This window comes from Perognathus longimembris, chromosome 21 (genome assembly GCF_023159225.1).
Source record: "Perognathus longimembris pacificus isolate PPM17 chromosome 21, ASM2315922v1, whole genome shotgun sequence".
NCBI lineage: Eukaryota > Metazoa > Chordata > Mammalia > Rodentia > Heteromyidae > Perognathus > Perognathus longimembris.
Genome location: NC_063181.1, coordinates 24879452 through 25167809, shown reverse-complemented (window position 1 = coordinate 25167809; position 288358 = coordinate 24879452). Strand labels below are relative to the sequence as shown.

Here is a 288358-nt window from a genome sequence, read left to right as displayed (position 1 = left end):
ATTTTGAGATAAAGTCTTGCAACATAGTTCAGGCTCGACTTGAACTCACAATCCTTCTATCTTTGCTTTCCACGTGCTGGAATTCCAGGTATATGCCCACATGCCAGTATGATTTTTAGATTCTAGAGAAGTGAGACAATAAGTTTCTCTATTTTAGGCTCACAGCACAGTGCAAAAATTGTGTTCACAATAGTAAAATAGGGTAATTTCACAAATATTAAGTGGCATTCAATAGCCTCTGTTTATAAAGAAGAAAATCATGTGTGGTAAAAAATACAGGTTTGATTCATTTTTATATTTTTCAGTGATTTTATTTCTATGTTTAGAAGGTAGTGTACTTCTTACTTTCCTCAAAACCAGTTAAAATTTTAAAGTTTTTTGAAGGTAATTTTCAATTATGTAAAAAAGACATTTACTTATCGGAAATATTTAGATCATTACCTCTGCTGGTTAAATAAAAAATTACACATATTTCAGGAAGGAAAGTATTAATGTAACTCTTGGCAGTTTCAATAGCACAATATAGTAACATCATTTTCACATCATTCAGGCTGAACATAGAGCAAAAATGCCAGAAATTCAAAAAACTGCCTACATTCCTATCAATTTTTACTACATCAAGTGGCATTAATGTTAAAGTTTTATTAATATCTTAATTGTCTTACAATGAGAGTCCCAACTTCAGTGTAAAAGAAAGAAGAAATGGGGGGCTGCAGGAGAGAATGTGCCTGTTATCACATAATCAGTGGGAAAATATAGAAATTCCTCCAAAATCATTTTGTACATGCAGGACAATTACAGTTTGTGCTGAAGATTCTCCCCACCAGTACTTTATTAACTAGTATTTTTAACTTAGTGAGAAATAATAAAATTTAATAGTAATACTTAAAAAACATAGGATCCACTTCTGACTTCTGGCAATTGGCCTTGTAGTTGTCATTAAAGAAAGTTAACTTCAGAACTTCAGTCTTTACTTATGCATGACCCTCCCCATGCAGATATTCCTGCAGGAAAATATAATATATGGTCAGAATTAAGCCAGAGGGTGGTTCTAACAATGCAACTGAGCTCTACTATTGGTTTGATATGGTTATTATATTCAGATTTTAACCACCTGGATCTTTTATTTCACAAGTCTGTGTGTACTTGGAATATTATTCTACCAGAAAGTACTTAAAGTGAAGAAATACCAGATTTGTAATAGATAATCCAAATAAAGTATATCATGTTTATGTTTGGGTCTGTCTGTTAATACATTGTCTAAACACATTTATTTGAATATATATATACATTATATATATATGAATATATTCCCCTACCCATTTTCCAAGAATCATCTTCTTTGCTATTTCAATATTTGTAGTCTTATTCTTTTTAATGAGGCAACTACAATGTCCTATTGTTACAACTTGCTGGGTCAGTGGGGAAAAACAAAGACAAAAGCCAAGTCTATCCCATCAGCAAATGGGAATCCTGTAGGTCAAAGCAAAGACTGGTAATTTTTTGAAGTACCACTTATAATGTTTTAGAACATTACAGAAGGCAAATGAAGAGAAGACACCTGACCTCTTGGCTCCCAGGAAGCTACAAAAGAGGCACATTATCTATGTTTGACCAATAAGAGCTCTGGCCATGTCTAGGAGCTTGGGAAAGTTATGCAAAGCTCTGAAGTTGGCAGCAATGATGTAAAAACATTTCAACAGTGTCGGCAAAATACAGCAGTACCACAGGAACAAGTATAAAATTAACAGTAGTGCTAATAGCTGTGTTATCAGCCGCCAAGTTTTCACATATTTCCTGATCATGGTTCTCTATACCTGGCACTGACTCTTCTAAATACATTTCTAATGAATATAAATTCTGATTTTTCTACTTAAATTAGCCAAAGATTTCTGTTGTTTGCAACTGAGTGTTTCACTGATATAATATTCCTACAGAGATAGAGATCTTCAGATCCTACTCCAAAGAATTCTTTCTGGAAAAGAGCCATGCAGGAAAGCCTAAATTTAAACAAAAGATGATAATCTAGAAGAAAAGTATTCTCACAATTACAACCGCAATAGATACAGAACGTATCCAGGGTCCTGACGATCATTATAAAGTTGTAACCTCTCAAGCTGTAATTGTGATCCTAAATTTTCTCTTCTACTGCTTAAAACTCATCTCTGTGACTATGATGCAGGGCCACTCTGGCAATATATCTTGAATCTTAATGCTTCAGTTCCACTATGACTAATTCACACCTAAAAGAATTATGGCACTCATTTACCAAATCATAAAACTGAAATTAATGTAGTAGCATGACAGAATTGACAGGACTGAAAACTTGAATCCTTGGTGCTCAACAATTAGTACTGTCTCTTGGTACTAGTAATTTGTTTCATTTTCTTAGAAGTCCCATGTATATTTAAACTCCTATAATCATTTTGCTAAGACGCCAAATCTGAAATTCTTTTTTCTTCTTTTGGCTTTCTTTTTTTGTGTGTGTTGGTAATGGCATTTGAACTCAGGCCCTGAGTGCTATCCCTGAGCTTTTTTGCCCAAGGCTGATGATCTACACTTGAGCCAAGGCTCCACTTGTAGCTTTCTGGTGGGTAACTGGAGGTAAGAGTCTTACATATTTTCCTGATCAGGCTGGCTTTGAAGCTGCAATCCTCAGATTTCAGCTTCCTGAGTAGTTACAGATGGGAGCCACTAGTGTCCAACAAAACTCAAATGTTAAAGTTAAGGTTTTACTTAACTTAGCTGAAGGTTTTTGTTAAGCTCAATTCTAATTTCTATTTCTTTGGTACTTCAGATACCCACTTTTAATAGAAAGAAATTCATTTTCTGACTAATTCTTGAGGATCCAAATAAATAACATGCTAATTTAAGGAACTAAATTGCTAATTAGTGATAGGATAAGAACAATGGCTCTTTCATCTATTATACAATAACACATTTATGAATTCACCCAAATAAATGACTTATATAGTATGTGAATATACTCAACAGGACACCTGTGCCACTTTCCTTAGCGCACAGAACCTCTTTTCTCTTGGACTAGCATGAATCCTATACACGAATTCAGTGATGGTACCAAGTACTTGTTAGAGACATTTAATTTTTAGTATCCAAGTTTGGGTTGTGAGCGCACACTTGATATCTCCACCCATCCAAAAAGAGAAGAAAGGGCTGCTTTCCCTGAGTCATTTAAAATGAACAGAGAGGACTGGGAATATGGCCTAGTGGTAAAGTGCTTGCCTTGTATGCATGAAGCTCTGGGTTCAATTCCTTAGCACCACATAAACAGAAAAAGCCAGAAGTTGCGCTGCGGCTCAAATGGTAGAATGCTAGCTTTGAGCAAAAAAGAAGCCAGAGACCGTGCTCAGGCCCCGAGTTCAAGCCTAGGACTGACCAAAATAAAAAAAGAAATAAAACAGACAGAGATAAAATTGAGCTATTCAGTTACCCTGTTAATGAGCATCCATTTGCCCACTACCTCGAGATAATGAGGCCACAGTGTCCTGATGCAAGACGGGTAATTAATGCTACTAATAACTTTTCAGTGGAAACTGGTTACCTGCCACTATCTATGCTTCACAGATTAGAGTAGCCAAGATAGAAAACTCAGAAAATTGTATCTCATTTTCTGTACTGGAAGACACAAACTAATCCACTTTGAAAAATATTTTTATTGTATAAGATACAGAATAGTTTTCCCTTAAATGCAAGTTTTACATCATCCACTGAAGTGAAACAGGTTTTGCCAACTCTGTGTCATGTAGGTATGGTCTCCTGTAATTTGATCTATGTGCAACTCTCAGTTCTTTACACAGATTTGGTTCCTTATTCTATAAAATCTAAATGTATAGCACCAGGAAAATTCAGAGGTGGCACACAAGTTTTTACAATTTGGTTACTGAAAGGGATGTTGCCTTGTTAATCTTAGAAGATTGGCAGAGCAATTTTATCACATTTTCTGGGGGGAAAAATCTATACAGATTTAAGGTTGCATTCTGGATTTAATTGAAGTAACCTTTTGTACAATCTAGCTTTAATGAAGTGCAATGAAGTTAAACTCCACGGGGGCCATTAATCTGAAACACTCCATTTAAAAACTACAAGGGGAGTTTTTAATAAACAGTGTGAACTAATGCCCAGGTGGAAAGGTAATTGAGAGGGAACTAGTGTCTGGGCCAGACTCTTATTAAACCCTTAACACAGGTAAAGCTGAAACCCCAATGGCAAGCTGCCCTGTGATTTACTGTGCCCTTCTCATCCTAACTTTAAAGGAAAGGCTACATTTAATAATAATAAAAAATCCTGTGACTAAGCTATAAAATAACTGAGCAATTACTTAAAATAATTTATACAGTGCAATACACTGACCTTGCTTTAAGCATAAAATCTACAAAATAACTTTGGCAATAAAACTGTGAACTGCTAAAAGCACTAAAGGTTTTAACCATTTTTATTGTGTTGTGCCTTGGGGGAGGGGACCATAAATACATATTATACTTTAATCGCAGTGCTTAAGAAAATTCATAATTTTTTAAAATCTTAAAACAGCTTTTCAGAGGGAAAAAATGTGCTCAGTTGGGCCAGTTGCAAATTGAGAAGTCCAATGCCCTTAGTTTTAAAAGATCTCGTGTTGGTTTTACAATATTCTCTCTCCATGTGTGAATTCTGCCTCAATCTCTTTTTTAATTCTCAGCCATAGCCTAAGGAAGAAAACAGGTCTCCACTTTCCTACCTTACCTATTTAAATATTTAGTTTTTTTTAAATTAAAAGAGGAAACTGGGCTGTGCTGCAATAGAAAGGATTAAGCCATTTTCCCCAATCCACTGAGGTCAAAATGATTCTATATCTGGGTAAGTTTTACTCCACCACCACACAAAAAAAATCCACAATCAATATTTCCACTTCCCATGGCAGCTTTCAACAACAAAGCTCAGCTTTTATAGCAAGGTGGCTTCAGAGCAGCTTATAACCAACCATTACGTATCACTCTAACTGCCCTCAATTTCTTAATCACCATGGCTAAGCAAACACTTTTTCTCAGAATAATTTGAATTCATGAAATGATTCCAATAGACAGTCTTTCAATTGACTTCAAATTCCATGAAATCCAGTCCATTTCTGAAAGCTTAGAATATCAGTACACTGAAAATTCTGTAGAAGCAAATTTTGGAAACAACATCTTCTCATTTGTTAACAAAAATTCTGAATTCTTTAGATTTGCCTCATTTTCCTTCAGTAAGTAGCTAGTTTGAAAACAGTCACAAAGTTGTTGTCTCTGAAGCAGCTTTCCATAAACAAAGCAACTCATCTAGGCAAATCCTGCCTGAATAGCTCACCTTTATATCCTTTAGTACATGCCTAAGAAAATGTTTGCTTGAAAACAAAATGGTCATAGGGCATAATGCATTAAGCCATTATTAGTCTCTGAAATATATCTAACAACTAACCTCCTATTTGTAGGGAAATAAAACTGGGGAGCATATAACACAGCACTGGAAAAACTTTGGGAGTTCCATCCCCAAAGAAGTCCATCAGAAAATGAGCCCTGGGGACCTGTGAGGGCTATACACTCAGGTCAAAATAAAATGGAAATGAAGATGGGCACAGACTAAAGTCCAGAGCAGTGAATAAAATACAAGGTGATGCTAAACTTCAGGGCATAGGCCTGTTGTTGAGTCTGCTATATTTTCCCTAGGACAGGGACAACCCCATCATAAATAAAAGGATGATTCCTGGTAGATGAATGAGAGGGGGATGGGGAGAGAATGCAACTAAGAATTCATTGTATATGCTACAAAATTAAGAAAAATAAGAGAAGGAGGAGAGAATTTTGAAGGGGGTGACACTGATCAAAATGAATGCATTTTGAATGCATTACATTAAAAACTGCTTTGTTAAGTGGCATTGCCTTTGTACAACTACTTAAAGATAAAAAAATAAATGGAGAAAAATGAGGGAGGAGGGGAAAAATTTGAAAAGAAATATACTCATTACCTTATATATGTAACCCCACTGCATATCACCTTAGCAATAAAATTTAATTTAATTTACAAAAATTTTTGAAAGATGCTTCTTTGCTATCCCATACACAAGCAAATGCCTAAATGAACCCAGCTTCCTATGGTAGGCAGCAGCCATTCTGCAGGAGAGATGGTGTAACAGCATTCTTCTTTAAGTTTATGAAGTTCTCATGGGAAGGAGACTCAAAGTGTCATATCTGATTTCAGTATAATACCATTAAAACAAAAAACATTGGCAGATCATAGACCTACAAAAGTAGGGAGAATTAGAGAAGTCAGAGCTAGAAATTAGAAAGACGGGGCAACTGACTTAATGGACCAAAGAAAGATGAGTCCCCATATAGCTGAAGTATGCTAATAGAAAGAAAAGAGAATTCGTGAACCAGAGATAATAAAAGCCACTAAACACTTGATTTGAACCTCAAGATCCCTAAAGGCTTAGTAGGGAGGCACATACCTCTGGAATTGGAAAGAAAGTCAGGCAGTGTCTGGAGGGTATTTAAAAAATAGAATTACAGATACCCCCTCTGGCATAAAAGTGGAGATTTAGGCTTTTGAGATAATCAAACACACACATTCAATAACATCTCAATAGGGAGAAATAGGAAGCCATGTTGAAAAGGTAAAGAGAAACTTTGAGCCATGGATACTGAGACCAGACCTTGTTCCCTGGCAAACCTTTCTCTATGATTTCCAGATCCTCACCCTTCATCCTCTGCAGATTGGAAGGCTTTTTTACACAAGAGAAAGTCATGTTGCTAATATCAATGTTTTCCCAGTCCCATGGCTCCACCAGATCGTACTGCATGAGAGATCCCATATGAAAACCCACCCATGTGGCCAGGGCGTCCCATTGGCCTCTTAATATTCCACTTTCAAATGGAGTCAGAGATCTCAGGAAATCCAAAATCACAAACATGAAACACAAAAGTGATGAAGACGTTTGTAGGAAGCTATGGAAAAATTCTTAGGGAGAGGATAATGTTGCCCTTTCAAAAGAGAAAAGAGAAAATAATTTAATCATTAAACAAAAATAAGATGCGATTAAAAGTGAGCTGAAAATGAGAACAATCTCCTAAAAATTTTAAATAAGATGGCAAAACATAAGGAGCTATGAAAAGATTAGGGAAAATGTCTAAGAAGATGTAGGGGGAAATATCTAAAAAACATAAAGAAGAAAAGATTATCAGTCTAGGGTGTCTGTGGTTTGCTAGTAGAATTTACAGCAAGGAGAAAAAGAGCAAATCTCTGCAAGATCATTGTGTGTTGATTTCATCCTTCAAATGTTTTATCTGTCCCAGGTTCCAGTTATTTCTTCTCATTACTCTGCATACCTGATATGGGAAGGGAGCCTTCTCTCATAAGCCAAAGGGAATGGCAGTCATACACCTTTGTACATCATTAGAAGAAACTTTGATGAAGCTTCTAACTTGGATCTTCCATCTGAATTTTAATCAATGTAACTGCCAAGCATCCTTTTCATGGCACAGCCAGAAGATGTGCATCAACAAAACAAGGAAGGAATCAAAAGTAGAGAGAGAAAGAAACACAGGAACAAAGGATCAAACAAAGACACACAGAAATCCTTGAGTTTATGGCAAAGGGAGATTCTAGAACAACAGAGCTGAACACGATATTAGGGAAGCCTAGATTGAAGGTCCTGGAAGAGATCTACTCAACAAGATGGACTTCCCTGACATACGGGAACTTTAGGAAACATTTGAACAACTGGCAGGGAGTTTGGGGTTGAATTAGTGATAATAAAAAAGTAAAGTAAATAGAAACTCCACAGACTTGGAGATCTTTACTGGCCATACAACAGACAAAGCCCTCATAACTAAAATATAAATAGAACTCAAAAAATCAAATTACTCCAAAACAAATCCTCAAAGAACCACAACTGCCCCCTCAACAAATGGGCTAAGGACCTAAGACGAGACTTCTCTGAAGAGGAAATGAGAATGGCCAAGAGACACATGAAGAAGTGCTCAACATAACTGGCCATAAAATAAATGCAAATAAAAACAACACTGAGATTCCACCTAACCCCAGTAAGAATCTCCATTATCAAGAAAACTAATAAAAACAGATGCTAGAGGGGATGTGGCCAAAAGGGAGAACTACTACACTGCTGGTGGGAGTGTAAACTTTTTCACCCCCTCTGGAAAGCTTTATGGAGTTTCCTCAAAACACTGAACACAGAGCTCTCCTATGACCCAGCAGCCCCACTTTTGGGCTTCTACCCAAAAGGATATAAGCAACACCACAGTAAAGCCCAACTATTTTCATTGCTAAAATATGGAACCAACCCAGATGCCCCTTAGTAGATGAGTGGATCAAGAAAATGTGGTACATATACACAATGGAATTCTATGCCTCTATCAGAAAGAATGGCACTGTCGCATTCATAAGGAAATGGAAGGACTTGGCAAAAATCATACTGAGTGAAGTGAGCCAGACCCAAAGAAACATGGATTCTATGGTTTCTCTCATTGGGAATAATTAGTACACATCTAGGATAGTCCTAGCAGAAGTTTACAATAGCTCAATCCACATGAATGAACACATAAGATGATGCTAAGAGAAATTAACTCCAAGTTATGGAAACAAGTAGTGTATCATTGTTATTGTTATTTTCAACATACCATGTGAAATTATGCCCTTTTTCTTTTTTATTTTCTTAGTTTTACCCCCTGATATCGCTGTAATTGATTTTAGTACCTTGGATAGTGTATATACATGTATTGGAACTAGGGAAGGGAAAGGGAATACTAAAATTGAGAGACAAAGGATAAAAACAACCAAACCAATGCAACAGCAATACTTACAAAACTATATGGTGCAAACCAACTCTACAGTTATTTGTACCATTGCTCCCAGAATTTCATACTAAATTTCTCTATCTTTCACTTCCTACCTCCTCTTAGGCCAGTGGTTCCTTTGTAACATTAATTAAAACAAATCCACTTAATGTGACTTCCACTGAACTATGATTTTGCATACTGAAAGGTAAAAGCTAAAAATAAAAATACATTCAAAAAAGTATATAAGCTAATTGAGTAACTTGTTCTCTTGAACTACTGAACCTACGCCTGACGTATCGTTTTCAGTGTAGATAATTACAGGAAAGCCTCACAGCTGTGCCTACTTCATTCTGTTCATCATGAGAGTTGTCATTCAGATTATATCCAGTAAGTCTACTTTCAGCTGGATTTTCAAGCACGAATATCAGTACAGTTAACCATTCTGGCAGAATCTCCTCCTCACCTCTCAAGATCTAAGATGACACCTTATTAAAATATGAAGATAAAACCATGGTCTAACCTAAATGACTCCTCCATTACCACACTGGGGATTCACTTAATTCACAGAATGTAACAACCCTAAAATATTAGTCATGATGCCAGCAGAACAATTAGACCTTGATCTTCCCATTGTTGAAATGACTCATTATATAATACCCAGGTGCCAACATATTCTTATTCAATAACATTATTGATAGCCAGGCCTCTTTGTTGTACTCAAGCAGAAAAATACATATTGCATGAGATGCAGGAAAATCTATCGGTATACCTCACAAAGACTCAGAAAGATCTTACAGCCCATGCTAATAGATGAAGAATCTTAGGGAAGCACTCGCAAGTAACGAATCAAATGAACTGCGACAGTTAATAGCTTTGTTCCTCCAGCCATGGAAAATCAGATAGTGTCTTTCCCTTTAGCCTTCTTCAGCCTTGAAATGATCATCTGTGAGGGTGTCAGATGCAAGTTCATTTGTAGAAAGCAGATAGCACAAGTGATCAAGTATAAAGGAGTATGATGCAGGAAACCGAGCACTAACAATATTAAAAGAAGGTGTGTGCTATTGGCTGAGTGGCCAGAAAAGACTTTCAGAACTCCCAGGAGCAGCTGGCCATCTAGCAGCAGTGATTTCATCAGGAAGGTTGAGAAGCAGGGGTTACTGCCATTGATATCCACTAAATGTAAGTGGCCTGATTCTTCAATACTACTGCAGAAAAGCACTCTGACCCCTGCAACAGACCAGCCAAGCGGGGTGAAGACATACTCTACTTTCTGATGTCCAAGTCTTATGTGAGAGAATGTAACTGACAAGGCAAACTTTGCTTCCAGAACTCTAGTCAGGAGATCTGAGAAATGAAGTTTGAGGCTTTGCAACCTTTGCAGAAAGGAAGGTGCAAAAGAGGGGAATGACTGCTCAGACTTAAACCAACACAGATTAGGTAATTAATCTAATCTAATTTACCATACAGGCCTAAAAGCCTAACTTCCTCAAAAGCTTCTACATGTGATCATACTCCACAAATATTTTCTTAATTGTGATAACTTAGACACAGAAGTATACGCACAGCTAGTAGTGCAGCAAATATAATAAATAGTAATGTTCACTTACTTGCATACTGCTATAGCCTCATTTTTAAGTTAAAGATACTGAGAAACAAAAAACTAAAATAATAGGTTCAAGATGACACTGTGCTCTTTGGTTGAATGTTGAAATGATCTAATATATACTATATATAAGAAAACTGTGGGGAGTGTGAAGTCTAGTCAAACTGACCAGACCAAAAGGTATATGAGGCAAGCCTTGGACCTCTACTCGTAGCCAGGAGCCATCTCATTCATGGTCTGCTAGCTCACTAAACCTCCCGTCTAAGCCTCCTGCCTAGATGAAACCTGGTCAGAGAGGAAAAGTGCTTCTTGCCACCTGTCCCATCTCCTGTTGTCCTTATTGTAACCTACAAAAAGATGGATGGATAAATGAGAGCATGATGAGCTGATGATCCACACCCAAGAGACCTTTGTTTTGTGGGAGATATGGCCATCCACTATGATCAATAAATGAGCCACCATAAATAAGGAGATATGTATTCACTAGTGTTAGAGTCCAACATTTATATGCATGGCCCTTTAGGAGCTCCCTCTCAGAGATAGAGGAGCAGAAGATAGGAGCTGCCCACGATAAAGGGACAACAGGTGCTCTATTATGCCAGCAGAGAGAAAACAAAAAGCTTGACTCTTAGTTTGCTTTGGATCTCAGCACCCAGAACCTTAGTCACAGCTACAATAACCCTGTCCCCTGTCCACTGGTCCACGCCCTCAGAACATGTTTTAAAGTGCTACCCAAGCTCTTTTCACCTAAGTCCTGACTTTGCCAGATCCCACCTTGACCCTAATCTATTACTTAATCTTACTTAATCTGTGCTTAAACATCTACCTCTCAAGCAGGCCTCTGCCCCTGTGTGACAAGAGGCAGTCTCTAGAGATATCTCTTTCCCTGTCATTTTAAGAGAAATCATCCTCACAGTTTCAATATACAAAGATCAACATACATGCCATTTGGTGGGACAAAAAAACAACATTCTCCAGAAAAAATTCAGGTTTATGTATTTAAGTTACTTTTACTCAAAAAATATGTTACATTTTGAAAGAAAACCCTAAGACTTTTCAAAGGCTCATTGGACATCAAATAGTCCTTATAAAACTGGCTATAGAATAAATTAATCAGAATTACATATCTTTAATGTCCCTTAAAATAAGTGATACATATTTTAGGGGTTCATTGAACCTTCAGAGCAAATCAAGAGAAGGAGAATAAGAAAGTTAAAGATGACAGGGATACATATTTGTAAAGAAGGTACTACAGAGGCAAAGTTCATAGGAAGAGAAGAATGTAGGAAGAGAATAGAACAAATGAGAAGAACAAGTAAGTGATGAGGATTGAGAAGGATCTTGAGTGTCTTCCTTCCTCAAAGTCTTCTAAATTATTATCTCCAATGGTCCTGAAGCCTTTCCTCCCAACCTCCCACCCAGGTCCTGGCTTTTGCTAGCAATTCTCTCATAGAGACAATATTGGACCATGATGAATAATGATCATTTTAGTTATAATGGTGACAATGATTATGATAATAATAGGTAACTGTCATTAATATCATAAAAAACAGATGTCATTGCCAGAAGTAGAAGTGGAAAAGGAATGGAAAGAGAAAGAAGAAGAGAATTCAAAAGTACAGCAAATGAGCTATTGTGATGTTCCAGTGGTTGATCTAGCCTCTGTTCCTTCTTTCATTCATTAAGTTTTAAGGCATACCTTCCATCTTCTAGCTTGACTGGGTTGCTATCAAGGTAAACACAGTTCCCCTTTGGAGAATTTACAGGATAAGATGGATTACAAATGAAGGTCTGTTGCACTCATGTGTAATAAGTGCTGTACAAGGAAACACAACGGTCATAGAGATGCACACAATCCAAAAATTATTAGCTACATAAGTCTTCACTTCTGTGTATTACAAATGCAAACATTATGTGGTGATGAGATTATAGAAACAGACCAACTATGATCATATAAAGAAGCAAGACAAGAAATGTTGCTGGTGTGGGCTAAGATAGTACAAATGAGCGGGGTGAAGGGGTTGGATTGATCGGACTTAGTGGTTTAATTAGGAGGGGAAGGGAAAGTGAAGAAAGGACTGAAGAACAAATGCCAAGTCTATAGGTAGACAACCAAGCTTGCAGTAATTGTACTTTCTGAGGCATGGAGCATAACTGGGACAGCTTTAGGACAAGTTCAATTTCAGACATCTGATATCACCTAGTTGTAGACAATCAGTAGACAGTAAATACATAAGACTGCTGTATGAATGGAAAAGAGATGAATTAAGGAAACAGATTTCTGGGCAACACTGAGAACTCAAATAAAATTCACATCCATAATGGTGGATCCAATCTTCACAGTAGCACACATCACCTCGTGTAACTCTTTTTTAACTTTGTGTGGTGTATTATTATTTCATTTTTCTTTTCTCTTTCAAACAATGGCTCCGAAATTTGCCTAAGTTCTCACAGTTTGTCTACATCAGCAAAAAACTACCCAAACGTAAAGTTTGGTCTCCACACAAAGCTGAGCTCAGTAAAGCATTAGCCCTTTACTCTTTGGAGAGTAACTATACTGAAGCTACCCTCCCTCAAGAAAATCAGAATCTAGAAGGAAGAAAGAAACATAAAAATAACCACAAATATGTGACATGTTGAAAAGTAAAATGGGATCAATAGAAATAAGGAGACTATAAAATCTGCAATAATGCAGAAGGGTGGCAAACTGAGAGAGCAGAAAGAAAACTACAGGTAGAGTGAAATATTAGAACAAACTTTGAAGAATGAGTAATCTCAAATATGCTGTGGATGACAGGGCCTTTTCCCCCCCTGCATTCCCAAATGAGGTGAAAAGGCTAAACTAATAAACCCTTGCCAACCAACACATGTCTTTCCATAAAGTCTGAGCCTGTTGACTTCGAGTGCAGACCAGATGGAAGCTTGTTTCCATGCCTAGACCCACCATCATTGCTGCTCTGTTAATTTTGAACAGCATCGTGTACATGTGTCACAAGTCAAGCAGTTAATTTGGCAGAATCCTTGTCCAATGCTTCCCACTTACAATTCATGCCTCTGAGAAAAGGCTGCTCCCCAAAGAAGAGATGCTGCTTCTAGTAAAGCCATCTTTCTACTTACGGCACTTTCCCCCGGAACTTCCACCATCCCCCTTGTAGAATAATCTTCACCACCTTCCATATGAACCTTCCCCAAATTCCATATAGGTCTATTCACTACTGACCTGTGGCTGTATTTATTACTTCCTATGTGTTGCTAAAGTTAAATAAATAAACTAGAATTAGCTTCGAATATGCTGTTTTAAAAAAAAATAAGTTCCACATTGTTTAGAGGCATTTCTTTTCATTCTTTCCTTCCCTTTTTACAAGAAAAGTAATTTCTGTTCAACTGTTGATCAATAAATTATCTATGTAGAGTCATCACTCTATGTTACAAGAAAAAGAATAGATGATATAGAAGCATTTGTACTGTCAAATTTCTATTGCTTTACAGTTTTACTGATAATTTTCTCTACCTTCTGAAACTCATTTTGTGTATCACAGCTAGATTAATCTCCTATAATACTGCCTTCATATCACATTCTTCTTTAAATAGTACCCCTACTGCTATAATATCTCATCTAAATTCCTCCTTGTTATCTTTTTTCCTTCTTTATTGTCAAAGTGATGTACAGAGGTGTTACAGTTTCATATGTAAGGGAAGTACATTTCTTATCCAACTTCTTACCTCCTCCTTCATTTTTCTCCAACTCCCCCATCCCCAGTTCCCTCCCCTCCCCCTATATGAGTTGTACAGTTGGTTAACGCCAATTGGTTTTGTGAGTATCGCTATTGCAATGGTTAGTCTTTTTGTCTTTTGTCTTTCAGTTTTGTTATGCCCTTTCCCTTTCCTAGTTCCCAAACATGTATATACAGTATCTGGGGTGTTAAGATCCATTACAGTAATAGCAGGAGTAAAACCACAGGAAAGGAATACGGGAGGAAAAAAAAAGTGTGGTTTCACAAGGCATGTTGAAATTAACTACAACATTTATATACCACTTATTTCCATAACATGGAGTTCATTTTGCTTCACATTATCTTGTGTGTTCATACGGGCATAGCTATTGTGATCTTCTGCTATTTCTATCCTAGAAATGTACTAATTATTCCCTATGAAAGCAACCATAGAATTCATATTTTTGGGGGTCTGGATTGCTTCACTTAGTATGATTTTTCCCAAGTCCTTCCATTTTCTTACAAATGGGGCAGTATCATTCTTTTTGATAGAGGCATAGAATTCCATTGTGTATTTGTTCCACATTTGCTTCATCCACTCTACTGAGGGGTATCTGGGTTGGTTCCATATTTTAGCAATGACAAATTGTGCTGCAATGAATGTAGTTGTGCTCTCCTCATTATCTTGATGGTAATATCCATCAACTGTCTTGAATCTGTTACTACTACTCTCGACACAAACTCTCTGCTCCAATCACCAGGAATTACTTGCTGGGTTGTGTCTTCCCCTCTTCACTCTGCACCTACACACATATGCCATGCTCATTTCTAGTGCTCAGCTTCAGCTCCTTTATTCAACAAAAATTTATTAACTTTTCACCCTTAGCCAGGCAAAGCAGAGGCTCCTGGATATTTAAGACAGAGACTTTGCCTCTCAGTACTTTATGCCTGTAATAGGCAATATGAGATCTGCAGGTAAATAATTAAGGGAGGATGCCAGATGCTCTAACAAGGACATGTGCACGCCATGTTTCAGGATCTGAGGTGAGTTAATGTCCTAATCATCCATCTTTTTCTCTACCCATGGCATTCCACTTTCAATGTCTGGTTCAAGTCCCACTTCATCCGTGACACTTTCTTGAACCACATCAGTCTCTAGCAGTCTTTCTCTTTCCCTAATTTATAGCATACTCTTAACCTTGCAGTAAAGAAATCTAACTCTGAATGATGGGCTGTTCTGCACTATTTGGGGTACTTTCATGTGGGTTTGCCTCATCTCTCAGGTTATAGTGTATTCTGAATGGCAAGGATTTGGTCTTCCAGTTTCTTTGCTTACATCACAATAGCTAGTATAGTGGACACTTATTGAAGACATTTATATCATACCTAAATTTATGTGCCCATTTCATAAATATAAAGCTCTAGTCATTTCTAACAGAGTACTGTGAATAATAAATGAGCTTAAACAAAACTTTTGTAAGAGCATGCTTTTATTTTTAAATGTTACTGATGGCTCATGTATGTAATCCCAGCCACTCAGGAGGCTAGATCTGAGAACCGTGATTCAAAGCCAGCCTGGGCAGAAAAGTCTGTGAGACTCTTACCTCCAATTAACCACAAACAAGTACTTTGAGGGGCTTTGAAGGGCTTTTGTTCTGAAAACTCTCCAAGAGAGATAAAGTCCTTAACCTCCACAGGGATTTCCTGATGTGCCACAGTCACTGGATCATTGAGTTGGAGCCATCATCCAAGCATGCCATTCCAAAATTTTGTCAGTGATAGTCACATCTCCCGCTTTGGTTAAGACGTCATTGGTATGAATGTGTTATGACTCCTCACTGATTAGCTCTGGCAAGCCATAAACAGGAGAGTGCTACAGAAAGAACACAAGTGAAAATGTTACTTTCACACTGTTATTATTGTTCATGATATTGTTATTATTGTTTTCATGACTTCCCCAGAGAAAATAAGGATAAGTTGGTCAGTATTTCTACAATAGGCAGCAATGTCTTTGATAAATAACATAGCATTCTCATCTATTCAGATCTAGAAGTGACAATCACACCTCAGGGAGAATTCACCAGATTCTAACCATGGCTCTGTTTTTCTTTCTGCCCTTTGAGCATTCGTTTATATGACAAGAAAAATAAAAAACACTCAGCCATATTGCTTCCTCTCCCATGGGAGATATGGCCCCACTAATAAACCTCCTTGTAAACCTTAAAAAAAACTTTATTTTCCACTTCAGTCAACTACTAGGCAACTCTCTAGAAAATTTGGAGAGAGGAAAGAGGTTGAGCAACTAGGGAGAGAGAACCCAAGTTTCTCTCTATCTTAACACATTCCAATACTGTTGCTCAAGAGAATGTAAAATCTCAAAAGCAGTAAGGAAAAAAAGATGAAAATGGCCATTTATTGACATTAGGGAGAATTCTATCCTGATGCAGAATGTGACTGTATCAAAAGTAAAGAAAACACCTTTTGGTCAATGAAGTTCCCCGGAAGATATTAAATCCAATGAATGATGGGTATTCGTTCTTGTTTTGCACTGTCATGTATGGAGTCAGATCTTCGGAAGAGGATTTCTTTGAACTCACAATATATTCTTATGTCTCTTCTCAGAAATGTTTAATGTCTGCAATTTTGTGTCAGAAGCCTAAGAGTTTGAGAACACAATGCTATTGCAGTCCTATAAATGCGAACTGGTCAAACACAATCTGGAACTCTATTGCCCTCTGCTGGATTCAGAGAGGAAATATAACCTCTACATTAGAAGATTTTTTAAGCCCTAAGCAACTGGGAGCACTTTATTATACGTAATCTTGAACACACAAAGCTTAATCAATGCCATGTATACTTGCTGACCCTCAAGTCAGCTTGGATATCTACTTCACAATTCAAGCCTCACCTAATGAAATTATTTAAAAAAACCAAAAGTATTAAAAAAGTATTAAAAAAAGTATTGTATTAAGTGGTTCTCACAAAATTAAGAAAAAAGGTTTTATTAATCTAAAAATAATTGATTGACATTTATCTATAATATCAAACAATCCCTACCATCATGTGTCAAAAGAGACATAGATTCTATGTAACACTAGAAAAGCGATCCTCTCTGCTTCACAGGTAAGCAACTTTACTAAAACCATTAATGACCCATCTGTGCATGTTTGCTGTTTATGGATTTGCTTTGTTTTAAAACCAATGCTTTTCTAAATGCTGTCTTTAAGCATAAATGGTCCAATAGACTCTCAACAATGAACTGAGACAAGAAGCCTGACCTGGTAAGCAGTATAGACATCATAATTCTGCTTTAACTGGTTTATAGCTGGAATCTTCCTCAAGGTCACACTGTAGGTATGTTAAGCTGAACAAGGTTGGTAGGCTGAGCCACTCCTCAAATCTCAAAGGACAAGGTAAATAAATATCAGTGCTATCACCTGGTCGGGGAACTCTTACATATAAGCCTTATAAGATGGGTTGAATAGAAATGAGTCTTAAGTGTTAAATGCATTTTTTCATTCTGCAGGATTTGTGTTTTGCATTAGGAATGTGAATGCTTTACTAAAAGCTTCCACAGCATGTTCATGTGAAAGTAAGTAAAATCATGAGATCTGAAGGAAAGAGAAGAATTTCCTTTGGCAGAACTGTGAAAGGGACGCTTAACCATAGAAATGCCCTGTCTTGAACCCTACTTCATTGTTGGTGGGAATGTAAACTGGTTCAGCCACTCTGGCAAGCAGTATGGAGGTTCCTCAGAAGGCTAAATATAGAACTCCCCTATGACCCAGCAGCCCCACTTTTGGGTATCTATCCAAAAGACCACAAACAAAATCACAGTAATGCCACCAGCACAACAATGTTCATCGCAGCACAATTTGTGATAGCAAGAATCTGGAACCAACCCAGATGCCCCTCAGTAGACGAATGGATCAGGAAAATGTGGTACATATACACAATGGAATTTTATACCTCTATCAGAAAGAATGACATTGTCCCATTTGTAAGGAAATGGAAGGACTTGGAAAAAGTTATACTAAGTGAAGTGAGCCAGACTCAAAGAAACATGGACTCTATGGTCTCCCTTACTGGGAATAATTAGTACAGGTTTAGGCAAGTCATAGCAGAGCATCACAAGGTCCAATAGCTATACCCTTATGAACACATAAGATGATGCTAAGTGAAATGAACTCCATGTTATGGATACAATTGTTATATCACAGTTGTACCTACTTTCAATGTCCCATGTGTATCTGTAGCTTCTATTATTGATGATGTTCTTGTATCACCTTCCTGTGGTTGTACCTACACTATCTCTGTAATCTTATCTGAGTATATTGGAAACCATGTATACCGGTATTGGATGCAGGAAATTGAAAGGGAATACCAAATTTGAGAGACACAGGGTAAAAAAAGACAAACAACTACAAAAGCAATACTTGCAAAACTGTTTGGTGTAAGTGAACTGAACACCTCCGGGGCGGGGGGAGGAGGGAAAGGGAAGGAGGGAGGGGGGTATGAGGGACAAGGTCACAAACAGTACAAGAAATGTATCCAATGCCTAACATATGAAACTGTAACCTCTCTGTACATCAGTTTGATAATAAAAATTTGAAAAAAGTAAAAAAAAAAGAAATGCCCTGTCTTTGGAATATTCCTTTCTCATTCTGTCACATCAAAAGTTGCTGTATGCCTCATTTTATTATTATAATATTAAAAAGCCCTGCTAAGATATGTGATTCAATATTACCACAGTTTAGTCCTAGCTGACCTCCAGCATCCTCCTTATCTTGTATCCCAGAATATATTACAAAGATATTTCACTATAACCATGGTCATCTTTCAGAAATGAATACAAATAATACCTTGTTTGATTTAATTAGAGTGGATAGGACATTGAGCTGTCTCCCAGATTTAATCATGGTGACCTGTCATGTATGGTTTCTTCATTAACTGCTTCTCAACAACAAACACCCCACCTCTAATTTCCTAGTTTGCTAATCATTCTTTGTAGTGTTTATTTGTTTATTTGGATGATTAGTTCAGAAGAATCTCTACCTAGAGAATTATTTTGGATTTGCTAGTGATTTATTTACTTGCCAATGCCACAGCAGCCACAGCAGGCTTTTGCATTTGAAAACAAAAATTATTGCCATTATATCTTTCGTGTCATGCTTTACATACATATATTTATAAATGAACATTAGCTGCCTTTCAAAATTCTGGCAATATTTGTGGAGCATCTTGTGTCTTCAACAAATATTAATATAATGCATGACTCTTTTAAGAGTACTGACTACTCAATATAGCATTATACAGATCTACTATTTAAATACTAACCAAATATACATTAAGAAGAAACATTTCACCACAGATAATAACATAAACACAAATCCAAAATTTCCTTTTATCTACCTGAATTACCATATGTGTTAGGGATCTCTTCTCCTTTAGTTGTAAACCAGGAAGAATCTCTAGATTCTTGCTGGAAAAATTTGTAAACACTCAGGAAATCTTAATGCATAAATTATATTATGTATACAAATTATACAAACTTTATGACATATTTATTTGGAAATTTATCTGCATTCAACAAGTCCCTGATAATTTCTAGATGTAGGAACATGAGAGGTACTAATCTAGAAAGTTTACCACAGAACAATGACAATGCCCTCCTATCCTCAATATGTATTCAATAGACCCACCTTAGAAAAGAGATGCTTTTGGTATTATGCATTGCTTTTTGTTTTTTATTCTAAGGATCAAATCCAGGGTCTAATTCATGTAAGGCATTTGTTCTCACTCTGAATGAATTACCACTTCAGCCCTATGGAGTAGATATAAAATGCTCATTAAACCCTTTGGAGGACTCCCAAGCAAGACTCTTGAAACCAATATCACAAGATAGGAACTTTGTAAAATTGGAATCCATTTACATTCTGTATCTTTTTTTCAGTAAAATAGGAAGTCTGAGAAATGCCCTCTTGACTAGCCTTTATTAAGAATGTTCTTTTTTTTCCTTTGCTTATTTTTAACCACCACCACCACCCACCCACCCCCAAAAAAAACTTTTGTATGTGATAGAAATGAGAAAACACTCTTTGAAAATAATTCTAACCAACAGAACTGAATGATCATTTTAACATATTTACCAAGAGAGTGAAATTTTTCCTTCCTAAAAAATAGATTGGATTAACAAAACAAGTACCCACTAGCAGAGAGATAGTGCCAGGTAAGAAACTTGACCCTGGGTTCTACAGCCAAGGCCCAAGGCAAGGCTCTCCACTCTTAAAAAAGATAAAACCTAAGAAATGAGTGAATCATGAGAAGCATCTATTTCTCAGAGATTTGCCTTCAAAAACTAAGATGGGAGAACAATGGAAGGGGTGATATTTGTTGTTCTTATAAATGCATTGCACTCATAAACTGACACGTTGAACTGCAAGCCCTTTGACAACCACTTAAAGATGATAAAAATTTGAATAATAATAAATATAGCTAAGACCTTTAAAAAGGTGGATATTTTATTCATTCACTGCTAACCACTTAACAGTGTTCAATCACCTAACAGCTTGTAATTTGACAGACTTAACTGTTTAAGTTAATTTTTAATTAAAGCTTTTAAAAATTTTCATTAATTGCACTAAAGGCAAATACTTCTAGTTATGTCTCTCCTTATTTTCAGCTGTGGTTTTACTTCTCAGATTCTTCATAGAATTCTCTAGTATATGTAGTCATGATAATAAATATTTTATATTAACAAATTAACCCCTAAATCTTAATGGCTTCATACTAAACATATTCTTCATTCAAGTTCACTGTGAGTAGGGACTTTGCAACACCTAGTTAATCAAAAACCCAACTGACAGAGACTCAACATCCTAAATTGTAGTCCCATTGTCAAAGCAGAAGAGCAATATTTTCAGCTGCTATCCCATTCTGTTCTGAAATCACACTTATGACTTGGACATTCAACTGCAGTCAGTACAAATGGTGTATGGGCTCCAACCTAACTAAAAAAGAAGTAGTGATATATAAGTGAGCACATGGATATTTAAATAGCACTAACAATTTCTGAAGCACCTGGAAGCCTTTCCCTGATTGTCCAAAATCCTCATATGAGCATTCAAATCGAACATTGTACACTCCAGCTATTGAGAGAGGGCCTGTCTTAACAAGTCTGCCTCCTACTCACTACTTCATGGCTTTAGAATTAAAAACCACCCATCAAAATTATTCTTATTTTTAAACTGATTTTTTAATTGCTTGTTACACAGGCATGAATGATATTAAAAAGACAAAAAGATATTCAATAGTCTGAGATCTAAGGATCATGGTACCAAGCCAGGCCAGGTAGAGAAAACCAAGAGACTCATCTCCAGCTAACCACCAGAAAGCCAGAAGCAGAGCTGTGGCTCAAGTGGTAGAGCACTAGCCTTGAGCCAAAAACATAAAGGATGTCACCAGGTCCTGAGTTCAAGCCTCAAGATTGGCATCAAAGAAAAAAGAAGAAGAATTTTGCTTTAAAAATAACAAAATGATCTGAAGCTAACTTGTTCTTTTATTAGCTATAATATTAAACTTTTCTGTGCTTTGGGTTGCTTGTTTGATTGCTTGCTTGTTTGCTTATTGATAGCACTAAAGTCAAACTCATAGCCTCATGCTTAATGGTCAAGTAAGCTACCACTTGACCCTGGCCTATAACTTTGGGGATTTTAAATATTGAAAAAGGAATCAGCTTGTTATAGAAATTGTCCTAACTTAATTAGAACTTGTTTGAAAGCAGAGTTCACATTCTAACCCAAAATACTTAGCATAACATCCTGCACAGGATTTGAGCTGGTTCACAGCTACACCAGGAGCCCTTTGTCAAGCTGAGTGTATCTATCACATTCTTCCTCTCCTAGGGGAGAAGAGACAGCATCTTTCAGGCATTGGTTGTCACCAAAAACTGCCAAGTTGTAGCCATATTTTTTCACATTTGAGCTTCAGTACTTCTGATTCATGCTCAAGCAACTCAGGCTTACATCAGGGCATGAGGCTTTGATTAACACACTGATCTAAAAGCTCTGCCACATTAACATTTGGGAGGGATAACTTTGATGGCTGTATTTGATATTCTCCTTCTTAAAGGGAGGATAAAAAGCTCCATTCACCGCACTTCACACATCATCTTGACAAACCTAAAGCTTTCTTTTCTTACCTACTCACATCCTACCTTCTCAATTTGACTTTGGCTGTTATTTAGTCTGACCTTGCCCCATTTTTCTATCCTCATATGGACCAATGCTTGTAAAGACGTGCAGTAAGATGTAATGTGTCTGGTTCTAAATATGCCTGACCTCTCAAGGAAGCAATTTGGGGAAGTTTGATGGGTTTGAAACATTGCACCTACAGCCCCTAAAGTCTTTCCCATTTCTCCTGTAAAGACAGGATTCTTTCCAGCCCCGATTACCACATTGCAACTTTGAATCTGGAGGATTTGTAATTGTTTAAATCAATGGAACATGGCAGAAGAAACTCTAGGTGACTCCAAAGGTGAATAATAAGACTCAATTGTTCATCAAACAGTGAGAAAAACAAACTACATAGAAAGAACACTTGGGTCACTCAGGAGACAGATAAGGAGAGAGGACATGTGAATGAAGTCTTTCTCGTGGTTACCACAAGAAGGAACATGAAAAACAAGGTAAGCTTGGTTACTTTGAATCATTTCAGTGAGCTCTCAGTCTCTTTGACCTGTCCTTAGTTGTCCAGTACCTGGGACGATTAAGACTAAAGAAAAATGGCCCTCTATTCTCAGGAAGGAGATGGGTAGGAGAGATGGGATCTGGAGTTGTAAATTAAAGGCGTGCTTCCAGGCAAGTCTTTAACCATCCCTGGGAACTGGGAACTCTGAGATGTCTGCAAGACCCTCCCTAAATGGCAAATCTCCCAGACATCATTGACAGCACCCCAAAAAATGTGAGACTCATCCAGGCTGCCCTTGCCATGCTGTAGCAAACTAAGAAATTGTTCCTTCTGTTCAATGTGAAGTAAATGTAGTAGACCAAGTTTGTAAGAAAGAGCAGCAGCCCCAGAAAGCTGTGAAGCAATTATCACCCAAAGACCTGGGTTAAATCTGATATCAGCCTGCTTAAAAGACCTGGTAAAGTTTTAGGCACCAAACCTACCAGCGTATCTTTGTCCTGTGTTTCTTCAAACAAATTGTACTGTTTTCCTGGCAGCTTCATAAACCACACTATCTAGTCTCAAAATGTCACAAGAAGTATGATAATCATTGCTAACTACAGGTCTTCACTTAAACTTTTGACTTCATCTAAAATTCTTTCCTGTCTTTTCTCTGCCTGTTCAAAAAAAAGAAGAGAAAATATTTTAATTGGGGTCTTAACAAGAGCTGATAATTATGCTAAGCCTGTCACATATCTTTGTTAGTTCTCTCAATAAGCCTGAAGAGCAAATTTTATCAGCCTATCCTTATCTACTGGTGCACAGAGAGGTTAAGCAATTTAATTGAGATCATACAACTAGTCAACAGCAAGGCAGAAATTCCAAAGTCTGACAAATATGACAATAAAACTCCTGTTCTTTAAATTAAGTAATACCTAATCCAGCTCTCACCCTCCTTTGAGAGTGACTCCATTCATTTTCTCTTCCCAGAAATCAACTATTTTAACATGCCACATGATGCAGATTTTAATTATGGATTTACTAGAAACTGTTTACCACTTAGCTCATAAGCTCTTAGGAAGAAGACATAATGTCCAAAATTTCTTCCAATCCTCACAAGCATTTGAGTGGTTCCTCTAAACTATTGGCTTGTAAATGTGTGAGGCCTCCATTCAAATATCTATGCTACGATGTGAGGGCGATCTGGCTACATCTGTCACCCCACTGATCGCCAGGGTTGATACGGCTGATCTGGCTGGCTAGGCGGGTGTCCCCTTCCTCCCTCACCGTTCCATGTGCGTCCCTCCCGAAGCTGCACACTTGGTCTAGGAGGACGACCATCCCCGATAGAGGAGGACTGGTGTTTGGTCAAGGGTATATGAGTAGCTGCGCTCCCCTGCTAGAACCTCCAAACAAGCTCTCAAATATCCATACTATTTCCTTAGATCAGCCCGAGCAAATTGATACACGACAGCACAGAGCCCCTAAAGGCTGCAATGTTGAATAGGACGCGCTTTCCATATACTCTCAGTAAGTGCTCAAAAGGAAGACTGAAGACAATGCAGGAGGAAAAATTCTCATATGTGTCTAAAAGTTCTATAGCTACTGTAAGTGTGACAGAAAATTCCACCCAGATCCTTCCCCCTAGTCTTCCCCATGGGATGGGTACTTGAACTAAAATTGCAACAAAAATTGGCCACTCTTGTAGCACCCGTAAGGTTCCAGTACAGCTGGGAAATGGAACATGGGGGGAAAAAATGCCAACCCTAGGGGAGTCAGGAAAAGATGCTGAGATTCAAACTGAGAACGAGGGAAGAAATATTTATGGACATATATTATGTGTTTTATTCATTCTGATGATGTGATATTTGGACTACGTTTTTGTTTAATAAGTTTCATTAGACAATGTGCAATTATTAAAATGCATCTATACCTACTTTTCTTCCTTCTGGGAAAATAGACTTTTTCTTTCATCCTTGTAGTTAGCCAGGGATCTCTGATAACTTGTGGCCTATGAAATAGGCCAAAAGTCCCACTTTCAGCCTAATACCATAATATGCTTCTCTTTATTTTTCTCAAAAGTATGAGCCTCATAGAAAGTTGGTAGATCTGTAGGATAAAGCAGTTTGAGTTGCTAACTTATCACATGAGGACAATTGCCCTGGAGAGTTGCCCAGACTTTTCTAGAATCTACATAATTTTGATTTTTGCATTAAGTCACTGGAAAAAATATAATACTGGAAATAAACAACTTTTATAGTTTCATAAGGTGATTGCCATACCTTCGGAATGTCTTGGAAACAAAAGAAAGAACATTAAATGGCAAGGATTTCTTTTTAACTTTAAAGAGAAAATACTTAAAAATTGTTCAATGTTTTTACTTTTTGCTAGATCAGCAAGCATGAGGCCATTTTTAGTCCTAATCCTTTTCATGAATGCAACCACGAGCCCAGTTGCCAACCTGGGCAATCTCAATCGTTTCCCATCTAGGAACAGCAAAAAAGTAAGAAAAGAAAAGACTCGAATGTGGTGAAAATCACTCCAGTTCACAATCAGTTGAAAATGTTGTAGGCTCACAGCCAGAAAGCATTCTTATTCTGGATCCTTTTTTTTTCAGTACCCTAAATTATCCAGCTGGAATTCCCTTTTAAGTGCCAGCCTGAGTACTCAGCCTTCCAGAATGTGAAGTTTTTCTTCTAAGAGATCTGACTCTCATCACAGAGATGGAACAATGCATTATTGACTTCTCCCAAAAATAAAGCCCTGTCTTGATACAATAAGCTCTAAGGAGGGTAAAGATGGATTACATAGCACTTGGTTCAGGAAGGATAGGTATATAGACACTATACATAGACCAAGGTTAACTGTTGGCCTACTGGCTGCCATAGAAGAAAAACCTCAGCAGTAATATCCATGGCTGCTTCAAGCATAGTAAGTCAAGACAGAGCTATTATAAATGAAGAATCAAACTCAAACTTAAATCTATTGATCAAGACCCACTGCATGCCAAAAGAGCAAAGCTTTTAATTAATAAAAATAGATTTAATCGATCTTGGCTTGTATTGTTCAGAAGATGAAATAGAATATAGCAAAGCAGTCAACCACAAATATACACACTTCCTTAGAGAGGTCAAAGGTTATCTATTAACTTAGGAATAAACCTGATTTATCAGCAACCATGTCTCGAAAGCAAGATAACCACTTCTGTTTTTAATTGCCCCATTGCCATATGTCTTCATATTCTAACATTTCTGAAATAAAGAACATTTTTTCAGCCTGTCTTCTAAAAAAGATTTCCATTTTTAAAGTAATATCATAATAAGTATTACAATTTGTCACCACCAATACCCATACAAACATAGCTGAATCTTAGAATAGATGACAGATTTTTCAGAAGTAGGAGCATTTATAATGAATCTATAAAAGAACCATCACTCAGGCTTAAAAGATGTAGTTATCAAAAGTATCAAACTATTTGCCTTTCAGGGACTCATAAAACAAATAAGAAAAAAAGTTAAACAGAAAACTTAGACACAATATTTCTCAATGTGTCTCAAAGCATAGTAACTGCTTACTAAGAAGGTCCAGAGCAGGAGGAGTTGCAACTGTGGAAAGTGATGAGCCATGATGGTACCATGAATCATGGCAAGTGTTAAAACTGTTCCAGGAGATTCTTTAAACTTTGAATGTGACAAATATTTAAACTCAAACCTCAATATGTAACATAAGTTTGCCTAAGTGAACATAGGCTGTCATAGGTATGAACACCCTACATTTAAGGCAATTTTAATCTATCAAGGCTGTATATTTCATAAATTATGACATCATCATAGAATTTTTAATGCCAGTTCCATAGACAGTTTCTCCTGACAGAATGACTAAAATTCTTCACTTTCAAAAATTAATAGTAACATGGGTAGGTATTGAGATGTAGGGATCTGAATCTCCTAATTTCCTTGTAGTTATCAATTTGGAACTAAATATTTAAAAGTAAAGCCTAACCAAGCTGGTGACAAGTGGCTCAGGAGGCTGAGTAGTGAAGATCGTGGTGCAAAGTCAGCATTGGATGGAAAATTCATGAGACTCATCTCCAATTAATCACACACACACACACACACACACACACAGAGAGAGAGAGAGAGAGAGGGGGGGGGTGGAGCTATAGCTCAAGTGGAAGAGGTCTAGCCTTGAGCAGAAAAACTTAAGAGTCAGTACCCAGGCCTTGAGTTCAAGCCCAAGTACTAGCAAACATAAATAAATAAATACGCCTCAATATTTTTTTTCAGGGAGGCCATAAGCCTGAGAACATGGCATTGTGCAAATGGCTTAATCTGATGACTTTCTTTTTCCGTTCACAATTATCCTATCATTTCCCCATTCTTTTCTACTTGTGCTAGTGAAACATTAGACAAGGTATAAGATCTAATAATGTTATTGGCACATAGTTGTCATAAATAAATATTGGCTCGTTGTATCAATACAAACACTTATTGAGTTGAATTGGCTCATCCACATGCAAAGGCATGTATAGTGGTGCCTGGTAAAGTTGGTAGCATACTCTGCACTGCTTCTACCTTAAGATCTTTTTCTGAACCCTGTTACCATTCTATTTCACATGACCTTTATGTGTCTTAGCATGTGACTGCTCAGAGCTCTGTGGGGAAAAAAATACCTTACAGATCATATTCAGCTCCAAAAGAAACCTGTCAGAGAATTTTATTCTTCAAATAGCAAATACTTTCTGTTTTGAAAGCTAACCTATAAACCTATTCCTTTTTAGTTTATATTTCATTATGTTGTTCTGATTGGAATTCTGTTTTACTACACCCTTGGGAACCAAAATGAAGAGTTAGGTTGAAGTAAAATTCTGATTCATGGACTAATGAAAAATCTTGATACTTTGCTTGCAACATGCCCTTTATCTTCACTATGGAACTCTCATTCACAGAGAGAAAGGTCATACTAGGCTCAGGCATTGTATTTACTCTTTTCCTCCCATCCTCAGTATGTCAGCCTTTATAGTCACACAACTATGGATATAAATTAATACAAATTAGACACAAATGGGATCATCTTTGAACTGTCTCACTTGACCCATTTCTTCCTCCACAGTGAAGGTACCCAGTATCAGTCACACTCACTATTTGTCGCTCCCCAGCTTCCTCTCTGATAAGTGTGACAGGCAATCAAAGTCAACAAGAGAAGTTTGGCCTTTATTCTGTCCTGCTGATAAAATGTATACAAACATGAAAAAATAAGCCATAAGGAAATAGGGCACAAATGCAGACTCTTTTTCTTTACAAAGGACTTTCTTTGAGTCAAGTTTAGAAAACTGTTTTAACCCAACCCTTGGATTAGAGAAATATTTCCATCCATAGAAGACTCAGGGGTTCACCTTGTGGCATCATTTAAAATCAGTAAGAATTAATTCAGATACAGTGAGTGATGAAGCAGACTATTTAAGAGCACAAAATTTAGAACTAGAAATATAAGCTCAGTTCATATTGTATGTGAATTTTGCCCAGACATTTGACTTCTTCATCCTTCTGTTTGAGAAGATGTAAAGACTGGCACAGCCGAATAGTACAGCAATTGTTCAGCAAGTAGCTGTGGTGCAAGCTCCAATACCACAAGTAAAATAAATGGAAAGAAAACCAATGCATGCCTAATAGCAACAAGACTCTGCACATGGTGGAATATACTTGTAATCCCAGCCTCCTCAGGAAGCTGTTTCAGGAGAAGTTCAAGTTCAAGGTCATCCTGAGTTATACAGAAAAACCCTGTCTCAAAAAATCATAATTTCGGGCTGGGGATATGGCCTAGTGGCAAGAGTGCTTGCCTCGTATACATGAGGCCCTAGGTTCGATTCCCCAGCACCACATATACAGAAAATGGCCAGAAGTGGCTCTGTGGCTCAAGTGGCAGAGTGCTAGCCTTGAGCAAGAAGAAGCCAGGGACAGTGTTCAGGCCCTGAGTCCAAGCCCCAGGACTGGCCAAAAAACAAAATCATAATTTCTATATTCACCCACAAGATTAGATAAGAAATCAAAATATTAGTGTTTGTGTAATAACCACAAAGTTGGAAACTTAAGATATTGCTACTGTGGCAATACAAAATAATAAACAAGAAGTCATCTTGTTTGCCAGCTTCACAAATATACTATCTGAGATTTTTGTTGTTGTTGTTGTTGTTGTTATTGTTTTTCAAATTTTTATTATCAAACTGATGTACAGAGAGGTTACAGTTTCATACCTTAGGCATTGGATACATTTCTTGTCCCTCATACCCCCCTCCCCCCTCCCCCTTTCCCTTTCCCCCCTGAGGTGTTCAGTTCATTTACACCAAACAGTTTTGCAAGTATTGCTTTTGTAGTTGTTTGTCTTTTTTTACCCTGTGTCTCTCAATTTTGGTATTCCCTTTCAATTTCCTAGTTCCAATACCGGTATACATGGTTTCCAATATACTCAGATAAGATTACAGAGATAGTGTAGGTACAACCACAGGAAGGTGATACAAGAACATCATCAATAATAGAAGCTACAGGCTGGGGATATGGCCTAGTGGCAAGAATGCTTGACTCATATACATGAAGCCCTGGGTTCGATTCCCCAGCACCACATATATAGAAAATGGCCAGAAGTGGCGCTGTGGCTCAAGTGGCAGAGTGCTAGCCTTGAGCAAAAGGAAGCCAGGGACAGTGCTCAGGCCCTGAGTCCATGGCCCCGGACTGACCAAAAAAAAAAAAAAAAAAAAAACACAAAAAAAAATAATAGAAGCTACAGATACACATGGGACGTTGAAAGTAGTTACAACTGTGATATACCAATTGTCTCCATAACATGGAGTTCATTTCACTTAGCATCATCTTAGGTGTTCATAAGGGTATAGCTATTGGGCCTTGTGATGCTCTGCTATGGCTTGCCTAAACCTGTACTAATTATTCCCAATAAGGGAGACCATAGAGTCCATGTTTCTTTGGGTGTGGCTCACTTCACTTAGTATAATTTTTTCCAAGTCCTTCCGTTTCCTTACAAATGGGACAATGTCATTCTTTCTGATAGAGGCATAAAATTCCATTGTGTATATGTACCACATTTTCCTGATCCATTCGTCTACTGAGGGGAATCTGGGTTGGTTCCAGATTCTCGCTATGACAAATTGTGCTGCGATGAACATTGTTGTGCTGGTGACATTACTGTGATTTTGTTTGTGGTCTTTTGGATAGATACCCAAAAGTGGGGCTGCTGGGTCACAGGGGAGTTCTATATTTAGCCTTCTGAGGAATCTCCATACTGCTTGCCAGAGTGGCTGAACCAGTTTACATTCCCACCAACAATGAAGTAGGGGTCCCTTTTGGCCACATCCCCTCCAACAATTATTATTGTTAGTTTTCTTGATATATGACATTCTTACTGGGGTGAGATGGAATCTCAATGTTGTTTTGATTTGCACTTACTATCTGAGATTTGTACATACCAGGGCTCTTGTAGCAATCCCCGGGGTCTCGATTGCAAGACTACACTGCAGGCAGGGCATATGGTCCAAGAAGCCATACCTCTTAATATCCAACTCATCATCCAAAGCAGTTAAGTCACAATTATTCACAATCGTCATATACAAAACCAAGAGTAGAGACTTGAAACTGACCCATGCCTAGAGTCAATATTTTGCTTTTCTTTCTTGTTGTTCCTAGCTAATTGGAATTTTTTAAATATAAGTTTATCCAGGCACAGGTGGCTTACACTTCTAACCTTAGCTACTCAGGAGGCAGAGATCTGAGGATGCAATTCAAAGCTAGCCAGAGCAGAAAAGTCTGTGAGACTCTTATCTCCAATTAATCACACACACACACACACACACACACACACACACACACACACACCAAAAAAAAGCTGGAAGTGAAGCATTGATTCAAGCAGTAAAGTACAAGTTGTGAGAAAAAAAAAAAAAAAAGCCCCAGGGCTGACACAAAAAAAATAAATTAAGTACAGGATGAGGATAGCACCTACCACACACAATTTATAAGTAAAGTAAACCAAATTATGATGCATTTACTATAAAGTCTGTCTGGATCACCTTCAAGGACTCCTGGGTAAGATGCACAATCCTGATCTAGACACAAGGAAACAAAGGGTTCTCTAGAGCATCATGAAGGCCTACTCCATAAGTGTTCAAACAGAAGTTCAATCACCTCCTGTAAAAATGTTGGAAAGCAAATTTGCATTTCCGTAGATGATTAACCTACACAACATTTAAGGCTTTCAACGTCAGTCAGTCTTAAAGACTCAGTAATCACTTTGTGTAACTACAACTACAACTAGTAAAGTAATACATGTAAACTTAAGTGAAGGTTTCCTCAACATTCAGACCTCAAAATGTATATCTCTTTAATCACATCAACATTTTAGTTATCTGAATCCAGTATCTGCCCAAAACTTTCACAAAAAAATATACACTTTGATAGCCAAAATTTTTAAAAGATGTAGAATGAGATTATTCTAATCCATTGTTAATTGAAATATAACAGAGGTAAATTAGAACCCTTCAGAAGAAAAACTATCTCTTTTGATTCAGTAACTTAATTAATTCTTCAAAGAGGAGCTTATCCGGGAAATAATCAAAATCATAAGCAAAGGTTCACATAAGTAGATACTTAAATAAAAGTTATTTATATTAGTTAAAATTGGAAAATAACTTTTAAGGATGAAAAATAGGAGATTAGTTAGATTTTACATGATCATATACTGTGATACTCTGCAGCTCACTAAAAATCATGTTCTCAGAACTTCACACAAAGGGAAATTCTTATGGTATATTTAAAACAAATTTAAAATCAATATGCAGTGGATGATCTCAACTTTATTTTATATTATAGATTGATAATAGATAAATAGATGATAAAATTCTTGTAGCTTTCTTCTTTGTGTTTACATACATGTCTACACACATACAAATACAACGCCAGAGAAAATACTAAAGATCCTTTACTTATAATGGGATTATATATTTTAAAACTGAAACTATCACAAATCTAAAATGCATTTAATACACATAATGTACTGAACATAATATCTTGGCAACAAACTTTGGAGCACTAATCGTTTACTCTAACTACAGTGTGATTATATAATAGATTGTTCACAATAGTGCAAGGGAGTTTCATACTGTTAGCCTAAGAAACTATTAAAATTCAAAATTTGAAGTGCAATATCTACTGAATGCATACCACTTTTATACATAAGATAATCAAAATTATGTTAGTAGAACCACTGAATACTTAAGACCATCTATACAACAAAGCAGTAATAATGATAGCTTCCTCTAAGTGAAAAAGTTTGTATGATTTTTACTTTATCATGTTTTATCGAATTTTTTTTTCTCAGTCCTGGACCTTGAACTTTAGGTCTTGGTGCTGTACCTCAGCTCCTTTTGCTCAAGGCTAGTGCTCTACCACTTGAGCTACAGCAACATTTTCACTTTTTCTGTGATTAATTGATGACAATAATCTCATGGACTTTCGTGCCCTGGCTGGCCTCAACCACAAACCTCAGATCCCAACCTCCTGAATAGTTAGGATTACATGCATGAGCCATCATTGCCCAGCTTTGAATTTTTTTTTTTTTACAAATGAGGAAAATTACACATGATATTTTCCCTTTAAAGATCTCCAAATTTGCCAGCACTAGTGGGCTCAGGCCTATAATCCTAGCTCCTCAGTAGGGTGATATATAAGGATCCCAGTTCAAAGCTGGCCCAGGCAGCAAAGTCCTTAAAACTCTTATCACTATTTCAACACCAGAAAACTGGAAGTGGAACTGTGGCTCAAAGTGGTACACTGCTAACCTTGACCATAAAAGCTCAGCACTCAGCCCTGAGTTCAAGCCCCACAACTGATCAAAAAAAAAAAAAATCTCCAAATTAATCCTTCTGAATTCCATGGCCATCATTTATTTCAAAAATCTTTTGAAAACTGACTTGGGCCAGTATTTGGAAGAGTTTTCTTTCACTCTTTTATTTTCTTTCCTATTATAAATGGGTTATATATAGTTACATAAGTCAGGTATTGAATACATTTCTTTTTGGACAATGTCACTCCTTCCCTCATTCTCTTCCAGTTTTTCCTTCACATCCCCAAATTGTGTAGTTCATCATTTTGTCTAGTGAGTATCATTGATTAATTTGTTCACCCTTTGTCCTCCATTTCTGTGTCCCCTTACCTCCCAAACACAGATAAATGAACAAACAAAACATCAACAAAGAAAAAAAACTTTTGTTTTCATTTGGAAGCATTCTGTTGTTGTTTTGTTTTTATTAGCTCCATCACTACCACTCTTTTGAGTCCCCACCTTTTCCCCTTCTCCCATTCTGGGAGTGGAGTCTAGGGTTTTACATAAGCACTCTTCCATCTGATCTATGCTCCTAGCACTTTTTTGTATTTTATTATAGGTTCTCTGTAATTGGCCATTAGCCTCAAACTTCGGATTCTCCTATCTCTGCCTCCTGCATGCTAGGAATACACATACCACTAGTGCTAGGATCACATACTCCAAGACATATGATTATTTTACTATCTTAATTATTACTATGAATATAACTAAGACTGATATAAACATTTTGCATCACACTTTGATGAACTAGTAAAACATTCATTGCTGCTTTGTTTAAGTTCAAAAACAATACATAATATTTAATAAAATATTTGCTGTCATGTTTCCTACTATATTCTATATCTTGTACACGTAGTCAATATTAAGAAAGAATGAAAGGAATGATTAAATGTGGTATTTCTTATCAAATGAATCAGCCTCAGACTGTCTCTATGAAAAACTCATTTGACTTCCATCATTTCATCATGTTATGTTCCAGAATATAACCCATAGGACAAGGCAGATACTAAAACTGAAGTTGTGGGCTGGGAATATGGCCTAGTGGCAAGAGTGCTTGCCTCGTATACATGAGGCCCTGGGTTCGATTCCTCAGCACCACAAAAGTGGTGCTGTGGCTCAAGTGGCAGAGTGCTAGCCTTGAGCAAGAAAAGAAGCCAGGGACAGTGCTCAGGCCCTGAGTTCACGGCCTAGGACTGGCCAAAAAAAAAAAAAAAAAACTGAAGTTGTTTTCCAAAGTCCTAGACTGAAACAATGACACAGGAAATTTGTGGCTATTATCCCAAACCCTCCTTGGCTCTCCATTCAAGCTCCATAACAAATCGTATGTTAGATCTGGAAACAGTGGCTGTGTGTGGCATCTGGACTTCCAGAGAATTACACTGGGTAAAGACAATGGCATGGTTTCACTGCTGGTTCTAAGGCCTAATCTTGTTCTCTGGGCCAGTCCTGCAGACTGGCTTCATGAATTCCTGCTGTGGTCTTCCTCATCTTTGCATTCCAGCTGGGCTACAACAGCTAACTGTTGCTTACAGAAGACTAACAGTAGTTTCTGGACAGGAAGACTATCAAATTACACATACTTAGCAAATACATGGGGTATTAAAAAAATGTAGGACAGAGTTTGGTTTAGGCAGCAGCCCTTTGTTAAACACAGTCAAATCTGTTTCAAAGGCTCCGTTACAGTGTAGAGGAAGAAAAAATGGTCCCTCCAAAACTTTGTGGAGACTCAGTAAGCTCATAAACTTTGTTGGAAAAAAATTAAGAAATTAGATATTGGGTTCACTTTTTAAAACACAATAACATGTCTATAAATTTCCATGCTATTCCTGAAGAAATGTTTTGTATGAAATCACATGGCTGAAACTGAAACTTTTAGGTTGGCTCATGGTAAAAGCTATCGGCCAATCTCTAGAAATAAAATACTACTTTGAATGATAGTTTCAGGAAAAACACGTACTTGCAATCAACATGTTTTTGCCTCATTATAGTTTACCTAAGTGATCTGGGCACTTTCTTTAAGAGGCAAGAAACAACTTATTATGTGGTTCATTTTTTTAAGGAGGCAGGATGGTTTCTATCAAGGCTGATACTAGTTGGGGGGGAGGGGGTGAAAGTAGTTCAGGAAATAGGAAAAACTGGTCTTCTCTAGAATGCACCATTAAAAATGAAAAGCCCCACTGTGAAGCCTGGCTTCTCTGTGCAATTGGTTTTGAAATCCTAATGACTAGAAATCAGGAATGTTGGAAGATAATACACCACTCAGGGATAAAACGCATTTCTGATGTTCTATGAGGGTATTATCAAGGAGAAACAAAAGCCTACAAACAAACAAAAGAGTCACATCAGCTGTATCAGAAATCTTATCCATATAAATTTTTCATTGCCTGAAATGGCAGACTGAAAGCAAACCACATGTTGCTTGCTTCATTGACTGTTGTGGCAGCTTTTAAACCCTTGCCTTCCCATGAAGTGACCTCATAAGAAAGTCTTATAACACTGTCATGTGGGGAAATCCGCATAACACTCAGGTTAATATGCTTACACTGGAAGAGAGGTCACCAAGAACATTTCATAATCAGAAAGTCCCGAGGGGACTTGATGTTAGCTAGGTCACAGAAGAACTTTTCCCAGTGTACATCTGGGGTGCTTTGTGGCATATTCTATAGCAGTCTGCATGGCTTAATAGCTAAAATATAGGGTTGAAAGTTATGAGAGTTTGGGGATCATGTAGCAACTAGCTATTGACCGAAGAGGTGACCCTAGACAAGCCATGACCTTGTAGTACTTCATTCAACTTAGCTGTAAAATTGGGTACAAAGGCCGGCGTTTTACCAAAACCAGATGTTGTGCCCCAGCTCTGTTCTTAAACTTACATCTTTTTTTTAAATGTGAATGTCACATCTCATCTATAGGAAGTTAATGGTATACTGTAGTCTATCTTCTCCATGAGACAGGCAGGATAAATAAGGCCAGCGGAGGCCAGCCCTGGCCAGCCATGTGCTCTGTTCCCTGGCCATGTTTGTGTCTATCAGAGAAGGTACAATGGCTTGTACACTCCAGGTCTATTGTTCAGAGTAAGTTAAAATTAGAGAAGCCCTTGATGAGGTAATAGTTACCAAAGAGCCACAAATCAGAGGATACAGATTTATTTTTATTTTATTTTCAAATTGATGTACAGAAAGGTTACAGTTTAGGGCTGGGGATATGGCCTAGTGGCAAGAGTGCTTGCCTTGTATACATGAGGCCCTGGGTTCGATTCCCCAGCATCACATATACAGAAAACAGCCAGAAGTGGCGCTGTGGCTCAAGTGGCAGAGTGCTAGCCTTGAGCAAAAAGAAGCCAGGGACCGTGCTCAGGCCCTGAGTTCAAGGCCCAGGACTGGCCAAAAAAAAAAAAACAAGAAAGGTTACAGTTTCATACGTTAGGCCTTGGGTACATTTCTTGTATTGTTCGTTACCTCCTCCCTCATTCCCCACTCCCCCCTCCTCCTCTCCCTCTCCTCCCATGAGTTAGTCAGTTGGCTTACACCAAATGGTTTTGCAAGTATTGCTTTTGGAGTCGTTTGTCTTTTCATCCTTTGTCTCTTGCTTTTGATATTCCCTTTCACTTCCCTAGTTTTAATACCAGTATATGCATACAGATTTTTATTATCCCTCGTTGGCTCATCACTTTCTAAGTGTGGGTCTCTACCACACAGACAAGGGACAGAGACTAGTTGCTCCTTTCAAATGCAGCAGAAAATCATTTAGCTGACTTTCCTTTAATCCAGTTCCCTTAACTAACTAATGATCTCCATTTCCTCCTCCAAGCATGTTAAGTGAAGCCACGTCAGAGTACAGAAGTGGCCTCTAACTACCTGCTCCCTTCTCCTTCCATTTCAAGTAATTTGTTGCATTAATAGCCAAGCCTGTTTATGCTAGCTGCAATTTTAATCACCTAATTTAAGGAATTATTATTGAAAATAGTGAATTACGCTAAAGAGAATTATTGTTTTTATTTTTTTAAACCTGAGGTGATTGTTTTGAAACAGTTCATTTAAATTCAGTCACATTTTTAAAATAAGTATCAATTGAGGTTAAACTCCATGAGGGTTCTGCCTTCAAGAATTTTCTTTATGGGGCTGAGAATGTGGCTTAGCGGTAGAGTGCTTGCCTAGCATTCATGAAGCCCTGGGTTCGATTCCTCAGAGCCACATGAACAGAAAAAGCCAGAAGTAGCACTGTGGCTCAAGTGGTAGAGTGCTAGCCTAGAGCAAAAAAAAAAAAAAGACAGGGACAGTGCTCAGGCCCTGAGTTCAAGCCCCAGGACTGGCAAAAATAATAATAATCGTTAAACCAGGCACTAATGGCTCACACCTGCCTGCAATCCTAGCCACTGAAGAGGCTGATATCTGAGGATCATAGTTCAAAACCTGCCCAGGCAGGAAAGTCCATGAAAGACTCTTAATTCCAATTAACCACCAGAAAACCAAAAGTTGCTCTGTCACTCAAAGTATTAGAGTGCTAGCTTGAGCTAAAAGAACTAAGAGACAGTGCCCAGGCCCCGAGTTCAAGCCCCACAACCAAAAAAAAAAAAAATAGAAAAGTATTTTTAAGTTCATGCTCAATAGTTCCTGAGAGTCATATAATCAGCCAGCTACAGCTACCTTAAAAAGGCTTTGGAGGCTGACAGTACAGTTTAGTAGTATGGTATTTGCCTAGAATGTACAAGTCCTTGAGTTTGATCCATCATCACCAAGATATCAAAGAAGACAAAAAGGCCTTCAGTCAATGTCAGAAGACTGTCAAACATCCAAGCATGCTATTGCAAATCTGTAAACAAAGTTACCAGATGTAGGAAGATCCTGAGTTTGATGCTAGCTGAGACAAAGTTAATGAGACTCAAAAACATGGAATGGCTGTGGGCATAGCTAAAGAGGTAAGAGTCAAGTATAAGACCTGGGTTCAACCCACAGCACTGAAAAAAAAGACAAATTATACATGTATACTTTTTAATGTTAAATAATGAGTGCACATATAATGTGTGTTTGCATATATGTGTATATATATATATATGTATGTATGTATATGTACTTACAAAAACACATATATTTTAGATGTCAAATGATTTTGTTCTGATTAACCAACAGACTGTCAACCCTAATCTTGTCAGGTTAAGATAACTTCTAAGATACTTGGCTATCTTTCTAAGTAGTATTCTCTAATTATTGGTGGAAGAATAGGCATGTGGCTTCTTACTCCATTTTGGAGTAAGAGTCCATGGCCCATGCAGATCTCACCTGGGCTTCAGTGAGGCTTCAGTGCTCTCTTCTTCAACTCTCATTGGAGCTGGATGGCAGGGAGACACTCCTTGGGGACATAAGCCACCCAGAAAGCAACCCTGCTAAGGGGCACATCTTTGTCCAATATAACAACTTCCCCATGCTCAGTACTCACAATTCTTTGATAAATGAAATCTGGGGCCCAATTGTGCCAAGTTCCTTCCTTCAAAGAAAGAAGCAATAGACCATTCCAACTGGACCAAAACACCCCTAATGCCATTTCATTGACTCAGAACAATCAAGGACCAACTGTAACACTCAAAACTGGATGGTTGATTTCCATTCCTGGCAGTTGGAGCATCATATTTCATTAGGAAATGGAGTTAGCTCCAAAATCTGAGAGTCATCCATCTGTACTCTCAACCAGAAATGCAAATAAAGGAACCATGCATTTTGCTAATCTTTTTGAAAACTGTTGACTCCTGGCTACTGATGAGGAAATGTTCATATGTTGTCAATAGTGGGAGAGAAAATGACTAGCAACATTTATATGCTGTAAAACTAAACTTGAATTGTTAGAAAATTGGAGGGAAGGGAGGAGAAAGAACAGGAGGCCTAGAAGGAGGGAGGGAAGGAGGAAAATGGGAAAAGGAGAAGGGGAAAAGGATTGCTTCCCAGTTTGGGCAACTCTGTTGGAACTTCTAAGGCAGTGAGAGATGAGGAGTGACAGTCACTCCTCACAAGATGACCCAAAAACAAGAACATTATGGATAGCAATAAAAAGAGAGGCACTTGTGTGGTAAAGTTGCTGTACATGGCTTTTCAACATAGCTTTCTGAAGAAATGCATAGAATGGTAACTGCCAAGTGTTCTTACCGCCTCTTATATGTTGGCTCCCAAGTGACATTAAAGCATAAAATTGGGAACTAAGGGGGAAAAAACACTTAGATGGAAAAAATGGACATTTACAGGTAGCTAAATTTTTAGCACTTCTTTGAGACTTTGATCATCTGCCAGATGCCTCTAGCACTTTGCTGCTCTATGGGAAAATCTAGATCCAGAGAACAGGAGACATTGTAATGTAAGCCACATTGATATTATCCCTGAGAACAGTGACAGCATAGGGTAGTAGGAATAATTGTGCCTAAAAAAAAAAATACTCTCTGAAAATATCTCATTTGTTTTTCTTCATCCATACTCATTGACTCTATCCAGTTAATCTCAAGATGGGACTTCAGCACAGGTATTTCATGTAAAGCAAGATCATTTCACTAGCACTTGACGCATTTTCCAAGTAGACTTTGTGTCAGAAGATGTGGCAATGAAACAGACTTGAGCTGTACTCTTTACAGGGGAGAATTGAGTTTGATGAATTTTGCTATGCATTATTTGAAACCATTATTTTTAAACTACTGGGGGACTGACCAATTATGAGCAGGGAAAACTCTTTAGCTCTAAGTGAAAAATACTAATAACTCTCCAGGATTAGACCTGAATATTAAATTTAAGTGAGGTTACTGCATAGATTTAATGGTGAATTTGAGACCAGTAGGTACCAAACCTTAGCAAAAATAAGTCTCCTGCTCACCACCCACAGGATAAATGCACTGAAATCTCAGAGGGACCACCATTAAAGTATGTTAGCCAATATACCCTAGCAAATCACCTTTTGCTAGGGAATCACGAGACCAATTCCATATGGGCCACATTGGAGACCTAAGGAGACAGAGGAATTGCTGGATAATAATGCATCAGTTATACTCGATATATCATTGAGTCGTTTGGTCAATTTCTCAACCTTGATTTTCTATCTATAAGCAAAAGACTTTGGACTGTTAGTTTCTCAACTTTAGAATGCTTAAGAATCACATGGAGAATTTCATCTATATGCAGGTTATAGGTCTAGATTGAATACTAGGTCTCATGTGTTTAAAGATCCTACAAGTGATTCTGACACTACATTTGTTCAAACAGAGAGATGATGTTCAAAGTTTCAGAAATACCTCAGTTATAACCACCTACCATACTAGTTCTCAGTTCTAACAATCTAACATACTAGTCAGTCCCAACCATCTAACATACTAGTCAGTCCCTAACAAAAGGAGCAACAAAAGGAGCAACTGAACGATCAGATCAGGAAATACCTTCTTATGTCAGAATAAACTAAGTTAAAGCAACTAATTTTCTGAAAATCCTTCTTCTTTCAGTAAGGTCAATATGATTATGGTGTGTACTCAGCAGCCTGGTCACAGTCACAAATGTATACCATAAGGCTCATAGCATCCTAAGATTAAATTTGGGAAATATAAAATCCTTGGATTTGTTTGTCTTAAAGAGTCAATTTTTGTTACAATAATTTATGATACATACTTCACCCTACATGTTTGTAAAAGCTTTCCAGAAAAAGGAAGATTGCTATAATACTATTGCCCATTGTCAGTCATTTCTGTACAATAGTAGGTTGTCCTGAATATAATTCTAATGTTGAATGTTCAGTGCTAGACCTAGTAACAATTTATATATGTGTTATAGGTCTTTGGGACTGATGTGAGTCCAGAAGGCACCTGTATGAAGTTTTTCAAAAGAACATAATAAGTTTTACTAGATGTGCCAAACCCTATAAAAGTTAAATAATGTCACACTTTATAAGCATTTCATTTAATACAACTGAACACATGGAGGGCATTGAGAATAATATTTAATTTTTTCCATATGTGCATTTAATGCCACACAAAAGTTCCAGTCCCAGATTGCTAATTTTCCACCATGTGGTAGCCATTTAGTTGTATTTTTTAAAAAACACTTACCAAATTACAGAGTAGAGTTTCATAGGCAGCAGCTATGAGTTAGGATGAGGGTGCATGGTATCTCACTGGCTTAGTGCTGAGTCTCAGGCACTGGCAATACATTTCAGCAATATTTTTATGACAACACTCGTTGGTTTTTATAGGGATAAAAATGAAAGTTTGCAAAAATGCATGCTAATTTATTTCTAAAAATAGACTTCATTAACATGTCTCCATCTAATTCTGACCAATTTAGGCCATGTATGGAATCATAAAGAAGCATCTAAGATTCACCCCTTCAATCCCTGTCTGTGAATGCTACAGCTTTCAAAGGATCCACATGAGGGAAGAATTTGAAAAAGTGACTGGATCCAGAGCCCTAAAGGCTCATTCTTGGAAAAGTCTTCAAAATGTGTCAGTTTAACCTTTTCTATGCTCTTGTATATTTTAACCATTGCGAAACATATTATTTGCCTTCATTTTCATGTTACAGAAAAGAACAGTTGTAAAGACAATCAATTTAGAGGAAAAACACTTCTCAATATCAGCTAACATTTACCTTCTATAACCACAAACAGAAAACTTGGATCTTCTAGGCCAAAGTCTCCCTATTTATTCATTTCTGCCTTATCCTAAAATAGCTTCCAGGAACCATATCAAGCTCATGAGGAAATCCTTAGAGTGTTTGGATCAGCAGGTGAAGACAAAAATCACCAATTCCCAGCATAAGTGTGCATGAAAGTGCTGTGAAAATGGCAAAGCCCCCTCTAAATGTTAGCCATTACCATTAGCCCACGAAACTGACCAGAAAGAAATCTCAACTACCAGACACATCCTATATCTTGCTCCCATGGTTGGAAACGAAGATGCTACACTGTATACCTATTGGATGATTCATCACTGTCTGTCCCAGAATTTTCTTAATACCCTTTCAAAATCATCACCTGCTGGGGTTCACAGAACCAATTAGAGTTAATGGTCCCAAATTCAAATAATTTGAGACTAAGTCTATTTCTCCTATTACTGAACACTCTGGAAAAAAATATCCAGAAAAACTCAAAATATATGCACAGGACTCTCCACAGAGCTTCATAGCATACAATAGGCAATAGACATAACCATACAACTTTTAGGTTTGGAAGAAATCAGGAGCAAACAGGGCACAGTGGCTCCATGTTGGTAATTCTAGCTACTCAGGAGGCTGAGATATAAGGACCGTCCACCAAAAAAACCCAGAAGTGGAGCTGTGGCTCAAGTGGCAGAGTGTTAGTTTTGAGCTCAGAGACAGCACTCAGGCTCTGAGTCCAAGCTCAGAACTGGCACCAAAAAAAATTAGCAGGTACAACAGTGAGGGAAAGAATAACTGCCTACCATCCTCATTATCTATGACTATGTGAGTCTTTTCTCACTAACTTCTCCATACTGGAACAACATACTTTCAACTTTGTGTGTAAGGTTATATTATTATTTTCCCCTGTAATCTTCCCTGGGTATGTTATTCCTTAGCTATTCAAATAGTCTCTTGGAATTGCTCCATCTCTGAACTAACTGTTCAGTCTTTCAGATATCTCTGGTGATGGCCCATGGAGAAGGGCATACAAGGAAGGGGTTTTAGGACTGCATGGGTCCTTTGAATTTTTGCTAATTCTTGCTGCAGAACTACCCACTTTCCTGGTAAAGTACCAAGTCCCTTGTCCAGGTATCTTGTGGCGTATGCTATGGTATGTGCAAATGTATTCTCAGTGCCTAATGAGGGTATTGACATTTGCCCTACCATACTCACCCCCTCGTCTTTTCTATGGCCTTCTGGAACATTGATTACTTCATGGTCATTGTCACTTCTGTCACTATGATAGCCCCTTAATGCTGGGATCTAGCTACCAACAGAGCAAGTCCTCATCCCATCTACTTCTCCCTATGACATTCATGGGCTTAGAACCAACTCAGTTTCCCTGTGTCCAACCATACATATTTATGTCAGCTCCATGTTATTGAAGGTTTTATACTTTGGTCTCCCTGTCAACATTTTTTATAACACAACAGGGAAAAGTCCCTTTGACTTTCATTTTCCCAGAGTGAGCAGCCATAATGCTTGTGCCTCACTGTCTCTCTCTCCTGAACACTGCTGTGACTCACAGCCATGATATAAACAAAGGCTCTATATTTCTGCAACAGGAATACTTCTGTCATAATTTGGTTGTCTCCACCTGTGTCTTGTAATAAAATTTTGTGATCAAATCAGATCATAGATATGTTACTAGAGTCATATGAAATTGTAAAAATGAATTCCTTCCTCTCCAAACGCTGACTTGTTGGCTTGTAGTAAGCCCATAAATCCTATTGTGGATATAAATTATAATAATAATAAGCTTAGACAAGCATAAAAGGGTATACCTATAATCCTAGCATTTGGGAGGCTGAAATAGGATTGTGAATTAAAGGCCAACTTAGGGTACATAGCAAGAGCTGTCTCAAAAAAAAAAAATGGGAGGACTTCTGTAATCCTAATACTTACTGAGCAAAGATGTTCTTCTGAAATAAAATATATATTGATATAGTTCTAAATATTACCTACATTACAAAAGGAATGTGAAAGTTTTCAAAAAGAGGAAGCAGAAAATTATTTAATTCCCACAAACACATAGAACTTAGAAAATACCTTCTTCTTGTATTAAACATATGTGCATGAGCGTACACAGACACACAGACACACAGACACACAGACACACACACACACACACACACACACACACGCACACACACTGTTTTCCAGAAATCCCAGATGTGTCATGTATTCTATCCAATATCACCCATATCCAGGCTTAACATGGTATCCCTACTATCCAGTTTCTTTTGTGACACATCCACCAGTGACATACTGAATCTTAATTTGATTCTGCTTCTGATTTCTTACAGTTCTAATCATTTACATTCTAATTCTGAACTGTCACAGGTTCATTACTATCAGAACCTTATGTGTCTGAAATTACTGAACTTCACAACCAAACCCATTAGTATTTCCAATATATTGAATTTCTCTATAAATAAAGAATGAGGTTATTGTTTGATCCATACCCATAACTATTATATTTCTGAATAGATTGTATTTTCCACTACAGATGCTAATAGTAGACTGCTAAGAGAAAAATATGAAAACTCAAGAGCATATTTGGGAATATAATAATCTAGATAAGCTTCTTTATTATTTAATTCATTCTAATAAGGTCATCTGAACTTATGGCTAACCATTGTATAATGCAGAAAATTAGTCATTTGTCTTTTGTAGACACATACCAGTTTGTCCTCAACTCAAATAAAATTTGGAACTAACACGTTCTAAAGCCAATTTAACTCTACCAAAAATTGCCTTGGACTCTATATTTGTCACCAGTAAAATAAACAAGGTTTCTGCAAGAAATTGCTAACAACAGGACTGGGCTAGGGAGGATCTATTTAGTGTGCTGTTTCATTCCAGAAAAGAAGAAGTGTTCAAAAATATTGAGACAGGGGCTAGGAACATGGCCTAGTGGCAAGAGTGCTTGCCTCATATACATGGAGCCCTGGGTTCGATTCCTCAGCACCACATATATAGAAAAAGGCCAAAAGTGGCACTATGACTTGAGTGGGAGAGTGCTATCCTTGAGCAAAAAGGAAGCCAGGGACAGTGCTCAGGCCCTGAGTCCAAGCCCCAGGACTGGCAAAAATAATAAATAAATAAATAAATAAATAAATAAATAAATAAATAAATAAATAAATAATAACAAGGACAGTAATTAGTTACCAACCACTAAAAAACTATAATTAGATTCCAATCCAAGGATCTCTTCCACCACCATTTTAAATCTAGCTCCATACAATGCTCCGCTGCTGCTGCCACCGGACTACGGGCCAGCACCCTTCGACCGTCTTCAGCCACCACGGAGGACATGAAAGTGGACAGCAACATAAAGGAAGTCTCAGAGGAATCCAAAATCAACGCGAGCAAGAATCAGCAGGATGATGGTAAAATGTTTATTGGAGGCTTGAGCTGGGATACGATCAAGAAAGATCTGGCAGAGTATTTCTCTAGATTTGGGAAAGTTGTAGACTGCACAATTAAAGCAGATCCATTCACTGGAAGATCAAGAAGATTTGGATTTGTACTTTTCAAAGATGCTGCTAGTGTTAATAAGGTTTTGGAACTGAACGAACACAAACTGAATGGCAAATTGATAGATCCTAAAAGGGCCAAAGCTTTAAAAGGCAAAGAACCCCCTAAAAAGGTTTTTGTAGGTGAACTGAGCCCAGATACTTCTGAAGAACAAATTAAAGAATATTTTGGAGCATTTGGAGAGATTGAAAATATTGACTTCCCATGGATACAAAAACAAATGAGAGAAGAGGGTTTTGTTTTATCACATGTACAGATGAGGAGCCAGTAAAGAAATTGTTAGAGGGGTTGGGGATATGGCCTAGTGGCAAGAGTGCTTGCCTTGTATACTTGAGGCCCTGGGTTCGATTCCCCAGCACCACATATACAGAAAACGGCCAGAAGTGGCGCTGTGGCTCAAGTAGCAGAGTGCTAGCCTTGAGCAAAAAGAAACCAGGGACAGTGCTCAGGCCCTGAGTTCAAGGCCCAGGACTGGCCAAAAAAAAAAAAAAAAAAGAAAAAAAGAAAAAAAAAGAAATTGTTAGAAAGCAGATACCGTCAAATGGTTCTGAGAAGTGGGAGATCAAAGTTGCACAACCCAAAGTGGTGCATAGGCAGCAACAGCAACAACAGGAAGAAGGAATAGGTGCCACAGCTGGAGGATGAGGTGGCACTGGGGGTCGTGGCCAAAGTCAGGGCCAAAACTGGAACCAAGGATTTAATAACTATTATGATCAAGGATATGGAAATTACAATAGTGCCTATGGAGGTGATCAAAACTATAGTGGCTACGGCGAATATGATTATACTGGGTATAACTATGGGAACTATGGATATGGACAGGGATATGCAGACTACAGTGGTCAACAGAGCACTAATGGCAAGGCATCCTGAGGAGGTGGCAATCACCAAAATTATTAACAGCCATACTAAAGGAGAGCATTAGAGAAAGCAGGAGATGCTAAAGAAACCCATCTTACAGGACTACATTGAAGATTTGGTCTTCTGTTGATCTGATTATTTTGTAAAGACTTTCTAGTGTATAAGACACAATTGTGTCCAACCGTATATAGCTGACAGTTAATTTTTTTTGTTTTTACTTTGTCCTTTGTTATGTGTTATGACTCAATGTGGGTTTGTTTATACAAACTTTTATTTGTACAATTTCATGTTAAACCTCAAATAAATGCTTCCTTATGTGATTGCTTCTGCATCAGGTACTACATAGCACTGTAAAAAATTTTTAAAGAAGCAATAATTAAGGCAGTTTATTTGGTAGGAAGTTGGTTCATATGAAGGAACTGTGATCCTTTATAAATAGCTAGCCACAGTGTAAGTATATTCTCTGCTTCTCAGGCTTGATTTTCTTGTTAACTAAGACTCAGATAATGTTCTTTTCCTCTCTGGTTATCTGAGACTATCTTGAAAATTTAAGTCATTATTAGTTAGTATTGTGGTTAGAAGTTTTGTAGTAGACTTTTGGGTTGTATCCTTAAAGAGAAAGACTTGAGCTGAGGATGTAGCCGAGTACCTAGCACTCCCTAAAAACAATTTTTAGCAGCATAACTTGTTCATAATTCTCTGGCAAAGCACATGTAACTTCCTAATTGCTTTGGGTACTCTGGTCTGCTAGAAAAAAAATTGTTTAGGCAACACCACCACAACTTTAGTTCTTTTAATTATGAAAGAAGTCTCCAAAAAAAAAAAAAAGAAGTCTCCAGATGATGTTGAGGAAAGAGCACTATAAAGCAGGTAGGAACCAGATACATAGACATTGTCCATTATAGTTTCACCAACAGATTAAGATTTGGGTGTCTGTTTAGTTGTCTTCTGTTGATAGGTCACAGCCACCGGCAGAAGAAGAAGATGTTTCCAAGTGGGTATTTTAAGGAGCTTGTTAGCTTGTGTTGAGTTCTTAGGGAAGGTCAACACTAGCAGGTCTCACAGTGCATTTGATGCATGAATTAATAAGCATTTCTATATTTAGACATAGGAAGGAACAGTGGGGGGAAAATGCTTAAGTCTTGGGTTTGTTGATAGGAGGAGGTTAAGTGTGATTGTGTGTCATTACAGGTTCAGGTGCATCAAAAGTTTCAGGCTATAAAGGAAATTTGGCTGACAAATTTTGAGTTTATTCAATATGGTTTGATTTGGGATTTTCCATGTTCCCAGATAGGCTGCTAGGATTGACATGTTTACACACAGAAAAGTTGATCTTAAATTACACAGCAAGAAGTTGTTTATGCTGATACCTGCCTTTTTTCTAAATCCCTGCAACTCTGTTCCAATGATATTTGTGTTTGTTGGCTACCAAGTTGAAATTCTTTGGCCTTGTTTTGCTATGACCAAGTAACAATGTTGGCTGTTGTAAGGAATTGTTTATTTCAATATGGAACCTTAGAGAATGGAAGGGAGATCCATTTCAAGTTCTGTTGTTAACAGGTACAGTTATCTAGAGTAATGCATCTTGTAAGTTCAAATTTATGAGTAGGTGACAAGTTGGCATTGAGACTGTCCTTTTTTCCTGATCAAAATGAATAAAAACTTTTTTAAACTAAAAAGAAAAAGATTCCAATCCAGTAATCAGTAAACAAATTGGTTCAGAGGACAGAAAGATATTCTTTATAGTAGAATGCTGAGTGTCATTTGGTAAATGTAGAGGATATTGTGAAAGGAGGAATTCATCATTTTGCAGCCATTATATCAAACTTGAGTTTAGACATGAGTCACCAATGTAAGATGGAAGTGTTATATTGTGAAAGCATTGTTTTTCTGCTTACATTATTGAATTTACCTTAGATCTCTGTGACTTGTTTCAGATAAAAGTCTTTTGCAGCCAATATCATCCCCTGAGAATTTGAGGAGACATTTCTCTTCAAGAGATAACTTTTTAACCTTCTCACCTTCCCCATCATAGCCTCCATGGCAGTATATTCCCCTGAAATATGATTACATCCTTCCCTGATTATCATCAGTACAGCATATTCCCAATCTCTTTTTTAAATGCTGAAAGCTACAGTAAAGACAAATATGGAAGCACAGCTGTCTGCAGGGAGGTAAATCCTAAATATACAGAGCCCTTATCTCATGAGAATTTCTAGTATCATTCAGTCAGAGACATAGGGCCATGACGTCTACCAGGATCCTCAGAGCATGGAGGAAAGTACCTTTTGGACCAGAAGTACTGCACTACTGGTTCTGTGGTTTGTTGGGTTCCACTGGGTGGTTCTTCTGCTCCATGTGATAGTAGCTGAAGTGGAAGTTATAGGGAGGAGAGGAGGGGGCACTCAAACAGATCAGAATATTCAAAATGGCTCACCTCACATGGTTAGCCATGAGCTCTTTAGCTTTGTGTATCTAGAGCATCTGAGCATTTCATGTGGCCTTTTCCCATGGCTTGACCTTATCAAAATGTAACCAGCTGGTTTCCAAGAGTGAGAGTCTCAAGAATAAGCACTCCAAATTGAAGGAAGTAGAAACTACTTGAGGCCCAGCATAGATTTTCCACAGTACCATATTTACTACACTGTATCTTCAAAAGCAGTCACAAGGCCAGCTTGGATTCAAGTGGGTGTGATTCATGTCTGCCTTTTGATAGGAAGCTCAGCAGCCACATACACAGAGAGGAGAAATGTTAAGGACCATTTCAGCAAACAAGTAGCACTCTACATGACAGGTATCAGGCACTCTGCCAGCATTACTTGGATTATTGACTCTTATTTTTCTGGGTTTACAGGTCAAGGTAAATCCAAATTCTCCTAAAACACATGATCCTTGACCTATGATTCTGAAAACCCTGGGAATTTCTATCCACAAACCCAAAAGAAGAGCATGATTTTTAAACTAATATTTAAGTATGTGTTTTCAAAACAATTCTTTCTTGAAAGCTGATTTTTACATTAATCTCTCTTCTACATTTAGCAGTCTGGTGCCCATCTTATCTTTCCCCTGTGATCTTCTCATCTGTCAATCATTATATATCTTATCCTGTCAAAAATGCACATTTATATAGCACAACATCACATCTATTATATAATTTGTGCCTTCAATGAAAGATTTATACTTCAAAGGGATCATTAGTAAATGCTGGAATTTCATCACATGGTTTGAACTTCTTTTGCCAGTAAAAATAAAACACTAATAATACTTCAGAGCTGGTTTAACTTCTTATAAAATACAAAAGATAAAGCAGAGAAAGAAAAAAAAAGGATGTTTCTAATCTACACTAAACCAATTATATCTACAAATAAGCCTATTTTCTTTTGATTTACACAGGTTCTTATACGAATTAGTGATTCTGCCTTTGAATAATTGCTGCCTAATAAATAGCTCTAACCTCTAGTTTTTTAATAAGAGACATAAGTCCCCCAAACAGGCTCATTTGTACATACTCAACATTCAGGATATGTCTGTGAGGATTTTGCTAGGTAAGAAGTTTTTAATTTGTGGAGTTGGAGGCATGGCTCAGTTGATAGAGTGCCAGCCAGGTAATGAAAGTACCAGGTACTGTATTTGAGTCCCAGTCCTAGACAAAAAGAAAATTAAACTTGAATTAATTTCTTCAGAGATGCTGCAGGCTGAGCCTAGTCTAGTTTAGATAATGCTCCAAAGGAAAAAAATAATAAAGCTCTCTTATACAGCAAGCTTCTCTTCCAGTGAGGGAGATTATCCTCAGTTATTGCCAGGCCAGTCACCAAAAGTACTAAGAAACTGAGTGAAGCACCTGGTACTTCAATATCTGCCTGTGACATCACACATGACAAACTGTTAAAGATATTTCACAACTATGGAACAAAGAGGGGATAAATAGGAAAACAAAGAATGGGAATTGTCCATATTCCTAAAACAAAACAAAGACAATAAAGATCAAATGTCAAAAGAGCTACAGGAGGAAAAGAAAACACACAATTGAAGTTCAATGACATTAATAAAAGTATAATTAACACCCACATAATTTTTCATGATATAACTGGACTTCACATATATTACCACGTACTGCACTCTGTTTTGCATAATCCTTTGATGTTGATGTTAGGACTACCCCAGACACCCAGACAACAACCGCTCCCCACTTCTTTACCTGCCTGAAACCAGTAATCACCTGTCAGTCATCTGACTATGACTCAGCAATGGACTCCAGACTCTGAAGTCACTTCCTTATCCACTGTGGTCCTGCCTACTGCCTTTCCCTATATAATCTGACTCAACATGGAGCTCTCTCTCTCTCTCTCTCTCTCTCTCTCTCTCTCTCTCTCTCTCTCTCTCTCTCTCTCTCTCTTTCCCCCCCCACCCTCTCTTTCTCCTCTTCCTTCTCCTCTGTCTCCATGTGCCTCCATCTTGTGAGGCTGGCAGTTTTCCCTCCCCCCAATAAATTCTTCTCAGCTTGAACCATGCTGAGGATTTCCTTTCCTGGTAAACCTTACATTCTACTCTCTTTAAAATAAGTCAACTTCTGGGCTGGGGATATAGCCTAGTGGCAAGAGTGCCTGCCTCGGATACACGAGGCCCTAGGTTCGATTCCCCAGCACCACATATGCAGAAAACGGCCAGAAGCGGCGCTGTGGCTCAAGTGGCAGAGTGCTAGCCTTGAGCGGGAAGAAGCCAGGGACAGTGCTCAGGCCCTGAGTCCAAGGCCCAGGACTGGCCAAAAAAAAAAATAAATAAAAAATAAAAAAATAAAATAAGTCAACTTCTGGCATGAGTTTTTATAAAGCATTTGCACATTTTCCTCACATAATCCTGAGAGAACATCATGACATTCCCATTTTACAAAGAAGAAAACTAAAACCAAAAAGCCTCTTAGATTCCAAATTCTAAAGCTAGTTGCTGTTGAAACATATCCTAAGAGGGCCAAGCCTAAGCAATTTTAGACAGTCAATTTGCATACCTACTGAATTTGCCTTTTCATCCACTTTTATTATATACACAGAACTTAAAACACAATGAGGGTGGGGGGGCGAGGAAAACATCTTGGAACAAATGAAAATACATTGCCGTCATGTGGACATATAAGAATTAAATCTCTTCCAAGGTTGGAAGGAAATCATTCCATTAAGAAGAAAATACTATATTTTAAAACAAATGTGACAACCATTGAAAGGCACAAGGTGTCATTGATACCAGTAAAAAATCCATTTGTGAGGTAAAATGTCTTCATAGACTGTTACTGTACTGGAGGTACTCAGTAAAACAGAATGTAAGAGGTGTGATGGTTCACAACAGGCATCAAGAAAGAATTCATTGCCCACTTCTCTGTGAGAGCAAACAGTTCCATTTGGTGATAAGATCCAGCGAGGTAACTTATTCATCTTATTACAAACACTGGCATCACAGTCTGGATAAAATGTATTTTTAGGAGAGGATAATGATGTTTTAATTTCTAAAATTAATCTCTGCAAAGAACTTGGAGCCTCCTGTGGTGTGCAACTTAGGTTTACACTAGTGATCCATAGGGCAGCAGCCACCAAGTAAGGACAAAATGAACTAGAATTCCCTTTCCTAAGCTGTTTGCAATGCTACTTGGGTTTGGATCCAGTAAGGCAGCCAATGAGATTAAAGCATCTGCTGTCCAAGAGACATGGGAGGGTGGAAGCTGCAGAAGCTAAAGCTTCCACCTAACAAAAGAGCATTGACTACCAGTCACGCCATAGTCACCACAGCCACTATCTTCTTCACCAAGGTCTTCAATAAATAGTACTGAGGATTGGAGGAGGATGGTGGGTGCTGAGCCCTCACCAAGAAACCAACTTTAAAATTAAAACAAATAAATTTAAGTTTTCTTGTATTGAAAATAACCTATGATTGTATGTTTTACATTCCTAGAAATAGGTTAACTGTGTTTTTAAATTGTTATAACTTCACACCTTTTTGAACTCTGCCCTACAAAATTTGCTTGGCTTAAATTTCAAAGCCAATTTGTTCCTTGATGTGATTGTATTTCCAATTTTTTGTTTGTGTAAGATTTCAATAAAACTCAAAAATCTATACAAAACAAACAAACAGCTTTAGTGTTCCAGCGAATGGTCCACGGTGAGAGAGTCACACACAATGAGCCATAATAGTACAAAGATTTTGGCCAGAGAAGAAAAATTTAGGCATCCAGCTTGAGAAGAAAGAATTGAGCACACAGCAGCGGGGGCAGTTACAGTAGCCACTGCCCCAACAACATACAAAACCGGGATAAGGGAGATGGAGACAGAGTCCACAGCTTATCACTCCTCTGCAACTTGCATCTGGTAACTAGGAGCAGAAATGGTCATCCTGTGGGACACAGACAGACACAGATCATGGACAGTCCAAAAATCCAAGGGAAAGTGTGAGTACCTCACAAAAGACATTCTCACTCCTGCTCATAGGACACCAGTTGAAAGGTAACCACACACACACGAAGAATGCCATTTTTGATTCTAGCACAAACCCTGCCAGAGCAGCTAGCAGATAACTCAGGTCTGAGAAGCAGCACTGGCAGCACCATTTTTCAACCGGAGGAAGGAATCTGGGCAGTGGAAGTCAGCTCTGCCCAGGGGAAGGCTGCCCCACCCAGGTGGGGGAAACTCCTCCCACAGCAAAACTGCTTGCTTCCTCAGGTAAACACTGCCAGAGGCCGCCCTGCCCCTCTGCAGAACTTCAGCTTAGATGGCTGCAAGAGTTCAGAAAAAATAAATCTGGAAAGTATGTAAAAGCTGAGAATGAGTTCAGGCTGGGCCAAAAGAGTATCTCAGTAGCTAGCCCCTCTATGAAAAGCCATTGATTCCAGACAGGCAGGCTACAATCAAGCTTCCTGGAAGAGACTCCAAGTTACAGAAAACAGCCACTTCCCTCTTGTGTGACACACAAAGCAGATCACCCTCCCACTAAACTAGTCTGGGAGGAGGGTCACAAAGACTCCATGTCTGAAAGACCGAACTTTTTTCTACTCTTTCAAACAAACTGACTTAAGAAACCAACTAAGCAACAGAAAAACTGACCACTGTAAGGTTCGCCGGAAAGGAAGCCTGCCACATGGTTCTGGGAGAGTATCTTTACCAGCCATACAACAGACCAGCCATACAACAGACAAAGGCCACATCTTTAAAATATATGTAGAACTCCAAAAATTAAATTACTCCAAAACAAATCCTCAAAGAACCAACTGCCCCCTCAACAAATGGGTTAAAGACCTAAAAAGAGACTTCTCTGAAGAGGAAATGAGAATGGCCAAGAGACACATGAAGAAGTGCTCAACATCAGTGGTCATAAAAGAAATGCCTTTTTTACAAGTTGATTTTTTACATGAAGAGAACTTTATTAACTTTTTATGCTTTTTAAAAATAATAATTACTTATTTATTGTTAAAGTGATGTACAGAGGTGTTACAGTTTCATAGGTTAGGCCATGGGTACATTTCTTGTACTATTTGTTACCTCCTCCCTCATTCCCTCCTCCCCCCTCCCTTTTCCCCTCTCCCCCCATGAGTTGTTCAGTTGGTTTACACCAAATGGTTTTGCAATTATTGCTTTTGGAATCATTTGTCTTTTTATCCTTTGTCCCTTGATTTTGATATTCCCTTTCACTTCCCTAGTTCTAATACCAGTATATACAATATCCAGCATACTCAGATGAGATACAGTGACAGTGTGGGTACAACCACAGGAAGGGGATACAAGAGGATCATCAACAAAAGAAGATATGATTTCACATGGCATGTTGAAAATAATTACAACAGTGATATAACACTCATTTCCATAACTTGGAGTTCATTTCACTTAGCATCATCTTATGTGTTCATAAGGGCATAGTTATTGGGCTCTTGTGATCCTCTGCTGTGACTAGCCTAAACCTGTGCTAATTATTCCCTATGAGGGAAACCATAGAGTCCATGTTTCTTTGAGTCTGGCTCACTTCTCTTAGTATAATTTTTTCCAAGTTCTTCCATTTCCTTATGAATGGGCCAATGTCATTCTTTCTGATACAGGCGTAAATTCCATTGTGTATATGTACCATGTTTTCCTGATCCATTCATCTACTGAGGGGCATCTGGGTTGGTTCCATATTTTAGCAATGACAAATTGTGCTGCAATGAATATTGTTGTGCTGGTGGCTTTAGTGTGTTCTTGTTTGTAGTCTTTTGGGTAGATGCCCAAAAGTTGGGCTTCTGGGTCTACAAGTTGATTTGTTGCTTAAGAAATGCAGTACTCAATAAGCAAATACAATTCTAATATTCTTCAGGTAAACTTCAAGAAGCAAAAGCTTTTTAGTCAAAATCCCTCTCCCAAAGAAACACACTCCCTTACTTCCTCCATCATTGACCACACACATACTACCATACCACCACCACTGTCACTGCTAAAGTCACAACCATGTTTTTTATTCCACATCATCTCCAAAGAAGCTGTCTTTGCCCAGAAAAAAAAAAACTAAGGTAATCTCTGAATTATTAATAGTTTTATTTAATTTTCTGAAGGAGTTTTTCTAAGAGTCAAAGCTATTAATAGAATAATGGATAAAGTGACAATCTTAGCTATTCAAATGGCAAGTTTTTAAAGCAGAAATGCTGATTTCAGATATGTTCATGTTGATGCTGATAAAAAAAAAAAAACTTTTTTCCACAAGACCCCAAAGTCCCTGTCAGTAGATTTAGATGAAAAGTTAAAAAACATGAAAATACTGAAATAAGGTTTGCATTCCATATCTTTTCCTGATAGCAAGAACTATTTATACATGCAAAATAAAGCCTGTGATGTTCTGATCATTAACTATACTATGCAGAATATCAATGACTGAAAACTGTTTGGTATTAGCAAGGCTTTATGAAAAGATTAATTACACAAGACCAGAAGATGCAAGTATTTTGTGTAATTTTTCCCATTCCATCTGAAATTTTCTTTGCCTTCTGCATAAAGAGCATGAAAGAGCAAACCTAAGTTTCAGTCTGTATGCACAATCCTAATTTAGTTTAGGGTTGCCAAATAGAGCAAATAAAAAGATACCTAGTTAAATTTGAATGTCAAAAATGAATAATATTTTAGTATATCTATATCTTATTCAATATTTGGTACATATTTATAATTGTAAAAATTATTAGTATTCAAATTTAATGGATGCTTTGAATTTTATCTGGCAACTTATTCTAATTATACTCCTGAAGATATACTATGTTTTGAAACATACTTCATTTTTAAGACAGAGTGACTGTCAAGGATGAAATTGCTAGAAAAGTCTCAATTTGTAAATGGGGCAAAGTATACACGAAAGCCTTTTAGAACACTGTAAGTATAATAGCAGCAGTTTTCAGTGGGCAAGCAAAAGGGAGAGAGGAATTAGAACCATTAAGGAATATTTTTCCTTGCACTGAAACCACTGCCCTGTACAAATATTATGTGTTGATTTCTCACTTTTATTTTCATCTTGGAAGGCAGTGGTTATAAATTCAAGCTCATAAGGGAGACTGACCTAAATCTGAACTATGGCTCTGCCACTTACCACCTAGTTGATCCTTGAGCAGGCACTTAACCTCCCCAGGTCTCCACTATTTTTATATTTCAAATGACTGTGGAATATCTATGTCATGTGATAAGCTCCCCAAAAGAATTTTGTGTCCTCTTTTTAAAAGCAAGTAGAGCATTAAAGTAAGCCCTTGCTAACTGAATGCTAATGTTCTTACAGTATTGTGCAATTGCTTTTTGTGGCTGGATGGATTAGGGAAAGTGAAACGTGGATTACAGCACCTATGAACTCAAATGAAAACACTGGATTGTTACAAGGAAACAGACTGAGTGGCTTGGAGAAGTAGGAGAACTTGGTTTTATTCACTCCTGTGGTCCCAGAGTTCCAAAATATGAGCCCCAACTGACAATACAATCCTTTTATCTGGTAAAGCATGGGTATTTTGATTTTTTTATTTACCCCCAAAGATTATAGTTTCTCCAAAATTACTCACAGGCTGGTTCTGGCAATATCAAGTTGATCTAGTTCTGATAGTGGCAGGTTTTCCTTGTCAATATTAGTGAATAACTTGATTAAAAGCACATAAGCACTATTTTCTTTATGCCTTCAACTCCTTCATAAGCTACAACAGTTAGTTAAAAATAATGATAACAATAGTAATAGTAGTAGTAGTAGCATCTGTTTCTCTCTGACCTTGTCCACTTACCCTAACAAGTAATATGATCAGAAAGCTGAGAGAAGATATATTTTTTAAAAAAAAACTTTTCTGTTTAAATGAAGAAAGACTCTGGAGAAAATTACTTCTCTGGACCCAAAAAGAGTTTGCAAAAGAAAATACTTACCTCAAGAATGGTCAAGCATCTAGCGGAGGAGCTTGTTCATTATTAAAAGGATGCTCAGATGTCTATATCATAATGACCTGAACTTAATAAGGGACCCAGCCAATAAAACAGTAACAGCAAGAATTACTAACAAAGCAATCAAAGGAGAACACTTACTGTAAAGTGAATTTGAGTCAACCCCCAGCCTACCTTTTTCACCATAAACACCCAAAGGTTAAGCATTCATTGCATCTGTTCTTAGATAAGCCTACACCTTAGATATGCCTACATCTGGGTCATGTATTATTTCCCTATCTTTATTTGACTTTGTTTTACTTTTTGGTCTCTACCTACGTGTGTCCTAAAATTCTTTTTACAACACATCATGAACTGGGCATCCATCTGCCTTTCTGAACATCACTGGTTTCAGTAACATTACCATACATACTGACTGAAGAGAAATCTCCTGGCAAAAGTGGTCAAAAAAGATCTTGTTCTCACAGTTACCTATGAGCCAAGCATATGAGGGTTCACCTAAGAAGAGCTACTTGTAGTATGTAGAATATCCAAGTATACACCAGTGTTTATTCTGAAAAGAGTCAGAACTCCAAGGAAAGTAAAGCTTTATTCCAAGCTGTTTCTCTCCTCGATGTCCCCATACTGACGCATTTTAGACTCTGCCAGGATAAAACTCCACTGAAACAGCATCAATGAATTCATCAGGTTTACAAATATGATTTCCTTTCTATAATTTTATCTGAGATTCGCTCTGCTTATTCAGAAACAAGTGTTTCACTCCAGTAGGTTCTAAAAAGGTTCTTTCTGGAAGTGTGTAGCTGTGCTCCTGGAAGACAACATCCCCAACACCTTCTCTCCCTGTTTCATTTTCTCCACATAAACAGAACCACAGAATTAGCCAATGACCTCTCTCCACCTACAGGGAAAGAGCTGTGTAATGGGAGGGAGGGTTACACACATTGCTCAGGGGCACTCATTGAATCAGTGTGGGCCAGCAGCTCTAATCACAGACTCTGAAGGATTACATTGCATTTTCAGGCTTATTACCTTATTAGAAGAAATGGGGCAGCTGCTTCTGTGAGAGAAATACTAGAAAACCCAATTTATGAAATGTGTTTCATTTCAAAGACTATGGCTTACAGGCTGCATGGATTTAGCAGAAGCAACGTATGAGGTGATTTCAACCCTAATTTGAATCTGGAGTTTCTCTTAAAGATTTCTACCTTCCCAGCATGGTTATGGAAGTGAAGGATTACTTGTAATGTTCTTGGCTACCTACAGAGCATGCCAACCCTATTAGAACTCACACAGGCTGTGGGAGCTTTGCCCCCTATACTACATGGGTATTTTGCACCTGGTTACTTGTAAACTTTTAACAGACTACTAGAATTATGTCACTAAATAACAGGTAGATAACTGCACAAACCTCTTGAGTGTTCCTAGAGGAAGACACACTGAATCTATTTTTTAATCACTCCCTTCTGCCAACCTCTTTAGTAGAAAATACTCCCACATGGACTGTGTTTGCTCTGCATTCCTAACATGTTCTTCCATATAATATGCTCTCTCTTGATGGTTAGGCAGGGGAGATAATTAGATGATAGACAAGTCACAACTACATCTAAATGGCACCTGCACTTTCATTCTACATATTCTGCTTGAAAATGATCCCTCCATAGAACTTCCACTAGCCCCATTTCACATGAAGCTACCAAGTATTGTCCTCTCCTTTCCTCCAATCATAATGTTTAGGGGACTCATTTATCACTCCTTTATATGCACACATGAGGAAATGGATAATAATAAATGTTTCTGCAATTTGATTATCAGTAATTTTATTATCTTAAAAAAAGTTTAAAATACTAAGACGTCAATTAGTGAATGTTGAGTTTCTAGTATTTACAAGTAGTTGGCACTAGATATAGAGTTATGAACACAATGACCAGAGTCCCCAGATACATAGAGCTGGAAATCTGAACATCTAGATTTTAGCTTGTCAAAGAATATTAACAAGTTAAACCACCTGAAGGTTCTTTAATTTTGTGTAACTGAGATTAAACAACGTTTAGTATTTGATATTTTCTCACTATTTTCTTATTTCATACATCATTGCTTTAAGTTGAATGCTTGAAATTTTAAAAAGTATTTCTGACCAGAGACAACTAGTGAGCTGTGTACTAGAACATTCCTAAAGGTGGCTATGAAATAAGTAGAAGGACTATGGCAAGACCATTTTTCAAAATCACTGATGAGCAACAGCTCTTAACTTTAATCAGAAACACAGATCTGCCTAGAAAAAGGAGGAGGAAGGAGGAAGGATGGTAAAATCTCTGAGAGAAGGCATATATTCGGACTGGTATGTAAAAGATACAGACTTGGGAATGCTGTGAGGTACTTTACGAGGCTGGCCCAATGTTAGGCATGATAAAGATACCTAATAAAGCTAAGTCGAATCATATGGCTATCATTTCTGTGGACTCTACATTTGATGCTATTATAGGCAAAACAAGGAGGACACTGTCTAGAAGGTAGATATTTTAGGTCTTCCTCTTAGAGGATTCCTCTTCAAACACAAATGTGTCCATCAGCTTACCAGCTACTGTCATCATCTGTTTCTGCTTGACACAAAATTTGTCAACAACTAGTTATCCAACTCCCCAGGTGTCCAATGGTTCCATCACCTCTGTCACTAACTGCCCAGAATCCAAACAGGTTAATAACAAAGTACCACAACACTGCCTTACTTCAGGTACCAATCTGAAGATTAGGACATCCAAGCCTACTGACTTTCTTATAACTCTCTTTCCCTCCTGGTTATCTCTTCCTCCTTTCACTACATCAGAAACCCTGCCCAAGGCCACAGTTTATTAGCTTAAATGAGATTAAGGAATTGTGCATTCTCAGCAAGCAAACCCTTTACTCGTGTCTATAGATGTGTGCCCATTTTTAGCACATAACAGACAAGAATTTCAAATAATGACTAGCAGAGAAAGTAAGAGTCAGATGCAGCAGAGTTAGCAATTAGGAGGACTACTTCCAAAAGCATGTGACTTGGCTTACGCTCTCTGGCTCAGCATTTACTACTAATGGAGCAAGCAACACTCTCATTGGTGAAGTACAAACTGTTGCACTTAGCTCAGTGGGTTGACAAAGGCAATAAATAAAAAAAAAAAAATCCTAAACCAATGCCTGGTACATATTAAGCATACAATAAATGCCAGTTATTACATTACTCTCAGGAACATCTGTGAGGCCCTGTGTAAAATAAAATGCAGGCCTCTTTGCTTAAAAATTGTTAAGTCCACAGACCATTAACTCAAGTGGGGGAGGGGTCCCTTGTACATATGAATGGGAGCTCATTTGTCTACAAAGCCAATCCTTCTTAGGTTTGTGACAAAATTGTATTTCTGACCTTTAAGTCTAGGGACTCCTCTGGGTGATCATTGAGAAAACACACTGTAAAGCCATCTTTTGTTTTCTTCAGGATGTAGAACACTGGCAATGAAAATAGGTAGTACTTTTCAAAAATATAAATATACCAGCACAAAAATAATAATATACTAACACCAAAAAAAATCCGAAGGAATGATTTGCAAGTATAAAACATTTAAATTCAAGAAATGTACCCAAGGCCTAATGTATGAAACTGTAACCACTCTGTATATCACTTTGACAATAAATAAGAAAAAAAATTGAACATTTTTTGGTGGAAAATATGAAAAAAATAATTTGAGATATACCATAAAAGCTGTTCCTAAGTGACAAAATCTTACAAAAATCAATGTTAGTCATTCATTATAAACCATTGCAAATAAAAGCTTTCGCAACATAAAAAGAAAAGTTAGAAGAGCAAAGTACGCTTACAGGAAGTTTTGATTTCTTCTAAGATTAAAAAGAAGAAGAAGAAAACCTATGGCTCTTTAGATTCATTTATTTTTTAAAGCCATATTCTTTACTGTTTAACTTTGTGGTTTAAATTGCCTGTCAAACTATAAGAAAATAGAGCTTGGATCCAAAGCTGAATAGACCAGTTTTACTTTCACATTCAATTATAGTTTTTCTTTATCTTTTTTTCAACCAGTTCATTTTCCACCACTTCTTATTTTATCACATGTAATCAATTCTCAGCAATTTACTATACAAATGTTGTCAAATTCCTTCCATTTATTTTAAAGTTCTAAATTCTGATGAAACAAGCCTGTATGACCCATACAAATAGCATCCTTTATCCACTCTCAGATTCTTGGTTATAAATCTTGATATTGACAATATCTATCTAGAGGCTGAATCACTGGTACAAGTGCACATTGTTTAGTACCAGATTACAAAATCTTCATAAATCATATTCCTTTTTTTCTTTTTCCTCCAATTCACATCTCAGCAAATACACATTCATTTCCCAAACTCATCATTTCCAACAGTGTTCATTTTCAACCTTAATTTCCTGGCCAATCTATTCCTTCAAATACCATTTTTGGAGGTGGTATTTGTCTGAAAACACTGTATTAAAGCCAGAAATTTCTTAGTACTTTTCATTTGCTACATAACCTCTGAGTAAAGGTTAATATATCCTTATATATTCTTAAACTCCACATTCCTTCCTACTCCATCAGCTTAAAATCATATCAAGGTAATTTCAGACCTCTTGAACTCTGGCTCTTACGTTGTGTCCCTTTAAATCTCTCCTATATTTGATTGGTATTGATAGTATCATATTAATTTTCAAGCTGTGAAAAGAAATATAACAATATTGACATTTTTTACATTTTTTACCATTTCCAAAAGCTACCTTTTGAAAAACTTGCCTCTGAGAGAAAATTATTTAAAAGTTAGTATTTGAAAACATACTTTGAGCACAATTAATACAGAAATGTACTGTTCATTGAAAAATCTCTTTTTGCCATTCTAGTTTTATTAAGGCTATTTTGATTAATACTGATCTTTCCACTATAAGGAGAAACAGATAGTTCTTCCACCATTTAATCATAATTAGAAAATTATTTTTAAATACTCCTGGTGGACTTGATTTTTTTCATGTAAGTTTGAATGGTGAGAACACTGAGACCAGACTGTGAGATGCATTAATAAAATTGAAACTTGCCTCATATTAATGCACTTTTCCTTTCCTGCAACACTATCACAATAGGTGTGGCACAGTTTATCTCCTTATTCCTGATCAGAACTGACATCAAAGTGAATGGTGACCACATAAAATGGGGAGTATATGAATTTGAGGAGCAGAGCTATGTACCTCCACAATGGCATCCCATAAGTCTGCTCTTTCTTTTTTGGGGGGGAGGTGTGTGTGTGTGTGTGTGTGTGTGTGTGTGTGTGTGTGTGTATCTGTGTTTTCCTTTATTGTCAAAGTAAATTACAGAGGGGTTACAGTTTCATATGTAAGACAGTGAGTACATTTCTTGTTCAACTGGTTACCTCCTCCCTCATTTTCCTCCACCGCCCCCTCTCCTTTCCCTTCTCCCCCTCCCCATGAGTCATGAGTTGTACAGTTGGTTTACACCAAATGGTTTTGTAAGTATTGCTTTTAGAATTGTTTGTCTTTTTATCCTTTGTCTCTCAATTTTGGTATTCCCTTTCCCTTCCCTAGTTCTAATACATGTATATACAGTATCCAGGGTACGAAGATCAGATACAGTGATAATGGGGTTAAGTAGCCTAAGAGGAAGAGAAAGAGACAGTTCTTAGACTAGAGTTGTTGTGAGCATCCCCCATCATCCTGTAGACTCACTAAGAGGTACCACTTGCAGTTAGTACCTAACACAGTGCTAGTACCTAACACATAGGCTGCACAGACAGATGAAATTAACCTGCCAATTTGTAAAAGAAGTACCTGGTGAAATAAGAAGGTTTGTCGTGCAGGAATGGCAGTGAGTTTATGCTGGCATATCTGAGGTTGATCTGGATGCTATGGAAAAGAAGTTTAAAAAGAAAGTATATTGGAAAATGACCAAAGAGCAATTTCTTCTACTTTGAACTGTTAACAGGGGTTTCTCAGTGGGTAAGATTATTTCAAGTAGATCTAAAGCCATCTACACTGGAAAACCAAGTCCTAAGCACTCACAGTGCTAGCAGTAGCCACATGCCAGTAGATACAAAGTCCAGTCAGTCATAGTCATGGGAAAGGTTTAATCATATTTGGGCAGTCCTAAAATGTGTTCTGGTCAGGAATTCTTTTCAGTTCAGAACTGGCCATGACCTCTGAACTTTTCACTCCAATCAACCATCTGTAAAGCTGCAGTAGAGACTGTCAGAGACTAGCTTAGAGGAGGTTCCAAGCAGAGTTTGTTAAAACATTTTACAAGACAAAATAGTCAATTGGTATTTTGTAGGACATATTGAATGGAATCATACTCTCTAAAACATTTGGTAAAATATGATATGTTTTATGTTGAGCAAAAAAGCCTGACAAAAATGAGTCCATAATGTTTGCTTCCAGTTAGATAAAGTATAAGAATAAGCGAAACTAATTCAGGCTGACAGTAAGCAAATCTGTGGGTTCCTAAGTTTGAAAATGACTAGGGAAAGATTGAAAAGGTAAAAAAGAAACGTTCTGTAGTTTACATACAAATTCCATATCTCAATTATATTAACACATGTATTTGTCAAAATATATTGATTCTGCCTTTTAAATGTGTGGCTCACACCTATAATCCTATCTACTCAAGAGTCTGAGATCTGAGAATCAAGGTTAGAAACCAGCCCAGACAGGAAATTTCATGAGACTCTAATCTCCAATTAACCAACAAAAAGCTGGAAGGGGAGGTCTGGCTATCACTAGCCTTAAGCACCTAGGTCCTGAATTCAAGCTCCAGAACCAGTTCCCCCCACAAAAAAAAAAAGAAAAACACCTCTGCATTTTATTACATATAAATTATATCTTCATCATATTAATTTTAATCTATCTTTACATAAACATTGAGAGACTTCATAAAACTAAGAAATTGGGCTGGGAATATGGTCTAGTGGTAAAGTGCTCGCCTCATATACATGAAGCCTTAGGTTCTATTCCTCAGCACCACATATATAGAAAAAGCCAGAACTGGCACTGTGGCTCAAGTGGTAGAGTGCTAGCCTTAAACAAAAAGAAGCCAGGGACAGTGCTCAGGCTCGGAGTTCAAGCCCCAGGACTGGCAAAAAAAAAAAAAAAAAAAAAAACCCAAAACCTAAGACATTCTCTATTGTTGATATTCACCACTGCAATATGCCTATGCACAATCCTTTACACCTCAATACTGGACTCAAAAGAAAAGGAAATCTTGTAACACAATCTAAATGACAAAGAAAGAGAACCAAGATAGCCTTAGAGCTGTCAGCTCTGGATCTGATTTTCATGAACACCAAAACAAGAGCAATTAAATTAATACCATCATTTGTTTGTTTTTGTTTTGGTTCTAATGGTTTTGGCAGTACTAGAGTCTAAATACAGAATCTTGTGCCCACTAAACAGGCACTTGTTGAGCCATTCCTTCAGTTCTGTTTTACACCAATTGTTTTTGAGCTAGGTTAGTGCTTTGTTATTAGATGCATATGAGGACTGTGTTTAGATGCATATGAGGTCTATGTTCATCCTGTTTAACAGTGGGAAGATAGGTACATGCCACCACACCCAGCTTCATCTCATAGTCTTTTCTGCCCATATCACCTGGAACACTGAACCCTCAATTTCAGCTTCTTCTTGTATTGAGGATAACTAGTGTGAGCCACTGGCTTCTAGGCAGTATTGTGTTTCTTGGTTATTGATTTATATTCGTTTCTAGTTTGGGGAAAAAAGATATATAGAGAGATATATATAAATTTTCTTTACACAGTATAAATTCATACTAATTGTCCTTTTATTGCCTTTTTAAATTTGAAATAAGAACTCTTAATATACATACTGAAACTTGAAAAGTTCAGCTGATAATGGCAGTGATGATTTCGGCAGCCATACTAATTAGATTTGACAAACAATACACATGCGTGCCAAAAGGCCTGTTTTTTGGGGGGGGGAGGGGTGATATGCTTTGCTTCAATGACAAACCCAAAGTATTTAAGACCAAATAGCACAAAAAAGTCACAGGCAGCCCAAAGAAAAAGTGGGGGAAGCAGTGTTTGTAGGTACTTCTTTGGTATAAATAGGTGAATTCTGTCTAAATTCCAGGTCAGTTTTCATCTTCTGCTTGGACCAGAAGTTATTTCAGATATAGCAAAATTATTGAGCTAACTGATAACAGTATTTCTAAGGCTGGTTGCCTATTAGCTACAAGCATTGCTTCAGGTAGATTAAGGAACCTCTTCAGACGTTACCCATTTGTTTCTAGACACTGTTACTACTCCTTCAAACATCTTATTTTGCTCTGTGTTATTTTTCATATTTCTTTCCTTTTTTGCACATATGTTCTTCTAGTTTAAAAGGTTATTCTGGATTATTTGTCTGCCATTTCATAGACTTCACTCTCTCTAGACTCCCTTGTTGGACCTTTGTCACTTTCTTTTGGAGGTGTCATAGTCGATGTGCATTTGAAGACAAAGACACATTGATACCTTTTCCAGGTGTTCTTTGGCAGGGCTAGTTCTTCAGCCTGTAATCTGAGTGGGCTTCTTGGGACAAATGACTGGGCTCTGCTATCTGGCTGCAAGTCAAGTTGAGTTGCTGAATGGACACTGGAAATAACCTCTGATCAAGTTGCCTCAAGAGTGGCTTCCTAGTCAGGTGGTTTAGAAGTTAAATAGGTGTGAAAGAGTGTACCTTTTTTTGTATGTCTCTGGGACATTCTCATTTCCTCATCAGAGAAGTCTCTTTTTAAGTCTTTAGCCCACTTGTTGAGGGGGATGTTGGTTCTTTGTGGTTTTGTTTTGGAGGAATTTAGTTTTTTTAGTTCTGCATGTATTTTAGATATGAGGCCTTTGTCCATTGTATGGCCAGTAAAGATCTTTTCCAAATCTGTGGGCTTTCTGCTTATCTTGCGAGCTATGTCCTTTGCCCTGCAGAAGCTCTGCAGTTTGATGCAGTCCCATTTTTCCATTCTTCCTTGATTTGTAGCATTTCTGGGTCTTTGTTAAGGAAGTTTCATCCTGTGCCAAGGAGCCAGTGTTTCTCCTACTCCTTCTTTTAGTGCTCTACATCACTGGCCATAAAAGAAATGGAAATCAAAACAACATGGAGGTTCTACCTCACCCCAATAAGAATGCCCTTTATCAAGAAAACTAACAATGATAAATGTTGGAGGGGGTGTGGCCAAAAGGGAACCCTACTTCATTGTTGGTAGGAATATAAACTGGTTCAGCCACTCTGGAAAACAATATGGAGATTCCTCAGAAGGCTAAACATAGAGCTCCCCTATGACCCAGCAGCCCCACTTTTGGACATCTACCCAAAAGACCACAAATAAGAACACACTAAAGCCACCAGCACAACAATGTTCATCGCAGCACAGTTTGTCACAGCTAAAATATGGAACCAACCCCAATGCCCCTCAGTACACGAATGGATCAGGAACATGTGGTACATATACACAATGGAATTTTATGCCCCTATCAGAAAGAATGGCATTGCCCCATTTGTAAGGAAATCGAAGAACTTGGAAAAAATTATACTAAGTGAAGTTATCCAGACCCAAAGAAACATGGACTCTATGGTCTCCCTCATAGGGAATAATTAGTACAGGTTTAGGCAAGTCATAGCAGAGCATCACAAGGTCCAATAGCTATACCCTTATGAACACCTAAGATGATGCTAAGTGAAATGAACTCCATGTTATGGAAACAATTGTTATATCACAGTTGTAACTACTTTCAATGTCCCATGTGTATCTGTAGCTTCTATTATTGATGATGTTCTTGTATCACCTTCCTGTGGTTGTACCTACACTATCTCTGTAATCTTATCTGAGTATATTGGAAATCGTGTATACTGGTATTGGAATTAGGAAATTAAAAGGGAATACCAAAATTGAGAGACACAGGGTAAAAAAAGACAAACTACAAAAGCAATACTTGCAAAACTGTTTGGTGTAAGTGAATTGAACACCTCGGAGGGGGGAGGGAAAGGGGGAGGAGGGGGGAATGAGGGACAAGATAACAAACAGTACAAGAAATGTATCCAATGCCTAACGTATGAAACTGTAGCCTCTCTGTATATCAGTTTGATAATAAAAATTTGAAAAAAAAAAAAAACTTGCTCCAGTGTAGCCCGGCCAAGTGATGATCCTACATCTGATCCCAGCTATATGGGAGGCACAGGTAAGAGAATCAGTATGAGGCTGGCCTTGAACAAAAATCATAAGGACCTACCCTAAACATAACTAAACCAGAAGGGGTAGAGACATGACTCAAGGGGTAAGAACTTGCCTAACTAGTGGAAGGCCCTGAGGTACTGCCAAAAAATAGAAGGAAGGGAGGGAGGGAGGAAGGAAGGAAGGAAGAAAGGTGCAGTGATTAACTCTTTCCCTACACAGGGTACCAGGACAGAGTCTGAGGCTATCATTGAAAGCTAGCCATTTGAGATTCAACCTAGATGCAACTCCCCACCACTGAAAGCGACCAGTTTGGCTTTGCAGGTGGGCTATACCCTTAGCTGGGATCTCTGCACTATCACATGCAAGATACAAAGAACTACCATCAAAATCTACTGGTCTTATTGGCATACCCCTGTGGTCACTGTATATGATTTTGGTACATTGGATATTGTATATATGCTTATCTGAACTAGGGAAATAAAAGAAAAATGAAGGAGGGTGTAACAAATATGACAAGAAATGTACTCACTACCTTATTATGTAACTGTAACCCCTCTGTACATCACCTTGCCAGTAAAATTTAATTAAAAATAATGAACTACCAAAAAGCTGGAAACAAAATCTACTGGTCTTACTATCTTCTCTAGGCTTTTCAGATGTTTCTGCTTGGATCCAGGTAAACTAATCATGTCATTTTCTGCCCATAATCTCATGTAGTTGGGGTGGAGTGGGCTTTCTAGAAAGCATTTCAGAATGCTGAAGAAGGTCGCTTCCCTACCAGTTCTCCTTTCTCTCTGTAAATACCACTGACCCCAAAGGAAATCCTCTCTGTGTACCATTATGCTAACTTGGGGAAAGAGCAACAGATATGTAGTCAAAGTATGATAATTTCTTATCATTTTCATGCAGTATTTTTTTCCGTTTTGTACCATGTAGGTGACTAAAGAGGGTTTTCTTAGTGTGTTCTCTGTGGATACTCACTTTGTTTGGGGATTCTTTTTTCTTCTTTTGTTTAGGTCAAATTTCCTATGGAGTTTAGTAAAGCCTCTTCCCTCATCTTGCTGATATTATTCATATCACAATAGTCAATTTTGTTCAGGGCTATTGTACACTATAACAATATTTCAGAGTTTGGAAAACATGTAACACCACTAGACCAGAAGTTGCCTGTAGACTGAAGGATCACCTATAGTATCCCTTAGAAATAAGGACAATTAGCAAAGTGGCATTTCTATGTGTAGTTCACTTATGTGGTTTGCCTACTAAATAGGATCTGATAGAATGGAGAGGCTGGAGTTAGATGTAGTAACTATTTCTTCAGGTGTATCATCTCCTAATTCTGTGTGTCCTAGAGTCACATTTATTTGTGACACATTTGGATTCACAGAATTATGCTCTTTGTGATTTACCTGTCTCAGGGCAGAAGTGCAAAAAAAGCAGTCAGGAAATATGTATAACTTAAAAGATAAATTCAGAGTGTGCTCTAAGGGTCAGTAAGCTGGCTCTCTGCCAAAGCAAGGCAGATGGTAAAGTCTGTGATGGGAATGAGGAGCAACACACTAGAAAGAAGCTTTTAGAACTGTTTCCTAGAAAGTCCTCATCTTAAATATTTCCTGCAATGAAATACAACATAGGAAGTTTATAATAACTTTTTAAAGAGAATATGCATGGTTTTAGTATCTTTAGTAACTGTCTTTGCTATCTTGGTATTAAACAGAGTACTAAGTTCAAACACTGAATCTACTTAGTCATTAAATGTCTAAATAGTGCCTGTTACAAGGAATGAGGAAAGGGATATTGATTATACTAATACATTGCACTAATAGTTTAATAATCATCTAACTATATATTTCAAATAAATATAAAATGTGACTTGGAAGAAATGAAGATTGGTTGTATCTTTTAATGCTATGGCATTTTATCAATAACAATGATTAAAACAATTTGCCTAACATTCTGGCCCTGACACAATTTGAAAAATGGGCATTCTTCTTTTTCTGTCTATCCTTCTGTTTACAAGTGTAAAAATGTATTTTCATTCAATCAAAAGTATTTATTGCACACCATCACTGTGCTAGTAGTTAGGGAAGTCTAGAAGAGAAAAACAGACATTGTCACTGAATAATTGGGTACATACTCTAAACTGGAAGACAGAAAATAAAAAGACATACATATTCTAGTCACAATCTTTAATAAATGCTATGATGGATGAAAAAAGGCACACAGAAGAGTCTTCATTTAGAAACTAGTAGGGGAAAATATTCTACAAATGGTCTTCAAGGATGTGATATATTGCTGGGCAAAAATAAAGTTATTCAAGCAAAACATAGATGAAACAATTTTCAGGGCAGCGAATTCTGCACATACAAAATCCTTGAGTCAGATGAAAGTTTGGCTTACTCAGGGAACCAAAAATAAAAAGGCCAGTAAAAGCAATGGAAGCAAAATAAATCTAGGAAATAAGGAAGGGAAAGATCAAAAAGGATAATGGATCTCTCTCTCTTCATCATCTCCTTGTGTATTTCTGTCTCTGGGTTCAAATATCCCTTTAATAAGGGGTTCAGCTGTTCACTATTATCTTATTTTACCTTGACTACATCGGCTAAGATTTTATTTCCAAACAAATTCACATCAACAAGTACCAGAAGTGAGGAGTTGAACAAACCTTTTTGAAAGATGCATTCAACCTATAAGAGGAAGCTATTGAAAATTTTTCACCAAAGGAGCAATATGATTTTATTTGCATTTTAGCATTATTTTGGAGCCTGGCTGAGGTATGGATTAAAAAGAGATGAAGGTGAAAGAAGACAATTAAGAGGCTGTATAAATGTTATTTTTTTTTTATAATACGGTAGGGCAAGTGTTCTGAGAAATTCTCATCATATCAAATACATAGAAATACTAATTTTTTGGCTGGTACTGAGGCTTGAACTCAGAGGCTGAGTGCTATCCCTGAACTTCTTTTTCTCAAGGATAGTATTCAACTACTTGAGCCATTACTTCATTTCTGGCTTTTTTTTTTTTTTTACCAGTCCTGGGACTTGAACTCTGGGCCTGAGCACTCTCCCTGGCTTCTTTTAGCTCAAGGCTAGCAACTCTACCACTTGAGCCACAGCACCACTTCTGGCTTTTTCTGTATATGTGGTGTTGAGGAATTGAACCCAGGGCTTCATGCATGCTAGGCAAGTGCTTTAACACTAAGCCACATTCTCAGCCCCACTTCCAGCTTTTTTGTGTATATAACTAAGCTAAAGCTGCCAATACAATTCATTATAATTGGGAAGAAATGTTAACACACCAAAAGAAAAAGAATGAAAAGGAAACATAAATCCAAAGCGATAAACTGTCAAGAGAAAAGGAAGAAAGTAAAGGAGGAGAGAGGGAGGGAGAGAGTGAAGAAAAGTTAGGAAAGGAAATGAGATTGTGTTAACTATTTATTATGGTTATTACTGTGTTTACTATCTACTATAGCATACACTTCATGCAAGTTATGTCTCAGGATTGGATTTTATTGCTTCCATATATCAGAGGACTGGGAGGGACTAGAATGCAATGAGTTTAAGGGATATACACAAAATCACACTTAAGCCAATTTACATAAATAAAGAATATCCAATATACTCTTTCATATGAGATGACATGCTAGGTGTTCAGGTGGAAAAAGGAATATTGAGAAAGTTCATGAAAATTAAGTAACACATACTGCTTGTGCCATGAACTGGTCCTCTGTATAGCTGTTTTAAATTTTCTTTTTTTTTTCCTTCAGAACTATGAGCATACAGCCACTAAATTTAAAAAGCTTTAAACTGTAAACTAGGTTTTTCACTCTCCACCTATTTTGGCTAGTCTTCACAATTTGAGGAGCTTGGATTTTATTCATTCTTATCTTCAAAAGGTTTAATGAGTTCAATATGTTTATTCCATAATGATTTGCCCATGAAAACACACATTTGCCTGATGAATGGCTATAAAAATTGTCCAAAGCTGAAGATCACACTAGCCTATAAGATGATACTAAGTGAAATGAACTTCATGTTATGGAAACAAGTGTTATATCATTGTTGTAATTATTTTCAACATGCCATATGAAGCCGTAGCTGTTTTTTGTTTTTCTTGTATTCTCTTCCTGTGGTTGTACCCCCAACATCACTGTACCTCATCTGAGTACCCTGGATACTTTTTATACATGTATTAGAACTAGGGAAGGGAAAGGGAATATCAAAATCAAGAGACAAAGGATAAAAAGACAAACAATTCCAAAAACAATTTTCTGTAAACCAACTGTACAACTAATCAGGGGGAGAGTGAAAGGGGGAGGGTGGAGGGGGGTGTGGGAGGAGGTAACAAGTTGAATAAGAAATGTGCTCACTGCCTTACATATGAAACTGTAACCCCTCCATACTTCATTTTGACAATAAAGGAAAAAAATTAAAATTGTTCAGTGGCTCATGCCTATATTCTAGACTTGGTTGAGGCAAGAGTATAGTGGGTTCCAAGCCAACCTGAGCTGGCTGACAGAATATGGCTATGTTCTGCCTCAAAAGAAAGAGAAAAGGAAAGATGGAAGGAAGGGAGGGAGGGAGGAAGGGAGGGAAGGAGGAAGGGAGGAAGGGAGGAAGAGAGGGAAAAGAAGGAAGGAGGAAAGAAGAAAGGAAAGGAAAGAAAGAAAGAGAAAGAGAGGAGGAGAGAGGGAAAGAGGGAGGGAAGGAAGAAAACAAAAAGTGTGCTGGAAAACTGAGAAGAAAACAGTGGCATAATTCCATACAGAAGAACCCATCTCTAAAGCAGAATCCACAACATAAACCTCATTTATGTCTCAATGTTCAACTCTTTACATTTTCTATAGTACTTAATTTTTATGTAAATATAATCTATGTTCTAAACCTTTTTTAGGAATGTGTACAATTTGATCCATACTTATAAAAATGTGCCTGTATCTCTAGATTGTGAGCTGCCTCTCACCCTTTCCATGTGTTTGTGTGTGCCAATGTATCTCATGAAATTTTACCCAATTTGATGATAATGATTTCCAAGCAGTAGGATTTTAAGTGTGTTTGTTCTTAACTTTCCCAGATTGCTTAAAACTTTTTAAATAATAAGGCACTTTTATAAAATTAAAAGTAATTTATGTTTCATTTAAAAATATTAAAAAGTTAATACAAATAAATCTCACTTCTACTTATTTTTTTGCTTCTATTTGTTATATCATTGTTAACATTGGTATTTCTGTCAAGATCAGTTTGAATATGCACCTTGATTTTTTTACAGAAAGGGTTTCACTTTACCTTTTTTTTTTTTTCAGGAAGGGTCTTCATTAACCTTTCCAAATAATAAAAAAGAGAATCTATCCCAATAGTCAAATAATGATTGGGGGGGAGGGGTGATCAGGATTGAGATGGTGGAAATAAGTATTTAAAAAGAAATATGAGAAATATTTAAAGATAAAATTCGCAGGACAAGGTCTCAGATTTGATATATACTTTGAAATAAGATCCAAATTACATGAATTATTTCCATAAATGTAAAGGTCTCATAATTTATCAGAAAATCCACACAAACAACACAAATTACAATGGTATCTTCATTGGAGCTACAGGAAAATTTCATACCCATGGGCTGGGAATGTGGATTAGGAGTAGAGTGCTTACCTAGCATTAATGAAGCCCTGGGCTTAATTTCTCAGTACCACATAAACAGAAAAAGACAGAAGTGGTGTTGTGGCTCAAGTGGTAGAGTGTTGTTAGTCTTGATCAAAAGAAGCTCAGGGACAGTGCCCAGGCCCTAAGTTCAAGCCCCAGGACTGGCAAAGGAGAAAAGAAAGAAAGAAAAGAAAAGAAAATTTCATCCCATCAATTTAAAATCACAAGTTTCTGTGTCAAAGTATTTACCTGGAGTTGAAAGAGTAAGTTTATATCTATTATATTTTCTAACACTTTTATTTACCACTATGAATGAGTATGTCCTATTCTGAGTATTAGGTAGAAACAATAGGACCTAAAATAACACAAGACAAAAGGTTTTGGCTCTTAGAGATTTCTATGATATATTTCTGTCTTCTACTTGATTGTGAAATCTAGTTTTAAAACTCTAAAACTGAAACAAACTCATACAGCTTCAATAATTGTATTTAGAGGGCCTTTGTTGCACATTTGAAATATATTCTATTTTCAAAGCTAACTGACTGATTTATGAAGAAACACACATGTGTTTCCTTGCTTCACAAAGCAACCAAAAGCACATTTGGATATTATTAAACTGAAAAGATAAAATATTGCACAGGTCTGAAGAATTAATTTAAAAGTGTTTCTTTAAAATAAACAGCATACCAACTATATCTTAAATGTCATCACTTCAGATGAGCAACTAAGCAGATTTACAGACAACCACATAGTTAACAAGGAATTAATTTTGGTCTCTCTGTCAAAAATCATTATGTCTAAAGACATGGGCATCATCTCTGTCTTGCAAGAAAGCTGCCCTCTACAAGCTGTGTAACTTTAGTGAATATCTGTTCTTATCAGTGGAACTGACAACAAGGGAGAGAATATATTCCTCCTCATGCATAATTCTTTAAAGAATTTTCTCAGTTTAAGTTTGGCTTAACAATGCTCTTTTGGGTTAGAGAATTGTAAAATCTTAACTATCACAGGTATAAAAGAAAGAACTGTCAGCATTCTGTCTCTCAAACTGTGATTTAGAGATGGAGTATGAGTCATATGCTGGTCTTAGCACAAATTTGCTCTCCTAGCTTTTCTTTATCCATTCCAACCTTTCTTCACATACTCTGGGCTTCTTTTTATGATGAAATAAGAACTCTAATGTGTAATCCTTAGTTGCTGGTTTATACTTTATAAATCAAGTTTGTGATGTTTAAATATTAAATCAGACCGGTATGATTTTTTTTTTAATCTCAGAAAGTTTTTCACATCTGTCTAGGCCCCAGCCCAGTAAGCCATGTGTCCCTGAGAAGGAGCCACTGGCATTTCTTTGCAGAGCTGTTACAACAACCCAACACCTTCCAGTTCTCAATTATAGCACTTTGAACAGCTATGGTGTTTGGCAACCTAGGCTACAAAGTTCTGTTCCCTCATTTACTCAGTTTGGAAGATGGTAACACAAATTCCTTCCAGGAACAAGGAATAAAAAGGCAACCCAGGCAACTGTAGGACTCATTGGTAACATTTTCTCTCCATGTTAAGGTCACTGAAGATCAAGCTTCAGTGGAATATGCATCCAATGAGGATTCATTCATTGCACAAACATTTATAGAGGTAAAGTACTATAAAACATGTAGGAATAAAAAATGTACAATGGGGGCAAAAGTACTTTTTTTTTCTCATGAAGCTCACAGTCTACCAATATTTTGTAAAGCTTCTACCACCAAAAGAACTCTGAAAGAAGGAATCCTCCCTTCTCCAGCATCAAGACTACTGTTTCACAGTCTGCAACAGACAGACATAGGGGGAAAAAATTAGAGATCTAGTTACAAATAACAAAGGCTATAGTAGCTCCAAACCATAACTTCTTTCATCTTAATAAAAATTAGCTTATTCTTTTTGTAGAAGAGCAAACAGGAAAACAAAGTACATCACTTAACCCTGTAAGGTAAATAATCTATTATTTACCTTGTGCTTAACTATTTTGTGTTCATTACCTTGGAGAAAATTAAAAGACAAACTGCAAACCGAGTCACAGATGTTAAGAAAAAGTATTCATATTAGTAAGAGAAAACCACAGTAATGTGAGGAATCATTCTTAGAAAGATTTTAAATCCCCTCTCACCTCCCAACATGTGGGAGGCCCAGGGATCCTCTAAAGTATCTGAGAAAAGGTGGATAATATCTCTTAATGCCACAACTCCCCCAAGAATTCAACATAAAAGGACAGTGCTTGTACCCACCCCATCTTTCAGCAGTTTTTATTCACTTATAAAAAAACAATGCTTTCTTTCTTATGTAAACAAACCTAGTACTCATTCTAATTAATCTTGACATCTGATGACAGATAGAAACAACAAACACATTTGAAAGAAGAAATACTTTATAAACTTGATTTGAATACATGCCTTATATTTGTGATTACTGAATCCAAGAATAATGTTATACAACTAAAACATAGCAAGCATCAGCTACTTTTGAGGGGTTTCCCCCCCTAACTACAAGGCTCATTGAGAGAATAAGAAAAATTTTGTGGAACTAGATCCAAAAAAAAAAAAAACACTAGCAAACCAAACACTCCATCTCTAGTAAAATGAACTCCATGTTATGGAAACAAGTGTTATATCATTGTTGTAATTATTTTCAACATGCCATGTGAAACCATAGCCTTTTAAAAATTTCTCTTGTATTCCATTCCTGTGGTTGTACCCCCGCTATCACTGTATCTCATCTGAGAACCCTGGATACTGTATATACATGTATTAGAACTAGGGAAGGGAAAGGGAATATCAAAATCAAGAGACAAAGGATAAAGGACAAATGATTCCAAAAGCAATACTTACAAAACCATTTGCTGTAAACCAACTGTACAACTCTTGGGGCGGGGGGAGAGAAGGGGCGGAGACAGGGGGAAAATGAGGGAGGTGGTGACAAGTTGAACAAGAAATATACTCACTTCCTTACATATGAAACTGTAACCCCGCTGTACTTCACTTTGACAATAAAGGAAAAAAACTAGCAATAAAGAAATGTGAGGGGCTGGGAATATGGCCTAGTGGCAAGAGTGCTTGCCTCGTACACATGAGGCCCTGGGTTCGATTCCCCAGCACCACATATACAGAAAATGGCCAGAAGTGGCGCTGTGGCTTAAGTGGCAGAGCGCTAGCCTTGAGCAAGAAAAAGCCAGAGACAGTGCTCAGGCCCTGAGTCCAAGCCCCAGGATTGGCCAAAAAAAAAAAAGAAAGAAATGTGAAAAGTAAGAATTTATTCTAATTCTATCATTTTTATTGACATCTTTTTCTTAACTTATCCAATTGTCTATATTACCTTGTTCTTTCACTATCTTAAAAATGATCCTTCCACCATATGAGGAAATGTTCAACATCCCTGGCAGTAAAGGAAATGCAAATCAAAACAACTCTGAGACACCGCCTCACTCCAGTTAGAATGTCCTGTACTCAGAACTCAGGCAATGCAGGAGGGGATGCAGGGAAAGAGGAACCCCTCTCCACTGTTGGTGGGAGTGCAAATTAGTACAACCACTTTGGAGAACAGTATGGAGGTTCCTCAAAAAGCTCAGCATCGACATACCCTATGACCCAGCCATACCACTCATAGGCATCTGTCCTGAACAACAGGTCCCAGGATACCATAAAGATATCTGCACATCCATGTTTATCGCTGAACAATAGCCAAAATATGGAAACAACCCAGATGCCCCAGTACAGATGAATGTCCAAAAAATGTGGTACCTGTACACAATGGAATACTACATAGCGATTAGAAATGATAAAACAATGGTATTCGCAGGGAAATGGTCAGATCTTGAACAAATAATGTTGAGTGAGACAAACCTAGAACATAGAGAACAAAGGCACATGGTCTCCTTGATGTATGACTTGGGGGAGCAGGGAGGGGGCGGGGGGAGAGAGAACAGTAGAGACCAGGTCTGCAAAATAACAAACTTCTTTTCAAATGGTATTTCCACATTTTTGGGTCAGGATTTCACATTATGTATCTAAATCCAAACAACTACTAAACAAGCATAAAAAGGTCTAGACCTTTATAGGATAGGATAGACCTATCAGAGGATCACAATAGCTCAACAGCTACATACATATGATTATATAAGATGAGGATAAGCAAAAAGAACTCCAAGAGAAGGACATGGGAGAACTTTATTGTTGTCATTACATTTAATGTTTTAGGTGAATTTCCTTTGGCATACCCCATGTGGATACTGTATATGATTTTGGTACACTAGATATTGTATATATGCTTACCTGAACTAGGGAAGGGCATGAAAAATGAGGGGGGGGGGGGGTTGTAACAAATATGACAAGAAATGTACTCACTACATTATTATGTAACTGTACTCCCTCTGTATATCATCTTGTCAATAATTCTTTAAAAAATGATCCTTCCAGGGCTGGGAATATGGCTTAGTGCCAAGAGTGCTTGCCTCATATACGTGAAGCCCTAGGTTTGATTCCTCAGCACCACATACATAGAAAAGGCCAGAAGTGGTGCTGTGGCTCATGTGGCAGACTACTAGCCTTGAGCAAAAAGAAGCCAGGGACAGTGCTCAGGCCCTGAGTTCAAGCCCCAAGACTGGCAAAATAAAAAAGCCTTCAATTTTTGGGGGAGAGGTAAGGGGTCGCAACTGCAACCATTGTTTTCAAAGGTACATTATGTAAAAACTGAACTATGTAACTTGAAGGTAGGGACAAGAGGGGGAAAATAGAGGAGAATGAAGGAAATGGTGACATTGTTGAGAAGCATCGTACTCATAACCTGACTTACGGAATTGTAAAGTTTTTATACAGCTACTTAATGGTAGCATTTTTAGAATAATAATTTTCAAAAAGATATTTTTAAATGATCTTTCCTAAACTGGGAGCCAGTGGCTCAAGCCTATAACCCTAGCTACTCAGAAGGCTGATATCTGAGGATTACATTTGAAGCCAGCCCAGGCAGGAAAGTCTATGAGACTTTTATCTCCAAGTAACCACCAAAGAGCCAAAAGTGGGGCTATGTGTCAAGTGGTTGAGTGCTGGCCTTGAGCAAAAATTTTCAGCAACATGGGCTGGGAATATGGCTCAATGGTATAGTTTGCCTAGTATGCATGAAGCCTTGATACCACATACACAGAAAAAGCTGGAAGTGGTGCTGTGCCTCAAGTGGTAGAGTGCTAGCCTTGAGCAAAAGAAGCTCAGAGACAGTGCTCTGGCCCTGAGTTCAAGCCCCAGGACTGGCACATGAACAAATAGTAATGGTAATAGTGATGATGATGGTAATAGTAATAATAATACTCCTTCCTACATCTCAGAAAAATCTACTGGGAAATTTTTGAAGAAAAATTGTACAATGTTTATCTAAAGATAGTGGTCATTTTTACAGGATATTCAGTGAGTAATTAAATTAAAATTTTAAATAATTTGAGATTTTAAAAAAGGAACATTTTCCAATACATAAGCACAAAACTAAAATCACATCATGATCTTGATCAAAGAAATCAACATTCAGATAAGGATGGTAAGAGATTCAACAAGGGTATTTCAATCACTATCACACTTATAATTTGTGTTCCCAGAACAGATGCTTTTAGTAATTCATAGGACTCTATATGCCTGAGACTTAATTTCGATTTATCAAGTGTAAAGGTTCATCATGAGACGTAACGTGGATTCTGTAGAATGCCTAGATGTCTTGACAATGGTCTCTTGACCAAGAGAATGTATAAGAGAAATAAAAGGTCATAGCTTGCCCGTGGTAAAGATAGAGAACTCAACTCCTGCTGTGAATAAGAAAACTGCTCCCAAAGAGTCCAGAACAAGAATGTCCCCAAATTATTTATCAGCTCATGCTAGGCTTCCTTGAATATCTTCTTTTCTGTGTCAATTCATCTTCATGCTCAGCATTGTAATTCAAGGATCCATTTTCACACTCATCAACTAGGCACTGGATTCTGAGTACATAGTCCAAGATGCAGTTATCTCAATCCTTTAATAGATGGGGTTAATAAGAGAAGGTCCATCTGTCCCCAATCAATCTCAGAGGATAAGTAAGATTGTATGCAATGGAATTCTTTGCTTCCATCAGAAAAAATGGCTTCGCCCCTTCATAAGGAAATGGAAAGACTTAGAAAAAAACATATTAAGTGATGTAAGTCAGACCAAAAGAAACAGTTTTATCACCAGAACAGATTTGTTTGTCCACCACCACAGTCAATCACCATGAGGATCCTTTGTAATTTATTTTTTGGCTACATTGTCATAAATGGGAGATACCTAGTGACTGCCCCACATTCATTTATCACCTATATGTAATTTATGGAATGGCTGTCCATTTTTAAAATCATGTTTCATAATTTGCTATCTCAAAAATGATCCAGATGACACAATTTTTTAAAATCAAAGCCATGTTTTCAGCAGACCATACTTACTGTTTATGATTGTCATCACAAACAGAACAGAAACGTTTTTAAGATAGCAAGGAAAGTATCAAAATCCCGAGACCCGTAAAAATTAGAGTCCCAGAACAGTAATAATCAAGGACCACACAGTCCTTTGTTTTGGCCTTGATGTGTTGAATCCTGACCTCTATTTCCATAATCTGCATTGTTTAATCTTTATCCTTCTGTATTTCTTATGATGATATTAACAAGTAAAATTAGTCACAATAAATAATGTTGTACCCTAGTTGCAGAAGAATTTGAAGCAAGACTGGCAGTTGATACAGAATAGACAGTTATGATTAAAAAGAGCAGGAGGAAAGAAGGCTGGTAAAGGCAGAATCTTAACAACAGCAGTCCAAGTAAATCCCCTTTCATGCAGCAGAGATTTTAGCACAGTAGAAGTTTTTAAATACAGAATTCTGGAAAGTAGAAAGCCTGCATCAAAGATGCTCAAGTTCACACATCACCAACTGTTCTGGTATTGCAGGCCAAGCTGGGCAGGGAGGTTGCCTCATTGTCTCGGCTCAAAGGCATCCCTGACTTCTGGCTGACTTGGGGCAATCTTAGCACAGAGGTTATTTCAGATGAACTTTAACTGTGAGAATCAAGACTGTACACTGGGCCTGATTCCTTGATTTTTTTAGTTAGTGAATGACTACAGCATCTGTTTGGCCATTCAATGTATAGTCTTGTTCAGTCTGCTGACACCACTTTAACGTGGACCCAAAATCTTTCCACACTAATCTGCTGTGAAGGAGCTTGATCATGTTGTGACATGCTTGGGCCTTTTTCAATATCCTTTTCCAGCTGCTGTTAGCTTCTTAATAGCATAGCACATCAAAGGCCATTTCTTTTTCAGTAAGTTATTTTTTTTTCAAGCTTGCGAATCATGTCAGAGGCTTCTCATTACTTTTGATCCCAATAATGCTAATTCATAATAGACAAACTATCTTAAAATTGACGTTAACAGGGGCTGGGGATATAGCCTAGTGGCAAGAGTGCCTGCCTCGGATACACGCGGCCCTAGGTTCGATTCCCCAGCACCACATATACAGAAAATGGCCAGAAGCGGCGCTGTGGCTCAAGTGGCAGAGTGCTAGCCTTGAGCGGGCAGAAGCCAAGGACAGTGCTCAGGCCCTGAGTCCAAGGCCCAGGACTGGCCAAAAAAAAAAAAAAAAAATTGACGTTAACAAAGATGAAAATTCATCTAATTCAAGTCACAAAATTGTTCATTTCTTTTTTCAGGAACGTGGTAAACAGGGATTTGACTGAATCAGTGAAACAAAAAAGAAAGGACTGTTAAGTGATGGCATATTAAATTTGAGGATGGGGCAGATTTTCAAATGCAACAATATATAGGGAATCCTGTTGAACTTACTTTCCCTCTCTTTAGTAATGAGTTTTGGGGAGAAAAAGCAAATAGTATCTTAATAACCTCTTCAAACAAGTCCCAACCTCCATCTGTTCAGTGTTGTTCACATTCAGAGCTGAGAAATAAAACCAAATACTACAGCCAGATGAGAAATGGAGGCAGGCAATAAAGATCAAATCCAGCCTAGTAAGCTAATATCTCTGCAGAGAATGTTATAAAACACCTTTATGTAATGGAAAGAAGGTCCTTGTAAAGGTACAATGGTAGAAGAGACATAGAATTGTTATAAGGTACTAAAATAGGATTTGCCATGAGTGATGACAGCTAAAAAAGAAGTGAAACACAGATGCCCCATCCCTCTTAGAAGTGACAAAGAATTTAAAAAAGGACTGCATAAGGCTAAATCATAGTGTTATAATTACTTCTAATGACTTTACAGTGAGAAAAAAATGAGAAATTAAATTACATTTAGGAGGCAGAAAACAGGAAGAATTAAACAACATGGAGTACATATGGGAAGAAGAGAAAAGACACATCTTCATGATCTGCCTTATTAAGGAATCTGGCTACAGATTTTAAGGAAGGGTCAATATTAAATAAAACACATAAAAATAATTTAGATTGTTACACTGATAAATAAAAATAAAAGCTTTGGTAGAGATTGAAGGCATGGATCAATTGGCAGAGCATCACCCATGAGTTGGAGTAGAAACAGGAATAAAATGTCTTTCAAATCTGCCTGATAAAATTCTACTTGCTCTTCACAACTAACTCATGAGACCCTCCTTGTTTTAGAAACTGGCAAACGTCATCCCAAACTGTTGGGAACCTATTCACCCTCGCGTGTTTTCTGCCCCATCCCACCAGGCGGAAAGCTGGGGTGTGGCCCAATGTGCAAACCTTGGCAGTGTGTAGACACGAGAACGCCACCCCCCCCCCCCCCGCCCCTGAAATGAAGGACACAGGACAAGCAAGCATCTCGGGGTAAGCTTCTGGAACTTCTGTCCTTTTACTCAGGGGAGGGGGTTTATATGACAGTAATGGCAGCAGGAAGGGGAGGGCCTAACTGGATACTAGCAATAGGCTGATGAGCTGTCCATCACAGTGATGTCACAGACTTCCCCCAGAGGCAGAGATCACAGCCCACAGGAACTCCTCCTTGGGCTCTGCTCGGCACCATTATGAGACATGTGCTCCGAGACGAGAGGCGGGGCTGGTTTGGGCCTCTTCCGGTTCCAACACGGAAGAGGGTAGGAGTGGATAACAGCCATGCAGCCCAGGGCGGGAGAAAGGGGCGGTCTCTCAGGACCTGCCAAGCCGATTCCCCAACATCTCCCCCTTTTGTTTTTTAAAATAGCAGGGGGCGCTGTAAACTTAAGGTGTATGTAGACATGAGGCAAATGTTGACATAAGATATATGTGGGGCCTCTTCCACAAGGGGAGGGTAAGTGAAGGCGCCACCCATTTGGCTCAGTCTGGAGAAATCAGAGTTCTTATCCCGTTTCTGTGCCACTCAAGACAATGCAGACAGCATTCCCCTCTTCTGGCTGTGAGGTAGAAGCAGGTTCAAGCTTTGGTGACTCTGGTGGTCCACAGTAGCCAAGGCTCTGGTAACTTAACACATGTGGTTAGTAAAACATTTTATCATAAACATTGAGGCAAGGTGTCAAAAACCTCAACTCCTATTTCCCTCCAATTGGAATCCCTACGTTTAGCAGCAGGGGAGAGACAAAAGGGAAACAACAAAGTAATAATACTCCATTCCAGTTTTTTGTGAGGCTGCAGGCAATATTGCCACAGCAAAACATTGCACCAGAAAGACGCCAGGCAGAGTGCAGGAAGCAAGCAGGGAAGGGAAGCTGGCTGCCTCCGGTATTGTCTACAGTTGATACATGCAGGCAGGCTTCCCATGGAAGAGCAGGAAGAAATCCAGCACCGTCCTTGTTTTCCTAGAGAGAACAAGAAGAAGACATTTCTCCAGAACAAATGCTCTGGGCTTCGTTCCCCAATTGGGGAGGGCACATATGGCTCCTTCCCGCACTGATTTGGGGAGACTAAAATTTTCTGTTTTTGTGTAAATTTAAGATATTTAATGTAAGCATAGCTGTCATGGGGGCTGTTCCCCCCTTTTTGTTTTAATTAATGACAGAGGAGGGTACCAGGCTGGAAGTATGGGTGAAGGTCGTTTCTTCTGGAACTACTTCCTGCTGAAAGGGGGCAAAGTAGTCAGGGGCCCCTAGATTTGCCTGTCTAGTTTGGTTGGTAAAAATCCTCATCATTACTATGAGAATGGTTATTAGGGCCAGAGGGTGTCATGGTCTCCTCTGGCCAGCTCCTGTAGCTTGGGCACATCAGGAAGTCCCTAGGGCTGGGGCCTTCAGGGTGCAGATATGCATTGGGCACAGCAGTGTAGAAAGATGATGGCCTTGAAATGCAAGTTCCCAGGTGGTGACCTCAGTGAGGGATGTTATCCTGTTAAAAGAGACTTTTGAAAAGGTCAGGCAAACGGCTGACAAGTTCACAGGGCTAGTTAACATGAATGGCATAGGAGAACATACCCTGAAAACCCAGAAAAGTTCCATTCAGAATATAAACCCAATTGTGGCCAATTACAAGGAAGGAGGGGTAGCTGAAGGAAGTGTTTAGGGATAGTGGTCCGGTTTGGAGTAGCCAGTCAGAGGCTAAAATAAATAAAAATAAGTATATATACATATATACAACTGGCAGGAAAAGGAAAACGGATAGGTGTGGGCATTGGGTAGGTACAACTATTCCTCCTGATCTCTTGGCTCTGACTAGTTTTGAAAGGGCAAGACAGGGAGACTCATTTAGGATGTGACATCATTCTCCTCTTACTCCTCTCCATATCCCTGTTTCCTGGACTGGCTGAGTCCCAGGAGTCCAGGTGCTTGTTGCTGGGATGGCATGCTCCCATTGGCATTCACGGGGTTTGAACTCAGGGCCTGAACACTGTCCCTGAGGACTTCTGCTAGAGGCTAGTGCTCAACCACTTGAGCCATGGTGCCGCTTTCACCATTTCTCTGGTTCTCTTGAGCCAAGCTTCCATTCTGGCTCTTTGCTGGTTAATTGGGAGATGGAGTTTTAGAGAGATTTTCTGCCCGGGCTGGCTTCGAACTGAAATCCGAGGAGTTTTAGCCATAAAGTCCCTTCTTGTTTCCAATTAAAGCAACAAGGAGAGCAATAGGAATAGAGCCCCATCTGTAACTTGCCCAGAATTGACCAACAACTACTTGTCAGAGTTCTGTCATAACACTCACAGAACAGCAGACTGAATGAGATCTATGTGCCATCAATTTAAATCATACCATTTGATCTTACTGGCAGGTGGAAGAGAGCACAAATGAATAATAATTAGAAGGGCAAAGGTCTGGGATAATGTAAAAGTCTCAGCTTTAGCAGTGGCTGTGTCCTCCATCCTTTGATTAGCAGGTTTCATTAGCCACATGTGATGGAGTCAGGCAGAAGAGATGGGTTGGATCTGAGCGAGGCTGTAGTAGCATCTCTCGGAATCCTCTGGACAGGCTGTCACACCTCCTGCAAGATTCTACACAGACTGTTTAAAGACATTTGAAATCCCCCAGCATTTCCTGGTTGGTTGCTCTGAGTACTCTGGCTGCTCAAATCCTTTATCTAGAAATGTATTTTAAGCCATTAAAGGTAGAAGCTTCTACACCTTTGTCTCAGCCTTATTTGTATCCGAAAAACTCTGGAACCCAGGGGGCATCTAGCCTCCTGGCTGTCAGGTTTTGGTTTTTTTTCAGTCCCGGCTGCTGCACGACCTTTGAACTCAAATGACAATTTTTCCTTAATGCAAGAATTACAATTACAAAATTAGAAACACTTATTCATTCAGCTTTCCAATAAATTAGTGAGAAACAATAGATTGCTTTGCCACTTTTTTTCTACATATAGAGTTAATGAGAATTTACTTTTATCCCCATTAGTTTATTATACATACGTTAAAATACTTGCCTGATTATATGTAACTTAAGATAGATAGGAGTCTTACTTATTACATCACAGTAAACACATAGAATTTAGTACCTGAATCATTAGACTGATATCTAGAACAATTGCAACAAAAGTACTTTTAACAGTGTTCACCAGAATTACAAACACAAGAAATCTGGTCTCTGCATCTTGCCTTTTCAATATATCTAAATTGCAAAAATAGCACAGGAATCGAATCACATCAGTTAAATAAAATTTTTAACCATTAAGAAAAACTTTTCCAATTCTTAGTATCTCTCAAGGGGCAGTTTTAGAGATTCCAGTCAAATCACTCATTGCTGTATATTAGAACCTTTTGGAGTTTTTCTTAGACACGTTTGCTTGCCCCCTAAACAATCCGTTTGGGTTGAAAACCTGGGGATTTTCCTTGCTGTAACTCCACCTATGAGCTTCAAGGGAAATTTTAACACAGAACTAAAGCAAATTAACGTAGTAGTTAAAGAGGCAGTAATTCTTAAACCATGATGCTAGATTTTATATGCTTTTACCCTCAGACAAATGGACAGACAGACATACACAGACAAATGGTTGTGCACAGGGTTTTGAGCACTCTTAAAATTGTTCTTTAATTGACCATGTAAGTTTTCTGGAATTCCAGTGGCAAAATGATATTATTTTGCCCATATTTTAGTAAACAAAAAACAAAAAAAAACTTTCCAGCAAACCAAAATTTTCACAGATTATCCAAGACGCCACATTTTGAGAAACCAGTTTGGAGACAGGACATGAACAGAACACAGACTGTAGGCTCACAGCAAGACACCTTCACCTTCCAGCATTTGAATTTCAAGGCCACAGTTACAGAGAGTTACCAGGAGCTAGAATCTCCAAGTCCCTGCCCAGTCTCCAGGAATTTGGCACGCCCACCACCTGGGTTGAGGGCAGGAGGTGCTTGTTAAAACCCAGTCTGTTGTTAACCAAACTTCCAATCTTAGCAAACATGGTCAACAAAAATCCTAAAGCCTTTTTTTGTCTAACAGGCCTCAGAAGTGGGGGGAGTGAGCCGGTGCAAGGGCAAGCCAACCCAAGAGAGGCGTGTGCCACTCTAGAGGCTCCATGTGCACCTCGCTGCCCCCGCGCCCGCCATGCCGTAAGGCGCCACGGGCCTCCCGCCTACGCCACCACCGCTTTCTGGGGCCGCCGAGCCAAAAACGGCGCGAGGATCCGGCAACACCTGCTGAGTGCCGGCCGCCCAGGAGCGGTGCCCTCCACACGCGGCCACCGGCACCGCCGCGCTGCACGCGCTGCCACCATACAGCGCCTCTGTCCTATCGCCTCTGCCGCTACCCCACGCTCAGCTCCGAGGCAAGCGCGCCTTTGGGCCAGCCGGGCCCCACTGCTCCCCGTTGCTCCCTTCCCGCTCCACGTGGCCCCTGCTCTGCCTCATCATTCCACTGATGGGGGGAACTACACACACTGGGAAAATACCATTCACGATCCAAGGGCTTGCCGGTAACTCAAAATCCCCTGAGCTTATGGCCCCACGTTATGGTGCCATAATGTCGGGAACCCTTTCACCCTCACACTTGTTCCTCCCGTCCCGCCGGCAGAAAGCTGGAGTGCAACCCAATGTGCAAGCCTTGGCGGTGTGTAGACACGAGAACGCCCCCCCCCACACCCCTGAAATGAAGGACACAGGACAAGCAGGCGTCTCGGGGTAAGCTTCTGGAACTTCTGTCCTTTTACTCAGGGGAGGGTTTATATGACAGTAATGGCGGCAGGAAGGGGAGGGACTAACTGGATACTAGCAATAGGCTGATGAGCTGTCCATCACAGTGATGTCATGAAACTTCCCCCAGAGGCAGAGATCACAGCTCACAGGACCACCCCCTTGGGCTCCACTCAGCGCCATTATGAGACATGTGCTCCGAGACGAGAGGCGGGGCTGGTTTGGGCCTCTTCCGGTTCCGACCCGGAAGAGGGTAGGAGTGGCTAACAGCCACGTAGCCCCAGGGCAGGAGAAAGGGGTGGTCTCTCAGGACCTGCCAAGCCAATGCCCCAACACCAAACCAACACTATATCTCTGTACCTTCCTTTTTCTTTCCACCTTGATGCTAAGTAAGGTTTCTATTTCCCAGGCCAACCTGCTTCATAAATCAGTGTATTGGATGAATGAAGAAGTAAATAAATTAAGTAAATAAGAAACCAAAGAGTGGAAGAATGTATTAATCCAAAACTCAAAGATTACTATTGCCAACATGCTATTCTTGATGTTGGCAATCTACACTTTTGAAAAGGAAAAGGAAAGAGGACTGAGTCACATGTATGCTAGGAGAGATGATGGTAAAGAGGTCTGGGCAGAAATGCAGGCGAAACTTTAATGGACAATGAATTTGGCTGAACTGAAGGGAATAAAATGGGATTTAAAAAGAAAGAGAACCAAGTGCCAGCAGCTCACACCTATAATCCTAGCTACTTGGGAAGCAGAGGTCTGAAGGATAGTGAATAGAGGCTAGAACAGGGGAAATATTTGTAAGACCCATCTTAACCAATAGCTAGGTACAGTGAAGTGTACCTATCATCCCAGCTACATTGAAGAAATAAATAAAAGAATGGTTATCCAGGCCATCAAGACAAAAAGTGAGACTTTTTCTCAAAAATACCAAAAGTAAAAAAGGACTGAAGTGTAATTCAGTGGAACAGAACCTACCTAGTAAGTCTGAAATATTCATAGTTTGAACCCCATACTTCCATAAATACATACATACATACATATATGCATGCATACATACATATATCTACATACATACATGCATATGTACATACCAACATAGAAACAAATTACCAGGCTTTAACAAGGCCATACCCACCTATCTCAAATCTGTTCAGACCTGCTATTATCTCAGGCACAAGATATCTTTAATACATTGACTATGAGCCCCCAAACTGCCTTGTAGTATCCTTTGAGTGTTACTTCCTACTTCTTGATGTATGCCACTTTCCTCACAGAAATTTCAGGAGCTTCCAGGATCATTCATGTCATTGCCTGGTTCCTAACAACTGAGTCTACCTTCTCATTTTCTAGCAAGAATCATGCTTGATTTTGTGTCTAGTCTCTAGGAAATCAGATCTCATAAAAAAAGCTTTCATGGGAAATCAGAGGCAAGGAGCACATAAAAGGGGGGAGGGGGAATCAATGCACTGGATTTGAACACATGTGATAAATAGACAGACAGACAGACAGAGCACAAAGAAATTAAATAAGTTACTTAAGACCTCACATGTACTGAGGGTATAGGTTAGACTCTCAACATCTGTGAGACCAGATTTGTTTGTTCCACTGGATATGACACTAAAATGCATCTCTAAACCAATAAGATAGATTTCCTCTTAAAGTCATATCACTGTCTATGAGGACCATTAAAATAGAAGTACTTTCAAAATGTTTTATGAGCAGTAGAAGCATCATGGGAATAAACAGATAAATTCCCAACATTCCTCATTTAGACTCATTTGAGATTCTTCTCTATACATGGACTCAAATATAAGGAAATCAAATCTAAAGGAATAAAAGAAACAAAACAGGGCTGAATGTTCTATTTCTTAGCCAGAACAGATAATGTTGGGGATTTTCTCTCTGTTTTCCAGACAAATCCAACAAAGATGTCTATTTTTGTTATCTAAAATCAACTATACCTTCCCATCTCCAATGGTTTTGTATAGAACACTTAATAAACTTTAGTTCCTCTAGCAAAGATATCTTTCAATTTTTTTAATAATTTTCAAAGCAAGTTTATTTTATCCTTGACTGTGAACTGAATATCAACAATGCTCCACATATTAGCAATATTAGAGAGAAAATGTCATGAAACTCTAAAGTCTTGCATTACTCGGGGAATGAAAAATGTATGCCTTGCTCTGGTGAAGCAAAGCTTTTGTAATGTTAGTGAGCCGCCTTTGAAGTGTACCAATCTTCTGTTTCAGATAAATGGCCTTCATTTTACTGTTTGCTTGTTCTTGATGAGGTTACTAGATTGATTCAAGTTGTTTTCAATACCTTGAGGGAGAGGATGTTCCAGCATCTAGCATCCTTACAACACACTACAGGTTTTCTAAGGGAGATTCTTGTCATAATAAATTAGATTTCAATAGAAAATGTTCTATATCTTATCATACATTCATTGTGCTCTGGAATAAGTAAATATAACAACCAAAAATGCCAATGAGGATTTCAGTTGATGCATATGTGTTTTCTCTAGCCTGCAGGCAAATAGCAAAGTCTCTTTTAATCCATTATTCAAAGTCTCAAACCACAGCAAGACAAGTATTAAAATGTCAATTTTTTTTTGCATTGGGCAACAGAGATAGAGATCATAGTATCACACCTTATTTATGAAAGAATACAGCTGAATAACTTTTCTCCCCTTTGCATTGAATTAAATGAACCTTTTTCAGTATAAAACTTGCTCATGTGCACAGTAAAGCCTAGTAAGGCTATTTTTAAAATAAAACACCAAAATGTTCTACTTTTTAATCACTAAACATTCATTCTGACAGGGGTCTGGACATTTGAATAATAAAGGATTTAAATCATAAAAAATAAAATATCAATTTTTAACTTAGGGTTAGAAATTCAAATAGGAACTCTAGTTTCTCCATAATCATAAAATAAGCATCAAGATAAGTCTCTTGACATTTAAAACTCAGATGATTGGAAAGTAGATCCTTCTTCCGTTCACATAAATATACTGTAAAAGTTACCCCTTTTACCACTACACTACCTTTACTGAGAGATAACAAAACTTTTATAGCACTGCATGAAGTTTTAAGGCTTTGACAGATTTAAATGTGGACAGTCAAATCTATTGTTTCACGTTAATCAGAATAGCAGTCACGTCATTTTCAGATGGAAAAACCATTTCTGAAAGTATATGATCTTCTTATATGATGTAAATTCCAACTTTCTTATCAGTGTACCCAAACTGAAATAGATACACTTCCCATAAAGAAATCTCCTCTAAAAAGTACTATCAAATCTTCCTTCCTCCTTCACTCCCTGTCACCATCAAACACACACACACACACACACACACACACACACACACACAAAATGTTGGAGAGCATTGGTCTCCTTCTTCTTAAGGAGTCTAATTTTTAAGAAATGAAAGGTGAGAAATATAAGAGCAAATATTTGGCTTGAACATATCTAATATCCAGTACTATGAAAAGAAGAGTTATAGAAATAGAAATGATGAAATGGGGAAATTTTTGCTTCAGAAGTTTATATAATCTAGAGACCAAAAGTAATATAAAAAATCTGAGTATATTCTAAAGAAAGAGAAAAGGCAAATGGATGGGAAAATATAAGCTAGAAGGTGGGCATGAACTGTGCAGTTCTGCCTTGGGTGATGACCAGAGCTTTCCAGCTTCTCTAGGTGTGCTACTACCTACCCCTTTCCCATCATGAAGGAACTTCCCCTAAATTTTCAACCTGATTTATTCACCCAAAACATGTTTATTGTACACTACAATCTAATGTAATCTAAGCACTGTTCTAAATAACAAAAATACAGCAATGACACGAAATAAAAGTATTTTCCCTCCTTCAGATTATATTTCAGTGGTGGTAGACCTATTAACAAAATAAATATGTTAAATATAAAATATTGGTGGAGAAGAAAGATGGCACCAACACAGTAGGGAGGCACCCCGACTCACTCCAATTGAATAGCAAGCTAGGAACTCCAACACCCAACACCCCATCAAGAACTCAGCAAAACCAGCAGCCAGAAGCAGTGGAGATATGCAGGAAAACACAAAGTAGTAAAAAAGAAGAGGCGAAAACCTACATGGAGCCGGAGAATCTCCGGGGCACCCTCCCCCCACCAGCCGACCCTGGCCCGAACAAGGCCAGGCTGGGAAAGGGGAACCCGGCAATCTGCAGACAGGCTGCCGGGAGCGCAGAATTCAGACAGTGGGAGACCCCACGGTCACTAGGGAGGGTGTGGACCAAGACATACGACGGCTGCAACAAGAAGTTCGGGTCCACTCCGGGTTCGGACGGACGGCGGCTGGGGAACCCAGTGCAGAAGAAGGAGGGAACCGGGGATGCCACCACAACACTTCGCCACCCCCTAAAGGACCAACACGGGACACACACACAATCCAGGATCAGTGAGTACCCCATTACCCCCTCACCCAACGGGAGACCAGCTATCAGAGACCCAAGCCCTACAAAGAAACTAGATCTCCCTCCCTCCCCCTCCCCACCCCGAGGGAACAAAGAACTCCCAAATCAGGCGGGAAGCTCCCATCAGGCGCTGGGAAGTCAGTTTAGCAGGGGAAGGGCGGAGCAGCCCCAAGGCCACACAGGTTCCTGAACTGGCCGAATCAGCCCTGCCCCCTTCCCAACAGGGGCCGGGGGACGGCCGGCAGTGCAAGCCCCACCCAAGGTTCCTGGACCTCATGGACTCTTACAACTAACATCACAGGCGCTGGTGGGCAATACCAGCACAGCAGGGACACCTGGGCCTGATCACGCCCCCTCTCGCAGTGGAGGCAAGGTCTGAGGGCGCTATCCCACGCCCAGACAGTTGATCCCACTGGGCCCCACACATACTGCCCCCCACAATGGAATCACGGGAGGGCGCAAACACAACCCAACAACCCGGGGCTTCTCTGGGAGGCGTACCCCGCTAAAGTGGATGGGGCCACAGCGCCAGCACCTGTTGTAGTGGGCGCACAGTGCACAGGTGGGCGGAGCTCCATGCGAAGGCGCCCGCTCCGGTAGGCATACACTGCACAGGTGGGCGGGGCCACAGCGGCAGCACCTGCTCTGGTAGACACGCCTACACAGGAGGGAGGACAGAGGTACAAACCAAACCTGAGAAGCTATCCACAGATCTCCAGATGTGCAAATCACAAAGAAACAACACAGTTCATCAAAGAGCAAGCCAACTTGCCAGCTCCAAAAAGCAGCACGAATGAAGAGGAGATGGAGAATAAAAAAGCAAATGAAGCCATGTTAACAGGAATAATGGAAAGCATCAGAAATGAAATCAGAAAACAATTCCAGGAGTTTAGAGTGGAAATCTTGAAGGACACCCAGGAAGCCAAGAAAGAAATGGAAGCAAAAATGGATACAATGGAAGCCTCCTTTAAAGAAATGGAAGCAAAAATGAATACAATGCAAGCCTCCTTTAAAGAAAATCTTAACATCCTGAGAATTGAAATGCATGAAAAAATAGATTTAAAATACAACTCTGTAAAGGAAGAAATTTCCACGATCAGAGATGATCTGACAACCATAAATAGCTCGCTGACATCCATAAACTCCGCAATTGAAACCATAACACAAAGAGTTGACCATGTGGAATCCAGAATCTCTCACCTGGATGATGAAGCAGCCGACAACAACCAGAAAATGACCAAACTCCAAGAAACGGTGAAGCTTCAGGGCAGACTAATCCAGGAACTAATGGACAAAGACAAGAGATATAATCTGCGCATAATTGGAATAGAAGAAGGAGCCGAATACCAGAGCAGAGGGCTTAAGCATGTTCTCAATAAAGTTATTGCAGAAAACTTCCCTAATCTCACAGGGGACCCATCCAGGTAACCGAAGCCTATAGGACACTTGGCAGGCCAGACCCCAGAAAAGCCACCCCAAGGCACATAATATTCAAGACTTCAGACCTCAAGATTAAAGAGCAAATTCTGAATTCAGCAAAAGCGAAGAAAGAAATTTTCTACAATGGGAAGAGGATTCGAATAACAGCTGACCTCTCCACACAAACTTACCGAGCACAAAGTGAGTGGAAGAACACCATCCAAGTACTTCAGGCTAAAAATATGCAACCTCGGATCAAATATCCAGTGAAATTGGAGTTCACATTCGAAGGAAAAACAAGATCTTTCCACACCAAAGAGGAGCTAAAGGAGTATGTCAATAAAAAACCAGCCCTACAGCAAATTCTAAGAGGGGAGCCCCACCCAACAGAGATCATACAAGACACACAGACAGAAACAGAAAGAAACTACAATAGCCAAAGTCCAACAGAAAGAACAGCTCACTAAAGACAAGAAAAAAAAAGAGGAAAAAACAGCCCAACAAGAAAATGGAAGGAGAAAAAAACACCCTTATCCTTGACCTCTTTAAATATAAATGGTTTAAACTCTCCGATAAAGAGGAGCAGACTGGCAGGATGGATCCGCAAACAAAAAGTTGACATCTGCTGCCTACAAGAGACCCACCTTACAGCAAGAGACAAAAACAGGCTCTGAATGAAAGGATGGAGCAAGATCTACCAAGCAAACGCACCTACCAAAACGGCAGGTGTAGCCAACCTGATCTCAGACAAGCTGGACTTTTCATTAAAATCAACTCAAAAAGACAAAGAAGGACACTACATATTAATACAAGGAAAAATCCAGAATCAAGACATCACGGTAATAAATGTATACTCACCGAACAAAAGAGGCCCTGCATATGTCAAGCAAATTCTCACAGAATTACAGAACAAAATAGACGCAAACACAATCATAGTGGGTGACCTTAATACCCCACTTTCTCCAAGAGACAGATCCAACACCCAGAGGATTAGCAAGGGAGCTGAGGACCTAAGTAACACCATATCCCAAATGGATCTGACAGACTTATACAGAATCTTCCACCCTAAAGAGACCCAATACACCTTCTTTTAAGCAGCCCATGGATCATATTCCAAAATAGACCATGTCATAGCCACACAAAGAACCTCAGCAAATACAAAAGTATTGACATCATCCCATGTATTATATCTGATCACAGTGGACTAAAGGTAACCCTAAACAACAAAGGATACCACTGAGGCTATACACACTCTTGGAGGCTAAATCCCACACTGCTCTCCAACACTTGGGCCACAGACCAAATTAAAGAGGAAATTGACAAATTCATAAGCCACAATGACAATGAAAACACATCACAAAGAAACCTATGGGACACAGCTAAGGCAGTACTGAGGGGCAAGATCATTGCCCTCAGCACTCACATTAAAAGAATGGAAGCAGAGCAGGTGAATAACCTCATGATGAAACTAAAACAACTGAAGAAACAAGAAATGACAGAATCTAAAACGACTAGGAGGGGAGAGATCACAAAGATTAAAGAAGAGATAAATCTGATTGAAAATAGAAAGACCATTCAACAAATAAATAAGACTAAAAGCTGGTTCTTTGAGAAAATAAATAAAATTGACAGACCCCTCGCAAGACTTACAAAAAAAAGAAGAGACACATATACGTAAAATCAAGGACTCCACCACAAAAATTACAACAAGTACACACGATATTCATAAAATCATAAGGAGCTATTTCCAAAACCTCTACTCAGAAAAAAAAACAATAATTTTACAGAAATGGATCAATTCTTAGAGAAGTACAAACTGCCCAAACTGAACCAAGAAGAAATAAATCAACTAAATAAACCAATAACTTACAGTGAGATACAGGAGGTAATCAAGAACCTTCCAACAAAGAAAAGCCCAGGCCCAGATGGATTCACCAACGAATTCTACAAAACCTTTAGTGATGAGCTAATACCAATACTCCTCAAACTCTTCCGCGAAATAGAAACAGAGGGAGAAATCCCAAACTCATTCTACGAAGCTAATATCATACTCATTCCCAAACCAGGCAAAGACCCAACAAAAAAAAAAAAAAGAGAACTACAGACCAATATCACTAATGAACACAGACGCAAAGCTCCTCAATAAAATATTAGCTAACAGGATCCAGAAACTGATCAAGAAAATCATACATCATGACCAAGTAGGCTTCATCCCACAGTCACAAGGATGGTTCAACATCCGTAAATCAATCAACGTAATTCACCACATAAACAGATCTAAAATCAAGAATTACATTGTTATCTCAGTCGATGCCTAAAAGCCTTTGACAAAATACAACATCCATACCTATTAAAAGCTTTAGAGAGGGGCTGGGGATATGGCCTAGTGGCAAGAGAGCTTGCCTTGTATACATGAGGCCCTGGGTTCGATTCCCCAGCACCACATATACAGAAAACGTCCAGAAGTGGCGCTGTGGCTCAAGTGGCAGAGTGCTAGCCTTGAGCAAAAGGAAGCCAGGGACAGTGCTCAGGCCCTGAGTCCAAGGCCCAGGACTGGCAAAAAAAAAAAAAAAGCTTTAGAGAGAACAGGAATAGATGGAACATTCATCAAAACAATAAAAGCCATATACAACAGACCAACTGCTAATATCATATTAAATGGAGAGAAACTTAAATCATTCCCCCTAAACACAGGAACAAGACAAGGATGCCCACTCTCCCCACTTCTTTTCAACATAGTGCTGGAAGCCCTAGCCATAGCAATAAGGCAAGAGGAGGACATCAAAGGGATCCACATCGGCAAGGAAGAAATCAAGTTATCCCTATTCGCAGACGACATGATCTTATATCTGAAGGACCCAAAAAACTCAGTCCCCAAACTCCTACACCTAATAAACCAATTTGTCAAAGTAGCAGGATACAAAATCAATCCACAAAAGTCAGCAGCTTTTCTGTACACCAGCAATATACAAACAGAAAAGGAAATTATGGAAACAATTCCATTTACAGTAGCCAAAAAAAGAATAAAGTACCTAGGGATCAACTTAACCAAGGACGTGATGTACCTATTTAATGAAAACTTTAATAAGTGGTACAGGAAAAATTTAAGCATGAGGGAGGGACAGAGAATGCGGAGGGTGAGTAGGTACAAAGTCAAATAAGATGGTCAAGAACAGAGGGTAAAATAATGCCCCCAACCAACATGCTCATTTCCATATGTGGCAGAAAGGACTGCAGACATATTTAAATTAAGAATCATGAGATGGGGAGGTTATCTTGGAATATCCAGGTGAACCCAAAGTGACCACAAAGCACTTGTGTAGAAGAAAGTGCCAGCCAACCCCTCTACCCCCAAAGGAAGACCCAAGAAATATAAAGACAGAGGGAGGTTGCAATGATACAATTGCTGATTAGAAGGGAGCCATGAGTCAGGGAATATGGGCATAGTCATGGACAACACCCAGGATCTAAATTCAACAAACATGGAAATGAACATGTTGGTAGGGGCATTATTTTACCTGCTGTTCTTGGCCCTCTTATTTGACTCTGTACCTACTCAACCTGAGCATTCTCTATCTCTCTTCCATTCTTATGTTTTTCCTGTACTACTGAGAGACTTCTAGCATATTATGTAGTTAACATATTTGTTTTGTTGATAGGTCTACACACACACACACACACACACACACACACACACACACACAAATTCTGAACATTTTCAAGATTAAAATTGGTGAGATGGTAAACCAGTTGTGAAAAATTATTAAACTCCTGGAGTTGTAGAATTTACTGATGTATTCTACATATGGTCCATTTCAAGCTACCGAAGAATTAGCTCATAGAATTACTTCAGCTTCAATTATCATTTCAAGATGAGCACTTCACACAAGATTCTCCATTTACCAATTCTACACTGTATTCCATCTGACACCAGAAGTTTTGGGAATCAATTAGTGTCACACACACACACACACACACACACACACACACATAAATTAGAGAGAATGACAAAAATCAGTGGGGAGATAACTATATTTATATCTATATTTATATCTACATTTATATCTACATATTTCATATATATATGAAATTCAAGAATTTGTCTTTATCTCTTGGTAATTAAATGATAACTAAGAAGCACTTTTAGCACCATATCAGAATTCTGCCAACAAACAATAGAGATGTATCTTATATCAGTCTTATCTCCTTTTCTTTGTCCTCAAAATAAAAAAGTCAGGATCCTTGTAGAAAGTAGGATATATTTAAGAGGTATGATGCTTGTCTAGCATGTGTGAGGCCCTGTGTTTGATCCCTAACACTGGGGGAAAAAATACTGGAAATACACAATAGAATTTTGAAGTTGGGTTAAAAAAGAATCAAAATCCACATTAGATGAGTGAAGCAAGAAAAGAAGAAAATGGACAGAAAAGGAGAAGGAAGGTTCAGCCAAGCCAAAGAAAAAAGGCTACACTTAAGAGGTAATGAGAGAAAAAAATTAACCCTGACATGAAGAGATACAAAACTGATTTCAAGAGATCTGAGGGATTGTTTAGTGTAATATGATTTTTTTGTATGTGTGTGTCAGTATTGAGCCTTGAACTCAGGGCCTCACACTTCACTCAAGGCTGGAGCTCTGTCACTTGGGGTACAGCTCCTCTTCTATGTGCTTCCCGGCTAATTGGAAATAAGAGTCTCATGGACTTTTTGCTGGCCCTACCTTTAAACCAAGATCCTCAGATCTCAGCTTCCTGAGTAGCTAGTATTACAGTTGTGAATCACCAGCATCAATCCAAACACTATTTTGTACAAGAAGAAAGCAAAAATATGTATCCAGACAGACTTCATATGTGTATCTGGCCCCAGGAAAATATGATCAAGGTGTTAAAGAGAAATGTCCTTCTCTTTTTAAGATGAATAGTAGCTGCTACATTCAGTTCCACATTTTGTTTACCCTTGTATCTATTCCTAGACTTCTAAGTTGTTTTCCACCATGGGAATAATGTTCCTATGATGCTACTATGACACAGGTGTGCAAGTTTCTGAATCTTTGCTTTCAATTCATTTGAATATAGATATAACTATGAATATAGATATCAGCAGATCAATGGGATTGTTGAATCACAGGATAATTCTATGTTTAACTTTTTGAGGAACTGTCATACTGTATTACACGATTGCTGTACCATCTTACATTCCACCAAAAATGCACAGGGTTACAATTTTTTCACACCCTACCAGCACTTGTGACTTTTTAAAATAGAAAACAGCCTAATGGGTGTGCAATGTAGTTTTGAATATCATTGAAGTGATTCTAGGGGTAGCCAGTGGCAAGATCTTTAAATCTGGGTAGAATTGAACAAGCAAAGCCTAATGACAAGTTTTTATGATGACCAAATGTGTGCCCCTTGGATAGCAATAAAAAAAATATTGGTCCCCCTCTTATTTTCCTGGATTTAATTCAGCTTCTCCCAAGAAAACTATATGAAGTTCTAAACTATGTAGATTTGACATAGGGCTGATTTCCAACTTCTGTTTTGTTTTACCTCTGTATCATGCAACAGATGTCAAATGTGTCCTCCATTATGTCTAAATAGCACTACACCTGCAACCAGCTTTCCCCTCAAATTAACTACTTATCAGCTCTATTATTAAATGAACAAGGAGCAGCTGTAATAGTCAAGGAATGTGTGGGATTATACTTTAAAATTACATTCCTGCCAACACTTTCAGTTTGTTGGATAAGTCCAACTAATTTTCCAGTTTAAATTAACAGAATACTTTGGTATCCATAAAACCCTGATATGCCTGGCAATACAGACCACAGTACAGTTTATAAGCAAAGAATAAATGTATGACACTTCAGAAATGCTTTCAGAGACAAGTTTAGGAGGTGTTTATGTTTTAATTGGTGTGTTTTCTTTCATCTCACGGTCATAAACCACCACTCATCAGTTGAACATTCGTTGTATGTCCTTGTAAAATGCTAGATGTTTGCACTAATGTGATATAGGGCTTCTGAAAGAATCCATAGAAGATCACACAAACCAATCATTCAATTATGTGATGTTTATAGATCTTGCAACAAAACACTAAACAATGGACTTGTAAAAAAGCAGAAATCAGACACCATTGAGGAATAGGTGTTCTAGTTGTATATTGTACAATGTACCCCACAGCCATAGATCAATAGAATATTGGAAAATTCAAACTACCTGTGGTTCAGTGCTGTTTTTATCCTATAGTATCATAAAGAGGTAAAATAAAACTAAACAGCTCTATAAAGTGATTTTCAGAGGGAACTAAAGCAGTGTTTTTAAGCAAACAGAACTTCTAGCAATTTTCAATTTGCTCAAATCAATCTATTTGCATACTTCATATGCTCCTGTATCAAGTCAATACTTTTGTTAGTGACAACCTTAGGTAAAATTCTAAAATGAAGCTTAACTTACTTGTTTGGGCTTCCTGCCCTTTCCTTTGTAGTTATAGTTACATAGATTAGATGCTAGGAGACACTCTCTAAATGACTTAATCGCATTGGCCAGTTAGAAAGACTTCTCTAAAGAACTAACACCTAGTCAAGTACCAATGGTTTATGTCTGTAGTCCTAGCTACACAGGAGATTGAAATCTGAGAATCAAGATTTAAAGCCAGCCCGGGAAAACAGATCCATGTGATTCTTACCTGCAATTAACCAGCAAAAAGCTGTAACTGGAGGCATGACTCCACTAGTAAAACTCCAGCCACGAGTGGGAGAGCCAAGCTAGAAAGTGAAGCCCTGAGAGAATTCAAGTGTTAATCCTGGGAGGGGAGGAGGGACACCTGGAGTGAGTTCAAATGATAGGCCTGGGGTTGGGGTGGGGGATACCTAGCTATGTGATAGTAGTCCAGGCCTATAGTTCTATGTATCCAGAAAGCTGAACATGGAAATATGGTGGTTTGAGAACAGTGTGGACAGAAAAATTTGAGAGACCCTATCTCAAGAAATAACCAGCACAAACCATCTGAAAATGTGGCTAAGTGGTAGAGTGCCAGCCTGGTAGGCAGACCCTAAATTCAAACCCAAGTGCCACTAGAAAACACATGCATACCACTAAGCTGGTCTAGAGGAAAACATAATAAATTTTAACATATGCATGAATCACCTGAATTCCTCATTGAAATACAGACCTTGATTAATCAGATATGAAGTGGGACCTCAGTTCTCAAATTTCCCATAAACACCCATGCAGCTAGCCTTGGACCTTAGTGCATGCTATCCATCAAAGAAATGATCAAGGCAGGTATGAACTAGGCAACTCAGGGAACTGAAAAAGGCCAACATAACAGAGACATATGAGTACTAATGTGAGAGGTGAGGCTGAAAAGGTAGACAAGAGTTAGGCTAGTGATAAATGCCAACCAAGTAAAAGGCATGCTCTGCTGCAGGAACAGAAATAAGTATGTTAGCCTATTGCCTGTCTTCTTAGAACTTGCATTCTACAGGAAGTATCTCATGGGTGGGTATATAAGGTTTCTCTAGAGGAACAAAACCAATAGTATATATACATGTATATTGTATATAAATATATTTAATATATAAATATATTACATATAAAATATATTATAAAATGTATGTTTATATTTTTATAAATTCATAATATGTATAAATATACATAAACTTCTGTATTTTATGTATGTATGTAAAATTTAACATTTACAGTATAAAAGTATGGGATTTTACAAAATTGCCTCACTTGTTTGGGGGTTAGGCAGCTCAACAATGACCCTCTGCATGCTGGAGAGCCAAAGAACCTGGTAGATGCTTGGTCCAAGAAGCTGGAAGCCTGAGTGAGAGATTGATGATGCAGCCCCAGTCTGTAAATGAAAGCTTGAAAGCTCGTAGTCACCGATATGAACCCAAGTTGAAAGGCTTCTGAAGAAGCTAGAGTCTGTTGTCCACAGGAAATAGGAGCAGCAGTAGACACACCAGTTCAGAAAAACAAAAAAGCCTAGCTTTGTTCTTTTCTTATTTCTATTCTATTGGATCCCCAGCCTGTTAGATGGCGCTGTCCAAACTCAAGTTGCTTCTTTCCACATCAATTACTACCTTACATTTCAATTCTCTCTAGAAATGCCCTCAAAAACATGCTTTATATTGTGCTTTAACAAATCTCTCAAGCTTTTCTTAATCCAATCAAATTGACTACCAAGATTAGACACCTGAGTGGGAAACCACTAAAGATCTTTAAACAGAAGAGACACAGTCTAAAAGAAATAATTAAAGGGAAGAGAGGTGGAGCTGTGGTTTGAATGGTAGAGTGCCAACCTTGAGCATAAAAAGCTACAAGAAAGAAAGGGATCTCTGGAACAGTTGGTTGAGAAAGCTTCTTCTCTGGCTTGAAATTGTTTTGGGGGGGAGTAGAGTTAGAAGTGCTTTGACTCTATCTAGTAGCTGAAACTTTGGCTAAATTCAGTCATGTTGTTTACTTGTTTTTCTTCTAGTTCTTTCTTTATTCATTAACAAAACACAAAGTCCAATGCCCCTTAAAAGTACCAGTAGGAGTCCACTTACCTGTAGCAAATTGGTTAGGGTTTCCAAAGAAAGTCAACACAGGACTGGTAGATTTTCATAGGGGAACAAATGTGGACTTGGGTAGTGAGCCTGGGCAGGCCACCATGATCAAGGGCTTGACTATGTTTAGGTTGGTTGAAGATCACAAAAACCATCTCTACATTCTTCAAACGTTTCCCATACCTACTGGGACTAAACAGAGCTCTGAAGGAGAAAGCACTGGGGCTGAGTATTGTCCTGCATTGCTTATAATCATCAATATCTTGGCTAGTGGCTATGAACTATGGGGCAATTTGCCTAGCTTTCTTGATCCACACCAGAAAACTTGCTTTTGAAGTGGTTTGGAAAGCTCCAAAAGAGATGTGCTTCATGGTATTGCTATAGCTGCCAAAAAGAAAAGATTCTGCTTTTCATCAGCTGTTTACATTAGCTCTGTATATTTCATAGTACTTATTGCTTAGAGCTCTGCTTGTGCTGGGATGCAAACGTGTAACTGAAGCAGAAGAATAGAACAGGATCTCTTAGCCCTTAATTCCAGGCCTGCCTGCGAACAGGTTTGTGTATGTTTGGATGCTTGAATGAAGGCAAGCTGGAGAATCCACAGCAATTCTTTTGACGTGAGGCCGGACATTCTTTATAGATTCCCCAGACACAAGAATTGGCAGGGCTTGAAAAAGAATCACTGGCAGGAAGTTCATTTTCTTTATTGCTGCCTCCCTAGCCATAAAACTAAGAGCTTTTTACCTAAATCATGTTTGATATCTCATGGGACTTAGGAGGTCATTTCCTTCAGAGTTTTCCCAATTGAAGTCTAGTCCCAGTGATGCAATAGTTTGAAACCATCTATTTGAATTTGAAGTATTTTCTAATGATGTTTCTTTCTGGTTTACTATCATTTTTTTTTTTGCTACCTATTTCTTTTACCAAACCTCAGATATCCAAAAGTTAAATTCTTTCATTGTGAACTTTATCACCTTTCACTTAATTAGGATATCCACTTATGATGGTAGCTTTAGTTTTATCTCTTCAAAATAAGCTCCCCTCCCCTTGAGTTTCTTCTAACCCTTACCTACAGTTTCAAATAAACAGAGAATGGAGACCTCTCCAATGTACTTAGGTGTTTTGCATGACAAAATATTTTGAGGTGTTAATCCTCTGATTTGTGTTGTATCTCTTTCTAGATGCTTTCTCTCAGCATTTAAACATCAGTCTCATTTAAAAATGTTAATTTCTGGGCTGGGGATATAGCCTAGTGGCAAGAGTGCCTGCCTCGGATACACGAGGCCCTAGGTTCGATTCCCCAGCACCACATATACAGAAAACGGCCAGAAGCGGCGCTGTGGCTCAAGTGGCAGAGTGCTAGCCTTGAGCGGGAAGAAGCCAGGGACAGTGCTCAGGCCCTGAGTCCAAGGCCCAGGACTGGCCAAAAAAAAAAAAAAAAAAAAATGTTAACTTCTCTCCAGGAGAAATCCTTCCCCTGACTTCATGCCTATTTCCCAAGTCATTCCTCTTTGCCCTTTGTGCCCAAATTTTCCTGAAGAGATTTTTACACTTATTTTTCTCCTTGTTCTCATTTTCACTTTGTTCTTTATTCAGGGCAACTTGGCTTCCATTTTCCTAAGACCATTAAACTACTTTTGTCAAGGTTTCTCTGTTAGTATGTTAGGTCTGCTGAGTGTTTTGTTTTCTCTTAGTCCCAGAGGCTAGAAGTTCAAGATTAATGGGCTGGAGATGTTCATCCATTTGTGGAATCTAGAACTAAAATGATAATTGTGATATAATAATAATAATAATAATAATAATAATAATAATAATATGAACCGTAAGAGGAGCTCTGTCTAGGGGAAGGATCAGTAGGAGGGGAAATGGGAAGAACAGATATTGAGGAGTAAAGAAGATTGATGTACATTCCATATATGTATATGAAGACAGCACAATGACTCCCTCTAAATGCAGGGGGAGGAGAAAGAGAGGCATATGGGAATATAATGGAGAGTACAGGAGTACAATAGTAGGGTAAACAGGTTCAAAGTACACTCTATGCATCTATGGAATTGTCACAGTGAAACCCCCTATATTATTAACATATACTAATTCCAATTAAAATAAATGAAAAATTATTAGTGTTGAAGGTTTGGTTTCTTCTGTAACTTACAGATGGCCAGTTTCATGCTGTGTTATCTCAGAGTTGTCTCTTAGTCTCTGTGCTCCATGTCCTAGTCTCCTTTCCTTTCTTTTTGTTTTTATGTTCTTAAAATTAGCATACATTAGTTGTAAAGCTGAGGAGTTGATGTGACATTTCCACACATGTATACAACGTAGATATCACCCACTCTATTACTCTCCCTTGCTCCTCATCTCACTTCAAAATGTTTCAACAGGTTTCATTGTTATCTGCAAATAAACTACTTTAACCATATTTACTCTCATTCATCCTTTTTGTTATCCCTCCTCCCTCCTGCTAGAACCCTCCCCACCAGAATGTGTTTTATTCTACTGTCATTCATTTCTAATCACCTTCTCTTATAAGGACATCAGACATATTGGATTAGGATCCACCACCATGATTTCATTCTACCTTAATTACCTCTTTAAAAGTCCTATCTCCAAGGATAGTTATATTCTGAGGTAGTGAGATGTTATATGAATTGAGAGAGAGGGAAGGGTCACAAAACTCAGCCCAATTGTCACTTGTAGTAGTCCCTTTATGGACTGACTATTGTCAATATAGGGTCTTACTTTTTGCCCTGACTAGCTTGTGCTTCAAACTTCCTACTGGTGTTTTCCCAAATCATAGGGGATAACAGGTACCAAGTAACTGGGCTGGTACCAAGGCATACATCTCTGTGCCCAGCCCATGGTTGAGATGGAGTTTCATGAGCTTCCTTTCACCAGGTTGGCCTCAAAGTACCATTCCCTGATGTTCACCTCCAAAGTAGCTATGGTTACATGCTTGGGCCACCATGCCCAGGATCTTAATCTTTCCTTTTTAACTTTTCTTAGAATTGTTTTTTAATAAAATACTCATGATCTACACTAATATACAAGAACCAGCAGGACAGAGAACTTACAGAAAGTCTCTCAGAACTTCACAAACTACATTAAATTAATTAGTAAAACTCTCACTTATGCCTTATACCAACTTCTAGACCTCCACTTGTAGCCAATCTCCATGGACAGGCAGTTCCTCTATATAAATGCACATATAAATATAATATAGATATAATGTTTGGTATTTAATATACAATGTTTATCATTCCCAGTTAAAATATTCTCAGCGTAATTTCAAAGCACATGCTCTTACTTATAATGTTAAAGAAACAAAGGCTACCTGTTGAAGTTTGAGCTATTAGCAGTCTTGAGAATGTAATTATATTGAAAAAAATCTGTGAAAAATCTTTAGCAGAATATGCTTGAGTTTTAACAAATTCAAAGTTCTAGTAAAAAAAAAAAAAAAAAAAAGGTCATGCAATTATGTTAAGTCATTTTGTTTTGTTTTGTTTTTGGCCAGTCCTGAGGGCTTGGAACTCAGGGTTTGAGCACTGTCCCTGGCTTCTTTTTGCTCAAGGCTAGCACTCTACCTCTTGAACCACAGCACCATTTGTGGCTTTTTCTGTTTATGTGGTGCTGAGGAATCGAACCTAGGCCTTCATGCATGCTAGGCAAGCATTCTACCGTTAAGCCACATTTTCAGCCCAACTGTTAAGTCATTTTATAGGGAATAGATTTCTGTCTAAGGGGCAAATAATTATTATTAGGTAAGATGGTACTGGCTGCATGTTCATATTTTTCCAAAATTTATATACTGATATTCTGACTGGCATTATGAGGTGGGGTCTTTGGGAAACAATTAGGTTTACATAAAGGTAGGATTTTTGTCTTAATTTTAAAAAAAAGACATTGCAAATAAAAGACATTGTATACATGTATACAACTGTCACAATAAAATATTCCTTGGACTATTCATGTTTTTATGCTAATAGAAAGTCAGAAGAGGGCTGGGGATATAGCCTAGTGGCAAGAGTGCCTGCCTCGGATACACGAGGCCCTAGGTTCGATTCCCCAGCACCATATATACAGAAAAACGGCCAGAAGTGGCGCTGTGGCTCAAGTGGCAGAGTGCTAGCCTTGAGCGGGAAGAAGCCAGGGACAGTGCTCAGGCCCTGAGTCCAAGGCCCAGGACTGGCCAAAAAAAAAAAAAAAAAAAAAAAAAAGAAAGTCAGAAGAAGGGACTGCAGTAGAGTTCTTTGAACTACATGAGATACAATGAGAAGACAGCTATTTACAAACCAGTAAGAGAGTCTTCCTCAGACTAAAGATCTGCTGAGGCCTTGGCCTTTAATTTCCTAGCCTCTAGAACTGCAAGAGGTAATTGTCACACAATCTGTGACAATTTGCAAAAAGGACTATGGTGTTTTCCTTCAGAAATCCAGTTTATTTGCAGCTACTTTCCATCTTTAAACATTGATTTTTTTCCCTCTTCCTTTGAAGTATAAACTTCTGGACTACAGTCGTGGAGCTGAACCTCTAGCCACCTCTGAAGAACTGTCTCTACTCCCATCAGGTACTTTTCTCTTAACTAAAAAAAAGAAATTTTTCTGACTAGAGTTGAACATGTTGGTGTCCAGCCAACACTTGTGCAGTGCATTTGTGTGGGTTTAGTCTTGTTTAGACTTTGGAGACTACTTAATCCTGCCCATCAGACTAGGTATCAGATTCAGCCAGGAAGTTCAGATTCTTGTATTGACTCTGCACTCCAAATGCACATTAATACCCTGCTTAGCACTGAACATTCACTGGCCCTTATCTCTGCCCATTGTCTTTTTCATGTTCCAGTTGCCAGCCAACCCTATTCCCATAGAGCCTTATGTCATTGACTGCTATGCCCACTAATGACTTAGGCAAAGTCATTGATATGCTCATGTCCCATTACAGGACTTCCTGTCCATTTACAGATGCATATACAAAACAACCAGGCTTGCATTATTTTTTTTCTCATTTTCCACTTCTTAAAATTCCCCACTTAGAGAATCTTGACCTACCAGTATTTCATAATCCTTTTGAAAATGACACAGAAAAAGATGATGCATGCACAGTGCAGACTGAAGCTGACTTCATTTTTCTATCATCTAAAAAGCACAGAAGGTAATTTCTGAACCAGCAGTACAAATCTATTTATAAAAAATGCTGATTTGTTTTCGGGACTTTGCAGCTCAGAAGTTCAATTTATTTCCTTACCATAAAAAGAACTATTACTTTTTTTTTGAACAGTCATAGGTAGTGTATTTTAGAAATATCTTAACTTAAAAAAAAACCTTGCAAATTGGTGTATAAATAACTTTCTTAAAATGGCACCATTTTAAATCCAGTCTGCTGATTGATGATTTTTTTAGTGCTCCAGGGAAAATGATTTCACGGTCACTGAACATACAATATAAATATGTTTTTATAAAGCAGTTGATAACATTTAAAATACAATTATTACCAGTAAAATTATAAAGCTAAAAAAGGAAATCTTTACTCTGACAATGTTGAGCTAACTTGTTGGCAAAAGTTATACTTCTATGAAAAAAAAACCCTACACACTGCTTCTATGATAAATCTAATAGTACTCTGAGAAGTTCCTACTTATGGAACAGAAACGATTGTAAAATTTTAGAGTACATTGTGCTCTTGGGGGTCAGCTGCCTGTGTTATTAGAAAAGAAACAGCATCACCTTGTGGACAAATAAGAAAGTGGATGAAATTTGCTTAAAAAGTACCAAGTTGTATTTAAAATACCCTAGGTCTGTAATGTTTTCTACAGGAGATAGTGGTACTGGGATTTGCACTCAGGGCCTCAGTTTGCTAGGCAAGTGCTCAGCCACAGAAGCCACATCCTTAGGCCTTTTTGCTTTATATTTTTTGGGTAGCGATTACTTGCCTTTGTTCAGAATGAGCCTTGGTCTGCAACCCTCCTACCCATGCCCTCCCTCATAGTTGGGTTGACAGGATAGTAACACCATGGCTGGCTTTTGAAATGAGGTCTTGTTTTTTTGTTTTTTCTTTTTTTGGTAAGGTTGACCTTTAACTGTGTTCCTCTCAATTTCCTGAAAAGTTAGGATTACAAACACATGCCACCTTGCCCAACCCCTGCTACTGGCCCAAATTGATTTTTTTATGTTTTAACAGCATTCATCTAAACCACAATGGAAACAATAGGACAGGAATACCACTCTGTTGTCTGTACTTAGTGTTTCCCTCACTAGTGTGAAACCCCATGAGTACAGGCTCTGGGTAAATATATATACCATTTATTTACTTACTAAGCAGTGCTGGAGGTCAAACCCAGAGCTTCCCATATGCTAGGCAAATGCTGGGTCACTTTCCCAGCCTCAACGCCTCTCTATGGATGGGAAAACCTATACAGAAAATGGGCAGGTGCCCTAAGTGATTCTTAAAGTAAAATCTTGAATTATTATTTAATTGGAGGTGGGGATGAGAGCTAGCAAAGGAAAGTAAATCAAGCCCTAGGGTGGTTTCACATCTTTGGCATTGTTGGCATTCTGGCTAAACAATTCTTTGTGGTGGAGGTGTGTCCTGTGCATTGATATAGTTGCATCTACCCATCTCCCACTTTCTCCTAGTTGTTTCAAGCACTAATACAGCCAGCCCATCATTGAAAATTGTCCCCTAGGAGACAATATAGCTCCTGACAGATCATCAGAACCACTTCTTTGGGGGTTCAGTATTTAGCATGTTCTTAATGCAGAACTAGAAGATAAATACAAAACTGAAAAATGTCCTCAAATATTACAACTGCAGGTTGGGGCTGGTTTTCCGGCAAGAAGAACCTCTGCTTAAACCTGGCAACTTAGATATATAGTTTGTACACGGGCTTATTAAAGATCTGGTGACGGATGCAATATAGAGGGTAGAATTAAAGTATGGAAGGGTAGGCCAGACTTTAATCCTGGTTGTACAAGTGTATTTAGCATGACCTTTTAGAAATATTCAGATATTAGAGCCAACTTTGTCTTTGAATCACTGATTTCCCATAATAGAACCCAAGGCATCTGATGACACAACCGGGAATAGCCACTGACATCATATTTGATTGTAAATGTTATGTGCAGAACTCAGCAATGCTTACTACCATCTGAAGTTCTTTGGTAGCTTCCATCCCATGCAACACTGGACATTCACACAGTGGATATGCACACATATCCATTCTGGCTAAACTGTTATAAGAAATGCCCCTCAACATTATTCTTCTAACCTGTGCACTTGCTCCCTTGTCGTGTCTCTGTAGCCCTCTGGCCCTAGTAGTTGTTTGAACTGTCATTTGGGCAATGCTTCAGAGGAGTACATAGGCATAGAGAAATAAGAAGAGTGTGCATATCGCTGATGGAGGGTTAAAAGCCAACACAGAAAGTTTTTTTTTTGTTTTTTTTTTTTGCAAGTTGTACTTCAAAAGGGTCCAGGTGCCTCATGCTCATGTCCCCTTCTTTGATGTGCACTTGGCTCCTCACTGACTAGGGCAGCCTCTCTCACCATCAGGCTAACACCGAAAGGCTTTCAGTCCAACCTCCACCACGCTGCTGCCAAATCCCTAACAGCACTGGCAATATTTGAGGGGAGCTTGGGTACTGAATTATAATTATTCTAGTCCCTTCGTGCCTAATGGAACAATGCAGGGCACGATTATAGCATTGAAATGGCCGGAGAGCCTGCCTCGGGCCAGGACCTGCACCCACAGCTTGCCATCAGCGCGGCTGCCGAGGCCCAAGGCTGGCTGCTCCAGACACTCAGACCCGATCGGTCGGTCGGCTGGTCGATCGGTTGGTGGGCGGAAGACAAGCTTTTGTGCGGAGCTGGGACGTGGGGTTGGGGAGCAAAGTCCCACTTTACCCTCTGGTTCATCCAGAGATCTAGCAGGAAACCTTCTCAAAGGTAGGAGACACGAAGTGCTGTTTCACTCCGGCGTCCACCAGAGGGCGCATGTAGCCCGGGTTTCCTGGGGAGGGGGTCTCACATCCGGGACTTCCACAACGAACCAATGAAGAGGGCGTAGTTAGTCCCTCGGCAGCCGCCGTAGCGCCCGCGGCGACGACACTATAAACAGGAAACTGAGTGGCTTGGTTTCTTCTGGGAGGCCGGTAGTTAGGTAGGAAAGGCAGGTTCCAGAGCGAAGCGTAACGGGGGAGTTCAGGCTTCGCACGCCACGGTTGTTTCGCGCCTTCCGTTCCTGTTCCTACCTCGATATTTTATCTGACGTCAGCTCGCAGCTCTTCGTACGGAGGTCTAGGCAGCATGGCCGAGTACTCATATGTAAAGTCCACCAAGCTCGTGCTTAAGGGCACAAAGGCCAAGAGGTGAGGGGGCCATGGGCCTTGAGAGGGGTTCGGGCGCCGAGGAACCGTGGGCCTTGAGGGGGGGAACCTGGCCACGAAGGGGCCGTGGGCCTTGAGGGGGGGCGTCTGGGCCCCGAGGGGGGCCGTGGGCCTTATGGGGGGGGGGGCACCCAGGGCTCTGAGGTTGGGTTCCGGGCTCCAAAAGGGGACCTTAGTGGCCTGTGATGGCCTCCTGCCCCTGGGCCCACCGACTCTATCTATGGTGGCGATGGAGGTAGTCTGTTCATAGCGTTAACGTGTTCTTTGGGGAAATTTTTCACCCCTGTATAGGGTCCGTCTTTTCCCTACCCCACAATACCCCACCCCCCCCCAAAATAATAATAAGATAAAACCTGAGTTTTATTTATTTACTTACTATTTTTTTATTTGTCACAACTTACCAAAAGAAGAATAAAGTGTTATAATCAACTTTGGTATTTTTTTTCAAAATCCCCGTAGATTTTTTCTTATTTGAGATTTATTGTTCATATACCATTAAGTTCACCTTTCTAAAAGCATATAATTACTTACTTTTAGTATATTCCTGATGCTCATCATTATTTCTCAACATTTTAACCCATTAACCAAACATTAACCCTTTAACCAAAATTCTAATCTATTTTTGTAAGCATTTACTTATTATGAATATTTCATGTCAGTCAAGTCGTCAATATGTTCCTGACGTCAATCATCAATATGTATTTGGCATCTTTTACTTAGCATAATATACTTGATGTTCATTCATATTATTGTGCAATGTACTTGCTTCATTTTATGACTGAATAGTATTCCTCTCTGGTTATTTCGTTGATAAGACATTTTCTTTACCCATTCATCAGTTGCTGAATATTTGGGTCATTTACACTTTTGGGCTACTAGGTATAATGCTGTTATTAATGTTCTCACCTAAGAGTGTCAGAATATATTGTCAGCGGGGCACCAGTAGCTCACATCTGTTATCCAAGGTTCTCAGGAGGCTGAGATCTGAGGATTGCCCTTCAAAGCCAGCCCTGGCAGGAAAGTCCATGAGACTCTTAACTCCAATAAACTACTCAGAAAAAGCTGGAAGTGGCACTGTGGTTCAAGTGGTAGAGTGCTGGCCTTGAACACAGAGAGACTCAGGGACAGAGCCCAGATGCCGAGTTCAATCCCCTGGACTGGCATACACATACACACACACACACACACGTGCGTGCATGCACACACACAGGAATATATAGTCATTTCTCTGGGGAATATGTACTTAGGAGTGGAATTACTGGGCCTAATGATAACTCCATGTTTAACTTTTTGAGAAACTATGACATTTTACCTATGACATTTTACGTTCTCAGCAGCTTTGTACACTGATACATATCAACCCTTAATCCTTATAACAGTTGCACTATGTTATCCTTTTCTTTGTGTGTGTGCTGGTCCTAGGGCTTGAATTCAAAGCCTGGACATGGTCTCTGAGCTTTTTTGCTCAAGGCTAGTGTTCTACCACTTGAGCCACAGCTCTACTTTCGGATTTTTGGTGGCTAATTGGAGATGAATCTCATCAGACTTTTCTCTGCAGACTGGCTTTGAGCTATGATCCTCAGATCTCAGCCTAGAATTACAGGCATGAGTCACTAGCACCAGTATTATCCTTGCTTTACAAATGACAACTTGATTCACAGAAAGATTGTTTTGTTCAAAAATTCAAGGCCAAGCAGTCATACTAACACAGGGACACAAAAGCAGAAGAACCTTTCAGAACTCTAAATCATTGTAAATAATCAAAAATCATTTACATTTATGGAACAGTGATACAGCTCAAGACTTGTCAGCTTCCATCTAGTGATATTTAATATACAAATCAATACACTATATCTAATCCTGTATGCTTTTTGCCTATAGTAAGAAAAAAAAGAGTAGAGAGAAGAAGAGAAAAAGAGAAGAAGATGAAGAAACTCAACTTGATATTGTTGGTAAGTCCTATCAGTCCTTTATTCTAAGAGAAACATTTGAGATCGATCTCATATAAAGTGTTTTCCTGCTTTGACTTTCATTTGTTTTAAAGTGCTTAAGTACCATTTATAGTTGCAGATTCACTCTTTTTCAAGTATAGTAGATACCACTTCATTATCAGAACAATGTGCAAGGCTGACTGAGTAGGCATCATTAGACTCATTTGTAGTCAGATGCTAACCATATGCCTACCTATAAATGAGCATTCTAAAACCAAATATTTTATTACAAGTTTTTTAAAGTGCATTTATTTTAATTGTAGAAGTCAGTATTTTGCCTTTAAGGGAAGTATAACCACAATAAAAAATTATAGTTTTGTAAAAACTGGAATGGATAGAAATTCTAATTAAACAGAATGGAGCATCAAGGTAGCTTCTAGCTTCTAACTGGTTCCAGAAACCATCTGTCTCAAACACACAGCCAATTATTCATTTATTGTCCTTACTGTATCTATATTTTAAAGCAAATATCCTCAGTTTTAAACTATGATAAGTTACATTTTGAAGTGATGTAAATTGGCTCCTTTAATAACTAACATAGAGATAGATAACTTGAGCCTGTGGTCCCAATACCTGGAAGTTAACACAGGATACACTTGAATTGAAGGCCAGTTTGTGCTACATAGCAAGTTCTAGCCCACTTGAGTTACACAGTGAGAACTTGTTTCAAAAAAAGAAAAAGAGGGAATAACATAAAAGCTATATCCTGGGAAATCTCACAGTGTTTTAAAAGAACAAATCAATCCTAAAATTAAGAAACTATCAGTGGTAATAATGTAGATGTGGATGGTCTGTGTTAAAAAGTTGGGTGAAAAATTATTTGTGGTAGAAATTGCCAAAAGTTTGCCAAGTATATGTACCATTTTACTGTTCCACCAAGAATCAGAAAGCAGTGGAAGTTCCTGTTGCTCTGCATTCTTGCCAGCAGTTGATAGCAACATCAGCCCTTTCTCCTACTTCAGTGCTTCTTTTAATTTTCCTTATTTTTCTTGATGAACTGAAGTTCTTTTTTTTATTAATTAATTTTTATTGACAAGGTGAGTACATTTCTTTTTTCTTTTTTTTCTTTTTTTTCTTTTTTTTTTTTGTCAGTCCTGGGGCTTGCACTCAGGGCCTGAGCACTGTCCCTGGCTTCTTTTTGCCCAAGGCTAGCACTCTGCCACTTGAGCCACAGCGCCACTTCTGGCCATTTTCTGTATATGTGGTGCTTGGTAATTGAACCCAAGGCTTCATGTATACAGGCAAGCACTCTTTCCACTAGGCCATATCCCCAGCCCTGTGAGTACATTTCTTGTAAAATCTGTTACACCCTCATTTTTCTTTCCCTTCCCTAGTTCAGGTAGGCATATGTACAGTATCCAGTGTACCAAAATCATATACAGTAACCATGTAGAGAACTGAACTGAAGTTCTTAAAGCTAAAGCTCTTTGTCTTTTTTTCTTTAATAGTTACTGCCTTATCTCTCTGTCCTAAACAGTGTTTTATTCATCGCAGGTCACACAGAAATTCTATGTTTCCTTTTAGAGATATAACTTTAAAAAATTTCATAGACCAGGCACCAGTGGCTCATACCTGTGATCCTAGCTGCTCTGAGGAGCACAGCTTAAAGCCAGCCTGAATAGGAAACTCACAAGACTCTTACCTCCAATTAAGCCAGAAGTAGAGCTCTGTGTGGCTCAAATGGTGGGAGCGCTAGCCTTGAGCATAAAAAGCTCAGACACAGTGTTTAGGTCCTGAGTTCAAGCCCTAGAACACTCACTGTCTCTGTCTGTCTTTCTGTGTATGTGGATGTGTGTGTGTGAGAGAGAGAAAATTATATGGATGATAGATCTTGATCTTCTCTTCCATTTTAAATTAACTTTTGTGAAATAGGTATCGTGGGTTGAGTTTGTTCCTTAAATATATTTCACTTCTCTATTAAACTGTTTTGGAGAGCTGGGGATATTACTCAGTGGAAGAATATGTACAAGATCCCGAATTCATCCCCAGCATTGAGGAAAAAATTAAGTAAATAAACAAACAAACAAGCTGCCTTGGTATCTCTGTTTAAAGTCATCAGATTGACTTCAAATGATCTTGACTCATTCTGTCCTACTGAAATATTTTTCTGTTCCATTGATATACTTGTTTTTTTTTTACTATAATTTCATAAAGTTTTGATATCAGGTAGTACTAGTTTCATACTTGTTTTTTGAAAATTAACTAAGTCTTATTTCCAGGTAAATTTTAGGCCCAATTTATCAGTAATAACTAGTTTCACAAAATGGACAGGGGCATAGTCTATCTCTCCTCACTTTTCTCTTTCTTTTTCTCTTTATGCTATATATTGGCATTTCAACTCAGGCCTTGCTCTTGTAGGCAGGCACTGTACATTCAAGCTATATCCCTAGTCCTTTCCCTTTTACTTTTCAGATAGGCTCAGACTTTTGCCCAGGACTGACCTCCAACCATAATCCTCTTATCTATACCTCCCATATAGCTGGTATTACAAGTGTGCAACTTCATGTAGGCTTGTTAATTGAGATAGAGATCTTATTAGCTTTTTGCATAGCCTGGCTTTAAACTACAATCTTCCTAATTTCCATGCCCCAACTAGAATTACTGGTATGAGCTACCACAAGGTCACTTAGAAATGTATGTTCTGCTTTCACCCCAAGTAACTAGAATTTCAGGTATGAGCTACCAGAAAGTCACCTAGAAATGTATGTTCTGCTTTTTTGTGTGGTCTAGGGTTTAAACTCAGCACTTCAAACTTGCTAGGCAAGTGCTGGACCTCTTGAAACCATATTTCCAGCCAAGATTCACATTGTTCCTTTCGTAATGCAGAGACCTCTCACTAAAGATACTGGATTAGATTCATCAACTTTTTAATTTTTTTAGAAGGGATTCTACTACCCTACAGTCTAAAGACTGTAAATGATACTTCACAGGACCCCAAAAAATTACAGCTTAGTTCAGAACTCTCCCTATAGTATAGAGGAAGCTCTTCAGAAGTAGTTGTACCTACTTTAATACCAGATAGGTGTGGTGGAAGAAATGAGCTATTCAAGCTCAAGCTTTTTATATGTATCAGTATCTTTCAAATGACGTCAATATGGCAATTCAATAAAGGATCCATGGTTACTGTGAGAAAGCACATCTTTTGATAGTCAAAGAACTGTGGTTTCTAAGTATGATGTGACACACTTCTTAATCAAATTAACATGAAAAAAAGCAGATTCCTGAATAGAACTAAGTTTTCCAATCATAGCATCACCATGCTAGTTGATATTCCTACCAACAGTATATAAGTGTTCCCTGAATCCTCACCAGCATTGGCTTTTGAGCCACAGCACCACTTCCAGTTTTTTCTGGTGGTTAATTGAAGATAGAACTCTCAGAGACTTTCCTGACCGGGCTTGTTTTGAACCACGATCCTCAGATCTCAGCCTCCTGGGTAGCTAGGATTGCAGGTGTGAGCCACCAGCACCAACATTACTTTTATTTTTGTCTTCTGCTGCTACTAAGCTTAGGTGCTGTCCCTTAGCTGTTTCACTCAAGGCTGGCACTCTACCACTTGAGCCAGGGTTCCACTTCCAGCTTTTTGGTAGTTAATTGGAAATAGAGTATCATTTCAAACCATGATCCTCGTATCTCAGCCTCCTGAGTAGCTAAGATTAAAAGCATGAGCTACCAGTGCCTGGCTCCTCTAACACTGATCAGTTGGAAGAAAACTAACTGGGTTGGTGAATTCAGGGCATGTCTGGTTAAAGGTCAGTTATCTACTTTCATGCGGCTTCTACCTTGGAACTTTATCCTCTTTGTGTACTGGCAGCTGCTTCTTACTCTATGAGCCACACAGTCTCCCACTTGCTACATACACCCTCCTGTTTATGCCCTCTGTGGCAGCAGATAGATGTTGAGGTAGTTCTTTTCTGGCCTACTTTTTTGAGTCTTTTTTAATGGCCTGCTGTGTTTATAGGGTGTTCTCCCAATGTGTCTGACAATGGGGAACAAGTAAATCACTGAGTTCTTCATGGTGGGAAACTAAGGGATTTATGTGCTCCACTTACAGGTTTCCCATCTTTTCAGATCCTGCCCATCAGAGCTGATCACTCTGGTGAGGCTGGTGCTATGTGGTATGATGTGAGTCCCAAGTCCCACTCCTGGAGTTTTGAGACTTGCCTGGTAGCAAACCTCTGTAGCATGAGATAGCCTCAGATGCTGAGCACTTTAACAGGTATGGGCTTGATGCTGTGACCTTCAGGAAAAGTGAGGTCACCAACCTCCCAAACCTTCACTGCCTGAGTTTTTGTTGCTGCTTTGAATTCTCAACTTGCATCTCCATCTTGACCCCTCTCTTTCCACCACTAGGCTGTTGTTCCTTGTTTCCAAGCCCTTAAGCTGCAGCTCAGTCTCTAGCCCTTCCTAGCTGCTTACTAGGAGCTAATGTAGACTGGTCTTGCAGGCAGGTCCTACAGTCTGAGCATTCCAGCAGCCAAGGCAAGGGCCCTTTCTTCTGAAGTGTCCATCAGGGAAGGAAACTGCTTTCATTAGCAAGGTGAGGCTGCCAGCTACTTCTCTAGCTCTGGTCAAGAGCCCTCAGCTTGCCTGATTCAAAATCTCTCTGCTTGCGGGCCTTAAAGTGGCTGGCTGTTGCAGAAGTCCAGATTCCCTAAATATTCTTCAGCCTCCGAGTATTAGTAATCATCTAATCTGAATTGTCTCCCACCTGAGGCTAAGTCCTTTGTTTTTTTTAATGGGCTGCAGTAATGAAGTTGCTGAGGGGGGCTGCCAACTTTGGAGCCCTGTTATAACTCTCTCTGTGTGATCATCTCTAATAGCCATCTGCCACCTGAGCACTGGCTGGATGTCCCAGCCCTTCTCATCACCAAATGTTCCTTACTTTCCAGGCCTTCCTTGGTTGCTGGCAAAGTTAAGGAATCACTCTGTGATTGGAGCTCTTTGAGCAGTAGCTAGATTTTTTTAATTTATTTTTTTAAATTTATTTTTGCTTCCTAAAATGACCCTTAGGTAGTAAAGTTGCAGTTGCTCACACTGAGAAGGGAGCCCAACTCACCTTTGGTGGCTTTCAGCCTCTAGGACAATGGCTGGGTGTCACAGAAAGGGGCTGATGGATGACAAGTTGTTTCTTTATTTTCAGAGCCTCTTTATATCTTAAGACCTGCCTGGGTTGAGTTTGTTTGTTTGAGTTTGCTTGTGCTCAGCTCTTGTAATTTGAACCTCCTGTACCTCAGTCTCAAGCAGAAGGCTCTCCTAACAAAATGGTTTAAGGGAGGGAGGTGTGAATGTGGCCAGAAACAAGATTTACCACTCCATTGCAGAGGCTACCAAGCTTACCTTGTAAGCAGGCTTCTGCTTCTCCTTCCCCACCAGCTGCATCAGAGCTGGAGCTGCAAACTTTCTAGCTTTCGCTGCTATGAACATGTATATACTACTTCATGGTCTGCTTACAGTGCTTCTGGTTATATATCCAGAAGAATCACTGCTCTGTTTATTGACCTGTTTTTCTGTAGAGGGCTCTACATGCCATTTTACATTTCTGTCAGCAGTGCATAAGGATTATAATTTTTCCATATCGTCACCAAAACTGTTTTTCTGTTTTGCTTTATTTTGTTTTATCACAGTAAGAGGTACCTTTTTTTTTAACATAAAATTCCTAGCTTTAATTAAACTTACACTTTTTAGGATGCCACATAGTTTTATGTACAATATATTTTTCTTGTTTCTTTTTCATTATGGTTTGGATTTTCATTTCCTTAATGTGTAATGATGTTAAACATTTTTATGGGTTTTTATGTTTCAATTCCACTTATAAATGTGTTGTTATTTTGGAATGTCATGTATGCTGGCTATTGATCGTTTACCATGTATATGATTTCCAAGTCTCCATTTTGTGGGTTGCTTTTTAAAAAGTGGTCTGATGCACTAAAATTGTTAATTTTTATGAATTCGAATTTTTCTACTTTTTTATATTGCCTCTTTTTTTAGCTTTTTTTGTATTCAAGTAGTATACAAAAGGTTTTCAATTCAACATGTTAATTTGTGAGTACACTGCATTTTAATATCACCTGTTCCATTCTCTCCTATTCTTCCCAATCCTACTCATCCCTTCAATTACAAAATGCCCTTTTAAGTCCTGATGCATTTTTATTAATTGTAGTTCATTATAGTTAGTATTTTACTAATAGTTTAATAACTATAAACCTAAGATATTTTACTAAATAGCTTTGAATAGTATTTACTTGGTTTTTTAAAAAACTTTCATAATGGAAATTTCAAAACTTAATACAAAATCTGAATAAGTCAATTAATGAGTCAACTCAATTATAATTATATAATTACTACTATGATTATAATGTATTACTACTCAATAATTAAACTATAATTAATCTTTCATGTACCCATACTCTTCAATATTAGTAATTATAATTTTTTCCAGTTGTACAAAAAGTTTCGTTTATATAATTTTTTTTGTAGATACTGTGATATATCATGCATGTCAGGTTCTCCTTCCCTTTGTTTTGTACTTTTTTTATACAAGTTTGCCATTATCAGATATTGCAGAATTAACAAGAATTCCTTAATATTATCTGACACCCAGTGACTGATTGTTGGTTTCTATTCTAGGTAATCTACAATTCAAGTGAAGATTTGAGACCTTTTTCTGTTAAAATACACTTTTTAAGTGATTGTTAAGTCAATTGGAATTTTTGGTTAGACATAAGTGTTCATAGACCTCACTCTACTCATGTTTTTCTACTCTAAAATTATAGTTTAAAATCATAGTTAAGTCTACAGTAACTCCCTCTAACTTTCCATTTCCCTTTCCACAGTTTCAGTTACCTGTCGCCAATTGTGGTCTGAAAATTTTAAATGGAAGATTTCTACAAATAAGCAGTGTGTTTTGAAAGTATGCATCATCTGTGTAGCATGCTCAAAACTCTCATTCTTCAAGCAGAATGTGAATTGTCCCTTTGCCCATTGTATATACTCATCTGTTTGAGTCATGTACCCAATTGAATTAAGAGATTAGATGCTGTGAGATTATTACAGTGTGAGTTCTTTTACTTAATCATAGTCCCAAAGCACAAGAGTAATTTGGATATGTCAAAAAGAAGCTATAAAATACTTCCTTTTAGTGAGAAGATATAAAGGACAAGTTATGTTAAGAGAGACCACATCCATATAATTTAATGTGTGTTATTTCATACTCTATTTTATTCATGATAACCGTTTAGTGTGCCTAATTTATAAGAGAAGTTTTATCATAAGAATATATGTGTAGGAAAAAATAGCATATATAAGATCTGATATTGGCTATAGGTTCAGGCATCCACTGAGGAAAACTTGCTGTATGTGCTAGAAAGTACTTTTCTGCAAGGTCACTTAAGAAACAGTTTATAATAGTGATACTGGAAAGGGTGCATGGACGATGGTTAGGGTCTGGAATAATAGAAACTGTTCTGTGTTATCAGTTTTATATCTTTGCATGTTTTTTTAAAAATTTAAGCTTGTCTCTGATGGTAATCACCTCAGTCTTTCCTCATGCAGACAAATAATATATAATTGTTGAAATCTAAAAGTTTCATAGATTACAGCAGTATCAGTTTTCTAGCTTCGACAGTGTTTGATATTTAGGCAAGATGTTTCCATTAGGAGAAAGTGAAAAGGGGGATAAATGAACTTTCTGTGTTATTTCTTAAAACCACAATAAAAGCTTTTAAAAATAACTTATAATAGTAGTGACAAAACTTGAGAAAATTTAAATTTTAAATATTTTCTTTTTTAGGCATCTGGTGGACAGTATCCAACTTTGGTGAAATTTCAGGAACCATTGCCATTGAAATGGATAAAGGAACCTACATTCATGCACTTGACAATGGTCTTTTTACACTGGGAGCACCACATAAAGGAGGTTTGTATCTGATGGAAACAACACATAGGAGAGGCCCTGTAAAGTGAAAATTTTATGATGTTCGTGCACAGAAGCCAAATTCTAATTAGTCTCAAGTACATTCCAAATGAATGGAATTATTGCATCAGACCTTTCCACTTTTCACCTTCCTTAACCAGTTATTAGGCCAGATGAGTAGAACAGAAAAGGAGAGCCTTATTGAGACAGAAATTTGAATTTGTTTTCTTCAGACCTTTAGCCAAAAGTAACCTGGGTTTAGTTAACATCATTTTCTCATTGTCTAATTCAGGAGAAGCACTAATGAGCTCTAAAGTAATTAGAAGTTTAAAAAAAAAAACGTATCACTTGATCATAATGGTCATCCCTTAAATAAATAAAGCATTTAATATTTATTTCAAGGGCTGGGGATATGGCCTAGTGGCAAGAGTGCCTGCCTCATATACACGAGGCCCTGGGTTTGATTCCCCAGCACCACATATATAGAAAATGGCCAGAAGTGGCACTGTGGCTCAAGTGGCAGAGTGCTAGCCTTGAGCAAAAAGAAGCCAGGGACAGTGCTCAGGCCCTGAGTGCAGTCCCCAGGACTGGCCAAAAAAAAAAGTAATATTTATTTCAAGTATTAAATTATGTGTTTATTACAGCACTTGGGAGACTGAAGCAAGAGGATCAGGAATTTAGGATCAGCCTAGACAACACAGCAGGTTAAAGGCCAGTTTAGACTGCATGGCAAGCCCTTTCCTCAAGAGGGAAAAAAAGTGGTAAATCACAAAGAGAAATATCTGACTAAATAAGTGTCATTCTAACTTACAAGCTATGTTAGAAAATATGTAAAATTAGCCATGCAATAATATATAAGCAAATAAGTCTTATGATTATGAATATTATATTGTAATTGTGTCCAAATATTTTATAGTCTTTCATTTAATTGTAGGGGGGAAAATACCTACTTTAAAGCAGAACATTTTTATAAATATAAGAAACATCAAAATTTTTCAATATTTTTTCCTGTAGTTGATGAAGGTCCTAGCCCTCCTGAGCAGTTTACTGCTGTCAAATTGTCTGATTCCAGGTAAGCAATAGTTGAACTATAATCAGTAACTTTTTTGTTTGTTTGTTTTGTTTTGTTTTGTGTTTTGCCAGTCCTGGGGCTTGAACTCAGGGCCTGTGCACTGTCCCTGGCTTCTTTTTGCTCAAGGCTAGCACTCTACCACTTGAGCCACTTTTTAAATTTGATTTCTTTTTCTCTGGCGTGCGTGCGTGCGTGTGTGTGTGTGTGTGTGTGTGTAGCAGTTAATTGGGAATAAAAGTCTTCTCATGGGCATTTCTGCCCAGACTGGCTTCAAATCTCAATCCTCAGATTTCAGTCTCCTGAGAACTGGGATTAAAGGTCTGAGCCACCAGTGGCCCACATAAATTTAAGTTCATTCATTAGAAAACTCTGGGTAGCTACATATAGCATGGTGCACAGCTGTGATCCAGCATCTAACAGGCTGAAATGGGAGAGTCAGAATTCAAAGATTACCTACCTAGAATTAAGTGGCCAAACCCTATCTCAAAAAAAAAGGAAATTCACAAGTAAATTTAAGATGCAAAACAATTTTGTAATTTTGTAATGTGTTATTTATATGCCTAATATGATACAGTATGAGTATCCCTTATTCAAAATACTTGGGACCAAAACTAATACGGATTTCTGATTTTATTGGATTTTGGTATATTTATACATTTATGCTCAAATATCTTAGCAAGAAGACACACCGGTAACCATAAAATTCATTTTATGTTTTATATACCTTGTATACATAGGCTAAAGATAATCTTATACAACTTTTAGTTTGCCTACATTTTGGCTCTGATCTGTCATCACATAAAATTAGATGTGGAATTTTGTATATGTGATCTTATGTCTATACTTATAAAAAGTTTTGGATTTTGGAATGTTCCAGATTTTCAGATTAAAGATACTCAACCTGTAGAAAGTATGGCTTATGATTCCTGCCAGTACTGTATACTGGAAGTGGATCTGTGACTCAAGTGGCAGAGTAACGGATTTGAACTAAAAAATTAAGGGACAGCACCCAGCCCCTGAGTTCCGGCCCCTGTGAAGACAAGCCAGGTGCAGTTATACACATACACACCTATGATCCTGGGCTGAGGAAGGAGGGTTGTAAATTCAAAACTAGCATGGGTTGCATAGTAAGTACAAGTCAGGTAGACTATAGAACAAAATTCTGTCTCAGGGAAAAAAATAGAGGGATGCATGTGATTATCATTTTCATAAACAGTGGTAATTAAATAAAATACTGTTTTTCCATACTATATTTCTGAGTATTTTAAAGGGTTAATGTCCTCAAAATATCCATGATTTAAAAACCTTCTCTTTTTTTTCATTTATTGTCAGAGTGATGTACAGAGGGGTTACAGTTTCATACATAGGCAGTGTGTACCTTTCTTATCCAACTTGTTACCTCCTCCCTCGTTTTCCCCCCACCTCCCCACTCACCATTTCCCATAAGTTGTGCAGTTGGTTTATACCATATAGTTTTGTAAGTATTGCTGTTGCATTGGTTTGTCTTTTTATCCTTTGTCTCTTGATTTTGATATTCACTTTCCCTTCCCTAGTTCCAATACATATATATATAACATATATAAACATATATATATAAATATATATATATAAACATATATATATATATAATATCCAGGGTACCAAAATCAGTTACAGTGACATCAGAGTTTAATAAGCCCTGGGAAAGAAAGACAAAAGAACAAGGACATTATTTCACATGGTATGTTGAAAATAACAACAGTGGTAAATCACTTGTTTCCATAACTTGGAGTTCATTTCACTTAGTATCATCTTATGTGTTTATATGTACATAGCTACTGAGCTATTGTGACCCTCTGTTAGGATAATCCTTTAAAAAATTGATTCGAGGGCTGGGGATATAGCCTAGTGGCAAGAGCGCTTGCCTCGTATACATGAAGCCCTGGGTTCGATTCCCCAGCACCACATATACAGAAAATGGCCAGAAGTGGCGCTGTGACTCAAGTGGCAAAGTGCTAGCCTTGAGCAAAAAGAAGCCAGGGACAGTGCTCAGGCCCTGAGTCCAAGGCCCAGGACTGAAAAAAAAAAAAATTGATTTGACAATTAAGAAAATAAGTATTTTGAAAAAACTGCATCATTCCATGGTGTTTCAGAATTTTTCATGTTTCCTTTCTATAGCTTGAGGAAAACATGTTAATTTTGGTGAATGAGAGAAGATGTAAACTTTGCCTCTCTGGATTTTTCTGCATATAATCAGGATTTTCTGATCAATAAGTCTGAAATGTAGAGTTTCATTGTGGTTTATTCTGGAGAAAGTATAAGCAAGTTATATCATTTTTTATAATTTAGAAATTAATGTCAATTTCTAACTGAAAATAAATAACATCTGGCTTAGGGTGTAACTCAGTAGCCGAATGTTTATATAAAATGCATAGTTTCTGGTTCCATCCCCAGCACTAAACAAGTCTCCCATAATTTGGAATGAGAATATAAGTTGTTTTCAGTTTTTTTTCTGGAAAAAACACTGTAACAGCTTTAAAGTTGATACCAAGCTGGGTGCTGGTGGCTCACGCCTGTAATACTAACTACTCCGAAGCTGAGATCTGAGGATCGCAATGGAAGCCAAGCAGGAAAGTCCATGAGATTCTTCTCTCCAATTAACCACCTGAAAACTGCAAGTGGAGCTGTGTCTCAAAGAGGTGTAGAGCTCTTGCCTTGAGCCAAAGAGCTTGGGAACAGTGTCTAGGCCCTGACTTGAAGCCCCACAACTGACAATAATTATGATGATGATGATGATTATAATGATAATGATGAAGTTGATATCATTCTAGATGACCCCTGTGGCTTGATTGTAGGCCACCCTACAATCCAAAAAAAAAAAAAGTTGACACTCTTCAGTTCAATGATTTCCTTTTTTCCTTTTTTGGAATGTCTTCCAAAGATAAGCAATTTTACATAAAGAAAAGAAGATACCAATAGGATTTTTTATAATGTTAGAAAAGGTAAATTTTAATACAACTGTAATAGAAAATTTGCATCTATTAAAGCATTCATGAAGACTAACATTTGGAAAATGTTTCCTTTGAGACACTATATATTTTATATATACACATACATATGTATGTATAAAATGTAAGCTATAATGTGTATAGTAAAATGCAAAACATAAAGCCAAGTGCCAGTGGCTTATGCCTATAAATCTCAGCTACTCAAGAGGATGAGATCTGAGGATTACTGTTTGAAGCCAGCACAGACAGGAAATATCTGAGACACTTATCTCTAGTTAACAACAAAAAGGCAGAAGTAGAGCTATGGCTCAAGTTGTAAGATGCTAACACTGAGAAAAAAATGCTCAGGAACAGTGTGCCCTGACCCTGAGTTCAAGTCCCAGGACCAGCACTAAAAATAAACAAGATTTATACTGTATGTATAGAATGGAGGGCAGCAACTAGCCATATTTGAGTTGAGAATGCTAAACGTGTATACATGTACCCAGTACATATAGACATACATACATGCATAGACCACATACTGTTTATGTTCTACATTTAATGTTCATTCTAATTTTTTAACATTTATCTATCTTATTAATCTAAAGAATTGCCCTGAAATCTGGCTATGGAAAATATCTTGGTATAAATTCAGATGGACTTGTTGTTGGGCGTTCAGATGCAATTGGACCAAGAGAACAGTGGGAACCAGTCTTTCAGGATGTAAGTGCTATTATTGTAAAAGCTTCCTGTCAGCTTAACAGAAAATCTTGACTAGTCAATGAAAGCATGTTTTCATAGTCACATGTATAAATTCACAAGATGAGTTTTCAAAGTTTTATTTAAGAGGAATAAGTATAGGGCTTGGCCTGTGACTCAGAGGTGGTAGAGAATCTACCCACATTTAGAAATCAGTGTAAAACATCTACTTTTAATGGTTGTTTAGTCAACTTAAAGAATATAACATTCTGGGTGCAAAAGTCCTCCAGATATTCTTAAATTCAGAGCCACCAAAGACCAGCTTTTACTTACAGTAATAGTTTGCTAAATGTTTATATATTAGGCAGTCTTTAGTGTCATTCATTTATATTTGTTAGAATTTGAAGTCAGGGCTTTGTGCTTACTAGGTCCATAGTCTACTATGTGAGCCATACCACTAGGACTTTTTGCTTATTTTGGAATAGGGTCTCAACTTTTGCATAAGCAGGCCTGAGCAGCAAATCTCCTAATTATACTTCCCACATGTATGCATAACTGGAATGACAGGTGCCTACACCACCACACCCAACTACTGTGGAGATGGAGTCTCCCAAGTTTTTGCCAGGATTAGCTTGGGAGGTCCTCCCAGTCTTTGCTTTCTGAGAAGCTGGTAGTACAGACTTGACATTTACCACTCTTGACTTTTACTTTTTTAAAAGAAAAGCTCTTTACCAGTGCTTTTGTCATACTTTTTATTATCTTTAAACCAATATTAAACTGAACTAAACCAGCTATATAAATCTTTTAGAGAAATTCTATTAGAAGAATATACACAAAATTATTTTGATATTTGTACATAAGATATAAGTGGCTTGGTTTTCTTTTATGCATGTTCTTATATTTCTAGGTTTACTATAAATTCTTCTGGATTTTACCATTTGGGGAAAAAAATTCATCTGAAGTTTTCTTCCGCAGGTATTCTCATAGCCCCCTTTTTGCTATTTGTTTTACTAGGGGAAAATGGCTTTATTAGCCTCAAATAGCTGCTTTATTAGATGCAATGAAGCAGGTGATATAGAAGCAAAGAGTAAAACAGCAGGAGAAGAAGAAATGATAAAGGTAATCATGACATTTCCTTGAAGAATGATATATGTCACGTAAAACATTAGTCACTTAAAAATTCTAATTTTTATAATGTGATATTCCATGATTTTTGTGGGTTTTTTAAAAATTGTTATTATAAAGGTGATATACAGAGGGGTTACAGTTACATATGTCAAATAAAGAGTACATTTCTTTTTGAACAGTGTCACCCCTACTCTTGTCTCCCAGTTTTTCTTTCCTGTCCCCACCCACAAATTACATAGTACATTTTCAACCAAGTCTAGTGAGTACCATTACTTCATTTGTTCACCCTTTGTCTCTCCATTTCTGTACCTCCAGTACCCTACCAAAGACAGATAAAATGAACATGCTCTGATTTTTTAATAACTAGTAACTGAGAGCTGATTTGAACAATGTTGTTGAGAAATACAGCTACCTTATGATTGACTTCATTTATTGATACAGCATTTTCTGAGTAGCTCCATATGCATTCTAAAGGCTTTCCTGCATCTTAAAATTTATTTTTTAAAGACATGTATCTTCCCTGCATGCTATTCATCTATGCTTTCTACCATGTCCCTATTTCTCACCTACTTGGGGTTTTTGTTTGGGTGATGTTGTTTCTTCTCCAGTTTTTTTGTTTTTGCCAGTGCCTGGGAGCTACATCACTTCTGGCTTTTTTGAGTAGTTTATTGGAGATAAGAGTCTCACAGACTTTCCTGCCTGGGCTGGCTTCAAATCGTGCTCCTCAGATATCAGCCTCCTGAATAGCTAGGATTATAGGCATGAGCCACCAGCACCCAGCTTCCCTTAGTTTTTTTGTAATAACTTCATAAAATTTCCTTATAAACATTTGAATATTTTTGTAATTTTCTTTTTCCTTAATGTTGTATTTTAATATTGATCTTTTCCTGTCAGTATATGTGTGCAAAGTTTTCCTCTTCCTCTTCTTTTATTCCTGTACTAGAGATTGAACCCAGTGCATGCTTGGCAAGCAGTCAGCCACTTGAGCCATTCTCCTAGCCTCTTTGTTTGTACTTTCTTCTGTCCAGGTTGTCCTGAATTCTCCGGACTCTACCTTCTCAGTAGCTGGGATTACAGGTGTATGATGCACATAGACCCCTTTTAAATGCTACATAGTATTTTACTTTAGCAATAAACCTTTAATTAGTCTTTATATAGTGGAAATTTAGGTTGTTTTCTTTGTCGTTACAAACTGTTGTAGTACATTTGAATCTGTACTAATTCATATCTGAAGACAAATTCTCAAAAACTGAATTAATGGTCAAGGGGCTTGTGCACTTGTGATTTTACTAGATTCTACCACATTGTCTTATATAAAGGTTTTACTAAAGATTTTACTAAATTATACTCACACCAACATGAATACAAAGGTAACTAAGAACTGGGTGCCAGTGTGGTTCAGGCCTGTAATCCTAATTACTCAACAGGCTGAGATCATGGCTCAAAACCAGCCCAAGCAGACAAATCCTCAAGATTTATCTCCAGTTATGGAAGTAGAAGAGGGCTCAAGTGGTAGCGCACCAGCTTGGAGCAAAGAAGCCAAGCAAGAAAAAGGCCCTGAGTTCAAGCCCCATTCAGTACACACACACACACACACACACACACACACACACACACGGCTACTATTTTGTTTTGTTTGCTTGTTTGTTATATACATCATATATCTGAGCACATATATCTAAGCACCTGGTGTACAAACCATAAAAGTCAGAGCAAAATTTCTAGTATTTTAGCCCTTACATTTTATTTCTTTTTACAAATAACTACATATCTTACTATGAAGATACTGACATATCGTTGCCAAAACAATTATTTAGTTTTTAATTTCATATTTTTCACTGGAGTGGAAATAAAAGTTCTTTAATCCAGAAAAGGATTCTTTTGCTTGATTTTACAAATTGTAGACACATATCAATGAGGTAAAGTTCTCAGTTGCAAGGTAACTAACTTACCCAAATCAGGTAGTTAACTGGACTTGATGAAGGCTTAATGTTTTTGAGATTATAAAATCCCCTTGATTTTTTAGTGATACCTAGCTGTTCTAGAATGAGGTGGGGTTTTTTGTTGTTTTTGGTGGGGTTTTTTTGGCCAGTCCTGGGGCTTGGACTCAGGGCCTGAGCACTGTCCCTGGCTTCTTTTATTGCTCAAGGCTACCACTCTGCCACTTGAGCCACAGCGCCACTTCTGGCCATTTTCTGTATATGTGGTGCTGGAGAATTGAACCCAGGGCTTCATGTATATGAGACAAGCACTCTTGCCACAAGGCCAGTCCTACCTAGATGTTCTAATATTGATAATATTCTATCTACTTACATAATTTTTTAATTTGGACATTCTTTTTTAGTACCTTGAAAAGAAAATGTTAGTCATAATTTTCAATTACAAACTAGCTACACTCTTAAATTTGATAATATGCATTGTCATTTCTAATTACAATGAGGTAACTATTATTAGCATAACTTTATAGATAAACAGCCTTTGACCCTCCATAGAATCTCACTTGTTTTAATCGGAGACTTTTGTGAAAGTCTTTCATCTGGGTATAGTAAAGAAGATACATATGTGAAAATGTCATAATGAAATGCCTTATTAAGGTCTGATCTCTAATGTTTTCAAATGATTTTTTTCTTCAGTGTTTTTATATAAATAATGGCAATTCTTTATATAAATTATAAATGAAATAAGAAAAAGGTCCAGCGCTTTTTTCTGAATCTAATTTCTAAGTTAAACTTTCTTCTTAGGAGATCACCTAGAATATACTTTACAAGTAGAATGAAGAGGGGAAAAGAAATAGGTAACCTGTTGGGTTCTTATCTCCCATATCCAGATTAGATCCTGTGCTGAGAGAGAAAAAAAGAAAAAAGATGACATTCCAGAAGAAGACAAAGGAAATGTGAAACAGTGTGAAATCAATTATGTGTATGTAATCTTCTCCTTTAGACTCACAAATAAATAGTGAAAGTAATTTTTAAGTCAAATAAAAGGAAGAGGAAGCCTATTGGAGACCCTGGGACAAAGCATTGCACTGAATCCTTTTCTCCAGATTTTATTTTCCTCATTTTCCTACCTAGCTCTTAAAGCCAGTTACTTATATTGGTCAGTTCTTAAAATTGCTATATTTGGCCACTCAGGCTGTTTTCATGTTCAGGACACAGAGGACTTCAGCCAGCATTTACTGCTTGAATGGGGCTTTGCAGTTACCCAAGTAACAACTTCCTTGGTGGGTCAAAAAAAAAAAATGATTTTGCAGTTGAAAAGATGTAAATTATTAAAGAAATGCATTATTTTTGAGTGAAGAAACATAACCATTTTTGTTATTTCATTAAAAATGTAAAATCAAAGGTTAAGGTTTTTTTTTCGATTTTCTTTACAGAAAGAAATTTCAAAGTTTCCAAGATCATAAACTTAAAATAAGTAAGGAAGATAATAAAATTCTCAAAAAGGCTCGGAAAGATGGATTTTTGCATGAGACACTTCTGGACAGGTAAGTACATATTTACATAATACCAACCATTTTGTTAATCCAAGCAATTAAAATCATTTATAAACCTGTGTTCTTGTGTATGTATGTCCATATGTGCATCCTGGGGCCTGAGTGCTGTCCTTATTTGTTTTTGTTTTTGTTGTTGTTAGTTTGTTTTTGCTCTTCCCCATGAGCCACAGCTCTACTTCAGCTTTTTGATGTTTAGTTGGAGATAAGAATCTCTTGGACTTACCTGCCTAAGCTGGCTTTGAACCTCTATCCTCAAATCTCAGCTTCCTTAGTAGCTAGGATTACAGGTGAAAAACACTGCCACACAGCTTTTGTGTCTTTTCTTTTCCTTCTCTCTCCTCCTCCCTTCCCCTCCCTTCCCCTTGTTCTCCCCTCCCCTCCTTTCTCCTCTCGTCTTTTCTTTCTTGTCCTGGACACTATCCCTGAGATTTTGTGCTCAAAGCACAGAGAGGGGTTGGGAATGTGGCTTAGCGGTAGAGTGCTTGCCTAGCATGAATGAAGCCCTAGGTTCGATTCCTCTGCACCACATAAACAGAAAAAGCCAGAAGTGGCTCTGTGGCTCAAGTGGTAGAATGCTAGCCTTGAGAAAAAGAAGCTCAGGGACAGTGCCCAGCCTCTGAGTTCAAGCCCCAGGACTGGCAAAAATAATAATAAGTGAAATTGAGACATTTTAAGTTTAGAATTGAAAGTGTGTAGGGTATTTATCATGACACATTATTAATATTTATTTAGCACTATTCCTATTTAAATAATAGCTATGTTTACAACCTAGAAAATAGGCAAGAGTATTAGCCTATAGCTATTTAATTAAGAGTGCAAGATTGAAAAATAATAATCTTTTACTCAGGTCTTGTGTTGTAAAGTTACTGTTACCTTTACATTATCTAATAAAGGTTTTGAGCGTATATTTCTTATTGTTTAGATAGTAGAGTTATTAGCCCAAATTCAGTAATTGGTATAAGTTTTTTCTACCTGGGCAATTAATATGTATCTAATTCTAAGAAATCAGCCTGGCACTGTTGGCCCATGCCTATAATCCTACCTGCTCAGGAGGCTGAGATCTGAGGGTCACGGTTCAAAGCCTGCCTGGGCAGGAAAGTCAGTGAGACTATTTTTTTTTTTTTTTGTCCCGTCCTGGGCCTTGGACTCAGGGCCTGAGCACTGTCCCTGGCTTCTTTTTGCTCAAGGCTAGCACTCTGACACTTGAGCCACAGCGCCACTTCTGGCCATTTTCTGTATATGTGGTGCTGGGGAATTGAACCCAAGGCTTCATGTATACGAGACAAGCACTTTTGCCACTAGGCCATATCCCCAGCCCCAGTGAGACTATTTATCTCCATTTAACCACCAGAAAACCAGAAGTATCCCTGTGGCTCAAGTGGTAGATTGCTAGTCTTGAGCTGAGGACCTCAGGGATAGTGCCTAGGCCCAGAGTTCAAGCCCTGTGATCAACAAAAAAAAAGAAAAGAAAGGAATTTTAAGATGCTGTGAAATATAACCAGGGTATGGATTCTGAAATAGAACCATTTGCTTAATAAAATACATAATTGTTGCCTTTAGGACAATCTTACTTTCATAATTACATTACTCTTGTGAATTGAAAAGGGCCTTAGTCAACATTTGCTAGGATGCAAGTTTCATAAGACTAGAATCCATTTTATATAAAAAAACAAAGTGGGGAGGGGAGGCGAGGGGGAAAATGAGAAAGGAGGTAACAAGTTGGATAAGAAATGTACTCATTGCCTTACATATGAAACTGTAACCCCTCTACTTCACTTTGACAATAAAGAAAAAAATGTAAAAAATTTTAAAAAGTACAAAAGTGAAATCTTAATAAAATGTTTAATGTAACTGTGGTAATATAGTAACCAAACTTAAACATAATTCCTAAGTATGAGTTTCCTGTTTTATAGCAAATGAGTATGTGTGGTATGTCTTAAATTGGTTAACTTTTTATTTGTCTCATACAGGAGAGCCAAATTGAAAGCTGATAGATACTGCAAATGATGAAGATATTGGTTTTTGTTTCCCTTTATTGTTTTTCTTTTTTCTGAATAAAGTATATGGTGGATCTGCTTATACAGAGTTCTTGCCTTAATGTGGAACTTAAATCAAGACTTATGAGGATTCTTTGTGGATTTTTTTTATTATTATTACCTGTCATGAAGAGTCTAGTCAGAAACATCTCAGAAGCTGATGATTCCAGTGTGACTCCTAGACTTTATCTTGTTGCTCTGTTTACACCACACAATCCACACAATTTAAAAGGAAGTTAGAAACTGTTAAGTCAAACCATCTACAAGGCTTTGTTTGTCCCTCTTGGTTTTGTTTAATTCCTTTTGTTTGCACTGAGGATGGAACCCAGGAATTTGCTCCTGCTAGACAAGCACTCTATTACTAAGCTATACCACCCAGACCCTCATCCTCCCTCTTAAATAGTGCCCAAAACACAGATAGTTCAAATAACTCTTAAGATTATGGGGGATATATGGAAATTAAGTCATCTAGGCAATGAGATGAAAAGGAAAACCAGAAAGGAGCAAGTAGGCTCAGAACAGAGGTGGAAGAGTAATATTGGGGAAGTTCAATCATTAGAACAGTTTAACCAAATTGGATATGTATATGATTCATCCTCATGGATGGGATGCAGTGGGAACTACCATAAAAGTTCAGACACTAAGCATTTTCTGATACCTGTCTTTCTGAGTTCCTAAACATGGTATTCAGGATGTTATCTGATTGTAGAGAATGTTCCAAATCTAGGTTGTTATCAGATGTCTGGATTTCAGCATAGGAAATTATGATTCATAGCTGAAGTTGGCACTGACATCTGAATATTTCTGAAAGTTCATGTTGAATCCATGATACAACTAAGATTAAGGCCAGGTGTATACTGCCAATTCTGCCTTTCATATTTCATCTGTCACCAAGTTAGAGTTAATATCCCTTCTATATTAAGGTAGCTAGATACTAGTATAATTTTTTACTAGGAGCTCTTGCTAGAAGTCTAGCCTTAACATTCCTCTTTCCCCTTGTCCAGAATGTATTCTCCTGCTTCTGATCCTTAGACTGGAAATGTGCTTATACCAGAATCCTCAAATCAAATTAATGGTTCTGATTCTCAGTCCAGGCTATTTTGCTTGCTAGGGGATGAAGTTCAATGTTGGGAGACATTTTTCTTTGAAACAATTAGCAGACAATGGGAAGAATCCAGAGATGCTGCTAAATATTCTGCTCATAGAGACAGCCCTCCACAATAACAAACTGTCCAGTGATAATATGTCAACAGTTTCAAGGATATGAAAACTGCTATAGGGAGCTTGATCTAGTCCTTCCTTTTGCTAGCTCCTGAACCTTCAAATTGAACAGTAGTTCAAGTTTCAGTTGGTTAGAATCACCTAGGATACCTGTCATCTAGTACTGATTTTTAAGAAACATCATTAGGTATTCAGACAGTGTAAGATGGGGCCCCACACCTGCATTGTGTATGTGTGTGTGTGTGCATGTGCGCTCCAGTCTTAGGGCTTGAACTTGAACTGGATTCTGTCCCTGAGCTTTTTGTATTCAAGGCTAGCACTCTACCTATTGAGCCAGTTCTCCACGTGTGTGTGTGTGTGTGTGTGTGTGTGTGTGTGTGTGTGTGTGTGTGTTTAATTGGAGATCAGCATCTCACAAACTTTCCCAGGCTGGCTTTGAACCACCATCCTTAGATTTCAGCCTCCTGATGAGTATGTAGGGTTACAGTGGTAAGCCACCAGTACCAGAGAAAACCTGCATTTTAACATGTATTCCAGGTAGTTTGGAAAAGCAAGTGATATGACCCCCTTGACAAAGACTGCCCTCAGGAATCTATGCCAAAAATTAGTTTGGTAACTAAAACTGCCTGCCTGCTGAATGATTTCCCTTCTACTTCTATTCTGTATGTAGTGTATTTCTGGATCCCTTGTCACCTCAGCCTCAAATTCCCTTAACACCTCCCTTTATTTCAGTGAACAACATAAATGACAGGTGCTCACAAGGAGATAAAGATTGAAAATATGTATTGACTGCCCTTGGTTTATATACTAAAGAAGGAAGACAAATATAACAACGCCTTCCCTTGTTTTCATGGCACTATACCATTACTATTAGAGCATTCAAGTCAGTATGGAACAGAGTCAGAGACTGAGAATGAATGCCTCTTGGCCTGGGGTCTAACAGTTGTAGAGTGCTGGCCTTAGGTGTATAAGGTCTAAGAATTAACCCCAAGAATTAAAAGAAAAATGCATTTAATGATTTGGTCCACATTTTTCATCTGCATGAAGTTATGAGAATATTTAAACAAAAAGCAATTAAGTCTGGCTGAGTACTCCTCTGAATTACTAGTGTTAATAATATTTAGTAAAAATAAAATTGCAGCCAGGTGCTGGTAGTTAACACCTATAATCCTAACTACTTACAAGGCTGAGATCTGAGGACTGGTTTGAAGCCACCATGGGCAGGGAAGTTTGTAAGACTCTTTATCTCCAGTTAACCACCAAAAAGTTAAAGTAGGCCTGTGGCTCAATTGTTAGAGCACCAGCCTTTAGCAAAAATGCTAAGGACAGGTTGATGGTGTGGCTTACTGGTAGAGTGCTAGTCAGTGAGGTGCCAAGTTCAATTCCTGCTCTTGGACCTTTAAAAAAAATTGCATAAAGTAAAAGTGAATCCAAGAAAAACTACTCATTTTTCAGATTCAATAATTTGAATTGGGCTGGGGATATGGCCTAGTGGCAAGAGTGCTTGCCTTGTATACATGAGGCTCTGGGTTTGATTCCCCAGCACCACATATACAGAAAATGGCCAGAAGTGGCGCTGTGGCTCAAGTGTCAGAGTGCTAGCCTTGAGCAAAAAGAAGCCAGGGACAGTGCTCAGGCCCTGAGTTCAAGGCCCAGGACTGGCCAAAAAAAAATATTTTTTGAATTATTTTATCTTCAAGTTCAATGACTTAGTAACTCTTGATATCTCTAAACTGTTAAGCACATCTGACTGTTTGTTGGGTTTTTTGTTTGTTTGTTTTTGCCAGAACTAAGGCTTGAACTCAGGGCCAAGCACTGCCCCTGGCTTTTTTTTTTGCTCAAGGCAAGCACTCTACCACTAGGCCACATTCCCAGCACATCTGATAGTTTTTGAAACTATGTTTTTCTAGAATTTCTACTAGATCTTTTCTATTACTTTTTTTTTTTTCTGGCCAGTCCTGGGCCTTGGATTCAGGGCCTGAGCACTGTCCCTGGCTTCTTTTTTGCTCAAGGCCAGCACTCTGCCACTTGAGCCACAGCGCCACTTCTGGCCGTTTTCTGTATAGGTGGTGCTGGGGAATCGAACCCAGGGCCTCATGTATACGAGGCAAGCTCTCTCGCCACTAGGCCATATCACCAGCCCTCTATTACTTTTTGTGTGTTTGTCTCCTTGTTTTTAACCATGCTTTCCTATCCATTCTCTGTTTGGGGTTTTGGTGTTGAGTTGACAGACTTTTATTAACTTTAAAAGTCATGCCCCCGGTGCCAGTGGCTAAAACCCATTATCCTGGCTGCTGTAATCCTGGAGCTGTAATCCAAGGATTTGGATCGGTTTGAAGCCTGCCAGGCAGAAAAGTCTGAGATACCATCTCTAATGAACTAGCACAAAGCTAGACTGGAACTGTGAGTGAAAAAAAAAAAAAAAAAAAAAAAACAACTTGAAAGTCTTAGTTCACACACACAAAAATTTCACATCTACTATATTCACCATTGGGTCTTGGGGTCAGTTTTGTTTATTCACTTTTTTTTTTTTATGGCCAGTCCTGGGCCTTGAACTCAGGGCCTGAGCATCCTCCCTGGCTTCTTTTTGCTCAAGGCTAACACTCTGCCACTTAAGCCACGGCGCCACTTCTGGCCGTTTTCTATATATATGAAGCAAACATTCTTGCCACTAGGCCATATTCCCAACCCTGTTTACTCACTTTTATGTAGTTGTACAAAGGGGTTTCAATTCGGGGCTGGGGATATAGCCTAGTGGCAAGAGTGCCTGCCTCGGATACACGAGGCCCTAGGTTCAATTCCCCAGCACCACATATACAGAAAACGGCCAGAACCGGCGCTGTGGCTCAAGTGGCAGAGTGCTAGCCTTAAGCGGGAAGAAGCCAGGGACAGTGCTCAGGCCCAGAGTCCAAGGCCCAGAACTGGCCAAAAAAAAAAAAAGGGGGGGGGGGTTTCAATTCAACTGTCAATTTATGTGTGCATCTTGATCATTGTTACTGTTAGCATTTCACCTCCTCAGGTCCTCAGCTACTCCTATTAGTCCCCAGATCCACCCATACCTATACTCCCTGCCCTAGAACTATAATAGGCCACTCCCACTCACCAATCAGACCTACCTACTTCCCCTTTAGCCCCAGAGCTATGTAAGCGAACACCTGGATAAGGTGCAGAAGCCCAGATGCCATGTTGCTCCCTCTCCCGTGGGAGATATGGCCCCACTAATAAACCTTATAAACCTTCCTCTCCTGTCCATGACAGGATGGTCCCCTGGGATGGCTGGAACATATTCTTTCAGTTACCCCTTCCATTGTTCTCTCCATCTCGTTCCTTTGTGGGCAGAGATGTTGAGCATTTCTTCATGAGTTTATTCGTCATGTTTACTTCTGAGAAATCTCTTATCTAGCTTTACCCATTTATAAATCAGTTTATTAGCTTGAAAAATAAACTACAAAGTCAGGTGCGGGTGGCTCATGCCTGTAATTCTAGTCACTCAGGAAGCTGAGATCTGAGGGTGGCGGTTCAAAGCCAGGTCTGGCAGGGAAGTCCATGAGACTAATTTTAACCACCAGAAAACAAAGTGGTGTCATGGCTCAAAGTGGTAGTGCACTAGCCTTGAGCTAAAGAGTTCACAGACTGCACCCAGACGCTGATCAAGCTCCATGACCAACAAAAAAAAAAAAAAAAAAAAAAAAAAAACTACCAGGAGGAAAAATGAAAAATGCATGCTTCAAGCATTAGAGTGATAAGCAAGCACAAAACCTAACTTCAAGTTTTAGTTAAAAAAAAAAAGGGGGGGGGCTGGGAGTATGGCCTAATGGCAAGAGGGCTTGCCTCCTACACATGAAGCTCTGGGTTCCATTCACCAGCACCACATATATGGAAAACGGCCAGAAGGGGCGCTGTGGCTCAAGTGGCAGAGTGCTAGCCTTGAGCAAGAAGAGGCCAGGGACAGTGCTCAGGCCCTGAGTCCAAGGCCCAGGACTGGCCCCCCCCCCAAAAAAAAAAAAAAAAAAAAAAAAAACTTCCAGGAAAGTTAAATGCTATAGCAAAAACTTTAGAAATTTTTCCAGAATAAGTGAAATTGAAGGTGTGAGACTAACATGGTAAATAGTAAGCCAGGTAGGTACAGGACACTAAGGAAAACACTAATGAGAGTTACAGAGATGATGAGTGTGGATTGTTTTTGCTTCAGTGTGCCTGTGTTGAGTGGGAACAATAAAGTGTTTCAAAACTAGCACTTGGGTTATCGTACATGGTTCTCCAACTCTAGGTACATTCAAATGAGAGCTGACTTCATACTGGAAAAAAAATCAGGAATATTTCTTAGTGGGATCATCCAAAGTAAATCCATAGGAAAACTTTGATCATTATTCATTCCTCTGAAATCCTGGACTCAAGCAATCCTGTTGCCTCAAACTCCCAAGTAGTTGGGATTATTAAAATTATATGCCACTGGTGGCTGGGGATATGGCCTAGTGGCAAGAGTGCTTGCCTCCTATACATAAGGCCCTGGGTTCGATTCCCCAGCACCACATATACAGAAAACGGCCAGAAGTGGCGCTGTGGCTCAAGTGGCAGAGTGCTAGCCTTGAGCAAAAGGAAGCCAGGGACAGTGCTCAGGCCCTGAGTCCAAGGCCCAGGACTGGCAAAAAATATGTAAATAAATAAAAATAAAATTATATGCCACTGTTCTTGGCTTTTTTTGAAATTTTTATTTATCCTTCTGCTAGATGATGTCTCTACCCCAGTCTTTAATTGTTGTAGAAGGATACACTGATAAGGAATAAGCCTGTAATTATAGTAGGAACATGGCTAAAGAAAGTGGGCAATGGTACTCAGAAATGTAGAATAGGTTTTAAAGGTAGTGATAGTTTATTTGGTAGGCTTCTAGAGTATTTGGGGTCAAAACAAGAACAAGAAACATAATGAGAGGCTGGGAACATGGCCTAGTGGGAAGAGTGCTTGCCTCCTATACATGAAGCCCTGGGTTCAATTCCTCAGCACCAAATATATAGAAAGAGACAGAAGTGGCGCAGTGGCTCAGGTGACAGGCAGAGTGCTAGCCTTGAGCAAAAAGAAGCCAGGGACAGTGCTCAGGCCCTGAGTTCAAGCCCCAGGACTGGCAAAAAACAAAACAACCAAGTAACGTGATGGCATAATCAGGGCAATTATTTTCCCAAGTACAACAGGAAGGAATATATTTAAATAATTCCTGTTTCTCTGCTTCCTAGCTCATTCAGGAATCAGGACTGCAAGGACACAGAGAAGTCTAGGTTGGTCTGAGGTTGGTTCCAAACAAGTCACTGCTTTGCCTAAAAATTTACATACATTGACAACTCTACTGATTGCTTGTAGTCTGCTAAACTATTTCAGGCTCTCCAGAGCCTCTGTTTGTCCTTGAAATTTTCCTGGTATCAATTTAAAAAAGTAAATGTAGTTAGCAGTAGGATGAAAAAGGAGTGAATAGCAAACACTTAAGGACTCACATATAAAGGGACATAGAAAAAGAATAAGTGACACTTGAAGCTTAAGTCTAAGTACTTTTTTCTTTACCTGACTGACAACAGCTAATCAGTCAACTATTCAATAAGTCTATTTTTTCTGGTGACAGTGACAAAATTAAGGTTAGAGGTCAAGAATAGATTGCTTCCTGTAGTGTACTTATGATTTAAAAGAATAGAGGTATCCTTGGTTTGTTTTGTTCTCTTCCTTATAATTTTGTTTACTCTCAAAATCAAGAAAGTGTGCCATGGAAATTTGAACACAAAGTACTGTATACCTTTATCTCTAGTAACAGCACTCAGAGCAAGATTGGAAAACCTCATTACATTTGTAAAACACTGTAAGAAATGAACCCCTAGCTTTTCACTGGCTCATAAAAGCCAGTGAAAGCAGATTTAAACAGCCACCATATTCAGGAAATGTAAAATAAAACTACAATGAGATAGCATTATTAGCTACCAGAATGGTAAAAAAAAAAAAAAAAAATTTAAAGGCAGCTAATGACAGAGTTGGCAAGAACAGTGGGAATTCTTTTCATCCCCTCCCTTTTTTTTGGGGGGGGTCAGTTGTTGGGCTTGAACTCTGGGCCTGAGCACTGTCCCTGAGCTCTTCATCTCGAGGCTTGAACCACTTGCGCCACAGCACCACTTCAGGTTTTCTGGTGGTTATTGGAGCTAAAAGTTTCACGGACTTTCCTGCCCAGGCTCACTTTGAATCATGATCTTCAGATCTCAGCCTCCTGAGTAGCTAGGATTACAGGTGTGAGCCACCAGTACCCAGCTTCATCTACTCTTTGTAGTAATAAATAGTATTAATCGCTTTGATTAATTATGTACATATTCCACAACTCAGACTTTCCTCCTCTTGATCTTTGTGTTATAAGATACAGACTGAATTGTCTTTGGTTACATAATTGTAATGGTTGGTTTGGTTATGTTTCTTAGATTGTTTCTTTTATTTTTTTATTTTATTTTTAATTTTTATTATAAAACTGATGTACAGAGTGCTTACAGTTTCATACGTTAGGCATTGGATACATTTCTTGTACTGTTTGTTACCTTGTCCCTCATACCCCCCTCCCCCTGTCCCCCCTGAAGTGTTCAGTTCACTTACACCAAACAGTTTTGCAAGTATTGCTTTTGTTGTTGTTTCTCGTATTTTACCCTTTGTCTCTCAATTTTGGTATTCCCTTTGAATTTCCTAATTCTAATACCAGTACACACTGTTTCCCATACACTCAGATAAGATTACAGAGATAGTGTAGATACAGATTGTTTCTTTTATATTGCCAGTGCTGGGGTTTAGTACTCTGGGCCTGAGTACTGTCCCTGTCTTCTTTTTGCTCAAGGCTAGCACTCTACCACTTGAGCCACAGCGGCCCTTTTGGCTTTTTCTGTATACGTGGTGCTGAGGAATCGAACCCAGGGCTTCATGTATATGAGGCAAGCACTCTACCCGTAGGCCATATTCCTAGCCCTCTTAGATCTTCACTAGAAAGAGAGAAACCCCTTAAATTTTACTTTAGAGCTTAGATAATAAAGTTAAACTTAGATCAGAGATTTTTTTAAAAAGCACACACACACACACACGCACACACACAAAAGGTAACTCCAACGTGTCTCACTTATTATGTCTTAACTTGTCCTTCTTCCATTGCCCATACTTTTTCCATCACAAATTGCAGTTTCTACATATAAGCTGAATAGTGCAAATATCATTATATGAATGGAGAAAGCAGGAAAATGGAAGGGAGGGAAGGAGAGAAATAAAAAGCAGGGTGATGGGAAAAAAAGAATTGTGTTTAAGAAAAAGACAAATTTGTAGAATTGAGAATAAAAATTAAATGCACTTTCCAACAAAACATTATCTAGAGAGCTTACTCAGCTCTATAAGTAGCCAATTAATCAATCAGCATGTATTTTTTATATATCCACACTGTCAGGCATTGTGTTAGATATATTGCAAATATGGTGATAAACTGTAGAAACATCCTTGGTGAGTTACAGACAGACATCAAACAATTCATACGTGTTGAACCAGATAATTTTGTGTGCCGAGTACTGGTAAGGAAAAGTACAGGGTGGACACATTTGGTTTAGGGAGATCTAGGCCAGGGAAGGCTTCCACAAGGCAGACGTACACCAAGCTGAAATCTGAGGGAGAAGCAGGAGTTACACTTGCTAAGACTGGCACAGAGAAAATATTCCATGCACAGGCACTTTGTGAGTGAGGACACCTGAATTAGGAAGGAACAAAGGATTTGGGGTCAGTTTGTTTTTGGCTGGAAGCAAATGAAGGACAGTGATTGAAAAGGAAGCCAGAGAGGAAATCCAGCAACAGAGCTGAGCAGAGGAGCCTTCTGAGCCATATTGAACATTCTGGATTGATTGTAAGATTAGTAGTACATCACTGAAAGCTAAGAAATAATAACAAATTTGCATTTTAAAAACATTCTTGTGGAGTTCTTAGGTTTGCATTTTATAAAGATCATTCTGGTTGTCCTGGGAGATGTTTTGAAAAACACAGAAAACTGAGTGCCATGAGTGAGGACAGAAATTATGGTAGCCTTTGCTAGGGTGTTGCCAGTGAGGAGGGAGAGAAGATAACACCATTGTTTAAAACATAATTAATTGTCCTAATCAGTAAAAGGAAAGAGAAGCATTGTAAATGAGGATACCATTTACAAAAATGGAGGAAGAGCAGATTCAGAGGAAAGAGTGGAAACTGATGGAATTAGTTTCTGACTTGAGGTATCTATGAAATAACATTTGGAGACAGCAGTTACAGAACCTGGGCACAGAAGACATGGGAAGGAATGTGATCAGCTTAGGAGACAACAGAGTATTTAGGACAAGGAGAGAGGTGGAGACCTAGGATTTCCAACACACTGGTGCCTTGATGGGAGTTCACAATAGACGGGAAAGAATGCAGAAAACCAGTAGAGCATAGAATAGTGCAAACCATAAAAGAGAAGAAATAGTGGTCAATTTTATACTAAAAGACCTAGAAAAATGAAAACTGCCTTTTCCATCATAGTTTATGGAGAACTTCATATAGGGTATTTTGGCAGTGGTTAGTTTGATCTCTACATGGACAAGTGTTGATGGGTGAGAAGTAAAGAATAGTTGCAACAAAGTTAATTCTATTAAATTTAAATGAACAGCATTAAATGCAAAATATTTTTGTTACTATTTTAATATAGCAAGTTTTTATTTTTCCAGGCAAAAATATTTTTTTAATTTCACATTCTAGTACCACCATCAATTTATTTTTTAAAAAAAGAGTAGGCTATAACAATAAAGGACAGTCCTTGGGAGAAGACTATTATTCTAAGACATATTTAATATGAATAGATTTAGACAATATTACCTGTTTTTTATTTGTTGTTTGGTTTTCTTTGTGCTGTTAGTGAGTCTTGAACTCGGGCTAGGTGCTGTCTCTGTTTTTTGCTCAAGGCCGTCAATCTACTACTTGAGCCACAGAGCCACTTCTGGCTTTATCTACGTATATGGTACTCAGGAATCAAACACAGGGCTAAATGCATGCTAGGCAAGCACTCTACCACTGAGGCACATTCCCAGCCCAGATCTCAATCTTTTAAGCAGAAAATATTACAGCCTTAAGCCACCTGTGCCTGGCAGCTTATCTGTAACACTCTACTACTTGAGCCACAGCTCCACTTTCAGCCTTTTTTTCTGTTCTTTTCTTTTTTTTTGTGATTAATTGGAGGTAAAAGTCACATGAACTTTGCTGCTGGACTGGCTTCAAACTTCAATTCTCAGATCTCAACCACCTGAGCAGTTAAGATTATGGGTGTGAACCACCAGTGCTCCTGCTTTTATCTGTTACTTAACTTACAACAGCCATAAAAACCTCCTAATATGAGGAGTATGATACTACTCCACAGGTTAGTGTTTAGGAATTTAGGATTTTAAGGACATTTGCTTTGATGTGAAGAGCAGAATCAAATGTGGACAGTTTTCTTAATGTAGAGATTTTGAGTATGTTGAAATGTTGCTGTCAAGAAGAGAAAAAAGGCTAAATACGGGGGAGGGAAAGAAGGTATGATGCATAATTTATACCATAGTATTACTGAAAAGGAAGTATACTAGGAACACTGTATACAGTGATTTAATTCACTTATTCCTTGTGCTAGGTAGTGAGAATACAGCAGTAAATGAAACAACATCTCTTTGTCTTTTGATGTTTACATTCTGTTTAGAAACAGGTGCTAAAGATAAATGTGTCACACTAGCTTCAGCTAGCTTTAGCTTCAGCTTCAATGGACTAAAGAGAATAGGGACTATATGCAGAGAGCTACCATATTTATGATTCTGTAGGAAGGATTCCTAAAGGGATCCCTTGAACATTTGAGTGATCTACATAGGTTATCTTGGAAAGAGCAATTAGAAGATGGAATGCTTCCTCTTGCTGAGGACATCCTTAGCATGTCTGAAGCTCAAGAAGCTTCAGACATGAAGCTGGATTATCTTGAAAAGAGAAACTAGAGAAACATGAGGTCAGAGAAGTAGCTAGCTGGCCAGACCACAAGTACTTTTGTAGGCCATTGTCTTTTGAGTAAAGGAGGAAGTCACTGGACAGTTTTGAGGACAGAAGTGACATGAAGATGTGGAGATTAGATGAATGATGGGTGGAACGGTAAAAAGTCAGGTGGGAGCAACTTAGGCAGAGGTAGAAGTAGTGAGAGACGTGTTTGCATTCTGGATATCATGTTTTGTTGTTGTAGTGGGTATGTGGTAAGAAAAAGTCTAAGGGAACTGGATGCCAGGGCGTGGGCAATGCCTGTAATACTAGCTACTCAGGACACTGAAATCTGAGGATCTCTGTTCAAAGCCAGCCCAGGCTAATTCTGATTAACCAGCAAAAAACTGGAAGTGGAGATGTGGCTCAAGTGGTAGATTACTAGCCTTGAGAAGAAAAAAGCCAAGCAAGAGCTTGAAGCTTTAAGTTCAAGTCCTAATACTGGCACAAAGAGAAAGAGAAGAAAAAAGAAAAGCAAGGAAGGAAGGAGGGAAGACTTTTAGCCTGAGTGCAGCTAGCAAAATAGAATTGTTATTTACTAAGATGGTGAAGTTTAAAAAATGTTTTCAGTATTGAGACAAAGAAAATATAGTTCATTTTTAAGACTGCTTATGTTAAGATACCTATAAAATAGTCAAAATAGTATGCTTACACTAAAAGTCTGAATTCATTTAGGTTTCCTCAAGGTTTGCAGACAGGTAACAGAAAGATTTCAAATGAACAGCCAATCTTTTCAGTTTCTTCATCTCTTCCTGGAAATTTAACAGGAGAAGATAGTGTCAGTGTTGGGCCTGCACCCTCTGGAACCACTGATTTGTTGCATTACATTGGTTTCTTTGTAGAAAATGTCACCTCAGAGCTCACTTGCCTGGTCCCATTGTTTTGTCCCTACCCATATCCCTCCTCCCAAGTGCCCTTTAACTTAGCTTTTCTGAGAATAGTAGCACCCATTCATCTATAGTACAATAATCCCCTGTGACTTAGTATTACCATAGTACAATATTGTTTTGTGCTATTTTGGACTATTACACATTTTTTAATAAAAAAGTCTGTAGAGTTCGTAGACAAGTCTGAAATGACATAAATTTGAGAGTCATTGTCTTAACTGTGCTGTAAAAAATACTTGAGACTGGGTAGTTTTTAAAAAGCTGAAATTTACCAGGCACATGGCTCATACTTAGAACCTCAGCCACTTTAGGAAGACTGAGATCAGGAGCATCTTGTACTTTGAAGCCAGCCTGACAAAAATTCATGGGTCTCCCTTCTCAATCAATAAAGAGCTATGGTGTGTGCCTGTCATCCCACCTAAGCAGAAAGCCTAACTAGGTTTGTGGTCCAGGCAGGCTCAGGCAGCCATGTGAGATATTTGAACCATAGCCAAAGCAAAAAAAAAGGGTTGGGGCATAGCTGCAGTGGTAGAATACTTACTTGGCCACACACAAAGCCTTGAGTTCAAATTGAGTTCTGAAAAAAAAAAAGTAAGCAAACAAAACATATACAATAACCAAAAGAACTGAAATTTATTTTCTTATAGTGTGAGAGGCACTTTGGTGAGGGCCTTCTTATTGCATCCTCCCACAGCAGGACAAGAGAAGCCCAAGGCTTGGAAAGCCTCTTTTTTTTTTTTTTTTTTTTTTTTTTTTGGCCAGTCCTGGGGCTTGGTCTCAGGGTCTGAGCACTGTCCCTGGCTTCTTTTTGCTCAAGGCTAGCACTCTGCCACTTGAGCCACAGCGCCACTTCTGGCCATTTTCTGTATATGTGGTGCTGGGGAATCGAACCCAGGGCTTCATGTATACGAGGTGAGCACTCTTGCCACTAGGCCATATCCCCAGCCCGGAAAGCCTCTTTTATATATAAAAGTCTTAAAATCCCATGGCCTAGTCACATCTGAACGGCCCACCTCCACACTGGCAACATCTAAATTTTGGAGGGGGCACATGTAAACCACAGTGGTCATCATTATTCAGATGACATCAAAGCTAGGAGATTGGAGGAGCTCACACAAACGTTAAGCATAAATAAAAATGACATCTGAAGATGAAGTCCTACACACTCCTACTACAGAGGTGAGTTGATATGAGTAGAAACCAAGAGAAGATATTTAAGATGTGGCCAGTGTTCTAAGAGAATCAAAAGACATTGATCTCCTAGAAGAAAAATGAACTAAAATATGCCAGTGTTTAAGAGATGGCCATAGGAGTGGAAATACAGCTCAGAGATGGAACATTTGCCTAGCATGCACAAAGGTTCAACCTATAGTACTGTGCATGTGTGTATGCATGCATGTGTGTTTGTGATCATAGAACTAGTTATCTGATGTGAAAAGGCCAAGAATATGTAAGAGTAGACTTTTTTTTTTAATCACCAAAGTTAGAATAGTGGAAGGATTTTTTTTTTGTGGACTCGGAAATCACCAATGATGTTCACATGAATTGTATCAGAGTGAAGACACAGAACCCCATCTCAGGAATGACAGGTTCAAGGAGTGGAGAAAGCAGATGCTTCTCCAACCAGAAGTTTATAAGCTCCAGGGCTGGGAATATGGCCTAGTGGCAAGAGTGCTTGCCTTGTATACATGAAGCCCTGGGTTCGATTCCTCAGCACCACAAATACAGAAAATGCCAGAATTGGCGCTGTGGCTTAAGCGGGAGAGTGCTAGCCTTGAGCACAAAGCAGCCAGGGACAGTGCTCAAGTCCTGAGTCCAAGCCTCAGGATGGGGGGCGGGGGTGGTAGAAAGAAAAGGCAGAAGTTTATAGCTACAACTACACCACAATTTCCAGATCTAGTGGAGAACAGTCCCTGATTTAGTGGTGATTAAATTTACATTTTTTTTTACATTGTGAAGGTATGAAGAGAAATGCATTCATTTGAAACTATGTTTTGGACTCGTAATTTAAATCTTTTTGAGAGCTAGCATCTAGCCATGCTGAGGAGTGGCAGAAAGTTGCCATAGCTCTCCATCAGCTATGTGATCCTGAGGATAAACCACTGATGCTCCACAACATACTATGCTGCTCAGTGGATTTTTATTAGCATATGTTAATTGTAAACAAACTAATTAAATTGTGATAGTCCTAGTATGTATATAATATGCTGTGATCAAGCTCGACTCTATACTCTATCCCTTCTCCCTATTTTGTTTTAGAAATTCTAAATTTTTTATAAATAAATTATACGTTTTATTTTTGGCACTGTTGGGTTTGAACTCAGTGCTTCACATTTGTTAGACAGGTACTCTACAATTTGAGCTACATTCAGCCCTTTTCTGTACCAATTTTTTTTAAATGTTTTGCCAGTCCTGGAGCTTGAACTCAGGTCCTGGCCACTGTCCCTGCCTTCTTTTTGCTCAAGGCTAGCACTCTACCATTTGAGCCACAGTGCCACTTTTGGATTTTTCTGTTTATGTGGTACTGAGGAATTGAACCTGGGGCTTCATGCATGCTAGGCAAGCATTCTACCACTGAGCCACATCCCCAGCCCTGTATCAGTTATTGCTTCAAGTAGAGTCTTGCAAATTTTTTTTGCCTAGACTAACCTTGGACTATGATCTTCTTATCTACCCACAGTCCCTCACATAGCTAGGATCAAAGGAATATACTACCTCACCTAACTTATTGATTGAGAAAGGGTTCTTATCAACTTTTTGTCTGAGCTCTCCTCAATCAAAATCCTCTGATCTCTGACTCCTGAGCTGGAATTGAAGACATGAGCTACCATGCTCAGCCTGCATTTTAATGAGTTTCAATATTCTATATTCATACATGTATGTAAAGTACTTCCATCATATTTGCCTGTATTATCCTTTTCTTCCACCCTCTCTCTTTCTACTGGTTTCATTTTATATTCCACTCTCTCTCTTTCTACTGGTTTCATTTTATATTCCACCCTCTCTCTTTCTACTGGTTTCATTTTATATTCCACCCTCTCTCTTTCTACTGGTTTCATTTTATATTCATGTAAATTTTTTAGGTTTGGCTTCTGCCTATAAGAAAACATCTGATATTTATTTTTCTGAATGTGGCTTATTTTGTAGTTCTAGCCATTCAACTAGTTGACCCACAAACAAAATCACAGTAAAGCCACCAGCACAACAATGTTCATTGCAGTGCAATTTGTCATAGCGAGAATCTGGAACCAACCCAGATGCCCCTCCATAGACGAATGGATCAGGAAAATGTGGTACATCTACACAATGGAATTTTATGCCTCTATCAGAAAGAATGACATTGCCCCATTTGTAAGAAAATGGAAGGACTTGGAAAAAATTATACTAAGTGAAGTGAGCCAGACCCAAAGAAACATGGACTCCCTTATTGGGAATAATTAGCACAGGTTTAGGCAAGTCACAGCAGAGGATCACAAGAGCCCAATAGCTATACCCTTATGATCACATAAGATGATGCTAAGTGAAATGAACTCCATTTTATGGAAATGATTGTTATATCACAGTTGTAACTACTTTCAACATCCCATGTGTATCTGTAGCTTCTACTATTGATGATGTTCTTGTATCACCTTCTTGTGATTGTATCTACACTATCTCTGTAATCTTATCTGAGTATATTGGAAACCGTGTATACTGGTATTAGAACTAGGAAATTGAAAGGGAATACCAAAATTGAAAGACACAGGGTAAAAAAAGAGAAACAACTACAAAAGCAGTACTTGCAAAACTATTTGGTGTAAGTGAACTGAACACCTCAGGGGGGGAAAGAGTAAGGGGGAGGGGGGAGGGGGGTATGAGGGACAAGGTAACAAACAGTACAAGAAATGTATCCAATACCTAACATATGAAACTGTAACCTCTCTGTACATCAGTTTTATAATAAAAACTTAAAAAAAACAATAGTCATACATGCAAAATACATATTATATACACATAATGCATATTATGCATATATAATGCCTATTATGTGTGTATATATATGACTGCCAACTGTGTAAAGATGTTCACTTGTTATCACTATGGGGTAATCTTTCAATATCAGCTTGTGGCTGATTGTTCTAGATTAGAAGAAACAACTTTGACCTGAGGACCAATTGAGATTCCAATTCTTCTTCTGACATGAACCTAGGTTCTCACTCACCTTAAATGTGTAAACTGTTTCCCAGGGGCTCAAACAGTATCTAACAAAAAAGGGTATGAGCAGAAGGTCAGGATAGGACCTGCACTACTGGTGGCTTGGGTGCAAGTACTTAAAAAACCTCTATTTCTTATCTACCTCTTCTGCACATCTCCCCAAACTCTCCTTTTAGAGGATTTTCCTCAGCATTTTCATAGCCATTTTGCTAACATATTGTTGTTTTTCATTTATTTATTTTTATTTATGTAGTACTGAGGAATCGAACCCAGAGCCTCATGCATGCTAGGCAAGCACTCTACCATTAAGCCACACTCCCAAGCCCAACACCGTTTTAAAATTTGTTGGAAAGCTGTCAGTTTGGGAAGATATGGAACAAGGCAGCAACTATTCCCACTTCTATCCTTGTCATCCAGTGAGCTTATTGCTGTGGCAGCCAGATTTTAATGAGAGAGACCAAGTCATGCATACCTATCAATTAGGTAAGTGGCTCCTCACTTAGGGAGACATGAATGGGAGGATCAGAGAGAAATTCCTCCAGGAAACATCTGATGGCAGATCTGAAGCCTATATGATTTGGATGGTCCCTTCTAAGGAAAAAAAATACAAAATTATAAGTGTAAAATTTGATACAAGGCTGGCAATAAAGGGGTTGAAGCCTAAGCTTTATAGCTTTGCTTTGCACCCTCCTCTGCTACTGGGAAGGAAGAAATACCTATTTTTATGCATATAGCAGTTAGGGTACTGAGATACAAGAGCTCAACCTACAAGCAAAGCAACTCAACCAGCTTCAATAACAAATGAGAGTAGTGGCTCATGCAAATGACGTGTCTAGTTGTTGGGCAGGCTGGGTGGTTGGTTGCTGTAGCATTTTAACAATGTCATCAATGACCCAGTTCTAATCTTTCCATTGTGCTTTCCACAGTATCTGTTGCGCCCTCGGCACCTCCCTTCAAGTTTATGGCATGGATGCCAGTAGCACTGGGGGACTATAACTTCTTCCAATCACAGATAACAGAGGGCAATTACCTCAATTATAGAGCAAAAGCCCTAAGATTCAAACCACAGTTTGTTTGAATCAAACATCTGAGTAACTGAGGCCGGTGCCAAACACTGTGGTAAGACAGAGTGTCTTGGGCCATTTAGAGCCCACCCTGCCAGGAATAAGAATCACTGTAATCCTGTACCTGTGGAACTGATGTTTGTGAACCATCTACCATGTGTACTATTAAACCAGAGGATAGAGTCTGGACTGATTAACTAAATATATTTTGTGTTTTCAAGCTATTCATTTGATTCACAGATCATTTGTTCAATATTTTTCCAGCACCTACATTATGTATGCAGTATTCACTAAGAGAATAAATGAATTTATTGCAGACCTATTAGAAACAACTTGTTGAAATACTAATAGCATTAGGGAAGTGAAAATAGGACAAAAGAAATGTTTCATGTGGCTCTTGACATTGTAACATGTAAGATGTTTGGTTGTCAAGTCAATAAGATTTCAAAAGCTGGGTGTCAGTGATTTATGCCTGTAATCCTAGCTAAGGAGACTGAGATCTGAGGATTGAGATTCGAACCAGCTCAGGAAGGAAAATACCAGGGACTCTTATCTCCAGTTAACTAACAAAAAGCCAGAAGTGGAGGTAGGGCTCAAATGGGTAGAGCATCAGCCTTTACAGAAAAATCCAAGCAAAAGAGTGAGACCGTGAGTTTAAGCTCATGAGCATGTACACACACACATGCACGTGCGCATGCACGCACACACACACACACAAAAATACACACTTCAAAATGTTTCACAAAGAAATAGGAAGGTAAGTGCAAACTGAACTAATTATAACATAACATTTGTGGAGAGGACAATTCCATGAGCCCTAAATTTAATAAAGTAACAATAAAGTATCAATGTGCCTCACACTAAGGTAATGATTTTTCAACGTTGTAAACAACTTTTCTTTGATAAAGTTCCCAGAAGAAAGGAAATATGGAATTTTATATAAACTCTTATATTTCATTTTTTCATTTTTATTATCTGTATTCTCCTTAAAAAATGAACAAAAATCTGTTTTGAGTCTCAAAATACATTTTCAGTATACTAATTCTTTTTGTTAGTTGATCATTTTCTTTGAGAGAGCAACTCTATATATCCTAAGTTCATGTAGAACTTAAAATTCTCCTGATTGGTGGGATTAGACGTGCACTATCACACCCACTAAGCCATAAAAAAAGTCTGTTAATATATATAAAAAAGAAACCTTCCATTAATAGAGTAAATACTTCAGTTAAAATGCTTAAAAACTGAGACATGATCTTGACCTTCTCTAGAACAATTTTTTGTACATCAAATATTTTACTAAATCCAGTTATACTTGTTCTAAGTAATGTGGCATTATATGTGGTATATTTCATTTGGGGTGGGGTGATTACACTGCAGTGATTTTTAATGAAGGCTCCACCTCAGGAACCTAAGAATGTTAGATTGGAGATTAGGAAGTCCATGGCTTGCCAAGCACTTCAGCTATTGTGATAAACAATTTCATTATTTATGCTGACCTTTCATACTAAACAGGTTCCCCAAGTGTTAAACTTGATGCCTCTGTACAGTATTTGAAGCATCTTCCTCAAAGACATTATCATTCATTTGTATATTTAAATATCATTTTCTAAGAATACATCAGTATGCTTAAAAGCACAATGAAGTTTTCTCTAGCTACACACCTTGTATATGTCTAGTATTTAAGAGAGGATTTTAAAATGTATGTTAGAGAGAAAAAAGACATGCAAAATGATAGAATTTCTAGGAAGTATATTTAAATTTTAACTTGTCTGAAAAGAAACCTTTTGAAAGTTATATCCATGATTAATATGAAGATTGGGCATAAAATATTATTGACCTAAGTTTTCTGCATTAAAAAATCCAATTTTGCCAGATTACCTAGCTACCAATTGATATCCTTTCAAGAGGAAATATCTATTTTGGTGACAGATCTAAGTTTTCTTAATAGTATTTATTTATTTATTTTTTTTATTTTTTTTTTTATTTTTTTTTTTTTTGGCCAGTCCTGGGCCTTGGACTCAGGGCCTGAGCACTGTCCCTGGCTTCTTCCCGCTCAAGGCTAGCACTCTGCCACCTGAGCCACAGCACCCCTTCTAGCCATTTTTCCATATATGTGGTGCTGGGGAATCGAACCGAGAGCTTCATGTGTAGGAGGCAAGCACTCTTGCCACTAGGCCATATTCCCAGCCCAATAGTATTTATTTTTAATTTATTTTTTAATTTAATGTTTTGTTGTGTTTAAATAGTTGTACAAATGAGTTTGAGGTCCACATGAACTTTATGGGTACAATGTATCTTGATCAGTGTCACCCCTTCCATCTTTCTCCTCCAGTTATGGTAACCCCACTGATTTCCTCAATTTTTCTAGTTCCTTTTTCACATAGGTACCTACCATCACCATTACTCTTCCCATTTGTCCAACCCTTCTCCTTAACTCCCATCTCCACTCAGGCAAGACAAGTTAGTTTCTTGCTAGTTTCTTGCTGTTCATTTTGTTCAACTGCCAAGTTAATTGTTCAATAGGGGTATGCCACAGAAATTTACCCCTGTATACACCATACTTTGATAAGTTTGGTTGTCTGTATATTATATGTCCTTATATGTGTTTTATATACATTTACATCTTAGATCTAAGTACTGTGAATTGATCTTTGTGGTATTTGAGGTAAATATTCCTCCAATCAAATTGCTGCTTGACTTGCTAATAGATATACATGAAAATCCATTACTTCTGACAGATTCAAGCTCCAAAGTAATTATGTAAATTCATCATTGAACATGTGTACTAGTCAACACTACACACTCCCAGAGTAAAGGAGAGATCCTTACAATGGCTCTTAACAAAGTACAAAAATCTGCTTTCCTCTTCTTACCTGTTCAACTTCATCTGTTTCTTTTCCCTTTATCCTTGCTGCTTCAGCCATACCAGTTTCTTTGCTATGGCTGAAAAGGCACATTTTTTAATTTTAAAAAATTAACTATAGTCCATATTTTATTCGGCTTTCCTTAGTTTCTGCTTAATGTCGTTCTGCTCCTATAAAATGTTTTTCTTTCACAGTCCTCAATTTTTGTTACTATATCAATAAATGAACTTAAAAATCATGAAGTTGCTGAATGTCATACCTTAAGATATTAATATCAAGTTACAGCATTTTACTTATATAATTTTATACCCAATCTTATCCAAAAAGCTGAAAAGCAATCACTTACCAAATTTTTATTCTTATTTAAAATTCTTATTTATTCAAATTTGTATATATAAAACATAAAATAGTACATATTAATGAGGTACCATTATGTTTTAACTCTAATGCTTTCACTCATGCCTGTCATAGATAATGATTTAGTTAAATTAAACATATCTATGTCCTCAAACATTTTCCATTTGTTTATGATAAAAACTTTGAAGATCCTCCCTTTCCCTGGCTTTTATTTTTCCTTTTGCCAGTTCTGGAGCTTGAACTCTGGGCCTGAGCACTATCCCTGAGCGTCAGTGCTCAGAGTTAGCTCTTTACCAATTCCAACTTTTTTTTGTGTGTGTGGTTAATTGGAGATAAGAGTCTCCTGGTCTTTTCTGCTCTGGCTGACTTTTAACCACAACCCCAAGATCTCAGCCTCTTGAATATTTAGGCTTAAAGGAGTGAGCCACCAGTGACTGGCTTACAATCATATTCTCATTTTTAAGCCTTTGCACCAGGGCTCCTACCTTGAATAAGTTTGTGGGCATCCACAAGCCTAATTTCCTCATCTCCTTCTGATCAAATGTACTCTTCTCAGTAATGTCTATACTGCTTATGATATTTAAAATCGTGACTCTCACAGTCATAATGATACACACACACACACACACTCACACACACACAAACAGAATTAGGAAACGGATGGGTTGGGTTGGGATGGATGGAAAAAGAATGCTCCAAGTAGGGGTGACATTGATTGATATGAATTATATTCATAAGCTGATATGTTGAAACCCCTTTACGACTATTTAAAGATAACAAAAAAAAAAAAATATTGGGCTGGGAATGTGGCTTAGCAGTAGAGTACTTGCCTTGCATGTGTGAAGCCCTGGGTTCGATTGTTCAGTACCACATACATAGAACATACTGGAGGTGGTGCTGTGGCTCAAGTGGTAGAGCGCTAGCCCTGAACAAATGAAGCGCAAGGACACTGCGTGGGCCCTGAGTTCAAGCCCCAGGACTGGAAAAAAAAAATGAAACAAAAAAATACATATCAAAAATAATAAAATAGCAGTTCTCCCTTCTCCACCTTCTATATTCTCCATCCCCCTTACCCTGATCTCTAGCAGGTGTTACCTTCTAATATGTAATTGTTTATTGCCCATTTCTCATCTTCCAAGCCTTACAAAGGAGGAACTTTTTGTTGTTCTTAACCCTTGATTGTTCTGTTTTTAGAAGAAAAGATTAACACTTTGAAAATTCATCGTGTTTTCATAATTAATATTTATTGAGATGGACTCAATATTTAGTGAGATGGACTCTCACTATATTTTCCAGGCTGGCCCTGAACTTGGGTTTCTTCCTTCCCAGTAACTGAAACTATAGGCATGCACCAGAAACCTTTCCCCTCCTCCAGCAATGACTATTTTTATGATCTGTTTGCTTACTGTTGAAGCAGCAACCATAGGGTATTTTCAATAGTAAAAGACTACATTAAAAACAACAACAAACTTCCAGATCTAGGAGAAAGGGAACTCACAACAAATTCTCACTTCCCAACCTTCACCATAGATTGTTTGAATTTTCTAAGGAAGTAATACAAATGGGCAAAAGTGCAATTTCGTCAGCCATCGCGAACACAAAAGCAAGCCGGGGCAGAGTGTGGGGCGGGGGGTGGGGAGGCCAGGAAGGTCGATGAAGATTTTTGTCATAGTTGAGTTTCTGTTTGGGTTTTTTTTTTGTTGTTGTTGTTGTTTTGTGTTTTGTTTTAACCGTTCTTTTTTTTGTTTTTTGTCTTTTCTTTTTTGATACAGGGGGATCAAACCCAGGACATTGCACTTGATAGGCAAGCGCTTTGCCACCGAGCTACATCCCAGCCCAGACTGTTCAGTTCTAAAGAAGTATTTTTTTGGGGGTGGGGCGGGGGGAGATTTCACAATGCCGGAAACACAAAGCGCAGTGCAGAAGACAGGATTTCTTGTTGGACCTTCAGAAACCACTCACCGTAGCAACGTGAGACTCAGTCCAGCTGTTGGCTGGGCCAAGCCCCATCCTTCTAGTTTTAGCTCAGCTCCGCCTATCTGAAGTCTTTCTTGAAACCCCAGCTGCTGGCTAGCTGAGCCAGCACTGTGGGGATGGCTCGCTGGGAACACATGTTTGGTTTTGTTTTTGTTTTCCACCTGACTTATGGAGCCTAAATTCTAGCTGTGTCATGACAGCCCATGCAGGTAGGTCGGAGCCTGGAGCATCCAAGGGGATTCGTTGTTCTCCTGGTCCCTGACACCCGCTCCTGGTCACGTGAGGGCCCCCCCCACTTCCCGCCCCCCTCGGCCAGCTTTCCTCGGGGGGCGGAGAGGGGTCGTGTATCCCCTTCCGTTTTGAGGCTCTTTGAGGGCTTTGGGCATTGAGTGGCCCCCAAGCGTTGGGCCTGGGTCCCCGGGCCCCAGTCCCGCCCCCAGCTCCAGCCCCGCCTCTCCCCGCGCGCATCCGGGCCGAACTGGGCTAAAGTTTAGCAGCCCACCCCTGGGCGGGCTAGGGCTGGATCCAACCACTTCCAGCATGGCGTGGGGGGGGGGTGGTACCGCCAAGCAGTACCCAATCCTAACGCGAGCACCCATTCCTATCCCGAAGCCTCGTCTCCAGGCGGTAGATCCTCTAGTCCTCCCCCATTCTCTGACAGTCCCTGACATGCCAGGCCTCTCCTCCCACTCTGACTCCCCCCCCGCAGCACCCTTCCAGCTACACTTGGTGCGGCCCGGCGCGCACCAGTCACAAGGCCGAAGGGCGGGGCCTGCTCGCGGCCGTGTGCAGTGTCTGGCTCTAGCGGGAGTTCCGCGGAGCGCCCGGGATGATGCTGCGTGGCCGCCGTCTCCTCTCCTTTCTGTGGGCCGCAGCTGTCACCTGCGCCGTGGCGCAGCACGTGCCCCCGGTGGGTGAGCTCGAGCTGGGCCGCAGATGGGGGCGCAGGTGCAGGCGGGGATCTGGATGCAGGTGCTGCCGGCGGGCGGGCGAAGGTGGGGAACACTGGCTTGGGGTTCACCGGAGTATGGGTGCAATTCAGGTTGGCCAGCCCCGTCCTGGGTTGCCCAGGGGATGGCTAGAACAGGAATGGCCGGGTGTGGCGGCACAGCCTCTGACCGCAGTGGAAGTGTTTCCGGCTCCAGTACTCCCTAGAGAAGTGTTCATCCTTCAGGAGACAGAACTGTGGGTGACTTTGGCGTCTCTGCTGGTGAGCAGGTGTTTTTCTCAAAGAATATCCCACACTGGAAACCGCCGGAGTCGCTTGGCCTTGTAGCCGGGCAGAGGGAGGCCTGGGGCGCTGGCGTTGGCCTCCACGCCCAGTCACGGGAACGCCTGTCTCGTGGCTCTTTTGAAAAAGCTTGTCACAGGGCCACAGACTTCATAGCTACCAGGGACAGTAAGGGGCACAGTGACTCATTTTGCATCAGAGGAAGTGGAAGTAGAGAGAAAACCCAGCTAGAGGTTATTGTGCTGCTCCCAGTGTCCGGCCAAGTGTTCTTACACAATTAATTTCTTTACAGACTACTATGGAGTTGTATGACTAGGAACCTGCATCTAATCTGAGGCAAGATGTGGATGGCATCCAGGAGCTAAGGAGATGGAAAGTGGAAGCAAGTTGTAGTTTCCTCTTATATTCCAAAAAGGCTAGACACTTTGAACATCAGTTCATGACAGTATTTATTATTCAGCCATTAAAAATCGCTGTCTTGGAGGCTGCTTGTTGGTAGCTCACAGATGTAATCCTAGCTACTCAGGAAGGAGCTCGAGATCTGAGAATAGCAGTTAGTTGGAAGCCAGTCCAGACAGTGGGAAGTGAGCTATGACCAAGAGATACAGTGTCAGCCTTGAGCACAAAAGTTCAGGGACAGCACATAGGCCCTGAGTTCACTTCCCAGGACCGACACACAAAAAATTCTGTATGGGCTGGAGGTGTGGTTAATGTCCCTGCCTTGCATATTTGAGGCCTTGAGTTCAAACTCGGAGTACTGCCAACAAAATTGCTATACTAGTTAACAGGTACAAGCAGAACACAGAGTGTCAGATAGCTATATCAGGGAAATACACAGTATGCACATATACAGTGATTGAAAGATTATTAGGAAAAACAAATACATTTGCCTTAGCGTGGATAGAGATTTTGCTTGAGAAGAATTTTTAAACAATGAATGTTTTGTTGATGCCCTTTAAGGACCACTAGGAATATACTAATAGTTAAACAAATTGAGTTTACGATAGACAGTGGGGGTTAGAAAACATGTTACTCAGCTCCATTTAGAAGGAGAATGGAAAATAAAATGAATACATAAGTAATTCAGTATCACAATTCAATGGATATCTAAGAATTAAGACTAATGAACTTTTCTAGAGAATAAGGTGGGGAAAAATGAGCTGAATTGGGATGGTGAAGTTGGAGGGATGACAGTACTTGTTACAGAATTTGATATTATGTTTGTAGTATTTTAAAATCTACTTGGCAGAAGATTTTAAGGCCCTGTCAATAACTTTTCTCATTAAAAAAAATAGCTTACATTAGTTATACATTGAGCAAGTTGTTTCATTGTGGAATTTCCATCCATGCATACAATGTGTCCCAATCAAGCTCACCTTCTCAATTTCTGTTTCTTACACCTAACCTTCTCTTTATCTTATCCCACTATATTCATCCTCATTCATACTCTCTTTTTTTTTTTTTTTTTTGCCAGTCCTGGGCCTTGGACTCAGGGCCTGAGCACTGTCCCTGGCTTCTTTTTGCTCAAGGCTAGCACTCTGCCACTTGAGCCACAGCGCCGCTTCTGGCCGTTTTCTGTATATGTGGTGCTGGGGAATCGAACCTAGGGCCTCGTGTATCGGAGGCAGGCACTCTTGCCACTAGGCTATATCCCCAGCCCTCATACTCTCTTTTTGCTTCACCACTGACAACTCCTTTAAAATCTCTGTGAATTTGTTTTCATGGTCAGAAAATTTTAGCACATTGAAGTACAGTGACTTGAATCATTATGAACCATTTGTAATGCATGGTAAACAAAAGATAATTCAAAGCAACTTTTTTTTCCTTGTCCTTCTTTTTTTGCAGTACTGTGGACTGAACCCAAGTCTCCATGTGTTCTAGACAAGGGCTGTACCACTTAAGCCATGCCTTAAGCCCTTTTGTGTTTACTTTGTTTTTGAGGAAGGGTCTTACTGCCCCAACTAACCTTAAACTAGAGATCCTCCCACCTCTGCCATCGCACAACTTTTCTCAATACAACTTTTTTTTTTTTTTTTTTTGGCCAGTCCTGGGCCTTAAACTCAGGGCCTGAGCACTGTCCCTGGCTTCTTTTTGCTCAAGGCTAGCACTCTGCCACTTGAGCCACAGCGCCACTTCTGGCCGTTTTCTGTATATGTGGTGCTGGGGAATCGAACCCAGGGCCTCATGTATACAATGCAAGTACTCTTGCCACTAGGCCATATCCCCAGCCCTCAATACAACTTTTGTTAAATATGAATAAGTAGGACCAGTTTGAACTAACAACTCATTGATTTGGAGTATCTGGAGAGTTTTGTTTGTATGTTTTTTGTTTTGGAGGCTTTTCCCAATGTACATATAACTCAAGTATTCCTGACTTATTGTTACATTTATCAATTATTGTTATATTTATTTATTGTTACATTGTGTCATTTAAGAGATGGTGTTGACCCAAGCAACCTGAAAAAAGTCTGGAAAAAGAGCCTATATAACATCATCCAAGGTTCTTTAGACCCTGTGAGGGGTTCTGGAACTTATCCTAAAAGAAAATAAGAAGCATTTGTGTGGTTTTTAAGTAAGATAAAAAGGTAATGACCACCTAAAAAGAAAAAATATTTGGATTAGAGGGGAACAAAGATAGGTATGTGTGGATATGAGGAAAGAATTTGAAAGAAAACAGTGGGCATTAAAGCAGGGTAGCCCTAGTAGCATGGAGAGAAGTAGGTGTTTGCACAGAAAATCAGAAGGCAGAATAGGAGAAAGAAGGGTTCGATGAGGATCAGGAAGTGAGGTGTCAGCATGACCCATGCATTTTTTTCCTAAGAAGATGTAGAAAGAGAACTAGACAAAGGCTACATGACTTGAACTTGTTTGTGTCAGAGCAAGAGGAGGTAGGCATAGTTAAAGCATCAGCCCAAGTGAGAGTAAATACTGACAGGACACCCAGAGAAGAGAAGGGGACAAGTTGCCTATGTTGAGTCTTATCAAGATGTGAAGTATCTACTCAGTTTGGCAGGTGGAGGTTATTGGTTATCTCAGCTCAAAGAGTATTGGTAAAAACAGTTTTTTAAACCCTGGGCCCAAAATGTAAGTATTCCATATGTCAGGTCTGGTCCTTTGCCCCACACACCGAATGAAGAGATAGGAAGAGGACAGATAAAGGTAGTTTATTACATGGATAGGACAGCTATGGGAAGACAGCAGTTCAGTCCATCTTCAGCTATCTTTGGGGTACAGACATGAGCTTTGAGTGTTGCAGAACAAAAACTAGGGGTGTGGAGAGAGATACATGCATAATTACGAAACATTCCCAGTCACCACTATGGCCTGGTTGACCATTATCACAGTCTGGTCTATCAAGGGGATCTGGAGAAGTTACCATTTTATCACTTGAACAAGTCATTTTTATTTCCTGATGAGTCATCTGTCCTGGGCCTTTGGCTGTTCTCTTCCATTGGGGCAGTTTCACTTTTTGCCCCATTATGGCAAAGTGAAGGCATTGCCTGTCTGGGGGCAGGTTGCCTGTGTCACAGAATGCTTATAGGTAAGTCCTGTCCTTTCTGGAGCCCAAGGTGATTGCAAAGTGACTTCGGAAAGAATAACTCAGATTGGAGGTCTCAGAGGCAAACTGGGGCCCAGGGACTCAATATTTATCTTTCTGTTTGTGGGCCGCAAGCAAGGAGTCACTGCTCTTCAGCAAAAGCAGGTTTTAGTGCCTGTGTTCAAGTAGATCCCTAAGACCTACCACAATGAAACTATTTAATGGCTGAGTACTGAACTGCTGAAATGAACCTTTATGCTTAATATGAGTGTAAACACTGTTATACTTATGATAGCTATTGAATCAGCTTCAGCACTGATTTTCAGAGTTTCAAAAAACAAATATATTTCACAAACACTGGCTTCCCCTCTGTTACACTGTGTGGGCTTTCCACTGCTGCTCCACAGGAAAGAACACACAAATCTATTTCCTATCAACTAATATTGCATGCCTAGCAAGTACTAGACTGCACCCCAAAGGCTAGAAATGGGTCAGTCAAAAGGTAAAGCCCCAGCACTTACAGAGTACTATAATATTTCTCCTAAATATTAGCAGTTTAATACCCTCTAATCCAAGCCCAAAAGGCACATGAACGTGTGTTCATACTTATTTGAATTACATTTGCAAAAAACATGATCCTTCTATTCAGTATGTGTGGCTGGAGATATAGCTTAGTAGTGGAGCACTTGCTTAGCTTGCACAGGCTTTGCATTTGATACCCAGCATCACACACACACACACACACACACACACACACACACACACACACACTTACTAGAATTATTCACCCTGTTCCATAGGAAAACTACTTTAACTACCACTTGAGTCACAGCATAGCAACCCTTCCGGATTTTTCTTTAGTAGTTTATTGAAGATAAGAGTCTTACAGATTTTTACTGCCTGGACTGGCTTCAAACCGTGATCCTCAGATCTCAGCCTCCTGAGCAGCTAGGATTGCAGGTGTGAGCCACCAGCACTTGGCTCTATACATGCTTTAAATTATATCCCATTTTCTTTTTTTGTCCCAGCATATGGATAAAACAAGTATATAAGGATTTTAAAAACTATACTACTACATTATTAGGAGTGGGTAATGGAGGGATGGGTGAGAGTGTTGAAAGGGGTGACATTAATCAAGATTCATTAAATTCATAAACTGCTTTGTCAAATGGCAACTTTTTTTATACAACTAATCAAAGATACACATACACACACACACACACACACACACACACACACACACACACACACACACATATTTGCCAGTCCTGGGGCTTGGACTCAGGGCCTGAGCACAGCCCCTGGCTTCCTTTTGCTCAAGGCTAGCACTCTACCACTTGAGCCACAGTGCCACTTCTGGCCTTTTCTGTATATGTGGTGCTGAGGAATCAAACCCAGGGCTTCATGTATAGGAGACAAGCACTCTACCACTATGCCATATTCCCAGTCCCTCAAAGATAATTTTGTTTTCGTTGTTTTTGTTTTGTTTTGCCAATCCTGGGGCTTGACTCAGGGCCTGGACACTGTCCCTGAGCATGTTTTGCTGAAGGGTAGCACTCTACCACTAAAGCCACAGTGCCACTTCCAGCTTTTTCTGTTTATGTGGTACTGAGGAATCGAACTCAGGGCTTCATGCTTGCTAGGTGAGCACTCTACCACTAAGCCACGTTCCCAGCCCCCTCAAGGACAATTTTAACAAAACAAAAACTGAAGGCCAGGCTGCAGGCAGCTTACACCTGTAATCCTAGCTACTCAGGAGTCTGAGATCTGAGGATTGAAGTTGGAAGCCAGTAGTACGTCCCTAAAACTCTTTATCCCCAATTAATCACCAAAATAGCCAGAAATGGAGTGTGGCTCAACTGTTAGAGCATTAGCTGTGAGCAAAAACACAAAGCTCAGGGACAGCACCCAGTCCCTGAGTTCAAGCCCCAAGATCAGCACAAAAACAACAAAATCTATGTATTATTAGAAACATATAGTTCATTCAGATTCTCCTTTAAATATTTTAAGGAGATAAGTAAATTATGATATGTTTTTTAGGTGTGGAGTATTCATTGAGTCCCCAATGAAATAATTTTCACTTTACTTTCAAATTTTTATTAGCATACATTAGTTGCACAAAGTGAGTAGTTTGTGATATTTCCTTGCATTCATATAATGTGCTTTGATTATATTCTTCCTCTCTATTCTTATCCTCCTGCTGACTCCTTTTAAACTTTCTGCAAGATTTTTTTTTTTTTTTTTTGGCCAGTCCTGGGCCTTGGACTCAGGGCCCGAGCACTGTCCCTGGCCTCTTCTTGCTCAAGGCTAACACTCTGCCACTTGAGCCACAGCGCCCCCTCTGGCCGTTTTCCAAATATGTGGTGCTGGGGAATCGAACCAAGAGCTTCATGTGTAGGAGGCAAGCACTCTTGCCACTAGGCCATACTCCCAGCCCCTTTCTGCAAGTTTTTAAAAACAGGTTTCATTCTTTTCATACATGCATATGATTTTTATTTTCCTAAATATGTTATATTCATTTACTTTTTAATTTTTTATTATTATTATTATTTTTTTTGCCAGTCCTGGGGCTTGGCTTCAAGGCCTGGGCACTGTCCCTGAGCATTTTTTTTGCTCAAAGCTAGCACTCTACACTTAAGCCACAGCACCACTTCCGGCCTATTCTGTTTATGTGGTCCTGAGGAATCGAACCCAGGGCTTCATGCATGCTAGGCAAGCATTCTACCACTAAGCCACATTCCCAGCCCTAATTCATTTTTCTTAGTGACTGATTTCAAAGAGATTTAAGTCCTGAATAATTGCCGGGCTAAGCTCTACACCGTCTGTGTAGAGGTCCTGGGCCTATCTGCCCCTACCGTGTGGTCCCCTATCGCCCTCAACGCATATCCTTTGGCCAGAAGGAATTAATTGCGGAGGCTAGGTCCATGGGTAGGCTCTATCAGCGTGTACTTGCAAGACGCCCTCCCCCCTTCTCCATACTTGCCAAGGAAGACAGGGGCGCATGGGCTATAGGAGAAGCTTCCAGGAGCGTTCTGTTTATTTAAGGGAGGGGCTAACAGTCTTATAGCAGTAGTGAAGGGGAGGGACTGGCCAGGTGTTAACGATAGGCTAATGAGTATGTCCATCACGGTGATGTCACAGAACTTCCCGCAGAGGCCCGGCCTCTTGGCTCGGCCTGGCACCATCACGACACACTTGCTCGCCACCAAAAGGCAGGGGCTGGTTTGCTATCTCTTCTGGAAGAACCCGGAAGGAGGTGGGACGGGCCAGTGGCCAGCCGCCCCAGGTCTTAAAGGAATAGCCATCCCCTACAAATAATAACTATAATAAGTGGAGAATCTTTAAAAATCATTTTTCTAGAGTTTTAAATAGAAACAGATTTTATTATTTCCTTTTTCCCTCACAAAATAATACAAAAGAAAGGAAGATACAAGGCGTGTGTGTGTATTTAATTCAAAATTTGATTTTTTTTCCCCAGTGATAAAGTAACAGTATACCAAGCAGATTGCATACTATCTCTACCTATTCATCTGCTTATAGTCTTGGCCTATCCTCTATTAAAATCTGTATCTACCTTGATATGGTTGTCTATTATAACCATGTACACTTAAATTTGGGGCGGGCAAACTTTAAATTGCAAATTAGTTTATTGTAATCTTATTTCCAGATTGTGCATGTCTTGAAACTGTGTTTGCCTTGGCTAATTCTCCCTTGAGAGTGAGGGTATAGTTTTCTTTGCAATATGCTAGTGTTTGGTTTAAGTGACTTCAGCATTGGTGCCTAACCTTACTTATTTTCACTTACAACTACTTCTTTATTCTCAGAGCCAGGTACTGTGCTGCTTTTATCAACAATGTCTGATATTGTCTTAGTTATCACCTTCCCACATGTATTGCTGACCAGGTTGCTCTTTAGCTCTTATCTCTAGCTCTCTCCTAAAACTTGACAAAGTACTTTCAACTTTCCTCACAATTGCTTTATTAAAAAAAAAAAAAGATATTTGAAGTAGATCTTAGAAGTTAGAACCAAAGTCCACCAAGTTAAGTGGGCATTCCATGTAGAGGAAACACAGCATATGCATGGGCTGTGACTACTGGGAGTGTTAAGTAAGGTTATGAGGCTCATATTTCAGGCAGATTTTGAAAGGCCTTGTACCCTATACCCTGAAAAGGTGGCTTGAGATGCAAATGTCAACACAAAGTTACAATCAAATTAGGCTGAGACATTCAAGTAATGCTATATCCTATCAAGTCTTTTACTTTTGGTAATAAATTACCCATCTAATAGGAACATTTTACATCTCCTTTCTTATTGTTTTTATTTCCCTTTTGCTCAATATATTTATTATATAAGACCAAATTAGGACACCTGGTACTTGTGCAAATTGAATTGAGATCTCAGTGGTTTCAGATTTTAGAAGTTTTCTGATTGGAAAGGCTTTTATCTTAGAAAGGTATTGGATACCTGGCATGGTAGTACCCACCTATTGGCCCAGTACTCGGGATGTTAAAGTAGGAGGATTGCCACTTAGAGGCCAGCCTGGGCTACACAAGTGAGACTGTCTCAGAAAGTGAAGGTACTGAAATGGTCTAAGAGGAGATTTTTAAAAAAATCTTTATAAGCTATAATTATTTTTGTCAGTTGTCTCTTAGGCTAGCAAGCATTCATGATTTCTGAACCTTCTTGTTTCCTTTGTTTTTCAGTGGACAGAAGACTGTAAGAAGTCCACTTATCCTCCTTCTGGACCAACGTGAGTAAACATCAGATAATCAACACTCAGACCTGTGCAGAAGTTTTGGGGGTTTTTATGTAGTATTCTCCATAAAAATAATTATAGTAAATAAATACTTAAATCATAATTTCTACCCTGAGACAAAGATTGATTTCCTTAGGTTTGTTTGTTTTGCATTTGTCCAAGATATTGGACAAATTGAAAATTAAAAAAAAATCAATGATTAAAATGTTAATTTTTTGGAACTGGAGATACTACTCAATTGGTAGAGCACTAGACTTGAGTGAAAAGCGAAAAAGAGAGCATAAATACCCTGATTTCAAGCCCAGAATCTCCAATTAACCATCAAAAAGCCAGATTGCCTCAAGTGGTAGGATGCTAGCCTTGAGTAAAAAGCTCATAGACAATGCCAAGGCCCCTAGGTTCAAGCCTGAGACTAGGGGGGTTGGGGTAAATAGTTTCATGGACTTTCCTGCTCAGTCTGGCTTTGAATTCTGATCCTCAGATCTCAACAACCTCAATAGCTATTATTATAGGAATGAGCCACCACACCTAACTAAGCTTTTCAGTTTTTATAACATTACTAATTACATATGTTATACTGCTCTCTTCTGAGGTAGGCATTTTAAATAGCTTCTGCCCCAGGCTCTTTGGATCCTGGAGTTCTGCCCTGTATCCATGTAGCATTTCTTTTCTGTGCTCATTGAGTGCTTAGTCTCTGCTGTCTTGTTTGTATATGTGAGTGTTATGCACCTGGAGTAGTTTCTAAGCCACCTGGGGTGCCATGTGAACTCAGGGAATATGATTGATAGGATGACCTGGATATGCAATTGTATGAAGTAGGAAACCATACAACTGAGTACCAGTCATGAGTGATTGATTGAATGATTGAGTGAATGATTGAATGATTGATGATTGATTGAACTATACTAATCTAATTTTTTTTAAAGTGGAACTCAGGGCCCTGAATTTGTTGGAACAAGTGCTCTATTACTTCAGTCATGTATCCAGCCATTTTTGCTTTAGATTGTTTTTCCGAGTTCATGCTGTTTGCTTAGAACTAATCTCCAATCAGAGTCCTACTAGGCCTGCCTATAGCTGTTAACCAGCTATCTGGCTTGTTTGTTGAAATGGGGTATTCCTTACTTTTTTTTGGCTTGGGCCAGAAAATATCCTCTTGATCCTCAATTACAAGCATGATATACCACCCTTGTTCTCCAAATTATTTTAGTTTTACTCACCTTTATATAAATCTTTCATCCTAACCAGTCTTGATGTTGTCTTCAAGCCAGTGTATCTTCCAGCTTGCTTCCCAATAGCCTGATCCCAGGTCTTCCTTTCTTTTACCTCTAGTGCCATGCTGGCCTTTATTGCCTTATTGATTATGTCCCTTGCCTGATCTCACTGCACCCAAGTAACTGAACATTTAATAAATACCTTCAGCCTGAAAGTCTTTTTTCTGCTCCTTTTTATTATATATATTTCTTTTTTTAAGTTTTTGGGGTTTTTTGAATCTAACTTTTTTTTTTTTTTTTTTTTTTTTTGCCAGTCCTGGGGCTTGCACTCAGGGCCTGAGCACTGTCCTGGGCTTCCTTTTGCTCAAGGTTAGCACTCTGCCACTTGAGCCACAGCGCCACTTCTGGCCATTTTCTATATATGTGGTGCTGGGGAATTGAACCCAGGGCTTCATGTATATGAGGCAAACGCTCTTGCCACTAGGCCATATCCCCAGCCCCTGAATCTAACTCTTAGTTCTTCTTCTGTTCCTTTCCTTTTCTATAATCCTCTATTCTTATTTGCTTCTCCCTATGTTTTTCACTCTATCTCTTAATTTCTCTTTTAATTCCACTTTTACTGGTTTTCCTTTAATTCTGTTTCTCCTCTTTCTTTTCTTTAGTCTATTGATCCTTACTTGTTTGTCTGTTACGTAGGCTGTATTTATTTCCATTTTTACTTTGTCGAAGTGGCTCATTTTATCCTTTTGGCTCAGATTGTTTTATTGTTGAAAACAGATTTGTTCACTGGCTACAACTGTGTATAATCTCCAATCCTGAATCACAATATCCCTCCCAAAAGAAAAGAAGAGGTAAATAGGGGATTACTTATCCATGATTTTGAACCTTTAAAGTCTGTGCAATTGCAAGGTTCTGGGTTGGTTTTAGTCTTAAAATTGTCTTCTGTTGTAGTATTGAATTTGCTTTTATTCCTGAATGGGCAGAACAAACCATAGAAACACAACAAGAATGGCAAGTCAAGGAACCTCAACTCCCACTCAGTTAAAGACCTCGAGGACAGTTCTCAAAATGCTTTAAAAACACTACTGGTAAATATGTTGAATGAAAGAATTGAAAGCTTGAACATGACTATGCATGAGAGTGATGAAGCTAACCGAAGACTAATAGACTTTATGGAATCCACAAACAGAAAGCTGAATGAATTCCAAGAGAAGAAAAGGGACTCCAACTAAAAAAAGTCACAAATCAAGGAAGAATTCCATATAAAAATCTAAACCAAAGCTTCAATAAAGAAATTGAAGCCCCCAAACCGCCAATGAGAAAGCAGGAAAATAAAAACAAAGTAAAAATCTTGACAGTAGATTAGACAACACAGAAGTTGAGTCTGGAATCAAAGATAATATAGAACTCTGGGCATGGGTACTGTCCCTGAGCTTTTGCTCAAGGCAAGTGCTTTACCACTTGAGCCACAGTACTACTTCCAGCTTTTTCTGAGTAGTTTACCAGATATAAGAGTCTCATGGACTTTCCTGCCAAGGATGTCTTCAAACACCACCCTCAAATCTCAGCCTCCTGACTAGCAAGGATTGCAGGTGTGAGCCACTGGCACTGGGCTTAGCTAAAACATTTTAAACAAAACTTTCAACATACTTTCAAAGTAACCACACAGTTTTTCATTTTATAAGACATCATTGAGCATTTACTGATGGAATTATTAGCATATCACTTCTTTAGATCCTCTTTCTTTCTACCTCCTCTTTATCCTCTGGGCTTTTATATCTTTATAAAATAGTTAGGTCTTTCTTCATTGTCCTTTCTTTCAGGACTACTAGATATTTTATCTAGTTCTTTCATTTTTATCACTTTACTACAACCCCCAATTATATATTTCATCAAGTTTTGCGTCAAAATTAAACAAAATGAAATTAGAATTGTTCTCAAAAACATCTTCCTACTTTGTCTTTATAGTTAGCAGAAATATTACTCTTACAGAGTAAAATATTGATCTTTTATTCTTTTTATTCCTTTATCCTCAACATTTATTCTGTCATAAATCTGGCTACTGAAGACTTCTAAGAAAATACAAAATATGAGATCAAATCTTAAAGAATGTATTAAGCATTTTATCACCAAAAAAATTTACCTCATTTCCATGCTTTTCTATAATTAAGTTTAAACTGAACTTCAAGTCATGTAAATTATAAATACTCTTTAGCAGGAAATTATTTGTTAGCTAAGCAGTTGCAAATTAAACTACTTCGATGAGCCAGACCCAAAGAAACATGGAATCTCTGGTTTCCCTCATAGGGAATAATTAGCACAAGTTTAGGCTAATCACAGCAGAGGATCACAAGAGCCTAATAGTTATGCCCTTATGAACACATAAGATGATACTAAGTGAAATGAACTACATTTTATGGAAACGAGTGTTATATCACTGTTGTAATTACTTTCAACATGCCATGTGAAACAGTAGCTTTTTTTTGTTGTTTTTGATGATCCTCTTGTATCCCCTTCCTGTGGTCCTCTTCCCACACTATCACTGTATCTCATCTGAGTACCCTGGATACTGTATATACATGTATTAGAACTAGGGAAGGGAAAGAGAATATCAAAATCGAGAAATAAAGGATAAAAAGACAAATGACTCCAAAAACAATATTTACAAAACCATTTGGTGTAAACCAACTAAACAACTCATGGGGGGAGAGGGAAAAGGGGAGGGGGAGGGGGGGAAATGAGGGAGGAGGTAACAAATTGTACAAGAAATGTACCCACTGCCTTACATATGAAACTGTAACCCCTCTGTACATCACTTTGACAATGAATAAGTAATTATTGAAAAAATTTAAAGATAATATAGATTTTATAAAGAATAATTATTCAAAACAAATCCGAGCAACAAGAAAGATCTTTACAAAAGCTACAATACTCAATAAGAAGACCCAAGTTAAGGCTAATAGGTATTGAGGAAGGTCAGGAGAAGGATGTTAAAAGGATAAATACATTTTAACAGAGAACATTTAAAACAATAGACTCATTCTGCTCCTTTTTAATGTGTACTTTACTTGTGCCAGTGAATTGATTGCCCTACAAACTAGAAACCTCCCCAGATTGGGAACTTAATTGGTTCTATATTGTTGTTGTTTTGTTGTTGTTGTTGTTGTTGTGTGTCTGTCTATCCATCTGTCCGTGCCTGTGTGTGTCTGCGTACATTTATGTATATACTGAAATACATGTGCAGCTGACATGTATGTAATGTGTATGCATACTTCCCCTCTTGCCTTGATATTTCCACTGGATTTCTTCTGTCAACATCCTGTTTTTCTGTACCAAAACCTTCCTTTTTTGGAACTGTGTCTGTGTGGATCTGAGACCTGGCGGACCAGGCAGACTTCCTGTATACCTTTGGATGGCAAGCAGGCTTTCTGGCCCTATGACCTCATCCTTTTCATTCAAGTACACAAATTTTGGTGGCTTGCTTGGGCCACTGTGAGGGAGGAAAAGGACACCTACCTGTTCATGTAGCCTGACTAGTCACATCATCACAGAAATGCAGGAAGTGAGCACCATGCCATTCTTGTATCCATCTGAGTTCCATTTAGAATTTCTTTTCTACTGCTCACTGCTTAGAATCTGCTCTTTTCTTTGCATATGTGTGTTGTGCCACTTGAACGACTTTGCAAGCCACTTGAAGCAGCATGTGGACTCAGGACGTTGAGAGAGATCTGAGGATCACAGTTCAAAGCCAGCAAGAATGTGTCTAAGATTTAAGTATCATGTAGATAAGAACTAAAGGACTAGAGAACCTTGAGTTCCCCAATCCCCCGCTCCCCAAACCTAGAGCTTGAACTCAGCCTGGGCACTGTCCTTGAGCCCTTGTTGCTCAAGGCTAGTGCTCTACCACTTGAGCCACAGAGCCGCCTTGGCTTTTTCTGTGATTAAGTGGAGGATAAGAGTCTCAGCCCCCTAAGTAGCTTGGATTATAGGCATTAGCCACCAGCACCCAGTCTGAAAATGTTTTAAAAAGAATAAATTGATTTTGTTTAAATGCATATGCCCCAAATTGAGTGTCCTCATTGCTATCGAAATCACAATAGCTGCTGGTTAACAATTGCATAAAATTTTATATATAAACCAGGTCCCTAGACTCAGCATCATTAATTGGAGAAGTAAATATTCATGACAGAAGTATTCAATTACATGGAAAATGATGTGTAGGAAATAACCCATCTCCTGTTATAGCAAAAATCCAGATAACATCCATTTAAGAGCCTGATAACATTGCAACATAGAACAGCATGTCCTTTGCTTTTCTCTAGAACAGAACAATAAGGGATCAAATAATATCTGTTTAGGTATAGCTTTAAGTTGATAAATAACTGAATGCTACATCCTTAAAAGCAATTTCAGTTTAGTAAAAAGTGCCAGAAAATGACATTCCTGTAGTGACAGTAGTTGTTGTTGAGTTCACTCACTGGACATGTGGCCCAGCTCCCTTGATAGGGAGTGGCCCTTGCTGTACCCACATAGTACCAATTACTGTGTATACGTTAAGAGTAGGAAGTTGGATAATACATATGACAGAAGGTTGCTTGGGCTAGGACTTATTATAGAGGATTGAGAAGAGAGAAATAATATAGTGCAGAAGATTAGTTTGCCTGGGAGAATTATAAAGGTGCTTGAAACTAACTTGGGAAGCCTCATGTTGTCACTTTGGAGCATCAGAGGCGATCTCACTGTCTGTCACTAGAGGCAGTGTTTTGGCCATAGTGTTGAACTGGGCGAATTCTGAAACTGGAAGGCCAATTGGAAAGTAGACTAAATCTGTACAGGTATTTAGGAACAACAATTTCAAAAGAAGAGGTTGGTGTTTTCCATCAGCAATATTTAGATTATGAAGCTCTTGAACCATGGTTGATTCTTTCGTATGTCATCAAGCTATAGTAACTTTCCAGATTCAAGATGCATAATTTTATTATTTATTTATTTACTTAGTGCTGGTACTTGAACTTACAGCATAGGTACTGTCCCTTAGCTTTTTCTGCTCAAGGCTATCACTAGTTGAGCCACAACTCCACCTGTGGGTTTTTTTGCTGGTTAATTAGAGATAAAGAGTCTAATGTTTTTTCCTGCCTGGGTTCTCTTTGAACCATGATACTTAGTTTTTTTGTTTTTTTTTTTTGCCAGTCCTGGGCCTTGGACTCAGGGCCTGAGCACCATCCCTGTCTTCTTCCCGCTCAAGGCTAGCACTCTGCCACCTGAGCCACAGCACCCCTTCTGGCCGTTTTCCATATATGTGGTGCTGGGGAATCGAACCGAGAGCTTCATGTGTAGGAGGCACTAGAACCATGATCCTTAGATCTCAGCCTTTAGAGCTAGGGTAACAGGTGTGAACCTCCAGCACCCAGCTGCACTGTTGGCATTTTGGAACAAGTTCTCACTATGTGATCCAACCTCCTGAGTGCTAGAATTACAGGCTAGGCACTATTGCATCCAGCTCAGAATGTGTAATTTGATTTCAAGATTACTGTATGTGCAACAATACAGAGGGCAGAATTATTGGCTACAGATCAAGAGAGTACTTTCCAAATTTTGATCTGAGTAACCAATATCTATATTGTTATTAAGAATATGTGTCTAATATGTCCTTATGGATGTCACTAACTACTTCAGAAAACTGTTTTCAGCATTTCAAGATGATATACCTCTTGTTACAGCTATAGAGGTCCGGTTCCATGGTATACCATAAATCTTGACTTACCACCCTACAAAAGATGGCATGATTTAGTGTCGGAGAAGGCACCAGTGGTATGCAGAGATTCCCAATGTTTTCTTTCTAACTTTAATGAATATAATTGTACTTTTAAAGGAACTTTTCATGAATTAGTTTATATGTATGCTTTAATACTTTTCTGTCATTTTCAGTAATGATGGTAGAGATAACTTCTTAGTCAGTAAACTTTGCTTCTGTTTTCTTCACTCTGTATCATCTTTAAATAATTAAGAAGCAAATGCCATTTTAAAGGTAAAATTATGTTCACATATTAATTGAAAATATTTTCAAATGATGTTTACTATTTGATTTAGCTATATATGAATAAGCAAAAAATCTGTTTTCATAATATGTATATTAGCATTCCTTTATGTCTTTAAGTATTTTATTTATTTTTCCAGATAAAGATAATAGTGAATTCCGTGAAGAATATAGCAAATGCATTTGTGCCAAGTGGAACACTTATCCAGATGGTAGATAACAAGTTGGTAAGAAATAATTTCCCATGATGAAGTTTAAGCACAAACACATATACACACAGAGTTCAAAAGATGCTTAGGACTTCTTTAAAGGAATAATTCAACAACCACTTCTCAGAAACTTTGTACATTTTTGTATCTCTTTGAGCTTCAGAAGGACTTAAATTCTTAGGTTGGTAATATTAAAGTAAGAAGACACAATGCATGTGCTTATCATATGGGAACCCTTGGTTCACTTTGATCTACATCACCAAAAAAAAAAAAAAAAGCAATAACAAAAGACCTTGATGATTTCCCATTCCTACCCTTGGTACTTTGCCCAAGTATCTCAGAAATCTGATTTTTTTAGACATATGACATACTCAGCCAAGCCCTGTATTCTGTGGAGATGGAGTCTTCTCAGTGGCTGTGACCCTTGCAACTCCATGTTTTGTGTGTGTGTGTGTGTGTGTGTGTGTGTGTGTGTGTGTGTGTGTTTGCCAGTCCTGGTGCTTGAACTCAGGTCCTGAGTGCTGTCCCTGGCTTCTTTTTCTTTTTCTTTGCCCAAGGCTAGTACTCTACTACTTGACCCACAGTGCCACTTCTAGCTTTTTCTGTTTATGTGGTGCTGAGGAATGGAAGCCAGGGCTTCATGCATGCTAGGCATGCACTCTACTGCTAAGCCATATTCCCAACCAAGAATTTAAGCTTTTCTTTCTTTTTTTTTTTTTTTTTTTTTTTTTGGTGGGTCATGGGGTTTAAACTCTGGGCCTGGACGCTGTCCCTGAGCTCAAGGCTAGCACTCTACCACTTTGAGCCAAGTGCCACTTTCAGTGGTTTTTGTAGGCAATCCTCAAACAATTTCCTTTTTCTCTTAATCATTCAGAAAGACTCCATCTATTGTCCTCTTTTTAATTTAGTTACAAAAGACTGGAAAACTTAAAAAAATAATGTGCTTAGTGAGATCCCAACCAGGTAATGCAAAATAGGACTTGTGAACTTCTTTCACATTATCCCAGCAAGAGGGCATGAACCTAAATTGGAATCTCACTGTTTGTGACTAGTTTTAGTTGGGAATAAAAGTATGACATTTACCTTTGAATTTTGTTATCTGTCTGTCATTTGCTAACAGAATGCAACTAATGCATCTTAAAACTATGTAATGCCTAGTATTAAGCCCCCATGTAGATATCTCTGAATATCAGATCGTATTTTCTTCTTTGATCTTTCCCAGTCTCTAGAGAGACCAAGAACTGGAATCCATTCACCTGGACAGTCTCATACAACCCACAACTCAGGACTTTAAAAAATAATTCTTATTACCTATTGTGGTAGCAATATCTGGAACAAATAATATATCAGCAAGCCAGAGCTCAAAGCATCCTTTTAGATTAAATGACTGTTAATATATTTTTCAGCCTGGTCTACTTGGTAACCTTCCTGGTCCTTTTGAAGAGGAAATGAAGGGAATTGCAGATGTTACTCAAATACCTTTGGGTAAGGTATTTTGCAACATTTAGAACATTTGATAAAACACTTTTAGCATATTTGTATTGAGAAAAGATATACATACAGCAAAGTATAACGATCTTAATAATAAATAATATTGCTAAGCACCATTGGCTCACACCTGTAATCCTAGCTATAAGGATGCTGAGATCTCAGAGGATCACAGTTTGAATCTAGCCAGGGCATGAAAATCCATGAGACTTTAATCTCCCATTAACCACAGAAAAGCCAGAAATGGAGTTATGATTCAAGAGGTATATCTTTAGCCTTGAGCCAAAAAAAACTCAGGGTCAGCACTCGGGCTCTGAGTGCAAGCTCCAGGACAGGGACATCATCATCATCATCATCATCATCATCATCATCATCATCATCATCATCACCATCTTCATCATCATCATCATCATCATCATCATCATCATCATCATCAATTCAGTAGAGTTCTAAAAAATCATCCAGCCATGCATTTATAACTTAGATCAAGATAGAGGAAATCCTAGCACTCCAAAATACTCCCTCCTACCCAGTGTTGTCACAGACAACACTGACTCCTCAAATAACTAATATTACTTTCTTTACTGACCATATTGGGGTATTTAGGGAACTAGGTCTTAAATATTATTCATTAAAAAACCTTAAGTATTGATGATTTTGGAAGCTATTTTTAAAGTTTCAGTTTGTAATTTTTAGCATCCATTGAAAAAAGTTTTTTCACTACTTCAAAATTTTTACTTTAAGCTGCCGAAGCAGTAGGATTATTATTTTTACTACAGGCAGTAGTACTTTGGTTTTATAAGAGAATTAATTGAGAAATTATTTCTCACAAGGTGGATTGATTTTTGCTTATTTATTTTTTTGCTTTTTAATGAACAATTTGAAAAGATAATACAGTAGGAACATATCTGCAGTCTACATGAAAAACAAGTGTTTGATTCTTTCAATATGTAAAGAACTCTAGTAGATTGGCAGGGCTCAAGAGAACCTGCAAGAAGAAACCCAAACAAGGGCCAAGTGCTGTTGGCTCACACTTGTTACCCTAGCTACTCAATAGGCTGAAATTTGTGGACCAAGGATCAAGGTTCAAAGCCAGCCTAGAGATAAAAGTCTGTGGGTCTTTTATCTCCAATTAACCAGCAAAAAGCTAGAAATGGAGATAATAGCTCAAGTGGTAGAGCACTAACATGAGAGAAAAAAAAAAACAAGTGAAAACACAAGGTCCCTGAATTCAAGCCTCAGTACCAGCAAAATTTAAAAAAAAATTAAACAAAGAACTTTAGTAAGTCATAAGTAGATATAAATATATTTAAAGAAAAATAGATTATGATTAACAGATCATAATAAAACTAGAATGGAGTTTCACCAAAAATGGAAATTAAGTGGAAATAAAATAAACATTTAACTACAATGAAAAACATGTTAAACTTAGTCTGTTGACAGTAAATGGGGCAGAAATGCAATATGCCAAATACCTTTACACTTAATGCTGAATTAGTATTACACAGTTTCATAGAAATATTTTAAAAACCTGGCACTGGTGGTTTATGTTTATAAGGCTAGCTGCTCAGGAGGCTGAGATCCGAGGATAGTAATTCAAAGCCAGCACTGGCAGGAAAGTCTGAGACTCTTATCTCCAGTAAAATGCTCAGAAAGATGGTAGAAGTGATGCTGTGGCTCAAGTGGTAGAGTGCTAGCCTCAAGCAAAAGAAGCCCAGGGACAGTGCCCAGGCCTAGAGTTCAAGCCCCAGGACTAGCAAAAAACAAACAAACAAACAAACAAACAAAAAACATTAAAAGATGAAATGTTCTACAGTAGATTTCCTTGGCAACTCATAGTACACCAGATAGAGATAAATTCTCCTACTTGAATTTTTCCCAAAAAGCTTAAAATGAAGAATATTGCTAATCATTTTGGACATATTATAGCACAGATGGTCAGTTCACCAAATTTTCTGTGCCTTTGAGGACTTGTTTATTGTCATCAGTAGAGTACAAGTAGGTGAGAAACACTGCCACCTGCCAGGTATCTAGGCACACTGAGGTCGGCTTATGACACTGACACACAAAAACATGTGTGGAAACATCTATACACAGTAAGGTACTTACATTTTCTGAAAACATTTTTCAGGGCTAGGGTTTAGATTAGTGGCAGAGTGCATGTTTATTAGTGAGGTTATTGAGTGAGGTTTATGAGTGAGGCCTTTGACTGTTGAATCCCAGAACTACCAAAAACATACTTTTCTCATCCTGTCAGGGTTCTATATACTAACAAATATCTCCCCTCTGCTTCTTCACAGGAGAGATAATTTCATTCAATATTTTCTATGAGCTTTTTACTATGTGTACATCAATAATAACAGAAGACAAGGAAGGTAATACATGCGGAAGAAGGGTGGGTAGTGTACAGTACTACATAAAAGAACATTTTTTCTTTTTTTATTGTCAAAGTGATATACAAAGGGATTACAGTTTTATACATAAGGCAGTGAGTACATTTCTTACCCAACTTGTTACCGCCTCCCTCATTTTTCCCCACCTCTACCCTCCCCCCTAGTTGGTTTATATCATATAGTTTTGTAAGTATTGCTGTAGCATTGATTTGTCTTTTTATCCTTTGTCTCTCAACTTTGGTGTTCTCTTTCCCTTCCCTAGTTCCAATACATGTATATATAATATCCAGGGTACTAAAATCAGTTACAGTGACATCAGGGGTAAAACCACGGGAAAGAAAGACAAAGGAAAAAGGGCATAATTTCACATGGTATGTTGAAAATAACAACAACAATGATAAACCACTTGTTTCCATAACTTGGATTTCATTTCACTTTGCATCATCTTTTGTGTTCATATGGACCATAGCTAGTGTAATCTTCTGCTAGGACGATCCTAAACATGTACTAATTATTCCCAATGAGGGAAACCATACCATCTGTCCATGTTTCTTTGGGTCTGACTCACTTCACTTAGTATGATTTTTTCCAAGTCTTTCCATTTCCTTATGAATGGGGCAATGCCATTCTTTCTGATAGAGGCATAGAATTCCATTGTGTATATGTACCACTTGATCCACTTTCTTCATCCACTCATCTACTAAAGGGCATCTGGGTTGGTTGATATTTTAGCAATGACAAATTGTGCTGCGACGAACATTGTTGTGCTGGTGGCTTTAGTGTCGTGTTGCTTGTAATCTTTTGGGTAGATGCCCAAAAGTGGGGCTGCTGGGTTATAGGGGAGCTCTATGTTTAGCCTTTTGAGAAACCTCCATTCTGCTTTCCAGAGTCGGTGAACAAGTTTACACTCCCACCAACAGTGTAGCAGAGTTCCCTTTTGGCCATATCCCCTCCAGCATCTGTTATTATTAGTGTTCTTTTTGTTTGTTTGTTTGTTTTTTGTTTTTTGTTGGTTTTTTTTTTTTTTTTTTTGCCAGCCCTGGGCCTTGGACTCAGGGCCTGAGCACTGTCCCTGGCTTCCTTTTGCTCAAGGCTAGCACTCTGCCACTTGAGCCACAGTGCCACTTCTGGCCGTTTTCTGTATATGTGGTACTGGGGAATCGAACCCAGGGCCTCATGTATATGAGGCAAGCTCTCTTCCCACTAGGCCATATCCCCAGCCCCTAGTGTTCTTGATAATGGGCATTCTTACTGGGGTGAGGTGGAATCTCAGTGTTGTTTTGATTTCCATTTAAAATAAATTTTTTTCTTAAAAAGTTTTTTTTTAAAGTAGAATTAACCACCCAAAAGCCAGAAGTAGAGCTGTGGCTCAAGTGGTAGAGCACCAACCTTGTGTGGAAAATCCAAATAACAGTGCCCAGGCCCTGAATTTAAGTCCTAGTACTGGCACAAAAACAAAAAACACTTTATGTCCAGGCTTACTCTGGACATTATGCCCAGACTCTGTTCCATATGCCCTTATATGTTGGTAAGTTTTGTAGATACACTGAAAACTAGTCTTACAACCACTCCCCTTCCTAGAAAAGTGTAATTCAAACATGCAGAAAGTAGAAAGAAGTGTTTCAGGACTAGAAACATTGTTGCTTAGCTCTGCCTGTGTTCATCTGCTTTATTTAGTAGGCAGAAGGGAAAGGGCAATGTTTCTGCATGTAATGACATGAGTTTTACCAGAGGCAATTTACAAATATACTCCCATCATGTAATAGACAAGGAACCCTGTGTGTAGCAATCTCACATTCCTACATTATCCTGACTAGTCTCCAGAGTCCAAGGCATAAAATACCTTGCCCAATTTACCCTGACTTTTGATCTATATTCTGGGCATAAAGTTTGCCAATATCTAATCCTTGTAATTAGTTGCAGGTGTTAAATCCTCAGGGGAAGTGTTGAGTAAGGCATATTAGTTGAGACTAAAATATGTGTGTCCTGATAGAACTATGTCTGAGTTGGCCAAAGAAAGGCCTTGTCCCTTTAATCATATTCTGGTCTTAACAAGATCCTGTGCCCTCAGTTGTCGGGGTGTCTTACTCAGGTACAGTGAATCCAGTTTAATCTTGTTAAGGTTTATGCTGTCAGGCTGCTTGAGTGTCCAGCTGTGATTGGGAATCTGAGTACTACCTGTGACCACATGTTTCTTGTGCCTAATTTCTAAATAGGTCATCTTCTACATGGAAGAAACATGGACTTTGGAGTGTTTCTTGGGTAAGTGTAACTTAATGCATTATTCCACAAGAAGTATACACTGTATTACCTTGATGAAAAGATAGTCCAATTCCATGCCTGCTATATGGCCATAAGTGAAGATGACTAGATTCCTTAGTATCAAGAAAGATAGGAATATTTTCTGTTAATTGGAAGTTTGATTCTAATAAATTGTACCTAGGGAATAGAAATCAGGACCACAGGGGCTGGAGATTTAGCTCAGCAGAAGACCACCTGCCTGGCAAGTGCAAGGCCCCGAGTTCGGTCCTCAGCTCTGGGGAAAAAAAACAAACCATACAAGAAATCAGGACCACACTTGAAGGCCATTGATGAATGTATTACTTATTTCTTAGAAGGAAAAGAACATTGTTCACTATTTTTCTTATTGACTTTCCTGAAATAAGTAGTAGTTTGTAATAAAGACCTCCATTTGAATATGGGGCCCACTATCTACATAGCATGATATGGGGAGGGTTGCCCAATTTCCTTCAGCCTCAGTTTTATCATTTGAAAACAGGAGGTAAACTACCCCCATATAAGTCATAGCTGAGACAGAAGCTCATAGCTGTGACAAAATAATTGATGGGAACAATTGAAAATAAGGAAAGGTTTATTTTGGCTCCTGGCTCAGAGGTTTCATTCGACCCATGATTAACAGCCATTAAAACTGGTGAGGCAGGACATACATCATTCTATGGAAATAGGGAACAGAGGAGACAGCACACCTTGTGGCCATGACAGCCAGTGAGCAAAGAAGGCACCAAGCACGAGATATAACCCCCAAGGGCATGTATTGTCAGACCTACTCCCTTTAACAAGGACCCCTCCCTAAGTTTCTGTCATCTCCCAAGAACTCATCAAATTATGAGGCCAAGGCCCTCAGCTCCAATCTTTTCCTTCAAACTCTACCTTTCAGCATGTCTACATTAAGGACCCATCCTTTCAGAACAAAGCCATAATGAACCTAATAATGGAAAGATCTTATTAGGCTTGATCACCAGTGGTTATGTAGATAAAGCACCTATGATAATACCTAATGTTCCTCTTAATCTTCAACTGTTCTTAAATATCACCAAAATTTGTCTTCTAGGTGGAATACAAATAATAATACTTGGGTAGTAACAGAGGCACTAAAACCTTTAACCGTGAATTTGGACTTCCAAAGAAACAATAAAACTGTTTTCAAGGCTACAAGCTTTGCTGGCTACGTGGGCATGTTAACAGGATTCAAACCAGTAAGGAATCTGTTGTTACATACTTCCAATAAATAGTGTGGTGTCTTGCTTTTATCATCTGTGAAGGGCTGAGTCCAAGAAAATGAGGACTAAAAACAATATGAAGCCCTATTCTATCCCCTGTGTATCGTGTCACTTCCATCAGTACACATAGCAGTGAAATGGTTTCTGAGCCTGGTTTACTAATGAGCATGTGGTCTGAGCAGTTGGGCTGAGAGTCAGCATCTGGGATCCAACCTCAGTCTCCTGCTCACATAGGCCAGTCTTATGTGAGTTCTCTGTTCTTCTCTTTCCTGTCCAAAGTGCCAACAGTAATATCCCATCCATCTTACAGATGTGAAAATGCTTTGAATAATAACAACAAAAGCCTTGTTCTTTTTTTAAAATTTTTATTGTCAAACTGATGTACAGAGAGGTTACAGTTTCATACGTTAGGCATTGGATACATTTAAGCCTTGTTCTTTAAAGTGTTCTTACTATGGTTCTGATATACCACTGTAATGTCCAGAGGGAAGGCCTTAAAGAAAATGGTTGACAATTCTGTTGCTTTGTCTTTCCTCAGGGATTATTTAGTCTTACACTAAATGAACGCTTCAGTATGAATGGCGGTTATCTGGGTGAGTAGTCTGTTCAGATGTGAAATGTCCACAGCCTTTGTAAGAGGATGGCTAGACTGTGTGTGTAGTTTGTTGTTTTTTTTTTGTAGTTGTTGTTGTTGTTGCCAGTCCTAGGGCTTGAACTCAGGGCTTAGGGACTGTCCCTGAGTTTCCTTTGCTCAAGGCTAGTGCTCTACCACTTGAGCCACAGTGCCACTTCTGGCTTTTTCTGTATGTGTGGTACTGAGGAATCAAACCGAGGGTTCCTTGCATGCTAGGCAAGCACTCTACGGCTAAGCCACATTCCCAACCCCTGCTTTTGTAGTTAGTAGAAGTCTTACTCTCTCCAGGTCCTGTAACACTGTGTATATGTGATTTCTTCCAGGTATCCTGGAATGGATTCTGGGAAGGAAAGATGCCATGTGGGTAGGGTTTATCACACGATCAGTTCTGGAAAATAGTACAAGGTGAAGAGATTTACTGCCTTAGTATCACATATTTTGTTTATTTTAAGTTACTTATATAAGGATACAAGCTCCAGCTTAATATCCATAGAGGAACTGTTGCCGAATTTCTTAGGTGAATCTCTGACATGCACAGGGAATCACTCATATTTTCTTTGTGTATGTTGCATGTTCTTGTAGCACTAACAGGAGTTATTTAGAAGTGTTAGAGATATTGATACTATGAAAGGTACCTATATGTTATAGTCTCCTGTGGTGCAAAACTGCTTTTCCTTTAGTTCACACTACATCCAAATGACTTAGAAAAAGGTGGCCTTGACTCAAGATTTAATACTTTCCAAGGATTAAGAGTTATTCTTCACATAATCCACTTTAATTTTTAAGAGCACTCATTTTGAGGGTTGCTTCTTTGTATTTCCAGTCTTATGCACTGTAATTGTTCTGTTGAGGGAACAGGCAAAGACAACAAGGCAGGAAGATCCTCTCAAAGCTATTTCATTTCTCCCTCAGATGAGGGACCTACCACAATTCCCTCTCAGACCTTAGTAGCCACATAAGGAGATTGTTCTTACTAGAATTGTTGTTCACCATGGTTTTGGGGGGGGAAAAAAAGCACATGCCATAGATTCTTTAGTTTCCACAAAACTAGGACATTCACATTCCAACATCTAAAATATGTGCCTTTTTCTTTTAATTCTATAGTTATGAAGAAGCCAAGAATATATTGTCTAAAACTAAGATACTGGCCCCAGCATATTTTATTCTGGGAGGCAACCAGTCTGGGGAGGGTTGTGTGATTACACGAGAAAGAAAAGACTCTTTGGATGTATTTGAGTAAGTACATTTGTTAAAGCAAAAAATGTATAAATGAGAGCCCAGACTGACATAAGTACAGATTTAAGACATGAAGCCTTAGAAGAAATCTCTCAATTACTTTTATTTTATTTTTGAATCTAGACTTAATTCTAAGCAGGGTAGATGGTATCTGGTACAAACAAATTATGACCGATGGAAAAGCCCCTTCTTTCTTGATGATCGCAGAACACCCACACAGATGTGTCTGAACCGCACAACCCAAAAGGTATTTTGCATTGTAATGTGTAAAAAGAAGCCATCTCTTTTAGGAACTTACTTAGTCCTGACATTTTTCTATGACATTCAAAAAAACCTTATTATTTAGTATCTCTAGACAGTCCTCACTGATTCTTCTTGGGTTGTTTTTTTTTGCTAGTAGTTTTGGTTTTTGGAAGAGGTGTGTGTGTGTGTGTGTGTGTGTGTGTGTGTGTGTGTGTGTGTGTGTCTGTGTCTGTGTCTGTGTCTGTGTCTGTGTCTGTGTCTGTCCTGAGGCTTGAACTCAGCCTGGGTACTGTCCATGAACCTTTTTGCTCAATGCTAGCATTGAGCCACAGCTCCATTTCCGGGTCTTGGTGGTTAACTGGAGATAAGAGTCTCACAGATTTTTGCTGCCTCATCTGGCTTTGAACCATGTTCCTTAGATCTCAGCCTCCAGAGTAACTAGGATTACAGGTGTAAGCCTCCATCACTCAACTGTTTTGTTTCATTCCAGCAGTGCTGGGGTTTGGATTCAAGGTCTTGGTCTTGTTACCAGGCACTTTTTCAACTGAGCCATGCCTCTAGCATTTATTTTCTTAAACTCAGAGCCTAGACACTATCCCTGGGCTTTTTGGTTCAAGACTAGTACACTACCACTTGAGTCATAGCTCCACTTCCAACTTTTTTGGTAGTTTATAAGTAGGAGTCTCATGGACTATCCTCTCTGGGCTGGTTTTGAGCAATGGTACTCAGATCTCAGCATCCTGAGTAGCTAGGATTACAGGTGTGAGCCACTGTGAGCAAAATTTTGCTGAAATGTACCTTTTATTACTCTAATGTAAGTAGCATCTGTGAAGTTAAATAACAGGTCAGAATTGAAAAGGAGACAGACAAAAAGAAAATGCATTAGAAGTGCTGTTTCTAGCAGTGAATACAAGGGAAATTCCTTTGGGAAGTTGACTGAACGATGTTCTGGTTGCTAATGACCCATCTGTGTGGATGGATGCTGCTGCCCTCTGTGTTTAATTTACTCAAGGAGACTTTCTTGTGTCCTAGAATCTGTCATTTGCAACTATATATGATGTCCTGTCCACAAAGCCTGTTCTCAACAAGGTATTTACATATACATATATGTATGCACATATATATATATACATACATACATATATATATTTCCTTTTAGGGAAAGTATTTCTTTTTATATTTTTGTCTTCTCTTGCTATCTTGGATCATTTTGAGCTTAGAAATGATATTCAGCTTAAGAATGAACATATTTCAGAGTATTTTAAAATAAGTATTTTGTGTGGCTAAAACCATAACTTTCAAAATATGATAAAGAATGTCCAGATCAGTGTTGTTTCAAGCTTCACATATAAGTAAATATAACCTAAATAAAGGTGTTTACATTAAGTATAGCACTGTACTCCTCACTTTTCCCTGTCTGTTTGACTAACACCTACAATTCAACAAAACAGTCTAAATCCATTTATTGAGCTCTGTGTGTCTGTCAAGGTTAGGATTTCCCCTGGCTCTTTCATGTCCCTTTATCTTTTTTTTTTCCTCCACTGTGTGGACTTGAACTCAGGGCCTGAGCACTGTCCCTGGCTTCTTTTTGCTCAAGGCTAGCACTCTACCACTTGAGCCACAGCACCACTTCCGGCTTTTTCTGTTTATGTTGTGTAAGGAATGGAACCCAGGGCTTCGTGCATGCTAGGCGAGCACTCTACCGCTGAGCCAAATTCCCACCCACCCTCCTTCCCTTATCTTTTTCAACAACTGAGAAGAAACACAGCTTTCTGATTGCTGCGTTGGCTAATCTTTTTTTTTTTTTTGACAGTCCTGGGGATTGGACTCAGGGCCTGAGCACTGTCCCTGGTTTCTTTTTGCTCAAGGCTAGCATTCTACCACTTGAGCCACCGTGCCACTTCTGGCCGTTTTCTGTATATATGTTCCTGGGGAATTAAACCCAGGGCTTCATGTATGTGAGGCAAGCACTCTTGCCACTAGGCCGTATTCCTAGCCTCGGCTCATAGTCTTTGAGAATTCTGCATAGACTCTTCCTACTATCTCATTCCTATCTCCTTTCTCATCATACCTCTGTCTCACAATCTGTAAAACATACCTGGCAGAAATTTTCCTCCCCTGCAGGATCTGGATCAGTACTTAGCTCCTGCCAGACAAAGGCTTCCTTCATCTCACTAACCTGCCACACTGCTCATTTTGTCTACACCAGCCCTGTGTGGGCTCACATAGGTGATTTACATGCTCTGTAAAACACTTGTGTGAGTTTGGCTGTGGGCTTTTGTAATGTGGGTCCCTCCAGTTTCATCACTGTGTTTGAACTGCTGAGGGGCAAGTGAACCAACAGTAACCTCTTTCAACACAATATAATCCTTCAGCTTTGTACAATTGCCTGTTACACACTGAGTAAGGCTAAGTGTGTCTTAATGTTAGTGTGGCAATGTACTGCTTAGGAATAATCTCTTAGAAAGAAACAGGGTTTATCCTAGGGCTATAAATATACCATTGGCCTGGAAGACTGATGTTAGGATGTTTTAATTAATATGATTGTAAAGTATCAGTAGACTATGTTATATATTATTAGTATGTAGTTATTTAATATTAAATAGCTTTCTAAAGCAAATTCTTTAGGGACAGAAATGATACCTTAGAATTGAAAAGTTCTTTAAAAACTTTTCTTTCAGCTGACAGCATTTACTACCTTGATAGATGTTACCAAAGGTCAATATGAAACTTACCTGCGGAATTGCCCAGACCCTTGTATAGGCTGGTGAGCACGCACCCAGCCTACTGCACATGTGTTCTGAGATGTGAAGATGCAATGTCCAGTGAGACTGGCAGGAGCAGCTTCTGGTCTCATCCAGCGGTTGAGAGACTCCAGTCCCATTCTGGTGGGTCATGTGTATGCCCTTCTCAATACATCTACACTTGTAGACTGTTTTTTGCACATAGCAATTGATTCTTCGTATTTACAGGTAACTTTTTTAACTGGAGCAAAGCAGTCATCTAGAATTGCTAAGTATCATTTCACTATAGCATTTGGGAATGGGAATGAAGAGTTAAATCATTGTATGGTTTACAGTGAAAAAAGACTTATGAATTTTTATTTATTTTAAATAAACCAAAGTTCTCTGAAGGTTAATCCATTGCCCTATGGAATGTAAAAATAAATAACCTACATCATTTAGTTTTTCACTTTTATCTATGTGTGTGTGTGTGTGTGTGTCAGTATTTTCCTTCTGGTTTAACTACTAGCAATATACTAATTGCCTCTTGCTGTTATAATGCTGTAATAATGGGCTACTTGACTAAAGGAATGATATAAATTAGTATTTAATGGGGGCTGGGAATGTGGCTTAGTGTTAGAGTGCTTGCCTAGCATTCATGAAGCCCTGGGTTCGATTCCTCAGCACCACATAAGCAGAAAAGGAAGGAAGTGATGCTGCGACTCAAGAGGTAGAGTGCTAGCATTGAGCATAAAAAAAGCCAGGGACAGTGCTCAGGCCCTGAGTCCCAAGCCCCAGGACTGGCAACAAAACCAAATAAAACAAACATTAGTATTTAATGGGCAATAAACATACCTTTAACTGTATAAAGAAGTACACATGTATGCATGCAGGTCTTTTATGAAGAAGATTGAGGTGTTCTCTTTTTCATAATTACCCTACCTGCCACTAACCCCAGGAAATTGCTAACTTCAAAAACAGTTCCAGATTGTGTGAATTAGTAGGCTTATCAAAAACTTAAAAATAAAGCCAGGCACCAGTGGCTCATATCTGCAATCCTAGCTGCTCAGGAGCCTGATATCTGAGGATTATGGTTTGAAGCCAGCCCAGGCAGGAAAGTCTCTTATTTCCAATGAAACACCAGAAAGCCAGAAGTAGAGGTATGCTCACGTGGTAGCCAGCCTTGAGTAAAAAACGCTAAAGGACAGTGCCCAGGGCCTGAGTTCTAGCTTTAGCACCAGCATGCACACACACACACTTGAAAATAGAACTCATTTTAAAATCTTACGAAAATTATCTTTCACTTAATAAGTTTTTTGTACTTCGGATCAACATTTTAAAAAATCTTACTAGATTATATTTTAGTAACAAGCTGTTAACTTTCACAATTAATTATGAAGTAGATGTTAAAAGCTGCATCCACTCTATTTTGTACCATCTCAGTGGTATGGTGATGTGCAGGGAGCGGCTTTCAGAGGTGATGTCAGCCTGCTCATGCATGTTGACTGGGTGTGTATGTGTTGGTTTGAGGGTGGGGGTTATTATTGACAAATACAAGCTGGACATAATATCTGAGTTACAAGTGTTATGTAAGTGGGTTATTAAACAGATGACTAAAGGGTCATAGTCTTACATGACTAATACTTAGTACCTCTTAACTAACCCAATAGTGTCAGCCCAGTTGGCAGGATTTCAGAGACACCATTTCTGCCAGATAGCAGCAGGGCTTTCCCCAGAACAAGAGTAACTGCAGGATTATATTTTAAAAAAGAGGAATTACAAGAGGATCTGTATTAACATAAAATTGGATTAATGAAAAAGAAAAAATTCTTCAGATTTTGACCCTCTTACAGTAATGAAATTAGGTGAACTTGATTTTTTTTTTAATGTAGTGGCCCTTTGATGCTGATGAAGTCAGATGATGATTGGTTTAAGCTAATTCCTCAGGAATAAGGGGAAGAGTAGACGAAATAACTAGCATTGAATTATAACTTGTTTAAAAGTGGTAAAGCAACTCAGTAGTATAAGCCTATTAAATACTTTGTTAAGTACTTAAGCCTAACTAAATATACATTTAGTATATAAAGAAAATGCCTAGGGGAATGTTAACCAAAATGTTGGTCATGGCTCTACCTGGTTACTGGTCAGTCTATTTTAAATTTCAGAGGAAAACAACTTCCCATGGATATTATTTGGACTGTTTTGTTTTTGTTTTAATTTTGCCAGTCCTGGGGCTTGAACTCAAAGCCAGGGCTCTGTCCCTGAGCCTGTCTGTGCTCAAGGCTAACACTCTATTTTATTGCAATTTATTGGAGATAAAGAGTCTAACAGACTTTCCTGCCAGGGCTGGCTTTGAACCATGATCCTCAGATCTCAGCTTCCTGAGTAGCTAAGATTATAGATGTGACCCGCACGGGTGCCTGTTTTATATTTGTTTTGTTTCTGTTTGTTTTTGCCTGTCCTGGGGCTTGGACTCAGGGCCTGAGCACTGTGCCAGGCTTCTTTTTGCTCAAGGCTAGCACTCTACCACTTAAGCCACAGTGCCACTTCTGGCTTTTTCTATTTATGTAGTGCTGAGGAAACGAACCCAGGGTTTCATGCACGCTAGGCAAGCACTCTACGCTGAGCCATATTTCCAGCCTGCAACCATTTTGCTTTTTTAAAAGTATTGACAAAATTAAGATTTAATCTGGACCCTAAGAATGAGCTGCCTAGTTTTAATTTAAGAATTTTTAATTTAAGAAGTGAATCACGGTGCTGGGGATATAGCCTAGTGGCAAGAGTGCCTGCCTCGGATACACGAGGCCCTAGGTTCGATTCCCCAGCACCACATATACAGAAAACGGCCAGAAGCGGCGCTGTGGCTCAAGTGGCAGAGTGCTAGCCTTGAGCGGGAAGAAGCCAGGGACAGTGCTCAGGCCCTGAGTCCAAGGCCCAGGACTGGCCAAAAAAAAAAAAAAAAGAAGTGAATCACATCTATATTCCTTCACCCGTGCAGCTCAAAGTCCTAATAGCTGCTGTTGTCGCCTGTGCTCACTGTATGCCAGGCCTCACACAGGTGGAGCTCAAATACAGAAACCTATTTCATTTTCTCAACAAACCCAGGTCTGCCTGAAGTCTCCCTTAGCAGCAGTGAATGGAAGTTTCAGTGACTTGCTCTATGTTGGACTGAGAGTAGGGGTGAGGATGGAGATGTGGTAGTGTGCAGCTCTAAGCTTTCACCACAACACTGGTGTGAAACTACAAGTGGAACAGGCTGTCTTACATTACATAGGACACCCCCACTTGTGGATACCCCCAGACTGTGGTGCTGACTGTGTCACCACTTGGGCTCAGCCATCTGCTGGTTCTTGGTAACACACATGCTTCTGTGGGCACCTTTTGGGTTTAGGAGCCAGTGACAATGTGTTCATCTGACAGGTTACTTTGTTTCTGACTAGCCTAAGTCCAAAATATGTTCACCTTGGGATTTACCAAAGAACCTCAGTCCTTTCTGTACTTGTAACTAGCACCATATTAAACATATAAACAATAGCTGGGTGTCAGTGGTTTATGCCTGTAATCCTAGCTAGTCAGGAGGCTGGTATCTGAAGATCGCAGTTCAAAGCCAGCCCAGGTAGGAAAGTCTGTGAAACTCTTATCTCCAATTACTAGTGGTAGAGCATTAACCTGGAGTGCAAACACTTAGGAATAGTGCCCAGACCCTGAGCTCAAGCCCCATAATACACACACACACACACACACACACACACACACACACACACACACACACAGCCCCAATATACTTTTGAGTCACTGCATAGAAAAGCTCAGGCAGTTGTTACTGAAGTTAGTCCCACAGTGTGGGAGAGATAGTGTTTTTTTGAGGTCCATTTATACAATGTGAGTTTAGCATTATATGTAGCAAAGTGGCCCATCATCAACAAGCCTGGAGAGATTATGGGGCTCCAACATGAAGAAAGTTGTCAGTTGACAAGAGAGGAGTGTTTTTCCATAGGGCATTCAGAACAGAGATCATCCATCATCTCCCTTCAGTGTAAAAGGCTGCAAGGCTGGAAAGACCACCCGGAGCAGTGTTACCATTTCTGGAGCTTTGCTATGCTTGAGGTTCCTCAGTTGTGATATAGTTCCAATAGTGTGTGACATCCATTTGTCCCGTTCCATTGACCTCCTTACTAAGTGTGAGAGGCAAGTAGGACTGGTGTGAAACTAAAGCTCATGCTGATTGGTGTGTTTAGACCCCGGAGTTCACCAGCACCCATGGAGATGGGGCAGGGAAGCTGGGTTGCTTACAAGTAGGTAAGATCTCAGACTAAGCACAGGGGTTTTTGTTGTTTTTGTCAGTCATGGGGCCTGAACTCAAGGCCTGGGCACTGTCCCTGAGCTCTTTTGCTCAAGGCTAGCTAGTGCTCTACCACATTGAGCCACAGGGCCACTTCTGCTTTTCTGGTGGTTAATTGGAAGTAAAAATCTCACTGATTTTCCTGTTGGATCTGGCTTTGAAACATGATTCTTAGATCTCAGCCTCCTGAGTAGCTAGGATTACAGATGGGAGCCACCAGCATCCAGCCAGGTGCAATTTTCTATTGGGTCTTGGACCTGGGCTTCAGGTGTGCCTTGAGATACTATTCTTTAGACCTAGGGCAGTCTATCAGGGGCCTAGACCCGTAGGTCCTTGGGTCAGCTACCTCCTGTAACACCAGACTCCTCTGAGGCTCTTTGGAAGGCAGCCTTGAACAAAGTGCATTAGAATACATCTCCCAAGCATCTCAGCAAGCTGGGGGAGGAGTGGCATGATGAAGCAAGTTCGTGTAAATCACCAGCTTGTGGACTAAGAGAGGGCCTGGGTTCACTAAGTTTTGCCACATCAAGATACCTTGTTATTTAACCCCACCTTTTTTTCACACCTTAAACTTTTCTTGATGGCCCTGGTCCTTGCTGCCAGCAATGACATTCAGAAGTTACTAGAAAGCTCCCCTAGAATAGTGGAGCAAGACCAATCAGGTGTTGGGCTGGATGCTAGTTGCTCCTACCTGTAATCCTAGCTACTTTGGAGGCTGAAACCAGGAGAACCACAGTTCAAGGCCAAACCATGCAAGACCCCTTTTCAACCAATAGCTAGGTATGATGAAAAATGCCCATCGATTATCTTAGAGGTCCAGTTGTGGGTTCCAGGCCAGTTTGGGCAGGATAGTCTTTAAGACCCTTGTTTCAGTGGAAGAAAATGGTGTAGTGGAGCATGTTTGTGATCCCAGCTGTAATGGGAAGAGAAAATATAAGAGCATACAGTGCAGGTGCAACCCGAGCAGGAAGCAACACTATCTCAAGAAAGCAGTGCAAAAGCAGGGCTAGATGTGTGGCTCAGTGGAAGAGTACTTGGTAAGTATGAAGCTTTGAGCTCAAACCCTATTAGGACAAAAAAAAAAAAAAAAGATCAGCCCCAGTACCACCAAAAGTTTTTAATATTTTATATTTTAGTGAAAGAAAAAGTTGTAAGTCTTCAAATATAATTTCAACTGGGATGGCTTTAAAATACGGTTTCAATTTATTCAAGGCTAGTACATTCAATAGTAGAAGGTTTGCCTAGCATGTACAAGGCCTTCAATTCAGTCAACACTACTAACTTTTTAAAAAGTAGGAAGGACCTGAACACTGGTGGCTCATGCCTATAATCCTAGATACTCAGGAAACTGAGATCTGAGGATCATGCTTCAAAAGCCAGCCTGGGCATGAAAGGCCAGTGACACTCATCTCCAATTAACCACGAAAAACAAACCAGAAGTGGAGTGATGGCTTAAGCAGTAGAGCATTAGCCTTTGGCAAAAAAGCTAAAGGATAGTGCCCAGCCTGAGTTCATGCCCCAGGACCAGCATGCATGCGCGTACACACACACATACACATGTGCACACAGATACACACACAGACACAGACACACAAAGGGAAGGAAAGAGAGGATGAGATAAAGATCTTCTAAGTTACATTTTTAATTTTTAAATATAAAGAAAATGTAATGAGATTTTCACCATGCCACTGCCTGTCCTGTATTTATCTCCACGCATCCTCTTCTCTGGGTTCCATGGCATACAATGGGCTGGAAGATGTGGGTGCTCTGAAGCATTTTCCAGCAGCAGGTGGGCGGGATGGCTTAGGCCCTGTGGTCTTCCCACTTCTATTTTAAACTAAGGGCTTAACTTCAACTTTCTCTAAGGCTTTCTCTAGCTTTAGGGTTCTGTATTTAAATTATCACTCAGGTTACCAGAAGGTTGGAGTTAATCACATCAAAAATGTATATATCATACACAAAATAAATATAACAGAAAATAATACAATGTGAATATGTAAAGGTAGCTAAGATTACAGGCATGAGCCATAGGCACCAGCTTCATTTTCAGTTCTTTATGCATACTGACTTCACACTTTGCACATCCACACCAAGTTGAGAGAGACAGGTGTACCAGTCCTAGTGCTGTCCCTGCACAAGTATACTGTTCTACCACATGAGCCATAATTCCACTTGGGGCTTTTTGGTGGTTAATTGGAGATAGGAGTCTCATACTTTCCTGACCAGTCTTGCTTTGCACTGAAATAATTAGATCTCAGCCTCCTGAGATTACAGGTGTGAGCTACTCGCATCGTGCCATACAGTAATTTTTAAGTGAAATGATTCATTGCCAGTTGTTGGGAGCCGAGCTAGCAGCTAAGCTCATCCTGACCTCTGGCTGTGCCGATGTCTCCAAGAGCTAGCAGCTAAGCTCATCCTGACCTCTGGCTGTGCCGATGTCTCCAAGATGTCGGGAGCCAAACCTGCACCTAGGTTCATTATCACCTCTGGCTGTGCTGTTACCGCCAGGATATGCTAAAGGCAAGGACAATTGTTCACAGCCACTATCCGGAATTGCTTTGCTATGTCTCCACCTTGCTATGTCCACCGGAGTAGATTCCTATGTTAATCAAACTTGTCCGGTGTTTACTGTGATGCTAAAGGAAAGAACAATTGTTCACAGCCACTATCCGGAATTGCTTTGCTATGTCCCCACCTTGCTATGTCCGCTGGAGTAGATTCCTATGTTAATCAACCTTGTCCTGTGTCTACTGTAATCAAATGTTGCAAACTTCAAAGCCTCTTTATGTTCTGGAATTTTAACAATCCTATGCTATTCCCTGGTTCCAAAACTGCATATAAGCTGGGAGTGAGAATAAACTGTTGCTGCAGTCTTGAGGTTCAACCTTGCGGCTGCAGACCTCCCATACCCCATCTTTGCCTCTTGTCTTTTTTCTCTTGCCTTATTTTTCCTTTTCCTTAATCCTCGCCGCCCCTCAGTCAGGATTCCCGTTTCCCTGCTGGCTGGCCCGGCAGGGCCAGTGAGTGAAAGTTAAGAGACCTGTGCTGGCATAGGCTCTGCCATCTATTTTTCTACATTTAAAATGTGAAAAAACTGTCACTGAAAAAATTTTAATGTATGCAAGACTTTTAGGATTGCCAGAAACAAAGGTTAATAGTCCTTCAATATGTGCCTAGTTTTTATTTTTAGTAGAAGTTTATGAAAATCATATTAGTATGTGCTGAACTATTGCCTTATAGGCCAGGTAGAAAGTTGTATTTTAGGGGCTGGGGATATGTCCTAGTGGCAAGAGCGCTTGCCTCGTATACATGAAGCCCTGGGTTCGATTCCCAAGCACCACATATACAGAAAATGGCCAGAAGTGGCGCTGTGGCTCAAGTGTCAGAGTGCTAGCCTTGAGCAAAAAGAAGCCAGGGACAGTGCTCAGGCCCTGAGTCCAAGGCCCAGGACTGGCAAAAAAAAAAAGAAAAAAAAAAGGAAATTTGTATCTTAAATTGTTCTTCAGTCAGTTTGTTCTGTCATGACCAGAATCTAATGACAGGGAAAGTATTTTAAAATTATCTCTTTAATCTGTCAGTACACTAAGATAATTCAATGGATTTTTTACTTGGCTACTTTACTTGGATTTATTTTTTCAAGTAAGCTATTTAAAGTAAAAAATCTAGCACTGAAAATGCACAGAAGAGCCAATAAAAAACAGCATCAGTGGTCAGGAGCCAGTGGCTCACACCCGTAATTCTAGCTTCTCAGGAAGCTGAGACCTTAGGATTGCAGTTCAAAGCCAGGCAGGGAAGCCTGTGAAGGTCTGATCTCCAATTAACCACAAAAACCAAACCAAACCAAAACAAAACCTGGAAGTAGGGCTGTGGCTCAAGCAATTGAGTACTAGCCTTGAATAAAAAGGGAGCTAGGCACAGATGTCTCATGCCTATAATCCTAGCTACTGAGGCTGAGACCCGAGGATCGTGGTTTGAAACCAACCCTGGCAGGAAAGTCAGTAAGAGTCTAATCTTCAGTTAACCACCAGAGAACTGGAAGTGGCGCTGTAGCTTAAAGTGGTAGAGCAATAGCCTTGAGGAGAAAAGCTCCCAGGCCTTGAGTTGAAGGCCAAGAACAGGAATCTGTAAATTAAATAATTAAAGACAGATTTCAAGTGGCACCAGTGGCATATGCCATAATGCTATTTATGAGATTATGGTTTGAAACCAGCTCAGGCAAAAAAAATTCATGAAATAGCCAAAAAATTCATGAAAATAGCCAGACAAAAGTCAACGTACAGGAGTGGAGTAAATAGGAGAGCAGCTGAGTGAGGGCAAAAGGAAAAAAAAAATTCAGCTGGTTATTTGAATCATAACTGCAGCAATTAATTTGGAACACATTTTGTGTAAAATGTTTGTAGACTTGTCAAGGTAGTCATAAAATAACAAATGTATGCTTTTCTGAAATTATTCTTTGATTTTACTTGTGGTTGGTAGTTCATTTTTTTTTTTTTTTTTTTTACAGAACCTCTTATCCCATTCAAATTAAAATGAAGTTAAAACTATCAGCAAGAACTGTGGACAATGTTTTATTTAGCTTTGAAAAACTGGGAGCTGCAGCTCTTTGCCAAGTCCTGTTAAGGCCAAATGAGTTTAGAATGTTTTATCTATTTGTGCTTGCTTTACATATTGTTAGGAAGTTTAATCGTGATTTTAAATTTTTATTAATGAAGCTAAATGTCTTGTGCACTACAGAGTCAAAGCTTTTGTTAGTTTGACTTACATTTGCATCACATGTGTTTTTACTAGCTATACACTGGTGCAACTTGAGTCCTAAAGTCACTCAAGGGCTATCAATCTTAGTCATCTTAAAATGTTTTTCTTTGTTTTGTTTTTTCCAGTCTTGGGCCTTGAACTCAGGGCCTGAGCCCTGTCCTTGGCTTCGTTTTGCTCAAGGCTAGCACTCTGCCACTTGGGCCACAGCACCACTTCTGGCCATTTTCTGTCTATGTGGTGCTGGGGAATTGAACCCAGGGCCTCATGTATACAGGGCAAGCACTCCTGCCACTAGGCCATATCCCCAGCCCTTAAAATGTTTTGAAATCAGTATTTGTTATCATAAAACGTTTAAAAATTTCCATACCATGATTTTCATCATCTTTTTTTTGTCTTGTCAGCTGTGTGGCTTAAACTCAAACTAGGGTTTGGGCTCTTTCCCTGAGCTTTTTGTTGAAGGCTAGTGCTCTACCACTTTGAACCACAATGCCACTTCTGGTTTTCAGGTGGTTAACTTTCACAGACTTTCTTGCCTGGGTTGGCCTCAAATTTTGATCCTACCCGTTTTGATTTCTTTGAAGGGTTCTAAAGTATATTGATGGATAGTTTGTTTTCAGAGTTTTTTCAGTGATACATCTTTTATTTGAATACCCTCTTCATTTACCATGCAAGTTTATATAGCTAGAAAGACAAGATGTAGTTAGCCACATGCTTATTTGGAAAGGTACTACACACCTTACAAAATGTCTGAATTATTGCATATTCCACCAATAGTGTAGAAAGTGCATTTCTTCCAAGATTCTCAGAAATATCAAATCCAGCGGACCTGGTCATCAATAAACCTTTGTGCCAGCCATGGTGGCACCTGTAATCTCAACACTCAAGCAGCAGAATTAAGATTGTGAGTTTTAGAGTCCAGCCTTGACTCAAAACCTACACTCATTATGTTGTGAACAGCAGGACCAAGATAAATATACCTAGAAATTCTGATCTGAAAGTACAGAAAAGAAAAAAAGTGAGTCCCATATTAACTAGAAAGTCTTGGCAGCTGACCTGTATTTCAGACCATGTTGAATTCAGTAAGTTCAACACAATGCAAACCTACTATGTACTAGTCATCGTACTATGTTGGTTAAGACAGCCCCTTTCCTCAAGAATCTTACGGCTTGAGAATGAGGAAGGTAAACAGGCAATGTGGCCAAGGTAGGGGTGGGCAGGGCAAACAGTAATGAAAACTGCCATTGTCAAACAATGCACTGTAGTTTTAAAGATGTAGGACATTGATGCATGAAGAAATGGAATTCCTGGTAAGACTGAATATGAAGCACAGAAGTAGGATATATTATGACAACTTCAGAGAACAAGTTGTAGGTAGCCTGCAGTGAATAGGTGCTATAAAGCTAGAGAGTTAACACATGTATCTAGAGCTCTATAATTACCATTTTGCAAATCACTTGGAAAGATAATCTTGCTTAACATTTGGCATACTCTCTTGGTTGCTGAATCACTGAATTCAAGAAGTTTTGGGGAACAACTTACTCCTGAAGAGAGTAAGAAAAAGGTTCCTTTTCTTTGTCCTTCCAAGAACACCTTTTGTAATGTTACTCTGTTCACAGACAGAACCAGGCTGCAGGGACACAGGAGCTGATTTGTGTTTTGGTGATGCTGAGGACCAAACTCAGAATCTTAAAACATGCTGGGCAAGCACTTGATCACTGAACTAACACATCCAGCCAGCTTTTTGTTGGCTATTTTGGAGATAGTCTTCTAGACTTTTCTGCCTGGGCTGGATTTGAACCCTGATCCTTTGCATCCAGGACTCCTGAGCAGCTAGGGCAAGAGCAGTGTAATATTTGCAACAGTGTGTCCCAAACAGGGAAGTGTCAGGTGAGAAAAATGAAGATACATGCTAACTCTTCCTTTTCAACTCTACTGAAGTCATATGCATTGATTTTATATTTGTAGTGGATCCAATAATGAGACAGAATTAAAATTATTGTGAAACCTTTCAATAAGACCAGGTTTTTAAGACTGCCTGCTAATGCTGGGCACTAGTGGCTAATACTGATAATCCTAGATACTCAGAAGGATGAAATCTGAGGAAATCCTAACCCAGCCAGGACAGTAAAGTTTTTGAGACACTTATCTGCAATGTACTACCAAAAGAATCAGAAGTGGAGCTGTGTCTCAAGCAGTACAGCACTAGTGTTGAACATAAAACCCAGGGAGAATGCCCAGGACAAGTTCAAGCCCTAGTACTGGCACCAAAAAACAGAGATCCTGTTTTCCACTAAAATGCCCCTGCTCTCATAAAAAATGCTGACATAGAAAAAAAAAAGACGTCTAAAGAGATGTTCAATGAACAACAACGAAGACTTTAACTCTCTCATTGGGATATTCTCCACATTTACTCAACAGATACCAAAACCCCAAATTCCAAGGGCTGCTGTTACGGAGCTTACATGTCAGGGGTAGAAGGGATTAAACTCAGGGTCTCCTTGATAGGCAAGCATGGTACCACTTGAGCTATTCCTTAAGTCACTTTGTTCAGCTTGCTTTTAAGGTAGGAACTCAATGTTAACTTCATCTAGAACTTTGACCCTGAATATCTGAACACCTCTGCCTCCTGAGTTGCTGGGATTACAGGTGTGTACCACCACATCTATACCCTAATCTGAATGTCTGAATTTGGACAAATACTTCTGAAAAATCTTTTTACATGAAAATCTGTACAACCAGTTAGGCTACCAGGGAATAGGTTTTGCATTATGAAAACAAGTAGACAGCTTACCTGTTTGGTTAGAAATCATTTATATCCTAAAACTGGCCTTCCTGGTCTATTACTAAAACTTAAGATCAAATGCAATATAAAGATAAAACACAAAGTGTGCTGGGAGCTGGTGGTTTATGTATGTAATCCTAGCTAGCTACTTATGAGGCTGAGATCTGCGAATCATGGCTTCAATACAGCGGGGGCAGCAAATTCCCTGTGAGACTCTATGTCTGTAAGCTTATAGAATGTCCCCGGCTCATACATAAGATCTGCCCTTGGCTGAAGATACTTGAGGGGCAGGCTGAGCACCTCCCACCTTAGTTGCATGAGGATATAAAGACCCCCCTGAGAGAAAGATCAGGTGCCATTTTCCTTTCCTCTGTGGGAACTTGGCCTTGCCTGCCCTGCTGGCAATAAACTCTTTTGCTCTATGTGACTTCGCCTACTGTCTTGGTTCTTCTGGGATAATTTTCCTTTCAATGTCAAATTAACCACCCTCAAACTGGAAGTGAAGCCTTGAGCAGAAGAGGTTAGGGAAGGGCTCAGGCCCTGAGTTCAAGCCCCACAACTGCCAAAAACCAAGCAAAATCCTCCAAAGTTTTTAATGATTTATCTATTGGACTCTTGTATAATAAAAAGAATATTCGTGTGATATAACCAAACGTCAATTTGAAATTTTTTAATTAAAAAAGATACTTGAAATGCTAATTCTCTAACTTATAAATTGTGTTGTTCTTTTATCAAACATTTTTTTTTTTTTTTTTGCCAGTCCTGGGGCTTGGACTCAGGGCCTGAGCACTGTCCCTGGCTTCTTTTTGCTCAAGGCTTAGCACTCTACCATTTGAACCATAGCGCCACTTCCGGCTTTTTCTATATATGTGATGCTGAGGAATTAAACCCAGGGCTTCATGTATATGAAGCAAGCACTTTTACCACTAGGCCATATTCTCAGCCCCAAACATTTTTGAAGGTAGTAGTAAGAGTGAGGGACTGGGAAAAAGGGGAGATGGCAAAAGACAGCAAGGGAGAATGACATCTCAGGCGGTATAGTGAAAGCTCTCCAGACATGGAAAGGAAAACGTACAAAAATGTGATACACAGATGATAAACATCTATATTTAGTATAAGAGAGTAAGACTCTACTGTATAAGTTTTATGCTGTAATCAGGTTTTTTAAATAACCAAATTAAAGACTAGGAAAGTTGCTGGTCCAACTTGTGAACATCATAGGCTTTCAGGCCTTCACTGAATTTCTGAATTTTCACAAGCTGATCCAGACAGCAGAATCAAACAGACATGTAAGTAAAGACAGGAAATATCAGAGTAGCAATCAGAGTTGCACACCCACTAAAACAGGTCAGGCTGGCTCTCCCAGTCATGGTGATTAGATAATCTTATTTGTAAAATAAGTGAAATCCAGAGAGCTGATAACCCTGTAGGTTGGACACAAAACATGTATTTATGAGGAAATAAAAGAATGTTTTCTATATCACATGTATATTAATTATACTTTCTAAATTTTGACACTGGAAAGAGTTTCCTCTTTAGGAAAAGCCCATTCCTGCAAACACTTCTAGCTTTCTTAGGGACAGCAAAGGTTACACATGGTTAAACCAGTCAATTCCTGTCTACAGGCCCAAACATCCTCTTATCCTCATCAGTATTTTCCCAGGTTGACCACATTCCAAGAAACCTCAATAAAGGCGGCTTTCCCTGCTGGAAGCAATTTGGGTGGTCCCCTACCATCCTATGTGCCCTGTGGTGACACCTTTGCTGAGACCTCTGAGTATAACAATTTTCTTCCAAGTCTCACTCTCATATCCCTACTCTCCACATTGACTTTATTAAATTGTATCTAATATTTACATCCTCAGAATAAAACCTGTTCTGATTCTCCAGTACAAGTGTCAATTTAAATAAACATACAGTTCAGGGTTGTATGTAGGATATACATTTATTAACAATGAAAAAACATTTACCCAGAGGAAATATTACAAAGTTCCTCCACAGCCTGGCTAGGTCATTATTTTAGGCATTACCTCAATCTGCATAGTAGTAGTAACTAATTCATTATTACCTTTACTCCTTCTATCATAACCATAATTTTAACTTAAAAATTTAAAATAAGAATATTTAATGTCTTACCTTTTAGCAATAGTTACTAAAACATATTAAACAAGCTATCTGCTCTTAATTCCTGGGTATGTTAAAACGAAAGTATCTACTAAATAGAAAAACAACAGAGTTAGAGAAAAGCTAAACACAAGTCAAATAAGCTATTTTGATAAGGATAGGTATTACCTACTGCAATAACATATTGAATAACTCTTAATACTGTGTCTGTCTTGTTTTATTTTGGAGACAGGTCTCACTCTATACCCCATGGTGGTAGGTAGCCTAGGGTGGCCTCAAACTCACAACCTTTCTGCCTTAGCTTCCTGCCTTTGACCAACCTTGTATCTTTAATACGCATGGAAGAGGGGCAGATGATGTAAATATGGCTTGAGTACCAAAATTATGTCCTCTTTTCTGCTAAAATCTAGAAAATCTAGAAGCTGCCTATAGATACAATAAAAATTATTATCCCCATGTCCCTAAAGTCAGTCCAACTACATAACAACTCCTGTATTGGGATGTGTAATGCTGTACATTTTTAAAATTTAGGTATAATATTACTATTGTCCTCACAGGACAATGTTCATTCATTATTTAGTAACTGGACTTGTATAGTTCCAACTAATATCTCAAACAAGTAAGAATTTTAAAGAAATATCATACCACCAAGTAAGTTCTTTTGTAAGAAGTATTTTAGACAATCTAACAAATTTAAAACAGTACTAGAAGCTAAGAATTCTTCACACATTCTTGTTTTATTCAAGGAAGAACTGTTAAGACTGACTTCTTCATTAACTGGCACTTTGATGCCTAAATGGGCCTATAACTATAAGCAGGCATGGATAAAAACACACATCAATACTTTCTTATTCAATACTTACTATATAATCTGTGACCTTGCTTCTCTCATTACACACACAATCAGCTACTAGACAGGATTAGCTACCTGGCTTTGGTTTTAAAGTTGTCCAAAGGCATACAAAATTTTTTGTTAACATAAATTCAGTTCCATTTATCTCTACATGAGTTAGGATTTTCTTTAATACTAATCAGAATGTTATCTATGGACAAATAGCACTTGTTAACTATATAAAGCTAACTAAAAATTTTTAGACTGAGGCAACAGATAGAATTGAAAATTCTGAATAATATTCACATAACGGATAATTAAGTAAGCTTTAGGTGCTAAGCACATATTTATAAGCAATTTAAATCGATTAACATATAAATGATAACTTCACAAGTATCCCTGGTTACCTTTATAACTTGTAACAGGGCAGGGAAAACATTTGACTAAATAGAATCAACACTGGCAATATTTGAATGACTGACTTTGGAATAAATATTTCTCTAATTCTTAACTTTTGCTCTCTCTGGACAGCCCAAAACAATATATATTTATGATAGCAATTTGCAGTATAGAATTCAACATAATTTCCAAAAAAGGTACTTTAAAGATATGTCAAACTTTATTTAAAACTACATTTTAAATTTAATGTTACCAAACATCACAATGAGAAAAACCAAGACCACAAAAGAAAACAAACAAACAAACAAACACAGTGTATCAGTGCTTGAATCGGTCCAGGATTAGTTTCTGATGTCTTAAACTGCCATGAGCAGAAATTAGCACACCTATCAAAAATACAGTGTCAAACTAATTTACATTTTTATACAGATCAAACTGATGTTTATTTAGCGTCATTTTTCATGTAAGCACTGTATGTAAAGAGTGTTAGAAGAGTCTCTGCTGACATCTTATACATTCTGGGTTCCCACTGTTTCTGAAAACAGAATAACAATACTTAAATTACTTAGTGAATTAAGAAACTGCTTATAAAGTTTATTTTTAATATTATTCTCTTCCCTTAAAACTTCTATTTTAAATTAGCCTTATCATATAAGGATATTTAAAGGAAATCCTAACTTAGATAATACATAGTGAAATAACAGGTAAGCATTTCTATTTCATGATGGCAGTCTGAACAGGTTTTTTTAGGGGGAGGTGGTGGGGGCAACTCCTAGAAGTCCTGGGCTTGAACTTAGGTCTGGACATTGTGCCTGACCTTTTGTGCATAAAGCTAGTGCTCAATCATTTGAGACACAGCTCCACTTCTGGCTGTCTTTTTGGTGCTTAATTGGAGAATAAAAGTCTCATAGATGTTTCTGCCTGGGCTTGCTTTTAATTATGATCCTCAGATCTCAGCCTCCTGGGTAGCTAGTTATTATAGGCATGAGCCACCAATGCCCAGTACAGATTCTTGTCTGTCCAAAAACCTTACTAGAAAAAAAAAGAGACTGCAAATTGTACTCATAAACTGCTTTGTCAAATGGCAACCTCTTTGTACAACTAAAGACAGTAATAAAAAAAAAAGGGAAATTGCAACAAAAATGATTAAGTGAACTCAAAGAGTTGGTCAGGAGCTTGTGGTTCATGCTTGTAATTGCAATAAGCTGAGATCTGAGGGTGGAGGTTAGAAGCTAGCTCAGCCAGGAAGGTCCATTAGACTTATCTTTAGCAAAAAGCCAGAAGTGGAGCTGTAGTGCAGCATCAGCCTTGAGTAAAAAGCCCCAGTACTTGAGCGCAAACCCCAGTACTAAAACAGGCAGCAGGTTAGCTGAAAACTCGGGCATTATTGGAGGTTTTATCTGATATGGTCTAAATCATAAATTATTTTAACCAAATGACGATTGATAGATAATAAGAAAAACATTGTCTGAGTGGCTCAGCAGTTGTGATATTATATCCATAAAGAAGGAAAACTAGGAATGACATCTGGCTTTATAACAAATGGTGCTTATATAAAAAAAAAACAGGGGGCTGGGGATATAGCCTAGTGGCAAGAGTGCCTGCCTCCGATACACGGGGCCCTAGGTTCGATTCCCCAGCACCACATATACAGAAAACGGCCAGAAGCGGCGCTGTGGCTCAAGCGGCAGAGTGCTAGCCTTGAGCGGGAAGAAGCCAGGGACAGTGCTCAGGCCCTGAGTCCAAGGCCCAGGACTGGCAAAAAAACAAACAAACAAAAAAAAAAACAAAAAAAAAAACAGGAAATTTAAGGTTTAATTACTGTGGACACGAAAACAACACATATGTTTAATAAGTTTTTACAGAAAATGTACATTATTTCAAATATAACAAGAGTAAAGAACCAAAAAAAAAATCTATGCAAACACTGAGAAGGGACTGAATCCATATTTGTTACAGGGAAGATGAGATATTTAAAACATCAACAAAAATTATATAACAGTACAAAAATCTCTCTCTCTAGAAATAAAATCCAGTAATTAAAAGAAACAGGTTTACTATATTGGCCACTAAGTCTTTTATACCTCCCTTCAACTATATACACACACATTTATTTGGTAAACATCTCAAGAGGATGAGATCTGAGGACCTGCAGTTCAAAGCCAGACTCGGCAGGAAAGATCATGAGACTCCAATTAATTAATCTCCAATTAAGAAAAAAAAAAAAAGCTGAAAGTGGGCTGTGGCTTAAGTGGTAGAACACTAGCCATCAACACAAAAACTCAAGGTTAGTACACAGGCCCTGAGTTGAAGCCGTAGGAAAGGCACAATTTAAGAAAAACAAAAATTCTGATAATGTTTTAAAACTGAAAGAACTAAAATTTTTTAATAGAATGCTTCCTCCTAATAATAGGCTTACAATCCCCTAAGTACTAGTAGCATATATGAAAACCATATTTAAAAAGTAGGATCATATTCAGTAATTTTCAAGTATAGGATTAAAATGGATAGCTTTACCAGGTTCTTTCAGTTTCTGAGAATTTCCAGCTAATTCTTCAGTCTGCATTTCACATATTTCACCAGATAAATATAAATGGTTTCTCTGTTCTTCTTCTACCATTTTCTTCCTTAGATCTGCCTTTGGAATGAAAAATAAGAATATCAATCATGTTTTTTACCTCAATCATATTTGTTATATAAAAGCAAGTTTCTAATTAAAAATAAAATATCATTTTTCATCTCAATCATATGTTATACAAAAGCAAGTTTCTAATTAAAGTTTTAATTAATTAAAATTTTACCTCTGAATATATGGTCAGTTTAAGTGGTAAATCTTCAACTTTCACAAAATCTTCTTCATCAGACTTTTGGCTAATGTTACCAGATTCCGCTTCCTATAAGAAAAATATTTAATAAGAAAAAGCAGATTCTACTTTTGGATCAAATTCTAAATCATCCATGCCAACAAATAAAATGAATAAAAAGCTAGGTGCTGGTGGTTCACGGCCATAATGCTAGCTACTTAGAACACTGAAACCTGAGGATTGTGGTTTAAAGATAGCCAAGCAAGAAAGTTCGTGAGATTCTCATCTCCAATAAACATCAGGAAGCCAAAAGTCAATCTAGCTCAAGCATTAGAGTGCTAGCCTTGGGTAAAATAGCAACAGCACCCAGGCCTTGAGTTCAAGGCCCAGGCACCCCACAAAAGAATAAAGAAGATTTTTTTTTTTTCTTTTGCCAGTCCTGGGTCTTGGACTCACTGGGCTTCTTTTTGCTCAAGGCTAACAATCTACCACTTGAGTCACAGAGCTACTTCTGGCTTTTTCTTTTTATGTGGTGCTAAAGAATTGAACCTGGGGCTTCATGCATGCAAGGCAAGCATTCTACCCCTAAGCCCTATCCCCAGCCCAAGAAGATTCTTATATACATATGTTTGTGTCAGTAATTGTCTCACTCATGAGTTTTCTTTCTATATTCATGTTTATACAAATCAGAAACTTACAGTTCTTGAGATGGGCTATGTAACTACAGCTATAAGCATACTGTCAAACTTTTACTTTCACTTATGAGTTGATTCATCAGATAAAGGAAGATCAACACTTACATTTAGTTCTAAAATAACTTTTTTAAATTTCTTAAAAATATCCTACTTTCAGGCCAGGCACCAGTGGCTCATAGCTGTAATCCTAGCTATTTATGAGGCTGAGATATGAGGATCATGTTTCACGGCCAGCCCAGGCAGAGAAAAGTCTGTGAGACTCTCATCTCCAGTTAATCACTCAAAAAAACTGGAAGTGGAACTGTGGCTCCAAGTGGTACAGTACTAACCTTGAGCAAAAGGTCAGTGACAAAAGGTCAGGACAGTGACCAGGCCCTGAATTCAAGCCCTACAACCAACAACAAAAATCCTACTTTTCCTCAGTACTGATAATCAAACCCACACCTTTGTGCATAGTGGGCAAAAACTCTACTACTGAACTACAGCTTCAGTACTTGTTAATATGTTTACAGAATGAATGGATCAGAGCTATTTACATACAAACATACATCTTTTCTCTCTCTCTCTCTCTCTATATATATATACATCATACATACATATACATATATATATATATATATATATATATATACACACACACACACTAATATATGCACAACCTTTCCCCCCATTCATTGTAGGACTTGAACTCAGGGCCTGAGTACTGTCACTGAGCTTTTTCTCTCATGGCCAGCACTCCACTACTTTGAGCCACAGAACCAGCCACTTGCAGTTTTCTGGTGGCTAATTGGAGATGTGTCACAGATATTCCTACATAGGTTGGCTTCAAACAAAGATTCTCAGATCTCATCCTCCTGAATACTTAGGATTACAGGTGTGAGCCACTGGCACCTAACTTTTTACAATTTTTTTTTTTTTTGGCCAGTCCTGGGCCTTGGACTCAGGGCCTGAGCACTGTCCCTGGCTTCTTCCCGCTCAAGGCTAGCACTCTGCCACTTGAGCCACAGCGCCGCTTCTGGCCGTTTTCTGTATATGTGGTGCTGGGGAATCGAACCTAGGGCCTCGTGTATCCGAGGCAGGCACTCTTGCCACTAGGCTATATCCCCAGCCTACAACTTTTTTTTTTTTTTTTTAACACATCAGCTATGTTGAGGCTCAGTTAAAAACATGAGAAATGAATTTAGTAACTTGCTTTTGTAATCATACCAAACTGTAGCTCCTTTAAACCTCGAGTGGATTTTCATTCTCTAGCTCTCCTTATAATTTTGAATAGTATCTTGTGTCTACCAAGTAACAAAGTAGAAATCTTAGGCTGTTTTATTTTTTTGGGTGGAAAGGGGTACTAGTTTCATGGATCTGAATTTAGGGCCTTTAGCAGCCTTATGCTTACTCAGCTGGTACTATACCACTTGAGCTATACTGTTAGTGTAGAGTAGTTCAGATACTAATGTACCATGATCACTTCTGCTGAACTTGAACTCTCTTAAAAGTTATTACCTATAAAACTCCTTATCAAAACTATGAAAAGCTTTAAGGTTTGAGATGTTCATCATAAATTATAATCACTCTTCTGCTAATGCCTGAAGCATGAATAAAAAATAAAAATATTCAGACAAGTTCTAAACACAAAATAGAGTTTGATTTATATGCTTAAAATGTTAATATGAAAACAGAAAAAAAAAATTTAGAAACCCAGGTGACACTTACATAGTCATTGACTAACACAGGAGATTCAGTATCAGGACTTCCAGCCAGAGAGCTCTCAGGAGTTTCCTGGGTAGACTTAACTTCTTTGACTTTAGGCACTAAAGTTTCCATTTCAGTTAAAGGTACTGGCAAAAGGTCAGGCTGTTTAGATGAATCAATAGTAGTAACTGAGTCCTTCTGGCCAGCACTATTTAAAGGTTGCTCATTTTCCAAGATATTAAGGTAACAAGGTTTCACAGGAGAATTAACTTGATCAGCTGCCATCAAAACAAAGTTTAACTTCAGTATAATCCAACAGTTGTTCAATTTAACGTACATGTTGTTCAAGTTAATATACATGAATAGGAGTGATTAAGACATTGAAGAGCCAAAAGAAAAGAAAACTACAAATTGTCATTAGCAGTGGGTCTCAAATTTAGTTGAAGAGATTGACTAATGAAATTGACTAATGAAACTGACTAATGAAAAATCATAAATAGGACATCAGAAATAGGCCTGAATATTGAAGGCAAAATTTTCCATCCTTGCTAAAGCAAAGCAGCATCTCTCCCTCACTTGAGTTCACTGAGTTGACAGCTTCACAGAGGGTCACTGACAACCTTGAAGTTTATCACCGGCTGTACTGAGTTGTACTGGCTGTATTAGCCAGAAAGCCCTGCTAACAATGTTGTTATGTTTTAAAGAAAAAGCTAATGAGGATCATCTCTAAGAAAACACCACCCCTGTTCAAGGCTATATTTTGCTTTTAGACTATGATTTGGTTTTTATAAAGTGAGTAATGGTAATGCTGACTGGGCCTATGTTTTGTATCTGTAACTCAAGGCTAAGTTCTGCTTCTGTAAATCTGCTTGCTTACCTGACAACACATACCAGTGATGCCACTGCCCACCACATGCTATGTTGCCAGTGTGGGCAGCCTATTGCGAGCCACAAAGACTGATGTTTATGTAAAAGAACAAATGGACTCAAAGGTCCCTGAGTTACTGCCAATGATGTAACCTCCACTCATAAAAGCTTACCCCATGCTGAGCAAGGGGTCATTTTTCACTACCTGGATAGTGAGAGGCAGACCAGCCAAAAAAAGTTCCTAGCTCCTATTAACTGAGGGTTTTGGAATCTCATTTGGACTTAGGCTATAATTCAGGAATACTGTTTTTTGTTTGTTTTTTTTTAATCCTCCTCATTTGTATGTGAAGATATGCCCTGAAAAAGAATTTTTTCTGTATAGGCAGGTAAACATTTGTTAACGTTTCTCTCTTAGAAAACATAAGATAGAGTTACAAAACAGGTATCAAGTTCAAAGTGCCTTCAAACTTACTCTAGTTTTTTGGATTTTTTTTTTTCCTGGGGCTTGAACTCGGGGTCTGAGCACTGTCCCTGAGCTTCTTTTGCTCAAGGCTAGCACTCTACCACTTGAGCCACAGCACCACTTCTGGCCTTTCTGTTTATGTAGTACTGAGGAATCGAACCCAGGGCTTCATGCATGCTAAGCAAGCACTTTAATTACCACTAAGCCTCATTTCTAGTGCCACTTACTCTAGTTTTAATGTTTAATAAAGTTTTGGAACATAAAAGGTTGTTTAATGGTGAGGACAAAGGGTGAAGCAATGCAAGAGTCACAAGACTCTGTGCTGGAAAAGTATTTTACAACTTGGGAAGGAGGGAAGCCGAGGGGGAGGGAGAGCAGGAGAAAACAGGGAGGGGGTAACAATGTGTGACAAGAATTGTACTCATTTCCTTACTTATCTGACTGTAATCCCACTGTATATCACCTTTACAATAAAGTAAAATAAGTTCTTTAATCTTAAAATTGAAGTTATTTAACTTTCTTACTTTTACCAGGGGGCACCTGGTCTGGTTGAAAATTATTGCTCTCTGCTCTTTTTTCCAGTTCTTGTTGTGGAATCTAAAAAGAAAAAAAATGTTTTGGTATGAAGGCCTTAAAATATATGACCAATATAAAGGAGATGCTGAGTACTGTATGTTTTGTCCATTAAAGCTTCAAACGATCTTAAAAAACACAAAAAGATATCTATACATGTAAGCATTACAAGGAAAGAGAGGAAGTGAGCAGGTGGAGAAAGATGAGCAAAGCTAAGCACCTGTAAGTAGAAAACAAGAAACTGAGATTCACACCATAATTAGAAGTATCAGATTCTAGGTAGGGAAAATACGGTGTCAAGAGTAAGGGCTAGTAATTAAAAATAAGACTACAGGGGTTAGGCTTAAAACTGCTTAAGAAAAATGTGGATTTCTAGGTTCTTATGTCTAACAGATTACATTTTACAGAAACAAATAGTGAGCCTAGTACTTGGGTAAAGAAGTCATCAATAAAAGTAGCAACAAATTCCATACTAAAAACTGAAGGATATAGATATAGTGCAAGTGTATGTAATAATAGGGGCACTCCACCCCTCTCTCAACATTCAGCTCCACATACCAGCAGCAAAACTAATATGCTCCCAGGCAGGAAAATGGGAAATCTTTGAATTAAACCACTTTGAAACAAAGACAAATGGATACAGACATGTAAGAATTTCTATCAGAAAATTGGCTGTCTACCTCACATCCTATGGAGAAACAACAACAACAAAAAAGCAAACCAAGGTAGGCACAGAGGCTCAAGTTTATAATCCTAGCTTCAAGGGGAGATTGGGAGAGCTAAGGTTTGGTTCTTCTGCCAGTCCTGGGGCTTGAACTCTGGGCCTGCGTGCTGTCTTTTTCCTCCAAGCTAGTGTTCTACCACTTGAGCTTTTTCTACCACTTCTGGCTTTTTTTGAACAGTTTATTGGAGATGAGACCTTCCTACCCAGGTTGGCTTTGAAATGCCATCCTCAATCAATACCTCCTAAGTAGTTAGGATTACAGGTGCACGCAGAAGATCTGTTTCAAGCCAGCTCAAGCATAAAGTTCATGAGATTTTATTTTAGACAATGTCAGTCAGTCATCCCTGCTACCTAAGAAACACAATGGCTAATTACAGTGGTGTGTTGCTGTCATCCCTTGAGATGTGAGGAAGCACAGGGAGGACAGGTCCACCCTGCATAAAACAAGATCCTACCTCAAAAAAACAATCAATGCAAAAGAGGATTGGAGGCATGGCTGAAGTGGTAGAGCACCTGTCTAGCAAACATGAGGCTTTGGTTCAAGACTCCCCCCAAAAAAACCCAAACCAAATTTTTGTATATCATTCTTAAATATAAAATCAGCAGATAAGTGAATATAATCAGTAATTTAATATAACATCAATCAAATAATTTAATATAATTAGTAGATAATTGATATTGCTTCCATAATATAATGACACCATAAAAAAGTAATAGCAGAAAATGTTACTTAGATACTAAATATGGCCATGGAAATAATTTCATCTAACTGTTAAGGCTGAGGAAATCCAGAAAGCAAAAGTAAAAAGATAAAGCAGTGAGCCCAGAGAAGAGAAAGAAGATGATTATCTTCTAAGAACTATCAATATCTGACAAAGAGACTATGGTAGAAAAAGCAAATCACTAAGAGGAAAATATAAATGGAGAAGATCCACTCAAATGACCATATAATAAATGGAAAAAAGATTGAGAAGAAAGTATATTATTGTAAATTTCAGAATTCTAAGTGGATAAAACTTTTGGAGGATGGAGAGTAGAAAAAGATACAAGTAAACAATGAAGTAGTACCTTCAAAGATCTGAAGAAAATATTTTTCCACACAGGAAAGTTGGCTTTCAATACAGACTTTTTGGTTTTTTTTGGGATCAATCATGGGGCTTGAACTCAGGGTGCTGTCCATGAGTTTTTTGGCTCAAGGTTAGTGCTCTACTACAGTGCCAATTCCCAGAAAAAAAATTTAAACACATTAGAATCAGTATATAAGAATTTTCCTTGGTAAGTCTCCAAAAGGTTTAACTGCTCATTTCTCAGAAGTGCTAGATGTTAATATGTTCCTCTAAAAATAAAGCCAATAAAGAAAGTAAAAAGACTGAATTCTAAAGAGACCTGGGAAAGGACATAACATAAATGGACAAATGTACTTCCTGATAGAAGCACCCTTGAGACTCTTCTCTTCCTCTCTTAACTGGCAAAAATGCCACAGTGGAGGCGTGGCTCAAATGGCATTGTGCCAGTTCTGAGCAAAAAAGCCAAGTGAGAACTGAAGCCTTGAGGTTCAAGCTCTCCTACCAGCATAAAAAGAAGGAAAAAAAAAGATAGAGTATGAATAAATCTAGAATGAAGTAGGAAGATGTAATGCTCAAGGGGAAAAAAAAGGGAAAAATTAAATTTAGTTTATGTATGAATTCTGCTGAGGATACTGAAGATCAGGATACAGCAGAAAATTGGGAATATATTCAAAGCAAATCAATATCAACTGATATAACTATTAAACTGAGGAAAATATACAAGAATCGGCAAATAAATAATGCTTGTTGGTTTAGCAGTCAATAGTATTTATAGTTTGGTTAAGACTAAACACCTGGTTAAACATAGATCTGACCAAAATGTATACAATTCAAATAACAGAAAAAATATTGGACAAAGTACTGTCTCTGGAGCAAGATGAAGTGAAACTTGCAAAGAAAATGAGTTTTTTTTTTGTTGCATATGATTTTCATATAGGACTAGAGGACAAATATAAAGACTTAATTTTTTAAAATCCTCTAGGGCTGGGAATGTGGCTTAGTGGTAGAGTGCTTGCCTAGAATTCATGAAGCTTTGCTTTTGATTCCTCAGTACCACATAGACAAAAAATGCCCAACTGGCACTGTGGCTCAAGTGGTAGAGTGCCAACTTTGAGCAAAAGCAGCTCAGGCTGAGTTGAAGCCCTGGGACTGGCAAAACCAAACCCTATAACATATCTAATAGTTAAGACTGGTTACAAAATCTTCATAGTAAATAAAACAAAATATTCTAACCAATGTTAAAATATAAAAATGAGAGCAGCTATAAATTTTGAGATTTTTCAGAAAGCCTTTGCTTTCAGTCGTTGAACTAAGGACTGGCAGAACAGATGCTGATGGGTACTGGAATACCTACCAGACTCTGGTGCTCATTCTCTTCTGTAGTTTCTATATTAGCCTGAAGAGAAGTCTGTACATCCACAGGGCTCTCTTCAAATTCTTCTATTTCTTCATCCTCATTTTCATCTTCTCCACTTCCATAATTAGTTAAAGCCTGAGTTTCAGCTTTAGATAAGTCTATGTTGATTAATAAACAATTTTTAGTAAATTTCACAAGTTCATCGTTTTTTGTTCTTTAGAGATGGGATCTTGTTGTGTCGACCAGGCTGGTATGTAAACTTTAGAATCAACATGTAGATCCTCCCCATCATTTAATCCCCACCCTCACCATTTAATCTTAATAATGGCTACCATTTACTATATTCCTGCATGGCAATGTAGGTGCTTTACACAGTATGCCTGAAATCTTCAAACTACTAGAAACTGTGGTACAGAAAGGCAAAGTTGTTATGTTTGTTTTCCTGAGACAGGGTCTCAAGATGATCCCTCAAAATCATGATCTTCTTGCACGTAAGTGATCATGCTAGCCAAGGCCAAGTAATTAAATCAGGTTACTAACTTACTCACATTCAAATTCAGAATTCGATTCTTAATTCGATATCATTATATTCCTCTCCAAAATGTTCAGATAGTGATCTATAAAGAATTAACTAAACATGGTTCAAAGCCTTTAAACTTACTAATAGACACTGGACATGCTTCACTTTCTTCATCTTCCTCTTGATCAGAAACATCAGATCTTACAGTTTTGGGACCTTTGGCATCATATACCTCTGATGTCTGAGTCTGCTTAACTGTTTCAGTTTCATCCTTGTCCTGACAAAAATAATATGAGTAATTAATTTTTTTAAAATACTTTGAAAAAGGCATATGAGGTTGCTATCTTAAAACTAATGGTTACTATATATACAAGGATATTTTGGACAGTCTAGTTTTGTTTTTAAAAGAATAAAGAATAGAAATTTGATGATATAGCTTGCTCTCAAATACTAAGGCAAAAGCTGATAAAACTGATGTAACCAATAGCCATAAATTAATTGGCACATACTTTATCTTCATCATCTATCTCTCCAGCAGGTGAGCCATGATCTCCTTCAAGAATCCTTTTGGCCTAAAAGCAAATTAATTAAGCAGAATTTAACAAAAACATCTAGGCAATTCCAGCTCCCTAAACCTCAGGTAAATGTTACTTTAATGTCAAACCCAATAAATTAGAAACTAGCCTTCACTTATTATCATTATCCACATCCAAGCTGATTACAATGCTTTATTCACTGATTCAATTATCAAAACGTATCTTCTGTTATACACCAACCTTAAGATATTAACCTATCATTTTTCTATCTGGACAAGTGCTAAATATTACAACTGTTTCTCCTGCTTCTCCTTCTCCTCTACAATGATCCTTGCTTAATAAAATGATATCGAGACAATTGTTTTAAGCTGTATATATTATGTCATTCAGTCCTCTATTCCAAACTTCACTATGGGTTTCCATCATGTTTAAAATGTCTTTATAGAAGTTTCAAAGGCTACGTAACTTGGCCTAACCAATTGGTGCAACGTCAATACTACATTCTTACCATTCCACTTAATGTGCTTCTGCCTTCACAGCTTTTCCTCTGTTTTCTCAACAGCTCAATTCTGCCTAAGAGTCCTTACGTATGAAGGTTCGGTAAGGGAGGATCTATAAGATTTGTATACTACAGGTATACAGGGATGCGAAACTAAAGCCCTAACCAATAAACAGGCATGTCTATTAGTTGGGAGTCACCCTGAGTGATATATATCCTTCGAGACTTCATGGAGATTGATAAAAGCTTTGACAAGTAGCTGGTTAAAGACAAGATTTCATTGCTCCTTGCCTCTCTGGAGACATAAATCATAATAAGTGATAATGATAAAAAATTATAGTTACAGGCTAATTACAGCTACTCCTAAAATAAAAATGAAGGTTACTTTACCTCTTTGGCATAAGATTGTATCACCCCAGTTGCTTCTATTTTCCTTTTACATCTCTGTTTAACAGTTACACTATTATTATCCAAATCTTGCATCAGCTTAAAGAAAGCTAATTCATTAAACAAAACTTCAGATATTTCCACAAGAAGGTCTTCTCCACAGTCTTTCAGTTTTCTGCCTGCAAATTTTGCCAGTGAATCCTATTTGATGATAAATTAAATAATTTTAAGATTAAAACAGCAATATATATGATTTTTTCTTTTTTTCTTTTCTTTTTTTTTTTTTTTGCCAGTACTGGGGCTTGAACTCGGCCTGAGCACTGTCCCTTACTTCTTTTTTATTTTTTTGGCCAGTCCTGGGCTTGGACTCAGGGCCTGAGCACTGTCCCTGGCTTCTTTTTGCTCAAGGCTAGCACTCTGCCACTTGAGCCACAGCGACACTTCTGGCCATTTTCTGTATATGTGGTGCTGGGGAATTGAACCCAGGGCCTCATGTATACAAGGCAAGCACTCTTGACACTAGGCCACATCCTCAGCCCCCTTGCTTCTTTTTGTTTAAGGCTAGCACTCTACCACTTGAGCCACAGTGCCACCTCTGGCCTTTTCTGTTTATGTGGTGCTGAGGAATCGAACCCTGGGCTTCATGCATGCAAGGCAAGCACTCTACTGCTAAGCCACATTCCCAGCCTGCAATATATGATTAAAAGATGACGTTTTAAATAGTTATCTAAAAGGAAATAAGACTGCTGAGTATTGAAGAACTTGAAAGTAATGACTAAAATCACTAAAGAAATATTACACATTACTAAGAGAGTCTTGCCAGTCAATCATGCTTAATGAATAAATGGTAGAAGGGGGAAGAAAAGTCTTCCATAAATTTAGTACCTAACTTCTTAGACATGGAAAATTTCTATTCCCCGAATCAGAAGATACATATATAAACTCACAGGATACACATATAAACTCACAGGAAGTCACTAAGTGCTGTGAGAAAAATACAGGGCTCCTTTCATCAAGCATCATTAGAGTATTTTTAGCTCCCCCTTTTGTTACATAATTACAGAAAAGTTTAAAAAAGAAAAAGTTCGGGGGAAAAATGGCGCCGAAAGAATAGGGAGGCACCCCGACTCGCACCAACTGAATAGCGAGCTGGGAACTCCAACACCCAACACCCCATCAAGAACCCAGCAAAACCAGCAGCCAGAAGCAGTGGAGAAATGCAGGAAAACAAAAAGGAGCAAAAAAGAAGAACCGAAAACCTACATGGAGCCGGAGATTCTCCGGGGCACATCCCCTCACCAGCCGACCCTGGCCCAAACAGGGCCAGGCTGGGAAAGGGGAACCCGGCGATCGGCAGACAGGCTGCCAGGAGCGCAGAATTCATATAGCGGGAGACCCCACGGTCACAAGGCAGGGTGCGGACCAAGACACACACCGGCAGCGACCAGAAGTTCGGGTCCACACCGGGTTCGGACAAGGGAACCCAGCGCAGCAGAAAGAGGGAACGGGGGAAGCCACCACGACACTTCGCCAACCCCTGAAGGGCCAACGGCTGCGCGGGACACACACACACAAAGCAGCAAAAGTGAGTCCCCCATAATCCCTTCCCCCAACGGGAGACCCAAGCCCGAAAAGAAGCTAGATCTCCCTCCCCCTCCCCACTCCCGAGGGAACAAAGAACCCCCAAATCAGGCGGGAAGCTCCCATCAGGCGCTGGGAAGCCAGTTTAGCAGGGGAAGGGCGGAACGGCCCCAAGGCCCCACAGGTTCCTGAACTGGCAGAACCGGCCCCGTCCCCTTCCCAACAGGGGCCGGGGGACGGCCGGCAGGGCAAGCCCCACCCGAGGCGCCTGGACCTCGCAGACTCTCACAACTAAAATCACAGGCGCTGGTGGGCAATACCAGTCCAGCAGGGTCACCTGAGCCTGATCACGTCCCCCCACCTCGCAGCACAGGCGAGGTCTGAGGATGCCAAGCCACACCCGGACAGTCGATCCCACTGGGCCCCACACATACCGCCCCCCACCAACGGACTCGCGGGAGGGCGCAAGCACAACCCAACAACCCAGGACTCGCTCTGGGAGGTATATCCCACTAAAGTGCATGTTGTAGTGGACAACAGTGCACAGGAGGGCGGGGCCCCCGGCGACAGCGCCCACTCTGGTAGGCGTGTACCCTGCACTGGTGGGCGGGGCCACAGCGGCAGCACCTGCTGCCGCAGATACGCCTATACAGGAGGGAGGAAAGAGCTACAAATCAAACCTGAGAAGCCACCCAGATTTCCAGATGCGCAAATCACAAAGAAACATAACTCAGTTCATCAAAGGACAAGCCAACTTGCCAGCTCCAAAAAGCAGCACAACTGAAGAGGAGATGGAGACTAAAAAAGCAAACGAGGCCATGTTAACAGGAATGATCGAAAGCGTCAGAAACGAAATCAGAAAACAATTCCAGGAGTTTAGAGCGGAAATCTGGAAGGACACCCAGGAAGCCAAGAAAGAAATGGAAGCAAAAATGGATACAATGCAAGCCTCGTTTAAAGAAATGGAAGCAAAAATGGATACAATGCAAGCCGCCTTTAAAGAAAATCTCCACATCCTGAGAATTGAAATGCATGAAAAAATAGATTTAAAATACAACTCTTTAAAGGAAGAAATTTCCACGATCAGAGCTGATATGACAACCATGAATAGCTCTCTGACATCCATAAACTCTGCAATTGAAACCATAACACAAAGAGTGGACCATATAGAATCCAGAATCTCTCGCCTGGACGATGAAGCAGCTGACAACAACCAGAAAATGACCACTCTCCAAGAAAAGGTGAAGCTTCAGGGAAGATTAATCCAGGAACTAATGGACAAAGACAAGAGATATAATCTGCGCATAATCGGAATAGAAGAAGGAGCTGAAAATCAGAATAGAGGGCTTAATCATGTTCTCAATAAAGTTATTGCAGAAAACTTCCCCAATCTCACAGGGGACCCCATCCAGGTAACCGAAGCCTATAGGACACCTGGCAGGCCAGACCCCAGGAAAACCACCCCAAGGCACATAATATTCAAGACTACAGACCTCAAGATTAAAGAGCAAATTCTGAATTCAGCCAAAGCGAAGAAGGAAACTTTTTTCAATGGGTAGAGGATTCGAATAACATCTGACTTATCCACACAAACTTACCAAGCTCGAAGTGAGTGGAAGAACACCATCCAAGTACTCCAGAATAACAATTTGCAACCTCGGATCAAATATCCAGCGAAATTGGAGTTCACATTCGAAGGGAGAACCAGATCTTTCCACACCAAAGAGGAGCTAAAGGAGTATGTCAATAAAAAACCAGCCCTACAGCAAATATTAAGAGGGGAACCCCAGCCAACAGAGATCGTAAAAGACACACAGACAGAATCAGAAAGAAACTTCAATAGCCAAAGTCCAGCAGAAAGACCAGCTCACTAAAGAAAGAAGAAAAAAAAAAAGAGGAAAAAACAGCCCAACAAGAAAATGGAAGGAGAAAAAACACCCTTATCCTTGATCTCTTTAAATATAAATGGCTTAAACTCCCCGATTAAGAGGAGCAGACTGGCAGAATGGATTCGCAAACAAAAAGTTGCCACCTGCTGTCTACAAGAGACCCACCTTACAGCAAGGGACAAAAACAGGCTTCGAATGAAAGGATGGAGCAAGATCTACCAAGCAAATGCACCCACCAAAACGGCAGGTGTAGCCATTCTGATCTCAGACAAGCTGGACTTCTCTTTAAAGTCCACTCAAAAAGACAAAGAAGGACACTACATATTAATACAAGGAAAAATCCAGAATCAAGACATCACGGTGATAAATGTATACTCACCAAACAAAAGAGGCCCGACATACGTCAAGCAAATTCTCACAGAATTACGGAGCAAGATAGACGCAAACACAATCATAGTGGGTGACTTTAATACTCCTCTCTCTCCAAGAGACAGATCCAACACTCAGAGGATTAGTAAGGGAGCTGAGGACCTAAATAACACCATTTCCCAAATGGATCTAACAGACCTATATAGAACCTTTCACCCTACAGAAACCCAATACACCTTCTTTTCAGCAGCCCATGGTTCATATTCCAAAATAGACCACGTCATAGCCCACACAAAGAACCTCAGCAAATACAAAAGTATTGACGTCATCCCATGTATTATATCTGATCACAGTGGATTAAAGGTAACCCTCAACAACAAAGGAAACCACAGACACTATACACACTCTTGGAGGCTAAACCCCATGCTGCTATCCAACACTTGGGCCACAGACCAAATTAAAGATGAAATCAACGAATTCATAAGCCACAATGACAAAGAAAACACATCACAAAGAAACCTATGGGACACAGCTAAGGCAGTACTGAGGGGCAAGATCATTGCACTCAGCACCCACATTAAAAGAATGGAAGCAGAGCAGGTGAATACCCTCACGATGAAACTAAAATAACTGGAGAAACAAGAAATGACAGAATCTAAAACGACTAGGAGGGGAGAGATCACAAAGATTAAAGAAGAGATAAATCTGATTGAAAATAGAAAGACCATTCAACAAATAAATAAGACTAAAAGCTGGTTCTTTGAGAAAATAAACAAAATTGACAGACCCCTTGCAAGACTCACAAAAAAAAGAAGAGACTCATATACGTAAAATCAGGGACTCCACTGGAAAAATTACAACAAGTACACACGATATTCAAACAATCATAAGGAGCTATTTCCAAAACCTCTACTCAGCAAAAAACAATAATTTTACAGAAATGGATCAATTCTTACAGAAGTACAAACTGCCCAAACTGAACCAAGAAGAAATAAATCAACTAAATAAACCAATAACTTACGGTGAGATACAGGAGGTAATCAAGAACCTCCCTACTAAGAAAAGCCCAGGCCCAGATGGATTCACCAACGAATTCTACAAAACCTTTAGTGAGGAGCTAATACCAATACTCCTCAAACTCTTCCGCGAAATAGAAACAGAGGGAGAAATCCCAAACTCATTCTACGAAGCTAATATCATACTCATTCCCAAACCAGGCAAAGACCCAACAAAAAAAGAGAACTACAGACCAATATCACTAATGAACACAGACGCAAAGCTCCTCAATAAAATATTAGCTAACAGGATCCAGAAACTGATCAAGAATATCATACATCATGACCAAGTAGGCTTCATCCCTCAGTCAAAAGGATGGTTCAACATCCGTAAATCAATCAACATAATTCACCACATAAACAGATCTAAAATTAAGAATTACATTGTTATCTCAGTCGATGCCCCAAAAGCCTTTGACAAAATACAACATCCATACCTATTAAAAGCTTTGGAGAGAACAGGAATAGATGGAACAGTCCTCAAAACAATAAAAGCCATATACAACAGACCAACTGCTAATATCATATTAAATGGAGAGAAACTTAAATCATTCCCCCTAAACTCAGTAACAAGACAAGGATGCCCACTCTCCCCACTTCTGTTCAACATAGTGCTGGAATCCCTAGCCATAGCAATAAGGCAAGAGGAGGATATCAAAGGGATCCACATCGGCAAGGAAGAAATCAAGTTATCCCTATTCGCAGACGACATGATCTTATATCTGAAGGACCCAAAAAACTCAGTCCCCAAACTCCTACACCTAATAAACCAATTTGTCAAAGTAGCAGGATACAAAATCAATCCACAAAAGTCAGCAGCTTTTCTGTACACCAGCAATAGACAAACAGAAAAGGAAATTATGGAAACAATTCCATTTACAGTAGCCAAAAAAAGAATAAAGTACCTAGGGATCAACTTAACCAAGGACGTGACGGACCTATTCAATGAAAACTACAAAAATCTAATAAGGGAAATCAAAGAAGACACAAGGAGATGGAAAGACCACCCATGCTCATGGATAGGCAGAATCAATATAGTGAAAATGGCCATATTACCCAAATTGTTATACAAATTCAATGCAATACCTATCAAAATCGCAGCCACATTCTTCACTGAAATAGAGAAACCAATCCATAAATTCATATGGAACAGCAAAAAACCTAGAATAGCCAAAGCAATTCTAGGCAAAAAAAATAGTGCAGGAGGTATCACAATACCAGACTTCAAGCTCTACTACAAGGCCATCATAACAAAAACAGCATGGTATTGGTATAAAAACAGATCGGAAGACCAGTGGATTAGAAGTGAAGACCCAGAAATAAAACCGCACTCTTACAGCCAACTGATATTCGACAAAGGAGCTAAAGACATACAATGGAATAAATATAGCATCTTCAACTACTGGTGCTGGGAGAACTGGGCAGCCATATGCAGAAAACTCAAAGTAGACCCAAGCCTATCACCATGCACCAAGATCAACTCAAAATGGATCAAGGACCTCAATATCAGACCTGAATCCTTGAAACTACTGAAGGACAGAGTAGGAAAGACACTAGAACTTATAGGCACAGGAAGGAACTTCCTGAATAGAGTCCCAGGGGCACAACAAATAGGGGAAAGACTTGACAAATGGGACTACTACAAATTAAAAAGTTTCTGCACAGCTAAGGTCATAGCCACCAAAATAGAAAGACAGCCAACGATATGGGAAAGGATATTTACCAGCACAGCAACAGACAAAGGCCTGATCTGTCATCTACAGAGAACTCAAAAAACTAAGCCCCTCCAAGCCCAATAAACCTATTAGGAAATGGGCAAAAGAGCTAAAGAGAGACTTCACAAGAGAAGATATAAAAATGGCAAAGAAACACATGAGGAAATGCTCAACATCCCTGCTAGTAAAGGAAATGCAAATAAAAACAACCCTGAGATACCACCTCACCCCAGTTAGAATGGCCTATACTCTGAACTCAGGAAACAACAAATGCTGGAGGGGCTGTGGGGAAAGAGGAACCCTTCTCCATTGTTGGTGGGAGTGCAAATTAGTACAACCACTTTGGAGAACAGTATGGAGGTTTCTCAAAAAGCTCAATCTAGTCCTACCCTATGACCCAGCCATACCACTCCTAGGCATCTATCCTAAACAGCAAAACCCAAGATATCAAAAGGACATTTGTACTTCCATGTTTATCGCGGCACAATTCACAATAGCCAAAATTTGGAAACAACCCAGATGCCCCTCCACAGATGAATGGATCCAAAAAATATGGTACTTATACACAATGGAATACTACATAGCGATTAGGAATGGTGAAATATTGTTATTCGCAGGGAAATGGTCAGAACTCGAACAAATAATGTTGAGTGAGACAAGCCTAGAACACAGAAAACAAAGGGGCATGATCTCCCTGATATATGACTGTTAACAAAGGGAGATGGAGAGACAGTAGAGACCAAGTCTGTGAACACTGTATATGTGCTTGATACACTGTATATTGCATATGGGTCTACCTGACCTAGACAAGGGATGGAAAAACAGGTTGTAAGATATCACAAGAAATGTACACACTCCCCTACTATGTAACTGCACCCTCTTTGCACAACACCTTGTAAAAAAAATTTTATGTTCAATTAATAATAAAAAAAATTAAAAAAAAAAGACATTTGTACTTCCATGTTTATCGCGGCACAATTCACAATAGCCAAAATATGGAAACAACCCAGATGCCCCTCCACAGACGAATGGATCCAAAAAATATGGTACTTATATACAATGGAATACTACATAGCGATTAGGAATGGTGAAATATTGTTATTCGCAGGGAAATGGACAGAACTCGAACAAATAATGTTGAGTGAGACAAGCCTAGAACACAGAAAACAAAGGGGCATGATCTCCCTGATATATGACTGTTAACAAAGGGAGACGGAGAGACAGTAGAGACCAAGTCTGTGAACACTGTATATGTGCTTGATACATTGTATATTGCATATGGGTCTACCTGACCTAGACAAGGGATGGAAAAACAGGTTGTAAGATATCACAAGAAATGTACACACTGCCCTACTATGTAACTTCACCCTCTTTGCACAACACCTTGTAAAAAAATTTATGTTCAATTAATAATAAAAAAAAATATTAAAAAAAAGAAGTTCTATTCAAGTTCAAATATAGCATCAAATGAATAAATCTGTCATATTCCACACGTTTTATTAAAACTGCTTTCCTGTTCTTCCAAAAAAAATATGGCTTTTACTTTTTAGAAAATAAGTATGATGTTCAGTGTCTCCGCACTATTACTAATTCAATCATGCAAGCAAGTACCTATGCTAAGTGCCCTGTGAAAGGAAATTCTATAAGTTTTAGAAAATTAAATTCTAGCTCATAAATAGAATTATATTCTAGGTATTAATATAAATTTTCACTCTTCATATATGTGCCCCAGTTTTTTTAAAAAAAGGGATGAGGTGAAAGAAATCCAGTTACATCATCTTAGACTTAGGGGGAAAAAAACCCCACTTCTAAACTAATATTATGGTATCTGTCTATAATTAAGCAAAACTAAGGATGGGTGAATGGATCTTGATTTAACAATATGAACTGTTAGTAATTTCTCTTTGTAAAATAGCTATTTCTTCCTATAGGAACAAGCAATCTAGTTAAATTAAAAAAATACATTCATCTAAAATATTTCAAAATTTCTACAGGCATATCTTCTCTACAACCTTTCGGTTTTCTGGTAGCAAATTTTTTTTTTTTTTTTTTTTTGGCCAGTCCTGGGCCTTGGACTCAGGGCCTGAGCACTGTCCCTGGCTTCTTCCCGCTCAAGGCTAGCACTCTGCCACTTGAGCCACAGCGCCGCTTCTGGCCGTTTTCTGTATATGTGGTGCTGGGGAATCGAACCTAGGGCCTCGTGTATCCGAGGCAGGCACTCTTGCCACTAGGCTATATCCCCAGCCCCTGGTAGCAAATTTTGTTAGTGAATTTTATTTAAAGGAGTCCTACAATGTACAAAATCACTGATGTCTTATTCCTTATAAATTACATGATGACACTATTAAATGGAGACTACTGTTGAGTTTATACTTTACTGCTCATGTATTGCCTAATTTGGAGTAATAATACCTATCAAGAAACAAAACTCAGGGTTGGGGATATGGCCTAGTGGCAAGAGTGCCTGCCTCATATATATATATATATATATATACATGAGGCCCTGGGTTCGATTCCCCAGCACCACATATACAGAAAATGGCCAGAAGTGGCGCTGTGGCTCAAGTGGCAGAGTGCTAGCCTTGAGCAAAAAGAAGCCAGGGACAGTGCTCAGGCCCTGAGTCCAAGCCCCAGGACTGCCCCCCCCCCCCAAAAAGAAAGAAACAAAACTCAATGGGAAAATATTCAGATAAAGGGTAAAGCTGTTTTTATATGACATAAAGTATCCTTATTTAAACAAAGTTTCTCATCCCGGGTACAAGTGACATTAAAGACTGCACAATTCTCTTGTGAAAGACATTATAGCATGTTTAAGCAGCATACCTGGCCTACCTACCTAGTACCTTTCCTCTTCCTACCTCTCCTCACCTTACTTGCTATGACAAAATATATTCAAATGTTGTTAAATATCTCCCAGGAGGTACAAAAAAAAAATCCTCCCTAGGTGAGAAATACTGGCCTAATTTAAAATTACTGTTACATCTAAGAATAGAACACTGATTTCTATGGCTAGCAGTGTAGTAGGAGGAGGGAATCGAGAAGTCAGACAACAGGTATAAAAACAAAAGACATAAGGAACGAGTTCTGCTGTTCTGTAGTAGTGGGATGACTATAGTTCACAATGCCTTTTGTATTTTATAAAGATGTAGAAATAAGCTTCAAAGGCTTCAATCATAAAGAAATGACAGGGGGAGGGAAATGCTACCATGGCTGAATCTACAAACACTATGAATACTGTATATTGAAATATCTCATAACCTATTAAGTGTAATTAATATATGTTAATAAGAAAAACAATGTTACATTCTAAAAAGTTTCATTAGCTGGCAGATTAGTCAAAGTTTATTTTAGAAAATTCACAGAACACTTACTAAACATTTTAGATTTAAACTGCTCCCAATGATTAAAAAAGCAGCAAAAGTGTTTGTTATTATAATCGAGGGAGGTTTTAGAGATGAATAAAATAAATGAACATACATGACCTAAAAGAACTTCTAAGTAATGGAATAACCTGGAATGTATTAAATGAATGTTAAGACGAATGTCTGAATATCAGAATGTGACAAAATGTACAATATCAGAATGTGACAAAAAAATAAATTAAAGTCCTAAGCTCATGGCTATAATGTTAGCTATTCAGGAGGCTGAGCTCTGAGGACTGCAGGTTAAGCCAGCCTGGACAGAAAAGACTGTGAGATCTCCAATTAACCAAAAAGAAGCCAGAAGTGGAACTATAGGTCAAGTGGTAGAGCACTACCCTTGAGCAAAAGAACTCAAAGGACAGTGCCCAGGCTCTAAGTTCAAGTTGTAGGATCAGCAGGAAAAAAAAGGTGGGGAGGGGAAGAGTACTAAAGAATAGTAGATACTGATTAGGAATACAGGTATAAATGATTACCTACCTGTAAAATACTTCCAAGTTGTTTATGAAAGAACTTTACAAACTCTTTGCTCTCATCATTTTGCTGGGTAAGGGTTAAAACCATGCGTCTTACTGAAGTGAGAAGCTGAGAAGAACATACTTCATCCATGTGTTCCTAAGAAAAATTCTAATGGGTTAGTATTGTTTTAAAAAATACTAGTCAAATAATTCATTTCTCTAGCATAGATCCTTCTCACTTGTCACGTTGTCCATAAAATGTCCATGACAACAACACTGAGAGGCTTGGCAATTTTGACCCACTATACCAGATGATGGCTAGTAAAAGAAACTGGCTCATCCAACCTTTCTCTATTAAGAACTATTTATGTTATAGCTTCAATTTGCCTTACATCCTGTTTACAATTCAGATAATTTCAATTACTCCTACAACCAATTAGTTTCCTTCCACCTAATTGTCTATTATTGGACAGATGGAGAATATATATATACATATATATATATATATATATATATATATATATATATATATATCCATCCCCACCTGGTGTTGAGGCTTGAACTTAAGGCCTCTGTTTTTGCCCAGTTTGTTTTTTTTGTTCGGTTTGCTCACAGCCAGCATTCTACCACTTTAGCCATAACTCTAGTCTGGATCTTCATGCTATTAACACCATAGGGCATAGGAGCACCCAGTCTTCCTCACATTCCAACAACTAAAATGTCTTCTATATACATATTATGAAATGTCTTGTGGGTTGATATCACCCCCTAATTTTCTTTAACTTTCTCCCTACAATATAATTCTAACCATGGTTAATTTTCTGAGATCAATCTAGCAAAGTCTATATTGAGTAATATCAAGGTTTCTATTTTACTTCTAATAAAGTCATTTAAGTACAATAACATTCCTGAGGTCAGATTTTTTTTTCCTGGTTGAATAAATCTATAAAATGAGGTGGCTAAACATATTAATCCCTAAAGTTGATTTAGGCTCATTTTTTAAAAGTTCACGTCAAAGCAAGTAACTGGAAAATAACGCAACCACAAAAAAGTTCCTGTCTTCAGAAGTTCAAGAGCTTAATTCAAAAAGATCAAATTGATCAAAATCTTGAAACTTTGAAACCACTTGGGGAAACCCTTTAAAGGTTTATAGATTAACACTTTTTTGTATAAACTCATGGGGATTTTATTATATATATATGTTTTTTGCCAGTCCTGGGGCTTGGACTCAGGGCTTGAGCACTGTCCCTGGCTTCTTTTTGCTCAAGGCTAGCACTCTGACAACTTGAGCCACAGCACCACTTCTGGCTTTTTCTATATATGTGGTGCTGAGGAATAGAACCTAGGGCTTCATGTATACAGGGCAAGCACTCTTGCCACTAGGTCATATTCCCAGCCCCTTGAATAAACTCTTAATAGCAGACTGAGAAAATTAAAAAATTGGTAAATGGTATTTTATCAAATTAAAAAGCTCCTGTAGAGGAAAGGCAACAATTGCCAGAATCAAGAGACAGCGAATGGGAATGGGAAAAACCGATTAATTGGTGCCAGGCACAGTGTTGAATACCTAGAATACACACATGTGAAAATAGAATAATGCAACCTGTGAGGGGCTATGATAGCTTCCACCTATACTGTGGCTATTCAAGTGGCAGAGATTGGGATGATTATGGTAGGGGGCCAGCCCTAGGGTACAAAATTCATGAAACCTCATCTCACCAGTAAAGGCTAGATGTAATGAAGTGAGCCTTGACATCCCAATTTTAAGGAAGTGTAAATAGGAGAATTATGGTCCCACAACCCTATTCAAAAGCTATGTCAATAAGGTGTTGACTCAAATCCCAGTATTACCAAACCCAAGGCCAACACCCTGTAAAACTCAGTAAGAGTGAACTTAGGTCCCAGGTGCTATCCCTGAACTTTTTTGTGCTCATGGCTAGTGCTCTACAACTTGAGCCATAGTGCCACTCCCAGCCTTTTCTGAGTGGTTTAACAGAGATAAGAGTTCTCATGAGAGCTGGGATGTAGCTCAGTGGCAAAGCGCTTGCCTAGCAAGTGCGATGTCCTGGGTTCGATCCCCAGTACCAAAAACAAACAAACAAAAAGACAAACAGAAAGAGTTCTCATGGACTTTTGCTCGGGCAGATCTCAGTCTCCTGAATTGGTAGGATTACAGGGGTAAGCCAATGACACCAGATGAATGAGTGAATATGATCTAAGTACATGTTACATTGAGTTGTTCTTAAGTTCTTTCTGTAGTTAAAGATTCTCTTATAGCCTGAGTAGAGGCTCCTTTTTCCTTCCTCAATACCTCCTTGGAATCCCACCTGTCACTATGGCATTTTCTCGGTAAGAAGCTCCTTTGTATTATGTCTGCTATCTATCTCTTGCTATCTGCCATGTATCTTTCCTATGTTTTCCAGTTACCTATGTTTCTCCTTTCCTTTCACCTTGAACATCTGTAAGATTAGTCCTCCTTTATAATGCCACTGAGGATCATTTGTTTCCTCTGAGATCCTATTTTGTCAAGATGACAAAATTATGGGAAATAGTTTTTCTTCTGTTTTATCTGTATTTTACTACAAGGAAGTCTTCCCCATGAATCAGAAAACACAGCAAGGTTATTTTAAAGAATTATTTACCTTCAAAAAAGGAATGACTTCCTTCATAATTGCTTTAATTTGCCGGTCCAGTTGCTGAGTATCAATTCTAGGACATTTAACAGTAGAAACCTCACTTATAGGTGGTTGTGAACTACAATTTTCAACGATGGGAGTTTCTATTTTTCAGAAAAATAATACATTAGTAAAACAAAGCCTAAATCATTATATACATGCATTTTTATGACATTTAAAAATATCAAGTTATGATAACTTTAAGTTAAAAAATACAAGGAAAAAAATCTATGTAGCTGTAGCAGTCATAATAAGTGAAAGAAAGCAGTAATAAAACCTGTATTATCAACTATACATCAAATAGGGCCTTTCACTTTTTTTTTTTTGAGATAAAGGTCTTTGTATATATGACAGGGTAGTGCTCAACATCCTCCTGCCCCAGTTTCCTGAGCATAAGCAATAGACTACAATGTCTGGCTGGATTTTCACTTTTTTTTATATGCAACTATGATTATAACTTCTAATCAATTAAACACACACACACACCATCTAAATTATTATCTGCAGAGGTGGTGGCAGCAGCATCTTCATCCTCAACAACTCTGCAGGTGCATCTCATATTTGAATTACTGTCAACCTCAGTCTTCATACGTTCATATTCTCTCATTCTGGCTAATGCTTGATCTAAGTGAATCACAGTGTTACCTGCATTTGGAATAGAAATATTTCTAAAATATGCAAAAGTAGTCTTTCCATCTACTTTTCAAAAAACATTATCTGATAAGAAAAGCTAGCATTTTAACAAGTTCTAGACACTATGTGCTTCATGTATATCCTCAATTTATTTACTTAATCCTTAAATAATCTTATGATACCAGCTTCTTACCTAAGTAACTTGCCCCAAATTTTACAACTAGTTAAGTAAAGCAGCAGACGTTCGACTTCAGGTTATTTTACACTATGGAGGCCACATCTATTTCACTATTATCAGTTGTTTACTTAAAGCAGTAAAACGAAATCATGCTAAAATGTTAGGCAAATTCTGAGGAAAGTAATCCTATTAAACAGAAGTAAATAAGGGAAGCAGAAAAAAAAAAAGATTTTCTCTCTTTTTGAGGGCAGTATTGAGGTTTCAACTTAGGGCCTTGCTAGGCAGGCAGTCTTCCACTTGAATCATATTCCCAGTACTTTTGGCTTTAGTTATGTTTCTAATTTGAATTTATGACCAGCTTGACCTGGATTTCAATCATCCTATTTATACTACCTCTTAAGTTAGGAAGACAGGTATGCACTATGTTCAGCTTTTTATTGGTTGAGATAGGGCCCCATAAACGTTATGCCTGGGGCTGGGGATATGGCCTAGTGGCAAGAGAGCTTGCCTGGTATACATGAGGCACTGGGTTCGATTCCCCAGCACCACATATACAGAAAATGGCCAGAAGTGGCGCTGTGGCTCTAGTGGCAGAGTGCTAGCCTTGAGCAAAAGGAAGCCAGGGATAGTGCTCAGGCCCTGAGTTCAAGGCCCAGGACTGGCAAAAACAAAACAAAACAAAAAAAACAAAACGTTATGCCTGGGTAGCCCTGAACTGCAATCTTCCCAATCACAGACATTTGGGTAGCTAAGATTACAGCTACCTACTATGTCTACTTCTGACAAAGCAAGTTGTAAAAAAACGGTCTGAAAAAAATTCAGTAAGATAAAGAAACAAGCAATGCATATGCAGCAAATCATTCAGAAAGAAAAACAAAAGAAAATTAAAGAACTAGCCAGAATAACTTTTCTTTACAATGGATGAGCTTTGTTATTTGTGGTTGGCAGTAGTATGTATATATTTTTTCCCAAGAACAGAGCAAAGTAGGTAAGAATTCTACTTCATTAGTATCTCAGTCATAAACATTAGGTGATCTGGCCCAGGTTCAGAGTCCTGAAGAGTCCTCAGTTTAACATAATAGACATCTTTATGTCTATGTTTTAGGAGCCATGTATTATCTTTTAAGTTTCAATTCAAGAATACAACTTAAAGTTGTGCTAAAATGATAAATATATTATGCTTACCTAGATCATCTGTTGCAAAAGGTTCAAAATTTGAAGATACAGACATGACACTAGCATTATCAGCATTGTTTTGCTCACTTATTTTATGTGTTTCTCTTTCAAAGTTCTTCTCAAAAGTTTCCTGTTACAAAATTTTATAAATATTAAAGATAAAATACAGAAACTATTTGCATACAAATATGCACCTAAAACATATTCGTAAGTTACATGAGTGTTGCATGCAAACAGGACTGTACTACAACCAGTTATTAAGTGTTGAATAGTCATAGAAACATTAGTAACCTTGCAGGGCATCTTTTCTCATAATTGCATTCATTTTTGTGTGTACTTTGCTGAGTTTCAACAAATGTACATAGTCATGTAGCTAGCTTCTTGTTGTTGTTGTTTTGTTTTTGCCAGTCCTGGGCTTGGACTCAGGGCCTGTGCACTGTCCCTGCTGTCCCTGGCTTCTTTTTGCTCAAGGCTAGCACTCTGTCACTTAAGCCACAGCGCCACTTCTGGCCATTTTCTATGTGTGGTGCTAGGGAATCGAACCCAGGGCTTCATGTATGCAAGGAACTCTTGCCACTAGGCCATATTCCCAGGCCCCTGTAGCCAGCTTCTTTAAAGACCTCGTCTATCACCCTAGAAAGCTCCTTTGTACCCTTCTACAATTAATCTCCAACACATTCCACTCATATGTCTATCACTGCAGACTAACCTTATTAGTTCTAGCAAATAGTGTATTTTCTTCAGCATGATGTTTTCCACTGTTTCTGATATTAATTCATGATGCTATTTTAATAGTTCATTATTTCTAATTGTTATATCATATTTTGCTGTAAGGATGAACATACAAGTTTAATTAATCATCTGTCTGTTGATATTCTACAGTTTGAAGCTGTCCTAACTAAAAGATGGTATGAACATTAGAGTCCAAGTATTTCTGTGGGAATATATATGTGTATGTCAGAAAAAACATTTATCAGATGAATAATTGAGAATTACTTAAGTCTCATGCCAGTTTATGTTTAACTTAGAAACAACCAAATTTGCTTTCCAAAGTACTTATGTAATTTACATTACCATAAGCACGGCAAGAGTACTAACTGTTCCACATTCTCTTCAATATTTATTGTCAATCTTTTAAGTTTCAGCCATTCTAATAGGTTCATGGTGACATCTCACATGGTTTTAATTTACATTCTAGCCATTCATATGTTCTTTCATAAAGTATCTGTCCAAATCTCTTTTCCACTGTTTTGCTGAGTTGTCTTAAAAGTGAGTTGTAAAATTCTTTATATAATGCAGCTAAAAACCATTCATCACATATATAATAATAAAATAATAAATTTGATAATAAACATTTGAAAAGCACAAAGCTTTCATTTTCATGGAATCTAACAATATTTTCATGTATAAAACTTTTTTATGTCTTAAGAAATCATTGCCCATGAATGTTTTTTCCTATTTTCTTTTAATTTTATAGGTTTAGCTTTAATAGGACTTGATGTCATTTCAAACTAATCTTGAATATGGTATAACAAGGGTGTCTCATCTATCTGTATGCATGATGTGTGGTTTTGTTTTGTCTTCTTTTCTGCTAGCTACTGATCTTTTAATGTCCCACCATGGTGACAAGCCCAAGTGTTGCTCCAGATGTGAGTAAGAACAATGGATAGTGTGCCACAGATGCTGATTAAATGGCACTAAAAAAAAAGATGTTGACCTTAATGCTGAATTTCAGCTTTGGCAGAAAAGTAAAGAGAATTTTCTTTTCTTTTGTGTAGTTTTTTTTCCCCTTTGTTTTTTAATTTTATTATCAAGGCGATGTACAGAGGGGTTACAGATGCATACGTAAGGTAGTGAGTACATTTCTTGTCATACTTGTTGCCTCCTTCATTTTTCTCCCACCTTCCCTCCTCCCCAATCCCCCTGCCCCGAAGTTGTACAGTGAATTTCCAACATACGGTCTGTGAGCATCACTGTTGCATTAGTTAACCTTTTTTCCTTTGTTTCACCATTTTGATGTTCCCCTTCCCTTCCCTAATTCAGATAAATGTATATATAATACCCTGGGTACCAAAATGAAATAGAGTGACAAAAGTAATATAATTATTTATACTGAGTCTCAATTTAGCAAGTAGTACACTGTCTTTACATTTTAAATTTAAAACTTGATCATGTTAGTTTTATCTTGAAATATCGTCAATTTTTCAAAATTTGCTATGCTGTATCTAGAAATGATGACACTTGGATTAAAAAGGTAGGCACTGGAGATAAAACACAGAATTTCTTAGAAAGATATTTATGAACAGACTTCTCTCCAAGCTATTTCAATGCCCTGTAAACCCTAGTACACCTAGTATTGTTTTCAATGTGAGTTTAACAGCAAAAATTCACAAAATGATCTTTTGGAGAAACATGTCAGAAGACATTATGATATTATTCCAACTTTCTACCTATAAGCAGCTACTTGCTAAGCAATTATTCTTACATGTGGATCTCTAGGTGCTACAATTATATCTCTTCAGAATCCTAGTACTTTATCACTCAGTCTTTCAATTAACTGAATACTGAATACTATATGGACGACACTAGTAAATATCTACCATTCTCCTCATCATGTCTTCTCCAAGTCCTTTTTGTTTCATTAAAAAAAAATCCTCAAGTAAAAATGTATTCAATAACATTTATTACTAGGATGATTTACTTCTGCCCAAGCTTTTGACCTGATTTATCATGTACTACTTGAAAATTATTATTAAAATTGGTTTGGCTTACATATTTTGAAATACAACAGATACCTAGTTATTAAATGTCTGTTAAGTTAGCCCTTCCTAATTTATACAACTACTTAAAAATAATAAAAATATGATTTAAAAAAGCTCCTATCTTGTGGAAGAGATATACACAAACATGGCTATTTTGGACCTTATACTTTACCATTAACACCTAATTTTTGGTGTCCATGGTATATTTTAATTGTAATTTACACTTTTCCCTGAAAATAAAATAATGCATTACACTCATATCTATTTTTTAAGATATCACAATTTGACAATACTCTAACTTTTGTTTACTCTATACTGACATGCCTATATTTCACTTATCATCATCATCTTACATCATCAGTAGTAGCCAGGCTTTCACTGGGAGTAAGTTCTGAGTTTGATGCTATCCAAGTACCGGAGTTTACAGATTTCACATTTTCTCCATCTTTTTCATCACTTTCAGAAATATGTCGGGATACTATGTCCTATATAATAAGGAAATTTGACATTACTGCTTAATATCAAATGTATGTTGCAAATTTAAAACGTAATGATTCAATACTTCTCATTTGTTAGGTTAAGTGTGAAGAAATCATACCAAAGGGGAAAACCTGGAAAAACTGTTCACAGAAGACTAAAAAGCTATTTCAGATATAGAAAAAAAAGTTGCCAAAAAAATCAAAACACTTATGGACTAAGAAAGTAACCAGATATAAACAATGAAGTAACATAACAAGGCACAGAAAATGTTATCAGATACCTGCAATGCATATAAAGCCCTCTGTCTCAAGTAGTCTGTATTAAGTAGTTGAAGCTCATGGAAGAGTTCAATAAGAAAATGTGGACGAGACTCATTTTGAGAAATTAATGTAGCTACTTCAGAATAAATAGTATCCTGCAATGCTTCAAACATGGAAAAATCACTCCCAGTTTCTGGAAAATACAAAACATCTCCATGACAATTTTCTAGTAATCTATGTCATTAATCTAAGCTTTCAATTAACAATCAGAACACAATTCTATTTAAGAACTTTTAAAGAATATTTAAAATTATCAAGTTAAACTTATGAAAATAGCCATGTAAATATTATATATTAATGGAATATTTAAATTCATGGATAATATTACCTAGTACTACTTAAAATCCTATTTGTTTCTCAATTTAAATATCTCACCCTGTGTGGTGGTATATCATTATATAATCTCAGCAACAGGGAGGCTAAGGTAAGAAGGGCATAAATCTGAGGTCTGTGTATGTCAAACAAGACCCTTTCTCAAAACACACACACACACACACACACACACACACACACACACACACACACAAATTAGCATTTTTACATACTCAGTATGACTAACCAGTGAAAAATCCTTCACTATTTGAATCAAACAAGCTAAGCTGAAATGATTTTATGTTTTTTGCTAATATGAACATCATCACAAGAAAAGACTTCAGGGCTGGGGGTGGCTTAAATGGTAATATGCTTGCATAGCACTTTTTAGTCCAAAACCAAAGTACTGCTGATAAGTACTACTATTTTAAGTTCTATCTAGTTAAAGCTATTAATTCTCAAATCTCATTTACAACTCAGAAAAGTTGATAATGTCTAATTATAACTTACAAGTAAATTTACTATTATACAAATATGTGTATATATATGTATGTACACACACATACACACAAAGACATTGTGTTCAGTGCAAAGTTCTCAAAATCTGCCTATCACTCTTAGTTTTGAGCAATACAACCAGCCCCATACTCTGAAAGGGTAAAAATCAGGAATCAGGGGTTGGGGGCCAGAGGAGTAATCACAAAGTAGCCCTAACTATCTAAACCATAAATTTTCTAAAATAAGCTGGTTCATGCCTGTAATCCTAGCTACTGAAGAAGCTCACAGCTAACTCAGCAGGACAGTCTGTGAGACTCTCCAATAGCTACCAAAATGCCAGAAGTGGGACTGTGTGGCTCGAGTGTTAGCCTTGAGCAAAAAGGCTCTGGGAGAGCACCCGCCCAGGCCGAGTTCAAGCCCCAGCAAGAGCACACACAAACACATACACACAAAAAATTCTGTCAAATACCTAATAAAAATCAGTTTCTAAGACATATATGTTGAAATTTTAGTATATTGTGCTTTTTAAAAGTGTGTGTGTGTGTATGTGTGAAGCTGGGCACTGGTGGTTCACACCTGTAATCCTAGCTACTCTGGAGGCTGAGATCTGAGGACCGTAGTTCAAAGCCAGCCCCAGCAAGAAAATCCTGGTTGAGATTCTTACCCTTCAACTAATCACCAGAAAACCAGAAGTGGAACTATGGATCTAGGTGGTAGAATGCTAGACTTGAGTAAAAGTGCTCAGGGACTGTGCCAATGCCCTGAGTTAAAGCCCCACAAACAACAACAACAAAAAAAAAGTGTGTGGCAAACATAAAAATTTAATTCATTTTTGCAAGAAAGGTAAGAAACAGACAAACAAATGTTCTTTACCAAAAAAATTTCTACTAAGTGGTAACTAAATAATGTAATATTTTGGGGGTCCCCAAATTCCATAAGCATAAAACAACTTTTAAAACCATGCAACTTTCTTATCTTTCTGCTACACTTTGTAAGTATAAAAGAAATACCATTTATTAAATAAATTAAACATTACTTTTTAATTAATATTATTCATAAGATATATTATGTAAATACATTAAAATTATTCTGCTAATTTTTTTTTTTTTTTTGTGTGTGTGTGTTTTGCCAGTCCTGGGCCTTGGACTCAGGCCTTGAGCACTGTCCCTGGCTTCTTTTTGCTCAAGGCTAGCACTCTGCCTCTTGAGCCACAGCGCCACTTCTGGCCATTTTCTATATATGTGGTGCTGGGGAATCGAACCCAGGGCATCTCTGCTAATGTTTAAATGTTCACTTGTGACATACTACAAAAGTGAGTTACTATAAATAAGAACCCAACTTATCTTTTTGTAAAAAAATTACTACTTACAGAAAAAAAACAAGATCAAAATATGATTTAATATGCAAACTTCCATTTATTTATTGACCATAGTTGTTTGATTTTTAAAAGGTTTGTTCTAAAGCTAAGAAAACCACAGTATACTTTATAATTTCTTTAGTAGTTTGGTATTTAATAAAATTAGGACTCTAGCTGGGCTCTGGGTGGCTCATGCTTGTAATCCTAGCTACTCAGGAGGCTAAGATCTGAGGATTGGGGTTCAAAGCCAGCTCTGGCAGGAAAGTTTGTGAGACTCTTATCTCCAGTTAGCCACCAGAAAACCAGAAGTGGTGCTGTGGCTCAAGTTTAGCCTTGAGCTGAAGAGCTCAGGGACAGCACCTAAGCCCAGAGTACAAGCCCCAGGAACAACAAATAGCACTCTAAATTATACATCATTGAAAATTAAAATGAAAGATTTTTGCCAATCACAACCTTCAACTCTCTCTTCTGTAGTTAAGTGACAGCAAGTTTATAAATTAATCTCAGGTTTTGCTGATCTAATCTTGATTTTGTATAATTTTCAGAGTTCTTTTACTTGAAATTACAACTGATATATTCATTACTGTCAGATGTAGACTCTTATTTTCTTTAGAGTCTTATACAGTTTCAAACAGGCTTTTATTTTTTAGATATATAGCTTTAAAAGGATTTAAGGAATTTTTTTAAAATTTGAATCACAACTCTATTAAATAATAAATTAGCACTTGGAATCTTTCTAATTTTCCATGATCTTTATCATATTTCTTTATATATTCTTAAATATCAGTGCTTTTAAAAATTTAAGAAATGTAAAAAATCTACTACCCTTAACAAATGGTTTCACACACTAATATAAAACTAGAAAAGCAGCCAATTTTACACAAATTATAAATGGAAGGTTTCAGGATTTTACCAGTATGAACTTTTTCATTTTTATGAAAAACATAACATATATATATATATATCTAAAAAGTATCAGAAGAGTATTTAGATTTTTAGCATCAATGGAAAAAAATTAACTAAAGTGGACACCAAAACTAAGCACACTGTTACCTGGTGGCGCTTCATTGCATGCATTTCTGTTAGACTGTAGTATTCTCCTAGCTTGTGCTGTAGGAAAGGGCAGGCATAAGGATGAATATAAAATGTGTATGAGTAGGTCTATGAGTAAGTGAAGAAAAAAGAAGTAAGCAAAATTTAAAAAAGAGTTGCTTGCCTGAAGTGAAATGTTATCAAAGTATTACAGTTTATGCTCTATTTCAAATAAATCTCATTAGAAGGAATTTCAAAAGGTTCCCTATAAATATATTATTGTAATGATTACTATAATAATAAACTATCCTTTTTTGAAGCATATATATTAAGGCGAACTTCCTGTAGCTCCTGATAAATGCTTCATTTTTAATAATGACATATGATAGGTAGAGTAACAATAAATCAAAGATATAATTTTAGGGTGGTGGTTAAGATAAAAAAATACATTTTTAAGATATGATGTATATCTTTATACTAATTAAAACATTTTTGTCATTAATAGTCAATTACTTTTTTCAGTAAAGAGGTATGAAATACTGTATCAATTATTTAAGTAACATAGTTTTTTTACTAAGCCTTTCAATTTAGTGCCTTTCTTCCAATCCAATGTTTAGTTTCTGATAACACTGCAACTTAGTAATATTTTGCTAAAATTCTGGATCTGAGATAATAGAGTTGTTATTTCTATCAAAAGGATCCTGGACTTAAAAATGTTAGCATTTACTAGCAATGTAACTTTAAGGAAGTTATTTAAATACAAAGGTGATGCTTCTGACCTAATAACAAAAGTTAACAAAGGTATTCACGTAAGTTTAAAAAAATATAGATGAAGTTAAAGATTGTAAAAACACAATTAACATTTTTTTTCATTTTCTTCCAGTCATTATTCATTCACATTTTGTTTATACATAGTTGGAATCACACTGTTCAGGGATTACTAAATCCTGATTTTTTTTTTCTACTTCTGTTTCCATAAGATGGATTCGAACAAGAACACAATTACAATGACTTTTGAATCTTTCTAGAAAAGTTTTACCAATTTATATTAGCGGTCAGGGTGAAAAGAGAAAACAAAACAGATAGATATTCTTCACCTCTTAATTCCTCATCTGAAGAATAAAAACCAATGCAGCATTTTAAGAATCAAATGCCGTGCATAAATAATTCTTTAAAAAATTTAAATAATTAAGCATGAAACAAATGATAGCTGATATAATTTTCACCAAAATCTTAACACAAATGAAACTGAGTATTTATTTGCTGATGCTCTCTGCATATTCCTTTAGAAACACTTGTTCTTGATAAATAAGTACCGTATTTAAACTAAAATGATGGCAAATACATTCATTTAACAAGTAATTTCTTAAGGGTCTACTATGTGTATCAGGTATTAACTGACATTTAAGACAAAAGTATACAAATGCACTACCTGTCACCAACGGTCTCAAAAAGGTGACAAAGAAATTTAAATAGGTAAATACTACATAATGTGATAAAGGTAACAAAACAGATTTACTCAGGCAGAGAAAGAGAAAGCTATTCCGTATGAATTCGATACAATTTCAGGGTTCTACAATTAAAATTGTATGGAATCTACCTGTGGATAGGGCTTACAAAGGGCAATAAAGGACTTGAAGTAGAAAAGACAACTCGAGGTACAAAGTAACATAAGAGCCAAGTAAAAGCTCTGGTTCAACACTACTGAAAGAAAAGGTCTAGGCAAGAGGATGATAAGGAATGAATCTAGAAAGGCAAGAAAAACCAATTCCTCTGTAGTCATGTATTTTGAAGTATGTTTGAAATACTTCATATGCTAGACATACTGAAAGGAAAAAAAAAGGTGACAGCTACTATCAGGTGTACTTTATGCTGTACATTAACATACCAGGCATGGTGAAGCCAAAGGTTTTAGTCAGAGGAATATGATATTGCATATTAATTCTTATTTAGATAAGGTTTTCAGTATTACAAACATTAATGTCCAACTTTAATGTTACCTTTTCTTCATTTAATAAAAACGTATGCACATAATATCTACTACAAAATCTCACACAGTAGCAATGTGTAAGAGTCTAGTTTTAAAACTTGACTTAATAGAGCTGTTCATATCTAACCTTAAGTCAAAGGAAACAAAGAAAAAAAGCATACCTGAAGTTATTTCTGTAGACCTACTATATTTTCTTATTTTTTCCAGGTGCTCATGATTCTTTCTGCTGAATGCTTTTGCTTGAACAGGCTCTTCAGTCTGGACTGTATGTCTACTCCGACTTTTGCAAGGTTCACATGTGCTAGACACACTGGCACTTTCATATCCTTGATTTAAACAACAAAAAAGTGACAGCTGCAACTTAATGTAAGTTAAAGGGAAACATTTCTACAGTGAAAATAGTACAATTAACTCAGCATAGAATGCTTTGAAAGCCTTGAAGAAACAGAATGCAAACTAGTATGTCTTGGAGATAAATTTGGAAACAAGAGTAACAGTAATAAATCCTAACAACTCACCATACTTGAATAGTCACCTTAGTGAATACATTCCAACCTACAATATAAAGTATATCTTACAGGACCCAAATTCTCAACCAAAATCTACTTAATGATTTTTCAATGTTAGGAAATATAGAAAAAAAATCACACCCAATCTATACAAATATTCACAATAAAGAGTAGTGTTAGTTAAATGTCTTCCATTCTTAATGACCTTTTTGTGTGAAATCACTTGTTGTAAAAGGACTTTACCTACTCATAATATATATATACTCTATTATATTTTCCTTTTACTCTATGGTTCAAGATAGGAATTCAATGTCTTTTTTTCTACGTGGATAGCCTACTCTCTGTCCACTGAATTAAAATGAATGCATATTGGTTAAAATACTACTCATTCACTGGGTTTTACTTTTGGACATTTTATCTGTTCCACTTATCTATTTCAATGCTATTTTCATTCTTTAAGTCACAGAAGTTATATAGCATGTTTAATAATCTGGTAAGGCAAGTCCTACCTAGCTCCCTGTTATTGATTGTTCTTCTGTAGTTAACTTTTATCTAAGCTATGGGAACTTTTTTTGGGGGGGGGGGATTTGAAAACAAATGGGGGTGTGAAGTGGAATAAAATTAAAAGTATTTAATTTTGGACTAATGCCTTCTTTCGTGTTTTTTTTTTTCAGAACCAGAGTTTGGACTCAGGCTCAATTTTACTAGAATGAAGCTCTACCATTCCAGCCCTACATTTTGCTGGTTATTTTGTAGATTGAGTCTTACGATCTTTCCTGCTCAGGGAGGGCTTCAGATCGCCTGAGACTGCATGTGTGAGCCATCAATACCCAGCTTCCAATCTTATAGACTCACTACTTCCCTGGTTAACAAACAACTGCATATGTATTCTATAGTATGTAGTCACTTTGCTTATTTTGTTAATTCTAGTAATTTCTCAGGCTCTCTCATTATACAAAATTACCACTGTAAAGTTATTTCTTTTTCTCTAATATTTATTCTAATTATTTAGTTACTAGTCATAATGTTTATGAACAGTTCTGACTAGAGGTGGTGGTAAAAGTGTCCTTGGTTATGTTTTCTCCCTAATTCTGATAGCTGTCTCTTCACAATGTTTCCATTTACAGTGGTATTTATAAGTACTGGCTATCTACTTTATTATATTTACATAACTGCTTTCTTATGCCTATGTTTTCAATTTTATCTAACCTACTACTTTGACTTTTGTTCTTTAGTTTTTTTTTAATAATAAATTATGTTCAAAATTTCCTGTTAGCAAACCTTGATTACGTTTCTGAAATTAATTCTAATGACAACTGTCTATTCCTTTAACACACTGGTAGATTTATTAATATTTTTTCTTGAATTTAGTGAGATCTGCCTGTTTAATTAAAATATTCTCATACCAACATAGAGTTGTTATATAAAAAGCAACTCTATGAGTCATATGTTGTTTCTAGATACACAACTATATTCTTTTCATCCTGATAGGTAAAAGGTCTTTGGATGAGTAAAGGATTCTTGAGTTGTGGGCCCATCACTTGGTTTTGTTGTTTTTGTTTTTTTAAATTTTATTTATTTATTTATTTTTGCCAGTCCTGGGCCTTGAACTCAGGGCTTGAGCACTGTCCCTGGCTTCTTTTTGCTCAAGGCTAGCACTCTGCCACTTGAGCCACAGTGCCACTTCTGGCCATTTTCTATATATGTGGTGCTGGGGTATCGAACCCAGGGCTTCTTGTATAGAGGCAAACACCCTTGCCACTAGGCCATATTCCCAGCCCTTGGTTTTGTTTTTTGAAACAGGTCTAGGTACACAACCCAGGCTGACCTCCTGAATCCTGGGATTATAATTATTACAGAGGTCTGTACTATACTCTACTTTGTCATCCCCCTTTTTGATTGTTATATTAGTTACTCGACTCTTTGGAAATTAAGATTGCTTGACTTTTTTCTTTTTGCATGTAATTTGTTCTGTGTAAAAATAGGATATTTTTACTTTATCTCTAGAATTCAGGCCTTTTCTAATTAAGTGTATTTACACCCCTTTTTTTCTCCTGGGCAGGTAAGTCTTGACTAAAGGTCATATTCCCTTCCCAGAATACAGACTTGCTCTGTGGCTATTTTCTATTTGCCCCCTTCTCACCCTAGGAGACTTTCAGGAGACAGTTTCTCATTTCCTCTTATATTCTGCTGAAACCTGAGACCTTTTTGTTTCATTGCTGAGACTAGAAAATAGCTTAGTTGCAGTATAGCTTGAACTAACTCCTTAAGCAGCAAGCAGGTTATCCTCTTCCTTATGTTACAAATGTTGTCTTGCTTCTTTTGCTTCACTGCTTTTTCTTTAAGCATGGGATCAAGGAACAGGGAGTTGGAACCTTTGGCTATTCTTCTGTCTTTGCCTATCTAATGAAGTGTATGAACTACATAACCTCCCCCCGTTTATTAGTAGCCAAATTTGTCAAGTCTTGTCTGGTCTAACTGTATCTACTTCACGTCAATCTTTATTGGGGAGTAACAAGCAAGAATTAGAATCTCATATGTAATATATATTTTATGCAAACAGATCTTCTAAAAATTAAAATACATTACGATCCTGGGCAAAAAACAGAATATTTAGCAGGCAATTTATGGAAAACTATTAACATGTGCAAAAGCCATGTATAAATATATAAGTAAATGATTCAATCTGTGAAAACCAAGGAAAAGTATAGCCCCCTGAGCTCCTCGAAACAATAGGGCTTGTAAAATTTCACTGCGTTACAGTTTACTCTTAGCTTCTATAACTCCATTTTGGTGACTCTATTATGCTAGAGGGCTGCACCCCACCCGTGAGACTAGCTCCTTGTAATATGACATTTAAAAATATGTGTAGCCCTTGTTCCTCTCTGTATCTAGGTAGCAAGCATAGTAACAGATTGTAAAAATGATCATAGTAATAGATTATAGAAATAACCATAGTAGTAGTTAAAGAAATGCCATGGTGACCGTCAGGCTGATGTACTTATGATTGAGCACTGTATTGTTTTAGCCCACCCATGCTTGCTTAGTTGCTATTAGGGAAAGTGTAACAATTCTTAAAATAAAGTTGATAGTAGGTCAGCCTGACCAAGAAATTCTGCTTCTTTAAAGGACTTGCTTAATCCATTTGTGACTTGCTCTGACCCAGTGCGTCTGCTACGTGACAACCTGCTGTAGAATGCATAGTTTCTACCTTTAAATCTCAGTCTTGCAGTGGCTCATTGCTGTTCTTTACCATCCCAATGGTGGTAAGGAGATGCTGTATACAGCTAAATAAAGACTCCTAGTCTGATTGAGTGATGGTGACTTTCTTGTGAGTCCTGGGTGGCCAGGATATTGCACTTCTTGGAGACCCCAGCAAGATCCCAGCCTTAGGGCTTGGCTCTGGCAACCTGGAGCAGGGGCAAACCCCTGTAGTAGAGGGTGGCTGCTGAGAGTCCACTTTATCCTTGGCCCTAGGACTGTGACATTGACCCGGTGACCCTGTACCCCGGACACTTCCCAGGGTCAATGTTTGCAGGAGTCTTTTTGGAAGTAAAGACTCCTAGCCCAATTGACTGCGTGCTGTTGACTTTCTTGTCATGGGTACGAGTCCTGGGTGGCCAGGATACTGCAAATCTAGTAAATTTAGGACAACAGAAATAGCTGCCCTTGGGCTGGGTAAATAGGGCCTAGTGGCAAGAGTGCTTGCCTCGTATACATGAAGCCCTAGGTTCGATTCCTCAGCACCACATATATAGAAAAGGCCAGAAGTGGCACTGTGGCTCAAGTTGGCAGAGTGTTAGCCTTGAGCAAAAGGAAGCCAGGGACAGTGCTTAGGACCTAAGTTCAAGGCCCAGGACTGGCAAAATTAAAAAAAAAAAAAAAGAAAAAAGAAAAAAATAGCTGCCCTTGGGGTTGTGGCTCAGTGAAAGAGCACTGGCCGGCCTCATAAGTACAAGACCATGGGTTCCTTCCTCACCTCTACAAGAAGAAGGAAGGAAGGGAGAGAGGAAGGAAGGAGAAAGTGAAAGAGAAAAATTGTTGTCCTCTAACTTTCATGATAGCTATTTAAGTACCATTATGCTGGTCAATTTATCAATTCCTCTTTTCTCTTCCCAACTCTCTTTTGTTTAAACAAGGTTTCTTGTTAAACTAACAATACCTTTGCCTCTACTTTTCTTATAGCTACTATGCAATTTGGAATGCTTTCTGATCTTCTCTTCCCTGGCCCTTACACACTCTACTACACTTTTAAATATAAATACCTTAAAAATAGTGTACATTTATTGTACAAAGAGGTTTCATCATATTATATATACACACACATATATATAATTGAGCAAATTAACTCCACATTTCTTTAAACTAATCACAAAGTTCCTGGTAGTGCACACTTGTAATCTTAATTACTCAGCAGGCTGAGAACTCAGGATCAACGTTAAAAGCCAGCCCAGAGCAGACAATTCCAAAGACTATCTCTGTTTAACCAGCAAACAGCCAGAAGTAGAGGTGTGGCTCAAGTGGTAGAGCTCCAGTCTTGAGCAAAAAAGCAAAGCAAGAGACCAAGACCCTGGGTTCAACCACTGTCTAGTGCATGCTAACCCCTTACACAAACACTGAGAATTTAGGGAGAAGTCATGATTAAACACAGGTGTCAAACTAGATGTAATAGTAAAACCAGAAAATAATAAATTCTTAACATAAAATTTGGAGAGTACCTGCTAAGCTCAGAGTAATTATGTATTCACAGAGAAGGTACATTTAAGGAGCACAAAAAAGAAAGTAGCATGTTTAAAAATATTTTAAAATCTATTTGAAATATTTTATGAAAATATTTTAGAAGAAACAAAAGCTGCCATGCACCAGTGAAACGTATAACATTCTCAGCTACTCAGGAGGCTGAGATCTGAGGACTGCGGTTCGAAGCCAGCTGGGCAGGAAACTCTGTGGGACTTATCTCCAATTAATCACAGAATGCAGAAAAGCTAGTAGTGGCCCTGTGGCTCAAGCGGTAGAGTACTAGCCTTAAGCAAAAGGATCCTCGGGATCGTGCCCAGGCCCAGAGTTCAAGCCCCAGGACTGGCAAAAAAGAAAGGAAAGGAAAGAAAGAAAGAAAGAAAACCTGAATGCTAAAACAGGTCTGTAAGTTCAGTTCCTGCACATTTAGCCAACATGCCTGAGTAAAGTTACCAATCTTTATTCTGATCAGCATTCAACAAATCCCAGTACTTACCAACATTTTTAACTCTGCTTTTCGGCTGTGTGGAACTCCTCTTCTTATTCTTTGATTTGGGAGTTTTGTCTTTAGAAGCCAGGCTGGCCTGTGCAGATGCTTTTCTTGTCTTAAATGTTTTAGTCACTGTTGTTGGATCTACTGGATCAGGCATACTACTAAAGCTTTCTAATGATTCTTCATCAAACTGGCGTCTTCTCCTACTTGTATTTAGTTGATTTTTGTGGTTACTATTTGTAGTTTTCTCTACAGACACTGCAAATCCTGTCTCGATAAATGGTTTTTCTATTTCCCCTTCTTGATCATATAACCATGGGGTCTTGCCGTTTTCTACCTCTTCTTCAGGCTCTTTCTGATTCCTTATCAATACCAAAATTTCAGAAATCACTATCAAATTTTTTAGTATTTCTTGAAAACTAAAATTATAATTTACTAAGTAACAGATTTAACAAAATCAATAAATATAAAAGATTTTCAAAATGTATGCATTAAATGTGCAAAAACTACAAATTACAAATTTTAATTTTGGACCCTTCTCACTAAAAAAATGTTCTAAGTCAAAGACTTAACATTTATGATGGAAAGAGTGGGAATTAAATTGAAAGTAAGAAAGAATATGAAGGAAAACAAACAGTTGACAGAAGGTCTGTGAAAGCTATAGTAAAAACTTTTGGAAAAAACATGAATCTGTTCTGTCTAAAGTTCTTAAACAGAACTAGAATTTGTGTAAACAATTGGCCACTCAACAAGTAATCTATTTGTCTACTCTGAAGTAGTTTAGTTCTCCAGGCCTAATGCGATTTCTCAAATTTTATCGACCAAACTATGTATGGCATCCTTTAATAATCACTCATGATCTACATTTGGAAGAAAAAACAAAAAAAAAGAATAATTGTGTGTTTTGTTGTTGTGCTGTTACTGGGGTGAGGCTTGAACTAGGACCACATGTCACTGTTTAGCATTTTTCATTCATGGTTGGGGCTGTGCCACTTTAGCCACACCTCCATTTCCAGCTTTTGCTGGCTAATTGGAGGTAATCTTCTTTCAGGTTTGTCTGCCCAGACTTGCTTCAAACTTTGATCCTCAAATCCCAGCCTCCTGAGAGGTGGGAACTACCAGCACCTGACCCTCAGAACTTTTAATATGCCAGTGTGCTTTATGTTGAATGTGATAATGAACAGGAAGTTCACAACTTTTCATCACAGAAATCAAGCACAGTAACAATAGTGTCCAAAGAATAGTTTGAGAGATACTGACTAATAGGGTTTAACTTAGGACAAGGGTTAGAACCTAAGCTTACAGGACAAATTCAACTATTACTTGTTTTTATGGCTTGTGGACTATGACTAGGTTTTACATTCTTAAATGGTTGGGAAAAAAAATCAAAGTAAGAATATCCAATTTTATGAAATTAAATTTCAATGCCTATAAATTGTTACAAGAACACAGACACACTTGTATGTTTACAGATTGTCTATGGCTGTTTTTGTATGGAATTGGCACAGACAAGTGACTGACTACCTGCTTAAATAGCTACAATGTTTACTACCTAGCAGTTTACAAGAACAGTTCTGTTAAAGATTACAAGCTTTTTATTTTGTTATGTTTAAGCATTTAACTCAGGAAACCTAATAGAGTGGAGATTTTGGAAGATAAAGCTAGTCTAAAATATGTCAAATATTTAAAGATATCCTGCCCCAGGCCCCAAATAAGTACTTAATGAAAAGTAGAATAATTTTTATTATCAAGTATTATAAAACACTAATTAAGCCAGGAGCCGGTGGCTCATGCCTGTAATCCTAGCTACTCAGGAGATCTGAGATCAAAGGATAGTGGTTCATGGGCAGAAAAGTCCCCTATGAGACTCTTATCTCCAACTAACTACTCAAAAACCAAAGTGGCACTGTGGCTCAAGTGTTAAAGAGTGCTAATCTTGAGCACAAACAGACTCAGGGACAATGAGCAGGCCTTGAGTTCAAGCCCCACAACCAAAAAAGAAAAAAACAACAACAAAACAACAAACATTTATTAATGATGAAGTATAAAATGTGTGGTAGGAAGCCATGTTCAATGAAATTTTGAATACTGTACTTTGTGTGTGCGCGCATGCATGCACGCTCGTGCATGAGGCTGTGCCCCAAGGCTTTTTGCTTTAGCTTGGTTTCCTACTCTTGACTGGTGCTCTACAACTGGTGCTCTACTTCCAGTTTCTGGATTTTTTTTCCTGAGTTGGCTTGGAACTGTGATCTTCAGATTTCAGTTCCTAAGTAGCCAGGATGACAGTCACCACCAGCAACCATCTGAATGTTTACTTAACCATCTTTCTGAAAAGCAACTGCACTAAAAACTGTTGCTCTGATGGCAACTCAAGAAGAAAAAATGGCCAGGACAATTAATAAAGAGGTCAACATGCCAAGATTAATCATATCATTCCTAGAGATGACTGCAAAGTTGAAATTCTAAAATTGGTTGGCCAGGCACTGGTGGTGGCTCATGCCTGTAATCCTTGCTATTCAAGGGCTGTGATGAGGATCACAGCTCAAAGCAGCCTATGCAACAAAGCCTTTGATACTCTCAGATCTAGTTAACCATTAAAAAGCTGGAAGTAGAACTTTAGCTAAAGTGGTAGAGAACCAGCCTTGGGCAAAGGCTAAGGTACAACAGCTAAGGCCCTGAGTTAAAGCCCCAATACAGGCATACAAAAGATATTTTATTGGGCATTCAACTAAGAATAAAGTAATATAGTACCTGAAAGTTTAACAATTACATAAAGATGTGGTTAAAAGAAAAAATAATGTGAATTACACGTTTCTAAAAATTGTTTTTTGGCGGTACTGGAGTTTGAACTCACAGCCTCACACTTGCTAGACAGACACACTACCACTGAGCTATGTCACCAGACCCAAATTGCTATTTCTAAAGGGTCCAGATTTAAAAAAAAAATCATTAAGTTATTTTTGACAGAATATTAATCTCAACTGAAAATTACTTTTTTCATCTTGGAGAAGTATTTTCTGAAGTATAAAAGGACTATTAGACTGTTACTAGCTTGCTAGAGCAATAATTTTCTGGTAAAACACAAATTGTTTTAAAAAATACATAGCTTAAAAACAAACAAAAACGACTCCTTGCCAATAACTGGCCTGAGGCTATTGTGCTTTTCCTCTCTTTTTGTCAATCATGGGGTTGGAGCACTGTCCCTGAGCTTTTTCACTCAGGGCTAGTGCTTTGCCACTTTGAGCCATCATGGCTGAGATACGAGGTTCATGGTTTAAAGCCAGTCCAGGAAGGAAAGTCTATGAGACTCTTATGTATATTAACTATCAAAAAGCCAAGATATGGAGCTGTGACTTACATGGTAGCATTGAGCAAAAAGGTTAAGGGAGAACACCCTCACTCTGAATTTGATTCACAAATACTAGCACAAATAAAGTAATCTTAAAGACTTAAGAAATCAAGGACAAAAAATAATCTCTGGGTAATATACTTCCAAAGTGAATCTCACAGGATACCCCTAATCAAAATTCTGAACTTATATTGGACAAAGGTTAATAAAAAGTACATACTTGAAGCCAGGTACCAGTGGCTCATGCCTGTAATCCTAGCTACTAAGGAGGCTGGGATCTGAGGACTGAGGTTCGAAGCCAGCCTGCGCAGCAAAGTCCATGAGAATCTTATGAACTACTACTCAGAAAAAGCTAGGAGTGGGGCTGTGTGGCTCACGTGGTAAAACACTAGCTTTGAGCACAAAGAAACTCAAGGACAGCATGTAGGCCCTGAGTTCAAGCCCCAGGATGGGCAAGAACAAAGAGCAACCCCCCCTCTCCAAAAAAAAACAACAACAAAAAAACCCCAGAAGTTTCGTTATTTCCAATAGTGTCAAGCTAATCACAGACAATCACAGAATCGAGTATTAAAAGATGTTGAGAATCAAATACCTTTGCTTTTCTGCTCCAAGAGAGGAACTGCTTTCAAATGGTTTTGGAAAAGCCATATACTCTGTTTTCCCTGAAGGATTTTGAGCTAATGGTGGCTGCTGTTCAGTAGATGTAGAAATATTCTGAGAAAAATCTCCAAAATTAGAAGGAAATAAAGGGCTGAAATTCATGCCTAATAAATCAATAAGAGAATATATAATAAGTGCTTTAGCCTGAAAATAATACTTGAGTTCTAATTAAATGTATGTTCAAACCCACCAAAACAAAATCTATCCACTTGATAAACTAGTCATTTATTTATTCAATCACTAGTCATAGCTCAACTTGTGATACGAATATAACGATCCTCCCTTATAATGCTATATTAAGTTTATTTTTGCTCCATTTTAATTGACAAAGCAGAATATGATGAACTACCTGCCAAATAGTGCTATGCACTAGAGGTACTTATATGAGGCTACTAACAACTTAAGGAGGAAGGAATAGGTTCACAAAATGGAACTAGTTCATGTGATAAACAGCCTTTGTATGGAGTTAGCATAAGTGTTACAGTGAAAATAGGTAACTCCACTCAAGGAAACCAGTCATAGTGGCTCATACCTGTAATTCTATTTACTCAGGAGGCAAAAATTGGGACAGTTACATTTTTAGGCCATCTTGAAACAAAAATTTGTCAGGACAGCCCTACCCCTATTTAAAACAAAACAAAACAGGGTATGTTATGCAACACCTGTCATCCCAGCTACACAGAAGACACAGGTAGAAAGGCTATAGTACTAGGCCAGGACCAAAAAAACACAAAAAACAAAAACAAAAACAAAAAAACAAGACTCTAAAGTAAAAAGGACTGGTAGAACACCTGCCAAACAAAGCCCTAGGGTCAAACTCCAGTATCTTCCCTCCAAAAACAACTGAAATAATGTGTTACCAATGTATACTGCAGGACTAAAAAAGCTTGTTAAATTTTTAATGCCACTACCATAAAAACTATAAAAAAATACACTGGGGTGTATGGACACTTATTTTCACAAAGCTTTCCCAATTTCTTTTATCCTCCTATACGCCCTGGCAAGTATCTCCGATTACTCCTCCTTCACAATTCACTTTATATAACTGGTCACTAAACTTATTCACTTCTGTCTTAGCATTTTTTTTTTTAAACCAGTACTGCCAATGCCATAGGCCAAATTATCCTTTTCCTATTTGCACTCAAGTCTTCTAGTAACCAGTCATCCCCTTGGTTCTTTCCCTCTAATTTCTTGAACACTATCATCAATATAATCTTTTTAAAATATAAATCTTATTTCATCTGCATTCCCATTTAAATTCCAACAATGATCCCCTTTGGATGCAATATAGTCTAAGCTGCTCTATATCACAACAGGTGCTGCCACAATTCAATTACTTTTCCTCAGACCTGGCTCAAAACACTGGTTATAATTAACTACCTCTAAATTTCCTAAGTGATATATGATTTCATTCAATTAATTAGAATGTTCTTCCCTTTTAATCTTTTAAGAAGAAAATACATTCTATTTATTTCTTTAATGTAAATATCACCTGTTCTAAAACTAATTACCTGACACTCTGAGCGATATAAGCATTTATTATTTACTTCTGGCCCAGAAGACAGTCTATTATATACTATAACTTATAATACTTAGCATATAACAAGAACAAGAAAAACAAAATAAAATGAATAAAACATCTATCACCAATAAGATATGGTTTTTTTTTCTCTCTTCCTCATCATTACTCTCCTGATGTTTTATATAGTGTTTTATATAGTATATACAAATACATGTTGCTTGGTATAAAAAGGCCATCAAATTGGCTCTTTTCCCCTCAATAAATTGCTAAGGCAACCATTCCTAAGCAATATACTTCATTTTATTGAGTTTTCATCATAGGAAACGATGTAGAAAGGATTTAGGAAACAGTGTAGAAAGTTTCCACTAAAAAATATGATGTTAAAAATCCATGCAACAAGTCAAAATCTCGAACTCTTTACATTTATTCATCTTCCCAATTTAGACTTACAGTTACTTACCTGGTGCAAATGATGAGAAGTTAGTAAATCCAGGGAGATTAAACAGATTTATAGGCTGTGTTGGAAAGCTAAAAGGACAAAATAAACTGGGAGAAGAGGGGTGTGATGTGCTACTACAATCTCTCTCTTTGCTTCTAGGTTTTTCTGGATGTTGATTTTGCTGGTGCATAAGTTCATTTAGCATTTGTTTCAATCTACAAAAATTTAAAGTCAGTAATTTAAAAATCAGTTATATTATACACATCCAAAATATATGTAAGAAACATGGGTTGGAAGATAATTATGAAAGGGCTCAAGATACTGTGTACTTATAAACTGACTTGATGAATGGTAACCTATTTGTACAAGTACAAGTAGAATTTAAAAATAATTCAAAAGCACTCATGCTATACTAATTGCTGTAATACTATAACAAGTATTTGTTTGCTCTGCTGGCTTAATTCAATAACTTAACCTTTGTAAAAAGAACCAAAGTCAGAATTGGTACCATTAGCTTACCCTTATAATCCTAGCTACTTGAAAGGCTAATAATGGTCTGGGGCCAGTGGCTCATGCCTATAATCCTAGCTATTTAGGAGGCTGAAATCTGAGCATCACAATTGGAAGCCTGCAGGGGCAGGAAAGTCTGTGAGACTCTTATCTCCAATTAAATCATTGAAAAAGCTAGATGTAGTGCTGTGGCCTAAATTGAAAAAGCTAGATGTAGTGCTGTGGCCTAAATGACAGACTACTAGCTTTCAGTGAAAGGAGCTCCAGGACAGCACCCAGGTCTAGAGTTCAAGCCCCAGGCCCAGCAAAGAAATAAAAATAAATAAATAAAATGAGAGACTGACAATGGGGAGGATGAAGATTTGAGGCCAACCCAAGGAGGAAAATTCAAGATCCCTTCTCAAGTCATAGTTAGACACAGTGGCATATGCCTGTCATCTTAAGCTACATGGGAGGCTAATAACTACTGAAATAAAGCCTGAAAATGTGGCTTAGTGGCCAGCCTAGGTCCTGGATTCAAACTCCCAGCAGCACTGCCAAAAACACAAAAACAAGAACCAAACTATCAGAAGGTACTTATAAGAAATTTGTGATTTTTATTATGGTGTAATTTACACGGCATCCAATATAAATACACAATTCACAAACACAAAACTTTACAAACAGAAGTCTCGACATAAAAAGATCATTACTTACAAAATTTACAGGTGTTAGATAATGCCTGAAGATGCAATTTGGTTTATATCTCTCTCAGACTCAGGTCTATCTCCTGAAAGGAAATTGTACAACTAACATTCACTATACTCTCAATATATCCAAGAAATAGATTACCTCTGAACGTTATTCTGTTGCCATGTTAGCTGTGTGTAGCACTGGTTCAGCTGGTGCATTATTAAGTGTACTTGAGGAGAAGCAACATTGCTTGGCATAACACTATATGGACCAGTGAGAAGAGTTTGTAGCAGACATGACAGAGTCTATTAAAGAAAAAAATTGGTAATAGTTAAAAGAGAAAAAGAATGTATTGCTTCAAAATAATGCAAAACTTTATTTTCAAAGTAAATTTTACCTGCTGGTCTTGCATTAAAGTCTGACAAATATTGACACTGAAATCAAGTTGCTTCTTTAGCTGATTAATTTGTTCTTGCCATTGTTCTTTCTCCTCTATGTAAGATAGTTCTGATACCCATCTAAGGTTTTCTTGACGCTGCATGCTAATATTCTGTTGTCTTGCCTTGGCTAATGGACGATAATTTCCATCTGCTGAGAAAGGGCGATTGTTCTTCCACCTATCACAAGATTTAGAGTCTTAAAGTCAACATATGTAATGATAATTTCTCAAGCACAGTAATAAACCTGAATCTATGGTCCAGCATTCCTTTAAGTTGAAAAAGAAATAGAAAAATTACAGATTTCCAATCTTGTATAATTATTTTCAACTGCTTTCCAATTGTTTTCATTTATATTTTTACACACAAGTATCTAACTCTGAATTCTGGAGAACGAAAATTTTTTTTGTCTTGCAAGTACTTTTCAATTATTCCTGATTTAAATTTAGCCAGGTAATGGTCCATTATCAAGTGGCATTATTCTACTTATTGATTTGTTGTTGTTTTGGTACCATACATATAAGTTTTGAACCCAGGGTCTGGGCACTGTTTCTGAGCTTTCTTGTAGAAGGCTAGTGCTCTACCACTTGAACCACAGCTTAATGTCTGGTGTTTGTGAGTTTTGTTTATTTGTTTGTAGTTTAGAGATAAGACACTCATAGATTTTCCTGCCCAGGCTGGCTTTGAAACTCGATCCTCAGATCCCAGCCTCCTGAGTAGCTAAAATTAAAGGCATGAGCTGCTGGCACCCCACTATAAACATTTTTATTCAGGAAAGTATGTTTACTCTTAAAACAATATTGCAATTAATCTTTTCTTCTCTTCCTTTTTTTTCAAGATAGGATCTTACAGTGTTGTCTAGGCTGATCTTAAATTCCCTGGCTTCAAGTAATCCCCCCTCTCAGCCTCCTGAGAAGTTAGGACTCACAGACATGTATCACTTCAGTTGGCAGTACAATTATTATCATTGTTTAAAGGTATTTTCCTCTATGACTTTTTCATTTTCACTGTTCCCACTTAAAGACAAAAAGCTAAAGTATGAATCTTGATTCAGTTTAGCTGGAACTGAATATTATCTTTACTATTATCTAATAGTATTAAAAAATACATCAATGTCTTTGTCTCCATTTCTTTGCACACAGATCCTAAAACCTTTGAATCTCCTGAGTGATAAATTATGTCTTCTTATTTGTAACAAGTCTCTTCCAACCATATCAGTTTATACTAATGGGTGACCCGAAAAAGGCCTTCAGGACAAAGGCAAAAGTCATTAGAAAAATCAACCCGGTCATTAGAGGTTTATAATTTTTGTGCTCAACACTCAGACCTCCAGGAAGGGAAAAATAGACCAGAGATTGAGTTCAATTAACAATGGCCAAAGATTTAATATATCATAGCCACATCTCCAATAAAAACTAAGTTCAGAGATTATCTAGGTTGGAAGCTACTTTCCCATTCTAAATATTTCCCCATGTATCCCTGGCACTTTACTGCTCCTAAGTTATATACTTCCCTAGAAAACACTTTCCTGAGTTTTGAGTTTTTCTAGCAAATTATCAAACCTAAAGAAAGACTAGGAATTTTCAGCCAAGTCAAAAAATGCAGTTACCCTGGCACTTGGAAAATGAGTTGACTTTAGGGTACTCAGATGGTTTAGATATATTTAAAGTAAAACAAACAATCCAAACACGGAAACTAACCTATTTTTAGTTTCCTTTACATTGTAAGAGCTATGATTCACACCATTAGGATACACAGGAAAATTATCATTGGAACTAGCATCTTGCTCTTCTTCTTCCTCTTCATCTGTTCGAACAATTCTTTCAGAAAGGTAACCATCTTCATCTCCTTCATCTAACGCACACTGAGTAGAACCTCCCCAGGTTGCCATTGTTCTAGTGATTAAAAGATGTAACACAGACATCATATGAAGATGAGCTAAATACTTAAGATCTATTAAATGCCAGAATACTTTGATACATAAAATTTCACTTAAATATAGTAACTGGTGTCACTCTCTAGATAGCTAGCATACAAAATGTTTAGCTCTCCTGTCACAACACAATTACCCAGAAAAATTAACATAACCACACCACCTGGAGCTTTTTTCCTAAATTAAATGTCCTTCAACTTTCCCTTGAGTGATGATGATTCTCTACTTCAGTGTCATCCAACAAAACTTTCTACAACATTGGCAATGATCTTTATCTGTACTACCCTGTGCAGTAGAAGCTTGGTAGTGGATAATGGACACTTTCAATGTTGCAGACATGACTGAGAAAGTGAATTAATTTTAATTTTAGTAGCCACCGATATTTACTGGTTGCCTGCCACATTCAAACATACAATCTAGACTGCTGGTTCTGAAACCAGATGCTCATCAAAATTACCTGAAAAACTTCATGAAAGAAACGATGCTCAAGCTGGTGGCAAAGTTTAGAGGGCAGAGCACACTTAGCAATCACAAGGTCCTGAGTTAAAAATCCCAGTACTGTACTCCACAAAAGAATAGATGCATAGTAACCAGATAGAACAAAATATTGTATAGTTTGACCATTAAAATGTATATTAGGATCCCAAGCTCAAAGAACAGGAAAAGTTCCTGTAAGAGGATAAGTATCAGAGAGTATGAAAGCTGAGACCCCAATAAACTGTTATTCTAAATATTACCATATAGTTAAGTATCTGAACATACTGATGACCATATCCTAAATATGGACATCTTTTTGGACATATCCTAAATATGGAAACTTCAAACTTAAGTCTTATAAAGTAAATGTTTTACATAATAAAATGCCTTAATACCCTTAGGAACTTTACAAAGAGTAGACGTACAATTTAAGTTAAAAAATGCTTATTTCTTCTGATAGAAAAGAACTGCTAAACATCTAGTCATTTTCATTTCAGTATTTCAAATCTGACTAAAAATAATTTTATAATAAAGATAGAACATCTATGATTATAGATATACAAATATTGTATTAAGAAAGAGAAACTTATGCTATAAGAAGTTACAACAATATAGTGGGATTCAGTTAAACTGAATTACAATTTCAATGAAACAGACCACTTATGCTGTGAGATAAAGGGAAAATGAGGCTGCCTTGCCTACAGGTTTAGGTAAATCAGGCTTTTAAGAAAAGATTTAAGAAGAACTCTTACTTTTCTGTTCTACTTTGTTGAGGAGTACACAAGTTCTCGGACTCATCACTTCTCAAGGACACAGCCACTGGGGATGTAGTTTCAGCTAGGCCTTGTCTCCTCTGATGTTCAGTCATCAGAGCTTCCAGCTGCTTTCTTCTCTGTTTCAGCTCTTCCCTTAGCATTTCATGTCTTCGCATATCTGACCAAAGCTATTGTTTTAAAAGTTGGAGTAAATATTTAGACTTATTGTATCTTTACAAAGCTTTCTACTTCAAGCTAAGATATCCATGAAAGTCAATATATTTAAGTGACTAAAAAAGACATCAATTCTTTATGAAAACAAGCAGCATTTGAACATATTTCATGAAAAATAAAATCCTGTTTTAGAAAAGAACTATTTTATATAAATTGTAAGTACAATACTGACGAATGGGTCTAACTGAAATTAGTTTTGTCCACTATCTTTTACTTGCTAATAAATAGCTAATAATCCCAGTGTTTATGTTTATCATTTTTTGGAAAAAATTAGTTTATTCATCCAATTGAGAGACAAAGCACTCTGCCATTTAAAAATACATTTCAAATAGTGCATTTGCCTTCTATGCATGAAGCCAAGAAACCATCAACAATACCAGAAAAAAAAACAAAACTTCATCAATTTTTAGTTTTCCTTTTTTTTGCGTGTGCTAGTCCTGGGGCTTGAACTCAGGGCCAAAACACTGTCCCTAAGCTTTTGTTGCACAAGGCTGTACCACTTGAGTCACAGCTACACTGGCTGACTTTTTCTTTTCTTTTTTGTGAGTCATTGGAGATAAAAGTCTCAGAGACTTTCCTGCCTGGCTAGCTTTGAACTGTGATCCTCAGATCTCGGTCTGCTGGGTAGCTAGGATTACAGGTATGAGCCACCAGTGGTGACCAGATGAATTTCCCTTCTTAACATGTGATTTAAGACCAACTCAGAAACAATAATACATTACACCATACCTCATTATCTACTACTGAAGAATCTACAGGCTCAAAAACAGATTTGCTCGTACCAGCCTCATTTTCATTAACAGTTGGGGTTGAAGTAACAGCAGGTAGGTATTTTTTTGTGGGAAAATTACTAGCAGCTGAAAGCTAAAAATGAATTGACAAAAGTTATTATGAAGTATTAAAGCAATTACATTAATTGTATTAAATTACATTAATTGAATTAAAATTTATTTCTCCAGAGCTCTAGGGCCATATTTAATGTTACTACCAGACTTCATTTGTCATCATCACCCAAAGATAGCACTATGAAACAAAATCTACAAACAATCAGTAGTAACAAACACAAGAGAGTAATGCTAGTGGGGAAAATTTTGCATATTTAACACATCTCTCCCACATATTCCTCTGGCAATTGTTTAGGCTGGGAAAAAGGCAAAAGGAGTAAGTAACATAGAAAATTTAAGAGTTTAGAAAATATACCGTTTGACATGTTTCTGTTTCTTCAAACATAAAACAGTATATAACCTAACCAATAAATTTTAGGAAAAACTCAAAAAAACTATTTTTATTCAATTTTCACAATACCCTGACATGTGATTACTTGACATGGATAACATTATTCTCTGATCACTCTCAAAGACCCATATTATGAAGTTTTCTTTAATAAGAAAAAGTATATACATGTAATATTGATACCATACATAATTATTTTCATAGATAACTTGTGATGACATAATTATAATTATAGGCTTTATGATTCTAGACCAACAAAAACGGAAATGCTGGTCCATGACTACAAAGTTTAAGGCAGAATACTTTTAATACTTGAGCACCAGTGGCTCATGCCTGTAATCCTAGATACACAGGAGATTGAGATCTGAGGATTGCAGTTCAAAGCCAGCCAGGCAGAAAAGTCCATGAATCTCCAATTAACCAGCAAAAAGCTGGAAGCAGAGCTGTGGCCAACCTTAAGCAAAAAAAAAAAAATAAATAAAAAGACAGCACCAGATAATTTAATAATTACTCATGAGGTTTTTTGTTGGTGGTGGTTGTTTTGTACTGTCCTAGGGCTTGAAATAAGGGCCTTGGGGGGCTGGGGATATAGCCTAGTGGCAAGAGTGCCTGCCTCGGATACACGAGGCCCTAGGTTCGATTCCCCAGCACCACATATACAGAAAACGGCCAGAAGCGGCGCTGTGGCTCAAGTGGCAGAGTGCTAGCCTTGAGTGGGAAGAAGCCAGGGACAGTGCTCAGGCCCTGAGTCCAAGGCCCAGGACTGGCCAAAAAAAAAAAAAAAAAGAAATAAGGGCCTTGGGGCTGTCCCTGAGCTTTTGTGCTCAAGGCTAGCACTCTTACTATTTAAGCCATAGGTCTACTTCTGCTGGATTTTTGTTGGTTGTGGGGCTTGAACTTGGCATAAGCACTGTCTCTAAGCCGTTGTACTCAAGGCCTAGCACTCTACTACTTTGAGCCATAACTCCAATTCTGGTTTTCTGGTGGTTAAGTAGATTGAAAGTGTTTCAGACTTTCCTGCTGTGCTGGCTTGGAACCTCTGTCTACAGATTGCAGTTTTCTAAGTAGCTAGGATTAAAGATGTCAGCCACTAGTGTCAGGTTTGTTGTTTCTTTTTAATGTTTTTTGTGGTTAACTGGAGACTTTTCTAGGCTTTTTCTAGACTTTTTACAGATTTTTCTAGTCCCTAAGTGTAAATATGGAAATAATCAGTTAACTCCCATGTTACCTTTTATCAGAGTATAAATATATACGCCTAATCCATTTAATGAGTCAAAAAACCATATGTAAGTCTCTCACTCAAAATAAAGACTACTTTCAGCTGCTAGATTTTTAAGCATCTTAACAAAGGGAAATTTTGTAATCACCTGTAAATCAGGACATGCCTTTTGCAAAGCTTGAATTTTCTCTTGAATCTCCATCAGTTTCTTTCTTTCTTCCTGCAACTGCTTTAGCTCTCTCTGTTGCTGCTGTAGTTTTGCCTCATAAAATTTCTCTCTGTAATTATATTGACACTGTATTTATGGACTCCAATAAAATATGGCTAGTAGTATTAAAATATAATAGTAGCTTTGCTGTAATAGCCATTACCTTTTGAAAGCCCAAAGCTTATCATACCTTGCCTTATCATTTACTCCCATATCTTTCTGTGTTTTACTAGTATTTCCTCTTGCATTATTTGAATTTTGTTTGGTATCTTCTTCTGCTGGGTAGAAATCACCCAAATTTGATGTATTGGCAGAGATAAGTCCATGAGCTGCATCATCATCCTAAAACAGCACAGTGAAAACCATCTTGATAACCAGACATCATCTAATTTACATCTAACGAATATGCTAAGCTATAAAAGTTACATAGTTCATAGGGAAAAAAAAGCCACATAATTAAAAAAAAAGTTTATTCTCTGTCAGCAGCCAAAAATGAATTACTAAAAACAAAACTGAGTAAATTTTAAATGAGTCATTAATTTCTCAATGCTATGGTGTACATGTTGAAATTGAATCCCCATTGTTAGGTATTAAAACAGTAGAAACTTAATCCTACTAATATTGATTAGAGGTAGCCTTTTAGTACGAAATTAGGCTCAGAGAAGACCATTAGATGCAGCCCCCATAACTGGATGCTAGTGGCTTTATAAGGAAAAGGAGAGGGGCTGGGAATATGGCTTAGTGATAGAAGTGCTTGCCTAGCATGCATGAAGCCCTGGGTTCGATTCCTCAGCACCACATAAACAGAAAAAGCCAGAAGTGGTGCTGTGGCTCAAGCGGTAGAGTGCTAGCCTTGAGCAAAAGGAAGCCAGGGACAGTGCTCAGGCCCTGAGTTCAAGCTCCAGGACTGGCAAAAAAAAGAAAAAAACAAAGAAGAAAAAGGAGAGATCATATAATGTCTTAAACTATCTCAGGATTCTGTCATCACCAGATGTGAACTATTTATTAACCTTCCCAAGTATTAGCTAAATAAATCTATTTTACTTATAAAATTGCCCAGGTATTTTATGACAGTGATGCAGAATAGATTAAGACAACTAGTAAAAACGAAAGTTTGGTTGCTTGCTCATTATAGGTGAACTATCAAAAAATAGCCTCTTCACGGGGCTGGGGATATAGCCTAGTGGCAAGAGTGCCTGCCTCGGATACACGAGGCCCTAGGTTCGATTCCCCAGCACCACATATACAGAAAACGGCCAGAAGTGGCGCTGTGGCTCAAGTGGCAGAGTGCTAGCCTTGAGCGGGAAGAAGCCAGGGACAGTGCTCAGGCCCTGAGTCCAAGGCCCAGGACTGGCCAAAAAAAAAAAAAAATAGCCTCTTCAGAACAACTTAAAAACTAACATAACCCACCCATTATCGTTACGAATAGGGAGGCTAGGAAATATTGTGTTGTAACTAAAGAAATGAGAAGCTGCTTCCCAAAGCATTTACATAAACAAAAAATTGAAAAACTTAAGTAAAAGGAATAAAAGCTGACTAAAATTTCAGGTGGTAAAGAAGTTCTATACAACTGTAATGTTAATAAACTATTGTATTAAAAGATGAGAAAATAACTGACTAAAGTATTATCATTTTAAAGTACACTGCATCACAGTCTAAGGAACTAAAAGAGAGATGAGTATTCCAAGATATGTAAGGTGTATTTTTTTGTTTCTTTCTTTGGTGGTGGGGCTTGAAATCTGGGCCTAGGCACTGTCCCTAAGCTCTTCGGCTCAAGGCTAGCATTCTACCACTTAAGCCACAGTGCCACTTCCAGTTTTCTGGTGGTTACAGTGATAGGTGTCTCATGGACTTTTCTGCCTGGGCTGACTGAATCAAGATCCTCAGATCTCAGCTTTCTAAGTAGCTACGATTACAGGCATAAGCCACCAGCATCCGGGTGTAAGGTATATTTCTATAGTGATTACATTACTGGGAAGAGTTAATATAGGACATGAAAAGACAAAAGGAATGAATTTTTTTAGTGTTAAATTATTTTTGTTACTCTAAATTAAACCTACTAGAATAAACCGCAAAAGGCTAAGTCAGTCTCAAGATGCCTTTAGTATAGAAGTGTTAATACATAATTACATTTATAAGCATAAACTTTCCTTTTTTTTTTTTTTTTGGCCAGTCCTGGGGCTTGAACTCAGAGCCTGAGCACTGTCCCTGGCTTCTTTTTGCTCAAGGCTAGCACTCTACCACTTGAATCACAGCGCCAGTTCTGGCTTTTTCTATATATGTGGTGCTAAGGAACCAAACTCAGGTCTTCATGTATATGAGGCGAGCACTTTACCACTAAGCCATATTCCCAGCCCCTAAAAGCCTTTTTAAATTTATGATTAAGTTCTAACTTTGTTTTTTTGGCTTTGAGAAAAATACCACATAAGTTTTCTTCTATTATATTAAAGAAGAAAAGGATTAAGATATGTACACCTTAGTACGAGGAAATTTAAATTCTGTTGGGCAAAGCTGTATAACCTTTGGTAATTAAGCTTAATATATGTTTACTCTATTGAATATCTATCCACCTTACTGCCTGACAGAAGTTTGAGGTCATCAGCAAAAAACTTGGTTTTATAAATAAAACTATATTGCAACAATAATGCTCATGTTTAGTGCTGCTTTTACAGAAGTTGTGACAAACTGAAACAACATGAGTAATACCTATGATAATTAACAGAAAATGCATGCTGATGTTTGTATAGTATAGCAATCAAAGTACTAAGTCTTTAAAACTGCCAGATAAGAAAAAAATGGAGGACTAGGATTATAGCTCAGTAGTTAAGTACTTGTCCATCAAGTGCAGAACATTGGATAATCTGTTATTGGTATAAAAGAGAAGAGAAATATGTATTATTATAATTATAAACAACACAATAAGTACATACATTTTACTTTTTAAGATTGCAGGAACAATTCACCATGCATTATTTACCTGCACCATAGCTACAAGGTCTTGTAGCTGTCGAAGTTTCTGTTTTGCAGCCATAAGTCTACTGATTTTCTGTTCAAATTCTGCATCTTCTGGATCCTCATCAACCAGACTGCTTCTATGACTTGACAGTGAAGCTCCACTTACTCCCTCTTCTTCCTCCTCTTCCTCATCATCTTCACCTTGTGCTGCACGCATCCCCTTTTCTCCTTCTCTATTGTATCGACAGTCTGCTAAAAACATGTATCATGCAAGTCAGTAATTTCTAGAAAATTAATAAAAGAAAATCCAATTCACAACAGTATCATGGCAAAATTATCTCAGAATATAGCCCACCATACCTAAAGGAGGAGGCATATTTAAACACCTGATGTTGGCAGCAGATCTGTTATTAATTTCACAATTTGAATTAAGTGATCTTCCATCTCTATTATTAGAAACACACTGTGTGTTACTATTACTATTTACTTCATTCCAGGTGGCAGATACTTGTGGATTTCTAGAGGGAGAGGAAAAGAAAACCTGCAGTTATTTAAGGTTAAAAAAAAAATAACAGCTTCAGAGCTTTAATAAAACAGTTCAAACAAAGAGTAAAACATTGGCTCTTTTTTTTTGATCGTGGAGCATGAACTCAGGGCCTGGGCGCACAGTCCCTGAGCTATTTTGCTCAAGGCTAGCATGCTATTACTTTGAGCTATATAGCTCCATATCTAGTTCCCTGGTGGTTAACTAGAGATAGGAGTCTCACAGACTTTCCTGCCCAGGCTGGCTCTGAACCACAATCCTCAGATCTCAGCCTTTTAAATAGCTAGGCTAAGTAGAGGCATTTTACGTGCTGGAGTATTTAACACTTTATGTATTTAACAGTTATGGGTAAACTTAGATTTTTGTTTGTTGGTTTGTTTTGGCTGGTTGTTTTGATTTGCATTTCCTTTTATGGCCAGGAATGTAGAGCTTTAAGTTCAAATTTTGAGTAAGAAGCCCCTGCTTGTTTTTCATTAACTTTAATGTGTGTGTGTGTTACTTGGAAATTTATGAGGAAAAAAAAATATCTGAAAAACCAAAATTACATCAGAAAATAGGTGTAGGAAAGCGCCTAATTTGATACTTCTTACAATTGACTTGCATTTAATCTAACAGCAACCTTAAATTACGATATGCAGTACTTCCCTATTAATCTGTAGATGTTAAGAATGATTACATTGACCTATTTATAGTAAGCTTGCAAGGAAAAACTTAAAAGTAAATAGTAAACACTTGACCGAGGCAATTTTCCCCACACTGAGAAGTATTAGGTTCAGATGACAATGAGAAAAAACAAACATAATATCCTTACCTAATGTTTGTGACAGGTTCAGAATTTTCATGCTCAGAATCATATTCTGACTCTTCAGTTTCTTCATCTTTTGTGTTTTCATTTACAGTATTTATCATCATATCTGATGTTTGTTCATAATAATGAACTAATTCTCTTAGTTCATTCAATCTCTTACGAACTTCATTTAACTTCCTGATAAAAATATCTAGTGTTAACACCCATTTTAGGAAAAAACTAAAGAAAGCATGCACTGTTTACACACAATAGCAACCAGCACTATATATTTTTAAATGCCCAGGACATCTGTCCATAAATGTTAATAGCAGAAAATTCAATGTCAAAATATATCTAAGTTTGCCAGGCACTGGCGGCTCATGCCTATAATCCTATTTATTCAGGCGTCTGAGATCTGAGGATCATGGCCCAAAGCCAGCCTGTTCAGGAAAGCTCAAGAAACTCATTTCCAATTAGCCACCAGAAAACTGGAAGCAGAGCTGTGGCTCAAAGTGGTAGAGTCATTAGCCTTGTGATAATGCCAGACCTTGAGTTCAAGCACTACAACCAACCAAAACGAATAAACAAACAAAAATCTAAGTTTATCGGTAACTGTTAAATAAGGTAGTAAGTATTTGGGCAAATCAGATATGCAGACATTATTGAACATACAGAACTTTCCAAATTTGTCTTTATATAAAGAGACCTATAAAAGCATCTAATACTTTAAACAAAAATAACAAGCTTGTTGAGTCTCCTACAAAGTGTCAGGAACGATACCAGTTTTTCAATCCTTAAAAGCCTTTATGAATTGAAATATCACACTGTTATGTCATAGATATGTAAAATTACTGTGGGTCAATTAAAAACAGAAGTATATTAACACTTTTATGAACAGAAACATTATTCCTATTTTGCAGAAGAGAAAACAATTAATAGGGCTAAGTTATTTGTCCATACTGATAGAACCTTATGTAAGAAAATTTTTAGGACTATTTATTATTACTCTAGAACCTGAGCTCTATCATTTGAATATCAAAATACTTTACTTAGAGTTCTAGCTATTTCTAATCTTTTACTGAAAACTAAAACAGTATCTACATGGGTTAAAATGTCCCATTTCTCTTTGAAAACTTCTATAATGCACATATAAACACACATGCACACACATATCATTTAAGAACATCTATATTAACTTAATTTTCCCCAGATTTTCAATATGTAAAACAGAAAAAAACTATCCCCACTATCAATTCTAATCTATGCCAACAATGGTAGTAAAAAATGTTTTACTGAAGTTTTTCAGTTGGATTTAGATGGCCTTCATTTTCACTTTCATTCTGAGAAACTAGAGAAGCTGCAGGATAAGAAACAGATGGTATAAGGCTACTGGATTCTCCATTGACAACTGGTGCCAAGCCTACAGAAGCAGAAGGTGCGGAATTTGTACTTCTCTGATCCCCAGACCTTTGTGGAGAGGTTGAAGAAGGCACAACTGCAAAAGAGGGGAAAAAACTAAAAAGATCAGTTACCATAAGTAAGTATGGCACAAAGCAACACTTATAGCCTCTGCTGATAGAAATATAAAACAAAAATTATCATCTTGATTTTGTGCAAATTTAAATATTAGAAACTTAAGGATATCGGGACACTTAACTGAACACTCCACAATTAAATCAAAATGTGTAGAGAAAAAAGCATTTGTACATGCTTGCTTTGAAGACAGTCATTTTACATTATTGTCTCTGGGTTAAAACAGAAAGACGGTAAATGGGAATATAAGAAATTGACACAAGCTGTATGTACATTAGAAAAATAGTAGAAGGGTAGTAGGATAACCCCACTGCTAGGTTAAGTAAGGCCACTATGTTTGAAGGGCAATACACAATTTGCCAATCTTTGCAAGGTGGCCCTAGCTAGATTTAGGTCTAAGTTTCTCAAATCTACAGTCTATGAGAATTACATATAGATGATAGCATACAGGTATAGCATACATACAAACTGACTAGAGGAGTATATACTTAAGGCAAGAACCCAAACTCCTCTGAACATCCGAGTACTATTTGTCAAAACAAATTCCAGGAAATAAAAACATATTTTGTTGTTCCCGTGTTTCTTTCTTTCTTTGTTTTTTTTTTTTTTTTTTTTTTGCCAATGCTGGGCTTGGGACTCAAGGCCTGAGCACTGTCCCTGGCTTCTTTTTGCTCAAGGCTAGCACTCTACCACTTGAGGCACCGCAACCCTTCTGGCTTTTTTTCTATATATGTGGTGCTAAGGAATTGAACGCAGGGCTTCATGCATACAAAGCAAGCACTCTACCACGAGGCCATATTCCTAGCCCCTTGTGTTTCTTTTTGTATTGGGTTAAGGGATGGGGCACAGAGGGGAACACAGGAATGGAGGAAGGGTGAGCAAATGGTCATTGTATTCAATACACACTATGTAACTTGTGGGGAGGAACCGGAAGTGGAAAATGGAGAAAACGAAGGAAGGGGTAATACTATCTAAGAAGCAGTGTATACTTATAACCTGACTTGAAATTGTAACTTTTTTATAGAACTCCTGGATAGTATCAATTCAAAGAAATGGGAAAAAATAGTACATACAGCTTTCAAGATGGAAAATTTCTTATTTCAGGATAAAAAGCAAATGTTAATCTAATGTCATGCATCAATACCATGAAATACTACTCAACAATACGATTTCCCAGTTAGGTAAACAGCTAATCTTCTTTAGTCCTTAAACTAAAATTTTAAATTATTTTTCTGTCCATATACATAGAAGATACTTTATGCCTTCAAGGGAAATAATTAAGAATCTGTTCTAGGTTTCCTACCTCAGATTACTTCAAAACTATTCCTATTTATCTTTTTTTTTTCATTTTTAAAGGAGTTGTACAAACTTTAAGCCAGTTTAATAAAGTACAATGTTTCTTGATCAGTGTCACCTCTCGCCCTCTTTCCCTCCCTAACCCCTACCCCCAAGTTATATAGTTTAGTTTTTACATAATGTACACTGAATATGAGTCCATTTGCTCCTCCTTCTTTCCTCCATTCATGTACCTCCCAACTACCCTCCCCACCAAAAAAACCATGTTTCTACTTCCTGGTATTCATCCTGACAAACAGTACATTATTTGTTCAGATGAATTACACCTTTGTATTACTCCCCTAATTATACCATCCTTTAGTCGGTTTGTGTTTAAATGTATATGTTATCTTGCATGTTTGTATTTTAGATGTAGCTTCCACATGAAAGCATGCTGATTCTGATAGGTGAGTAAAATTCCACTGTGTGTATGTAGAACATTTTCTTGATCCACTTATCCATTGTAAGGCATCTAAGTTGTTTCCATAACTTGGCTATTAGTGTGGCAATAAAAATGGATGTGCAAGTCTCCTTACTGAATCCTGACTTGTAATAACACTCAGTGTAGATGCCCACGAGTGGTATCACTAAATCACAGTAGTTCCATGTTTAGTTTTTTGAGGAATCTCCAAACTGCCTTCCAGGGTGGTTGTAGTAGCTTACATTCCCACTAACATTATAGTAGGGTTCTTTTTTCCCCCATTCCAACGAGCATTTGTTATTGTTCATATTCTCAATGCTGGCCAGTTTTACTGGAATGAGATAGACTCTCAATATTGTTTTGATTTATATTTCCTTTATGGCCAGGAATGTAGAGCATTTTCTTTATGCATTTACTGGCCACTCTTACTTCTCAGAAGACTCTACCCATTTATCTTTTTTTTTTTTTTAATCAAAGGGACCACCACTGTTGACTTTTGTCTTGTTTTAACAGTTTTCAACGGGTCTCTTCACTTTATTTCTTTACTATTTTACTTTCACCTGCAACTTTCACACTATTTTTCCCATTGTTAGAAAAAAATAACCTCCTACTGTCACATCTAAGCAGAGTGGTGCTCTCTTTATATGGCTAAGGTTATAAACACAACTTTAACTTTTTTTTGTTGTTGTTTAAAATGGTATTTATTTCCGAAATGAAAGATATCTGTGACAGAGAGGACAAGTTTTCATGTGTGTTGTGTCAAAGACCATCTAGATAGGAAAATCCCATTTCGAAAAACTGCTGGGCATTCCACCTGTAGAAATTTCCCTGGCAGTTTCACAAGCACTTGCAGGGGTAGAGCGAAAGCTCATTATGGGCCAAGCCCTTCTCCTTTCTGCACAGACATTTGGGAGCCTAATGAGAACTTCTAATTTCTCACAGCAGGGCTGTTTTGGGAGAATAGCGGGGGCTACTTGGCCCTGCCTTGGTGAACTGCTACTAAATAAATGACATACTGCCAAGTCCTGGTCAGTTTACAGATTCAAGAAATCTGTGGCTCCCTTGAAGTGTTATGGAAGTAAAAGGTACCCCAAAGAAGGGGGGGAGGTGGTGGCACTGGGGGCCACCCTGCACCCGGCACGGGTACACATGTTCTTGTCTATTCCACACAGCAACCTCATCCTATACAATTGAAGAGGAAGCAAGTGTTTAGAGAAGGAAACTCACTTTCTTTAAGTCATATCCAGTAATTAACAACTTTAACATTTAAAATATTTTAGTTGTCCTCTATGTAGGAAAAGTGTTGGTTTTTAAGACAAAATTGATTGATTGTGCTGGTACTACGGCTTGTACTCTCTCACTTATCTTTTCCCCTCACAGCTGGCTACCACTTGTGTCACAACTCCAGTTCTGCAAAGTTTTTTTTCAGGGGAAGAACTAGGCTTCTCTTGATTAGGACAGTAATTGAAGACTACTGACTAGGTGACCAGTCAGACCAGCCAGATTGTATAATTCAGTGTTACAATAATTCAGCATATGCAAGGCCCTGGGTTCAATCCCCTGTACCAAAAAGAAAAAAAAACAAAACCCTTAAACATGCAATTTTGTAGAACAGGAAAGACAGTTCGTATATTCCTGTATAGTTATATCTACCTGAGCTGACTATATTGACATATACTCACATACACATTTTAAATGTTAATATAATTCCAAGGGTTTTAAGTTTTAAAGTTTCTTCATCTAAGTTTTGCATACCTCAAAATTTTTTGCTTACATACTCACTATATCTCTTTGATCATTTGTGTTATTTTTATTCATTCTCATTTTTTTCAATTTTGGGTTTTAATCCACAGACTCAAGCAAGCTAGGTTCATTCTACCTCTGTGCCACACTCCTAGGACAGAATTTCAGGGTTTTTTAAACCAAGGTACAAATTAGACTAGTTTTACTTTAGAGAACTTCTTCTGTTTTGGAAGGTCATAGGGTTTGAACTCCAGGTCTGGGCCCCATCCCTGAGCTCTTTTGCTCAAGGCTAGCACTCTACCACTCTGCCACAGCACTACTTCTGGTTTTCTGGTGGTTAATTGGAGATGAGAGTCTCACAGACTTTCCTGTCCAGGTTGGCTCTGAACCCTAATCTTCAGATCTCAGACTCCTGAGCTAGGATTATAGGCATGAGCCACCAGTGCCCATCTGAATTTTGTTTTTTGTTTTTGTTAAGGTGATATACAGAGGGGTTACAGTCACAAAAGTCAGGTATTCACCCAGTTTTTCCTCTCTTCACCTCCCTCAAGTTGTATAGTTCATATTCCACATATTGTCTTGTGAGTATCACTGCTGAATTAGTTCCACCCTTTATCCCACCATTTCTGTGCTTCCCTCCCCTTCCCCAAATCAGATATACATACAAGACAAAAGGTACAGAAGTAAAAACCCCAGGTAATTTTTTTTTTTTTTGGCCTGTCTTGAGGCTTGAACTCAGGGCCCAGGCACTGTCCCTGAGCTTCTTTTGTTCAAGGCTAGCACTTGGCCACGAGTCACAGCACTACTTCTGCCTTTTTCTGTTTATGTGGTACTAAGGAATCAAACCCATGGTTTTGTGCATGCTAGCTAGGCAAGCAATCTACCACTAAGCCACCTTCCCAACCCCTGAAAATTTTAACACATTTTTTAAAAGGCAGTATTAAGCTGGGGGCTGACACTTGTAATCCTAGCTACTCAGAAGACTGAGATGTGAGAATCATGTTTTAAACCCAACTCAGCCAGAAAGTCTGGGTGAGCTCTCCTGTCCAAATAACCCCAAAAAGCCAGAAGTAGAGCTATGGATCAAGTGGTAGAATTCTAGCACTAAGCACAAAAAGTTCAGGGACAGCACCCAGGCCCACAGTTCAAGTCCCAAAACTGGTACAAAAAAGGCAGTATTATATCCACTGCCACATAATTAGCTTTTCTTCTACGTTTCATTATCCAATTCCTACCAAATTTTCAATTTAAACTTTATTTTTCCCTTTTCTGGACAGACTTACCAGATCATAGGTTACAATATACTGGCTTATTATGTAAATACTTTCTACATTCAACTTATCTTTCCACAAAACTATAAAATTTGTATGTCAAATAGCAAACTTAGAAGTCTTTTATATACTACTGCTGAACCAGATTTACATACATGTTGAATTGTTCAGATGCTGATCTCGAAGGGTATGAAGTTCTCCCAGCAATTTGTCCATCTTTTGCTTCTTTTCCTGTAGGACTCTCATTTTGCTAAAAAGCTGAACTTTGTCATCAGGTGAATGTTCTAAACAAGATGGATTTATTCTCTGGGAAACCTCTCTAGTTAATGAAAGACTTTCTGCTTGTCTTCTATTATCTGGGACAGATGGAGGCTTAAAAAAAAAGAAACAGGAGACAGAGTAAGACAAAATGAATTAAATGCCACTTGTAAGAGAGATGTATTTACCTAGGCCACACCAATAGGTGGGTAAATACACCATTCCTATTCCCAAATTAAATTACTATTCCTGCTGCACCATTGTAACATGTACAGCTTTATATGTATATAGGTATACTGACCTTGGATTCACTGTACATAGTTACAGTCTGGATCTAAATTAAGAACAATGCCACTGGTTATATAGAATAAACTTACAAAAATCTCTCTATCTTTTTAGAATCACTCTAAACTTTAGCTTCCTAACCTATCAAACTTTCTCCTCTGTGTTCCTCTTCTTAAGAAAACTTATGGCAGATTGTGTGGCACAAATGGTAGAGCATCTAACTAGTGTGAATGAGGCCCTAAGTTAAATTAATTTTGCTGTTTGGGAAGCCAAGATGGGAGAACTGTAGTTCATAGCCAGCCAAGGCAAATGTTACTGACACTCTATCTCCAAAAAAACCCCAAACAAGCAAAAAGACTGAAGTCGTTATGTATGTTTGTAATCCCAGCTACTAAAGTGAGGCTAGCCTGGGAAAAATGACAAAATACTATGTGAAAAAATATGGAAAATGAAGGACTAGGGTAGTAAACCAAATTGTACACTTGCAGGCTTTTAGTACTCAATTTCAAGTAATGCCAAAAAGAATTTTTTTTTACATAATGGATGATTTTAAGAATGCACACCAATTAGGCTATTTTTCTCATATATATTTTTATTTGGGAACATGTGCATTTGTACAAATAAAAAATTAAGCAATAATTTCTTAAACTTCTCAGTCATTAGCTAATTATTGGAACTGCTATATAGGCTTTCACTCTGTATTAATAGAAATAACTCATTTTACTGTTTACAATGTTCATACTATTAATATAATGCTGTCATAATATTCTTATACTTCTCTTCTTGTAAACATCTGGGTTTCTTTAACATAAGCTGTAACAAAGAGTCAGTAGACAAAACTATTAAATATTGCCAAGTAACTGTCTGAAATGATTAGTTGAAGTTGGTTAGTAAGAATAAAGAAAATACTACATCTCCAATCATACTTATTTTTCCAGTGAAGAGGTATTAATTTACCTTTTTAAAAATAAAATCCCCTATACTGAAAATCTGCATTTGTGTAATTTTTAAAATTCATGAAACTGTTTATTAGCTCTCAAATTAAACTTAATTTTCATGTCTACAATCCCTATATTCCCAACACTTTGGAGACTGAGGCAGGACTATCTAGAGTTCAAAGCCAAGCCTGCCTGGGCTACACAGTGAGACGGTATCAAGAGCAAAAAAAGAGAAGGTTCTGTCTTGGAACTATAAAATGAAAGACTGCAAAGACAAAGTCCTAATCTAACTCAAGTCTTAAAGCTTATGACCATCTACTCTTCTAGAGAAGAATTAATTCTAGGAACAAATGAAATGAATATTTCAAAATACAGTCCCTATATAAGAACAGCAATGCAATCATATAAAGGGCGGGAGGCCACTCAAATGCTGTGAATCATAATTTTGAAAATAAAAAGATTCCATGAATTAATTATCAATTGTGCCAGGTGATATTTATAGTTACTAAAGTTGGAGAATCACGGTTATAAATTGATGCAATTATGAACTCATACTAAAAAATTAAGTTACCTGAGAATCACGAAGCTGATTCTGAAAATGCTGAATTAAGTCATTCAATTCTTCATTTAGTTCAGATGTGATGCTGACGCCAGATAAGCTACCTGAAGTTTCTGTAGCAACTGGAAAGAAAATTAAGAACTATTAGTTAATGTAAGTCAACTTTTAGGACATGAACATAAATTTTGAGAGGAAAAAAAAGGCAAACTAATAATTACAAACTAGCTAATATACTCTTATCTGTCAATAAATCATTTCTATCTAACAAAAAAAACCAAAGGATAAATGCAAACTCTATTAAGAGTGGTTCTTTTTCTGCTTCATCGTAAAAGGAAGGATGGTATATTACACACCAGCGACTCAATGATAAAGCATGGTTGTATAGCAAGTCTATCAGTTCTTTAGAGTAGTGGGAATAATGGGTGAAGTGCACTCTGAAAAGGTACAAGTGTTCTGATAAGTCTCAATCTCTACCTACTCCAATAAAGTTACATGGGCTGGTAATCTTTTGTGAGGGTTAAAATAGCAAATTTATTAGATTGTCTGAGAAATACAGGATTTTTTTTTTCTACTCATCTCTGATTTATGGGGCAAAAGCAACCACTGACAAACATGTAACATTGTAACCACTGTTAAGCATGAACATTGGTTGTGTTCCATAAAATGGTTCAAAAAGCAAGCCAAATTCCATTAGTCATAAACCTATAGTAAAATAGATACTCCATTGTAGTTGATTATGAAGTAAATCATACTAAAAGACCCAAAAAAGCAATTTCTTGATGAGAATTTTGCTAGTTACTACTACATTACCCAACTATTATTAGCACTCTAAACTTTCCAGTTGTAAAGGAGACACTGGCTACAATATAGCTTAAATTTTAAAGAAAAATAGCATCACTGTCATCTGAAAAGTTACAATTTCAGGGCTGACAAATCCATGTACAAAGTATAAACACTTTATAAAAAAGAAATTACAATCTAGGTAACTCATGTGACTTTCATCATAGTTGTGTTCTCTCTTAGGTTAGATACTACAAACCTGGCTTTTCTTCATTATAGTAGTATTTATAATTAAATGAGGAGAAGTCTGTAGAATTTTCTATATATAATATTTTCTATATATATAATATATAATTTCTATAAAAATGCTCTACCACATTAAACTTGAGAAAGTTAACTGAAACTCAAAAAATGAAAATGTAAAATTAAGTAAGGTGTAACAGTGTTAAGATAGCTTAGCCAGTAGGCTAGGTTAAATACCTAACAAACACAGCAGGGTAAATTAAACAATCTAACAGGCAGACTCAGTGAGAACCTGAACACTGGAAAAAAAAAATGCTCAAAGAAGATAAATCACTGTTAGAATACACGATAGAGGGACTGAGAGTATATATCACTCTTGCCTAGCAAGCATGAGGTCATTGTTTAATCCACCATAATTGTCAAAAAGAAAAAAAAAACTGGTGATAAGACTGTTAAAAACATAACCTAGCTACAGGAAGAGTAGGTCATAAACTCACACTTTGTGCTCTATAAACTGAAAACAAGTATTTGTCAATTAAAAATTTAAAACATTCCTAGTCCTGAGTTTTTGTTTTTTTTTTGACCAGTCCTGGGGCTTGGACTCAGGGCCTGAGCACTGTCCCTGGCTTCTTTTTGCTCAAGGCTAGCACTCTGCCACTTGAGCCACAGCACCACTTCTGGCCGTTTTCTGTATATGTGGTGCTGGGGAATTGAACCCAGGGCCTCATGTATACGAGGCAAGCACTCTTGCCATTAGGCCATATCCCCAGCCCTAGTACTGAGTTTTAATAACAATCTTATTAATAAAAAATTAAAACACTTAAAATTTGAAAGTAGGAAGACAAACTCTAATTAGACTCAATATAAAAGAATTCAGTATAATTAATTTTAACAAATGATTTGTGGCTATAAAAAAAGAAGGAATGAACATTTCTGAGTCTCGGGAAAATAAAATATAATTACAGATCAAAATCACTGGTATAAAAACTGGATACAAGGGCTGGTAATGTAGCTTAGTGGTGGAGTGCTTGCCTAGCATGCATGAAGCCCTGGATTTGATTCCTCAACACCACATAAACAGAAAAGAGGCAGTGTGGCTCAAGTGGTAGAGTGCTAGCAAAAAGAAACCAGCGACAGAGCCCAAGCCCCAGGACTGGCAAAGAAAAAAACGGATATACATACATATTGAGTGCTAAAGATGCTCTATACATTTAATAATTTCCTCACAAAGATTTTTTTCTTTTGTGTTTTAATTTTTACTTTTCTTGGTGCTTGAGAAGAGCCCAAGACCTCACAAAAGTACTCTACCACTGAACTGAATCACTAAGTTTCTCTAGGTTCCTTTTTGAGACAGGGTCCTGCCGCATATCTCAAGATGCTTCTAATTCTCAATCCTCTTCCTTAAGCCTCCTGAATCCCAGGTATGTGTATACCATCAAACCAAACTTCCTTAAAAGTTCCTTTAGAAGGAAGCAAAGAATCACAATCCTAGCTAAATACAAAAAGAAAAAAGAGAAAGAAAGAAGAGGAAAGAAAAGAGAAAGAAAAGTATCAAGAGCCCTATATCATGATGATGTACAAAACCAGAACTTTAGCCTCCTTTTTACCTCTTAAAGGTACTCTCTGAAGAGAGCGAGCTGTCTGTCTGCACGATACAGTATGATGGCCAGCAGATGTCCCTGCAACTTTTTCTGCATAACCAGAGAAAAGCACAGGATAGAGTAAGAGAGTAAGCCTCACATACAGTTTTCTAAACAAGTCAACAATCATGATGTGATTATATAATAGCAGCAATCAAATTTGCAATATACTTATTTATGGAGCCTTGTATATAAAAACAATATTCTAAGGCTGTAACATACCGGAATCACCCATCACGGCTATAGCTTGCTCAGCTTTATGCTGCAAAGCTAGAAGAGCAGCTTGTCGCCCTTGCAGAGCTCGAAGTTGTTCCTGTTGTTGTAACATTCTTTTTAATAAATCATGTTGTTTCTTCAAATTTTCTATCTCTTCAATAGGCTCCTGTTGAGGATCTCTAGCCTGGAAAATAAAACTAATAATACTTAGATCTGACTACCAAAATCCTATTTTAACTGCCAAATGGCAAAGTAAACATATATGTGTATTATTAAATGTACCACTGTAGATACAATTTTAGGAGACAAAAAAAAAGAGAGAGAAAGAATGATGACAAAGACAGTCTGCCAGTTTAAAAGTTTGATAATTTCTCAGTAAAAGGTCCTAAGCAATGACTTATTAGGAAAATGAATTAACAAAAGAAAAAACGAAAGTCGAAGGCAAAAAGAGCTATCTACAGGACACACAAAAGAATGGGAGATTCATGTCTCACAGGACAGTAGAGGCAAATTGTATTAGGTTATGTTTTAATAAAAGATCAATTAAGAAACTTTCAAAATGAGAAAAACAAAAAGGGATCTAAGAATGTAAACAAACCCACTAACTTCTAACAAAGGAAACAAATTTTAGATACTTTTTTAACAAGCTTACACAAGAAGGCTTTTTGTTTGCTTCATATTACTAAGTATATAAGCAGAAAATTTTATATTTGACTAAGATGTCACCACTTTTCTTAAATTATGCTTATTTAGCTGACTGTAAGGACACAAAGTAATATAGCAAATTCCTCCACAATGCTAAGAATTTAAGATTATGTATAAAAGTCAAGTAGCAGATTATATGGGCATAAAACACCACTATAAGAAATTATCAATATCAAGTGGACAGGGTTAAGGGGACCATCAATGGGATAGTACTTCCCTAATACGCACAAGGACCTTTGGTTCCACAAGAAGAAAAACAAACAAAAAGGACTGTATTCTAAGTAATTATTTTTAAACTATTAAACTGAAGTTCCAAAAAGGCCCCAAAATGAACTCAATAAATTACAAGTCAAGTTATGCATGAAATCACTACCACTAAAATTTTTAAATGTCCTGTGCTGGGGATATGGCCTAGTGGCAAGAGTGCTTGCCTTGTATACATGAGGCCCTGGGTTCAATTCCCCAGCATTACATATACAGAAAATGGCCAGAAGGGGCGCTGTGGCTCAAGTGGCAGAGTGCTAGCCTTGAGCAAAAAGAAGCCAGGGACAGTGCTCAGGCCCTGAGTCCAAGCCCCAGGACTGGCCAAAAAAAAAAAAAAAAAAAATAATAATAATTTTTAACATCCTATCATTTTATCTATTTACATAAAACTCCTTTCTTGTCAATTTTAAATTTGCATTGCTAACAAATATTTGTTGGAGTTAAAGAATTTAAATGATTTCTCCCTAAAATTAATATGGTTATAAAAAGTTCAGTAATTTCACTTGAAAGTATGCACATTTGATTTCCAGAAAAACAATGGAGAAAATAGATTGCTCAAGAGACATTTCCTTCTGGGTGACATCCCTCACCATTACTATGGAAAAGTAAAGCCTCTTCATTTCCCAAGTTCTCCGAGAACTCACCAGTATTGTGAATAAGGCAGAGTAACCATGACAACATTTTACATTGTGACTTGGAATTAAAAAAAAATAGTGGGCTGGGGCTATAGTCTAGTGGCAAGAGTGCCTGCCTCATATACATGAGGCCCTAGGTTCGATTCCCCAGCATTACATATACAGAAAATGGCCAGAAGTGGCGCTGTGGCTCAAGTGGCAGAGTGCTAGCCTTGAGCAAAAGGAAGCCAGGGACAGTGCTCAGGCCCTGAGTCCAAGCCCCAGGACTGGCCAAAAAAAAATAGTAAGTCAAGAACAACAACAACAACAAAAACAACATCCTAGAGTATTTAGAGAAAGTTAGGATGAATAGGCATTTTAGTGGTTTATTACTACTTACAAACTTTTACATCCAGATAAACATTTTAGGGGCTGGGAATATGACCTAGTGATAGAGTGCTTGCCTTCTACACATGAAGCACTCGGTTTGATTCCTCAGCACCACATACATGGAAAAAGCCAGAAGTGGTGCTATGGCCAGAAAAAGCCGGAAGTAGTAGAGTGCTAGCCTTGAGCAAAAAGAAGCTAAGAATAGTGCTCAGGCTGAGATCAAGCTCCAGGACTGGCAAAAAAATTTCTTTTTAAATTCTAGATCGATATCTGGAAAAACTGAGTCAAGGGAGAGGGTAAGAACTGTGACTCGAAATAAAGAAAAGGAAAAGGAAATGAAATAACTAGAGCCGAGCAATAACTAGAACAGAGCATCAGTGCTTCCCACCTGTAATCCTATCTGCTCAGAAGGCTGAGATCCAAAGATCAAAGCTCAAAGCCAGCCTCGGCAAAAAGACCAGGAGATGCTACTCTCCAATTAACTAGAAAAAGAGTTGGAAGTGCCAAGCTTAAGAAAAAAAAAGAAAGGAGAATGCAAAGCCCACACACATGCATAGGCATACATGGATACATGCACACATGCAGGCACGTACACATACACACACACACACACACCACTAAATTTAAAAAAAATCTAGGAATAAGAACATGACAAAAAGATATTAATTGGAATGCCAGGACTACAGATATCCTTCAAAAACATACTCAGGCATAAAATCCTGTTGTCCATATGTAAAACAGTAAAATCTCAGGAAATGTCTTGATTTCTTCCTCTAGGCCTCTCTAGCACTTTTTCAGATACAAACATACAGTTTCGAACAATATATATTCCAATTTTTTATTGTAAAAGAAACTGAAAGCCCACAGAAAACAAAGCTTTGATTTATCCAGTGTCATAATTAGGCAAGTCAGTATCCTAATATTTGTCATAAAAAGAAAATATAGCTGGTTGCTAGTGGCTCATGCCTGTAATCCTAGCTACTCAGGAGACTGAGATCTGAGGATTGAAGTTTGAAGCCAATCTGGGCAGAAAAGTCTCTTGTGAGACTCTTATCTCCAATTAACCACTCAAAAACTGGAAGTGGAGCGAAGGCTCGAAGTGGCAGAGTGCCAGCCTTCAGCGAAAGAGCTCAGGGTCAGCACCCAGACCCTAAATAAGTTCATGCCCAACAACCACCCCTAACAACAACAAATGTATGCATGTATGTATGTATGTATAAACATATTTGTATAAAATATCTAAATATATGCATCCAGTATCCCTAATACAGAAAATTATCAGCCTTTAATAAACTAGAAACAATAAACTCAAAATATATACTATTTAAATACATGTGTGTGTATATATATATACATATGCATATATACATAGTCCAACATGTGAAATACCAAGTGGCACTGTGGCTCAAATGGCACAGTGCTACTAGCCTTGAACAGAGAGATGCTCAAGGACACAGCCAAGGCCCTGAGTTCAAGCCCCAAGACTTGTAAAAAAAAAAAAAAGAAGAAAAGAAAGCTTAAGCAATGAAAGAAACCCCACAAAAATATTAGTAAACAAATCAGCTACAAAATTAAGTATTTTTCTAAACAATGGAAAGGAGTTCCAACAACAACATAAATACAAATAAAAGAAAAATAAGGCAGGTTGGAAGGGATGAGAGAGAATGTTGCAAGGGGTGACACTGATCAAGATACTTTATATTCATAAACTGTTTTGTTACATGACAACTCCTTTGTATAACTACTTAAAAGATAATAAAGGGGCTGGGATATGGTCTAGTAGTAAAGTGCTCGCCTAGTATACATAAAGCTCTGGGTTCGATTCCTCAGCACCACATAAATAGAAAAAGCTGGAAGTGGCACTGTGGCTCAACTGGAAGAGTGCTAGCCTTGAGCAAAAAGAAGCCAGGGACAGTGCTCAGGCCCTGAGTCCAAGGTCCAGGACTGGCAAAAATAAATAAATAAACAAAACCCTCAAAAAAGATAATAAAAAAGAAATAAGTATTTATTTTAACAAAGGAAGGAAAGCTAATGGTTCTGTTTTCCTTTCCTTTCATGAATGACACAGGAAGACAAAAATTGAAAATATCATTGTAATGAACACAAGTGTCAGATAGTCTAAGTTCCATAGTACGTTGTATATTTTGAGGCTTTGTTAGTAAAAATTGCATTTAATTATGTTTTAAATTCTTTATTAATTGAAACCAGACACCATATATAATAATCTATGCAGAGGCACATAAAAGCAACAAGAAATAAAAATACTAAGGGACAGCAATTTATTAATGTAACTTACATGTTACAGTATAACAAGGTTAATAATTTATACACTTAAGGGTAATAGCAAAACAGAAAAATCAAGAAGAAATATGAACAAAAGAGGTATTCATTTAGACGTCTCAAATTAATATTATGAAGTATATCTTTAGGGAAAATTCTCATTTTTGGCTATATTTCCTATTAGGTTTCAATTCCCTGTCATTCTGAGGAGGTCTGTCACCTTTCCCTTTTGGACTTGTAGTAAGGTCAATGTCTGAAACCTGAAACCTGTTCTTGTGAAGCTGAATTCCCTAGTTTATCCTCAGTGCATGGCCAAATTCTCAGACTAAAAATACCTCCTTTATTAAATAGTGTAGCATACTAATTCCTTAATACAAACTCCTGTTTAACATATAAGCCAGCCTTGTAAATAAATACACAAATTTCTTGGTCCAAAAGTAATCCAGCCCATGCCTAAGTAGTAGTAAATTTAGTATGACTTCAAGTTTCTTCTTACTAACCGCTTGCTTATTGTAATTAAACAAATCCTCAACAATTTCCAAGGTATACAAAATTGCCAAAGCATACTTTAACATTTATTCTGCTATATATTAATAAATTTTCATGTCATGATTTTGTTACTATGAAAGTAACTCTCATTATGGTATATACATTAGAATTATAGCTAAATTAATTACACCATTTCCCATACCTTCCTAACAGATTTCTTTACCCTCACTGCCACTTCCATTTCTACTAATAGGTAAGAGATTATTCTCAACACCACTGTAAATGTAGAGGCTATTTCCCCACAACAAAATCCATTTTCAATGGACCAATCCCTTCTGACTATTTCCTAGTAAAAATAATTTAAGAGAAAAAAATGAAATTTCCTCCTTAAATTATAAAGGGCAGGGAAGACAAAGGCAGACAAGAAACTATTCAGGTCAATACTAAAAGGAAACAAACCCTCAGTTTCCTAATGCTGCATAGCATTTTTGAATATACTTCAAAAAAATGAGATATATATGGCTATCCTTTCAAAAGAAAAGTTGTCTTGGTAACAGGATCTAAAGCTTACTAGGGCATGATTATAGGCACATTTGTTAAAATAAATATGCTTAAACACAACAGTTTTGAAACACACTTATGTAAACTAAGTCTCATCCACAAAACTCTGCCAAAGCTTTAAAAATTAATTTTCAAAGGACAGTATTTCCATAAATTTCATGTTATGGTCAGAAATTACAGTGTATTTCTTACTGTAAGAAAGTAATCATGTAAATGCTATACTGATCCTACTTACTTGTCTTTATTTCAACATATTGATCATTTGGTTTTGCTATGATATGACAATCTAAAAATGGAAAAATCTTGGGCTAGAAATATGGCCTAATGGCAAGAGTGCTTGCCTCATATACATGAAGCCCTGGGTTTGATTCCTCAGCACTGCATACATAGAAAAGGCCAAAAGTGGCACTGTGGCTCAAGTGGAACAGTGCTAGCCTTGAGCAAAGTGAAGCCAGGGAGAGTGCTCGGGCCTTGAGTCCAAGCCCCAGGACTGGCCAAAAAACAAATGAACCAAAAATAAATAAATAAATAAATAAGATAAAAATGGAAAAATCTTAATACAATGAGTCCTCCATGGCAAATGAACATGGAGACTTTAGTTGACTACATGTTTAGTAGTCATTAGTATCATTGATTACCAATAGCCCTCAGATCCACAGTGAATTTTACCTTTTCTAATGCTTTCTAGAGTTAGGAAAACTGTGCTATAAAAAAAACTAGAGAAACAATGTTTCTATAAGATAAAGTTCAGAAATGACTATATTTTCCACTCAATCACTGTAGTTTTTAATCTTAGTAAATTAAAGTTTTAAACCTCCATGTTTAAGAAATGTAGACAGCATTAACAACTTGAGGGTTTCTTCCCCAGAATACATTTTTAAATTAAAGAATGTCTATATGATATCATCTTGAAAAATGGAGGAATGTTTAAAACTTCATTTCTAGTACTTTAGTTAGCAAAATGCCGCTTACCGTGGTATCTGAAGCCTCAGACTGCACATCTATGTTTAGCAATGTGCTCTCAGCTACAGAACCAGATCCCACAGCTGAATCTATAGTCCGAACATCCTCCTCCTCATTTTCTCTAGCCTGAAATATTTTAGTGGTATAAATCATACAACTATTAGAAAGGGCAATAAAATGTTATTATAATGGATGTCACAAATTTTTTAAATATGTTTACTCCTATGGAGTGGCATCAGAATGTCATTAGTGTATATACACTCATATATTACAAAAAGTAATTTGATATATGACTTAAAAGGTCTAAAACTTACAAGGATTTTTTGGAGAAATTTCATGTATGACTTTTCTTGTTCTTTAAGGTGATCTATTAGGTGAGTAAGGCGCTCAACATTAGTAGATCTTTCATTTTTTTCCACAAGGTCTTCTCGCATAGAACTAGCTTTAGTAATATAGTCACGAATTTGAACAAGCCTACTTACAATCTACAGGGCAAATGTTAAAGAGAATGAAAAATACATGTAGGCTTATCATATAAATTTATATATGCAAAATATGTAAGCAAAACAAACTTTAGCTAGAATATAATTGACAATACCAAAGATTTCAATCACCACCAACTTAGTTTACTAATTATTATTTATATGAAAATGGAACAATGAAACATTGAAAATTGGGTTGGGAAGATAGAGATGAGGTAAAATGATGGAAGGGGTGAATCTGATCAAGGTGCACTACACTATGTATATATGGGCATGTCAAATGAAACCTACTTGTACAAATAATGCTAATAAAAATATGGAAAAAAACTTAAATACAAAAAAATCTTAATGGAAATTCCTTTGGACAACTACAACATTTTTAACTTAATTGAAAAATGTATAAAACAAAGTGCCTACTGATTTATATAAATTAAAGCATTATAAATATCTTTGAAAGTGCTTTTCACAAGAGCAGTATTGTCAGGCACCAGTGGCTCATGCCTGAAATTTACTGAAAGCTACTCAGGAAGCTAGGTCCCAGAGTACTGAGGTTTGAAACCAGCACAGGCAGAAAAGTCTCAGAACTCCATCTTCAAAATGACAAGCAATTTAAAATTTAAAGTGGAGCTGGAAGCCAAAAAAGGTACCAGTTAAATAGACAATTCAAACAAGTTTGAGGCCTACATTCAAACACCAGTATTACCAAAAACTTCATACTAGAAATCAGCAATACAGTACTTAAGTATAAATGTACATTTTAAAACCTTTACATTTGAAATTTGTAAAACTAAATCAAAGAAACACATTTTATTACCTGACTGCTTTCCATTGCAGGCTCTCCTCTCCCATCTTCTTCTGATACATGACAATTTTGTAAAAGGTCATTACTTAAAGCAGATGCAAACAACTTTTTACATTGCGTTGATCCAACCATTTCTCTTTTTTGGAGACTTGTAGCAGCATCTTTGCTCTTGTTAGTATTAATCTGCATAGGTAAAAAGTTGAAGGGCTTGCGGTTTTCACTAAGCTGACGTTTGTTGTTAGCAGCTGTTGCTCTACCTTGAGAATCACTTCCAATGCTTCTCTACACACACACACAAAAAAAAATCAAATCACATAAACATTAATCTTTTAACAAATGTTAAAAAAACCTCAATGTTCTTAGTTTCACCATCAGATACTCTACTGAGGTATAGTCAAAAAAAAGATTTCAAAGAGCTGCAGACCTTTGAAATTGTTTTACTAAAAGAATGAAAATAATCAGCACTCTCTAATCACTTCATTTTATTGAAACAATTCATCTGATAGATAACTATGAACAAGTGACATAACTAGGACTATGATCATCTGTAATTGACACTGCTGTTATTTGCCTACAAAATTCTCACATGCTCTAAAGAAATTAATGTTAATTAATGAGCATCAGCACAAACTTTTGTCCATATGAAGCACTATTTGAAAAAATACTTTAAGTATGCGGACATAGGTCATAAGTAGAGTGTTTGCCTAGCATGTGTAAGGCCCTGGCTTCAATCACAAGCCCCACAAATCTGAAGAAAAAAGTTTAATATCTGCCATGAACTAAAAATAGTAAAGTATTCCATAATTAGAACATGGCCATTTACAATATCAGACTTAAATCTATTTGCCATGTATTTGGGAACCTCTTTACTTCTACAAACTATAGATGTGACAGTAAAATACTGATCAAGAGTTGATTTTTACTTCTACTTGCTTTTTGTGGTTATAAATACAAATCAATTTTATTCTAATTTAGGTATTCAAACACATCCCGCACTTAACAATAACTAAACTTAATTTTATTCAGTTAATATCATGCAAATTTTACTTTATAAAAAACTAATTTGTTAATTAACAATAGTAGTAATAAATTCCAGATAGTTATGTACTACACAAATTTAGAAATAAGACTTTCTCTTCAAGACACAGTATTATCATTAAAATTCTTTTCACATGTACAGAAACTTTCTTTTATGAAAACACATTTGTACATCTTCATAGGATACAATATACTAAACATGCACAATGCCTATTGATCAAATTAGGGTAATGAATACTTGCATCCCCTCTAGCATTGACCAATTCTTTGCTTTAGCACTTTCACAGTCTCATAATTGCTTCTTTACACCATATATAATCATGATGCTTAACTAGCCTACTGTGATATATAAAATCAGAATTCCATCCTGTTGTTCATGTTTTGCTATCCTTTTCTGATTGTTTTTGTCATTTCTCCCACATCCTTTTCTAGTAACCACTATTCTACTCCATTTTCCATAAGACTGGCTTTAGAGAGGGACTCAAACTGGGACTTTTGCTCACTGGTTAGTACTCTACCAACTGAGCCCAATCAAGGGGAAGAGTAGAAGAGAAAGGGAGTACTGAAGGATGATGAGGTTCAAAGCATGTTATATACATATGTACATATGTATATATCAGATTACACACCACACACTAATATAGAAAAATTAAATCCACCAAACACTGTTTGAAAAAGGGGAAAGAGGAAGGAAAGAAAACCCCAAGATTGACTTTTATAGGCAACATTTAAAATCTAATTCAAAAGCAAGACTTATTACCAACACTGATTTTACTTAACAGTTTATTCATAGTCCATTTAGCCCTGCTGGTTTGCACAAGGTAATAATTATTTTTGTCTTTTATGCTTTTGCTTTTGGGTTAACATACATCTGTAATATAAGGGGAATATGCTACCGATTACACTACAGTATTCCATACATACACAATATACTTTGAACAAATTCACTCCCTCTACTGTTTTCTTTCCTTCTTCTCTCCCCTTCCTGAAACAGTGTTTGGTGGGTTTAATTGTTCCATATTTGTGTGTGGTGTGTAGTCTGGGTGTACATATGTATATAACATCCTTTGAACCTCTTCACACTTCAGTAACAGGTCCCTCTACCCCCCATGCCCTTTTCTTTTGTTGGTTGTGGGACTTGAACTCAGGGCCTGGGTGCTGTCACTGAGCTCTTTTGCTCAAGGCTAGCACTCATTCTACCACTTTGAGCCAAAGTGCTACTTCTGGTTTTCTGGTGGTTAAATAAGAGTCATCAACTTTCCTGCTCAGGCTGGCTTTAAACCGTGATCCTCAGATCTCAGCCTCCTGAGTAGCTAGGGTTAGAGATGTGAGCCACCAGTGCCTGCCTCATTCTTACATTCTTAAGACAAATTAAACCATTTTAAGTATTCCCCAAAGCCGTAACTTGATTTTTAAAATAATTCACACACCTGATCTAAATCACTGAAGTTTATCCGCTGTTTAAGTTTCTCTAATTCTGCCTGCTCTGGGACAGACATCTGAGTCATATATCTACTATGTGGAAACGTATGTGGAGTCTTTGTTCTTTGCCTTCCAACTCCTGGTGATGACTCCGGAGAAATATCATTAGTTACCCTTTTATCACTTTCTACACCAAACTTTTTCTTATTCTTTTCTGATGATCTATTTGCCTTCTTCTGTTGGCCACCCCAATCCTTTAAAAAAAAAAAAGCAAAAGTTAATCTGGCTTCTATCAAATCAGCAAAGTAAAGTAGTATGCTTAAAAAACTCTGACCAGTCTTAAAATTGAAATTACATTTTTTGACATAAACATTCATTCTCAAGACACTATATTTGCCTCTCATGTCCCTCTTAATTTTATTTTATCCTTCAAAAAGCAGATTACTTATTATTGGCCATTAGCAAACATAAATTCCAAAATTTCAACCAAGAATCATTTTAAACATGGATCTTGCTCTGATCTTCAGATAAGACACTGAGTTTCTGTCTGGGACTGACTTTATACTAAGTTCTAGTGTATCCATATTGGAAGACTTTTAGTTACTGCTACAATAAAAAAATTATTGGCATCCTCCCTATTTATAATAAAATGTGCCTCTTTATGAGCTGTCACTCTACCCTAATCCATGATCCTACTAACTTTTAATACTACATACCTCACGCTTTGTAGGCCATAGATGAAAAATACATGTTTAATCTAAATTGGCTAATCCTATTTTAAATTTTCAACCTGGAACTAAAAGGCAAGTCAGTAGATAATTTTAACTATAATTAAAATTATTAGAACTTAGAATACATTTTAAATACCACATGAACTAAAGGAAAGATAGTCTGTGAAAATAAGTTAAGGAAACAACACTAAAGTGAAATAGAATCACAGTAGTAAAAAAAATAATTCTGACAATTTTCTTGTTCCTTCCTTTACAACAGACTCCATGAAAGACCTTACATTCTTTTGTAGTTGTCTTTTTTTTACCCTGTGTCTCTCAATTTTGGTATTCCCTTTCAATTTCCTAGTTCTAATACCAGTATACACGGTTTCCAATATACTCAGATAAGATTACAGAAATAGTGTAGGTACAACCACAGGAAGGTGATACAAGAACATCATCAATAATAGAAGCTACAGATACACATGGGACGTTGAAAGTAGTTACAACTGTTATATAACAATTGTTTCCAATACTTGCAAAACTGTTTGGTTTAAGTGAACTGAACACCTCATGGGGGGAATGAGAAAGGGGGAGGAGAGATGGGGGAATAAGGGACGAGCTAACAAACAGTACAAGAAATGTATCCAGTGCCTAACGTATGAAGCTGTAACCTCTCTGTACATCAGTTTGATAATAAAAATTTGAAAAAAAAAAAAAAAAAAGACCTGACATTCTTTTTCACTTAGGCAAATTCAAGTTGATTCGTTATTTGCAACCAAAGTGGTCTTCAATTAATAATAAATACTCCAGAGGTGTTTGCTTGGTGGGTTGTTTTTTTTTTGCGGGGGGGGGGGCAGGGCAGTCCTGGGGCTTGGACTCAGGGCCTGAACACAGCCCCTGGCTTCTTTTTGCTCAAGGCTAGCACTCTATCCCTTGAATCACAGCACCACTTCTGGCCTTTTCTGTCTATGTGGTACTGAGGAATTAAATCCAGGGTTTCAAGCACTCTACCACTAAGCCACATTCCCACACCTCCAGAGTTTTTAATATAGTTCCAATAGTATTTACAATGTTTCAGTGAGTTAAACTTGATTAAATGAAAGTCACATTACCATCATTAGTCAATGACATATCATCTACAATAAGATATCGTACCCTGTTATTAAGTCGATCGTCAACACACTCACTGTTCCAGTTGGGTAAATCCGGATCATTCATACTTTCTTCAAAAGGACCTCCTCCTGTGGCCATACTGGCTTTCACAAATAACTTTCTGAAAAACAAGTAAAAACATAACTTTTTACTCCCCCAAGTAGTTAAAAAAACTACTTTTATTTACTTACTTATTTAGACACTGAGGATTGAATTCAAGGAGTCAAGCAATCTCTTCTGAGCTATGTTCACAGAATGCAAACTTAAGTTTGTTTTTTGCTTGTTTGCCAGTCCTGGGGCTTGGACTCACGGCCTGAGCACTGTCCCTGGCTTCTTTTTACTCAAGGCTAAGCTCTCTACCACTTGAGCCACAGTGCCACTTCCAGCTTTTTCTGTTTATGTGGTGCTGAGGAATCAAACCCAGGGCTTTGTGCATGCTAGGCAAGCACTCTACCACTAAGCAACATACCTAGCCCACAAACTTAAGTTTTTCAACACAGAAAAAAACAACTTTAATTTTTATTTGATTTAATGAGATTTAGCAATATAAAAATATGAACCACTAATTTTTAGAAATAAAAAGAGCTATCACTAACCACACATCACAAATTGGTTTAGTTGCTAACGGCATATTATGTAGGTAAATGACGAAAAGAAACCACTATATAATGCTTATGTACACATGTCTACAGACTGTTAAGATTCTATTAAGTTATCCAATGCAATCCTAAAAGATAGTGAGGTAGGAAAAAAAAAGGTTACTAAGAGACCAAGAATTTCTCTTAGGAAACAAAGTGTCTTTGATAGTGAACTTTAGAAAAAAAGTGATACCTCAAGAACATGAGCACTTGTTTTCTGCATACAACCTAAATTGGAAAAGGTTAGCATTGCTCTATACTAAAAAAGGGAGTTATGGTTAAAAAAGGCTACCATCCGAATAGTAAGTAAACTGATCAAAAAACAAAAAAACAGATTAAGACAGATAAAGTGAGCCAGGTGCTGGTGGCTCATCTCTGTACATCCTAGCTACTCAGAAGGCTGAGATCTGAGGACAGTAGTTTGAAGCTAGTCCTAGATAGGAAAAGTTCATGAGTCTCTTTTCTCCCATTAACCATCAAAAAAGCCAAAAGTAGAGCTGTGGCTCAAGTGGTAGAGCATTAGTGAGCCTTGAGCAAAAAAAGATCAGGGACAGCACCAAGTGGTGATATTCAAGACCCAGGACTGGCACCCCCCTACCCAAAAAAGATGAGATAAATCCAATAAAATCTAAGACTGCAATGGTTAAAATATTTTATAAATAGGTTAAAATATTTTACACAAGATTGACAAACCTTTAGCCTAATTAACCAAAAGAAGGGAAAAGACCCAAATTAATAAAATTAGAGATGAAAAAGTGGTATCACAGCAAATGCCATTGAAATGCAAAGGACCTTGGAGGAATACTTTGAAAACCTACTTTCAAATAAACTGGAAAATATAGAAGAAATGGATATACTTCAAAATACATCTCTGATTTACCAAAACTGAAGACATAAAGCACTCAAAGATCTATAACAAGGTGAGACTGAAACAGTAAAAATCTCCCAACTAAAAGCCTAGGACTTGACAGATTCACTGCTAAATTCTACCAGCCCTTTAAAGGATTAACACTAAGCCCAGGGTTGGTGGTTCATACATGTAATCCTAGCTGTTCAGGAGGCTGAGATTTGAGAACCACAGTTTGAAGCCAGCACGGGCAGGAAAAGTATGAGACTCATGTCTCCAATTAGCCAGCAAAAACTCAAAGTGGAGCAGCGGATCAAGTATTAGAGTGCCAGCCTTGAGCAAAAAATTCTAAGGGACAGCACCCAAGCCACGAGTTCAATTTTCCCCAGTAACGGCACAGAGAAAACATAACCCTAACAATGCTCTCCTTTTTCATGAAATAGCAAGAGAATGAGCCTTACCAACACATTCTATGAAGTCAGTATCATACATTCAAGAAACAAAGCTGGGACAATAGGCACATACAATGTGGCTATTTTTAACTTGTCACAAAACTGTACAGGTTTGCCTCAAACCACAGTTGTCCCTATTGCTGCCTTTTAGGTAGCTAGAATCACAACCACGAGCCCCTGAGATTCTTCATCTCATTCATCAAACACAAAAAAAATAACTTGGATTGCTATTTATTCATAGCCCAATAGCATTCCAGTTATTTGTAGATCACACCCCATAAACATTTGTAACATAGAACTTAATTAATAAACAATAAATGCTCTAGTTTATTTAGGGTGTTCAGAACTTAATTCTCTTTAAATAGAGACAAAGGCTGCCATGCCCAGCACCAACATAATACTTTCAAAGTAAATAAAACATTTAAATAATGGGCTTTAAAAACAGATCTTAATAAATTTAGACCACACCAAGAAAAACCCAAAACTGTTGGCTCTCAGTATCATGGTATGTATTTTAACAAAAATAAACTTTAAGTTGAAACATGTCTTGTCTGAAGTACAAGTACTAGGAGGAGGGCAGACTAGTGGGAGAGAGGAAAAGGTGGCTAAAAATAACCTAAATACTTTATATACACACCTGAAAATGGAACAAGGAAACTTGCTGAGACTCTTTTGGGAAAAAAGAGGAGGTAGGAGACATGACAAAAGGGTGTAATTCATCAAGATGCATTTTATACACAAATGGATGTTAAATGAAACCTCCTTGTACAACTCACTGAGGCTAGTAAAAATAAAGTTTTCAGGAAAATGCTTGTAATCTTAGCTACTAAGGAGTCTAAAATCCAGAGGATCAAAGTTTGAAGTCAGACTGGGAAGAAAAGTCCTTCAGACTCTAAAAATAAGCAGTGAAAAACTAGGCTGGAGATGTGATTCAAGTGATAAAGTGCCATTCCTGTGAGCAAGAAAGTCAAGTAAGCACAAGGCTGAGTTCAACTCCCAGTAATAAGTGAATGAATGTAGTATCTCTACTTAATTGTATAGCTAATAACATAAACTAGTATTTAGATGTACAGAAGGACTTCCACTAATCCAAAGACTATAAGTTTATAATTATAAAGTTAATAGAAACGTAGAGGGGGATAACTTTAGATTAAAGACTTGGAAAGAGAAGTCATCTGAACAGTTGTCAGAGAACAAATTCAAACTCAAACTGAAAAATTTCAAAAGTTACCACATAACCATTCTAGTACTTTACTAACAATAGCATGGCTCTTTCAATAAAAGACACAAATGGCATGCCAAAAAGTAGGGGAGCAAAGCAAAGGCAGCAGCAAATCCAGAAACTTACTTTGGGGTAGTTCTGTCCATGATAAAATATTACAGTTCTTCAAGTATAATGCAAAGGAAACTAATATATAGCCATGTCAAATTACCTCTTCAGGAGCTAGTTTTTGCAGCTCAGAAACAGCGTCTTTTCTCTCCACGCTTCAAAACTGTTGTCTGCTTATCAAAAATAAAACACAACAATAAAAACAACACTTCGGTATATTTTTACACTGTGAAGTATAGAACAAACAACATCACATTTGTGGTTTAAAATGTTGGGTTAAGCTAGGCGCAGGTGGCTTACACCTGTAATCCTAGCAACTAAGGAGGCTGAGATCTGAGGATTGCAATTCGAAGCCAACCTGGGCAGAAAAGTCTTTGTGACTCTTATCTCCAATTAACCACTCAAATCCAGAAGTGGCACTGTGGCTCAAATGGTAGAGTTCTATAGCCTTAAGTACAAAGAGGGACAGCGCCCAGGCCCTGAGTTCAAGTCCCACAACAATAAAACAAATAAATAAATACAATATGAGGATATCAGCAAAAGAGAAAAATAAAATTTATCCAACATTTTAAGTTCAAATTACCTTAATCATTTTGGAAAACAATTTAATATATACATACATAAACCTCCCAAACACTAAAGTGACCATTTAACATCTACTAATCATCATTACCATTTAAAGAGTGTGGGCAAGTTAACTGTCGAAATTGATCGAGTCTTTTAACTTCCTGTCACGCAAACTATTCAACTCTTTTTAAGTGTTTATTTAAATGCTAATTACTTTTTTAATAAGATAATCTTGACACATTTACAAAGTGTACCTTTGGTTTAAAAATTCAGCATTATTGGGCTGGGAATATGGCCTAGTGGCAAGAGTGCTTGCCTTGCATACATGAAGCCCTGAGTTCAATTCCCCAGCACCACATATATGGAAAATGGCCAGAAGGGGCGCTGTGGCTCAGGTGGCAGAGTGCTAGCCTTGAGCGGGAAGAAGCCAGGGACAGTGCTCAGGCCCTGAGTTCACCAAGCCCCAGGACTGGCCAAAAAAAAAAAAAAAAAATTCAGCATTATTAACGGCGTCCAGTAGTTCTTACCAGGAAGATGATAGGGAAAGAAAAGAAGGAGGTGCAACCGACGCTGTCTAACACCCACTAAGGTAACCAGAAAAGACCAAAAGGCTGAAGTGTCTGCTTAGCGGTTAAGGGGCGGTGATGGTAGAGGCGCCCAAAAAGCCCGCTTCTTTCCACGCCAAAACAAGATTTTTCTACCCGTATTTCACACCACAAGAACATCAAACCAGACAGTATATGTGTATGTGTAAGTGTGTATGTGTGTATCCATGGACACGAACACACGCATATATATGCATACACACGTATATATGCACACATATGCATGTACATACATATACACGCATACGTATGTATATGTATGTGTGTACATACACCAAGTATGAGTATACATATATAAGTAGGTAAGGCGAGACCCAGAAGGGTGAACTTGGAGATGAAAAGTTCGCTCCACTAAGCGCCCCAGCAAGGCCTAATCCCCAAGACCATCTTCTGTAAATTTCCCAGCACCAATGTCTGCAAAATAAGCAGCGAATCGCAGTAGGCCTCTGGTGGCTCCCGGTGCAATCAAACTGGATGTGCAGCACAGAGCGGAGGGGCCGTCAGGAAGGGCGTGTGGTGAGGCCTCGGGAGTTGGCGTGTCCTTTGCAAAGGGAGCACACGCCATAGCCACACACGACCAGAAATGCAGACCCCTTGGTCCGGCCGCCCCAACGCCGCCAGGGACAGCAGAACAGGCCGGAGCTTGCAGCGCGGCGCGCTCCTCGGCCGCCCCTCCACGCAGGACTCTCGCACCCGGCTGCGCCGACTGGAATGCGGCGGGTGGGGTGGGACCGAGTGCGGTCACGGGCCTCCGGCCGCCTAGGCCTAAGTCTTTACTCGACCGGGAGCCTTCCACTTCCCCTCCAGGGGGGCTCGGCTTTCCCCGCCCGAGAGGGGCCACGGCCGGGCGCCCTCTCCCCCCGAGGCGAGACCGCGAGGGACTTCCGCAGTCGCCGACCAGCCCCAGAGACTCACCCCAGAGAAGGCGTCCGCCGGCCCTGTGTGCCCAGGGGGCCAAAAGCTGGCAGCAAAAAGACCCAGTAGCCTCCGGAGGGCCAGCCCACTCGCCCAGGACGCACTGCCCTCGGTTGCCGAGGGCCGGCGACGCGGAGGCTTTACCTGTAAACGAAGCAGCTCCTCCGCTGAGACCACAACGGTGGTGGGCAGGCAACCAGAACCCGCCACCGGCGGCAGTTCTTCCTCAGACAGCGCAGCAGGGAGGTCTACAACTTCCTTGCTGACGGCTATGAGCCCAATGGCCGCCCTCCCTACTTAGGCTGCTCGGCGCCAACCGCCGCAGCCAGCGCCATCTTAGGGCCTCATCTTGGTGGGAGAAGAGGGGAGGGGAACCGCGGAGCAGGCAATGCGCGGCGGGACCTGCGCCGTGTCCTTGGCAACGGCCTGCTCGCGAAGAACTAGTCCCGGCGGAGCCGCAGCGCGCGCTAAAGTCACGTGACCCACGGAAGTCTGGGAGCCGATTTAGTTCACACACGCTTCCCCGCCCAGACCGTTAGGGACTACATATCCCAGGGTGCTGTGCGCGCCCCCTCCTCTGGAGGCCCGAGCAAAACTAGATTGACCCTCCAGGGCCTGGCGGCATGAACTCCCCAAGGTGCTCAAAGGAGTGGGGAAAACTCAGTGATCTTCTAGTCCCTCCCCACCCATGTTCTTGTCACTTGGAAGGAAACACAAAGGCCTTTACAATCTAGTTCAGCCTTCTGATTTTAACACATGAGTTAAGCAATTTGCCACACATATCTAGATAGTAAGAACTTACACATATTGCCAATAGGGCTATCTTGGATTGGTAGCTTACTTTTTCCTTACAAGAAGCAATGATTTGGGCTGGGGATATGGTTTAGTGGCAAGAGTGCTTGCCTTGTATACGTGAGGCCCTGGGTTCAATTCCCCAGCACCACATATACAGCAAATGGCCAGAAGTGGCACTGTGGCTCAAGTGGCAGAGTGCTAGCCTTGAGCAAAAAGAAGCCAGGGACAGTGCTCAGGCCCTGAGTCCAAGCCCCAGGACTGGAAAAAAAAAAAAAAGAAAAAAGAAAAAAGAAAAAAAAAGAAGCAATGATTTTAAGCAGAACTTAATCTCCAGGAAATTTCCTCCTCACAACTTGTAATCTCTGAATTCTCTTTTTACTTACAAGCTTGTAAAGATTAGTAAATTAAGGTCATTGCTTTTATAAACCACAAAGTATGAAAGTGACAAGGTCTACAGTATGCCAAACAGCTGTCGGGCTCAGTGGTATGCAATTGTACACCATTTTTAGACCGTTTATAATTGAGGCATATGTTTTTTAATTCAAAATAAAGCTAGGAAGGAATGAAGAATGGGCTTCTGGGTTCCAATAACATGAAATGGCTCCCTTCAATCACCAAGAGAAATTGTTTAAAACAAAGTAGTAGAACTGTACCTCAGAACATAGTTTGGATAAATAAATCTTTTGCAGTCCACTGCAATTTGCTATTGCATTCAGGTTTGGTGTAATGCTCATTGACACTATAAATTTATTGTACTTTGAAAATATTCTGTTAATAATATTGGTAAATACAAGGCTAAGAAGAACGTAGCTCTGTCCTTGAAGAGCTCATATTTTTTTGAAATAAGTGTGTTGAAATTCTGTATTGTAAGAAAAAGTGCTGGTCCAGCATGGATAGTTAACACCTGAACTCCTAGGTACTCAGGAGGATAAGATCTGAGGATCATAATTCAAAGCCAGCCAGTGGAAGGAAAGTCTATGAAATGTGTATCTTCAGTTCGCTGACTAAAAGCTAGAAATGGAGCTGTGTCTTAAAGGGGTGGAGAGCCAGCCTTGAGCAGAAAAAGCTAAGAGCACCCAGACCCTGAGTTCAAGCCTGAATATGGGTGCTGGCTGCATACACACACACACACACACACACACACACACACACACACACACACATGCTGTAGGAGTTCATGACACAGAATCACTAACCAGTTCCTTGTTTATTGTAGTCTACAATGTCCTACTGTATCTAAAGTGGTTATTTTAAGACTTTAATGGCAGTGGTTAGCTACAGGTTAGAAAGAAGAAAAGGAGAAACAAGGAGAACAGGTAGTAACTGGTATAACAGTTATACCAAAATGAATAAAATAAAGTATTTAGATTTTGATTAACAAAAACTAAATTAGTTTCCATGATGTGTAAAGTATTATGCTTCTTTACCAGGATACTGTTCAATTGATACAACAGTATTTTGTACTATATTGTTTAGCTTTTAACCATATTTTGTATGTTCGTTGTCTACATTTGGATTATGAACATGATTACTAGCAGGAACCCTATCTTTTGCACTTCTTTATATTTCCAACATCTTACAGAGTTCATTTATTTTGATACTAATTAATTTGATCTTTAAAGCTATAGGCAGTAATCAAAAAATTTGTATGGAACAATAAAAGACTCCAAATAGCAAAAAGAATCCTAAGCAGGAAGAACAGTGCTGGAGGAATTACAATACCCAACTTCAAGCTGTATTACAAAGCTATAGTAATAAAAAAAAACAAAAACAGCTGGGTATTGGCACAGGAACAGGCCTGAAGACCAATGGAGTAGAATTGAAGACCCAGAAATGAACCCCCAGAACTATGCCTATTTAATCTTTGATAAAGGAACTAAAAAAGTAGGATGGAAGAAAAATAGCCTCTTTAACAAATGGTGCTGGCAAAACTGGTTCAACACATGCAACAAACTAAAACTAGATCCTTATATATCACCCTGCACCAAAATCAATTCCAAATGGATCAAAGACCTCAAAATAAAAACAGATACTCTGAAAACACTACAAGAAGGAGTAGAAGAAAAACTTGGGCTCCTTGGCAAAGGATGATACTTCCTTAATAAAGGCCCAGAATTGCAACAAATCAAAGAAAGGTAGGACAAATGGGACTGCATCAAACAGCAGAGCTTCTGCAGGGCAAATGACATAGCGCACAAGATAAACAGAAAGCCCACAGATTGGGAAAAGATCTTTACCAGCCATTCAACGGGCAAAGGCCTCATATGTAAAATACATGCAGAACTAAAAAAACTAAATTCCTCCAAAACAAAACCAAAAAGAACCAACAGCCTGTTGGGGTCTGGACGACCCCTTTCTCCCCCCACGGGGAGAATGGTAACCACAACATCTATGAAAGAGCAGTGGGCCTGGCCCTCCGCCAGCGGAAGGCCAAAGGCGTGCTCACATGGGCAAGCGCTAAGTTGAGGAAAGGTTGCTGAAGCCTCCCCTCCCCCCAGTCCCCTCACATGTTACCAAGGGCGGAGGCGAAAAGGAAGGCATCAGGGACACGCTGCAGTGGTGGGAAGCGTCTCAAAGACTTTAATATGGAAAGGCACTTATATAGATGTAATGGCGGGAAAGAAAGGGGGCTG

At 38.1% G+C, this 288358-nt stretch overlaps 3 protein-coding genes, 4 long non-coding RNA genes and 1 pseudogene across 26 annotated transcripts; 5 read left to right on the top strand and 3 right to left on the bottom strand.

The window, feature by feature from the left end:
- The first annotated feature begins 44657 nt into the window (after positions 1–44657).
- On the top strand, positions 44658–45808 carry LOC125339302 (annotated as a pseudogene).
- Positions 45809–46183: 375 nt separating this feature from the next.
- Positions 46184–46409, top strand: LOC125339304. Its single transcript, XR_007208526.1, has 2 exons — positions 46184–46343; positions 46380–46409. It is a non-coding gene; the product is annotated as an uncharacterized LOC125339304 (long non-coding RNA).
- Positions 46410–108119: 61710 nt separating this feature from the next.
- Frg1 (FSHD region gene 1) lies at positions 108120–129710 on the top strand. Its single transcript, XM_048330722.1, has 9 exons — positions 108120–108346; positions 110246–110316; positions 118148–118273; positions 119285–119342; positions 122920–123034; positions 124025–124129; positions 126966–127057; positions 127512–127622; positions 129602–129710. The coding sequence occupies exons 1-9, from the start codon at positions 108285–108287 to the stop codon at positions 129636–129638; spliced, it is 777 nt and encodes a 258-aa protein (XP_048186679.1). The 5' UTR covers positions 108120–108284; the 3' UTR covers positions 129639–129710.
- On the bottom strand, positions 125277–126527 carry LOC125339529. Its single transcript, XR_007208554.1, has 2 exons — positions 126414–126527; positions 125277–126170 (listed from the first exon to the last, which is right to left on the bottom strand). It is a non-coding gene; the product is annotated as an uncharacterized LOC125339529 (long non-coding RNA).
- Positions 129711–153054: 23344 nt separating the features above from the next.
- Asah1 (N-acylsphingosine amidohydrolase 1) lies at positions 153055–181970 on the top strand. The gene is made up of 14 exons (XM_048330478.1): positions 153055–153185; positions 161748–161794; positions 168732–168822; positions 169189–169275; positions 170664–170742; positions 173046–173120; positions 175355–175400; positions 176491–176635; positions 177198–177252; positions 177617–177698; positions 178398–178529; positions 178653–178776; positions 179805–179861; positions 181454–181970. Exons 1-14 carry the CDS (start codon positions 153105–153107, stop codon positions 181541–181543), a joined length of 1191 nt encoding a protein of 396 aa, XP_048186435.1. The 5' UTR covers positions 153055–153104; the 3' UTR covers positions 181544–181970.
- Positions 181971–195293: 13323 nt separating this feature from the next.
- On the bottom strand, positions 195294–285424 carry Pcm1 (pericentriolar material 1). 20 transcript variants are annotated; one of them, XM_048330908.1, is made up of 43 exons: positions 285075–285423; positions 282862–283016; positions 279580–279697; positions 277720–277965; positions 275264–275533; positions 274282–274452; positions 273977–274093; positions 267708–267885; positions 267453–267536; positions 264835–264944; positions 263342–263374; positions 262938–263154; positions 257773–257974; positions 256504–256677; positions 255509–255666; positions 255171–255400; positions 252384–252535; positions 252134–252263; positions 250263–250397; positions 249297–249487; positions 247835–248029; positions 246095–246314; positions 245857–246002; positions 244537–244730; positions 242487–242658; positions 238549–238907; positions 232968–233132; positions 230838–230894; positions 227578–227750; positions 227171–227302; positions 224065–224185; positions 222555–222713; positions 222036–222175; positions 219416–219550; positions 208911–209108; positions 207995–208057; positions 207627–207762; positions 206963–207123; positions 203769–203841; positions 201936–202192; positions 199531–199623; positions 199247–199367; positions 195294–197264 (listed from the first exon to the last, which is right to left on the bottom strand). In XM_048330908.1, the coding sequence occupies exons 2-43, from the start codon at positions 282879–282881 to the stop codon at positions 197239–197241; spliced, it is 6432 nt and encodes a 2143-aa protein (XP_048186865.1). In that variant the 5' UTR covers positions 282882–283016; positions 285075–285423; the 3' UTR covers positions 195294–197238. The 20 variants fall into 20 exon arrangements, with proteins under 20 accessions (XP_048186865.1, XP_048186864.1, XP_048186869.1 ...); XM_048330907.1 differs by having other exon boundaries at positions 282862–283013; XM_048330912.1 differs by lacking the exon at positions 282862–283016.
- LOC125339674 lies at positions 221125–237129 on the top strand. The gene is made up of 3 exons (XR_007208582.1): positions 221125–221135; positions 233490–233494; positions 236973–237129. It is a non-coding gene; the product is annotated as an uncharacterized LOC125339674 (long non-coding RNA).
- On the bottom strand, positions 258760–261240 carry LOC125339676. The gene is made up of 3 exons (XR_007208583.1): positions 261122–261240; positions 260323–260328; positions 258760–258770 (listed from the first exon to the last, which is right to left on the bottom strand). It is a non-coding gene; the product is annotated as an uncharacterized LOC125339676 (long non-coding RNA).
- Positions 285425–288358: the final 2934 nt, after the last annotated feature.

Bases quoted from the DNA above. Each gene is read 5' to 3' on its own strand.
- Frg1 (XM_048330722.1), top strand. From the start codon at position 108,285: ATGGCCGAGTACTCATATGTAAAGTCCACCAAGCTCGTGCTTAAGGGC. The intron at 108,347-110,245 runs GTGAGGGGGCCA...TTTTGCCTATAG, and splicing joins AAGGGCACAAAGGCCAAGAG to TAAGAAAAAAAAGAGTAGAG. The intron at 124,130-126,965 runs GTAATCATGACA...TCCCATATCCAG, and splicing joins GAGAAGAAGAAATGATAAAG to ATTAGATCCTGTGCTGAGAG.
- Asah1 (XM_048330478.1), top strand. From the start codon at position 153,105: ATGATGCTGCGTGGCCGCCGTCTCCTCTCCTTTCTGTGGGCCGCAGCT. The intron at 168,823-169,188 runs GTATGCAGAGAT...TTATTTTTCCAG, and splicing joins TGTCGGAGAAGGCACCAGTG to ATAAAGATAATAGTGAATTC. The intron at 177,699-178,397 runs GTGAAGAGATTT...TTAATTCTATAG, and splicing joins GTTCTGGAAAATAGTACAAG to TTATGAAGAAGCCAAGAATA.
- Pcm1 (XM_048330908.1), bottom strand. From the start codon at position 282,881: ATGGACAGAACTACCCCAAA. The intron at 267,886-273,976 runs GTAAGCGGCATT...TTTATTTTCCAG, and splicing joins CTGAGGCTTCAGATACCACG to GCTAGAGATCCTCAACAGGA. The intron at 199,368-199,530 runs GTAAAATTTTAA...TTCATTCCAAAG, and splicing joins AACTGACCATATATTCAGAG to GCAGATCTAAGGAAGAAAAT.